The following is a 261,425-nucleotide window of genomic DNA, read 5'->3' as shown; positions in this document are numbered from 1 at the left end:
CATTTAAGCAATCCAGCAATGCTTTAGAAGTCCAGGCAACATGTAAAATATACTGAGACCTAATTTTACTTTCCATACTCTTTCTTCAAAGCAAGGTGAGTAGGACTTTTAGTTGTACTGGCTCATAAGAGTTTTTAAATTTCAAAGTGCATGACAACAACCAAAGCCAACCCAGTCCTTCTCTTGGCATTGTGAACTGGGGACCTGTAGCCAACAACCTGACTCATTTGACTATTTGTCTAGACGAGGGGTCTGCAAAATTTTCCTGTAAAGACGCAGAGAGTAAACATTTTTAGGTTTGTGGGCCAACGTCGCCTGTCGCAGCTACTCAACTCTGTCACTCTAGCATGAAAGCAAACATAGCTAATGTGTAAATGAATGAGCACGGCTGTATGCCAGTAAAATTTTATTTACAAAAACAGGTGGTCAGCCCTAGGACTGTAGTTGGCCAATCCCTGATCTAGATTCCTTTACCCTTGCTGTGTAGTTTCTTTCCTGCTCCTTGGGCGTTCAGGAGTTGAAAAGGTGACACTTCATGATTCATGGCAAACGAGAATACTATGGGATTAGTGGAGCCGTGTCTTGATATTTACATTAGGATCTTGTTGTTTATAGAAGATACAGATGGAAGCAATGAGTTTGTTATTGGTGCCCGGGTTTCTCTTGAAAGCAGTGGTTCAGGGGCGCCTGGGTTGCCCAGTTGGTTAAGCATCTACCTTCGACTCAGGTCATGATCCCAGGGTCCTGGGATCGAGCCCCATGTCAGGGTCTCCTCCCCGCTTGTGCTCTCTCTTGCTATCTCTCTCTCTCTCAAATCAATAAATAAAATCTTAAAAAAAAAAAAAAAGCAGCGATTCTTTTGTGTCACTACCTGTATTGGAAGAGCCCCTCCAATCCCACAGTCCAAGTTGATAATAGCTTCAGAAATAAGTACTAGTGACCTCTCACTAAAGCAGAGGACTTTCCCATCTGATTGTTTTCAGTTTAAGTGTTTGCTCATTCTATACCCATCGTACTTTGACTACGAGCATCGCTTGGGGAAAATATACAATAAAAACCTCTCAAGCGGTGACCCAGGATGTATTTTTCAACACCCCCATCCCACCCCCACAAGCTCCTGGAAATTCTGTTTTGTGGCAGAGAAAGAACAGGAAAGGACAGATCTCATAGATTATTGCAATTTCAGTGCTATTGAAGCGTAATGATGATAATGTGCAGGTTTGGCTCCAAAAGGAGCAGGTGTAACGGTGGACATGATTCAAATGGATTGAAGCCCTGAGCCAAATTCCTGGAAGCCAAGAACCCTCTTTACGCTCCCGTTTCCAAGCACACAGCTCCTCCAGGAATGGTGACTGCATACGCTCGGCCACACTCAAGGCTGCTTCATACTTGCCAATTTAATAGCGATATTGTGGACATAAATAGAGCAGTTACTGAAATGAACCTTCCTGACACCCCTCCAGACTGCTTTACTTAAATTCCATGGCTGGTTATAAGGACGATCCTTGCACTGGGCAACCGCAAACGTAACGCTTGTGTCTGGGACTAGTGGATCTGAGTGCTTTAGTGAGGTCGCTAGATAAAAACACCACGCATTTTGAACTTTTCGAATAAGATCTCAGAATTGAACCTACCATGATTGTGTGGGAAATTTAGGAGCTGCTTCTAATCGTTAGACTCATCAACAGTCTGGCTCTTATTATGGCCATCTTGAAATTAAAAAAAAAAAAAAAATCCACACAAACACGGTTTCCACGCAAATATAGACCAGTCTTGGGCTATTAAACTTAGTGTTTTAGCAATTGTGGTAAGCGCAGGGAAAAAGCCTTCCCACCCAGGAATTCTTGAGTCTGTCCCCTTTCTTACCAGCCCCGGGGCACCCCACCACATGCTGCCGGGTGCCAGGAGAGCAAATCAGTTACAGGAGCTATGTCCTGTCCAAGGAAACCTTTTTTTTTTTCGTAAGAAAGGGAGGAAGCTCCTCCTTCAACGTCGGTCCTTATTGAGAGTTAATGAGTCCCAACCACAATGTAAAAGAGGAATATCAATTCCGATATCAAATAAATATGGTGTTTCGGGATGCACCCAGCTGAGCCAGATGCTGCCAACAGTTTCATGGAGTTCCAGGCAAGATGCAGGATAGTCTCCGTGTTCCAGGAAAGAATCTCCTTCCCGCGGAACTGGCAAGGGCCTAACAGAGAGGGGGTCCCTCCGTTCCCGACGTGACCAGCTCGCATGAACCTGAGCCACTTTGCACATTTGAGCAGCTGCTACCCAGACGCGAGCTAATCCTTCCAGCGTGCACGCATCCCACTTCTGGAGCCTTTTCCTTCATGGTTCTAATTTGAAAACCAACCTCAGCAATTTTGTGAAGTTTGGGCTCTACCCCTTCTGTCCAAAACTCCTCACCTGAACCTTCTCAGCACTCACGTGAACCAGGAAATGAACCAGCTCAGGAACTCTTGATCCAGGGACTCAAAGTTGGAGCTGTTTTCCCAATTACAGACTCATCACCACACGCCTCAAACTTAGCAGCTATTAATTCACTTAAACATAATTGATTACATACTATTTTCGATGTAATGTGTTTAAAGTTACTAGGACTATAAAAATGAATTAGACATGAAGACCAGCTCGCCAGGCACTGTGCTAAGTCTCTTACTTGTGCTAGTTATTGAGTCCCTACACTTTCTCTACCAGGGAGGTCACTGTCCCTATTTCACAGATTAAAAAACCAGGGCAGGAGGCAGGGCAGGGACTAGTGTAAGGCAAGAGAGGCATGAAATTTAAGGAAGCTCATAGAAACGTCCCTGTCAAGGTGGTGAGAGGGCTGACCCTACACCTGCTGGACCCTGAGAGTGAGTAGCTCCTTACATGGTGTGCCCTAAGCACCTCGGTGTATCCTGGCCCCAGCCAGAAAAGCGACGTGGTTTGACCAGTGTCATTCAGCTGGCAAGTGGCAGAGCTGGGATTTGAAGCCTGGACATCTAACTCTGCAACCCACACTCTTACCACTGGTGGCAATATGTCTATGCTGCACAAGAGAACATCAAGATTGCCTTGGGACACCTGGGCGGCTCAGCCAGTTAAGCGTCTGACTCTTGGTTTCAGCTCAGGTCATGATCTCAGGGTTCTAAGATCGAGCCCCGTGTTGGGCTCCATGCTCAGCGTGGAGTCTGCTTGAGATTTTCTCTCTCCCTCTCCCTCTGCCTCTTCCCCTGCTCTCTAAATAAATAAATAAATAAAATCTTTAAAAAAAATTTTTTTTTTGGCAGAGGGCGCCTGGGTGGCTCAGTCAGTTAAGTGTCTGTCTTTGGCTCAGGTCATGATCCCAGGAGCTCAAGCCCTGTATCAGGCTCCCTGTGCAGCCGGGAGTCTGCTTCTTCCTCTCCTTCTGCCCCTCTCCCCTCCACTTGTGCTCTCCCTCTCTTTCTCAAATAAATAAAGTCTTCTAAAAAATCAAAATAAATTTTAAGTGCCTTAAAAGACTTGAATAAAGGGCATGGGAGCTCAGAGGAGAAAGAAGTCATTTTTGACCAGGAGGCAGTCTTCAGAAAGGAACTAGGGATTATAGTGGGTTAAATGGTGCTCCCCCCAAAAGATATGTCCACCTCCTAATCCCCAGAACCTATGAACATGACCTCTTTGGCCAAAGGGTCTTTGCAGATGTCATTAAATTAAAGATCTCGGAGTGATATCATCCTAGGTTACATCTTGGATTACCTGATCCAATAACAGGGGTCCTTAATAAGAGATGGAAGGGGAAAGGAGACAAACACACTGGGACGGGGGGAGCTACATGAAGATAGAGACAGAGATTGGAGCCATGAAGCCACAAGCCAAGGGATGCCGGGAGCCACCAGAAACCAGAAGAGGCAAGGAAAGACTCTCTCCTAGAGCCTTTGGAAGGAGCACAGCCCTGCTGACACCTTGACTTCAGATTTCAGGCCTCCAGAACTGTGAGAGAATGCATTTCTCGGATCCGCCCAGGTTGTGGTACTGTGGTACTTCGCTGCGGCAGCCCTAGGGAACGAATGCAGGTCCTGAGCTGGGCTCTGAAGCACATAGAGAATTTAGATGTAGACAGAAGCCCATGAGCAGAAGGGAAGCTGCATAGCTCAGAGTAACCTTGGGGACATCTGCCACGTGGGGTCATGAGGAAGAAGGCAATTGGTGGGACGAGAAAGGCAGGTTGGAAAGACTTGAGTGGCCAGCTCTGCCACAGTTAAGAGTTTGGGTTTGATTTGGGAGGTACATGATGGCATTAACTTTAGTTCTGGGGGGTGAAGGGTGGACCTAAGGACATAATAAAAGAGACTGGAAGCCCTCCTGGGGGGGCATGAAGGTAGAAGGGGCAGCAAGGGCATAGCAAGCCACAGTCAGTAGGAAACTGAAGTTATAGGGAAGAAGGAATCGTGAGCATAAAAGAGCCAAATGAAAAGAGCCACCTCTGTTGGCAGAGAAAGGGGAAGTAAGTAATACTGTAAGAGAAGGAGATGCACAGCGGGGTTGACCAGAGAGCTGCGGGGACAGACAGCCATCTTGGGAAGGCCCGGGTGTGTGACGTTACCTCCCTCCATTCATGGGCATGCTTACCGTAACAGCCAACACCTTCTCCAGCTGGCTGGAGAGATGGGCGTTCCTGGTCACCATTAGGGTCGGATTTTCCCAAGACTCATGGGGTTTACAGAAAGCATGAGTTCGACGTTTAGGAAGTGCTCCACGATAACCAGGAGCAAGCTCTTTCCAGCATTCAAATTATAGTGCAGCACTGTTCCATGAGAGTCCAGAACCAGTAGCGGACAATGCTCGGGTAGGAGACAGGAGAAGGTGAGGCCAAGAAAAGGACCACAAGTCCCCGGTAGATCCTCGGCTTAATCCTAATGAGCACCAGAACCTTGTTCTTTCTTTAAAGGCATAGCAATTCTGATCTATGGTAACTTAAGGATGGCCGAGGCATCTGCTGAGAGAGGAGGATGAAGACAGGTGTTCAGGGGAGCAGGAGACGTACCGGGAAACCTTCTCACTGTGGGGAGACCGATCAGTCACCCCTAATCATACAGACAGGAAAACGCCGCGGGGCTCAATGGCAAAGGAGGCTTATAAACGCCTCATTCCCGGACTCTCCACCGGGGAGAGCAGATCTGAACAGGTAGCCCCACGGCCGCAGAGAACTGCACAGGGCAGGGCTGGAGGAACGCGTCTCCAAGCAGTGCACCCCTCGGTTGCACTAGTTCCTCGGGCCGAGTCCGCCCTGTGTGCAGGACCCGCCGTGCATCCCTGCGGCCCGCCGAGCACGGCCCCCCCTCCCTGCGGCGGGGACTTCTCCAGCCGCCCGCTCCAGGGGCTGACTGGGGGGGGGGGGCGGGGACAGGAGCAGGGGCGCCCCCCTCCTCCGCGGCTGGCTGCCGGGAAAGCAGGCTCTGCGGGGGACGGCGATCTGTCACGGGGCGGGGGTGGGGGGGTGGGGGGGCGCAGGCCCTCCCCTCGCCGGCCGTCCCGTCCCGCGGGCCTCCTCTAAAGGCAGCCACCCGCTTCCTGCCCCGGGACGCCCCAGCCTCCAAGGTCTCGGCAAGGAGACACCGGCCCAAACCGCCGCTGAGGACTGAGAGCCTTGGTACCGCCTCCGCTTCTAGTTGTTGTTCACGAAGGAGTTCTGTGGAATCCAGACTCATTTTCCACGGAAACAAGGGAAAGTAAAGACAGCACCAAATAAAAATAGATTTCTGGCGTTTCCTGTTTACTCAGGGTTGCTGCTCTCTGCAGGCCAGGGGCTTCTCTGGACGTCGGGAGAGACCCCCCCCTCCACTCTCCCCCACAGAGAACCTAAAAGTGATGACTTCTTTCATGTTTCTATTTCCTGTTCTTTGGTTGCTAGTAGGTTTATGGGGGGAGGGGGGCGCTTTCCTGGGTGAACTCCCAAATCTCCTTTTTCTAGCCCTCTTTAGAAGGAAGCACATTTCTGGGTGTCTGTCTGCCTCTGGTGACCCCTTTTCCCCGTTTATAGAGCAGAGCTCCTTATTTCTGGCCTGCTGGGCCTCAGTCAGAAGACACAGGAGGAGGACAGGGTGGGTGACCAGTGGAAAGAGGGGCTTGAGGCCTGGCACAAAGACCCCACGTTCGCTTTCAGGAGAACGCACACAGGGCCGAGTCCGCAGCAAAGGCCCAAGGTGACAAGACAGGGAAAGCTCACCCAGACGGACCCCAGACGGACCCCAGACGGACCACGCACAGGCTCTGCAGATACCAGGCCTAAGGACACACATGCAACTTCATGTCCTTCCCGAAACCCATGGGGACGCCAACCATGTTTGGGGAAGAGGTCTGAGTGGGGAAGCAGCAGTTCCTGGGTGGGCCGGGGGTGACCGGTCCTTGCTACAAATTGGTATTTGGCCCCTTCGCATAGCCCACGTGCTGCACACGTTTTCCCCATCCAAAAAGCAATGAGAGCAGTCTCACTTTCCTGACTGAGTTTTGCGCCACAACAATAAAGCTAATAATGGAAAAAACATTTCTCCCGTGGCCACGGACACTCTCCTCAGGCAGAGCTTTGGATCTCTCAGCCTATCAACCGAAATTGCTGAGAGCAAACCAGAGCGTAGTCACTGATTTTTATGAATGATTGAAACAGCAAAGCAGATTGATTTCATTTCCATAATTTAGCAATTGACAATTACATAAATATCTTTTTAAAGCCATCAGGATGAAAACCATCCTGTTCTTCAGAGGAAGAGAAATGAAGTTAGAAGAAAGCCAAACCAACACGCTACTACTGTAGGGAACTATTATAGGCTGAATTGTGTCCCCCCCCCCAAAAAAAATATTCACTGAAGTCCTAACCGCCACTACCTCAGAATGTGACTTTATTTGGAAATCGGGTCTTTAGCTCACCCCCTATAGAGGTAATCAAGTTAAAAATGAAGTCTTTAGGGCAGGCCCTGATCCAATATGACTGGTGTCCTTTTAAAACAGGAAATTGAGACACAGAGATATACAGAGGGAAGACGATGAGAAGAGAAGACAGCCATCTACACCCCAAGACACACCCGAGGCTCCCGGGAGAACAGATTCTACCTCACTGCCCTCAGAAGCGACCAACTCTGCTCACACCCGGATCTTGGACTTCTAGGCCCCGGGAACTGTATTTATGCACCCCCAGTCTGTGGCACTTTGTTGCAGCGGATCTAGCCAACTAACACAGGAACATTTGTTTCCGTTGGCTCCCAGCATGTGGCCCCCATGTTTGGGGCACCTCCCTGGTGCAAAGCTGCCTGGGAAGCAGAAGCCCCCTCACCCCCATATTCCCATTATGAAAGCTGGAAAAGCAAGGCTCCCTGTCCCCAGCCCCTGGCAGTTCACGCTCCCTCCCAGAACACTGGGTTAAGCATGTACTCATTTGCCCCCAGCAGGGGTGGTATTCAGCATCCAGTTGTCACTCCAGTGTTCCCATGCCAGGGACACCACTCAGTGCTGGCCAGAAGCCAGCCATTTGGTTTCACTTGGTTCCTGCCCCCTGTCCAGGCCTAATCCTACAGTCTTCCCACTGATTCTGGGAGCCCCTCAACAAACAAATCAGTGCAGGTCAGCAGAGAGCTGAGTGTGGCCACAGCGCCTTGACCTGCATTTCCAACCCCTGCTTGACCAGTGGCCCCTGGACAGCTTGCTCTCAGTATAGCCAAAAACAAAGTCATCACCTTCCTCCTCTCCTCTTTTCTCCACCCCTGCCACCAAACTGCACCCCTGTCCTCCCTGGGCCCAGGCTAGGCCTCGCAGCCATTTCTGACTCCTCCCTGATCAGCCAGCCGATCACTGGACAGACCACATTTCACCTCTCCCCCAAGCATCCCACTCATGCCTCCCCTTCTTCCTAGACTCCCAGCTGCTGCCCTCATTTTAGGTCCTCCTTCCCTCCCAAAGCCTCGGCCAGTTTGCCCCCTTGTCTCTGTTCCCTCAGATTCCCCCACATGCTGCAGGCTGGGGCAGGATAGCAGGGATGGAGAGAGAAAGGCCTCAGCCTGTCCCTGCCTCTCCCTCTTCCCTGCTTTGCCCAGGCTGCAACTCCTGCCCTAATCGCCTTCCCACCCCTGCTCCCAGATGAAACCTTCCACCCTTCAAAGCCCAAATCTCTAACACAAAGATTTAATGATTTTATCAGCCAGATGTACTCCTTCCCTCCTTAGAATCCCTTCTCCTTTTTTGTGTGTGTGCAACTCTTAGATTATCCACTTTGAGTTAGTCACTTGCATGCTCATCTGATTCCTGGTGTCCAATTACAACTCTTTGTGGAACAAGATTTGCCCTGGACTTGTCACCACCTCCACTGCCATGACTGCCATCTCCCACTGGATTATTGCTCTAGCCTTCTAAGTGGCCATTCAGTAGAAAAGCCCAAGTCCAAAGACCTGACGTGATCCAACCTCCAGGACCTCTCTGCCCTGAAGGCCCTTCCTACCTCCTTCTCTACCTCCAGCCTCAGTGCCTCCTTGAACATACCACGCATACTCCTGCCACAGGGCCTTTGCACACGCTGCTCTTGCTGCCATGCTAACCCTGAAAGTTCTCTAAATCTTTGCTCAAATGTCACTGGCCACCTTATTTAACATTGCAACACATCCCACCTTCACCCAGCACTCTTAGGCCCCATGACCTTTTCCTCTTCTTCCTCTTTCTTTCCATAGCATTATTCACCTCCTAAAATACCGTATAATTTATGTGTTTACTATGTTTATTTATCACTTTCTGCCTCTCCACCCTTACCTGCCACAGCATGAACTCCCCAAGAACAGGGATCTTTGTCTGTTATGTCCACTGATGCCTGGCATGTGGTAGATGTTCAGAAAATATTTGTTACATAAATGAATCTCTATATGCTGCATACACAGAGCTATGACAATTACTAGGTTCCCAAATCATACTACTTTTTTTTCAAGCATAACTGCCTGGTTGCTTGGCTGCTCTTCCTGGCGTTGCCATGGAAACCAACAGCCCAGGGACCAGTTGCTTCTCATCCAGTCAGGCAATGTGTATCACCCCCCGCCCCCCGCCCCCAAACACACAGAGGTGTGCCATGCCCCCCACAGCCCGTGGACAGGATGCCATGGCCAGCCAGCTGGAAGTATCCAGGATGCAAATGACCTGGGACCAGCACCTCTCCCTGCTGGGGGGCCTCGGGCTTTCTCCAGGACCCCGAGCAGTGAGCAGTGGAGGCTCCCAGGAGGATGTGCCCCTGGCTGACGTCTACCCACGCAGACCACACATTCTGTTCTCGGGAGATTCTCAAGTCCAAAAGTTCCCAGTGCCTCCCCCAGGCATCGTTTTTTCTCTACTCCCAGTAATAGCAGACATTTATGAAGCACTTTCTAAGGACAAGGCACTTTACGGGTATTATCACCAAGCCTCAAAACACTGCAAAGTAACCATTATTACTCCCCCATCAGAGTTGAGGGGCCGGGGCTCAGGGAGACTGATCAGTGTTTCTTGGGTCACAGAGCAGTTCAGGGGTGGGTGGATCCGAGGCAGAATCCACGGCGCACTGCTCCCACCCTCCGGGTTTGCTCCCCTCTGCTGCCTTGTCTCTGTCCCAGACCCTGCACCTGCAGAAGGGGGCAGGGGGCAAGCGGTGGGGACAGAAGGTCTCTGTCTCTGCAGAACCCCAGGAGCGTGCACATCACACACACGCACGCGTGCACACGCATACGCAGAGCACAGCAACACGGCCTGGGCAACACGGTATCACCCGGGTAGGTTTCCGAGGGAGGCCCAGCTCTCTCTGGAGGTCTTTAAAAACTAACAACAAATAAAAGATCACTCCTTCTCTCTGGGATGACGTACGCCTTGTCTTGCCTAAGAGCGGAGATTAGCTGACCCCTGATAGTCCCCTTCAGCTTTATGACAATGATGAACCATTACTGGACAGGCAGACTGACTGCTCGGAGCATTACTAAATCTGTTTTTAATAACATCACCAATCCGGGACCAAACCCTAACCCGGCGCTGCAGTCAAGTTCATCATCGCTGGAGAGAGAGAGAGAGAGAGAGAGCACTGGGTCAGGGAGGGCGGAGGGGGGAGACTGGGGACAGCCTGTTTGTTTGGAAGGATGGACGGGGCTTCGTGAGTCATAGCCCAGCTCGGGGAGGAGAGGGGGGCTTGGAGATTTATCTCAGATGAGGTCTGAGGGATGAAGAAGAAAACAAAGGCAAGGAGAACGTGTGGGAGCAGCAAGGAGAACAGCCGGGCTTGAACGTGGCTTAGGAAAGGGGTGTGGAGACCGTGCTGTCGGCTGACACACAACGTGTAAAACGTGTGAGTGAGAAGCACACAAGGAGAACACCGAGTGTGTCTAAGACTATCAGGCAAAGTGTGTCTCAGGAGCCGATTATATGACTCAGACATTAAGTATTGCCTTGGAGGTCCACCACGGGCCAAACCCGGTAGGTGCTGAAGAGACAGAAGGGCCTTCGGGGAAGATAAGAGCTGGCCCCACCTTCCAGGAGCTGTGGAGCGCTTGTGGGGCCTGGAAGGTGACAAGGGGAAAGGAGGGTGACTGGGATCTCAAGGCAGTAAGGCCAGCGGCCGGCCGAGCGTGAGCCTCCCAGGGCATCTGGCCGGCTGGCCCGGGCCCTCGGACCCCGCTGGTGTTGGTGGCCCTCCATCAGATCCCGTGCCTGCCAGAATCCGGCCTTTCTGTGTCAGAAAACATAGGACAGAGGTCATATTGGGCCAAAGAATGCCAGAGAGAGCAGGAGAAGGTCCTGGTTCCTGTGTGTGAGCTCTCAGAGGGTTGGGAGCGAAGGTGCGGAGGCTGCTTGGTGGGGCGACTGAGCCCCTGCGCCCCCCAGCAGTGTGGCCGCGTGTTACCATAGGTGACACAGGCAGGCCGAGATGGCCTCTTTTCTGCCCCGGCACCGGACCTGCCCTTGGCCGGCTCCGGGAATACAGGGACTCAGGAGCATCCACATGGGTGCTCCCACGCGGGACCCCAGCAGATGAGCCGCGGCGAGGCTCCTTGTGGCTCCTCGGAGAGCGTGTGTCCGCGCTAAGGGCAGGAGAGCCCCTGTGTACCTGCATCCCTAGCCCAGGGCTCAGCGTGAGACACCTGATGCCCCCTAAGGAGGGAGGGGTGAAGGCCCTTTGTCAGCAGATGGGGGCTGGAATTTTAGATTCCTGCCTCCACCCATGGGGGGGACACTCGGGGAAAAGGGACGCAGGTAGAGTGCACATTGCAGTAAGAGGCTCTGGCGCTCAAGATCCTACCATGGCTGCCCAGCTCGCTTGGAGTAAAAGCCAACGTGCTGGATCGGCTCCCACCGCCCCCACTGGTTCCCGCCGTGGCCACACAAGCTTCTGTGGTCTCTTGAAAATTCCTGGATGCTCTCACATCAGATGGGATGCTGGATGCTCGGGCCTCTGCCCTGACCGCTCCTCTGCCTAGAACCTTCTTCCCTAGGAGTCACACCCCTCGGCCCTGCCTCCTATGGGCCCCTACCTAGATGTCCCCTGCTCCGCAGGACCTTCCTGACTCACTCAAACTTCAGCCACCTCCTGAAACTCACGCTGCCCCTTCATTTCCTCCCAGTACCTCTTGCCATCAAATATCCAACTTTTATTTTGTTTATTGTCTGCCTCCCCAGGCAGAGTGCAAGCTCCCTGAGGGCAGAGATTATTGTCTGTTTGTTCCTGCCCCTCTGTCCAGTGCTTACTACAATGCCTGGCAGCTAGTAGTACCTGCCCGTTGTTGAGAGGAGGAGGGGAGGGGAGGAGGGGGGAGGGGGGAGGGAGGAAGGAGTGAACAAACAAGAGAAAGAGGAAAAAGTGACACAGTCCCTGCTTCCAAGGCCCTTGCTGTCAGGTTGAGTAGGTCCTTTTGCTCAGAACAACTTAGGAGCAACACAGCTCATTTAGCTTAGACAGTGTTTAAAAATGTCACAGCATTTGCGGCCCTGCCCTCCAGATCCCAGGCAGAAAGCCCCATCTATCTCCAGGGCGGTCACGACCGGTGCCTGAGACTCTGAAGGGAATGAGGAGGAAAGTCATCTGCTGCCTTGTGGTCCTCGCCCAAAGCAGCGGGCCTAGGGGCTGAGGCAGAACGCCATGCTGGCCGCGCTGAGTGCGGGGGGCCGGCGCTGAGGAATGTGGGTGACACCCAGGCGTGCTGAGCAAAGCCAGGCTGCCAAAGGGGCAGCCTGGCAGTGGGGGCGCACCGCCCCCCGCTGGGGTGTGTGATTTTAAAACACTCCCGGGCTGCGCTGCACCCCCTTACTGCGGGAGTGCACAGTTCAATTATAGGAAGGATCGTGAGGTCTGAAATTCTACCCTTTGAGTCCTGTCTGTATTAATTAGCTTATGCTGCGTAACCAGTTGCCCCAGAACTCAGACTTAAACACCAATAACCACTGATTATCTCCAGTCATTTCTGTGGGTCAGCAATTCAAGAGCCGCTCGGCTGGGCTGGAGGATGCACTTCGAAAGCAGCTCACGGGCGTGATTGGCAAATTGGTGCTGGCTGTTGGTGTGGGGCTTGTTCTCCTGCCCCTGTGGGCCTCTCCGTAGGACTGGCCGCTTGAGTCTCCTCATGTCATGGCGGCTGCTTTCCTCCAGAGCAGGGGATCCAAGGACCAAGGCAAAGCCTGCCATGTCTTTTTGACCTAACCTTGGAAGTCACCCACCCTCACTTCCACCATAGTCTGTTTGGCACACGGCCAGCCCTGATTCAATGAGGAGAGGGACCACACAGCTTGGGGATGCCCAGAGGTGAAAATACTGGGAGCTCCCTTGGAAGCCAATGACCACACTGTCTTCTGTGCATCAAGTCACTGCCCACAGTTGGGGTGCAAGGGCCTGTGGGAGAGGCAGCAATGAAATCTTGTCAACCCAATTCTGATTCTACTGGAACCGATTTCATGAGGTCCCTTCCAACTAGGTTTTACTTCCCCCCAGGCACAAGGGAAAGTCTAAGAGGAGGCTCAATGAACATGACAATGAATGGGGGGGAGGGCAGTGGGACAGGTGGGAAGGGAAGTGAGATCCAAGGAAAGCAGGGAAAAGTTGGACAAGGGTCTTCTCCCCTGCATGCCCAGGACTCCCCTGTTCGTTCATTCATCTCTAGAACAAACAGCGATTGTACCCCTGCAGTGCTAGGGGCCTGGCAGTGACCCAGCCCTCCCATCCAAAGTTTGGAGTTGCATGGGACTTATGTTCCCATGTGGGGATGTTCAAGGTCCAACAGGAGCACAGAGAAAGAACTACATGGAGTCTGTGGTGGGGGAGACCAGGAAGGCTTCACAGAGGAGGCATCTCTCCACACACCAATGAAGTGAGCTTTCCCAGTCCTTGTACAGTCGGAGAAATAGGCACAAAAGACTGAGCATCTCATTCACTGTCAAAGTGGTGTCACAGCTAAGTCTCCTGACCTCCAGCCACCAAACGGCACATTGGCAGGCTGTCATGTTTGACACGGCTCTCTGGCTGTCGAGGGGGTGGGGAGCGGGGGGTGGAGGTTAGGGCTAGAGCAACAGAGCCGGCAGATGGCTGGGAGCAAGCAGAGACCCCACGGTCACTTACCAACATGAAGCCCAGGCAGGACCACAGACTGGCGGCTTTCCATCACCAGGGAGCTAAACCTCGGTAGCCCCTTCACCCAACCCCATCTGGGCAAACAGCCCTCACTGAGGGGACGGTCTTCCAAAGGCCCAGTGCCGGCCTCTCTGGCTGGAGGTTGAAGCTAGTTCTTACCATGAGAATTGTAACAGTTATTATACATTGTTCGTCTTTTCCTGCTGACTTGTTTCACTTAGAAAAATGTCTTCAAGGTTCATTCGTGTTGGCAGCGTGTGTCAGAATTTCCTTCCTTTTTAAGTAATATCCCGTTGTATGTCTAGACCCTGTGACCACGTTGCGTTTATCTGCTCATCTGTTGGCTGATACATGGGCTGCCTCCCTGTTTTGGCTGTTGTGAATCATGCTGCTATGAACATGAAAGTACGGGTATTTGTTCAAGTCCCTGCTCTCAATTCTTTTGGGTATGTCCCAGAAGTGGAATTGCTAGATCCTATGGTAATTCTATTTGGGAAACACCATACTGTTTTCTGAAATAGTTATTGTATAACCGCTATTAATAATAGAATCATTAGTGAAAGCAGCCACCCAGCAAAGCCCCATCACGGGGTCTCTGTCCTCCGACTCATCATCTGGGCTTCAATCCCAAGAGAGAGCCTTCACTCGCTTGCACTCAGAGTTGCTGCCGTACATTAAACCTTCCCAGTTCCGCTCGTTTCACACATGAACAGCCTGAGTTGAGCTCAGGGAAGGGGACGTGCCACGGGCAAGAGGGTAAAAAGTCAGCGCTCAGAGGCTCACACCCGGGCAGCCCAGCCCTCACCTGCCCCAGGGAGGGGCGGTTCCGAGCTGGGGTTAGAACTGGGGCCTGTGCAGCTGTGTTGCCCAGGTCATGTCACTGAAACTCTCTTTGCCTCAGTTTTTCATCTAGAAAATGGGTCTAATGGTACTGACCTGCGGATTTAAGGATGAAGTTAGCTAACTCTCTTAGCCATAACAAAATACCACAGCCTGGGTGGTTTCAGCAACAAAAAGTGATTTCTTACCGTTCTGGAGACTGGACGTTGCAGATCCAGGTGTTGGTAGGGGGCTTTCAGGGCTTCGACAGGAATTTGGGGTTAGGGGCGACATACGTTCCGTCCATCACAGCATCTCACACTGAGGTGTCCCTGGGTGCCAGGCGCAGTGCCCAGTGCTCCCCCCCATTACTTCCCTCTGCCCTCACCTACCCCAGCCCGGCCGCACAAGGCAGGAGAACTTCGTGGCTGACGGCACAGGCCGGACACCAGCTGCCGGACACAGGGTAAGCCTTTACTTGCTCTCACTTTACAGATAAGGACACTGAGGCTGAAGAAGTCCAGAAACTTGACAGAGGGGTGAGCTGGGCGGTAGATCCGGGCTGCCCGACTCCAGGCTCCCTGTAGAAGGCATGTGGCAGGCTTCCTGGCCCCAGGAAACACTCAGTGGACGGTGGTACTGGCTCTGGATGACGGTCATGATGTTTCCTTCTAGTTCAGGCCACTGCCCTGGCCGCTGTTGCCTGGATGTGGAGGGGGGGCCCCACAGGGACAAGCCCCTGTCCCCAGGGCCATGCCCACTTCTCCAAACTGTTGTCTCAGCCTCCGAGCCTTCCGCACTCCCATTAGCCATGGCCCGACTGCAAGATGCAGCTTCCTCGTGGGGGCTGCTGCTTCTTTTTTTTTTTAAAGATTTATTCATTTATTTGAGAGAGAGAGAGAGAGAGAGCACGAGCAGTGAGGGCGGTGGGGGCGGTGGGGTGGGGGGGAGGAGGAAGAAGCAGGTTCCCGGCTGAGCAGGGAGCCCAACATGGGGCTCGATCCCAGGACCCTGGGATCATGACCTGAGCTGAAGGCAGACGCTCAACCAACTGAGCCACCCGGGCGTCCCCGCCGTGGGGGCTTCTAATGGCCAAGGGGAGTCATACGTCAGAGTATGCAGAGCAGCCATGGCTGGTAGCTCCAGCCTCCTTCCCACCTTTCCATGAACTTGGCTTCAAGAGTCAGCTGCACCTTGCAGTGCTTGAGAGAGCTCCTGTGTGCATTAGTCCGAGCTCTTCCCAGGTCAGAGGCGTAAGTTGTACCCATGCTCCTAAGCCTGGTCTGAAGACTCCGGGAATCACTTCCCACACCCCCGCCCCGGGACACACACACACACCCTTCAGCAGAAGCTCCCACCTTCCACTCTGTCCCATAGTTATTTTTTTTATTTTTTTATTTTTTTTTTCAGCGAGAACTTTGTTTCATTCAGATCAGAAACACTCTTAATGTCCCGTAGTTATTAAAGTGCATGTGTTATCTTTCCTCCAAACTGCAAGCTCCCTGCAGGCAGAAACCAAGAGGACATTGTGTTCTGAGCACCCAGAGATGCCCCAAGCCCCAGCCCTCACTCCAGGAGTGCTGATCAAACCAGATTGAAAGATTGTGAGTGAAATCCAAAGCTCCCAGGGCATCTCATTATTGCCTGAGCGGGGCCAGAAACGCCCTCATGAAAAGAATGTCTTTGTGTCCCGGACACTCATTCCAGGCCTCCCCCAAGAGGGAGAGGGAGAGCTCAATCAACACTGAGGGCTTGAAACCTTTGCTTTTTTCTCTTTTTCCTTTTAAGGCATGTTTATTGTTATAATTGGCCCAAATATTTTAATTCCCGCAAAGACGCGTCACCTGCAGTCCCAGTTGGTAATGTCAGGTAATGTCAGAATGTCATCGGGTAGGGGCGCCTGGGTGGCTCAGTCGTTAAGCGTCTGCCTTCGGCTCAGGTCATGATCCCAGGGTCCTGGGATCGAGCCCCGCATCGGGCTCCCTGCTCCGCGGGAAGCCTGCTTCTCCCTCTCCCACTCCCCCTGCTTGTGTTCCCTCTCTCTCTGTGTCTCTCTCTGTCAAATAAATAAAAATCTTAAAAAAAAAAAGAGAGAGAGAATGTCATCGGGTAACCTCCCTGAGGTCGCTTTCAACCTCCGTGTCAGCCATCAGCACCCCAAAGCTGGGGTGAGGCAGGAGGGGTAGGCCCCCTCCTGCCACACCTGCTTCTATATACATGCAAACTAGCGATAGGAGATAAAACAACTGTCTCAGATGCTCAAGCTAAATCTTGCAAAGATGATGTCTTGCTGCTTGCTGTAAACCACCCAAGAACTGCTTGTCTCCAGAACTATTATCCTCAGCCACCGAGAGAACATTATTCTCTCCCCACAGGGTCATTGCTTTCACCTGCCGCTCTAGTTTTCTCCCACGGCATCATCGTGTTTCAGTCCTAAGCATAATACTTTGCTGAACTATGGTGGGGGGGGGGGGAATCTTCTTTAAGAGACACAGCCCTTTTAATTTCCTGACATGCAGATTGTTTTTACACACGTCCTTCCTTCCTTCTTAGTTTTTGGACTCATGGTGCTGTGCAGGCTCTCTGTGTAGAGATGGGTGTTTCCTATTTCGTACTTGTGTGGGAGCGTGACTCATAGGTGTGTGCGCTCATGTGTGTGCATCTGTATGTGGATGTGAGCACGCGTGTGTGTGTGTGTGGTTTTCTGGCAGGGTTTGACCACATATGCATATTACGTTTCTCAGCCGCCCCTGATTTTATGGTGGGGTCCCGTGGCCAGTGAATTGTGAACAGAGGTAACTTCTGGGCCAGGACAACCCACGTGCCCATGTGGTGGCACCTATTACGAACTGAATGTCTGTGTCCCACCCCAGCCCCCAAGTTCCCCTGTGCAACACCTAGCCCCCACTGTGATAGCATTTGCAGGGGATGAGGGTGAGGTGAGGTCATGGCGGGAGGGAGGTCAGGATGGGATTCGTGTATTTATAAGAAGAGAAAGAGATCAGAGCTCTCCTGCTCGCTCGCTGTCAGCCGTGCAGGACGGAGCCAGAAGATAAGCATCTGTCAGCCAGGAAGGGACCCTCGGCGGGAGCGCAATATGCCTGTACCTTGATTTCAGACTTCCCATCCTCCAGAACGGTGGGGGGAAATGTCGAAGCCCCCCAGCCTGCGGTACTTTGTTAGAGCAGCCTGAGCAGCCTGAACCAGGCTGTGGAGAGATGTATTCGGGATGAAGTAGCTGCCAGTGACAGGAGGCTGCCCACCCCCCCAGGCTGTGATGGGAAGCAGAACTTCTGAGGGTGCTAAGACACCGACATTTCAGGCTTCATCTCTCACCGCAACTAACATCGTCTCACCTATAAAATAGTGCCGACAGTACCAAGCGGACAGGGCTCTTGCTTGGACTGAATTAGGTAATAAGTGTTTAAAAAAAAAAATCCTGTGTGCTTTCTCTCTCAAGCACCTCAGTTAAATTGAACAAATACCTAATGGGCATGCCACTTGCCTGGCACCGTGGTGTGCTAGGGATCCAAGCCCAGGGACCCTGCCCTCAGGGACACTTTAGTCTAACAGGGCAGATGTGCAAACAAGTTACACACAATGTGGCAGATGCCCGATTGTAGGAGGGTCCACGATAGAGGACGAAGTAGTTCATTCTGGAGGATTCAGGAAAAGTGGTAAGATGGGTTAGTGAGGAGGGCCCTTTACTGCTCTTTAGAACATTATCTAAGCCCTAGAATCCTCAAACACGACTTTCAGTTGGGGATGACCCACCCTTGGTGAGCAGCCAGGGATGGAAGAGAGAAAGCATGAAGTTTTTTTGGTCTTGGTAAAGAAAATATAGGTTGGGTTTTTGTGTTGATTTTTTTTTTAAAGTTTATTTATTTGTTTGAGAGAGGGCACAAGCATGGGGGGCGGGGGGCTGGTCAGAGAGAGAAGCAGACTCCCCACTGAGCAGGGAGACAAGGGGCTCCATCTCAGGACCCTGGGATCGTGACCTGAGCTGAAGGCAGATGCTTAACTGACTGAGCCGCCCAGGCGCCCCAAGAAAATACAGGTTTTCATTCTTTTTTAAGGCGGTGAAAAACTGCCCTGCTTTCTTCGCATTCATTCTGAAGAGAGCGACGGTGTCCACCTCTGGCTCCCCAGGTGGACTGTGTGCTCCCGGGAGCCAGGGACAGCCTGTTCCCACAAGCCCCTGGCTTCCCCAAGGCCAGGGCCTGCTCCGCGAATAGAACTCCCCAAACACCTGGTGAATCCAGAGGAACCTAAAGCTCAGCCAGTTCTTGGGCTGCGTGCGGCACTGAACCACAGAACCGAACGGCCCTCCGGGGGGTTCTTTCCTGGGTCTCCGGAAATCTGTCCCTCCACAGTCCACAGCAGTCCTGGGACTGACCTGAGGCTTCCTCTCCCTGGGACCTACGGGGGCTCCTGTGTCGGTCCACAGCGCCAACCCGCGGCCACGCCTGGGAACTGCGTAGAGAAGCCCCTGGCCCCCTGTCATTGTCATTGCATCATCCTCTCGGGCCCGCGGTTTTGAGGAAAACAGGGATCCCAAGCTGGGCATCCTCAGCCCCGCCCTCTTCCCCTACGAAATCTCTGAGCCTGGACGGGCACTGCTTTGACCACGGTTATTTTGATCCTGATACCTTAAGCCCTTGTTTCCCAAAGATACTTAAAAGCGGTCCCTGTGAGAACCCAAAAGGTACATGAGAGATACAAGGGCAAAGACAGGGTGTGGTGAACCCTTAACCAAAGAGCATGTCGGGGAGGGATGCTGATAGATGCGGGCTTGATCCCAACGAGCTGTGTGACCCTGAGCAGCTCCCTCACGTCACTGAGCCCTCAGCTTCCCTCTCTGCAAAATGGGGATGGTAAAACTCATAGAACTGCCATGAGGATCAAAAGACAGAAGCCCAGGCTCTGCGAGTCATGCACAGCAAGTGGCCGACAAATATAAACATAAAACACGAGTGCTTCTGTGACTTCCCTGAGTCTCCACTTCAAGATGGGGAGGTAGACAGCAACTTTATTTCCATTACTGACAAGAACACTTGGGGTCGGTTTGTTTAAGCGACCTGCCCATTGTCTTTCGGCCAAGGAGTGACGGGAGTTGAAGGCAGCCTTCGGGTCTTGCGGGCATTCCAGGCCACCCCTGGAAAGAAGACGGGCAGAGGGCAGGGCCGCTGAAGAGAAGTCGGGACGACGGCCAAAAGACGGCAAGAAAGAGGAGACGCAGAACTTGCACCAAGAAACCTGCTCTCTTCCCTCCTGGCTTTTAGACTCTTTCTGGAAAGTTCTTTATTCAAAAGTCGGCCCTTGAAAAGGGCCTGTCAGGAGATGTGCGTGCTGGTGGCAGTTCTGCTGCGGGGCAGCAGTGGGACTGGGTGACCTCCCCTGCGGGCCGGTGGGACTCGTCACCCCCGCCTGCTCCGGGCCTCTCAGCTTTCACCCCGTCACTCAACAGTCTGTGCCTTCCCGGCGCCCTGTGGGAAAGCTGCCCTACGGTCGCCCTGCACTGGCCGTGGGCACGGGTGTCACCGTGTGGCCTCAGACACCCCCGGGAAGGAGGAAGAACGGACACAGAACTCCGGCCTGAGGGGTGACAGATGGAAAGAGTAACTCTTGACTCAGCCACCCGCACGCGAGATTAGCATTAATCTGTGCTGGGCCCGAGTAACTGCCCGAGAGGCCCGCACGAGCGGCTCAGCGCAGGCCGGGGAGCCGGGCCCCCTGATTTATGGGCAACATTCAGAAAATGAAATGAGCGGAGGCTTTGGAGACCAACACGGGGCAGGGCGGGAGGAGAGGCAAGTGCTTCGGGCGGACTTTCCCAGGTTCGGAAAGGGAATGCTCCGCGGGGGACCCGCTCCTTTCTGGGAGAGGGGGCGGCTGTGTGTGTGTGTGTGTGTGTTTTCGTGTTTTGCTTTTGGCCGATGTTTTAAACATGAGCGGGCCAACTGGGAGACGTAATCACAGGCCTTTCATAACTGCCTAACGATGGCAAGACGAATGGTTTGGGTGGTGCTGGAGTCATAAATAAAAGCAGGATATCAGGGCAGATTTAAAGAGCGAGGAAAGGGAGTGAAATAAATCTACTGGGATTCCAGGGCCATCTTTCCTAGGAAAACATCAGGATGAGAGACTCGGTTCCTGCGCCAGACCAAGACCCCAAATCCTCAACGCTCTTCATGTGGTACCAGAGCATCGCGTCATTGACCTTGAAGTGCTTGAGGGCAAATCCAGGCCTGATTGATAGATTCGGATCTAACCCCTCGGGTGACCAGCATGGAAGAGCACACACATTGTGCCCGATGGATGAGGGAGGGCAGGAAGCATGGCATCACGGCAGGCCGGGATCAACTCAGCCTGGAAGTCAGCTGCTTTGCGCCCCAACCCCGAACCTGTGTCTTTCCAGCAACTCTTAAGCTTCTCTAATCCTCAAGTTCCTTGTCTGTAAATGGAGGTAATAATTAAAGTGTGACTGCAAATATTAACTGGCATATTGCACACAAAGCGTAGCATATAGTGGGTACTTAATGTTCCCCCTTTATCATTACTAATGACCGAATGAAGTAGCTGGAAACTAAAATAATCCATTCCATGGGCCAAACATGTGGAACTAATTTTTTTCACACCTCAGGGAGATGCAGGCCGAGGAACCATGACTATGATAACGGCGGTGTCCTGCTTGGGTTTGGGGCTCCCTAGCCACCCCTGCTCTTGGCCTGACTCTGTGGTTACCGCAGCCTGTCCATTCCTCCCCCTGTCCGTTCCCCCTTGACTTGGGGAAGTATCCACAGATTAGGACTGGGAACATGGTGGACCCCAGCCCACAGCCACCCTCACCTCTGGTCTCTGGGGAGGGCCTGGAGGGACAGAGCCCTCTGTGATGATGTTGTCCCAGGAAAAACAAAACCCCAAATTCCAGCCCTCACTGACCCCACCCTAACAGCCTGCTTCTCTTTGGCTACCACTTCCTTCCCCAGGCGGAGTACCCAGCCCTGGTGTGTTCATCTGTAGGACTGACAAGCTTTTGGGGGTGCCACACTCTGCCCTTGGTAAGAAGCATTTCCTACCTTTCCAAAGGGACAGCTTACAGGCCACTGACAGAAAACAATTAATGATGCATAATGGAATTTTATGGCATGAGATACTTAGGCTTTGCAGGAGAGCCCAAGTTCCAGGAGGACCTTCTGAGGAAATCTTTCTTTTGGTCTGGAGCCTCCTGCCACCTTGTCACCTCCCAGGCTGGTGGGGGTGCCCTGAGGTCTTCGGTCTCCCTCCTCTCACTTCCCAGTGCTCAGGGCTCCCAGGGCGAGTTAATGCCAAGACCACTCAGTTTTTCTCCTCTCATGGCACAGACGCCCCAGCCACGGCTCCCCTGGCAGAGGCGAGGGGTGCTTCCTCAAAGGCCGCTCCGGCTTGTTGGGCATGATGTAGGTGGACAGGAATGACTCCGGGCCAACCAAGATGCTGGATGAGACCAAATGCACACAGACGCTCTGACTTCTCTCTGTAGACGCTTCGGGCTCCATCTCTCAAAAGGGAGTCGGGACCTGGCATCTCACACACATCCATCCCGTGCCTAACGGCTGCGGGGCTGAAGCGAGACGCCGTCCCCGGTGCCGCTGGAGCAGCCCCAAAGGCCAGGTCATGGGAGCTTGCAGGGCCTGGCAAAGTACCCGTAAATTATTTAAAGAAGGGACATCTATTAAATGCTGGAAGAAACACAAGTTCCTGACAGAATAGTTAGCAGCCAGAAACTAGGCCTCACCATTAAAACAAACAAACAAACAAACAAACGTTCATTTAGGCCCCAATTGTACCTAACATCCAAAAAGGGTGACATGCACATTTGTGGAAAGTCACTGTCAAAAATACCAGAATCTTAGAGGGTGCTTGGGTAGTGCGGTTGGTTAAGCGTACGACTCCTGGTTTTAGCTCAGGTCGTGATCTTAGGGTCGTGAGATCGAGCCCCGCATGGGGCTCCACGCTGAGCACAGAGTCTGCTTGAGATTCTCTCTCCCTCTGTCTCTCCCATTCATGCACTCTCTCTCTCTAAAATAAATAAATAATAAATAAATCTTTTTTAAAAAATCAGAATCTTAGGAGTGGGGAAAAAACCCCAAAAGATGCCTATCCTGGTGTTTCTCAAACACAATCCCATGAATGGCCTGTGTTGGAATCACGTAGGGTGCTTAATAAAAATTACAGATTCCAGGGCCACACTGCAGATGCTCAGAAATTTGTGTCATTTGCAAGCTCCCCAGATGCTTTGGATGATAACCGTGTTTGGAAAACAATGACTCCGTCCACTGTTCCTGCAACTTTTCCGTGCCTTGGAAGCCGTCTTATTCAAATGCAGGCCTGTGTCAGGGGTGGGGTGCAGCCTGAGACGCTGCATTTCTCATGCTGATGCTGCTGGTGTCAGGCCCACGCTGTAATAAGTAGCAGGACCGTTCCCCAACCTCCTCCATTTCACCGAGGACACAGACTGAGCTGCAGGCATGGGGGGTTAGAAAACAATGAGGAGGGCCAGGGGTGAGCCGTGGCAGGGAAGCTGTCGGCGCAACTGGGCCAGCATGATGGGAAAGCCAGCCCCGGAGCCAGCAGAACATCCCCACGGGGCTCTTTTCTTACCAGACAACAGTCTTCAGCCTTGTTTCCTAATGACTGTTGCAGGCAGATGATGGGAAATCTTCAGAACTACTCCAGGCAGTGCCCGCAAAATGGAGAGTCGAGCCCCTCGCACAGATCCCCTGTCTGAGCGCTGGCACCAGCCGGACCGGAACTGTCCCTCACGTTGGCAAGACCAACGTTACATCTACGTGCCAACTGCTGGTACTTACTGCAGAGTGCTCACCAAGCACCCGGTCGCTTCCTCCCACGTCCCCCATGCGAGCACATGCAAGCGCGCGCGCGCACACACACACACACACACACACAGAGGCACCACTAGGCTCTAAGAAAGTTGCAACAGGAAACAGCCAGCCTGTCTCTTGAGGGCTCGGGGCTAGACATCTTTTATCCAGGCTCACGTTCCCTCGGGGCACTTCTTGTCCAGCCCTCCCGGCAGCAACCTGCGGGGCACAGGCATCGCCCCAAAGCACCTCGCCTTAGCTGCACCTCTTGTTTTTGCCCTTGGGGCTTCTGGCTGGCCTTCTGTGGGATGCCCACACAGCCGACTCAGCCGTTCTAGCATCTGTGCAAACCTGGAGATGTGAGGAAATGAGCACTCCCTGGGGCAGCCCTTGACCAGGGGGACTGCGAGCTGATAAATGCAGATTGCCTTCTCTCATGTGGACGGTTGCTTGCCCCCATAGGGAACCAGCTGAACAAAGCTCGCTCGCATCGGCTTCCACTCCTTCTTCAGTTCACTCTGCCCGTCTCCTCATTCCCATCCCCTGAGGTCACTTCCTAAAATAAACTACCTGCAGGTTAGCTGTTCTGGGCTCTGCTTTTGAGAACTACCAAACTCGTGCATACCTCAAGTAGTAGTGGCTAAATCCTGCAGAGCAAGGAAAGAGGAAGCTGGAGACTCCAGAGAGGGCCCACAGTGACCCAGAACATTTGAGACTCCCTAAAGCCAGCAGTCCTGCCCGAGGCTCACGCAGCTGTGCAGGATTGTTCATGGAACAAATTATGTTGTGTCCAAAAAATAAATTTAAGATCCTCCGTGAGATGTTGGAAACAAGGAGAGCTAAAGAATGAGGCTTGTTTCGCCTGGAGAGAAGGCAAAACTCAGTTCCTTAAAAAGGGCTGGCTCTCAGTCTGAGCTGACAGAAGTAAGGATGAGGGGAGATAGGCTTACACTGGGGCTGAAGGGGCCCTGCAACCATTGTACCCTACCAAGGGGGAGAGGGTGTCTGGGGGAAGTCATGAGCTCCCTGTCCCTGGGGGCATTCAGCTTGTGATGGGGGAGGGCAGACTTATCAGGGATAATGCGGCGGGGATTCGTTTTTCAGAAAAGAGCTGAAAAATTGTTTCTTATCCAGGACCCTCTTTAAAAATTATGGACACTGGGGTGCCTGGGTGGCTCAGTCGGTTAAGCGACTGCCTTCAGCTCAGGGTCACCATCCCAGGGTCCTGGGATTGGCTCTCTGCTCAGCGGGGAGCCTGCTTCTCCCTCTGTGATCTCTCTGGCTTTCACTCTCTCTCAAATAATAAATAAAACCTTTAAAAGATCATGAAGACTTCTCAAACCAAGATTTTTAACAGTATGGCTCTGCCCCAAAAGAAGGAATATTGATTGACCTGTAACTTCACAAATTCCACGCCCCCTCCCCCCCATCTACACAATGACATACACAACTGAATTGTATTTTAGTTCTGAGGTTTTTCCAGAGCAGGCTGTTTTCCCATGAGGTCTTGGCACCACCTAGTGGCTCATTAGTCCATTGCACCATCTGCCTGGGTTAAAACAGGGTCGTACAATTTACTATCAACACGCTCTTTGATTAGCACAGCAATTTAACAAAAACATACTAAATACCAGGTGTGGGTTAGGGACTCAGCTAGAGCCTGGGGTGCAACAGTAATCAAATAAGATATGGTCTCCCCTTCATGAGGCTCACAGCCTAATGGAGTAGACAATAAAAAGTAACCAAAGAATTATTATACGTTGTGATGTCATTCAAGAAATAAACCCTTCTGTGACAGAAAATAATGTAGGCAGGAGGAGGCCGCTCTGAGAAATATGAAATCAACTTGGAAGGATGGGATGAGAGGGGACAGGGGTGCAGAAAGTGGGGGAGGAGGGGCAAGAACGTTCCATGAACACAGCACAGCACATGCTTGGTCGTCCAAGTCCTAGAGGCACCAAGGACTTTGCTATTCAAGAAACACCAAGACCAGCGAATGGAGGGAGAACTAGGAGAATTCCATGTTTATAAACATTTCCTGAAGTGAAAGCACACAAATGGTTAGGGTGGATTCTTCCAGAACAGTACCTGGTTAAATTTTTTTTTTTTTTAAGATTTTATTTTATTTATTTGACAGAGAGAGACACAGCGAGAGAGGGAACACAAGCAGGGGGAGCGGAGAGGGAGAAGCAGGCTTCCTGCTGAGCAGGGAGCCTGATGCGGGGCTCGATCCCAGGACCCTGGGATCATGACCTGAGCCGAAGGCAGACGCTTAACGACTGAGCCACCCAGGCGCCCCCCTGGTTAAATTTTAATTTTTAAAAAGCGGGGAAAGGAAATGCCATTACGTGAACTTGGCTGTTCATGCCAATCCTGCAGGACCCTACTGAGGGCCATCAGTGTCAGCCACGCACCCCACTCAAGACAGTCTGCCTCTGCTCCCATCCCACATGCTTCCTCATCACTGATAGGCTTCTGTGTCCTTACCTAACTACACGGGAACCTCATATTAAAAGTCTAGAACAGTGGTTCTCAATCCTGGCTGCAAGTCACCTCGGGTGAATCCGTGTCTGGGTCACACCCCTCACCAGTTAACTCAGCATCTCTGGTATGTGGGTCCCAGGCACCCAGGCTTGGAAAGCTCCCCAAGGGATTCCAAAGTGGAGCCAAGGTTGAGAACAGATGTTCTGAAAGGATACTCCCCAAGAGAAAACAGAAGAGACCTTGTAAGAAATACCGCTGTTTGGGCCCGACCCAAGATGGCTTTCTGGGCCGTCAGGTGATTCCAACGTGCAGCCAGGAGTGAAGTCACGGTCGTCAAAAGGACAGCACCCGTGCCTCTGAGTTCTGGAGAGGCCCGCTGTGGCCGGGATCGCTGTGTAACTGGGGGTGCTACTCTTGAGTGACCCACAGTTGGTCTTTTACTACGACCTGCTGAGCAGCAGTCCTGCCCAGTTAAGACCACGATGGAGTCCATCCAGCTGTCACCTGCCCCCCTCACTTCCCACTGGCCCACCCGAGGCATGCAGCAGCCAAGTCAGCAATGCTGCAGTGAGTTCCCGATGGGCCCATTACCTACGAACTTCCTCCTGCCAATAAAAGGAGGATGAACATTCGGGTTCATGCTAACAAAGCTCCATAAGGAACTGGCAACGTGCACTTAACCTGAGAGGTACTGTGTGGATTTTTATATGAGCAATTACTGACGCTATCTTTTTTTAAGGTTTTGTCAGAGAGAGTACGAGCAGGGGCAGCGGCAGGCAGAGGGAGAAGCAGACTCCCTGCTGAGCAGGGAGCCCGATGCGGGACTCGATCCCAGGACCCTGAGATCATGACCTGAGCCGAAGGCAGACGCTTAACCAACTGAGCCACCCAGGTGTCCCCTGATGCTACTTTTCTTAAAAGAAAACTACTGGCCCACATCTCAAGGCCTAGGAGGGTATGTACCAGAAAGGTAATGGCGGTTACATCTGGGTGCTGAAAACCCAGGTGATTTTAACTTTTGTTGTTGTTGTTGCTTATCAGCATGTTCTAGGTTTTTCTATGATGAATCTGCATTAATACAAAAATATTACTTTGTAATATTTTTTAAAAGCTGACCATAAAGAATCAATTCTGTCTCTTACACAACTCAGGAGGTGTGTGGCTGGTCTCCAGGCGTTCAGCCCACAACTCTGCTTTTCAGGACACTTCCTGACTTGGCAAACTCTGGAGATTTTGCCCCCATGACAAGAGGCCAGGGAACACATCATACTTTTTTGGTAGTTCTGCAGCACTGGTAGGATCAAACTAAACACGTTTATTCATTTTTTGCTATAGAGAATAAGACCCTTCCTGTGTCTTTTCATGGGAGAAATGGATTCTTCACTGCATGTGTGCAGATTTTGTCAGTGTTTTTGCAAAGTATATTCCATGAAACTAGTGTTCTCTGGACAACACGTATGTGAAAAGAAGAAAAATGGGGGAGTGGGGGAGTTCTGTGAAAGACTGATTGATTTCCTTCCTGCAGGTATCTGCAGGGCCTTGACTACACTCACGCATTGTGAATCTGCAGTGGGAGAATGTGGACTACAGCTCTCCCCAAATTTATCTGGCCATCACTTTTCAGGAAACATCTCCAGGGACCAGCCCTCCCACCAACAGATTTTGGGAAACACAAGTCTAGCCGTTCAGCACATAGTTCTTCGGCCTCCTACCACAAAGCAGAGTAAGGGTGCCCTGGCCTCTGTCCTGAGTGCAGGCAGGGTGCACAGAATGAGGTTAGGTGACTCACAGCACGCTCCGACTTCCGTCATCCAGCAAGCTAAGGCACAGATGAAGCAGCTTAGAGCCAAGAAAACAAACGAGGAATGGCCCAATAAACATTCACAACTGAACATCAGGTGACATTTTATTCTGTTTACAGACACCGCTAAGTTAGACTGTTTTTTTTTTTGTTTTTTTTTTTTTCCTCTCTCATTTGGGTTGGACACAAATACACCCAGAGGCACGGTGAGAGGAAACACATCAGACATTTCATTAGCTCCTGTAATCCGTGCTCTCTCTCTCCGCACCCTGTCTGCCCCGGAGACATTTCTACCAAGTGCGACTGCAAAAGCCCAATACATTTACACAAAATAACGCCTAACTGTACATTTAAATAAAAAAAAAACAAACCCCATTCAAGCTCTGCTAGAAATGTGTGGTAGGAAGGCAAGGGTCTGAGGGTGTGAGATGTGCAGTGTAACTAAAAGTGAATGAGCACCTAGTTTCTCCGCAAGCAAAAAAAGCAATGACTGCACTCCTGTGTGGGACAGGATGAGAACCCGCTCAAATGCCAGGTGGACATCGTGACTGCATGAGTGTCCGAAAGAGGCTTGTCGATTTAATCATCGCCTTGCAGAGGTAAGGACTGCACTGAACAGCCGCGTTCCCCAAAGTGTGTCCCTGAAAACACTGGTCCTACAAAGTTCTCCCTGCAAAAGGAGTTCGGGAATCAAAAGATTTAGAAAATACTGTAGGCTGTTATCCACTTCCTGGAGAGGCACAATGCATGTTATCACATGGAAGGTTCTAGAAATCCCTTAAAAAGAAATGCTTAGCTTTGTTTAACCCAGTTTCCCAAATCAATCTGATGTTAGAATCTTTTCTTTTTTTTTTTTTAGATAACACATTTCATAGAACATATTTTGAGAAACCATCCTCTATGGCTTGGAAAAATTTTTTGCAGAAACAAAAGCACAGAAAAACCAAGTAACTCCTAGGATCATGTGCTTGTTGGTCAACAGCAAAGAGGACAGTGGGTCCTAAAGATCAGAGCCCCATTCTGATTCCGCCCCAACACTTCTGCCCTACACTGAGCCTGCCTGAAAATAGGCAGCAATCAATTTTCCATGGTTTCCTTCCACATGGTGTCAAGTGTTAGGCATGCTGATTCGGGGACAGACTCGAACATGGTCCAGATGGGGGAACCCTATGTCATGCACAGAGACCAAGGGAGCCTTTCCCTCTCCTGTAACAATCAAGCCATTAAACAACCATTGTTGCTTATCCCGTGTCTACAAGGCTTTTCAAATACACTTGACAGCCCTTTGTTCCTGATAAAAAAGGAACAAGAAAACATACAGAATCTCTTTTCAGCAAGAATGACACAGACCGAGAAATCAAAATATAAAAGCTTTTGGCTATCCATGCCAAATCACTTTCAAGTGTTACAGCAAAGACGAGGAAAGATGGAGGAAATCCATGAGATTACCATGGATTGCGGGAATGGTGTCAGTATTCCATCATTTGCATCATACATCATCTTCATTCTCGTTTCCAAGGAACTTCATGTGCTATTTCAAAGCAGAAGATGGCAACAACACAACTCTCCAATGGGGGGACTTGGTAAACAGTTAGCAGGTCTCCGTTGCCAGGACGCGCACCGGCGCTCACACCTCCACGGCCACTCTCGCAAACCGATACTGCGGGGAGGCAGGTGCCCTCAGCAACACGAGGCCCCTCTCCGCTGCCGCCTGGCCGGACAGCATATCCAGCAAGCCCGTCAAGCTAACAAACCCCAGGCCTTCTCCGCTGCCGACGGCCATGGAAAAGTCTCCCTGCGTGACAAAGCCGAGGAGAACTCGGGAGCAGTGAGAAGTCAGCACCGGGAGGGGGCCTGACCACAAGCCCAGGGTCAGAGCTGGGTGCCCAGTTGCAGGGTGCGCCCCAGCCAGACCCTCAGGCTCAGCACGCGCCTGGTTCTGCCTCTTCTGTACTTTCTTCTTCTCTTTCTGTTTCCGGATCTCGCTCTTGAAGGGGTCGCTGTGCTTGGGTTCCTGGGGCCCACAGTACAGCCGATCCCGACGGAGCTGGAGGATGTCCTCCTCGGCTGGCACACAGATCATGGAGTGCGGCTCGGGGCTGCCCTTCCTCAGCAGGGCCAGGCTGACCCACACCAGGGCCCTGGGGAAGTGGTCCAGGAGGGACAGGCAGGCCGCTCTGGTTGGTGCTGGCTGCCCGCTGCCAGGAGCCCGCTGGGCTGCCCACCTGTCCCTGGAGCTGGGCCCACACCAGGTCGACAGCTGCTTCAGCCATTTCCTACTCCTACGTGAAGTGGGAGACACACGTTTGAGGAGATTTTGTTCGGAGAGAAAACACGCAATCAGAAGATTGGGTACTGTTGGAGTTAACTTGATTTTTTTATACTCTATGTGGGAAAGCGTCAAAACGGTAATTTTTTTAAAAATTGAAAACAGACATTAATACATCTTTGTCAGGATATTTTTCTTATGTGTCTACTATTCTTAGATGCTGAAGGACTAAAGGTTTCAGAAGCTGAAGGTAGAGAAAAATAAGAATCTAAGGCTGCGAGAGACAGTCCTATGGAATGAAGGAAGGATAGGAAACTAGGAAGTTACTGCACAGAAAAGAAGTACAAGGCAAAGAGGGAGGAGCACTTTCTAAAACCTGAAGCACAGAACAGAGGGTAAGTGAAGCACCATGGAGCAGGCAGCCAGGAACACACTTCGTACAGTGGGCCCTCCGACAGGACGGTGGGGCACCGGGTCACTCCTAAACTCAGGTCATTCAAAAGGAGCCAGAAGAAATCGACTTTAGGGATGTAAAGGGAAGAACGCTTGCTCAGAGTTCGCCGAGGGAACGTCCCTCGCAGGGGGACGACTTTGTCAGCAAAGACTAAATGAAATAGAAAACAACTGCCTTGGTTTATGTCTGTGGATGACAATACTTTAAGTCACCTGGTCAGTTGGTATCGTGCCCCAAATCAAATGTGACTCGGCTGTGTCCCCAGGCTCTCTGTGAGACTCGGGAGGACTGGCTTGCCCCCCCAGAGAGCCCAGATGTTCCCTCGGGCTTTGCATAAAGGAACAATGAGAACATTTACATCCTGTAGCCTGCTCAGGAGGAGAACAATCTAACCCGCACTGGGGGTCGTGGGCACTTACCGCAGAACGCAGGGGAGACTGCCGGTGGCATCCTGGCCCGCTACCCACTCAGTCCCCAGCTGGGCCGGGCACTCTGTGGCCACCCCTGCTCGGGGCTTGCTGGAGCTGCTCTGAGATGAGCCCCCTTCATCAGACCGCGGATCCGTGTTTTCAGGTGTGGGAGCGCAAGACAACTTGTCTCTCCTCAAGTCACTCTCCTCGCCACTTGGAGAGGAGGCTCCAGAAGATTTCTCTTGGGCCCTGACTCTTAACTCCCACTCCTGACTTAACTGCTCCCAGGGATAGCGGAAAGGTGCCAGGGTGCCAAGCTTCACATAGTTGGGCCGTTTTGCAGGAGGGTGCCTAGTGAAAATCAAGGAGGACAACCAATTTTGAACAATTTAGGATCGGTACCATTAAAATAATTATGGCCATTGCACTACATCTCTACTTGAAAAACAAACCTACAAAACATAGTTTTCCAAGAAATATGATAATAACAACCAACTCTACTGGCCAAGCTTATTTGTTTCCTTCGGTTTTACTTTCAAAAGGTAATACACCCAGCAAAGTGGCCCCATGTGGCCACTGCACAACTCTAGGGGGTGCCCTTCCTGAAAGACTGCAAGCTCACGGTGCCCCTGGAGTCGTACTGCGATGTCCCTGCACATGACAGCATTCTAAGTTCGAAGGGAACAGAAGGGGTGGCGGTGAAGTTTCTCCCCCACCTGACCTGTAGCTGGTGAAAAGCGCCCCTGGGGTACCTGCCTCACTCGGAGACCTTTAGAAGGAAATAAATGACCCAGCTGCCTTACAGGAGACCACATCATTATCTGTTTCATAATATATCCTTCCAGAGACATTTTATGGACATATGTGCAGATATGTACATATTTCTTCCCATTTTTTTTTACCTATTTTACACAAGCGGTGACATACCAGATACAGTACTTCTTGCTTAACTGTTTTCATTTCACAAAGTACCTTGGAGATCATTTCATACGAGTACATGAAGAGATCCCTCATTCTTTTGTAAAAGGCTGCCTATCCTATTCGACTGCTGGATTATACCCTGGTTGATTTAGATAGTCCCCTATTGCAGGACATTTTGGTATTTTCACACTTTCGCTTCTACGAACAATGCCGCAATGAATGACCTTGAACATGTCACACAAGCACAAGTATATCTGCAGGGTAAGTGCTTGGAATGGAACTGCTAAAGCAAAGACTATTAGCATTTGCAATTTTGAGAGAGATTTCCAAACTCACAGGGTGAGGGCAATTGACTTTTTTCAGCAATGTATGAAAGAAGGAGAACCTTTGAGAAATACCACAAGCTAAAGAGAACCAGGTCCCCAAAAGGGAGGGAGCAGCTGGGCTATTGGCCATTCTGGGCTGGGGGACTCTTAGGGAGTCCCAGAAACCCTCCTCAGACTGAGAGTCTCCTGTGGGACAAGCCCTGACATTCCTTCCCTCACATGCTTCTTACTATGCGCCATGCCCCAGGGCCCCAGATGGACATGAACCCGCAGACTTAATTGGGAGATTGGTTTGAGCCTCTACTCTGGAGTTTGAACCAAATGTGTTCTGGCCTCCCAAGAGGGACAGCTGGTAAAAAATACTCCCAGGGTACTTGCTTCACCTGAAGACCTTTAAATGGAAATAAATGAGCTATTTACCAAAAAAAAAAAAAAGAAAGAAAGAAAAACAAAATGGTGAAAAATGCTTAAAAGTATTCAACATCACTCGTAAACAAACAAAAAATTAAAACAGTAAGATGTCACTTTTTCCACCCAACACTTTTATCAATATTAAAAGCTGGTAATATCCTATGTTATTGGGAAGAGGGAAAACAGGCACGCTTCTAACTTGAGGATACTAACGAAATCCTAAATTAATATAAACAGCAGTTTGTCCATAGTACAAAAAATTCCTGGGGTGTGTATCTTTTTTTTTTAAACCAGAAATCTTATTTATGGGATTTAGTCTAAGGGGGGCAGATGTCCTCCTGACGCCCCCAGACCACTTTTCTCCTTCCTCCTCCAAGACCACAGCTCCCCCTAAGCACGCGCCCTCAGCAGACCACAGGCTCTCCTTCCTCAGCCAGGTCCTCCATCAGCTGCCCACACACCCCCTCCACCTGCCACACCGTCTTCCCCTCCATCTTGACTCTTGTCACTCAGCGGCTTCCGCATCTATGTAGATCAGCCTTCTAACGCCCTGGCCTACCAGAAACTTCATGTCCTCATTTCCCATCTTTTACTTCACCCTAGACACCCACTCTCCCGGTCGCATCTTCGTTTTGGTCACTGCCATCACCTGCTCCACCTTAAAGTCTCAATTTCAAGTATCTACCCTCAGAGTGAGGCCTCCCATTCCAGCCCGTTTACCCCTCCCCCACCACAGCTCCTCAAGCATCGGAACTTACTACTCCTTTACAATCTCCTCACAGCTCCCCACCGTTCTCGCACATCTCTTGTTTTTTTTTTAAGATTTATTTATTTGACAGACAGAGAGAGAGAGAGCACAAGCAGGGGGAGCAGCAGAGGGAGAGGGAGAAGGAGGCTCCCTGCTGAGCAGGGAGCCTGATGTGGGACTTCATCCCAGGATCCCGGGATCATGCCCTGAGCTGAAGGCAGACGCTTCACTGACTAAACCACCTAGGCACCCCTCACCCATCTCTTCTTGAGTTTAAACTCTCCGGTTTGTAGGACAGTCACTCCCTTACATGCACCCTCAACTCCCTCCCCCTGGCAAAGCCCACCCTGGTTACATCCAGCCCTCCACCTACCCCATGCCAGCCCTGGATCAGCAGAACAGGGCTGGGGAAGAATACCCAGAAGCCCTGAATGGCCTTACTGTAAACATGAAACTCAATTGCACTCTCTGACATTTCTCTAGTCAATTCTATCTTCTGCGCTTCTGGAAAACGGTCTATATTGATTCCTCTCTCCTCGAATCTCCAACAGCCTCTCTCCCCTTCTTATTCCTAAATGATAACCTCACCTCTTTTTTCACTGAGAAGACCATCACCAACAGGAGAGTTCTACCTAATCTCTGGGCCAGAGTCTACCCTACCTAAATCTGTATTCATATCTCAGAGTCAGCCTTCCAGCCTACCGAAATGAGCGATCTGAGCCTGAGCCTATGGAATACCACCCCCACTTCCCCACTCAAGGGCTTTGCTCTTGCAATGTTAGCCTCCCTCCCCTCTGCGGGATCCCTCCCACCAGCCTAGAAACATGTGCCTCCATCCAGAACATAAGCTCCATGAGGAAAGGAACAGATTTTACTTGCCTTCCCCTGAGGTAGCCCCAGTGTCTAGAAGGTGTATGACACATAGTAGGCCCTAAATAAACGTGTTAAATGAATGAATAAATCAGACAAACAGGTAAAGATGCATATGGAAAGCTGTTCACAGAAGCGCATAGCAAAAAATTAGAAATAGCCTAAAGGGCCACTGAGGAATTACAGTTCATCCATACGGGAGTCCTGGATGCAACTGTTCAGTTCTGTTTTGAGCAAGGGTTGGCAGATGATGACTCACGCCAAACCTGGGCAACTGTCTGCTTTGATATCACCCATGAGCTAAGAATGGCTCTTATGTTTTGAAATGGTTAAAAAAAAAAAAAAAAGAATTATTTTATGACACATGAAATTATATGAGATTCAAACTTGTGTGTCCATGAACAGAATGAGGCTGGCCCACAGCCATGCCCATTCATTTATGTGGCATCTGTGGTTGTCTTTGTGCCACAAGGCAGAGCTGAGCTGAGTGGCTGCCATGGAAACCAAAGGGCCCACAAAGCCAAAAATATTTATCATCTGGCCTTTTACAAAAAAAGTTTGCCAATACTTGGTTTAGAGTCACATTTACTGATATGGGAAAACTATCCATAATAGATAGCTAAATAAAAAGAGCAGGTTTTGAAATAGTATATGTAATATAATCCTTTTGCAAAAAAATTTGTACCTAAGAAAGATTCGTATGGGTAAAGAAATCTAAAGGGTGAGAAATAAATATTATTGTCAATTATTACTTAACAAACACATAGAAGACTCTGCTACATATTCTGGGTGGCACAAAATACACGATCACTGCAAGAGCCCGTAAGCCAGCAATCCAGGAAAGTATCCCTGTCCTTCCACTCACTCATTCACCCGTCACTCAACAAAGTCTGAAAACCTAGCACTGCCTGCCTCTGTGGTTGCAGCGGTGAACAGGAAAGCACAGTCATGGGGCTCCTGGTCAAGGAACTACAACATCCCACCATCTCCTCATTCATCAGTCAACAAAGAGTTATTAAGGACACCATGCACCAGGCACTGGCTAGATGCCACTACAAACAAGAGAGTCTCTGTGCTTCTGGGACCCCAGGGCCGAGTAGGAGATCCAGGCTCTCAACAGCAGCATGCGCTTCACAGGATAAAAGACGTAAAGCCCTTCGCTGGCCACTCCCCCAGTAAGAGAAAAGAAAAGAAAAAGAAGTCTAGATGGATAGATACCAAAATGTAAAAATAGTACTTCTCTCTCTGGATGGAAGGAATACACCAGTTTACAAAGCATTTTTACACACTGCCATAGTTTCATTAAAATTTCATAAATATGGGGCGCCTAGGTGGCTCAGTTGGTTAAGCGACTGCCTTCGGCTCAGGTCATGATCCTGGAGTCCCTGGATCGAGTCCCGCATCGGGCTCCCTGCTCGGCGGGAAGCCTGCTTCTCCCTCTGACCCTCCCCCCTCTCATGTGCTTTCTCTCAAATAAATAAATAAAATCTTTAAAAAAAAAAAAAAATTCATAAATATGTATTACCTCTGTAACTGGTCATAAAAAAACACAAATTCTATTTTGAGGGGACAGGGGCTGGGAGTGTAAATCTCGAACAAGCATCTGAAACTCAGGTCCACAGTTCAGGCATGCACCATCATCAACGTAAGCAAATGACCATGGGTAGGGTCTGTAACCTGGACAGGCCCACCAGAGCCACATATAAGACAATCTCCTAACTTCATTATGTCTTGATTATGTGAACTTAAGGAAAAGTCTATTAAAACTCCACGTTATATAAGAGTTACCAAAGCCATTCCAAATATCACTGGCCAACGCTGAGTAGGCCCTTCCCTTCCTCGTAAGACCTTAGGAAACTAGAGAAGCCGGTTTCGTACCTTTTGTACTTTTCAAGGAGATTCTTGGCTTGCTCTTCAGCAAACACAACCCCAGCTGGGCAGTCTGGGAAATCACTGGGAATGTCAGGTGACCTTTTATACTGTGAGTGCACCACAGACTCTTTTAACCCACCAACTCTTGCGCCTCGATAGATCTAAAAGAAATGTCAAAGATATCCTATTAACATACCAACTTACAGTAAAATTAGTGCTTAAGGTTTGTATGGAGAAAATGGGAAACAACCTAAATGCCCATCAAAAAGAGAATGGGTAAGTGTGAGATAATCCTACAGTGGGTTATACAATAGCAAAAATGATGAAACAGAGCTTCACCAATCGACATGGAAAAATCTCAACGTTGAGTGAATATAATAAGTTGCAAAAGCATATATATGGTGAGGTATGTAACATTTAAAAACACGTCGAATATAGTTATTTTATTTGGGAATACAAAGCATACTTGATAAAGCTATAAAAATAGACAAGGTCGTGACAAACACCAAAAATAGTAATAGTGATTCTTTTAGAAGGAGGATGGGAAATGGAACTGGAGAGAGTGCTTCCAATAAATCTGTAATGTTTTATTTCTTAAGCTGGATGGTGGGTGAAGGGTACACAGGTATTCATTATATCAGTATCTATACTTTTTTGCATGCTTGAAACAGCTCATAATTTAAAAATTAGAATTATTTAAAAATATTCCCATTCTTTTTATTATTATTATTAAGATTTTATTTATTTATTTGCAGAGAGAGAGAGCACAAGCAGGAGGAGCGGCAGAGGGAGAGGGAGAAGCCTGAGCCAAAGGCAGATGCTTAATCCACTAAGCCACCCAGATGCCCCTATTATTTTTTATTAAGTAAGCTCTACACCCACCATGAGGCTTGAACTCACGACCCCCAGATCAAGAGATGCATGCCCTACCGACTGAGCCAGTCAGGAGCCCAAGAAATATTCCCATTCTTAAATGATTAACCGAATGTCTCTTGTACTAGGCATAATTGCTAAAATTAATTACCTATGTGAATTTAACAGTCTTACATGTCTGTTATACTCTCTAGTTCAAAGTAATATTTAAACTATCGAGAAGAAAAAAAACCACATTGGATTTTAATAAAATTTTTAGCTGCAGTTAATAGGAAAATACATGTTCAGCACTTAAAAAATAAAAAGTGTATTCTATACATCTATAAAAATTAGAAAATTACAAAAACTGCTTTTAAACTATAACAAATTCTTTTGAGTAAAAAAAACACACACGTACACACATAACAAAAACTACCTCAATAGTAATTGCCATTACTATTCAAAAATCAGGACACTTTCAAAATCTCAAAAATTCACACTTATGTTGTCCCAACTCTTATGAATGACAACCTGGCTCAGGGGATGTTATGAAGTATCTTGTATCAGAATTATAGCTCTAGGGGTAGAAAAACAGCACTCGATTTCTAAGTGGGGCATGAAGTCTGGAACTCTTTTGGCACTTGGAATGGACTAGGAATGTATTTTACACAGTTACAGTGGGAATGGAAAAGGAACTTACAAATGGAATCCAGAAAGCCATGCCCCAGCCCTTCGGGAGCAGGACGTCCCAGCCGCTTCCCCAGCCTCGTCGCTCATCACCCGTCACCTTTCCTGGCTGCTGAATCAGAAGGATAGGTATCCTGGATTCCTGGGGACCTAGAACAAGCTGTGACCCGGGCACCAGCAATTCACTTCTCTTCCGGTTTAAATCCTAAAGCGGAAAAAAATAATTCAAGACCAACAACCCTAATTTCCTGGGAGATTCTACTGGCTCTCCCAATAAGCAGCTTTAGAAAGTCAAATGCTCTTTCAAAAAACAAGAAAAAAATGTTCTCAATAAATAAATGGAAACCATTTGCAATACATGGTATTCTTCCTATAATGATTTTCCTCTATACGATCGCTTTGGTAGAAAATGCCAAATTATCCTTTTTTTTAAAGATTTTATTTATTTATTTGATAGAGAGACAGCAAGAGAGGGAACACAAGCAGGGGGAGTGGGAGAGGGAGAAGCAGGCTTCCCACGGAGCAGGGAGCCCGATGATGTGGGGCTCGATCCCAGGACCCTGGGATCATGACCTGAGGCGAAGGCAGATGCTTAACGACTGAGCCACCCAGGCGCCCCCCAAATTATCTTAAATTTGAGCTGCAATATACCAGATGATTCAAAGTTATATAATAATCTACATCCATTCTGCTAATCTCTTATGTCAGGATTAGTTTTATATTTTGATGTTCAGTCCCTACATTTACTTTGGTTAAGATTTGTTGTTAGGAGGTAAAAAAAAAAAAAGGTGCAAACAATAAACAACTTCTTAAGGAAGGGCAAGTGGGAAAACACTCTGGCTCTTGAGAAATTTTCTCACCAGGTCTTAAAGATTTAAAAGAGAAGATGCTATAAATTACTGTTATGAGGACTGTAGGGAGCAGTAAACAACAGCCTCTCGGACTTGTCTTGCCCACTGTAAAAAGAGATGAACGGACAGGAGAGAAGCCTAGCACTCACAGGAGACACACACAGGAGACCGCCTCCACGCGGCCAAGTCGGCCTGCTACCTCACAGATGCTCCTCAAGCATGACCAAGTCCTGATTCTCCTTTTTCACCTCTCGTTGAGTTTCCACTACCATCTCTACACGGTGATAATAACTCCAAAATATCCATCTCCTTAGCCCTGACTTTTCCGCCTGGGATCAAAACCTGTCTCCTGGGCATCTACTCTGGGGAAGTCCTGATGACCTTCCAACCCAGTTTATCCAGGATTGAATTCATCTTTCCTACTGCATCCGCTCTCCTCGTGTGTTCCCCACCTAGCTGGGGGACTCACTCATTCATCCATTTACATATTTGCTCTTCATTCATTTACTCATCCATTCAGATATTTACTGAGTATATTTTATGTGACAAACACTCTTCTAGAACCTGGGAATACAACAGTGATAAATCAGGCTCTGGATCTCTTTTACCTGAGGTACCAAATCTAAGCTAGGCTGTTAGGAGCTAGTCTACAAGTCTCCTCCTTTCCCACTTCCCACCATCCAATCAACTACTGTGTCTTGTCAGATTTACCTTCAGGAGTATGTCTTCAACCCCAGGCCCTCCACTCCAGCCACACCGCCTCAACTCAGGTCCCCATCATGTCCTCAATTAAGGACTATTTCCAGGGTCTCTTTTAAGGCCATCCAACCACAAGTCCTCTCTCCAGATTCTCCACCCCTCCCCCCATTCTTAGTCTAATCTACCTTCCACAGTGCTTCCAGAGTGAAATCTGATCATGTCATGGCCCAGCTTAAAACCTTCAATGGTGTGCTATGTCCTCTGCCCAAATCCTTAAAATGCCTCAAGGTCTCTTATGCTCTGGCCCCTATTTATTTCTTCATCTCCTGCCCCATCCTCAACTCCAAGCTACTGATCCACTTAGAGATTACTGAACACATCATCCTGGGCCCTTGGACATACTGGTCTCACTTCCAGCAACCCTTTTCTTTACTGCAGCCTTGGCTCCTGGCCCCCAAAAAGTCTGGTTTAATTCTGTCCACCCATCTAAGAGCCAGCCCAAATATCAGCTCCTCCATCCAGGAGGTTTTCCCCAATTTCCCTATTCTGGGCTTGGTACCCCTTCTCTGGACTTCTTTGACCTGTACTTCCTCAAACATACCCTAGCCATCTATCCCATCATCTACTATGATCCCTGGTCCTGGTAGGAGCTCAATCATTGTGAAATTAAAGATAGAACGTTGAAGGGAAAAAGAAAACAATAAAAGAAAAACATGTATTTAAACCACGGAATTATCATTTTAAGAAAAAGTCTTTGTAGTAACTTTTTCTAGAGATTCTTCTTCTCTAAGAACAGAAAAAAATCCTAAGTAAGGGATCAATAAATCGAAAATAAAAGGAAGTTTATGGGATTCTATAAAGGATGAAAACTTTTACAGCATCTAGAGTGAGGAATTTCACCCTGTCTTCAGGACTTGACCAATAATCCTTACACCATTAGTTACCTGATCCGAGATTTTATTCTCTGTGACATTCTTACAGATAGCTTGGTTCCAAACAAAGCTATGCGCACAGTCCACAGGTACACCCTCCAGAAGCAGCTGTCTAACTTTCTCATCTAAGAGGGAAAAGAAAAAGCCTTCAAACTATATCCTTTAGTTCAATGAAGTCAAACTCTAAACACTGCCGGTTGACCTTCTGTTACACGAAAATATTTTGTAGGCGCTCACTGAACTTCTCTAGAAGAATTTATTTGACTAGAAACTAAGCTACTCCTATAGTTGGTTTCATAATCTGCAAATGAGCAAAGGCTCCTAAACTTATTTTTTTGACATTTATTTTTAGTGTATAAGATATAAATATCACGTTCAGCTGCATCTAAATAACTGCCTAATCCCATATTTAAGATAACCAAATTCTAGGAACCACTGAACGGGTGAACAATTTCTTTATAATGTGCTAGGACAGTACAAGCCATATTTTAACTACTGGTTTCAGGGCTCTTTATATCATTCCTGGCCCAACAGTTGTGAGCCAACAGATATCAGCTTTTTCTTCTGCTCTATTATTTCAAGTCTCTTATAATCCTTTTTCATTATTTATTCCTTCTGTAAAACGTTTTTCTCATTCCTTTAGAATGAGCATATTTTCTGTGAAATATATTGTTTCGTCCCTTTAAACTGCACCATGCCAAAAAGTACCCTAGTGGGAAGAAAGGAGAAACTTTTTCAATTATAAACAAATATATCGATAGAAGAGATTTCCTACATGAAGTCATTGAAACATCAGACAGGGGAAAATCTTCCAACTCTATTTTTTGGACTGAAAAATTAAAAGAAAGAAAAAAGAAAGTCAGACAATTCATGTGTTTTGGCTAACGTCTAAACTGCCTACATTGAAAGGTCACACTCAAAGGCACATACCTGCGTGGGTCTGATGGCTGGAAAAAAAGTAAGTTGGAAGCGACTGGGCCTTAAGGTGACAGATTTTAGGGGAGAACAAAGATAGAGAATATTACATTGATGAAAAGATCTGAGATCAAAGCTACTTAAAGCAGAAACTGCTTCTAGGCCGCTGGTGTCCCTCACAGAGACAATAACCCACAGCATCTCGAGTACCAGGGCTGTGTTCTGTGAAAGCTCCCAGAGCCTGTCTAGGAGCCAACAGGCTCCGTTTCAAACAGCCTCTGTCCACCCACAATTGCTTTCCTGTGGAGAGCTGCCAACGATGTGAGTGACAGAACTGAGACTCTACAAAAGACAGGGCTGATACTGAGGATATAAAGGCACAGAAAGACCACCTCACCTTCAAATATTCTAAAAAATAATAATAAATAAATAGATGAAACAACGTAAGTAGGACATCCAGACAATGGAATATCATTCGGGGTTAAAAAGAAATGAGCTACCAAGCCATGAAAAGACATGGAGAAGCCTTAAATGCTTATTATATAGTGAAAGAAGATAATCTGAAAAGGCTACATTTTGTATGAGTCCAATGAGATGACATTCTAGAAAACAAGACTATGAAGACAGTAAAAAGATCAATGGCTTGCGGTGGGGGGAGAGAGAGAGAGGGAGGGAGGAATAGGCAGAGCACAGATTTTTAGAGCAGTGAAACTATTTTATGATACTATGACGATGGCTTCATGTTGTTATAAGTTTGTCAAATCCCACAGAATATAAAACGCCAAGAGTGAACCCTGATGGAAACTATAGACCTTGGGTGACAATGATGTCTCAGCACAGCTTCATGGAGGCTGTGCATATGTGAGGGCAGGGGAACAGAGGAACTTTCTATTCCTTCCACTCAACTTTGCTGTGAACCTAAAACTGTTCTAAAATATAAAGTCTATTTAAAAGAGAACAGAGTATGTCTGAAGGCAAAGGGAAGAGGCCCTTTTAGGTCAAGAGTCTAGTACTGAGGAAAAAAGAATATTACCAGCTGAGTCAGCATGTACCTAAGTGGGCCTAGAATGACTATTGATTCTGAATGTAATTCTAAATCCTTGGCCCAAGACTCAAATAAAGCTTATTTTCTTTCACACCCAGGCAAAGGCCTCTAATTACTACACAACTGCAGAATAACTTAAAGGTTGAAGGAAATAGTTTTTCTCCTTTCTTAAATGTATTTGAAGATGGCCAAATTTTAAATTACAACTTTCTTAAGTTTTCCTTAGGGAGGCAAAGGAAATTAAAGTTTTCCTCATTTGGGAATCAAATAAACCAAAGTTAGTCTTCAAATCCACTCTATTTTAAATTAAACACGCAGAACAGTTAAAGGGGACCAGCTGAAGCTATGAGGGCTTTTTTCCCCAAGAGCACGAATAGGTAAGTCAGTACAAAATGACCAATAATTGGACACTTCACAAAGTCACCGCAGCTCAGTGCTCTCAAGGTGCCTAGGGTTTCACCTATCACTCTAAAGGCAACTTGATTGATTCTTCCTGTGTTTTGGGTACACACTGTCAAAGAGTACATAAAGAGAAAGAATATAAAGAGCCCATGAGCACATGTAAAGCATTCTCTAAAGTAAATTCATCTCTGGATGACAAAGACTAGTTAAAATAATCTATCAGAGCAAATCAGCAGATGCTAAGGAGAATACATCCTAAAATAACAGTACAGCAGGAATTATATTTTAAAATCTCACATGGAAAACCAGTTACTTACATAGTGAAATGCTGTTGTTAAGTTGAAAAGATTTGCAAAAAAAAATTATTAATATTCAAATCAAAATCAAGGATCAAATGATCAAGTAAACTTTTTCAAAGCATCTAAAAATATGCATCCTTAGTTCAAGTTCTTCACTGAAAGACTACTTCCTTCTCTACAGTCTTGCTATTCTACTCCCAATACTTCTGACACTCAAATGTGCAGCCATTTTCCCCAGGGCAAGCAGTCCTGCAACACCAGCTGGGTGTCCTACAATTCACATCGATTCTGACACTAACCTACCTGGAGATGGGTGTCAGATCCCACAGGTTAAGGGCTCAGTCCCACAAGACTGCCCCTTCTTTGGATGCCAGCTGGAAGTCCCTGGTCTCCTATACTTCTGAGCAGATGGCTAGAAATTGGTCTCACCTATGATCCCCTCCTCAAATGCAGTAAAATTTGCTAGAATGGCTCCCAGAACTCAAGAAAACAGTTTACTTACTCCATTACTGTTTTTTCTTTTTTTTTAAAATGAAAAGATTTAACTCAGAAAGAGCCAGATGGAAGAGATGCACAGGGTAAGGTATGAGGGAATGAGGTCCTGGCCCTCTTCGGACTCACCACCCTCCCAACACCTCCAAGTGTTCAGCAAACTGGAACTTCTCTGAACCCCAACTGTATAAGATTTTTACAGAGGCATAATCAAGTAGGCATGATTGATTAAAGCATTGCCCGTTGACAATCAAACTCAAGCTCTCGCCCCTGTTCCCCCTCCCAGAAGCAGGTCTGGGTGGGGCAGGGGTAGAAGTGGCCGAGAAGTTCCAACCCTCTAACCTTGTGGTTGGTGTGGTTGATTCCCCCGTAACCAGCCCACCATCCCTAGAGACTTTCCACCTCATTAACATAAAAGTTGTGACTAAGGGGGCTTTTATGAATAAGAAAAGACACTCCTTTAGCTTTTCAGGCTTTAAGGCTGTTATCACTTAGGGAATTATAAGGATTTTAGGAGCTATATGCCAGGAAAGGGGCAGCTGCACAATGACCTAAATACGTATTTCTTATTATATCACAATATCACAGTCATATACTCCCTTTCTTCAGAAACCTCTCATTCCCAGTACACATAAGATGGTTTGTTCTCCAAATCAGGCAAACCCTTCTTTACAGTCTAAGTAGCACCAAAATTGGTCTGTTTTGTCCAAGTCAAAATAGGCAGAGGATGACTTCAGATATAGAAAGAGAAACTGGAAGTACATCAGAGAATTAAGTTTTCGATCATCATGACATTGAGATTCTTCCAAGGATTAATCTTTTATTAACTGACACAGCTCATCAAAGTATATTTCTAACTTAAGTTTTAAATTATCATCCTAGATGATATGTTACACTTGTTAGGAATACTGGTATAATTCTAACTCCTCAAAAAGTTTACTTCTTTATGTAGCTCATGTACCAGTACTTCTTCAATGAAATTACCTAAAACAGGTTTTAATAAAATACCACAAGGACTACCAAGATGGTAGGCTTTTATAGAAATTAAATCATGTGTTTCAAGGTAGACTTTAATTTTCCCAGGACTGATTCATATTAAGATAAAAGCCTTAAAAAGGATTTAATACATAACTGCCTCATTCCAAAAAAGGATCTGAAGCAGCGAGGGAAAGTAAGTGGAGTTTAAACTACAGCTTTAAGGCAGTTATGACAGTCAACGTTTAATGCTTAGTCGACACTGCAACTTTTAGGGTTGCACCAATAATGCCATTAAAAAAGAAAAGAGGCAACAACTCATTGAGTAATGTCTGAAGCTCCATAATTCACTAACCTGCCTACAGATCTTCAAACTCCTCTTTCTCTTCCAATCCACCTTTCATGTAATGTTCTGACAGACTAATAATAAGCTATTAACTACATGTGGATGTTAAAAAAAAAAAAAACTGAAGTTATTACTACACATACCTGTATTTTTCCTCTCAAAATCCAGAAGGTAATTTTAATGATTCTTCCAATTAATAGTGTTTAAATGACAGTAAATATAATGCGGTATTATCACCACTGCTGCAAATCCCAGATCAGACTAAAATTTTAGCCGGCTCCTACCCACCTTCTGATGCCACCCCCGCCCAACAACCTCCCACAGGCCACTCTACTGAGTCTAAACCAAAACATCTTACCCTTCAGCACCTGGGATGGCCTTGCCAGGATTCGAACCTGGATCATCTGTATGGTCAGACAGAGGCTTCCAATGAGCACAAGACCAACTGCGGGTGCAGATCCCTTCCTCACAATTAAAATTCTGAAATGCCAGGCATTTTCAGAGACCCCAGTTTGCAGAAAGACAGGTTTTACCAGATACTAAAAAAAAGAACTCAGGGAAAAAAAATGAACATAAGGATCAGGCTACATGTCTCCTAGCTAAAAGATACTTCCATACACACCATCTCCTTTGGTCATAATCACCGTGGAAGGGAGGCAGGTAAAGATCACCCTAACTTTTTACAAATGAAGTTAATGCAGAGGTGTCAGAACTCTTCTCATGGGACTAAACTACTCAAAATGGTAACGAAAACCAGGGGTGTTCTAGAAACTTTACCTTGGCATTTTTCTGGATTGGGCAAAACTTTGGACCTCTTTTGAGGCAAATTTATTCGAGGATCCCCAACTGTCAGTCCCAAAATAGTACCGGCCGGAATTTCTGCTGGTGATGTTATTCCTTTAACAAAAACAAAAACAAAAAACCAAGCTTTTACATCATTCACAATATATATATATATATATTTGCTTGTATCTTCAAATTTTTTAATAAAGATTTCTTCTTGGGCTAACTATTAAAAAACATATATTCTTCTGTCCCATTAATACTTTTAGAGAATAAATTAACATTTGTAAACAGTAACGTTTCTTACCAAAAACATTAACATAATAGATTATTTTACAACACGAACATGTATATTTCCATCAGTGATAACTACAGTAGCTTCACACACAAGCTTAATTGTGTACAGCTAAGTATAGACCTTAGTTTAGTACCTGGTCTACGTGTTTACCTATCATATCAGAATGCCAGTTATTCGGAATGCTAACAGAAACTCAAATAGAGCTTCCTATGTGCACTGAGTCAGGCACCTCTCTTCTGTGTTCTCTTGCCATAATACGACAAGGAGTTACAAGTTAAAAAGCACTGCTCCGTGTAGTTAGCCCAACTGTAGAACACTCTTTTAGCCCACTTCCCACTCCGCCCTTCTTCCCCAAGCCACCCAGTCAGTATTCCCTCTGAATACCTCCCAACAACTCAAAAATGGCTTCTTGTCTGTGATGAAGGGAAACGCTATCAGGATTCTTACAGGTTTCAGTCCACCAGTGGTGAGGTGCCTTCTCTGTGTCCTCTCCCTCCTGAAAAATAACAACTCCTATTCACCAGACAAATAATGAATCAGACCTGATCATTTTGTTGTGGTTGACAGATGTGGGCAACTGCCACCATATTTAACACAATAATTCACACCAGCCTAACTACTCTTCTAATTAGAGGCAACGACATACACTTCTCTCAAGATTTCATACACTAAAACCCACAGCCCTGGTTTTCAGAGAGGTCCCTGCGTTCTTCTCTCCGCACACTCCTGACAAGAGGCCTGCTCCTCGCTCCTCTCCCACTACTGCCAAGTGCATACCAATTTAAGCAGTAACACCTTCCCCGCCCATGAAAAACCAAACCTATGCTGTTTGAAGCAATCTGCGGCAAACGGATATCTTACAATTACGTTATTCCTAGAAACTTCAAATAAGATAAACAAATATTTTACTTATATTTTTCCCAGACAGAACCAGGAATTGAGCAAGGTTTCAAAAAGCACCTCAGGGGTGCCTGGCTGGCTCAGTCGGAAGAGAGTGCGACTCTTGATCTCAGGGTCATGAGTCCGAGCCCCATGGTGGGTATAGAGATTATTTAAATGAATAAAAAAATTAAAACTTAAAACAAAACAAAACAAAGACAAAAAAAGCACTTCAGTAGCAGGTGCACACCAAGAAAGAGAACCTATAGCCATGATTCATACTGAAGTTCACTGAAGGAGGATGTGCTCCTACTGATTCTACAGAAGCAACCTGTTAATATACGGGCTATTTACCTCACAGAAACTCAGGTAGTATAGCTTGTTGGTTTAAAGTACAGGCTCTGGAACCAAATATCTTAGGTTCAAATCCTCCCTGAGCAACTGATTAGCTAGAGTGGAGCCCCTACTCTGTGCCAAGCTAAAAGCACTGGGGACAGAGTCCTTGCCGTCACCAAGCTCAATGTGAACATCGCATAAGTACACAAGCGAATCTAGACATATAAACTGAGGAAATATGCAAAATGCAATGAAATAAAATACAATTTATATCATTTAACTTGAAGGTCAGGAAGGGATTCCAGAGGGAAATGATACAGAGGCTGAAATCTGAAGAATAAGGAAGGTTTAGCAAAGCAGAGAGGGGGTGGGGGCAGAAAGTTCAGCCAGGTAGAGAAAAAGCAGGTGTGAAGGCTTTAAGGGAGCGGAGACCTGACATATTCTAGGACCTGAGAGGCCAGCACGGCTGAGCAGCAGATGTGGAGAGACAGACCAGACAGGCAGGAAGGCACAAGAGAATGCAGTCACGTGAAGGGCTGTGGGTTTCACCACAAATACAGTAAGAAGCTGTTCAAAAGCTTTTAATCAGGGAAATGACATGATGTGAATCAATTGTTCAGAGATCATTCTGTTTCCTGCGTGGAGGATGGAGTGAAAAGAAGGAAGAGCAGAGGAAGTGAGGAAGCTGCTTCAGTGTGCAGGCAAGAGACATAGTGGCTGAGGCCGGTGTGGAAGCAACAGAGAGGGAGACAGAAGTAGCCTTTGATTTTTAAAGTATCTTTCTTCTAACAGCTCAAAATCTGTTCCGACCTAACATCTTATCTGATCCTGTCAAATCTGTGAGAGGCACTGGCACGGAAGGGTTAGTTGCACTAACACTGGGAAACAAACCGAATCTGAACCCGGAGTGTCTGATTCCTAACCTCATCGCTCCTCTCTAGACCTGTGTGGTCAACTTGGTAGCCAATGGCCACAGAGAGCTATTTCTATTTAATTTCTAGTTAATTAAAATTAAATGAAGGTACAAATTCAGTTCCTCAGTCACCCTAGCCACATTTCAAGTGTGCAAGAGCTACGTGTGGCTAACGGCTACCGACTCGGCGCCACAGAAGAATATCATCCTTGCAGAAAGTTGGACAGTGCCGCACCAGACACATTGCTCTTAAGCTTTTAGGGATCACAGACCCTTAAAACTAGCCCCAGAGAACCTCGTACACTGCTGGAGGGAATGCAAGCTGGTGCAGCCACTCTGGAAAACAGTATGGAGGTTCCCCATAAAGTTAAAAATAGAGTTACCCTATGACACAGCAATTGCTCTACTAGTTATTTATCCAAAGGATGCAAACATAGTGATCCAAAGGGGCGCCTGCACCCCAATGTTTATAACAGCAATGTCCACAATAGCCAAACTATGGAAAGAGCCCAGATGTCCATCTACAGATGAATAAAGACGATGTAGTATATATATACAATGGAATATTACTCAGCCACCAAAAAAAAGAAATCTTGGCACTTGTAACCAAGTGGATAGAACTAGATGTGGACAGAACTAGAGTGTATTATGTTAAGTGAAATCAGTCACTCAGAGAAAAACAAATACCATATGATTTCACTCATATGCGGAATTTAAGAAACAAAACAGAGGATCACAGGGGAAGGGAGGGAAAAATAAAACAAGACAAAATCAGAGAGGGAGACAAACTGTAAGAGACTCTTAACCATAGGAAACAAACTGAGGGTTGCTGGAGGGGAGGAGAGTGGGGGCTTGGGTTAAGTGGGTGATGGGCATTAAGGAGGGCACGTGATGTAATGAGCACTGGGTGTTATATACAACCGAACTCTACCTCTGAAACTAATAATAGACTATGTTAATGAATTTAAATGAAACTAAACTAAAAAAAAAAAAAAAAAAACTAGCTCCAGAAAATATGCACCAAACAAGTACAAACAAACAAAAAACAGCACACACTTTCAGTAATTTTAAGGGCTCTGTTACCCACAAAACACAAAACTCACAAACTACAAGGGTAGTCTGCATTTAAATAAGAACAAGTCAGTTTACTTATTAGATTCACTGAGATCTGCGCTCCTAGAAGTGAAAGATGATGACATATTTGATAATAAGCAGAGGTAGAGAAATAAACATTTATAGATCATGGCCCCAAATGAACATTTATAGACCATGGCCCCAAATGCTACCGAAGTATGTTAGGTTTCACAAATTTGCAAAGAAGGACACGAGTGGAATAAAGCACCACAGTCACACTGACTCTTACGGTCTGGACAGAAGCAGCTTTTAGTGCCTCAGTCAGGATGGAGTGGGAAAGTGGACCGATCAACCGGAGCCTGTTCATCTCCATCGTCAAGTCACTGAAAGACAGAAAAGGTCTTAAGATGGAAACTCCCATCATATACATGTCTGAGCCACTGGTGAAAACAGAGCAAGTCTTCACTAAAACTGTTCAGCGGGTTCAGAGCAAATTCAGCCTGTACCTGATTATAATGCCTGTGGCTGGAGAGATCCAAGAAGATGGTTGACATGGATCTCTAGTTCCGTCACCGATGACTTTTTTAACGGGTTTAGCATTTTCTCCATCATCTTTCCGTTTTCTTTTCTTGCCAATTTTTTCATCAGGCAGTACAGTTTGGCTTTTTTCTTCGGATGTTGTCGGCAGGAGGCTGGGGATGCAGACGGCTGATTTGATGGGTTCCACACACTGGCATGCTGCTTTGAGTTCCTCTAAAATATCCTAAGGAAATATTGAAACACTTCAGGCGGTTTAGTTCATGTTATTTTTTACTCCCTTTAAAAAATTTACATCTTTATCTCCAAATTAAATGAAATTCATGATTATCAAAAAGCTTTCTGGCGCTTCTAAACAGTGCACGGCATTTGAAACAAAAAAACTCCTAAGTGTCAGGGGCGGCCTGGGTGGCTCAGTCAGTTAAGCATCTGCCTTTGGCTCAGGTCATGATCCCAGGGTCCTGGGATTGAGTCTCGCATCGGGCTCCTTGCTCAGCAGGGAGCCTGCTTCTCCCTCTACCTGCTGCTCCCTCTGCTTATGCTTTCTCTCTCCCTCTCTCTGACAAATTAAAAAAAAAAAAAAAGTAAATAAATAAATAAAATCTTAAAAAAAAACCTCTGTTTACGAAGATTAATGAAAACAAAGATTAATGAAAATAACACAACTACTCTGAACAATTAACGTTTTTTTGAAAATGAGATTAAAGAGAAAATTTACAGCCTACCATAAAAAAGCAGTGAATAGACCAAAAAAATAAATAAATAAATGAATAAGAGAGATTAAAAATCATCAGAATTACTCGAAATAGGTTCTCATCATCAAAGAGGCTCTGACAAGCACCTAGATACCAGTGAATTCAGGTCTCATAGGAGCATTAGACCAAATGCAGCATTTCAAGCCACTGCATAATATGGTGGGTTTTCATCTCTACTTTCACTATGGCTTACTAAAAAGTGAAAGGTCAAGATTTGCTTCATTTCATATTCACATAACATTCTTCCCTATGTTCAAATACCAAGCCATCAGCCCAACTCTCATACTATTTAAATTTCCAAAGCATTGATTTCAATGGTAATTAAGAATGCAGTAACAGAGTCTCTAGGAAATAATCTCAAGGATTATACCTGTTTAAGCGTTGGATGAAGCCAGATCCACAACTGCCTGCTCTCAGAAGTGTGACCGGGGGTCCTCTCACACTTCCAAATAAATGTGACAGGCCCCAACATCTCTCGAGGGTATTTGTTTGCCCGATAAAGCAGGACGCTACCTTGGCGCTTCCCAGACAGGCAGTGAACTGCCGCGAAAGTCAGTCCTGACATAAACAAAGACAAAATGCCATGATCTCCAGTGCTGAGATGGCAGTGTCGTCTCCCGATCGCCCTGCAGTTACTTGTTGTCTATCTCCATGAGGGATGAGGTGTTGGTTTTGATCACTGCACAGATCAAAGCCTGGCACACAGTAAGTTCTCAATCAACAGTGAATGAATGATTTAATGAGGTTTGAGTTTCTGCCCGACTGAACTCACTCCACCAGAACAATGGCTCTCTCACTTTACACCTGACAATGTTAGAAATGATTTGAAATCACCCTACCTTCCCTAACATTAACACACTCCCTGGGAACAAGAACTGTCTCACGCATTTTGAGATATGTTTGAATTCCAAAATGCTTACTTGCTCATGACATGAATAAATATGCAAAGATTAAAATAGCGCTCAGCTTTGAAACAGGTTTACCTGCATCTACGCTACACATCGGAGAAAGTGCCTTCAGTATTTCTTCCTCTTTGCCCTTCAACTCCAAACAACAGTAGTAGGATAAATCCTGCACAGAGGGAGAGACATAATTAAATACTTAGGAAGTGACATGGGGGAAAACTGTGAGCAGCCAAAAGCCACATCAGAAAAACTTCTACAGGTCCACGACACAGACCACACTGCTAAAGCTATCATTTCATAAGTCAAAATCTGAAGCCTGTCTATTCCTAGGACATTAGCAAATGTTCTTAAACCAATTGAAAGCAAAATCAAAATGAATTTTCATTTAAAATGTTAAGTTATGGTGTCCTTTTCAGAAAGAAAATCTGTGGGTACACCTGGTTGGCTCAGTCAGAGTTTGCTGGAAGCAACCCAAATGTCCATTGTTGGATAAACAGATAAACCAGATGCGGTACCACACACAATGGAGTACTACTATTCAGCGTCAAAAATGAGGGAATTCCAACACACGATACAACGTGGCTGAACCTTGAAGACATTATGTTAAGTGAAATAAGCCAGTCTCAAAAGGATAAATATTGTGTGATTCTACTTATATGAGGCATCTAGAATGATCAAATTCCTAGGGACAGAAAATAGAATGGTGGCTGCTGGAAGCAAGAGGGTGGGCAATGGGGAGTTATTGTTTAATGGGGGGAGTTTCAGTTTGGGAAGACGAAAAAGGTCTGGAGATGGACGGTGATCATAGTTACACAACAACGTGACTACAGTTAATGCCACAGAACTGTGCACTTCAAAATAATTAAAGGGGGTGCCTGGCTAGCTCACTCCATAGAGCATGCAACTCTTGATCTCAGGGTTTTAAGTTCGAGCCCCATGCTGGGTGTAGAGATTACTTAAAAATAAAATCTTAAAAAAAAGATAATTAAAGTGGTAAAATTTGATGTTATGTATATTTTACCACAATTTTTTTTAAAGGTTCTTATATTGATTATTCTGCTACAATTGCTCTCAAGATCTTGATATCAGACAATCTTAATATCAATGGCTTTCAAAATGTGGCCAAGGCTTCCAGTTAAGGAATGAACAGGTCATGGGGATAAAAGGCACAGCATAAGGAATACAGTCAATGACACTGTAATAGCACTGTGTGGTGACACATGGTAGCTATGCTGTGGTGAGCACAGCATAATGTACAGGGTTGACAAATCACTATGTTGTACACCCGTGACTAACATAACATTATGTGCCAACTATACTCAGATAAAAAAGTTAAAAAAAAAAAAATCTGGCCAAGGTCATCCTGCCATCCAGACAGACCCCGTGCAAAGAGCAAATTTCTAAATATGTACTGGAAGAGAGAAAGCAGTTGATTTAGCAACTGGGGGAGGGGAGAGGGACAAGATAAACACTATTACCAGGCTCTAAAACAAACTGTCCTCTCAAAAAATTTAAAACAAACTTCCTAGCATCCCACTGAATCATAAGCATCTAGAACAGCATTTTGAACATAGCTATAAGGGCACACAAATATTTGTTGTAGATGAACGACTTCTAAATGAATCAATGCCAAAGAAATCTCGAACATGACCACCCAAACCCTGCAGGACCTAGTTCTTACTTACTTCTCCCGAACTAACCTCACCTTCATGTTATCCTCGATCTCACTCTCTTCGTCTTTATCACACCGTTCTTCCCTCTTACCTGACTCCCTCTGCCTCCCTGACTCCCCCATTGTCTTACCCCTTAGGGCTGAGCCCAGACATCACTTCCATTTTGTCTCAACAAAAAGAAGAAGAAAACCAGTTGGAAGAGCATACCTGAAGGAGGCAACAGTTTGTCATGGCTCGGTAGCAGGCTCTGTGGCTCTTCACCGTCGGCCTCTCCCCGAGACAGTAGCCCCACTTCTTGACCATGTGAAACCGCTTGGCGTGCCAGATGTGAGTTTCTAACCATATGTTCTTCTTTTGTCTACGGTTAAATTCTAGCACCCGTTTTTTGTGACATCTTCGAGCTTTATGGCATTTATTCTTTGAATGCTCTTTTTTCTGATGTACTGCTTTCTCAGCCTGTGGTTTCAAGGAGAGAGGTAGATCCTCGTTTGTAACTATCTCAAAACAAAGTTACATGTGAGGAATTCAAACAACTAACTTTAGGGGCGCCTGGGTGGCTCAGTTGGTTAAGCGACTGCCTTCGGCTCAGGTCATGATCCTGGAGTCCTGGGATCGAGTCCCACATCGGGCTCCCTGCTCAGCAGGGAGTCTGCTTCTCCCTCTGCTGCTCTCTCTCTCTCATTCTCTCTCTCAAATAAATAAATAAAATCTTAAAAAAAACAACAACAACAACTAACTTTAGATTAAGGGGATTCCATTAATACGCTTCATTTTTTTTTTAAAGATTTTATTTATTTATTTGAGAGAGAGACAGAGAGAGCAAAGCAGGGGGAGGGGCAGAGGAAGAGGGGGAAACAGACTCCCGGCCAAGCAGGGAATCCGACACAGTGCCTGATCCCAGGACCTGGAGATCATGACCTGAGCCGAAGGCAGACGCTTAACCAACTGAGCCACCCAGGCACCCCGGTATGCTTATTTTTTTTAACTTGATTATGTTTCCAAAGAAAGAGCAGACGGGGAGGCAACAGAGTGAAGATTTCAGAGATGGGCAAACTTAGAGAGGAAGCACAGTCCTATCACTTATTGACTGGGCAAGCTTTGTGGACTATGAGGATTAGAATATTTATAAGAGGCTCCACACAGTAACACAAGCTTACTGTTGCTATTCATATTAGAGAGCAAGAAAATAAATCAGATGCTAGCTTTGTTGTTACTGGTTTTATTGTTTTTTTCTAACCTCTGAGATTAGAACTAAATGCAAAACATAGGATGAAAAATATAAAGCGAGGAAAACCTATACATTTCATGTTGGTTAGGTCCTGAGAGACAAATGCCAAACTGATCACTGGGAAACAAACCTTACGTTATATCTAGAAAGCACAACATTCCTGTTCGGTTTTCACTCTTAATCTCCTTCATAGCTGAGCAAAACTTTTGTGGGGGAAAAAAACAAAACAAAAACAAAAACAAAAACTCCTCCCCCTCAGTCCGTGGGCCGCTAAGGACACACTCTATGCTGATGAATCCTAACCCCGCCCAGTACGTAGCAGTACACTGCAGGCACCTCCTGGAGAACTTCGGGGTCAATTAGCAAAGACACGGGGAGCTTAGACAATCTGACAACGCCCACGCCAAGGATTCTGGTGAAGCCAAAAACAACTAGACTTGAACAAAAATTAAACCCAAGGTTCAAGTCTTCAACGTTGAAAAAGTCAAAAGGCAAACACCAGGCATTGATGCTGCTTTTTTTTCTTAACCTTCCAACTTCGAGCTGGCCACACCCCCAAAATGCAGAATTAAAATCGCTTATGTGGTAAGGTCAGGATTGTATTTTAAATCTGGCAGGGGTTATGCTGAGCGAAATAAGTCAATCAGAGAAAGACATGTATGATATGACCTCACTGATACGAGGAATTCTTAATCTCAGGAAATGAACTGAGGGTTGCTGGAGTGGGGGGTGGGGTGGGAGGGATGGGGCGGCTGGGTGATAGACACTGGGGAGGGTATGTGCTATGGTGAGCGCTGTGAATTGTGCAAGACTATTGAATCACAGATCTGTACCTCTGAAACAAATAATACATCATATGTTAAGAAAAAAAAAAAGAAGATAGCAGGAGGGGAAGAATGAAGGGGGGGAATTCGGAGGGGGAGACGAACTATGAGAGACTACGGGCTCTGAAAAACAAACTGAGGGTTCTGGAGGGGAGGGGGGTGGGAGGATGGGTTAGCCTGGTGATGGGTATTAAAGAGGGTACGTTCTGCATGGAGCACTGGGTATTATGCACAAACAATGAATCATGGAACACTACATCAAAAAACTAATGATGTAATGTATGGTGATTAACATAACAATAAAAATTTAAAAAAAAAGAGAGAGAGAGTAAATCTGGCAGGGGACCAGGGGCGCCTGGGTGGCTCAGTTGTTAAGCATCTGCCTTCGGCTCAGGTCATGATCCCAGAGTCCTGGGATTGAGTCCCGCATCGGGTTTCCTGCTCCGCGGGAAGCCTGCTTCTCCCTCTCCCACTTCCCCTGCTTGTGTTCCCGCTCTCACTGTGTCTCTCTCTGTCAAATAAATAAATAAAATCTTTAAAAATAAATAAGTAAATAAATAAATCCGGCAGGAGACTGTCAACTGTTGAATGCCATTAAAAGAAAGGGCTTCCAACCTGAAACTAATTAAAAAAAAAAGTAGAAAAAAAAAAAAGAAAGGGCTTCCAAACACTATGTGTAATATCCAACTGCCTACTAATTAGACAGCAAGGGGGGTTGGGGGGGAATCATGAATAAACAAAAAAAATATGCAAAATGAGCATGTTGCTTCTGGTTTTCATCTTAATTCTATTAGGTTAACACGTCTCAATTTCTTTTACAAACTACTAACTTAAACATTTACAATAAGTGAAATTCATACCTCTTTTTGGGCAATCTCCTGCAACCGCCTGGGAAGGCGTTTGACATTGTGGCTCATGGCTCTCCGTCTCATGTGCCGGGGCAGGGTCTGGAAAACCAGCGAATTAGAAGACTTCTGGGTCACTGCTTTCAACATAGCACTGATTTCAGCAGCTCGGGCTTGAGCAAAAGTAGAAGCTGCCGACAAAACAGCACCATCATTAAAGACAAGTCTTGAATCCATACTTCTGGTAGATCTCAGAAGGAAGAGAGATTTGAAGTACATGAGCTTACAACTCACCCACCACCTGAACCCCCAATTAGATTAATACCAAGGGTGGTTATTTCTGTATTATCAGATTATGAAAGTATTCTGTTTCAACTTCTTTTCTACAAAGATTCAGTGTTACTTTTCTAATCAGATAAAAAGTTTAAAAGCAAGTATACAAAGAATTTCTTAAAGCGGAGGCTGACGTGCAATATAATCTCAACCATTTTTAAGTGCAATAATCACACAAGAAAACAAAGAAAAAGCAAGATTTTAACAATGGTTGCAACTTCAAGGGTTTTTTAAAACATTTTCTGCTTTTTCCAAATATGTAGCCATAACTATTACTAGTTTTCCTTATAGAAAAACAGAATTTTTTTGGAAGTAAACAGAAGGCACAGAGATTAGAAAGCACACCTAAAGGATATAGGGTTATGGGATAACAGGGGTGACTGGAGACAAGGTCTGAAGGGGCCTGGAGACAGGTATTTATAGGTCTTAGTTACCCTCGGAGTGCGTTAAATTTGGTTTCATCTTTGGAGAATGTGTGCTGAGGACTATAGATGGCATTTTATATTTAAAAAAGGGGTGGGGGAAGGGCAAAGAAGATTTTAGGACAAAAAGGAACAGTTCACAGATATGGACTTATAAGAAGATGAAGAAGAGGAAAAAAGAAACGGAAGAGGGGAGAGCAATCAGGTTCAAGGAAGCTACAGCCAAAGTCCAGGCTGCAGGCGAGAAGGGCCCAACGTGGAAGGAGGAGAGGAGAGAGACGTGGAGGCAGGGCCAAGACAGAGAGCCCTGGAAATCTGGCTGTGTTAGAAACAGAGAGCTCATCATATAATCAAACTTCACTTCTTCACAAACACCTACCAGTTATATACTTGGGAATCTCCTGAGACGTGCCCTCGGGACCTGCCTTCCATCCTCCCTTCTTTTTAAACATTATTTTGGAGGAAGACTGTTCCTTCACATCAGGATCGACCGGGGAATGGTGGGTCATTTTGGTTTGCCGCTGTCGTGAAGTTCCAGAAAAAGGCTCTAGTTTATTTTCAAAAAGAAAACAAAATGAAGTATGTCAGCCTTACCAGGATCTGGATTACAGTGGAGAACACCACTTGCTGGGTGGCAACGCTAATCATGTTTTTAATCCTACAACCACCCTGTAAGGTGGCCATTACTATCTTCCCTAAGGGAATCTCGGATGGGGAGGTGAATTACCTTGCCCAAGGTGTTGTTGCTAGCAGGCAGCACAATGGCTAATCTTGCCAGCCTGACAAATTAACCTTGCATATAACTGATACAAGGGACCTTTTCTCCAAATAGTACAGATTTTAAATCTAAGCTCCCTTAAATGCTACAATTTACATGATTTTGTATATTCAGTCTTTTATCCTAAATCTCTGGCACACTCAAGTTGGGAGCCTGTGCTAAAGTAAAGAAAAAAATAAAAGCAAAGTCCCTAGGAGCGCCTGGGTGGCTCAGTCGTTAAGCGTCTGCCTTCGGCTCAGGTCATGATCCCAGGGTCCTGGGATCGAGCCCCGCATCGGGCTCCCTGTTCAGGTGGGAAGCCTGCTTCTCCCTCTCCCACTCCCCCTGCTTGTGTTCCCCCCGTCTCTCTCTCTCTCTCTCGCTGTGTCTCTCTCTGTCAAATAAATAAAATCTTAAAAAAAAAAAAAAAGCAAAGTCTCTATACCCATGTCTTGGCGTTGAAACCACTTACTTTAAGACAACATCAAATCTGTCTGCAAATGGAGGGAGAGATCAGTAGAGAATTTTATGGTGTTCCAGCTTATTTCCATCATAGTGTTAATTTTTAAGCCCCTGTAAACCATGAAACATGTTATAAAGTTTGTCACTGGGAGGTTTAAATGAGGTAGTATGTGCGAAGGCTTATTACATGGCACATAGTAGGCATCAACTGCTGGACCCGAATCTAAATCTTATGAAGATGAGTCTAAAACTTACTTAATCAGACTCAATGCACACTCTTCTTTAAAGTGTCCCCCAAAAGTCCTTAGTCACCTGATTGCTGTCTTCCTAAACTGGCATTTTCTATTGCTACCCAATGAACAACTATTACCTTCATATCACCCTATAAGGTTCTATAATCAGCACGCAAGTTAAATGCGGATACAATAAACACACTGTCCTTCTTTTAGGAAATAAAATAGTGTAATTTTTTTTTAAGATTTTATTTATTTATTTATTTATTTATTTATTTATTTATTTATCAGAGAGAGAGAGAGAGAGAGAGAGAGCACAAGCAGGGGGAGCGGCAGGCAGAGGGAGAAGCAGGCTCCCCACTGAGCAGGGAGCCCGATGCGAGGCTCGATCCTAGGACCCTGGGATAATGACCTGAGCCAAAGGCAGATGCTTAACCAAACAAATGAACCACCCAGGCATCCCTAAAATAGTGTAATTTAATAGTAATTGTGTTAAGGTAGAGATATAATATACCCACTCTAAGATACATACAGCCAATTCTTATTCCCAGTAGTTATGCACTATAAAGTCACAAAGAACACTGAATTAGCAAATACTGAAACACTGTTCCTGGAGGAAATATATACATATATATATACACACACACGTATCACATCAATTGCAATCTCACATCATAAAAACAACTCATCCTGGTACATTCTGTTTCCTTTATTTACAAAGGAAAAAAGAGATTCAGAAGTGCTAAGTGATCTGCCTGAGGCTGCCCACAACCAGAACTCAATCCCCACCCAGAGAGGGAGCTCCCTGTGTTCTGCTGTGCAGTCTCGCTACAGTCTACCCACTCTGGTCATATCTGTAAGAAAGCAGAAGCAAGAAGGCAGCTGGGAACCTCAGCTAAGAACGTCCACATGGGGTGACTCAAAATTTTCCCTCTCTTTGCAAGTCCACGAATGACCACCATAGTACCATAAGTATTAATTTGGGGGTTACAAATCAGCTTAGCGACTAGGTGAATTTGCAAATACAAAATGTGTGAATAATGAGGGTCAACTGTATCTGTTTTTAATGCAGGCCATTTACTATTTAAATAATAACTATCAAAAAGAGCTGACAAGGGGCGCCTCGGTGGCTCAGTCAGTTAAGCGTCTGCCTTCAGCTCAGGTCATGATCTCGGGGTCCTGGGATTGAGCCCCAAGCTGGGCTCCCTGCTCAGTGGGAAGTCTGCTTCTCCCTCTCCCTCTGCCCCTCCCCCTGCTCATGCATGTGCTCACGCTCATGTGCACGCGCTCTCTAATAAAGTGAAATCTTTAAAAGAAAAAAAAAAGAGCTGACAAAAGCATTTTGATCCAAACAGAATGGCGAGAGTACTGTGTGTCTCTTACCTTGTTTTTGAGCTTGGAAAGGTCTCCCACCTCCATTATGGTACTTTGTGCTCCTATCGGCCACAAAGCCAGAAGATAAAGTCACATTAGTGGGCTGGTTTCTCATTTTCTTAGCATGTTTTCTTTCTTTTGCATTAGACATTTCTGGAAAGAAAGTAATAAATTTAGTACAAGCAAAGGGAACTTCCATGCAAAATAAAAATACATTTAGTAAATAAATATTCATGTAACTCAAAATTTGATTCTTCAATTATTATAGGTGTGCTGATGATATATCAAAATGTTATCACGATACTGATCTACAGCAGAGATTTATCACCAGGGGCATCTCTAGGGGAGCCATGAATGGTATTAACACCAAAAACCCAATTCAATAGGAGAAAAATAATTCTATTGATGGAAGAGACCATTATTAGTATATTTCAGATTGCATCACCAGAAATTTCAATCATATCCCAATGCTGACACTGCACAAAGTCTACTGAAAGAATGAAAAATGAGGTACAAGATAAGAACCCTCTGCCACAGCGAAAATTCTTAGGTGAAACAAGAGCCACCTGAATCAATGAAATACAATACACACTATTCTGATATGATACCCTCTCTACAAAAACTGAACATAAATTACTGATGCTTTCATTTCTGCCACAGAGACAAGGCCAGCTGTACCTTTAATTTATAACAGCCAAAAGATTTCACTTTAAAATAAGGATAAAGGACAAAACCCGGGGGAGCCTGATGGCTTTACTCAGTAGTTCGCAACTCTCAAACTCAACAACCCCCTTTTTCTTTTTCTTTTTTCAGATTTATTTATTTATTTGAGAGAGAAAGAGCAGTGGGGAACAGGCAGAGAGAGAGGGAGACAGAGTCTTGGGCAGACTCCCTGCTGAGTGTGGAGTCTGACACGGAGCTCAATCTCACGACCGAGATCATAACCTGAGCCGAAATCAAGAGTCAGACACTTAACTGACTGAGCCACCAGGTGCCCCTCCCCCCTTTTTTCTGATTGGCTTGAAACACCTGTTTTCTATTTTGAAATGAAATTCATTAATAATATAACATACTAGATACATAACTTTTACCAATATATCCCCTATAATATGTGCCCTCACTATAACATAAAGGAGAACTAAATAATAAAATAATGTGTACTTTCTGTATGTAAATATTTCACCACTCTTGGGTGACGTTATGTAACAGGGAGATATTCTGAACTCAGGGGCAGAATCACCACAACACAGGCACCAGTACCAGCACTGGCACGATCTGCCAAAAGCTGTGGAAGAGGCCTGCGAGCCCCATGCCATAGGCATTAACCCTGTTCTTACTGACTGGGGGGACATCTGAAGAATCCTGTGCAAAGGGGCGCCTGGGTGGCTCAGCTGGTTAAGTGACTGCCTTCGGCTCAGGTCATGATCCTGGAGTCCCGGGATCGAGTCCCGCATCAGGCTCCCTGTTCGGCAGGGAGTCTGCTTCTCCCTCTCCCACTCCCCCTGCTTGTGTTCCTGCTCTCGCTCGCTCTCTCTGTCAAAAAAAAAAAATCTTGGGCGCTTGGGTGGCTCAGTCGGTTAAGCGACTGCCTTCGGCTCAGGTTGTGATCCTGGAGTCCCGGGATCGAGTCCCATGTCGGGCTCCCTGCTCGGCGGGGAGTCTGCTTCTCCCTCTGACCCTCCTCCCTCTCATGCTCTCTGTCTCTCATTCTCTGTCTCAAATAAATAAATAAAATCTTTAAAAAAAAAAAAGAAAAAAGAAACTTTTCCTCTGGGGCGCCTGGGTGGCTCAATCGGTTAAGCGACTGCCTTCGGCTCAGGTCGTGATCCTGGAGTCCCGGGATCGAGTCCCGCGTCGGGCTCCCTGCTCGGTGGGGAGTCTGCTTCTCCCTCTGACCCTCCCCCCTCTCATGCTCTCTCTATCTCATTCTCTCTCTCAAATAAATAAAATCTTTAAAAAAATAAATAAAAAAATAAAAGCAAAACAGGGGTGTCTGGGTGGCTCGTCGGTTGAGTGGCTGCCTTCGGTTCAGGTCATGATCCTGAGGGTCCTAGGATCGAGCCCGGCATGGGGTTCCCTGCTCCCTGTTATATTATTTTCCTGCTCTCTTTCTCTCTCACTCACTCTCTCTCAAATAAATAAGATCTTAAAAAAAAAAAAAGCAAAACATTATTGGAACTTAGTGGTCTATTATTGAGATTTTCCCAGCAAAACTTCTATTTTAGGGGTGCCTGGGTGGCTCAGTCGGTTAAGCAACTGCCTTCGGCTCAGGTCATAATCCTGGAGTCCCAGGATCGAGACCCGCGTCGGGCTCCCTGCTCGGCGGGGAGTCTGCTTCTCCCTCTGACCCTCCCCATCTCATGTTTTCTCTCTCTCTCAAATAAATAAATAAAATCTTAAAAAAAAAAAAAAAAAGAATCCTGTGCAAAGGAAGGAAGCTCAGAGTAGCAGAGCCAAGCCGTTCTCAAAGCATTTCAGTATTTTTACACTAGTCTTTACGGGCACCTATACAGAGAATTACCACGAACGCAACAGCTCCAGAGGTAGAGTAGTACAGTGGGTTGTACCTGTGCCTCAAAGAGAAGGCAGCAAGGCCACTGGTGACGTAGTTTTCCAAACTAGCGGACACCCCTCGGTAAAGCAGCAAGAGGAGGAGAGGGGGAGGGAGTACAGTCTTGTTTTGATTTATTGCATTCCTTGAAAATTCAGTGTATATTAAAACCATGTAACTGATATTTTGTGCTCTTATGTAAAACAGGTATTAGGCTACTGTGGGACTTTCCTGCACACTCCAGCATGTCTGACATCCCTGGGCCCCGCCCGATAAATTTCAGCAGTGTTACCCCGCTCATTATGCCAACCAAAACACCTGCACAAACTAACAGACTGCCACATCAAGAATTGCACCACTCCTACTGAATGCCATTGAATGAACTACCACCCATTCACTTACCTCTTTCCCAATGCTGGGCTTCATTCAAAATTAAGAGTAACCAGTGTTGTGTAGTATTTAAGAACCCTTCCTTTGGAGTTAGAAACACCTGGATCAAATACCTTCCTTAACACTTTTTAGTTACATAATCGTAGGAAAGTTACTTTCCCTCTTTGAGCCTCAGTCCCCTCCTCTATAAATGGGAATCATCACAAGGTTGCTGTGAGAATAAAGTAATGTACATAACATACTGAGCATGGCGCTTTGCAAAAACTAAGGGCTTGATTTAACGGTAGCTATTATTCTCAAAAAGAGTGAGAAGAGAGAGGAGAAGATAAAACTGAGCCGGCCAGAGGAGGCAGATTGAAATAACAGAGATTACGTCATTTCACCTTCTCATTCCATTCTGCTTTCACCTAAATAAAGGACAACTACATGTACACCAAAAACCACTTTTTAAATTTAAAAAATATATGGGGGGTGGTGGGTGTGGGTGTGGGGTGGGATTGGGCGTGGGGGGCAGCAGCTCTTTCTGCCCATGGGTCCTGCCCCCTTGTTTAATAAAACCACCATTTTGCACTTAAAAAAAAAATATATATATATATATATATATGAAGTAAATGAAGTTCTGCAGAACTAGTCAGCTAGTGAATGACATGGTTCAGATCAGTCTGCATTAAGAACCATTCAGAATGGTTTTACAGAACAATTTAGTTCACCTACTATTATCTGCTTGAATCAGAACTTACCCAGCAATCAGAGCACTACCTGGGAACTCTGGTCTACTCAGCACTAGAATAGGCCAGGAGCAGGCTGGGACTCGGAGATTGGGGTAAGCTTTGATACCAGACTAAAAAATTAGCAGACTGAACTAGCGGTGGTCCTCAAATAGTTCTAGCAGCAGAAGAGAATGAATATAGACTATACTCTTATGAGGTCTGAAGATTTTGCTTAAAAATAGCTTCCAGAAGAAATCTTAACTCTTACCTGAACAATCGGGTGAGTTTCACTATATTACTCAATTTTTGTGTTTCCACATTTACTCATTTAGCTTTAACAAGCACTAAATATGTGCCAGGCTTTATAAAACTGTTTTCCCCAAAATCTTCAAATAAATTGGACATATGTTTTCTCACACAGCTTACTATCACCTGGTTGACCATTTTCACTCCTTTATAATGGACTCCAGTTTGACAACCTGGGAATTAACCAGATGATCTCTGATTTCTTCCAGATCTAAGAAGTTGGTGATTTAGACTTGATACAAAATCTGCCTTAAGAATACCGGTACCTTGGGGCACCTAGGTGGCTTAGTTGGTTAAGTGTCCAACTCGGTTTCAGCTCAGGTCATGATCTCAGAATCGTGGGATGAAGCCCCTCACCTGGCTCCATGCTCAGTGCGGAGTCTGCTTGTCCCTCTCCCTCTGCTCCACCCCCCACTTACACACACGCTCGCTCTCTCCCTCTCTCTCAAATAAATAAATAAATAAATAAATAAATAAAATCTTATTAAAAAAGAATACAGGTATCTTGTTTCACAAGAAATATTTTACACAAGTTAAATTATTTGTAATGCCCCAAGAGAACTCCTTAAAGAAGCACATGGTGAATTACTTTGTAATAAAAAGCATCTCCTAATTGTCCAGTTTAATCAAATTTAACAACCTTTTGGGATCTATTCTTGCTCATTAGTTTTAGGCTGTGTGTATACAAAAGCAGCACAAGGTTGTGGCCTCTTTCCTTAAAGAATTTGGTTGTCTTAAACAGCTAACATTTATGGAGAACTTTATGTGTCAAGCACTAGTCTACATGCCTTATTCATTCAATTCTCAAAGACTCTATGAGGAAGGTACTAGTACTACCCCCATTTTATAAATGAAGAAACTGAGGCACAGAGAGGTAACATAACCTGACCAAGGCCAATAAGATTGTAAGTGTGCTGGGAGTCAAACCAGGCAGTCTGGCTCTATTCACTATTTTTAAGACACAAAACAATTAGAGAACAAGACAACACACATTAAAAGACTGAATTTTGCAGTATAGCACAATAGGAAGCTGAGTAAGAAGAGAAAATGTGGATCCACAGGGAAAGTCAATGAGAAAATAGGATTTCAGCTGTGTGGAATTTGGATAGGGAAGAAAGAGTATTCAGGAATCTTCTGTGTGATTTCAGGAGTGAGGACTCTGGATGACTTGAGTGGGATGAGTAGGCCAGGGAAACCAGACTGGAAGTTCTATTTTATTACATGCTTAAAGCCCCAAACCAATGAAAAAGCTCTAAAGGCTCTTGAGCAGGAAGTAGGAAAACCAAACCTTTGCAGTATGTAGGACAAATGAGAAGGAATAATGAGGATTTTCTTACATTACGTTTTAGAAGCAGGGCACGGCAGGAATCCTACCTGTCTTTTTCACGGTTGTCCCTCCAGCACCTAGCGATGTGCCTTGCACAAATTGGGCTCAACATATATTTGTTGAATGTAAACCTGCCAGCATAAATGGAGTGAAGCGTGCTTATAATGCATTTATTTACGGAATGAGAAATATTTGGCCAAGTACCACTCCTTCTGACACGGCATGACTATCTGCCAAGAGACCAGCCATCTTCTATCTTCCTTTTCGAAATCAGATCCCAGTCACTAGGGCTCGGTTCAGATCTAAGGGGAATGCGTAGAGACCTTCTGAAGCCGGAGGAGCACTCATGAATGGGGACATGGGAGGGGCGGAGGTGGACGACGCCCAGATCTCAGCGTGGTCCCCTTAATGACCCAACTCATTCCTTCAGAGCGCCTGGCAGGACGGGGGCGCAAGCCCATTCCGAGGACGGCGTCCGCCCGGCGGGACAACACGGGGAAATGACAAACGCAGGGGGCTCGAGCTCAGGGGCCGAAGGAGGCGCGGGGCGGCAAGCGGGGCCCAGGCTGCCAGGGAGGAGGAGGTCAGCGGGGTCTGAGCGACGGAAGACTGGGAGGAGAGCCGGACAGGTGGGCCCGCGCGGGGCCGTCACATACTCCCCCCTAACTCGCGGACCCTGGGGGAAACCAGCCCCTCACGACCTACCTGCCAGAGGCTCTGAGGGAGGAATCCAGGGCTCCCCGAGTCAGAATGACAAGGCTCTGCGACAGCCCTCTCCGTGGAGACGTGTGCGGCGAGCAATCTGCAGGGCGCATGCGCCAGCGCAGTCGCGGCCTCCACGTGGCCGGGAACCTGGCTGAGACTACAACTCCCAGAATGCCGAGCGAACTCGCTCCGGGAGAAGAGTTACTACCCGGACTGGTTGGTCTGGTGAGACGCTAGCAGAGGCAGTGTACGGGGTTCTTCTCTTGGAGGGGCAGCACGATAAAAGGGTTAGCCATGGCGTCTCTGATCAGAAAGGTGATCAGCACTGCGAAAGCCCCAGGGGCCATTGGTCCCTACAGGTAACGAGGCGTGGGGGAGCGCGGACGGACGCTGGGCATGTGGGGTCGGGGGTCCGGCGCTGGAGCCACTCCGGGTCAGAGCTGGGGCGGGCCTCGGGCTTCATCCGGTCCAACCTACTCAAACTCGCTGAACTCGGGAAACAACCCGGGAAACAACCCGGGAAAGGGTCCAAGCACCCGGAGACCCATAGAGCGGGAGCCTGTGCTCCCAGGGACTGCCCCGGACCCGGAGGGCCAGAGCGCTTCGCCTGCCATAAGGGGTCAGGTTTTGTATTCTTTTTGGTAACCATTTTATCAAGATAGAATTAACACACCCATAAAATTCACCCCTTCAAAGTGTACAATTCAGTGATTTTTTTATTATACTCACAAAATAGGGCAGCCATCACCACTATATAATCTCAGAATATTTTAATCACCTCCAAAAGAAATCCCATACCCATTAGCAGTCATTCCCCATTCTTTTCCCCTAACCCCTGGCAACCACTAATCTATTTTCAGTTTCTGTGGATTTGCCTGTTCTGGACTTCTCCTGTAAATGGAATCCTACAATATGTGGTCCTTTGTGACTGACTTCTTCCATTTTAGCATAATGTTTGGTCTAACCCTCTCTTAATTCAAAGGAGTAAATTCCATGAACAGATGTGGGTGTCCATCTGGAGAGAGCTGAATTCTTTTCACAGAAATGCTTAGCAAATAGATGCTCATCTACCCAAGGCACTGAGTTTTACAGTCCGTATAGAAATGCATTGGGATGTTTATGAATTCATTGCCCATCCTCATTTCCCACTAATGAAGTCAAATACAAATCAACAAAAATCATTTCCTAAGATGGCCTCAACATGCTTTAGCTAAATATATGTATACTGGCCAGAAAGTCTACCCTGTGTACATGCATTTCCACTCGTCAGAACTGCTGCAAATATAAAAAGGTTAATTTCTTTTTTAAAAATCCTTTTTTTGGGGCGCCTGGGTGGCTCAGTCGTTAAGCGTCTGCCTTCGGCTCAGGTCATGATCCCAGGGTCCTGAGATAGAGCCCCGCATCGGGTTCCCTGCTCCGCGGGAAGCCTGCTTCTCCCTCTCCCACTCCCCCTGCTTGTGTTCCCTCTCCAGCTGTCTCTCTCTCTGAGTCAAATAAATAAATAAAATCTTTAAAAAATTTTTTTTAAAAAATTCTTTTTTTTTTTCTCCTTAAAACGTCTCAGCTTTAAAACTATTAGATCTTACCCTATGCATTCTTGGAGACCTTTTTCCCATAATATAATTTTTGTTATTTTAAATTCTTCACTAAAGTATACCATGTAAACCTTTTCTCATTCTCCCTTTTTAAAATATAGTATCTGTTTACTATTAAAATAACCACAAATGGAAAACTACAACTGAAACACTTCAACTATGATAGACATATATTGAGTACCTACTATATGCCAAGCACTGCAGAGGCTACAAAAAACGTGTAAGAATTAATGCAGTGTGAAAGACATTCAGGCATGTGGGGGAAAGAAAAAGAAACTTTCATTTCGTGCATGCTATGACAACTAATCTTCTCTAAGTCCCATCCTCATTTTACAAAAGGAAGACTCAAGCTGAAAGTGAACTTGTCCAAGGTCAGACCGTCCATAAGTGGCAGAGCTTGATTTGAACAAGCCCTAGTTTTTTCCTCTGTACCACAATGCCATGAAAAATAACACAGATGCAGAACAATAATTACTATAGCAGGGTTAGAAACAAAATGCAGTGGGAGTAAAGGGTCAGCGGGGTGAGGGATGGCAAAAGAGGAGAAGAAAGAAATTGATGTAACTTGGGGCAGAGGAAGAAAAAGATCTAGGAGGGCTCCTGCAAGAGGTAGTACTTGAGCTGGGTTTTGAAGGTTGTGTTTGCCATCTGTATAGTACTGTTATAAAGTGATTTTTAAATTACTTTGTTAAGGAATTAAGCAGGAAGTCAGAGGGAATGACTTGAGGCATAATTGTGGAAAAATACATGGCATAAAGATTTTTTGGAGGAAGTTTTAGTAATCCAACTACGACTCTTTTTTTTTTTCATTTGCCAAATCTGTGTACCACCTATGTCATAATTAACACTTTTATTTAAGCAGGCTCACTTTAACAAATTTAAAAAGGAAATTTTACAGCAGTACTCTCAATAGAAGACAACCCAGTGGAAGGTAACAGGAAAAAAATAAGCTCAATTAAATAAAAAGTATAATTAAATCCTAGGAAGCTGCTACAGTTGGCTCAGAACCCAAGGCCAGCTCTCTTTGTTAAAACTGATAGATTTCTTTGTTTTCTAAAATTGATATCTTTTCTCCTTCATGTAATCAGAGGATTGATGTCATAACTGCTAACATTTATTGATGCTCACTTAGAACAAGGCACTGTTTTAGGTGCCTTAGTGCTTTATGTACACAGTTATTATGACAGTACTTATTTTTCAGATGAAGAAATTGATATACACGTGGTTAAATAATTCGCCCAATGTCAACCACCAAGATGGGATGTGACAGAATTTGAACCTAGGCAGAGCTCTAGAGCTCAATCTTCATCATTTAGTTTGCTGTCTCCTGCCATGGAAGAACTCAAAGAGAATTGAAAAAGGAGTCCTTTCCTTACTGTGATTCAGTTTGCTTGTGACCTACAACTGGTTTTCAGAGTTGGACTTTGAATCTGAATTGCTGTTTTGCCTCTTGCTAAAAATTAGCTTTTAGCAAAGTCTAGATTGTGATCATTCCCAACTATCTAAACTGGAGAGCATAAACTTTATTTTGTATGCACTGAGGAGTCTTCAAATGTTTTTGAAGAGGAAGTGACATGATCAGATTTCTTTTAAGAGTACTCATAATTATTTGGGGAAGACATTAAGAATAGTTAAGGGGGTATTACAATAAAAGTAAAAATCAGTAATCTTTTTCCTCCTCTGCCCTGATCCCTCCTCCTCAGTCACTCAGTGGTTTTACTTCAGAGCAGAAGCAACTCCTACCGGAAACAAACACAAAGTGATTATAGACCCTAGAGCATACACCTTCCTCAAGTGTGTACTTTGTTCAAGATAGCAAGTATGACACTAATATTCCTGGGTGACTCGGAATCAACTATCTTTATAAAGCTGCAAGAAAAAAAGAAGGAAATCAAATGTATATACCAATATAATAAAAGACAAAACATCAACCAGCTTCACTGTGTGGAGACTTTCTAGGACACATTGTCCTCTTGTGCTTCTTTGTATCCAGAGATCATACAAGGCCACTAAAAATGGTGCTAATTTTCAATATTTTATCTTGAAGAAAATGACACTCCCAACTAACTATCCATATCCTGATAAAGTTAATAGGATATGTTTGAAGAACCATTTGGAAACCAATTTTTGTGCATGGAGTTTGTAGTGAGCACAGTTTTTGAAAATTCTGGGTCTCCTCCAGGATGAATTCAAATGTGTTGAACTTTCAGTCCCTGGCATTTTGATGGCTGGGGTGTTGTCACCAATTAGCTAATCAGCTTAGCACATTTCAGGAATACCTCAGGACAGAACCTTGAGAGATGTCAACATCACAATATTGCATTGCTTTTCATTTTGCTAGCGCACTACCCAAATAGTCATGAAATTTGGAAGTGATAGTCCATGTGGCGTAGATTACAATTTGAGAATTATTACTGAGATGCTTTTGAAAGTGTTATTACCCTATGACCTGGAAATAGAACAGTATACTTTTAAATTTTCTGGAGTCTAATGACTTGTCAGTGGGTAGTAGGATGCCATGATCAGGAAGGGTCAACTATTTAATTATCTTTGTGAACAATCTCTTTACTAATCTATTAAGAGATAACTCACATAGTTCAGATAGTCTTAGACGTCTGTGAATTTTCGGAGAATAAATGAATTCCTTTTTAGTATCACAAATTTTTTGACCAATCGTAATGCATATGGGCTTAAACTGTTTCATGTATGGAGAGAGCTGAAGTTACTTTGCAAAGGGCCCAGAGTAGCCTAGTTCTACACAGGACAGTTAATAAGAAACCTTGTTAGCTGATGATGCTTTTCAACCTGAGGAAAGCTTACACATTAATAAACTCAATAGTTACCTGTTTCTGGGCCAGGGTGAAAGCCAGATAGTTGAGAAGAATTTCTAGACTTTCTAAATCCTATTACCAAGTTTAAATCTACCCTGTTCCACTCTCCAAAGCCCACACAATAAGCCAGTAGGTCCTGCTAAGAAGATTCTTTACTGACAGCCAGTCATTTAAGCTAGTAAGCCTTTAGAGAGCAAAACATCAACAAGAAGTTACTGTGTGCCCACTACGTGCAAGAAGTCACCTCAACCCTGTGCAGCTGGAGACACTAAGACACAGCTCCTGTGTTCAGGGAGTTTACAGTCTGGCACACCCCAGAGGTAGTATAAGAACAGACCGAGCTATGATGTGAGGCAAGATCCTGTACATGGTATAGAAAAAGCTCCTCTGAGGTTCAGATGAAAAAAAGGCTTAGTTACTTGCCCAGGGAAAATTGTGTGATGGTTTTCGGTGTAGTTTTGTTTACAATAACAAAATGCTGGGATTAAAGGTAACTAGTTAAAGTATGTCCATGCAGTGAAATACTACACAACTGTTAAAAGAATAAGGATGCATCCTGCATACAGTTATGGGAAGATCAGGATATATTGTTGAGTGAACAAAGCAAAATGTAGAGGAGTGTTTAATATACTACATGTTGTATAAAAAAAAGATGTTTAGTATACTACATGTTGTATAAAACAGGCAGAAGATAATATATTCATTTTTATTCATATATGCATGAAAAAACTTTGGAAGAATATGTAAAGAAAAGCATTGGTTATCTGTAGGGACTGGAAATGGAGCAGGAGGAAAGAAAGGAAGAGATTTTTCACTGAGATTCTTTGGATAGTGTCTAGATTTTTTAACCATGTGAATGTTCTCTTATTCAAAAAATTATTAAGAAAAAATTATAGGGGCACCTGGCTGGCTCGGTCACTAGGGCATGTGTCTCTTAATCTTAGGGTCATGAGTTCAAGCACAGAGCTTGCCTAAAAAAAAAATATATATATAATAAAGAAAAAACATGGTCAGGAAAATCAGGGGAAACATGAAATAAAAGGAAAGCTTAGAGCATATTGGAAAACACTATAGGGAACTAAAAGATTAGAAATGAGAATGTAGTATTAGAAATGTAAAATTAGAAATGAGAAGATGCTGCTTCTAAATAAGCATGGAAATGGTAAAACAAATTTTACTTCTGAATTTAAACTGCTACTAAGGTTTCTTTATCAACATTTTAAAAATGGTGGCACTTACTGCCACTGAATTGTGTACCTAAAAATGGTTAAAATGGTAAATATATTTGACCACAATTAAAAAGAGAGACAGAGGGGTTTTCTTTATCCAAAAAGGAAAAAAAAGGAAAAAAAAAATTGAATTGATTTGTTTGGCTTTTTTTCAGGTCTTGATGTGGCTTATTCTGTTTCTTGTGATTTTTATCCTAATTCTGAAATTTAGTATCCTCATTACAAGTCATTTCCAAAAGCAAGCACTTTGCAGAAATGAGGTGTAACCTCCCAGATGAAATCTTGTCTGAGAATCATAACTCCTTTTCTTAGAGTGCTCTTGGCATTTCATTTCTGTTATTTTACAGCTCTGTTGAGGTGTAAGTTACATTAAAATTCACCCACTTTTAAGTGTAGACTACTATGAATTTTTGTAAATGTCTAGAGCCATGTGCCTGCCACCACAGTCAAGTTTTGGCACATTTCCATCACCCCCCCAAAAAATTCCCTCATACCGTACATTTGTGGTCAGTGACCACTGACCCAGGAAGCCACTAATCTACTTTCTGCTGCTATTCTGTCTTTTCTAGAATTTCATATAAGTGGAATCAAATAATATGTAGTCTTTAGTTGGATCTATCAGTGGATTTTTTTTTTATTTTTTGTTTTTCTTTTTTGCTGTCATGAATAATGCTGTTCTGAATATTCATGTAAGGTCTTTGGACATATATCTTCATTTCTTTTAGGTAGTTCCTAGGAAAGAAATTGCTGGGTTGCATGTTAAGCGTATGTTTAAGTTTTTAAGAAACTTGCAAACTCTTTTCCAAAGTGTGTACTGTTTTTGCATTCCCACCAACAATGTATAGGGTTCTGGTTGCTTCCCATCTTCACCAGTACTTACTATTATCGGTGACATCTTATTGTGTGTAGTGGTATCTATTAGGTTTTGCTTTACATTTTTCTAATGAGTGATGTTGAGCATCTTTCATGTACTCCCTAGTTCTTCATATGTCTTCTTTTATGAAATACCTGTTCAGTCACTTGCCCATTTTTTATTGGGTTGTTTATCTTCCTGTTTTTGAGTTATAAGAGTTCTTCATATATTCTGGATGCAAGTTCTTTGTTAGATATATGTTCTGCAAATATTTTCTCCCAACCTGTGACCTATGTTTTCATTTTCTTAAAGATCTCTTTAGAAAAGCAAGTTTTTAAATTTGAATGAAGTCCAATTATTAAGTCTTTTATTTTACATTTTGTGCTTTTTGTGTCTTAGCAAAGAGATCTTTTAGCATTGAATTTTGTATTTTATATCTTTTATATACACTGAATTTCTGTTTGTTGCAGTCAAGCCGTGTTAGTCGACAGGACCGTTTACATTTCAGGACAGCTAGGCATGGACCCTGCAAGTGGTCAGCTTGTGCCAGGAGGGGTGGCAGAAGAAGCCAAGCAAGTAAGTCATTTTTCACATTTGGAGTTCCCTTCTTGACTGTTTTTTAATACTGGGGGGTATTAAGAATCTACTTGGCTGATTTTTTTATAGAGATTATCAGATAAATGCTTTTAGAGTTACATACTGATTAGTTTAAGACGGTTTTATGTCAGTAGAAAGTTCAAAATTTGAGGAATCATTTAACAAGCAAAAAAAAAAAGTCTACCTTCCAAGGTGACTTCAAACCTGAATTATTGGATATTCACTCAGTATATACATATTACCAAATCGTCATGTTATATACCTAAAACTGATAAAATATTAGATGTCCATTATCTCAATAAAATTACTTAACTCTCAGTTAAATTATTGAAACCAGATAGCATCTTGTCATTTCTACATGGATTGGAAAAATTTCTTTTTTTTTTTTTTTTTTAAAGATTTTATTTATTTGTCAGAGAAAGAGAGAGCACAAGCAGGGGGAAGCGACAGGCAGAGGGAAAAGCGGGCTCGGGGCTCGATCCCAGGACCTTGGGATCATGACCTGAGCCGAAGGCAGACACTTAAGCAACTGAGCCACCCAGGCGTCCCTGGATTGGGAAATTTCTTATCAGGGCCACTGACCCGCAAAAAAAACACCACAAAAGTAAAAGTCAACATTTGTTAGTAAGAACTATTGAAGATTACGTGTAGTAGGTTTTTTCTTTTTAAATAAGAATGGGGAGTACAATTCTAATCCAATAAATAGAATTAAATTATAATTTTATGCATTCGCCAAGTCATTTGTATTATCCAAAGACAGAAACAACCTAAATGTCCGTCCATAAGGAACTAGTGAAATAAATCATGCTAGAGCCGTACAATTGAATTAATGCAGAAAAATCCCCCAAGGTTAATTGTTAACGTGATAAAACCAAGATGCAGAACAGCTTGCACAGTATGCTACCATCTTTGTGTGTGTGTGTGTGTGTGTCTGTGCACGTGTGCGGGTGTGCATATTCATGCTGGTATGAGCATCAACTGTCTCCACAGGATATAGAAGGAAGCAGAAACAGTGGTCCCCTCTGAAGGAAACGGGGGAAGGGCAGTCCAGGGGGGAGACATCTTTGCACTGGATTTGCTTCTTTATAGCTTTTGAATTTTTTGCCATATCTGTATGTTACCTATTTAGAAGGTGAACTGTTTTCTAAACATAAAAATATCAAATATTATAATGTGACCAGTAAAGTGGAGAGGAATAATGAATTGAAAAAATAATACGTTAAGGAATGAGTAAAAACCGATGTTTTTCCAAAGGCCAGAGTGTCAAGCATATACCTAGTTTACTAATACTATTTTTTGAGAAAAAGCTAAAAGTACTCTTTAAAATCAATTATTGCTTTAAAAGAAAACATATTTCAATGCTCACAGGCTCATACTTATCCTCCAAGTGATAGAGGGTTAGGAACTCCAGGAGCTTTCTCTGTTTCAGCTGAGTGGACGTCGGCTGAGAACTCCACACACTCTAGCACTGAAGAAGAGACGTCAGTCCAGTCTCTTACTCACAAAAGGAGACAAGGTCTCACTATATTTCAAAAAGATTCATTTCCATTAAACTAAAGCCAAGAAGCAATTCACTTATATGGAGGTGGCCTAGAAAGAGTAGAATTGCCTAGAAAAGGAGAATTTTTCTGCAACATAAGCTATTCAATGGGGTATTAGCAAAAATTGCTTAATTGAGTTGAATTAAAACTTTACTATAACATCAGTGCCTTAGGCCTTTCTTGCCTTGCTTCATAGGCTCTTACAAACTTGGGTGAAATTCTGAAAGCTGCAAGCTGTGACTTCACTAATGGTGAGCAACTTGATATGCCTTCACATTTCTGTTTGATGTTTCTGTGGTCTTTTTGAAGAACATTCAGCATCCAGTAATACATCATGCCATATCATCATTGCTTTTGAAAGTTGTTTTAATTTCAGTCCCATTTTAATCAAGACAGTCACAGAACCACATGTTTTTCTAAGTAATATTTTGGGTGAGACCAAACAGCTAAACCTAATAACAATGTATACGTCTTCTAGTGGTAAAAACAACTGTTTTGCTGGCTGACATGAATGACTTCAACACTGTCAATGAAGTCTACAAGCAGTGTAAGTAATTTGGCTTTATTACTGTATTCCATTTTAACAAGAAATGAATCTATTAACCTTATTGAGTGTCCATTATGAATTAAGAGTGATAGGAGCTGCTAAAGAAATGGCCATAGATCCTGTCCTAAAAGAATAGTCTGATTGAGAACATACAGTGACCCCCATGAAAAAGATCCAAGACATTTCTATGGTATTCCCTAGGATAATATACTACAACCCTATGAATTCATTTTCCTAAAGCTTAATATTGTTACACACTTCTCAGGTTTTTTAAGCCCTCCTAATAATTTTTTTAACACAAAGATTGTATTTTTTACTGCTGTGATATGGCCTCAACACCATCTCTGTTCAGGCTCTCAGAATCATTAGCTGGTTAACATTTTTATGCTTTGGTTTCCTCATATGCAAAATGGGGATAAAGCTTTATAGGGTTGTTGGAATGCTTAAATGAGTTCATACCATAATAAATATTGCTCCAAACATAAAACCCCATTCATATCAAACAAGATCGAAGTCTCAAAAGCATGTATTTTCAATTTTTTCCTGAAAGCTAAGACATTTTTAAAAAGTATTCAATATCATAGGAATCCTATGGCAAAATATTTTATCAAACAAATATGAATGTGAGCTTTTCTTAGTGTTGCTTATATCTAAGAATGGACAGATCTGTGAAGCACTTACCAGAGTCTTGATTGACTGAAAACTAAATACAGTGTCTGAAAACTAAAATGAAATTCTTTTAGATTTCAAGGGTAGTTTTCCTGCAAGAGCTGCTTACCAGGTTGCTGCTTTGCCCAAAGTAAGTACACTTTAAAGTGACTAATGTACACGATTGTAAATTTCTACGTTGTTTTCTGAGTATAACAAACTAAGCACTTTGGCAGGAAATTTTTTAAAGAAAAAAAAAAGAAATAATCTCTGCTTTCCAGGATCTTAAAGACTAAAAGGAAATACCCAATATTATATGCTGGGGGGGGGGGGGGGGGGGGGGGGGGGATTAAGAAACTTCAGAAATTTTTTTAATTTGTCTTAAAAATTAAGAAAATTAAAAGTCAAGGCCACACATGAACATGAACACAACAGAATCAGAGGGACTTAAATTGTAAGAGAAAGTAAAATACTAGCTATATTCTTTTCACATATTTAGAGACTATACCCTGAGCCAGGGTAGTGAGCTCTGCAATAAAAAATTTCACGTGCCTAATGAAACATCCAGACTTCCATTAGAAAAATAATCTCAAAACCAGTGGCCCACATATTTTCTCACCATTGATATTGTGGTATTCAAATGTGATGAGAAGCTCCTAGCAGCACAGTATTCCTGCCTACAAAAAAGCAGCCTACTGACTTCCCTGTAAAGAAAATTTATCTTCTATGAGTGGTATGTTTATTGTTTTAACCAGTTGTTACTCGGAATGGTCAGTATTCCCAAACTTAACTAAGGTATTGAGTGTAGTGGAAGGAGCTCTGAACTTGGAATCGCAAAACATGGGTTTGAACCTCTGCCATTTAGCGCAGTGTCCTGGGGCAGGTGAAAACCACCTCTCCAAGCTTCCACATATATCGTTCTCCGGATTGAGGAGAGCACGCTGTCCCCTAGAGCTGCCGAGAGAATCCTGTGAGCTAATGCACTCAACTGTGTCTGACACGGGAGCCTGCCAGTGAATGCTTCCCCATCCTTCCCTTCTTTGAAAAATGTAATGTTAACAATGCTGTATTGCTATCAGTTGTATGTTTTAGTAGTAGGTATTCTAGAGCTCTCTTCATTCGTAAAAAATTACCTAACCGTTGCTTGATTATTTTCCTCGCAGGGAGGCCATGTGGAGATTGAGGCAGTCGCTGTCCAAGGACCTCTCACAACAGCGTCGCTATAAGTGGGTCCAGCGTTATTTAGTCTGGAATTTTAACAATGTCTTCAAATTAACATCTTAATTTTTACAGCTGACGTTGGAAAGTTTATGAATGACTTAAACATTTGAGGTCATTATGGAAATACCATATAATAAGGGGAATGAAGCATGAATTGGGGATCAGATGACAACTCCAGTTACTGGTGTAATAAATCACACGCACACTCATGTTCCTGGATGTGGGGAAAGAGACGTTCATTACATACTTATGCAAATAAATGAAAGTAAAGGGAAATAAATCATAGGAGAGAGGAGTTGTTACTCTTCCTGATAAATAATTAAGAGCACTTGTAATTCAGTTAAATGCTCTTAATTTAATGACGTGAAATACTTAGTTCTCTTGTCAGTTATATAATTCTGCTTTTACTTGAGTAAAATTAAAGTACTGAAATTTGAATGGTAGAGGTAAAGGAGAAGGAAGTGGACCACAATCTTAATAGATAATATTTTTCTAATGGAAATAAAATAGACATGCAGATTTTCCTTGGTGTGATTCTGTTCACTTATTTTTTTTTTTTTAAAGATTTTATTTATTTATTTATTTGAGAGAGAGAAACAGCATGAGAGGGGATAGGGTCAGAGGGAGAAGCAGGCTCCCTGCTTAGCCGGGAGCCCGATGTGGGACTCGATCCCAGGACTCCGGGATCATGACCTGAGCTGAAGTCAGTCGCTTAACCAACTGAGCCACCCAGGCGCCCTGTTCACTTATTTTTTAACAGTTTAATTTGTACATTAAAGCACATTACCTGATGGTGGTGGGGGGTGGTGGGGAGAGACCATGAAGTTAAAACCCCAACTATTTTTTTCTCAAAACTTAATTTTGACTTTGTATATTTCTACACTGTTGTAATAAGGCTATGTGTAATCATTTTGTGTCTGATCCTTTAAAATCTTTTAATTTAGACAACTACTACATGAATACCTCCTTGCTGTAGGATAAATTCCAACACAGAAGTATATAGATTTAGGAGTAGAAGTAGCCTTCACTCACTCTCCATTCCATTTACCTCCCCAAAGAGAAGCACTGCTGAGAGTTTTGAGCATAACCAGCAGTTTTCTGTTCTTTACATACTTGATCATCCAGGTTGGTTTTGGCTTGTTTACATAAATGGAACTGTGTATATTACTCTACAGATTGCTGTCTTCTGTCTTGAAGATCTTCCATATATATACATAGAGGCCTGCCTCATTTCTAAAACGGTCGCAGGTTATCCTTCTGAGAAGATATGCGTCAGGTGACTTAACCACTCCTCCAAAAAAGTCGGTGTTTTCAAGAGTATCATATTACAGCAGTGCAGCCATAACGTTCTTACACATACACCTGCCATTCTTGGGGATACAAGAGCTTGTTAGAGCATTGAACATTACAAGCATCCCACTTATATAAAGATAATTTGGTGACCCACTTCTGAGTTGTTTCATAAATGTTTCAGCTTATTGTAGAAATGTCATGTTAATTTGGAAAGCTCAGTCAACTAAAAGATGCTTTTAGAGGCAGCTAAGACAACAGTTTTTAGAGCACAGGCTTTGGAGTAATCCCAGTGGGGTTCGAGGCCCACATCTACCACTTATTAGCTCAATTACCTTCAGCTAGTTATTTAAGCTCTTAAGCCTCAGTTTCCTGAGAGATAAGAATTGCACCTCCTCAAAGGGATGTCATAAGGATGAAGTAAAATAATGTATATGAAAATTACTTTGCAGACATTAGCATAGAGTAAAGGCTCAAAAAGAGCTACCTCTATTCAGCAGTATTGGGTAATTATTGATTGTATGGAATAATGCGCTAAGTAGAAAGGTTTCTGCTGTTTGGGTAACTAAATTTATTAACAAAGAGTAAGTATGACAACTCTGTAAGTAGGCAGAGTTGGGGAGTATAGGAATGTGAGTTGATAAAACAAGAGTAGGCACTGGAAATTCTTTTAGACATTTTTACATGAAGCAATATAGTATAGTGCTTAAGGGCTGGACTCTAGAGCCAGACTGCCTGAGTTCAAATCTTGTTCCACCGTTTCTAAGCTCTATAACTTCGGGCAAGTTATTTAAGCTCTCTGTTCTGTTTCTTCTGTAAAATGTCTGTTTCACCTATAAAATGGGGATATTGGTAGTACCTACCTTATAAAGTTTCAAGTGTTAAATTAATATGCATGAAGCACTTAGAATAATGCCTGGCACGTAGCTGTGATGATGAGGATAATCACTGAAGCCTTTCCATTATTTGGCAATAAGAAGAAATGAGCTGTCAGGCCATAAAAAAAGACATGAACCTTGAATGCATGTTGCTGAGTGAAAGAAGCCAGTCTGAAGAGGCTACACACAGCATGATCCCAACTCTGACATTCTGGAAAAGACACAACTATAGAGACAGTCAAAAGATGAGTGGTTGTCACGAGTTTGGGGAATGGTGGAGGAGGTAGGGGAGGGATGAAGAGGTGAAGCACTGGAGGTTTCTAGGGCAGTGAAACTCTTCTGTAGGACACTGGCCTGGCAGATGCATGGCATTGTGCATTTGTCAACAAACCATAGAATGTACAACACAAAGAGTAAACCCCACCATAAACTAGAGATTTCAGTTAATAATGTCAGTGTTGGTTCATCAGTTATAACAAATGTACCACATTAGTGAAAATGTTAATAATCAGGGAGACTGTGTGCTGTGGGGAGAGGGAGTATGAATGGGTACTCACTGTACATAAAAATGCCCTAGAAAAAAAACTTTGTAATGTTTCAAGGACTGTAGCAATGCAGTCTGTGGTAGGGTGTTAAATTGAAAGGTTGCCTTTTCAGTTAAAATGGTTGCTCATAGTTAACTGGCATCTCCTAAAAATATGAAGACAGGTAAATCAGCAAGGGACAAATTCCACCCCCCACCCCAAAATGTGCTGGAGAAAATGTTGACAGGTGATGAAATTTGTCTAGGACGACACCTGAATTTAAGTCTTAATTAAGCAAATTAAGCAAAAACCAGTTTATTGCTATTTTACATGAATCAAAAACGCTATATAATTTTTATGCATGGTTTAGATAATAAATACCAAGTCCAGCTGAAGAAAGGACCACCACCAACGCTTTCTGAGCCCTATATAAACCATTCTCAGTCCTATTGTTGTTGCTTCCCCCAAAGAGAGCTGCAGTCCTAAATTTTATGTTAATCATTCTTCTTCTGCTTTTTAGTTTGGCCACATAGAAGTTAGGCATACAAATGATCCTTTACTTTTGCCTGATTTTGAATTTTATATTAATAATGTACTGAATGTATTTGATTTGCTTTTTTCACTCAATATTATGGTTCAAAATTTTTTAAACATCTTTTAATACTGAGTAGATACACAGGAATATTGACCACGCATGCTTCCACCACACAGTTCGAGAAAAAGAACATTCCTATTGCAGTAGAAGACCTGATGTGATGCTCCAATCCTGTCCACTTCCCGTGCGTCTCAGGAAACCAATATCCTGAATTTTGCATTTATCATTTCTTCTTGTATATGTTTGAGTCATTAAGCAAAATGTTTTCCTTTCCGAGTTTCTGAAGTAAAACGAAAGTGAAATCACTTGCATTGTGTTTTGTTTTTAAAGGAATGTCTTTAACATTTCACTGTTGAGTGTGATGCTATAGGATTGTTAATATACTCCTTTTACTAGATCAAGGTTTCCTTCTAGGCCTACTTTGCTAAAAGTCCTTTCTTCCCTTCTTCCTTCCCTCCCTCCTTCCTTCCATGAATATTTAATAAGCCAGATATTGTCGTGAGTGCTGTCAATTTTGAAATAAGGAGCCCAAAATTCTTGTCCTCAGGGAGCTTAACTTCTAGTGAACAGATAATAAGAAAAATGGTAAATTATATATTAGGCAAATTCATAGTGATGGAATGAGTAGAGGTTACCAAGGGTTGGGTGGAGGGTAGTGGGGAGCTCTTGCTTCATGGTTCCCACTGTGAGTGATGAAGAGTTTTGGAAATATGGTGATAGTTACACAACATTGTGAATGTATTTAATTCACTGGATTATATGCCTAAGAATAGTTAAAAGGGTAAATTTTGTTATTTTTTACCACAATTTTTAAAAAGTTGAACAAAAAATTATGTTAGATTGTGAAGAGCTGTAGGGAAAACTAAAGCAAGGGGAGTTGGAGAGTGTTGGCGATTACAAGTTTAAAAAGGTCAGCGGGAAGGGAATGCCTCACTGAGGTCACACTGGAGTTCAAAATGGTGGTTGAAATTGAATTTTTTCTGTAACTATGACATCATCATAGGATTGTTCTCATTCACCTTGCTAATATGGTTAAATACAACTGATCAGTTTTTTATAATGTAGAACCAACCTCTCCTAGAATAATTCAACTTGGTCAATATATGTGTCTATTATATATACTCACACATATATATTTATAATGTATATGCTTTATACCCTCAAACTTACAGTGATACATTTTGTTTAGGATCTTTACATTTATGTTCATTTGTAAGACTGGCTTTTCCCTCCTGTGGAGGAGCTTATGGTTGTGAACATCTATCCTTGAATGTTTGATAGAATTTACCTATTAAACAGTTTGGGCTTGGTAATTTTCTTTGGGGAAAAATTGTAAACTCCTGATTCGATTTCTTTCATGGTAGCAGGAACATTCAGATCTTCTAGTTTTTCCTTCAGTCGGTTTTAGTCATTTACATTGTTGTGGAATTTGCACACTTCATCGTAATTTTCACATTTGTAGGCATTTTTTCAATCTCTTGAATCTGTGCCTTTTCATCTAATATGGTTTATTTGGGCTTCTGGGTGTTTTTGTTTTAATCAGTCTTGCCCACAAGCTTATCAATTTTACTAATCTTTGTACAGAATTGTTTGGGGCTCTGTTGATCCTTTCTAGGATTATCATTATCATTAATTTCTGCTGTTACATTTAATATTTTCTCCAGCTCATTTATAAACCACCTCTTTCTACTTTTACTATCAAGACTCTTACTTGTGACAGAAACCCAACTCAAACTAGTATAAGTGGAAAGAAAGGAATTCATCAGGCTTGTATAGCAGAGAAGTCCAGAGTACAGCTGGCTTTATTTACCCACGTGCACTCCAGAAACTTCCTGGCTCCCCGTCGCTTAGGGGAAGTAGCTGCAGGCCCAGACATACAGACCCCTAAGGCCCTAACCCCAGCACTAAGACATTTTCTGGTATCTCTGGTGGGAGCTTCCCAGAGAGGGCTCTGACTGGTCCAGCTCAGGTTAGGGGCCCATTCTTAAACCAATCACTGTGGCCAAGAAATTAGACACTCAGGCCAGGTTGGGTCTGAGGGGCATAGTTATAAATAGGTCATGGCTTCAAATTCAAACCCTAGAATAAAAGAGCTGGAAATAAAATGCTGGTACCCAAGGTGATCAACTTGTCAGTGGCTGGGTTGGGATGTTGAGTCTTCTCTCCACACTGAAGGAGAATCACTAGATTTTGTGAAAAAGAACATTTATTTCATGTTAGTCTTTCAAACATACAGAAATGGCAATCTCTTCAAAGTGTGTTATCACTAAATGATCATGAAGTATCTAAAAGGAGTCACCCATCTTTCCATGCTATTTTCAGATTCCTTACCTTTCACAGAGGGTGTAATTTAAAGAATACTTTTCTTACGGAAGGACGCGATGAGTCAAAAGTAATTTGTATCTTTCTGTAATAAAAATTCAGATAGAAAATACACCACAAAGAACTTTCACTTTATTTCTAATAACATATTCAATCAGAATTGTAAATATTGAACCAGCAGTACAAAATAATTCTATAAGAATTTTGGCCATATTTTCCTCTACAGCCAATTAATATTCAGTTCTGAGGAAATTATCAAGATTATATAAGAATAAAGACCATTGGTCATCAACAAATATTTACCGAGTGCCAAATTTATACTAGGCTCAGTAGGGCGTCTTCCCTGCCCACTAAAGAGCTTACAGTCTTTTCTCTAACATTTGGTTAGCAGTTAGTATTAAAAGTAATTCCAAATAAAATATTAAGTCTCAGTGTTTTTCCCTAAGATACCAAAAAATTATTTATCATAAATTGTGGTCAGCTAAGTGCTAATATACTTGGGCACAGCTTCTCTCCCTATAGCACTAATCAATATTTACCAACATAGCAAGGATTGTTGGAACATTCTCTAAAACCTGTTATCCCCCATAGAGTCCAATGAGGAAAACCCAGAAATGCTGCACTCAGCCGTTCAATAGACTTAAAGCTCTATTAACAGTTGAACTTTGGCTAACTTTGTAACACTAAAAGGAAAAAGAAGCCCTCCCATCCAGTTATGTGTAACATTTAGATTTCATCTCTTAAAGTTTATATTTTCTGATTTCTACCATGAACATGTATTCGTTTCATACTAAGAAAAAAGTGATTATTTTAATAATAAATCCTTCCTTGTAATTATCACCTAAATGATCACTATGTCACATTCAAGTACCTAGACAATGCCAGTGTTTTTACCTAAAACACTTTTTTAACAAAACTTGAATATCCAGAACACATGAAGCACGTCTGTACTGATCCACTAAATACCTACTATCTATAGTTTAAATAAATTGTTAGTATGTCCCCTCACTGAACTGTTGGGAGTGTGGTGAAGGTCAGAAAAGTCACCTTGTGACTTGTCACCTTGTGGGCCTTGTGACTTCTTACTTGGCACTGGGGCTGAAACTCCTCCCAACCCAAAGCCCCTCTCCAACAGTTCAGCTGCCATAGAAAGTGTCTGTTCTTGTCCTTGAATAATTCTTTTTAAGTGTTTGGAATCAGGGTTGCATAAATCAACTCAATATAATATGCATTACTTTTTTCATAAATTTATATAATAGCACGAATGATATTTTGCTAGTTACTTTTATTAAGAAAATTTTGAGAACCACCTATATTCTACAAGAAGAAAAAATGAGGCAGATTTCAAACCAAAGTTAACATCCCTATGTTTGTCAACTATACTTCAATTTTAAAAAAATTAGTATCGCTAACTGGTTTCTCAGAACTCTTTTTGTGGAAACTGGTGAGGCTTGCTGATCTCTCTCCCCAGTAGTGGGTAGAAAGAGCATGTTTAGTCATGTTGATATAGCACATTATTAAACTGAAGGGGTACCCTTCTTCTACCTTCAAAAGGCATTAAAGCCTGCCTTTGATGTCTGGAGACTTCTTTCATTAGCCACAGAAATAATGATACAGGTGTGAAGTTACAATAGCTCATATACTGCCTAATAAATTTGCTGAGTGGTATTACTGAAATAAAGCTAATGGCCTCCAATTTGATTCTACATGGATTAGTAATCCCAGGGAGTTCCCTAGCTTTTGTTGATAGTAACAACTGAAAAGAGAAATCCCATCCCTGTGAGATGCTCTCTAGGATTACACTGATTCTGTTTCTGTAATTAAAACCTTGCGAGTATAACCAAATGCTCATTAACTTTATAAACTCTGAGGAAGAGAGGAGCTGACAGAGTTTTAGATTAAATGATATCTTGTGAGCAAATGCTTTCGACTTTTCAGACACAGCCATGCCTGGCTATTTGGTGTGGGGAGAGAAAAAGAAGAGGATCATTCTCCCTTTACCTTACAAATGTGGGTGAGCTAATGAATGGCTTTATGATGTCCACATTGCTGGCATTTGTGAAACAATTCACAACTGGTCACCAAATCATCTTTATAAAAATGAGATGTTTGTAATGTTAGGTGCTCTAATAAGCTTTTGTAGTTTCCTAAAGAGCACAGATACAAACCCTATCAAGGTTATTTGGCCATGACTATCCAATGCTCTTGGATTAGTTAAATGTGGAAAAAACATTTCCTTTTAAAGCCATTCTTATTCTTAATTCAAGGCCAAGTGTGGAACAAAGCATTTAAGAGGGATATGGGTGTTTTGACTGCTCCAAGCTAGGTTAGGAGTTCTTGCTCCAAAATTAAAATGGAAAAGGCAGCAAGATCACAGGTTGACCACATACTCCTGTCCTGTGGGTCCCCCGGGGGACTGGCTACACGGCACTTCTGGCCAAGAGTTCCGGAGTCAGACTGTGAGTTTCTTCGCTTTCCAACTGGCACCCTCTGTTGGTAAATGCAAACATTCACTCCCTACTGGGGTTGCTAGCTGGCAAATCATTTGTTCACCATTTCCCTCCCACTTATTTGTAGAAAACACTGAAATGATCTTAGTAGAACACAAACGGGGCTACAATCCTGGGACTATATATAGCATCCCAGGATGAGAGAATCCACCCCCAATGATAGTTTCTCTATTAATTCATTACAAACAGCTCAAGGCTTTTGTCCAACTTCTGTGTTTTGAATCTGGGGCAAAACTGATTATCTCTGCTCAGAGTGAGCACTTCGAAACAGAACGCACAGTTTCACCAAACTGTGCACCAAAATCCTTGGCAATTTTGGAAGAATTTTTAAAAAGTAACTTTCAGTGGTGCATCATTTTAACATTAATGAAATATTATAAATGGTTTTTAAATTCTAATTTCTTAGCTTCTTTCTGCCTCTAGAGCCTAACATTAAACCACAGTAAATTAAAAACAAACAACAAAACCAAAAACAGGACCCAAGGAATAAACTTCACATAGGCAACTAATCTAGGTGTTTTGTTTGTTTTTAGAGAGAGAGAGCATGCACAGAGCACGTGCAGGGGTGGGGTGGGGAGGGGCAGGGGGAGAGGGAGAGAGAGAGACTCTTAAGCAGACTCTAAGCTCAGCATCTAGAGCCCCAAGCAGGGCTCAATCTTACAATCCTGAGATCATGACCTGAGCCAAAATCAAGAGTAGGACACTGAACCGACTGAGCCACCCAGGCGCCTCACTAATCTAGGTTTTAATTCTTATTGTTTGTTGCCTCTGAAATACATTTAAAAGTCAATTTATTTTTTTTAAAAGATTTTATTTATTTATTTGAGAGAGAGAGACACAGCGAGAGCAGGAACACAAGTAGGGGAAGTGGGAGAGGGAGAAGCAGGCTTCCTGCTGAGCAGGGAGCCCGATGTGGGGCTCGATCCCAGGACCCTGAGCTCATGACCTGAGCTGAAAGCAGAGGCTTAACGACTGAGCCACCCAGGCGCCCCAAAAGTCAATTTATTTAAAATATGTTTAATGTCAGTCAAAAGGATAACACCAATTGAAACCCATCACGTAAGTGCAAAATCAACAGCTAATTCAAAATGGCACAGGGAAAATGTATAGCCTTTCAGTATAGAAACGCCTGATCTTGCAGTAGCACCAGAGATTGCATTCCTTTGACAAGGATTTTGTTAACACATTTAACACATCATGATAAATAAGAGTCTACGGCAGTAGACAGATTCAAGGTGAGAAAGTAACTAGATGGACACACTTTCCAAGGTTCCTACCAGCTTTAAATTCCGCAACAGGAAAGAAACACTAGGTATAGTTTGCCCTGACACTGTTGTTCATTCTTATCCCATTGTAATTATAACTGTGTAACCTTACCATCATGAGCTCCCTAAAATGTGCTAACTCTTTTCTCCAACCACCTATATCTAAGGTTTATACCTTCTTTTTAGGGTCTCATTTTCTAAACTGAATAGACCTATTACCACAATGAAGAAAACACCCTCACCCTCCGGGGATCCTATACCCTACTTGTTATTGGCTGTGGCAGCTGTAAGCTTGAATGTATTACTATTCTTTTTTTTTTTTTTAAAGATTTTATTTATTTATTTGACAGAGAGAGACATAGTGAGAGCAGGAACACAAGCAGGGGGAGTGGGAGAGGGAGAAGCAGGCTTCCCGCAGAGCAGAGAGCCCGATGTGGGGCTCGATCCCAGGACCCTGGGATCATGACCTGAGCCGAAGGCAGACGCTTAACGACTGAGCCACCCAGGCGCCCCAAATGTATTACTATTCTAAGTGCCTAAGAAAACTGTTTATAGCTTAGCGGTTTTATGGAACAATGTAATCAAGAACATGATAACCACACTCTTCGTATAAAATACGTAGACACTGAAAGATAAGATCTGTACCCACACACTTCACTCTATTTTTCTCTGTTACAACACAATGTCCATTCATCCTTCTACAACCATGCCAATCTATGTGGCCGCTGAAAGATCCACAGCTTCCCCTGTTTCTTCTTCTTTTGTTCCAGGCCCTTCACTTCCTTTGTCATTCTCCATCTCTGCTTCAACCTTTTCTCCTGTCTCACCTGGAAAAGTAAGCAAAGGAGACATTAGGAGATGCTCATTTGGCATTAACAATAAAGTACCCGACAGCTGGTTTCCAATGGGGCAGTTCCTGCTCTCTACGTCTAATTAGTAAGTTTCTCTGGTGGGGTCAAGAAAGGCAATTGCCCTGATTCTCTCAGATCCTCTGAATGGCCGATGTCACTTAACATCTCCTATCTTGGCATCCCCCTACATAAAATCAGGCTGCAGAATTACCCAAGAAATGAGAGCAGAACATATTATAAATACAAAGTTCCGTTTATATTTAAATGAAAAGGTGGTCTAGGCATGCCCAGAAACCTATTTTGTTGGGCCATGATGGTGTTTAAAGAAAACAACCATTAAACATTTAAAGACTGCAAACATTTAAAAATCTGAAAAAATAAATAAATAAAAGTTTGGACGTTGTAGACACAAATCTGTCTCCCTAAGAAGTCAGTATGGGCAACATTGGCCCCCATGTTCATGGACGGAGCCAAGAAGCAGCTGCCTCTTTTGATAGGATGGTGTACCTGTTCACTACAGTCCCCAGGACTCCCCAAGACATAACATGTGCCCTTCACTTGACTCACTATCATTATTCTAGGCCCTAACGACTTGAGTTTGCCAACCTAGTGCAACAAATACATGCTTTTACTTGCTCCTCCCTTGTTATTCCTGGAGCACTTTTATACACCTTCATTAAAACACTTACCTCAATAGATTGTGGTAATTTGTTTAAATTCTGGCTTCTTCCCACCAGACTGTGAGCCCCTGGAGAACAGGGCCTATCTCTTATTCCTACACCCCCTCCCCCGCCGCCCCCCGCACTTGGCGTATGATTGGCATTCAAAAACTGCTGTGGTCATAAATGAATTAAACAGATGGATGAATGCTTGACTTAATTTACTATAGTATGAAGCTAAAATTTACCAAAATGTAAATCATGCCCCAGAAGAAATGTTATTTTTTTAAATTATAACTCCAATAAAGAACAGTATAGATACCATTTTTTATGCTGGTAAAGTACATTTTAAAAACACATAGGCCAAAAAGTAATACATTGTCTCTAAGTCTTCTTATAGAGACAAGAAGCCAGTGGGAGGACAGAAGCAGACCGACAGTAATTTTTTTCCTAGGATACATTGGCGAAGATGAAAATTGCCCTGTAAGATCCCTTAGCTGGGTATTCTTTCATTAGAAGGTGAGTTCCTCCATTAGCCACCTATTCATCTCTACTTTGGATCCTCATACCATACATGGGGCCTGATGAAAAGTGAACTTGGAAAAATTCAGAACTTTTAACACGTTGCCTTCAACAACCAATTGTATTCAACAATGACAACTCCAGGTTAAAAATTTTGGACACAGACTATGCTTTAGAAAATTTTTGCTGGATTGCTTCTCAGCCATTTGGCTAAGATCAAGTGTAGAAAATTTCTTCTGGAAAGCCAAGCCAAAAGCCTGTTTTCCAGGTATGGAAGCCTTTTTGGTTTGGGTCAAATGAAGTCCAACCACCTGAAATAGAGATCCCCAGGGATGATTTCTTATGCAGCACATCTAAACAACCAGCATAACTTTTACCTTCAATGTGTTGGTCCTCTTCATTAGTGTGATTTTTCCTGACCATTTCGGTATTTGCTCCTATTTCTAGAATTCCTGCTGGATGCTCCATGCTTCCAACTATTATTCCTTCAGGTTGAATCTGCTCCATGCTTCCGGGACCTTCAGGAGTTTTATGGAGCAAATAATTGTTTACAGCTGTTCCCACAAACTGACTTCCTTCCAATACTTCCAGTGTTTCATTCTCTTTGGGAATGGTTTCGAGAGGTTGGGACTCCTCATCTTCTCCCATTGTTTCTTGAAGTTGCCACTCTTCAGCTGTTTCCACAAACTGACTTCCTTCCAATACTTCTGGAGATTCATTCTCCTTGGGAACTGTTTCTGGGAGTTGGGTCTGTTCACCCTTTCCCATGGCTTCTTGAGGTTGTGGCTTTCTAGCTGCTTCCAGAGGAGGGATTTTCTCAGCTGTTCCTAGAGGTTTCATCTCTCTGGCAGTTTGTGGATTCTCACTACCGTCCACTGCTCCCGGAGAGTCCCTCTCTCCTGTGGTCCTCAAAGGCTGGTACTTGGTGTCTGTTTCTACAGATTCAGTCTCAGCATTTCCTTTTAAATGCTGAGCCTCTGTCATTGCTCCCATGTCTTTCTTCTTTTCTCCTGTACCTGGAGTATCATCTTCACCACCTGGCTGAGGCGGCCCAGACACCTCAGGTCTGTCTATAGGCTGAGTCTCCTCTGTGGATCCTGGTGGATCTGCAGCATCGTTTGCTGGGGGCTGTTCATGGAGGGATTTAACACCATTAGCTGTAGACACTGCTGAAATCTTGAGCTTCTCGAGGGGGGAAGGACTTTCCTTTTGTACCTTGCCATAAAGAGTAGATCCTTTTCCTAGTGTACGTGGTTTGGGTTGGGCAAAGCAGGACTCACTTTCTTCTATGGTTGAAAAAAGTACATATTTAAAGTTACTTGTTGATCATTCATTTGAAAAAGAGAAAGAAAAAAAATCAAATTATTGGTTAGTTTCTAGCCTGAGAAAGAATATCACCATCAAGAAATAGATTTAGGCACGCCTGGGTGGCTCAGTCGGTTAAGCATCCAACTCTTGGGTTCGGCTCATATTATGGTCTTGGATTGTGGGATAGAACCCCATGTCAGGCTCCGTGCTCAGTGTGGAGTCTGCTTGACATTCTCTGTCTCACCCTCTCCCTCTGTCCCCCCATAAATAAATAAATAAATAAATAAATAAATAAATAAATAAATAAAATCTTCTAAAAAAAAAAAGTAGATTTAACATTCAAGAAAGCCCTGTGTACAATTGAGTAAAGAAAGGCCGTACCATGACCCTAAGATGCCCTAAGTCATACTTCTGTAGTGTCTTCAGCTCAAACACCTTATCTTAAGCGTTAAGGTCCTCCCCAAACCACAGTATTTTCTTGTTTGCTCCTCAGACACCTTCTCACAGTTCCTGCCCCATTTTCTAAGTAAGCACATTGCACTTTGGTTTCTCCTATTATTTCCCCTTCTTGCCCTTTCTCCTCCTTAGCCCCGGTGGAAGATTTCAGAAGAAGTGTGGTTTTGGGCTGCTAGAGAGGTCTTACTTTTTCCTGAAGCAGAAATGGCCCTCGGTGAAAGGACAGGGCCCCATGGCAGAGAAGCTCCACTAGGTGAAGACCAACATGTGTGGGAAGGAAAGTACAGGGAGAGCTTAGCCTGGGTTTCATTTCACTGGGGCGGGGGGCGGGAGGGCAGGGGGCAGAAATCAAGAAAGAGTTGGGAACCATGCATTTTAATTCTGACTCTTCCTCCAGCTGTGTGACCTTGAAGACTTAGCTCCTAAGTATCTCGTCTGTAAAACGACAGTGCCGCTCTCTCTGCTACCTGTCTCCGAGCTGCACGAGGCATCACATTAGACAGTGAACGTGAGAGTGCCCTAGACAGTTTAAGACAAGCCACTGGGCAACATGATTCTACTCTTTAAGCATACATGTCAGGAAAAAGCTTTAGGGCAAAGTATATCATCTCAGTATTCTTTATAATAGGAAGAGCTGGCAAACTAAAGTCTAATAATTTGGGGAAAAGATACATGTTCTGCTGGATAGAATATTCTCGTACCATGAAAAAAGATGATTATGAAGACCATGTGCTAATATAAGAACATAATTATGATAGAAGTTAAAATATCAGCACGCACAGTTGGGTTAATCGAATGAAATGATGCATATAAAATGAGTATTGGCACAAGGTCTGCTGTGCAGCTAAGTGCTCAGTAAGTCAGTCTCCATTTTATGATTACAGCAATGTTGATCACTGGAAGGGAAAGAGGGAGGAAGAGAAAGACAATCACAAACAGAGGGTGAAAATAACTGGAAGAAAATAAACCAACATGTTAAAATGGGCCTCTAGGTGATATACTTCTATCCTTTTGTCCCTGAAGATTGTTTCTCTTTTCGTTTTTTTTTTTTTTAATTCCTTTTCCCTAAGTTACCCCCACCCCAGTTATATATGTGTATATACATCTTGCTTATCAGATGTAAGATGCTCAACTAATACTCGGATCTCCTCACCCATCTCCCCTTCCCTAGGGGCAAGGATCTTAATTCATTTAGCTGTTTTGGAGGGATATTTTTCTTCTGTATCTCTAAGCAAATTGTTACCTCATGCTCTCTTAGTTGGGGCATTTCAGTTCACTCCCGCTATGAAAAATAAAGACTTGGGCTCCTTCTTCTCCCACCTCTGTCACCCTCCACCCTTTCCCTTTACACATTCACATTTCCTTTCAATTCAGCAATTGTATATTAGCAATCATTGAAAATAGGAATTGTGTTGTAATTTGGATAAATCAATATCCAGGTACATATCCCTAGAACGAACGAATATGTCTGCTAGGAGGAACTGAGCCAAACAGTAAGCTATTACTTTGTGTAAATTATTTTTCGTTTCTCCCTGAGTTAATAATTGTCATAGTTCTTCACTTCCTTAGTTTGTGTATTATCATTAATACACTTCCAACTGCTTCTATTTATTTAAAGACTTTATTTATTTATTTGAGAGAGAGTGAGTGAGAGAGAGCATGAGAGGGTTGGGTCAGAGGGAGAAGCAGATTCCCCGCTGAGCAGGGAGCCCAACGTGGGGCTCGATCCCAGGACCCTGGGATCATGACCTGAGCCAAAGGCAGACACTTAACCGACTGAGCCACCTAGGCGCCCCTGTTTCTCTTTTTAATACATTTGTTCACATCAAATCATTTCCCACCCTGCCTCTGGGTATTGGGTTTGAAGCCCTGGGTGGAGAGTAATTCAAGCTGAGGCTTGGAGCGCAGTTTGGGAAGGACTGGGGGAGATTCTGGGCTCTGGCGGTGGGCCCTGGGGGTCATATGTCAGAACAGGGAGGAGGGCTATCTTTTGGCTCTCCCTCAGGCCTCATCATGAATGAAGTTTTCAGATTAGTAGCACTTTAGGCAACTTAACAAATGTGATTTCTCAGGCCTATAAAGAAACTCATTATGACAATTCATTTAGATCACACAAGGGATGTTTTGGTGATGGTCGCCTTAGGGAATTAACAAGGAAATGTGTTAATATACTAATCACAGATGTCTGCCAAATTATATTTGCTGGTAAAATAGTTATTACAGTGATTAGTACTGTCAGCTAAATGAGATGAATGCCTTTCATCCAGCTGTGGCAGCTGTGGGTACATTCCAAAGGCATCACTCTTCTAGAGCAGAAAGCGGTGGGGGATGTGACAACACACCCCAAACAAAGTCACTCAATTTTATATTTTGAAAGACATATTATGCTATCGGACTAAGTCAAGGTTTTTTCTCCAAAACCAAAAGCTTTGTGAAAAGTTATTTATCCACAAAGAGTGTCACAAGTGATCTATCAATTTTTGCCACATAACTAGAACATTCATGACTGTGATCACAGTGTCAGTTTTCATTCTTAGGTACTTTTCCTAATCTTACGGATAAACTTGAAGTAGGCAAATGTCCTCAACATATAATATTCTTATAATACAACCTGAAAATTGTCAACCAAACTGGGAAATATTACAGAAGAATGTCACGGTCTCTAATATTTTCCTAAGGTAGCCCAAAGGAGATAAAACATCTTAAAAATGATCACCAAATATTAACTATAGAGAATAAACTGATGATTACTGGAGGGGATGGGGGGGATGGGTTAAATAGGTGATGGGTATTGAGGAGGGCACTTGTTGGGATGAGCATGAGTGTTGTATGTAAGTGATGAATCACTGAATTCCACACCTTAAACTAATATTGCACTGTATGTTAACTAGCTGGAATTTAATAACTTAGAGGAAAAAGGAAATCAATAAAATGATCACCAAAAATAAAGGAGAGAGAGAGAGAGAGAGAATGTTCTCAGGGTAGTGACATTCATTTTGTATTTATATTGATTAACTGTGTTCTGCTTGAATTTTGAAATGACTGTATTTTGGAGGTCATAGTTCTTAACTAATATCCAAAAGTTCTTTCTCTTATGTGAAAGAAGAGGGTAATCTGTTCTAAAAGAGAGGACAGAGATCATATGACCTTGAAAACAACACCCATAATGTAGTGCATCTGAGTCCCGATTCCTGCACTCACTAGCCTGATGACGGCTCTTTGCGCCTCAGTTTCCCTGTAAAGCGGGAACAGTCTTAGCAGAGTTGCTGTGAGGATTCCATGTGTCATCTTGCTAGTGGAAAGCACTAGCTCAGTGACTGGCACCACCAAGTGGCATTAGACCTACTGAGCACTAGCTCAGTGACTGGCACCACCATCACTGGCATTAGACCTCACTTGATGGCACTAGCAGGAAAGAGATGATGGTGGACAAACAGAAAAATAAAGCAATCATTCATTCCGATACCGGTACCCTTCTCTAAGCTTATTCAGAAATAAAGAGAGATCGGAGTAAATAAATGAAAAGTTTGAAAACAAATGGTAGTTTCAAACCACTGAAGTCTTCAGTCACCACAAACACTTCCCTTCAGGCACTAGATTTCTATCCTTCAGAAGATTTTTATCCCCAGCTGCTGAGGCAACTACAATTTCTGGATTTGTTTAACCCCCCTCCTCTTCAGCTGGACCAGTGCATTCCAGACTGTTCTGACATTGGATGTGAATCCTGATTCCACCATTTATTCGATGGTGCGATCTGGACAAGTCCTAACCCCTCTAGACCTCAGTTTCCTTATCTGCAAAATGGGGATATGACAGTTGCCTTTCAGGCCTCTTCAGAGAACTGACTGAGGTGATAATGTGCGTAGGTCCCCAACACGGTGTGTGACGTGCGCAGGTGCTCGGTACCTGCTCGGTAAGCTGGGGGCAGCAACAGCCCTGCGGGAGCAGATTTCCCACTACACAGGGTGTCCTGTCGAGGGCCGAGGGAGGACTGAACTCCAGCCTTTGTGCACCTGCAAGGCTGCGTGTGTCAGGGCTGGGGAGGGCACCTTTCTCCAATTTCACCAAGGTCCTTTATGGCCTCCTGGTGGCCCTGCCAATAAATTATAGCTAACTTAGCAACAGAAAAAATGAACTGCAACATTAAGGAGCTTGGATAAACAGTCCCCTAAACACTAGAAAGTTGTCAACGTTGACCTACAAAATAATTTTGTTACCACGGTAAGTTTTAAAACATGATTATTGATCAATAATGGGATAGTACTCACAATATCAGGCATGACCTGACGGGCATTAATGAAGCCCACTGAGCTTTTATATAAATAAATATCTTTCATTCTGTTTGTTGGCTTTGACTTCACTTATTCACCGATTTCAAGTCTTCAAGTGCCTACTAGATGCCGCTTCTGAGCTGAGCAGAGCTCACAGCAGTTGAGCAGGAAGATCTGGTCCCTGGTATCCTCCAGTTTACTGTCTGCAGGGAGATTCAAATACTAGCTACTTCCCTCATTAAGTACAACGTGGTACCTATGCCTTCCCTCTCACCCAACAATCTCAACTTGCTCTGCCCACGTGGTTTTGTGAATCCCAGACATTCCTCCTTGAGGCAGAAGAAGGTATTACATCATTTCTTCTAGCACGCTAACTTGAAAAGCAGTGAGATCTTCTGTCCACACACAGGAGACATTCTATGCCTAATCTGTATTATTATGTAATAAATATTGTGGAGGGATGCATTGTTTCCACATCCAAAGTTGTTTAAAGATGTGTCTGTTTTCTGAACCCTACATTTTATCAAATCATACACTGCTCTGGGCCTAATCCTTTGGTGCTCATTATCTCTCTTGGTTCTGTTGTAAGCTGATCCATGCACAAATTTATTTTGACAGCTGAACTAACAGAATCCTTGTTGTAAGCACCGTTGTGATAGGCACACAAAGAAATGAAATACTAGGCAACATTACAGAAGGGATTAGAACGAGAGCTAACATACCTGAAATTCACATTATGATGGAAGCTTTTCAACTCAGTTCATCACCCTAATCAGAAATGAAAAGTTTCCTACCCAGCAAGGAGAAAAACTTGAGGTCAGTATTTCCTATCCCATGGCTGCGACATATTAGGCATCCCAAAGACCCCACTGGCCTGTTTGCTGGGTTTTCTAGAGAATCGGTGAGAAAGGGGCACCCTGGTATTCTCCCTTGCTGCCACCATTTCTAGGTTCTTTAGCTTTGGAGCTTTGGGAACCAAGATGCAGCAGGTGTCAGCCCCCAGGGAAGAGTCTACTCATCTTCTCCTTTTCTTATTTTGCTTTGTCCTCAATTTCATCATATCATTTATCCAACAAATATCTGTGGAGCTACCAGTGGTGCTGCTCTAGATGTTTTTGCCCTTTTCTCTCCACCAAAGTGTCTACAAACACTCTCCTCATGTGCTCATCCTCAAGGGTGCGTTCTGTCACTCGGCAGATGTTAACAGGGCATTCATTTTGAAGAGAGGTGAACTTAAGCAAAACCCCATGTAACTGAAGTAGGAAACCATGGCCAAAAAGTCCTAAAGAGGGTAAATAAAAATCGGACAAGCCCTCTTTTTAACAGAACTTTCTGTGTTGACATATCTAAAATTAGTTTTGACCATCTCAGAGTATATTTGATCAAATTTGAAGGTAAACCTAATGTTGAGGTTTAACTATAGAGAAACAAGAACATGACGTTGGAGAGACACTTCTGGAACACTTGACGAGCCCACGTGGAGATGTAGGGCCTGTAGAGGGGAAAGGCTGATATTTAAGAGCTACAGAGCCAAGTAATGACAAATTATCACCTCCTGCAGAAATAATGTTCCAATTTCATTTCCTTTGGGTTTTTTTTTTTTTCGATTCCTAGAAGAGAAACTCTTATTTCAAAGAAGCTGTTGCATAAAACATCACTTTTGAAATTATCAACAGTATTCACCACGAAGAAAAGACAGTTTCATTGACTCATTACTGACACATGGGGATCCAGCATTTGGGCAGATATCTAGTCTGCAAAATCAAGGGCATCTCCATGAACAAGGAAGGAGAGAGAAAGTGAAGATCATGTCTCTGACATGCCCACGTTATGACACTTGACCAACCTCAACAGATCTCACCCACCCTGCTTCTCTAGGAAGAACAACAGTGGCTAATGTTTATTAGGGCATTTTGCCTCATGCTTTTTGTGGATTTTCTCATGCAATCTTCCTAAAAACTCTACAAGGTAGTCCGTTATTATCCCCATTACACAGCGGAGGAAATTCTGGCACAGACAGATCATGAACCTTCAGCTAGGAGCAGTGCACTGCTCGTGAGTGGCAGAACTCAGAGTCAAGCCCAGCGAAGTCTGATTCCACCTGGAAGATTTAGGTGCTTTCACGCACATTGTGGGCCCAGAACCTGCAGCATCAGCAGCACCCAGGAGATATTTTTTTGCTTGTTTATGTATTTGTTGACTCTCAGGTCCCACCCCAGATCCCACTGAACTAAAATCTGTATTTGGACAAGATCCCCATGTGGTTAGGGTGTCCACGGCCGTACTCTGGGGTCACCCAGGCAGGAAGGAGCTAGCTAGGAAAGACAAAAGTGGATGATAAACACACAGAACTGTTGGGTGTGGTGTCCCTCACTCTCCACAGGCACTGCTGCTCATCCTCAGACATTGGGTATGGTCTCCATCCTCAGGCTCGCATGTCATAGTCAGCACTAGAGATGAGGTGAGTATGCTGACTTAGCAATGGATCAAGGGCCCGGGCTGGTCTAAGAGAGCTCCACACTGGAGAGGGAGATTTTTCTCAAGCTTCCTTCATTTCACAGAACTGGCTGGGTTTGCTAAGCCTCCTCCTCAGCGAGGTCCAGAAAAAGAAGTCTTCTGATTTCTCCTCTGAACTTAAGGTTAATACGTGTTCTACCTTGCGCTCTAAGAGCTGCGAGAAAGTGGCCACACCAATGTGAGCTGGCTGTTCTCCTAGCTGAGCCATGGTGCCTATGCTTGACTCAGTAAGGGTGCAGGGTATGAAGGCCCATGGCCAGGGGCAGGTGCCTGTGCTTGAGAAGGGGAGTATTCCTATGAGCAGTTAGCAAATTTGGGACTGGGATCGAATACTTAAATTTTACAACAGAGCAGTCATATTCACAAGGGATATGTGGGTGGTCAGTGCCCCCCTGAGCCCCTAGTACCAGAAGAGCAGTGGCAGACTGAGTAGGACCCCAAGGCTTTCAGCTAACCACTGCTACTACTCTTAGGTTAGGGATCCACATTCAATTCAGATGACTTTGCCTCCATTGTGAGGAAACAGTACAGATGGCACTGAGGGAAGTGAGGGATTTTCTTTTCCAGAATGAAAAGCCACTTGTCTTCCCCTGACAGTCCTAAGCACCTGGGAGGCCAGCATGGGGTTCTGGCATAGACATTTGAAAATTGAATTGAATGAGCTTCTTCATAAAGCAGGGCATAAGAAAAAGCTTTGATCTAGGAAGAGGCAGTTTTGACCAAGAATCACGGAAATGATTAAGCTAGATTTCAGTAAGACTAGAGTATAAAACAAAAATCTACACTCACCCTTTTCCAAGCTTCAGAGTCTCCAAACGGAGGATTAGAGAAGTTTACGAGGCGGTAATAAGTCACACTGAGAATGTGTACCCTTGAGATGATGTGGTGTGAAGGGCACTTTACCTCTGTGGTCTTCCTCCCAGAACCCACAACCCCAGGAGCATTGTAAGAAAAACAGCAGACAAATCCCAATTGAGGGATAGTCTACAAAACACCTGACCAGTATTCAAAACTGTCAAGGTCATCTAAAACATGTCTGAGAAACTGTCATAGTCAAGAGTGGCCTAAGGAAACACAATGACTAAATGCATTGTGGAATCCTGGATGGAACTCTGGAACAGAAAAAGGACATTCGAGAAAAACTGAAGAAATGTGAATAAAGCATGGACTTTGGTTAATAATAATGTATCAGGGGGCGCCTGGGTGGCTCACTCTGCTAAGCATCTGACTTTGGCTCAGGTCATTATCTCAGGGTCCTGGGATCGAGCCCAACATCAGGGCTCCCTGCTCAGGGGGAGTCTGCTTGTCCTGCTCCCTCTGCCCCTCCTCCCGCTCGTGCTCTTTCTCTTAAATAAAATCTTAAAAAAAAATAATGTATCAGTATTGGTTCATTAATTGTGACAAGCATACCCTACTCACATAAGATGTTAATAATAAGGGAAAGTGGGTATATGGGGTCTGTGGGAATTCTCTGTACTATTTTCAAAATTTTTCTATAAATCTAAAACTGTCCTAAAATAAAAGTTTTTTTGTTTTTGTTTTTTGTTTTTGTTTTTGTTTGTGTTTTTTTTTGGTTTTTGTTTTTTTTAAGTATAGCAGCAAAAATACAAGAGCACGTAACCTAGCAAAATAAGATCCAATAACTTTAGAAAAACTGTTTCATAAACTTTGGTCATTCACATACCAATTTTATGATTTTTTATTATTTTTGTAACACTTATGCTATTACTAACTTAATATTTTTAACAGTCCCTTTTCTTTTACAAATTTACTAAAAAGAAAAAAGTCAGAAAGCGTTTCTTTTACTAAAAAGAAAAAAAGTCAGAAAAAAAAATCAACAAACTTGGGGATCTAGAACTTGATCTTGAGGAAAAAACCAAAAAAGTTGATCTTGGAAAACCAATAAAGAAAAATTGAGATTTACTAAAAATTGGTGTTAATGATGGATCATTTTTATTGAGGACTTACTAGACAATATTCTAGGCAGGGTCAGCAATTTTTTTTTTTGTAAAGGGACAGACAGCAAATGTTTTCAGCTTTGCGGGCTTAGGGCTGCTCCTCTAAGACTCAACTCTGTCACGGTGAGGAGAAAGCAGTCCTGTGATATGTAAATGACTAGGCATATCTGTGTTCCTGTAAAACTTTATTTACAAAAACAGGTGGTAGGCCAGATCTGGCCTGCAGGCAAGTTTAGTTTGCCAATCCGTATACTAGGCAAACACGTAGGCTACCTTCTAGGTGCCTTATATGTATTAACTGATTTTATTCCTCAGAACAAGTCTATGAAATAGGCACTACTGTTAATCCTGTTTTACAGATGAAGTCACTGGGGCACAAGGAGATTGAGTGGCTCACAGTCACACCACTAGTAAGTAATCACGAACCAGGATTTGAAGCCAGATGCATATTCTTCATCAGCAACCTATACTGCCTCCCAGTATGTTGAAATTTACACACACACACACATACACACACGCACACACTAGTTCAAAATATATGGGTAATCGGAGCCTCTCATAACCATCTAGCCTATAGAGGCTACTACTCTGGTGCAAACAAAGGAAAAGAAACTATGTGGTTCCTCTCAGTCTTAGGAAAAATGGCAACAGTAAGAATAAGGCCCTCCCAATGAATCAACTAAAGAAAAAAAGAGTTCCTTATCATTATCAACGACAGCAAGAATGGTTTGGGGAGGACATTTCAACAGAGGTCCTTGCTGGGGAGCCTGAAGGCAGATGTCCTCTCCAGTAAGAAGAACCACGGCCAGTGAAAATGACAGAGCAGTTGGAATGCACATCCCAGTGCTTCCTGATCTCTTTAATGTCATGCATGGCTCATATAGAATAGGATGTTTGTGCGGCACACCGGGGTAGAAGGAGGAAGCTGCACCTGGAGGGCTCACGCTGTCCAGACCCTGCCCAGCTGCCCTAAAGGCTGGGAGAAATGCTGGCACGCTAAAACCCATCCTCACAGGCTGGGACATTCTGATACAGACAACATAGGAACAGATAGATATGTTTCTGTCACCATAAATAGGCTAGAGGAGCATTAGCTGGGCAAGGCTGAGAAGATAATAAGGACAGATCAATCAGGGCAGTCTGCAAAGTGTGGAATGTTTTCATCCTGCAGCGACCCTTTAGGAGGATGTTTTAAAGGCAAGCCTCTGAATAAGGCAGGAAGGTCCTTTTCACTGAATGTAAGGACAAATATATTATGGGCTTGAGGAAGTATTGTCCCCAAATGGGAAAATGCTGGGAAGAAGGCAGACAATTAATTGATAGACAAAACAAACAAACAAACAAAAACAAACAAAAACTTGGTTTGATGGTGCATTCAAAGAAGTAGATCCCAAGAACCTTTCTTTTAATGGAGAGGAGGCAGGTCAATCACTGAAAGAGAGGGGCCTGGGAAGCACGGGGGGTGGGTGCTGGAGGAGAGGCATCTGGAACAGCTGCAAAGAAGCCAGGAAAGGCTAGGATCTCAGGTCACACAGAAGGCTTGGTGAGCAGCCTCTTGATCATGAGTCATTTCAATCTTTGGCTTACGAGGTCAAGTTCATTTTATATCTATCTTAGATGATGTTAATTGGTGCTATTTTGATGCCCACTTTGAACTCTACTGTCATGGCTATAGAGTACATTGTTTGTAAATGAAATGTGACTTTTGGTGACCCTAAAGTAGATAGAGAGGGCAGGGATGTCATTTTGCTGTCTATAGATGTTTCTCGATCTTCTTGCATCTTGACTTTCCTATTTAATGTACATTTGGACACTTCACTTATCTAATCTAGCCTAATATGATGTGCTCATCTTAAAGCAAGTGTTCAGGGCCATACATACTGGAATGTCAAGAAGTGTTCAGTATGAATAAAGAACATGGTATCGGGTCTTGAGGTCTTTTGTCTTATTAGAGAAGCCAGGCTAGAGGAGCAGCCAAAGAGACTGCTGAGTATGTAGTCTGAGAAAAGAGGTCATCCTTCCTAGTGTGGGACTCTAGCCACCCAGTCACTGCAGCCCAGCCCAGTTATCCTGGGGACCCACAGCCCCTTGGGCCCTTCCATGGGGAAGAAAGTGATGTCAGCTGAACTTGCCCCTACGACACAGGCTGCCCTTTCTTTTCCTTGCCTATTTCCAATGACCACCCCTTGTTTCTGAGCATACTAGCATCACCGGGCCTATTTTGTCCACCTTCATAAAGCAATTCCCACAGATGTTTAGCTATTAAAAACAATGTGGGGCACCTGGGTGGCTCAGTCGGTTGAGCGTCCGGCCCTTGATTTTGGCTCAGATCATGATCTCCAGGTCCTGAGATCAAGCCCAGCATGGGGCTCCGTGCTCAGCAGGGAGTCTGCTTGAGGATTTCTCTCCTCTGCCCCTCCCCCTGCTCATGCTCTCACTTGCTCTCCTTCTCTCTCAAGTAAATAAATCTTTTTTTAAAATGTGGGGTTTTGTTTTTTTTTTTTCAGTCTTCATCCTTAAAGGGCAAACCTCTGATACCCTTGAATATATACAAAAGAATGAACTCTAGAGCCAGATGGCAACTCCCAAGGAGGGGATCAAGGAACGTGAACAACAGCAACATCCCTGGGAATGTAAAGAAGCTTCTGAGGACATTTTGATACTTTCCAGACATTAACGCTCACTTGGAGAACTATATTCTGGTATTTTGCTTAAAAACAAAAAATTACCTAGAACTATATACCCTTAAACACACCAGGTGTTAAAGCCTGGCCAAGTTTGACATTCTTTATCAGTTTTGGTGAGCCTTGCAGTAACCCCCCACAAGTGTTAGGTTTTTATTTTAAACCCAGTGTTGTAAAACATTAACACAGAAGTGAAACTGTGCGCAGTAGCTGGGACATGTGGCAAACTTACAGGCGCATGATTTAAAAGAACACAGTGAAGCTTTGTTTGGCTGTGTTGACATTTTCCTGCCTGATTAGGAGACCCTCTTCACAACCTACTCTCTTCCCAAGCCCACCTCAGCCAGTGTTGCCTTCCAAGTTTGTTATTCCCTGGGTCCTGATTCCTACTCTCCCTTGGCTTTTCTAAGTAGTACCCTCATCTCCTTGAATCCCCATCTCTGTCAATCCAGCCATCCACCCATGCACCCACTGAATAGATATGGATTGTGTTCTTCCTACAGGTTAGGCCACACAACGAGTTATGGCAGAAGTGTGGCTGGACACCAGATGCAACTGGACTGTGAGAAGAGCAGGGGCTTCTGAGTCACATGTACTAGGCTGCAGCCCCATCACTTGCTAGCTCTGAGATCTCAGGCAAGTTATTTCTCCTCGCTGAGCTGCAGTTTCCTAGCTGTATTTGCTGATACTGATGGTTACTGGAGGGGATGTGGGGGGGATGGGTTAAACAGGTGATGGGTATTGAGGAGGGCACTTGTTGGGATGAGCACTGAGTGTTTATGTAAGTGATGAAAGTACCTGGAACCAAGTGGGAGCTCCTACCTGTCTCCTGCCTTCTCCTCCAAGCCCATGTTTTGATGTGGCTGCACTAATCTCAAAAATCCTTCAATTTCATAAAAAAAACTTACCGTATTGTTGATGAGAGAATAAATTCGTACAAGTCTTAAGGAAGGCATTTAGGCAGCTATCCATCAAAATCATAAATGCACAGACCCTTTGGCCTAGTAATGCCACTTCTGGGAAATGGTTCTACAGTTACGCTAGCACACATTTGAAATGATGTACATATAAAGGAATTTGATGCAGCCCTGTTTGCAACAGGAAAAGAAAGATTGGAAACAAACCAAATGTCCATCAATAGGGGACTGGTTAAACAAATCACACAATGGATTATTAAGCAAGGGTAAAAAAGGAGAAAGACATTCTCTATATATCAATATAGAAAGATCTCCATCTTGTTAGGTGAAAAAAAACAAGGTGAAAAATAGGGACACCTGGGTGGCTCAGTCGGTTAAGTGTCTGTCTTCGGCTCAGGTCATGATCCCACGGTCCTGGAATTGAGCTCCTTGCTCACAGGGGAGCCTGCTTCTCCCTCTGCCTGCCACTCCCCCTGCTTCTGCTCTTTCTCGCTTGCTCTCTCGCTCTCTGACAAATAAATAAATAAAATCTTTAAAAAATTACATTGTACAATGAAGATGGGAGAGGGAAAGATATTTGCAATGTATAAACACATTTCGGAAGAATATACCAAAAACCCCTACCTAATAAAAGTATTTACCCATGGGTATGACTGGAACTAAGCAGATGGTGGGAATAGGGCAGGAGGTATACTTTTCACAGCATGCATTTTTCAAATGTTTTCAAATTTTTGAACCACGTATGCATTTCATATATTCCATTTTAATTAGCTGTATGTAATACCACCCTACCACAAAGACTTGCCAAGCTCTGTGTGCCAGGCTCTAGAGGGGACACATACAAGACTTGGTCCAGACTTCGAGCATTTTAAAGGAAGAAATCCTATTTATATATATAATATCTGCATGCAAGCCTATTAAAATGAATTTTAATGTTGATGATGTTTATTCTTCAATTACAAAGAAAAAATGTTGTCTACTTAGGACTGAAATGTCACTGTGTGAAAATACAGGCTGAAGGCTGAAGGTATCTCCACAGTACAAAGAACAATTCACATAAGAGCGTGAAATTCAAGCCTCATCCTATTGCCTAGGTAACATGGACTCCAAGCAGCTAGTGGAGAGTTGAGGGTAGAATAAACAAATGATTATAGCTATCAGTGGAAATGTACCTATTAACCTAGCAATGAATTTGTCAATAATTACCATCTATTTACTTCGTCCATGCTGGTGCTTAAGCTGTAAGACCTCAGGAAGAAGTCTGCCAGAAACAGATGGCATTTATATTAGGAAAGAGCAGAGCAAGAATCATACATGTACACAGAAGGCTGGTGGCACAGGAAGGAAGGTTCAGGTACAAAGACCTACAGACCCATGGGTCCTAGTTAAAGTCCATAAAATCAACAAAACCTTTGTGTTCAAATTCCACCAGATCCTCGGGGTGCTGAGGAGAACAGAAATTTTGAACAGAAGATGGTCCCAATATTTAGAACTTGATTCCACAAATACAAGAAGGTCCACTCAATCTGTCTAATTGTCCTTTTGGAAAGAAAAGCCTCTTTCCTCTCACATTTTAGGGCATTCAGTAAAAATCTATGTGTGACTACCATGTAGCAGGCCCTGTTCTACACTTTGATAGCCTTGGATAGTTATTTGACTATCCACCTGTGTCCTGGTCCCCCACGCCTCTTTCCCAAGTCAGTCGTCAGAGGTGAGGGAAAGAAGCTCAGTGGGATTTGGTGTCTGATGGGTCAGAGCAAACATAGCCACGTGATCAGTAGAATGGATTTTCCTATTCAGCCTAACAGCTACCAAACCAAATAGCTGCTATCTGATTTAAATTGAAGCCCAGAAAATAAGTACCTTCGTGTTTTAATGGTACAGGATTTTAGAGCTATAAGAGATCTCAGAGGTAATCTAGCCCAGCCCATTATTTAATGATTATTTTGCTTGTAAGCTAATATTGCATCATGCATAACAGTTCTTAAGCCAGTTACAGAAAATTCAGGTAGGCAGAACTGTCAATGCAAATCCAGTCTACAGGCTAGTTCACGTATTTTAGCATCAACCCATGCAGTTTTAAGGTTGATATTGTGAATTTAAAAAATGTCTGGTATGATATGAAGATTATCTGTATCTCTATGGGTGGGCACTGGAAGTTTCTCTATATCTATGTACTCTGCTTAAAATATCTCTAGGGTTAAATAAATATCTTCTAAATATCCCTAGTTTATATTTGGAAGTAAATATAGAGTTCATATTTTACTGACTCATTTAGGGATAAATACTTACTAAAATATGTATACTATATATTAATATATAACAAATTTATATATTACATAAGTCACAACTGTATCATATTTATTACTATAGATCTTATTTAGGATTATGATAAAACTATTATAATTATATTATTAAACTTATTGAATTATAATACTATATTATACTCTATTAGATTTCTTTTGTTGTTTGCATAGTGGATGACCACATCTCTAATAGGGATCCAGAGTAATCTGAGGCAAAAACAGATTTAAATCTAGTTATCACAAGATGGTTTAAGGAGAAACAGGTCCAGCTCTGGAATCAGAGTACCTGAATTCAAAGCCTAGCTCTGACTCTGAAGAGTAAATAATTTGCCCAAGGTCACAGGGCTCCTTATCTGCAAAATGGAGAGACTTGTAGTACTTAGTCATAGGATTGTCATAAAGATTAAATGAAGTATTGTTAGGCACCAGCGTACAGTAAGTAAAGGCACGTACAGGATATTTAATAAACTTGGATTTTTTTTTAATGTAAAAGCTCATACACACAGACTTGGGATTGTATACAGGATTTAAAGAAGTTCTGAGCTGCAGAAACAGGAATGAATTATTTATTGAGCCTCCAAGATCATGGAGTTGAAATGCTGATGAACATACAATAGTATCCAATTACAAGAGAGTATTGTGATTGGGGATCAGAAGCAAAATACACCTGTTGACTGATTTGATATGTGCATTGAGCAATTTATGCAGCGTATTAATTTTCTACACTCTAAACCTGGTTGTCAGGCATTTTAACATTTCTTTCAGAACAACATCCGGGAAAACTTAGAACAATGAGGAAAGCAAGAATAAAAAATGAAAGGGTGTGACTTATGTTGATGGTTATTAATACTGGTGACAAATTGTTTTTAAAACAAGGTTATTCATTATTTTTTGAAAGGATTAAAAACCTAGTCCACCTATTAGGTACTTTTGTCCTTCCCTAAGAGTAACATTCCCCAGAGTCATGTTTTTATCAGTTAAAAAAATTCTATAATGAGGGGTATCTGGGTGGTTCAGTTGGTTGAACTCCTACCTCTTGATTTCAGCTCAAGTCATGATCTCAGGGTCCTGGGATCAAGCCCTGCCTCCACGCTCAGCATGGAGTCTGCTTATCCCTCTCTCTCTCTGCGCCTTCACCCGCTCTGACGCACACGCTCACCCGCGCTCTCTCTCCCTCCAATAAATAAATAAAATCTTCAAAAAATAAAAAAACTATGATGATTTAGTGCTCTGCTTTTTAAAAAAAAGATTTATGGATTTTTAAAAGATTTATTTATTTATTTTTAGAGCGAGAGAGAATGAGTAAGCGAGAGGAGAGGCAGAGGGAGAGGGAGAGAGAATCCTGAAGCAGACTCCCCACTGAGTGCAGAGGCCCACACTGGTGATCCCAGGACCCTGCGATCATGACCTGAGCAGAAATCAAGAGTCTGTGGCTTAACTAACTGAGCCACCGAGGCACCCCCATTTATTTATTTATTTGAGCGAGAGAGAGAAAGAGAGGGCACAAGACAGCGCACGCATGGGGGCAGGAGCAGAGGGTGAGCCTCTTCAAGCACACTCCTGCTGAGTGTGGAGCCTGAGGCCGGGCTCAAGATGGGGCTCCATCTCACAACCCATGAGATCACGACTGTGAGATCATGACCTGAGCCAAAACCAAAAGCCAGAGGCTTCACCCACTGAGCCATCCAAGTGCCCCTAGTGCTCTGCTTCTTAAATCAGTATGCAAATCCTAGGATATCTGGGGTCACAGAAGGGGATAAGAGAAACCAAAATATGGTGTATCTTCCTGAAGCATCAACTTTCCTCAGCTTTTCATATTGAAACCAACAAGAATTTATCATGGAACAGAATGCAAAATCTACCTGATTTCATAAAATGAAACATCAAAGAAATTGCTCCTTGTACTAGCCTCTTTAAAAATTTTTTAAATTTATTATTATTATTATTATTTTGCACTGGCTTCTTGAGAGCATGTTTGGGGTACAGAGGCTTTTGTTTCTTTAGGAGAAAGGTTAGCAAATATTGCACATTAGGAATGGATTTTTCCATCACTTCACATTGTTTTCAGTGACAAAGGGTTTGGAATCACTTTTATATATGGTTTTAATGACTTTGCCTATTTCCAAACTTTTTACTTCTTTCTGTTACCTACTGAAATTAGAAATAAATTTATCATACACCACGAAAATGACTGCAACACAACATACCTCTGACTAGGACACAGTGTGTGAACTTTGAAACAGCTTTCACGATAACCCTGTGCTCTCTACTACAAAACCAGAGAGGAAGACATTTCTGTTATTGGAATAACACAGGTACTAAAAGAAGACCTCTGAAAAGGAATTAACTGCAAAATAAAATTTCCCCTAGAGTTAGTCTTGAATATGATGCAAACTAACTTGAAGAAACTTGCTTAACCTTTGAAACTTGGTCTAAAATGTTAGCCATTCGAAATCTAAGAAGTGCACATAAAACCCAGTCATTCTCCAGTTCATTAATCTGCTCTTTTTCACAGCACTTCTTACTGTCAGAAACTTACCTTAATCATTTAAAGTGTTTATTACCTATCTCTTCGATCCCTAACCCCCAAAAGTAGGGTCAATTGTATCTCCAGCATCTAGCCATGCACCTGGCTATCACATAATAGACGTTCAAAATATACTTGTTATGACCAGTTTTTATCGCACGTATATTTGTCAAGAAAAACCGAAGCCAAGGATAGGGGAAAGTGTATCTGACCTCTTCAAAGTGCAGGAACCTACTTGATGGAATGAATGTCCACCTGTACTCTGCGCATCCATTACCATCTCTGATGCTGAAATGCGGAAGAGAGGGCAAGCTCTCGATAGAAAAACAGGTACCACGTCTCTCCTTACGACCAGAAACCAATGGTTCCCAGGGAATTTGCAGCTTTATATAATCTGAAAGTTCGTACTTTGAGGAGATGAAAGAGCACCTCTTGTAAGGGCAGGAAAATACTTATCTGTTTAAGGGAACCCGCGCCCAACCGCGGTAGGGATTTAACCCCACCTCCCCGATCGCCCGGCGAGTAGGGTAACCCGGTCCCGGCCCTTGGCCTCCCGCGTCGGACAGCGTGTGCGGCGGGACGCACCGGGACCTCCGCACCGCGGCTGCAGCCGCGCTCCGGGTTTCCGGAGGGAGTCGCGCTGCGCTCAGGGTGCACTCCCGTCCTCAGCGAGCAGCCCGCCCCCTGCCGGGCGGGGCGGACACAAGTCGCACCTTTCGGACCCTCGGGGAGCAAGCCGACCCGAATCCAGAGGCCCGGGCGGGGTTGGGGCCGGGTCCCCTGCTCACCGCTGCGGAGCTTGCTGCTGTCGCCGGCCTTGTTGAGGGCGCTGCTGGAGCAGCCCATCGCGGGCAGAAAGGCGGTCTTGCGGACCAGCGCAGCCACCTGTCCCAACCCGGCGCGGGCGTCGGCCCGGAGCTCCGATCCCGCGCAAACCGCCCCGGCGCCGCCGCCGCCGCCGCTCCTCCAACTCTGCCGGCCCGGCTCCCGCGGGTGCGGAGCGCAAGCGCACAGCCGAGCTCCGCGGAGGCGGTGCGCACCTGGGGAAGGAAGGCTGCAGTGCAGAGGTGGAAGGGGCCGGGAGGGTAAGAGAGGGACCTCGCCAGAGCGAGGAAGCAGGAGAGGACAGGGACAGGGAGCCAGGTGGGCAGAAGGTGGGGAGTGCAGTCAAGGAGGAGAGGGAAAAGGCTTCAGTAGTAGGGATAGGGACGCTATCCCGGAGAGGGCGAAGGGCTGGGAGGGCTCATCCGAATCATCACTAAATAGCTGGGGAGGGGAGGAGGCGATTGTGGCCAGTGGCTATTGATTGGTAGACTAGCTTTGGATGGCAGTCTTATTCTTACATAACGTCAGTACTGTTACCATGAGGAAGTTTGCTGTTGATATACTATTTAATCCACCTCGTATTCAAGTTTGGTCAATTCTCCAATCCAGGACCACACATTACATTTAATTGTGCCTCTCTTTAGTTTGCTTTAATCTGAAGTAGATCCCCAAGTCTTTGTCTTTCATGACCTTGACCTTTTTTTAAGAGAATAGCCCATTTATTTTGTAGAATATTTCTCAATGTGGGTTTGTCTGGTTTTTCCTTATGATTGTTTTCAGGCAATGCAGTTTTGGCTGGAATACAAGATGTTATGTTGTCTGTGAATTCCCATCAAGAGCATATGATTTCAGTTTCTCTATTATTGGTGATGTTAACTTTGATCAGTTAGTTAAGGTAGTGTCTGCCAAGTTTGCCACCAAAAAGTTACTATTTTACTCCTTGAATTTATGGTGAGAGACTTTGAGACTAACATCCTATATCTCATCAAACTTTTATCTGCTGTTAGCCTACATTAATATTCTTGCTGGGATCAATTATTGCTATGATGGTTATCAAATAGTGGTTTTCTAATTACATTATTCCTTCTACATTTATTAGTTGGCATTCTACAGTAAGGGAGCACTTTCCCTTTTCCTCCATTTATTATTCATTTATTTACAGCAGTAAATACTCATGAATTCTTACATTATTCAATGGGTCATGTTACTATTTGTGTTAGTTTTTTAGAGCTGCGATAACAAAGTACCACAGATGGGTTGACTTAAACAACAAAAACTTATTTCCTCATAGTTCTGAGACTAGAAGTCAGAGAACAAGATGTCAGTAGGGTTGGTTTCTTTTGAAGGCCTTTCCTTGGTTGGGATGGCAGTGTTCACCATATATCTTCACATGGTCTTCCCACAGTATAAGTATCTATGTCCTAATCTCCTCTTCTTACAAGGACACCAGTCATATTGGATTAGGGCCCACTCATTTTACCTTGATTACCTCTTTAAAGGCCCTGTCTCCAAAACAGCCATATTACAAACTATAGCGGTTTAGGACTTCAACATATGAATGAGGGGGGCACAATTCAGATCCTAACACATCATTATTAATTTGGATGCTCAAATTGTCTAAAACTTGACATATTTCCCTCTACGGGTCATGGGGGTACACAGCTATGGTCTTTACGGTGTGTTTAGAGGTCTCCCTCCCTCCCTTCTCTACCTCACTTCTCCTCCCCTTCCTATCCCTTCTCGTCTCTTTTTCCCCTCTTCCTCTCCCTCCTGCAGTGTAGGCCTGACAACGACGGGGCTGCCCAGCAATCAATTCCCAAATCCCTTTGAATGAAGAGGAGACTGGGTATCTTTGAGGAAGTACACTTTATAACATTACAAATACGTACTAGAACTCCCCTCCTAACCTTCTAATCAGGGTTATTGTGCTCCAAGGAAAGAGAAGTACTTTGAAAGTGGCTAACTAAGGATTTGGCTGGATTCCAAGTCCCTGAGCAAAATTACAGGATTAGCGCAAGGAAGTTTAGGGGGAGAGGTACGTGGATGGACCTTTCAGAACAGGCCACAATTTGGGGAATATTTATGTCTTATATAAATGCTATCAAAAGGCCTTCATAGGTTGGGCTGCCGTAACAAAAATGCCATTAACTGGGTGGCTTAAATAACATATTTATTTCTCACAGTTCTGGAGCCTGGGAAGTCTAAGATCAAGGTACTGGCCAATTTGGTTTCTGGTGAGAACTCTTTCTGGCTTGCAGATGGCAGCCTTCTCACTGTGTCCTCACATGGGGTGGGGGTTGGGGGACTTCCTCTTCTTCTTCTTTTTTAAGATATATTTATTTATGTTAGAGACACAGAGGGCAAGAGAGAGCGAGTGGGGGAGGGGCAGGGGGAGAAAATCTTCAAGCAGACTCTGCCGCTGAGTGTGGGGCTCGATGCGGGGCTTGATCCCATGACCTCTGAGAGAGATCATGATCTGAGCTGCAACCAAGAGTCAGATGCTCAACCAACGGAGCCACCCAGGCACCCCTGAGACTTCCTCTTCTTACAAGGCCACAGTCCTAACAGATTAGGGCCTCACCCTTATGACCTCATTTAACCCTAACTACCTCCTCAACCCTACCTCCCCACTGAATCACACTGGGGTAAGGGCTTCAACATATGAGTGCGGGAGGGAGGGGCCACAAGTCAGTCCACAGCAGGCTCCCACTTCAGAAGATGCTCTTTTTTTAAAGTCACATTTAATTTGATTTAGCTAGTGAAAGTTTTTCAAAATTCCATTCTTCCTCAAAAGAGATGCAATAACTGACAGATTAGTTAAATATAAACACTAACTTGAAATTCTCTGAATCCTAATGCTTTCATGCTAAACCAGGGCTTACTGGGCCCTTAGTTAAGTACCCACTTTTCCCCATCAACTATTTTTTAGGAGTTGACTGGGGTATCTTACTTTTCCTTGGAGATAATTTGTCAGCCAAGCCATGGTCTCTTCCATTTTCTTCAGAGGAAGCATTTTATAATCAGGTGAACAATAATAATCCGTTGTCCTGTGGATATTAGTCTTTTACATGAGCCACCTCAGTGCTTGCTCAACGGGCTCAGGAATAGGATGGCTCTAAGAACAGAGAAAGAAGACATACGTGAGCTCAACTGCATGTTCCTCCACTTAACATGGTTTACCTGGCTGAGGGCCCAGTTTGCCGGTAGCACTAAAGAGTGACCAACTACAAGCCTCCGAAATGGTACCTATACCTTAAGGGGCCTATCAGCCACTTCGTGAACGAGTGATAAGACCTCTTTGGAAACAGAAAGAGTGATTGAACCTCTTTGGTATTTTTTATTTTAATAGACATTGGATTAGATTTGATTTTCCTGCATATCAGGATAGTATCTTCAAGACATTACACACCAAGACACTACATTCAGTATTGTATCTTACCAAATAACTCACTTTACTATGAGACAAGTAAAGTAATAGGTGAATTTCTATGTGATCTACTGGTCTTTTCATCTACCTCCACATCCAGAAGAAGCTAAACCTATAGGATGATGGAGGGGCACATTAAACACTCAGTTATGGCACCAGCCAAGAGAAAACATCTTTGAAGGTGAGGGTGCTGCCCTATGGTTTGCAGAGTATGTTTTGAACCAGTGACTAATAAATGGGACTGCTTCTTCCATGACCATATACACAGATCTGTGCTCTCCAGGCTTCTTGTTCATTTGGTGAACTACAACATAATTTTCCTTTTATGCTTAACTGAGCTAGTTTGTTTCTGTTGCTTACAACTTAATTATCTAGACTAATATACAATATTTACCCTACTTCCCCTCTCCCTGATCACTCTCCTTCTTAGCAATTACCTGTCCTGTCTTATTCCTTCAGTCTTATCTTGATAATACCTGGATATAACTGATACTGTCATTTTAAATGCTGATAGTACCTTGATGTGTTATATTTTGAAGGCATAGTCATAAATCTTTTCACCTTCATCATTTTTCTTCAACATACTCATGTTTTGATGTTGTCCCAAATTTGCATTTATTATTTCTCCATTAACTAATCAGTAACATTTTCTGATCAGCATGACATACAATGTTACATTATTAAGTTCCAGTTAAAAGCAAAAAAATTGGTATTTTAGCCTGTGTATCACACCTTTATTAAGGATAAAAGTACATGTACATGGCAGGCTTTTCAAATTATTGAAAATAATATGTAAAATGTCATATTATAGACACTGAGAAACATAGGAATCCCATTTATACTAAAATTTTAAAAACTGACTCTAAGAAATATAAAATAACCCAAAGACAAACATTTATAGACATCACTCTACGTTCCAAGTGTCACTCCTTCACATTAAAATAGTGAATGAAGTACTCTGGGTTCTTTGTATCCAAGAGTATTTAAAAAACATAAGCTCCTTGGATGGAAAAATGGTTTTTAAAAAAAAGGAGAAAGCATTTCTCTGGCCTATTTTTAATCCAGTGCGGTCTGGAGCATTCCCAGTCTGAAAAGAGAGGGGCATAGGAGAAATATTTTGGATTCCTTATTATTGTCCTCTAATGGTTCAGAATTCTTGTATCCGTGTATGTGTGTTTAGTTAGTTGAAAGGTGACCAACATTCATTAGGTTTACAGGATATTTTCACTTAGATTCACCGTCCCTTCCTCTCTTCACCAGATTTCTGAGCATGTATTATGTCCACGGTGACTTAAGAATGTGAAGGTTGAGTTAAACAAATAGACTTCTAAATTACAGTTGACCCTTGAACAACACTGATTTGAACTGGGAGGGTCCACTTATACATGGACTTTTTTTCCGGTACAGTACAGTAATGTACTTTCTCTTATGATTTTCTTAGTAACATTTTCTTTTGTCTTGTTTGCTTTATCACAGAGTATATAATACATAGAATATAAAAAATGTGGGGCGCCTGGGTGGCTCAGTTGGTTAAGCGACTGCCTTCGGCTCAAGTCATGATCCTGGAGTCCCTGGATCGAGTCCCGCATCAGGCTCCCTGCTCAGCAGGGAGCCTGCTTCTCCCTCTGACCCTCCCCCCTCTCATGTGCTCTCTGTCTCTCTCATTCTCTCTGTCTCAAATAAATAAATAAAATCTTAAAAAAAAAAAAATGTGTTGGGATGCCTGGTGGCTCAGTCGGTTAAGCGTCCGCCTTCAGCTCAGGTCACGATCCCGGAGTCCTGGGATCGAGTCCTGCACCGAGCCTGCTTCTCTGTCTGCCTGTCACTCCCCCTGCTTGTGCTCTCTCTCTCTCTGACAAATAAATAAAATCTTTAAAAAATAAAACGTATTAATCGACTGTTTATGTTATCGATAAGGATTTTCGGGTCAGCAGTAAGCTATTAGTAGTTAAGTCTTTGAGGAGTCAAAAGTTATACATGGATTTTCGAAATGCATGGGGGGTCAGTGCCTCTAGCCTCTGAGTTGTTCAAGGGTCACCTGTACTAATGGGCTGCTTCCTAATCTGGACACTGAATAACTAATAGCTGATGATAATGAATATGATAGTTTTAACTGCTTAACAATAAGGGATGGGCCAGTGTACTGAACCAATGAATATCAGATGAACTTGTTAGTATTTGCTCTAACAGGGAATGCAGCCTGTCACTTTTAATTCCCATAGCAAGTATAAACCAAAAGCACAATGAATGCAGGTGCCTGCAGAGTTCTCAGAAACCTGGAGCAGCAATTTTGGTGAATGAAAACCAAAACCTTGTGTTAATTCTGTTCTATCACATTTACCTGTTGGTATTTTTTCAAAATCACTCTGAAATGCTACCGACTGATACCCAGAAAAAACGAAATAATATCTAGATGGCAAAACCCCTTCTTAAAGCATATGTATTTCCCAACTTTTTATTATGAAGATTTTGAAACTCAAAAAAGTTTAATGCTACAACCACCACCTATATACCCTCCACTTTAAATTCAACAGTTGTTAACACTTGGCTGCATTTGCTCTACCTACCTTCATTTATTTTAGATTTTTACATTTATTTTAGCGATTCAAAAACAAGTTGCAGATAATCATGACACTTCATCCATATATACTTCAACATACATCTCTTTGGAAGAAGGACATGACTTAAAGCAGTTATTTTTAATAATAGTAAGAGTAATCTTTTAACACAGGGGTCAGCAAACTTTGGCCTGCAGGCCAAATCTGGCTGGCCGCTTGATTCTGTAAATGTTTTATTGGAGTACAGCTGTTATCTATTGCCTGTGGCTGCTTTTGTGCTATGACAGAGCTGCGTCGTTGCCACAGAGAACATATGGCCCCAAAGGCCTCAAGTATTTATTCTTCGCCTCTATAGAAAAAGTATGCCAATTCCTGCTCTGATAAATACAAGTGTGGAAAATTTTATAAAATCTTCTTGAGTCAAAAGATATGACTGTCATTTTTGCATGGTGTTTCTTCCCCTAGTGTATAGGTTTTGTGATGTTGTGAAAGACTTTAGGTGTGGGCAGGTGGCTGTGGTAGGAAGATTGAAGAGATGGGAGTTGGACTGATGAAGAGAATTAATATTCACTGCACATTTGTTCTGTACAAGGCCCAATGCTAGGTGATTTTTACACCATTACGTTTACTGGGATCCTCACAACAATACTACGAGGTAAACATATTATTCTAGTTTTCTGATGAAGAAACTGAGGCTTAGGGAGTTTAGACAATTTGCCCCAAGTCAAGCAGATATTAAATAGAAAAACCAAGAACCTAAGTCTGTCTCCAAAGAGATACGGCAAAATCAGTTAAGATTCCCTAAGAAGAATTCTCAAACATTTAGTGGTCACGTTTCATACATAAAATAAGTGCTTTGAGCTTCTCTGGCTTCCAGTACAAAACCATATTAAGATCGTTGGGATCTTTAAAGTATAGCGAGGACATATATAGTAAGAACCAGAAACTTGTTATCGTATAGCGAAAAGCACCCCAGCAAAGTCTTATCAAGTACTTTAATCACTTAATCTCTAAAATGGGGATAATATCTATCCTGATCACTTTGGGAGAAAGTATTAAAAAGCTTTGAAAATATACGGCTCAATATATAAGTATAAGGCTTCATTATTTAGTTTTTGTCTTTACCTAAGCAGGCATGCCTCAAACCCAACTTGGCTATCTCATTCTTCAGTTTTTTGTGTTTATTTGAAAGTAACCTTTGCCCCCAGCATGGGGCTCAAACTCAGGACCCCAAGATCAAGAGTTGCATGCTGTACCAACTGAGCCAGCCAGGTGTCCCTCATTCTTTAGTTCATTACTTCTCAAATTCTAGTATTTGTAAGAATCCCCGAAGCTGCATATTAAAGTGAGATTCCTATGCCCCACCAGAGATTTCTTCTACATACCTGGGTGGGGTCCAAGAGTCAGAATTCAAGGTGATTCTCAATCAGGTGATCTGGGAGCCATACTTTCAGAAATACTGCTTTCAGATACAACTGGTGTTTCACAAGACCTATTTAAAATCACCACTTTATTATTAAAAAGGAACTTTACATAACAATGCATGCTGTAAAATAATTCAAGTAGTACTGAAATATAGAAGGTTAAAAATGTCTTCTCATCACCCACTCTCCTCATACCTTATCCAGTGGTAAGTTTTGATGATTAGCTTTCCAGACTTGAATTTTCTATGCATATACAAACACATACATTAAGAATGATGAGCATTTTATGTTTCTAATTTCTTTTGCTATTAAAATTAATGCTGAAATAAATATCCTTGTTCACATGACTTTAAGAAACTGTGACTGTTTCTGTAGGATATATTCCTAAAAGTTGACATACGATGACTGCTTACCTACTGGTCCGATTTTACACTCTTTGGGTACTAGTGGGAGACGCTCTGTGCTCGCTATTTTTAATGATCCGTCATTGGACATTTATATCAAGGCCCAACGTTCACAACAAAAAGATTTGTCAAAGAGATCTGTTTATTGCTCTGTGAAGATTCGGTTTACAAGGTTACGCTAACACCGCCACTAAAAAGGTGAGTTTGGGGAAGTCAGCGCGGGGCGCCACCGTTCTCCGAAAGAGGCCGGCAACTTGGGCGAGGGCAGGACAGGGCGCACAGTTGCTTCGGCCCGCGTGTAGGTGACGCGGGACGGTAGACCCAGGAGCTGAGGCGCACCGGAGTCCCCTCCAAGAGCCGCGGCTTCGGGATAGATGAGCTCCGCCGCACTAAGACCGTGGTCCAGCCGCCGCCGCCCCTTCTCAGCGTCGCTCCCGCCTCACTCTCAGTCGGCTTCTCCAACTCCCGCCCGGCTCAGCGTTCCCCGGTTCCTGAGTTCGCAGCTGGGAGCAACAGACTAACACAACTTTAAGGCCCGCAGCAGAGAGTAAGAGTACGGGTCTGCCGCCATTCTAACCAACCATACAACCAGCAGCAGCCAACGGCCCTCCTCTCCTTGCCCCGCCCCTTCCGCTTGAGGCTTACTTCCGGTTCCGGCGTCCAGGCTTCGCGGTGAAGAGCTTTGCATTGTGGGAACTCTTTCCTTTTCCTTTCCCGGCCATTTTGGCGGCTGGTTTTGGTGAGTGGGCACTGCGTGGCCGACGTTTAGGCAGCGCGGGGATCCCAGCGCGTTGCCGTTTGGAGCTGCGATCCTAAACTTCCTGTCCTGTCCTCTGTATGTTCTAGGTTGGGGCCGTCCCGCATCTAAGACAGGAAGATGGTGGCCGCAAAGAAGACGGTGAGTGAAACGCGCCAGGGCCGGAAGCCGATTCACGTGGAGGAATGAGTCTTGGCCCCGGCGGGCAGATCTGAGCACACTGGGGAGACAGCAAGCCCCCTGGCATGGAGGGGCCCGAGAGGAAACCGAGTGGTCCTCTCAGTGACTTAGGATCCTAGACTTGGGAGGTCTATTAAAGGGCTCGGCTTCCAGAAAGCTGGATGCTGTTTTGAGATGGTTAAAAAAAAAAGGCCTTAAGATCCGTGTTAAATGTTTGCTTTGTAGAAAAAGTCGCTGGAGTCGATCAACTCCAGGCTCCAGCTTGTTATGAAAAGTGGAAAGTACGTGCTGGGGTACAAGCAGACTCTGAAAATGATCAGACATGGCAAAGCGAAACTGGTCATCCTCGCCAACAACTGCCCAGCCTTGAGGTAATCGAAGGAACCTTGAGGGTGTGTGTGTCGCCCACTGTATATTGATCGGAGTGAATACCCAGGAGTGTTACCATGGGCAATCTGGGTAGTACGGACTCGGTTTTATGTAAAATTTGTTTTACAAGCGAGCACTTGCAGGAGAATTTACGGTTTCTTTCGTGGTGTTTGGGGCTGACAGCCCCGGCCCTCCATCATGTTCTCTCATTGTGTAAGCTCATCTTTGGGAAAAATGTGTGGCAGAGGGGTAAAAACCACAGAACATCAAAGTTGGAGGGAAGCACAGACACATACTTGTTTCACCATGTGTTTTGTGTCCTGCCTTTTTGGTCATTTCTTTAAAATACTTCATTTTTCGAACTCGTTTTAGTGTAGAAAAGCTAAGATAAAAGTTCAGGCTGGCCGTGGAGCTTCAGGTTCCTAATTCCCCAAGTTTTTGCTTGACCTCACTGTTTTGAAATTGAACTTAGTATGGAAAATAAGGTAAAGAAACTTGGACTGTGCAGAATATAAGCGGTGTGATCAATTCCCTCCAGGACATTGATTTTTCTGTGGTAATGCATAACCTGCGCACAGGATTTTATATAGGGTGTCTGTACATAATTGGCTTTCCTGGAGTGCTCTGTCCTCCATCCCCTCCCATGGTTTGGTCTTCAAGCTTATCTTCTGTGGCAGTGCTTCTCAGACGTGAATGTGCACAGTTACTGCTAATCTTGTTAAATTTGGGTTCTGATTTCATGGGTTTGGGTTGGGACTTGACATGCATTTTTAACAAGCACTCACATTACTGCTGGTCTGTGGATCCATACTTTGAGTAGTGGTACTGATCTGTTAGGACTCCTTCAGAAGGATTTGTAAAACCCTGAATGTCCACCTACTCAGTTGACACAGAAATGTTAGCTTTGTGTAAGTAATATTCCTCATCTAGGATTCAGAGCACCAGACAAAGAAATAGCTTATCTTTTAAAGATAACATGGGTTTGGATTCTGGAACCTCCACTTACTATTCTGTGCCTGAATGTCTTCGTTAGTTTAAAAAAAAAAAGGAATATATACTACTTAAGAGGTTGTTGTGGAATTAGATAATGTAAAGTGTCTGGTGACTAGTAATTGCTCAGTAAATACTTTTATTTCACATCCTACTCTCTTTTTCATGAGCATAGTTATAGTCTTAAACATAGATAGAAGATACTTGCTGCTTGTCCCATTTCATATAAGGGATCAAAGGGAAGGATGGTTTGTATTGGCTTATGGATGTGGTACTTTTTTTAAAGAGTAACAACTGGTTTAGTTACTGTTGGAAAGCCTTACCAGCATTAAAACTAATGACGAAAGTAGTAACATTTTATCTGTCAGTCACTTTTTATGGTATTTATTTGTCTTTTGGTTTCTGAAGGAAATCTGAAATAGAATACTATGCCATGTTGGCCAAAACTGGTGTCCATCACTACAGTGGCAATAATATTGAATTGGGCACAGCATGTGGGAAATACTACAGAGTATGCACCCTGGCTATCATTGATCCAGGTATGTTTTTAAGTCATAGAATAATTTTTTTTCCTTTATAATGTAATTACAGGTATTCTTTGCTGTACAATGTCTATGGTTCCTAGGTTCAGATATTGAGAATTTGGATAGAGCAAGGGATATCCTGTAGTTTTATTTCACAGAGAATTGATAATATCCGTACACTGTAATAGATCTTGTTATAAATGAATTTTTTTACTTTGAAATGAATTTTGCTTGAAGCACTTAAATAATTTAGGACCTTGGTAAAGGTGAAGTTATAAAGGTGGAGAGTAATCAGGTGAAATAGTAGAAGAGAGGAGTCCTTATTGGCTGCCTAAGAAATTAAGTTGAGAAGTGCCTACAAATACAGATCATGTTATGTTTTGAACTTACGAGTTTTTAATTCATAAAATACCGCGAATATTCTCGCTGTTCTGATTTTGTAATAATCAGGGCAGGCTAAACATTCGCTATATTAAGACCATGCATGTGTCCCCAGACCTAGTTCTTTCCCTAGGTCTGGTTTTATCAATGCTGGTGATAAACCAAGTCTGATTATATGATGTATCATATACGGGAAATGCCTGTGACTTGGTATCTGATTATCCTTGAGAAATGACAGCAAAGCTAGTGTCACAACTTCTGAAGATAGCCATTGCTAATTTGATGATTACCAGTTGCAATTAAATGAATTGTAAAACTATTGTGTTTTATTTTCTAGGTGATTCTGATATCATTCGAAGCATGCCAGAACAGACTGGTGAAAAGTAAATCACGCAAAATTTTTCTTTAATAAAACTGGCCACTACTTGTTTTAAAAACACTGTATTCATTGCAGTTTTTTTCTTTATATCTTTTTGTTTCCATACACTTTCCTAAAGATAGGATTTGAGAGGATGAGGCAGTTAGATGTGGTGGCAAGACTTTTTGGTTAAGAGCTATGTGTCCCAGTTTCTGTTTTCCTTTTTGTAAAGGGACTGCAGAGTTCCTTTCCTCTACTAGATTTTTAAAAGATTACAGTCTTTTAAAATTGTTGATACTGTTGGCATTTTATATTTGAGTTTGAGAGGCAGCAAAGATCAATACCCAGAATTTAACCAGAATTGTAATCCCAGCTTAAATCTACAAATCTGAGTAGCAGAGAGGATTAAATGAAATATGTACTCTCCTCCCAAAATTTTGTGTTGTCTGAGAAAAGTTCTGTTGAACTTTAATGAAGACGGATTTTTCCTAAGGGTGTGTAGTGGTTGAGGTAGAAGATCTGTACTTGGAGCACTTCAGAAGAATCCCAGATCTTCAGTAAGTGCTAAGTCCACAGTTGGCCAAAGATCGTTTTATATCATTTTATTCCTAGAAGATACACTCTGAAGTGTATTTGGCATTCAGATTTTTGGGAAACTGCATACTATGTCTCCCAAATATGTCTGATGGGAATCCTTTTCCCAAATCTGTTATTTCCTTTGGGACATTTCCAGGAGTTATTTTGGGAAAAATACTGATTTAGATATATCCTGATTTACAGAGTCAAATGTTGCTGGTAGAGTATACACAATCTGTGCTGGGCTCTCGGGCTGCAACAGTGTCAGAAATAACCATGTCTTTTGGACTTAAGATCTTATTCAGCTCTCGTAGGCAGTTTTGGATAGTAGATGAGTGAGACATAGGAGATGAGGATGCCATCTATACACCATATGGAATGTCAGCGTCCAGTATTTACTGAACTTGGAGTCACAAGACTCCCTTTTTAATCACTATGGAACAACCACGGATGGGTCAAATTCCCAGTTTTATAGGTAGGGGAATGGGTTAATATTGCATGATTTTAGTTTGTGTCTGAAGTTAATCTGAGGTTGTAGATACAATTGGAAGAATAGCTGTTACCAACTGGTTTTCTTACTGGTTGTTCAGTTACTCAGTATTTTATCAGTTTGGGAGCACTACTAACATTTTTCCATGGGACAATTCTTTGTTGTGGAGGACTGGATATACTGCAGGATATTTCTCATGGTTTTCCATGTTGTAATGATACCCCCAAATGTTACCCCACGTTTTCAAAGGAGCATCTCCTGGTTAAGAGCCACAGAGATAGGAAAATCTGTTAAATGTTCCAAAGTGCTCATATTTTAATATCCAGAGACTGTTGTGCTCAAGGTGTTTTAAAATGCTTAAAATTTGTCCTTGAAAAGAATTGCGTGCTGGTCTCTAATGCCCTATTAGTCTGTTCCATAGTTGTTAGAAATGTTTGTCTTTGTAAAAAAATTAAAAAAAAAAAAAAAGGTTTGTCTTTGGGTTAAGGAAGTTTGTGTGCTTATTTTCTACTTACTTAGTAAATTTTGCCTTTCAAATTGAGCTTGCAGCTATTTGGGTTAATTTTGGATTGTTTTTCCCTCCAGGTTGACTTGTTACAATTTAATCTCCTAAGGGGGGGGGTCCCTGAAGAATACGATATTGCAGGTACCAGTGTACCCTTTCTTTGTAATGGTTCTGTTGAAGGACTTTGGGCTGCAGGCATTTTGGAATGATGGCTTCTGGGAAATAATTCTGTGATTTCTAGGGGCTTCTATGTGGTGATAATATGCTATAAGGTCATTGAGCTTTTGCCTTTATATGTGCTTTTTGTGCACTCATTGTTTAAGAATAAAGGAATTTAAAGTTCAGAGAAAAGTTTAAAGCTTGTAGATGGGAAACCTCACTCTTTCTGGCTTGGGACAGCTGTGATGAAGTGCTATTAAAATGCTGCCAGAATTAGAGAAAATACCACTGGCCAGGAAGATCTGGGAAGGCCTAAGTTGGTATTTTTAAATGTTATTTTCTGATTATAATCAAAGTAATGTGTCTGGCTGGGAATCTCTAATATGCGGGGGATTGCAGGAAATTCCAGCCAACTGGATTTATTCCATACTTGTACTGAGCTACCTGTTAGGTCTGGAGATAGAAATGTCCCAAAAAAGAGGCTGGTTATTGTGGAGTGTGTTAATTGCAATTGGTATGGTATCGTGGCAGGGCAAAAGGTACGTGAAGAAACCAAACTCTAGGCTGGTCCTGAATGCAATTAGTTGAGCCTTTGGGAAGATCTGGTTCATGGAAAACAATTCTCTTTGCTTGCAAATCTTATTTCCAGCTGCCTCTTAACACTTGGGCTCCCCCGTCTGCAGTGGCATCTGGTTTCCTTCCCCCTTGCTCTCCTTTTCCAGGCCTACCCCTACATCCTCTTCCAGTCTAGATTGGGTGCCTCTGAGTTACCATAGAACTTCTATGGCATTAATCACACCTGTTTCTCGCTAAGGTTCTAGAGGACAGACTCAACTTTATATCACTTTTATGAGTTCAAACACCAGGGTGAATAATAACTTTTAGGGCTTAAACATTTACTTAATTCTCATTGATATGCTTGTGGCTGTCTAGGCCAGAATTTCATCTTCATCTTGTTGATAGTAGGTCTTGAACATCTATACATTTACTATAATTTACTACCTCCTACCTGTTTGCTTCAAAAGATAATTTAGGAGTGGGAATCTGCCAAAGTACTTTACTTAGATAAGGTAAGCAAAGCATTCATTCATTAACTCAACATATACATAAATTACCATCTTTGTGTCAGATATCATGGGCTGCTGAAGAATAAAAACAATAGTATCTAATAATTATTTAAAATGATACTTTACTAAGTAATGTACACATTAACCCATTTAATCCTCTTGGCAATCCAGTGAGCTAGTACTATTAGTCCCATTTGACAGATGAAGAAATCAAGGCTTGTAAAGGTCACCACAGTAAACCTGAATGTAAAACCTTTACACCTAAGACATACAGATAGCAAAACAAGGAAAAGGAGGAAGTATTTCAGATTTTAGACCATCTTCAAGTAAATATCTTGGATTAATATGTAAATTTGACTGATTGGATGGAGGCCTTTGTTTCCTTTGAAGGCATTCTCCCTAAGATGAAGAAAGTTGAAAACTATGATTAAATATTTAATGGCTAAAAATACAGGGGTAGGGAGGTGCAGTCTAGAGCCACTAGAGGGAGCTGGGACTCAACAGAACGTGAAGTAAAATTGAGCCAAGGAAGCAATGCCTGAACTAGGAGTACCTCTCAGAAGGTAATGCCAACCCAAATCAGTACTTACTAATGAAATCCTGTTCAGGATCAATTGGATGACTCAAATACAAATACAAACTGAAGGTTTAATACTTTGGATCACAACTTTTATATTTGGAGAGAATCATGATTTGCAGGTAAGTTGAAGCTTAGGAGATGTTCTTCCCACTCTACCACACTGCCCTTTGGGAGAACAGTCTGATGAAAACACTCATCTTGAAATATTTAAATATAAGCTTATTGAAGGTGTTCTGTTTAAAAAATATCATTTGGCCTCATACAGTAGCTTCCATGGGAAAGATGTCATTTTGGGGGTCGTCTTTTTTTTGTTGTTGTTAGAGATTTATTTTAGAGTGCATGAGCTGGGGCAGGGGAAGGGGAGGGAGAGGGAATCCCCAAGCAGACTCCCCGCTGAGCACAGAGCCACACTCTAGTACTCATCCCAGGACCCCAAGATCAGGGATCATGACCTGAGCTGAAACCAAGAGTCAGCTGCCCAACTGACTGAGCCACCCAGGTGCCCCTACCTTTGGCTTTTTAAAATTCATCTTTGAGTTTTATTGTGTATACATGTAGGTCTAGTGCCTTCCTTTTAAATATATGGTATTTCTTTTAAATGTATGGTAGGGACCACACCACAATTTTATCAGTTCCCTTTCTGATGATGATTTAGGTTATTTTCAATTTGTGACTTACAAACTCAGGTGACATTCTTGTACGGGTCTCCTTGTGTGTATGTGCTAAAGTCCTCTAGTTAGATGCCTGTGAGGGCAGCTGCTAGAGTGCCGGCTTGTGTGCATTTTCAGTTTTACTAGGTATTGACAGATTATACTCCAAAGAGCATGCCCATTTGCATTCTCACTAGTGGTGTGTACAAGAGCCCCATTTTCTTCATCCTTGCCAACACTGTAGTCGGACACCCAATTTTTGCCAAGCTGATGGTTTTAACCTGTGTTTTCCAGATGGCCAGTGAGATTCAACTTTTTTTTCCAAATGCATATTGACCATTTCCCATATACACATACCTTGCATTCAAAGTTAACTAGGAATTTTAGGCAGAATACCATTCTCTGAAGTGGTGAATTTTAATATTGTATAAAAAAATCCAACTTGTTATACAAGTACATACGTTTTATGATTTTATGCATACATCCATATACATATATCAAGATAAAAGTCCAATACAAAAAAATAGCTTTTCCTATTGCCAGTGTTCTACAGAAGTAAGACTGCAAACTATTTTGTAGTCAAATGAGATCACAACACTCAAAGGTGGGACAAGGCAAAAGCAAATCATGTCCACAGTATGTTACAGAATATCTTGCATAGCTTGTTTGTTCTCACTTGATAATCTCATTTTAGGGTTCTGAAAGTCTCAAATTTATACAAGTTAGCATGTACTTTTGCCTTTGTGTTCTATAGCAAACCAGCTTTCTCAGTACTAGTTAGGTTTTACTTTACAACTTTATAGACGTAGCAATAGCCTGAGCTTTGGGGCTCAAGCTGCTTTCATTGTAACGCTTGATACAATGATGGACAAATACGTGGAGCATTTCGAATCTTCATCTGTATCTCAGCCGATTTTCCAGGGCTTCCATCCTTTGTGTCATTTCTTCTAGTGACTCTCAAATTAAGGAAGAGGAATCTGAATTGCCTATTTTTATTTACATTCAAATACAGCTTGATTTAGCTACATAAAAATCTGTCCTGAAAGATACAAGCCTTTGGTTTTTCCCTTTTGGAAAAATTTTTAAACTCTGACTTGAAGGTTTATAGTAAGCCATTTAACACATGCTATCAAGACCATAAATCTCTTGGCGCCTGGGTGGCTCATCAGTTAAGTGTCTGCCTTTGGCTCAGGTCATGATCTCAGGGTCCTGGGATTGAGCCCCACGTCAAGCCCCACATCGGGCTCCCTGCTCAGTGGGGAGCTTGCTTCTCCCTCTCCCTCTGCCTGCTGCTCCCCCCTCTCAAATAAATAAAATCTTAAAAAAAAAAAAAAAGACTACAAATCTTTCAGGTTAAATACTTTTTAGCATCAAAGTGAAGTAGTTCAGTTAAAATTATTTTTTGAGAGAGAATGTGTGCGTGGGGGAAAGAGGCGGGGTAGGGGGAGAGGGAGAGCGAGACTCCCAAGCAGGCTCCACCCCCAGCACAGAGCCCTGGTTGGGGCTCGATCTCCCAACCCTCAGATCACGACCTGAGTCGAAATCAAGAGTCAGAGGCTTAACCAACAGAGCCACCCAGGTGCCCCGAAATTCTTAAAAAAACTTGTTCTAATTCTACTCACACCTGTCTTGCTTGTAAATTAGTTTGCCATAACATACCTTTAGAAGCCAGAAGTGACAGTTTTGGGAATGTAGTGAAGAGAAGGATTGGGCCTTAATAAGAGATGTCACGAGAGAAAAGAGATTGGGCAGTTTTCACCTGCGAGGCCAGATAGGGCCAAAGGGTAGCAGCCTTGAAGACTTCTGACCTGTGCTCTTTTATCTATAACTTCCTTTGTCTTGTGAAGCAGACCCTCAGAAGTGGGGTGGGAAAAGGGAGAGGAGAGGGGCATTAGAACAAGCATCTGTTTTCACGTAAGCTCCGTAATACCCTCCACCAGTCCCCTTGGCAGAATGAGAGCCTGGATTCGTCACCTCCATTAACCACTGTCAGATTATTTTACTTAGGGGAGCATATTTCCAGCTTTCAGAAAGGGAATTGCTACATCTGTTCCTTATGATAGAAACCCATCGGCACAGAGAGAGTTCGGAATTGAACCTTTTCCCCAGAGGCTAGTTGAGATAGATAGGAGCCAGCTCTAGTAAGCTCACTGTAATTCAGAGTTCAGAGCAGCGGGCAGTAGGGAAACACTGAATCCTCATTTCTCCATTATCTCAAACCATTCCTTTTATGTGTAATATTGGTTTAATGAATCACTGGATTCTGCTGTCCCTTGATAGAATGTTTCATCTTAGAGTACTGATATAAAAGATCTCTGCTGCCAAACAAACAAAAAACCCCAGTCCTCTAGAAACCACATGCTTACCAGCTGTGGCTGCAGTGTGGCTTGGGGCCAAAAGGAAGGTTTGGAATTTATTTTATTATTTTTTTAAATTTTCTTCTTTGAAGATTTTATTTATTTATTTGACAGAGAGAGACACAGCGAAAGAGGGAACACAAGCAGGGGGAGTGGGAGAGGGAGAAGCAGGCTTCCCGCTGAGCAGGGAGCCCGATGTGGGGCTCGATCCCAGGACCCTGGGATCATGACCTGAGTGGAAGGCAGATGCTTAACGACTGAGCCACCCAGGCGCCCCCAAAAGGTTTGGAATTTGGATGGGAGTTTGAAACCTCATCATTCTACATTCTTTGCCTAGACTTACTGTACCTTTGATGGAGATCAGACCTGGTACATATCCTCCTTTTCCTCCCAGCAGAGAGAGAGTTAAATTTTAAATCTGTTTCTCTTTACTTTGCATACTGACTGGCTGGCCTCACTGCTAAACCCCTAGAACAGCAGAGAGCAACCAAGTGTTTGACCCAAGCTTGCCACGAAGCTTGGCTTGCCCTTGGCCTTCAAACACCTAGCAGGTTGCTTAAGAAAAAAGCCTTTCTAGGAGTTCACTACTCTTGGCTTTATGGAAATAACTTCATTTAATACATACCCATAGGGACACTATTTGTGAAGTTCGGTGAAATTCTTCACATCACACACACAAGCATAGTATTAGAAAAGGATATAGCGTTGTGTTAACTTTCTCACTTCTTCATTTGCAAGGTTCTGGAACATGATAAGGTTTTCACATTTGCATTGATCGTGTTTTTCTTCCAAAGGACTTCCTGAGAAAGCACATGGGAAGTGTTCACTCACCTCTGTAACTCACCAGACTTCCCAGATGCATAATAATAAGACTGAATCAGCATAGGGGAGAAACCAAAATGAAAGAAATGTTCAACTTTTTCCACGCAGCCAGATCCAGTAAATTCCAGGAGAGGGCTGCATGGGCTTCCAACACTGAGAGTTGCCGTTAGGGAAGTAGCAGGGAAGGCTACTCCAGTTTCTTTCAGTTAATTTTTCTAGTTCTCATTTCACTTAAGCCCTTCTCTTTTCCCCTTTCCCATCTCCTACTTCCTCCTTTCCTTTCCTCCTTGCAGCTGAGTCTGGGTGGCAAGCTAAGAGGCTGGTATCGAGCCACCTGGTAGCAAGACTTTGGAATTACCTGAAGATTTTGTTGAATGGAAAAGTTTTTGTGTGGACTGTGAAACATTGTCTTCTTCAAACAGATATCGGTGTTGCACTGCAAAATTAGAACAGGAAAGTAGGTCTCGGATATTTATGGTGACTGGCTCAGATTCTGTAAAGAGAAAGAAAACTGAAGTCAAACCTGCTTAACACAGTTGTGCTTATAACAAGCCGTCAGCGGTCAGAGTAACGTACTTGGTATTCCTAGCTGTGGTACAAGCTTTACTTTGGGACATACTGTGGCAAAAGACTTGTCAGTAGAGAGAGGCTATTACCGAATATGGCTTAAAGTATAGAGTAAATGTTTCCTATCTGAGGGAAAAAAGCCATAGTTAACATAATTCAAATCTTACTGACTTTCACTTCTTTATGACTTTTGTCTGGGGGAAACCATGCTGGAAGCATCCACCAAAGGTTCTAGAAACACGGCTTTTTAAAAGTTACTTGTTGGCTTTTTAGAATTTTACCTGTTGGCTGGTGGCCCCTCTTTGGCAGTTCCCCTGCTGGGGAGTCCTGACTTCCATCAGAGTCTTCCAGAGCTGAGAGGGAAAAGATGACCAACAATAGTTGTCTGCATGTGTGTGTGTTCCTTAGGAAACCCGTCCCAGACCAGCTCCCCACCTACCTGCTGTCACCCAGGGTGTTTCGGTTTTATTTGGTAACACCAGTTTCAAAAAAGCAACTGGTTTCCAGGGTAATCCAAGACCACTCTAGGGCCATTCTCTAGTAAGAGAAACCTGGACCCTTTAAGTGCCTCTTAGTTAAGAATGCCCCCCTAAATGTCATGCCTAGAAGGTGGGGTGGGAGAAAGGTTCACGTTGACCAAGGACTAAAGCTGCAGGGACAATAGCTCCAGGAGGCATTTCAGCTTGAAGGAACCGGCCTAGAGGTGAAATCTCTCCTCGCATTAGAAGTTTGAAAGGCATTCCCTCCCCATCCCCCTCCCTCTTGTTGTTCTTTCCTTCAGAGGAGTAAAACACATCACTTCGCTTGGGGTTTGACTGGTGACTGAACCTGGGACAGGAGTAGGGAGCCGGGGCAGAGCTGCTCTATGTGAGCATCCTGGCCCAATGAGATTAGCACGGAGAGCTCTGGGACAGAACAAAATCTAGATTCTAAAGGGCAGGCTTGTGTTCTGTAAACAAAGCACTCCTTGCAGCCAGGCGTTCCTTACATTTGAAAGGACTACCCTCCCTTTCCCCTCCAATTACAGGCATCTCCTGAAATTGCACCTCAGCTCTGTGACATGTGTAATGTTTGTGTCTTAGTTAAATGATTGTTTCTATAGGGGTTTTGTGGGGATTAAGTATGCTGGTGTGTCAGAATCTTTATCACACTGCCGGGCCCAGAGTAAGTGCTCATGCAATGCTAGCTGTTAATTTCGTCTTTTCTCTCTCCTGTTCCCCTTTTTGTGCATAGTGTTTCCAGGTATTACTGGCCCTGAACACCAGGGAGGCACTTTCCTGAGCACTTGGGGGGAACAGGTTGAGCATTTCTCATCCAAGGGTTCATGCTGCCCTGTGTGAAGAGCTCTCCTCGAGGTCAGCTACGGTACCTTCACATATGCCCTTCTTTAGTTTTTCACTTATCTCTCCCATCGTGCTGAAGTCTTCAGCATAGAAGAGATGCTTGTCCGTGGGCTCAGAGGCAATCTCTTGTAGTTCTTCCTCAATAGCTTTTCCTACCCCAACAGCATACATAGTTATGCCTAAATTGCAGAGCAAATGAAGAACATGGTAGTTAGAGCTGTGTTCCCAGGGTCTGGAAGTTGTGTGAACCGCACCTAAAGCCAAGTGGATGTTAGGTGCTGTGACTTGAGGGGTCCAGGTGAGCCTCCCTTTATCTTTCCACCATTTTTATTTTGGCCCTATGAACGAAAGAGGGGGTTCCAATAAGGGGAAGGTGAGGCATCTAGGGGGGGAGGTTGGGAGCTAGACCACCAACCTGTTGCTCAGCTCTGGGCAAGGTCATGGAACAAACCTTCAACTTTTGCCTGAATTAGCCTTGGGGATAAAGTAGAAAAAAGCACCATCTTATTGCTTACTAAATGGGAATCTCTTCTGGGAGAATTCTAAGAAGCAGGTCAATTTATGACCTTCTAACCTAGTTTCTACTTCCCAAAGGTACAGGATAGGAACCTTTAATGATGGGGGGTGGGTGCAGGTGAAGCTGCATTCTACCCACTTGTCTTGAAAGGACAAAGCCTTATGAGGACGTGCTGAGCTGAAAAGGAAAATCTGCAGACCACTGGAAATCCCCCATGTCAGAAAGAAAGAATAAACTCAAGTACCAACCTTAGATATCAACAGAGATGTGAAATTGCTCCAAAAGCTTTTCTAAACAACAGAAATCATTAGACTCCCTTCCTCCATATATGCTTCGCTTGAAAGTAAAACAGAGTAAGAACTTAAATTCTCATTTTCAACATTTTTTAGCACTGATATCTTGTTCTGGCTAATTCATTAGGCTGGATTTAAAAAATACACATAAAAATGGCTCTTTAAGCCAAGGGGCAAGAGTTATGCCTTGTTCTAAGTCTGTGTAGGGTCAATAGGTAAGTTCAACATCTTTGTCTGGGAGCCCAGTGACTTCATGCAAACTTCCTAAAAAGGATAACTACTATTTTAAGATTATATTAGTTATGCGTAGGGGTAATTAAATTCATCAGAGGATATCACTTCAGGTAAATTTTGTTGATTTTGGAACCAAATAAACATCAGTTTCTTCTACCACGTGCCCTTGGGCGATTGGTGGAAATCTGAATGGGGGGAAGAGTAAGGTAGACCGATCTCAATGAAACAAATAAAAGGAGACAAGATACTTCCCTCAGTACACTTTAAAAATGCATGCTAGGTGGGCTAATGGGTTTGATGTCAGCTCTCAAGCTGGTTTGGAAGCAGAGGAACTGGGTATGGCAGCCATTTTTACAGTCCACTCAGAGGATTCAGAACAGGACACTTTTGTGGCTACTATTCTATTGGGCTAGAGAAAAAGGTATCAATAATGAGGTAAACATACCAGTAAAATGGACTCCTTCACAAACAATGAATGTCAGTGTGAGCCAGCCTTTCTGGGAGGAGGAATGGAGTTCACTAATGGGATTGCTAGTACTTTCTCTCCTTGTTCATTTACTCAGCAAGTATTAGTCACACATGGACTACATGCCAGGCCTGGTCTAGGTACTGGGCCCATAACATCTTAGACGAAGCCCTGGTCTGCATACCCTTTCCCCACTCCTAAGACTTGCTAAAGCAAAATACCCTCAATAAGTTCTTGAAGAAAGTAGCTTTCAAGCAAACTGCTTGAAAACCTTAAGTTTTCTCATTTCCCCAAGGAATCCAGTCACTTCGCCTTACTCTAGGCTCTACCAACCATCCTAGCTTTTGGGTTCCTTTTCTGAGGGCCACGCTCCTCTGCCACACTCTGCATCTATGCACAACTAAAGTAACTTCCAGTCCTCCCCTCCCCCACATTATACACGAGTCAGGAAAACCTCAGAGAACAGGCTTTGCTTTCCTGAGCAACAACTTAGTCATAATCTCTTCCAACATTTTGACTTTCTCAAAAGCTAAGTTTTGCCTCCTACAAACACAAGGGTATTCGCTATCATAAAGCTATTGCGCTTTCGGAGTGTTCACCTGAAGCACTGGTTTAAAAAAAAAAAAAAAAGTATCAGTAAAAGTTCTTCCCACCAGGCATCTATTTTTACCAAACTCTTCAGCTCATCCGAAAGCAACCAGACCAGTGTTTGGGAACGGTTGTGTCTTCGTCTGTGGTTAAAGAGCACGTGCAGAGTCGCTCCTCTCCACTGAAGGTCACACGCTGGCCAGGAAATCGCAGGTGTGGGGGGTGTAGACGACCAACCAGCGCAGTCGCCGGGACTCATCCCTCCCAGGGCCTGAAACTCCCGCGGGGCCCTTTATGGCCTCTAGGTGGCAGTGCAGGAAAGGGGTATCCGCGCTTGACAGGCAGCCTCTCCCAAAGCTCAGAGACTCACCCATGGCCTGACCACCTCTGACCACCCAGTGAGTTTAAGAAACCTGACCCTAGAGTGATGTACACCACACCTCCATCCCTTATTACCATTGGCCTGGGCTTTACTGGCCCACTCCGAGACGTCATCCTGAGCCCGTCCATCCGTGAACACGATGGCCACTCTGGGCACCCGTGTGGAGAGAGGTCTGGCCCCTTCTACTTGGGTGAAACTTCTCTCAAACATGTGTTTCAGGGCCAGCCCCGTCATGGAGCCCTTGCCAATGTATTTCATGTGGGCCACGGCCTTTTTCATGTCTTTGGCCGAGTTGAAGTTCCTCAGGGTAAACTCCGTGCGGACCTGCGTGGAATACTGGAGCAGCCCCACTCGAGCAGCTTTGGGGGAAACCGCCAAGGAATCTATAATGCCAGTGACAAACTGCTTCACAATCTCAAAATTCTCTTCTCCGAGGCTCTTGGATCCATCGATCACAAAGACCAGGTCAATTGGGCCTTCGGTGCATCCTATAGGAAGGAAAGGAAAGTTGAGATGGTCAAATGACCAAAACTCACTTAAAGTAGAAGACAAGTATGCTTCAGTTGGAGGCAGAACCACTTTGGAAAACCACCTTGGTTCTTTAGAGAATACACAGGATGGACTGAAGGGGTTGGGAGAGTCACGAGCCACGATAATTTGCATATTTGCCTTTCTCGGTGGCTTGTTAAATCGATAAAAAGTCTTTTTCACAAGCAAAATCACACAACAGAGGTACAGATTGTCAGGGAAACCAGGCCCACACTGTAGTCTGGGTCACTGACAGCCAAGTCTGCGAGGGACTGTGTGTAGAGTACCCTGTAGGGCCTGACAGCACCCAAAAGATGCCTACAACTTCACTCCAGGAGGGTGCCATCACCCCAGTGGGGGCATTCGGACAGACGGCAGAGAAGGAAATTCTTAAATTCAGCTCAGTCATCCAGAGAGCTTTCCTAGTCACCCATCTTGTATTCGTGACTCTCTGTGTACTCCTAACAACTGCTAATTTATTCGACAAAAATTGGCTTCTGGAACACCTGCTTCATGCAAGGCAGTAGATACAGCAGGATTGCAATAGGGGCCAAGGCAAAATCCCTGACTTGATGTTGCTTCCAGCCCCGCGGAGTCGGTTAGCCCAACACCGCGTCTACCTGATTACGTGCCCGTCTCTCTGCTCTGCTAGTTCCTCCTCAGCAAGGACCACGTCTCATTCGCCTCTGTGCCCCCAGACCTGGCACACACGAGTGGTTCAATAAATGCTTGTGGACGGAAGAAGTGAAGGACTCGGTGTCCTTTGGGTAGCCTACCTGTAAGTACCCCACTGACCTATTCAAGCTTAGACATGAATCATCACTGCGAATTCTTTATCTATTTGGAAGCTCTTCAGGCAACTCAGACAGCTGACAGGAAGGCTCTGTGCGAATACTTAGGCAATCTGGGTGTGGACAGACTTTTCGTTATTTAGGGCTGTGTAAAAAAAATGTAGATTCCCAAATGAATGATCTCATTTCAAACAGTCTACAGTATGTGACATAACGCTCTCTTTTAGATATCAAGTAGCTGTCTTATATTTGAAAGTGGTGCACAATGATATAAGAAAGTAAGGACACACAAAAGCAAAATTATTTCTGTGCGTGGCCCCCAAATAACATGCTAACGTGTGTGTGTGTGTGTGTGTGTGTCTCGTTGGGGGATTGAATTCTTCTCTCTCTCCATTAAGTGCTTGTTCCTGTTATTCAACTTATTGATTGTTTATTAGCAAAAGAGGAAAAGGCCAAGTCAGAGCCTCATTTACATTCAAAGCCTGTACTTGAATCAAAAAAATAAAATAAAAGACTCTCAGGCGGCATGCACATGGCTCTCCAGCAGATTGCAGAAATACTGGAATAATTGTCCGGCAGTAGGTCTGTTTTCTCCTCTTCCCCACACACTCTTTTCTTACAGAACAGAACAGCAGAGAGAGGCACAAAAGGCACAAAAGGCTTCTCGGGGGAATAAGGATGCTGGAGAGAGTGGAAGAACGTCAGCACAAGAAGGACCAGACTTCTGCTCTCAGACTCAGGAAGAATGATAACTCCCTTGCTGGTAACTTGTTTGCAGGAGGGTTGCTCCAACTCTATTGGGCATTTTCTTTTTGTAGTTAAGGAGACTGCAGTGGGTCTGTGATTTGCCTTCAGAACTTCATTTTCACAGAGTTCCAGAATTTCAGGGTTGGATAAGACCTTTAAAGGTCATTAGTACCACCCTCCTGTTGCTTACATCTTTATAATACCCCTACCCAGGAGCCATTCAGCCTGGCCCGGAACGCCCCTCCTGATGGAGCGCTCATCACCTCGCCAGTAAAGCCCCATCTCTGGACATCTCTGCTGTTGGTGGTTACAAGAGCTACCATTTGTCAAGCAGTTGGGATGTGCCAGCATTCGGCTAAGCCCCTTTAAATACATGGTCTCCTTTATTCCTCATGACGATTCTGTGAGGCGTTATCCTCATATTACAGATGAAGAAACTGAGACTCAGAGAGTTAAATAATTTGTCCAAACTCACACAGGTAGTATGAATCGGGGTTGAAGTCCAGGTCTGTCTGACCTGAAGTTCATGATCTTAACTAACGAATCACACAGCTTCCCTGAAAGTGTCTTTGTCCTCATGCTGAGCTGCAGTTTCTCCCCACTGTTCCTTCCTTTCCCAGGGTGTCATATAAATCACTAATGAAGTGACTGTCACTTTGGTATTTGAATGGTACCTCAAGTCTTTTTCTACAAAGATCCCCAATTTCTTCCTTTATTTTTCACTTGACATCGTACTGAACTTCCTGAATCTTGCTTGTCATTATCCTTTTCCTTTAAATATTTTTTCTAAAAAACAATGCATGCACATGGAACAGAATTTAAACATCACAAAAGGATATATATGTATGTATGTATGTATGTGTGTATCCGTATATTTATATAATACAAATAGAAGTGGAATTGCCTTTAAAATATTGCCAAACTGCCCTCCTAAATGTTGTACTGATTCAGACACCCAGGGATACATTTATAACTGCCTATTACAATATACTTTGTCAACATAAGGAATCATCAACCTTTTTGATCTCTGATAACAGGTTTTAAAAAAAGATATCATAGCTTTAATCTCTCACTATATATTTTCTCTTTTTTAAAAATGGCTTTAGGACACCTGGGTGGCTCAGTTGGTTGAGCGTCTGCCTTTGGCTCAGGTCACGATCCCAGAGTCCTGGGATGGAGCCCCACATTCCTTGCTCAGCGCGAAGCCTGCTTCTCCCTCTGCCTGCTGATCCCCCTGCTTGTGCTCTTTCTCGCTTGCTCTCCCTCTCTGACAAAATAAATAAATAAAATCTTAAAAAAATAAAAGTAAAAATGGTTTTTATGTTTGATGTCCTATTTAGAAAGGTCTTCTCTACTCTGAGATTACAAAGTAATTTTCTTAAGATTTTTTCTGCTACTTTGAAGGGCTTTTTTTAATGCTTAAACTTAGATCTAGGGGCGCCTGGGTGGCTCAGTCATTAAGTGTCTGCCTTCAGCTCAGGTCATGATCCCAGGGTCCTGGGATCGAGCCCCACATCGGGCTCCCTGCTCTGCGGGAAGCCTGCTTCTCCCTCTCCCACTCCCCCTGCTTGTGTTCCCTCTCTTGCTGTGTCTCTCTCTGTCAAATAAATAAAATCTTTAAAAATAAATAAATAAATAAACTTAGATCTATCTATTTCTTCCTAAAATGCAATGCCCAGAACTGAATGTAATTCCCCAGTACAGAGCAGAGCACAAATCTTGCCTCTCTCATTCCAGATATGCTTATTCAGCCTAAGATCACTCCAGCCTTTTGGCAGATAGTGAACTTACTCTCAACTAAAACCAAAAGTTTTTCCACAGGTGCCTCAGTTAAGCTCCATTATGGAAGAAGCAGAGGTGAGGGATTTGTTTCCTGAAAATACTCCAAAGAACGATTGCTCCCAAATCAAATTCAAGCAGAAAGCCAAGTTCAGATCACTTACTCTTGCACCGTCTTCCATCCTCAGCTAGAACAAATCCCTCTGAACATTTGCAGATGTAGGAGTTGCCACGATTAACACAAATGTGTTCGCAGCCATGGTAGGTCGATTTGCAGACATCCTTTCCTGAGGGAAATATAGGGAGATGAGCAACTCCATCCATGCAGGAATGAGCTGGACTAAATGGTCACGTCAGGACAGATCAAAGAATTAATCCATTTTTTAAAAAAAAACATCTCTGTTTAAACTTTCTCTTATAATATGCCCTTTTTTTCATTCTAATACTCAGGACAGGGCATGGGAAGGGAGAAGCTCCTCTCAGAAAGCCCCAGCCCCCACAAGCCTGAATGGTAAGATGAATGACCGGGTATCCCGTATTTCTTATTAATTTTTAGAATTATTTGATGTTGCCTTGGGTTTTGATTTTCCCAAGCTACTGATTTTTTCCCACAGACATCTCAAACACTCCAGTTTCAATTAATGAACACTTCTCATGTGTGAGGTACTTTAAATGCTTCAGAGTAGTTACAGCCATCCAATCTTCACAACATCCTGTGAGAAGACGAAAGCAGGAATAATTATACCCAGCTTATACATGAAGAAACTCAAAATGTGTCATGGAGTCGCCTGAGGTCATGCAGCAAGTTGATGGCACAGCTGAGAGACGTGTCTCCTGTGTTCTCCTCCTCCATCACATGAAAGCCTACAGCTCTTTTCTGCCATTAGCTCCCTAGAAGGAGAAGCTTCCTATAAAATTGGGATTGGTAACTACAGATCCGCCCCCAGAAGTGGGGATGGTGGTATTTGATCTAGCAATCAAATTCCAGAGGTAGATGTTGTGCCCGGTGTACAACAGCTCATTTTGCTGAGCAAAAAATATGTTGCATGAATAAATGGCACACGTGTGTACACTTGTGTTCATAGAAATAAAATCATGAACAGACAGCTTGGCAGACACAATGGGCAGAACTGCAGACCTGGTCTCCACTGAGGGGACACTGCAGTGTGAAGGCAAAACAGGATTGTGCAGGGAGATCTGCAGCGTTAGGCCAGGGTCCTATCGGCATCCCAGGGCTCAGCTGTTCAAACAGAACATCTTGCTAAAGGCAGAAGCCCCTCTTCCTGGTGGAGGAATGAAGACAGTGAACTCCACTCAAGCCAGCTTTGTTGACATGTGGGATGTCCCAAGTTATCTCAAAGGAGTCTGTGAGGAAATTCCCCAAAATCAACTTGAAAAGCAATTGAACTGATTTTGCCTTAATGAAAAAAGAGCCATCCTGTCCACTGGAGCAGATATCAACAAAAGCAAGTAGACCGTTTCAACACCACCCCCCATATGCATACCCAAATAGGGACTAACAGCTCAGAATCTCCCAGTGGAGAAAAATCCTTGCCCTGTGCTCCTCTAACACCCACTTCACCAAGCTCATGTGTCCCGTCTGGCTCTTTTTTCGGTGCTGTGATGGTTAATGTTATATGTCACCTTGCCTAGGCTATGGTGCCTAGCTGTTTGGTCAAACACCAATCTAGATGCTGCAGTGAAGGTGTTTTTTAGATGAGATTAACATTTCAGACATTAGACTTTGAGTAAAGTAGAGTACACTCCATAGAGTTGGCCTCATCCAATCACTTGGAGGCCTTAAGAGAAAGAAGACTGAATCCTCCACCACCACCCCAAGGAAGAAGGAATTCTGCTTCCGGACTGCCTTTGGATAAGAGCTGCCACATCAGCTCTTCCTGGGTCTCCAGACTGCTGGCCTGCCCTACAGATTTTCTCTATGTCCATCTGCCTCTATCTCTGTGTCTATCTCTTTATATAGGCACACAAACACACACATGCACTCTATTGGTTCTGTTTCTCTGGGGAACCTAATGCACCTTCTAAGTAAACTCAGAATCTGTTCTGAGGGACCTACAGAGGCAACGATAGAGAAAGTGGATAAATAAAAGCCATAGAAAAATCTCTTCGTCCCCCTCCCACCCTACCCTTACTTATAAGGTCTTCCAAGAAGAAAAAGCACTGTAATTATCCTTTGATCCTCATAGTGATTGCTGGCAGAGATTCTAATTCTGTCCAATGATTAGCCAGGCTCTGTGTGAGGCTCTGGGCATCCACACAATGGTTGTGGAAGGGCCAGCAACTGGGAGAAAATGGAGAGATGCAAAAAGCCTGACAACTCAGGACCTTGACTAGAAAATCCTGAAGAACTAAGGGTCTCCTGTACGGATCACTCGCAAACACTTTCAGATCACCCAAGGCAGGAACTTGTCATCGTAACATTGATTATAAGGGAAGATTTTAAATATTAAATGAAGTCATCTAATGGTCCGAGTCCCACAGATGGAAGAGTTCATCTCTAACTGGAGGCCACTTACTTCGGCAGCGTTTCCTATCCTCGGCAAGCCGGAATCCTTCCAGGCACTTGCAGATGTATGACTGATCACTGTTCACGCAAATGTGCTCACAGCCATGGTTGACTGTTTGGCAGACATCTTTCCCTGAGGACAGAAGAGCAAGTCAAAGCAATTTCACCAACATAAATTTTCCCTGGGCTTCACCTTGGAGGATCCACCCATCTCAGCCACCAGACCCCAGGCCCCCTTGAGCTCAGTGATCCATGGGAGGAAAGTAAAATTGAGGATGAAGTTCAGTGGGTCTAATTTAGGTTAACTCTTCAAACTTTCTCACTATCATCCTCACCATCACTCACCAGCACCTACTTCACTATCTCATTAAATGCAATCAATCGTTGGCTTTCTGCAGATGCAGTTTCTGATATCAAAAGGAAACACTGTTGGTCTGATATGATTACTTAGAAGATTAAATCTCAATTTAGATTAGTGGCACTGAAATCTAATTTTGGCTTTGTCCCTGACATATGGCTTAGGAGAATGACTTAACCTCTTGGAGCCTTACCTTTCCTGTCTGTCTGAAAAAATGAGAATCATAATTCCAATTACCTGTCTTTTATTCAAATGTGTCAGCACAAGTTGCTCTTTGCAAAGTGCTTTGAGAAGCTGGAGGAAAAGATGACTGATAGGGATGAAAATCATTTGCTCAGGGTTGCATGCTCGCCTTTGATTAACAGAGATGCATCTTGGCCCCATCTAAGAGGCTTTGCTGTCTGAGACATAAGCATGAGCTCATCATAAGGTGGTCTCTATGAGAGATTGGTGCTACGAACAACAACAATAATATTATTAAAGATAAACAGAGGCTCAGAGAAGTCCAACAACTTGCCCAGCTAATAAATGGGAGGGCTAGAAGCTGCTAGAATCTTGTTTCTTGCCACAGGGCATACATGAGCAACTTCAGTTGTAGCTCTAGCATTGGCTTTCTTCATTTGCCCATTTGTTTGTTTTCTTTTAACTGGCTTTATTTTTTAGAAAAGTTTTAGCTTTACAGAAAAATGGAGAAGATAGCACAGAGTTCCTATAAACCTCAAACCCAGTTAGCAACTTGTGTTAATGTGATACATTTGTTACAATTAATGGACCAATACTGATACATTAAGACCAACTAAAGTCCCTGGTTTATTGACATTTCCTTAGTTTTTAACCTGATGTCATTTTTCTGATTCCATCCAGGACCCCACATTATATTTAATAGTCGTGTGGCAGTGGCTTTTGAGGGTAACTGATTTCAACAGAGATCAGGATGGTGGAATTCATGCAAAGATCAGACACAGTCACGTGAGACAACCCCGGTAAAAACTTACTCCTGCAGGTTTTCCCGTCTTCACGGAGTATATACCCTTCAAAGCACTGACACACAAAGGAGTCTTCACTGCTTACACATGAATGTTCACAGCCATGGTCCCCCAAGGCACAGGAGTCCAATTCTGGGAATCCAATTGGAATTAGAGAAACAGAAGAAGGAAACTGTTCATACATTACTGACTTATTCAATCCTTTTTTTAGTAACTTATTCCATCTTAAAAGACATTTGAGACACCTTCAATTAAAGCAGTGTCTTATCCGACAATGCACATTTCAAAACAGAAAATATGTCTATGAGCAAAAATTCTTCATATATAAAGAGTGCATAAAATAAAATCATTTCCATAGGGAAAATGCACAAAAGGCATGAAAGACAATTTATAAAAGGAGAGATATAACATGGCCTATAAATATTAGAAAATAAGTTCATTTTCACTGGCTATCATATAACTATAATATCATCTTATCTACATATCTACTTATGTAGGCATGTACGTGTCACACTTAGGTGAGCCATTTTTCATCTGTTCATTCAGTCCTCAACTATTTCATGCGTCCCTACTCTGAGTCAGGTACTCTTCTAGGCTCTGGGGACTTAACAATGAATAAGACACAGTTTCTGCTTTTGTGAAGCTTACATTTGGCAGCAGGTGTGGGAGGGAAGAAGGGGGAAGACAAACAATAGACAAACAAATATGTATGTCAGATGGGGAAAGTGCCGTGGAGACAAGCAGGAGAGGGGAGGGAGAATGTGCCTGGGCCAGGGAGGGCTTGTTTCACAGGCTGCAGGCAGATACAGTGCCCCTGAACAGAGCCCTGAAGAGACTAGTGAGTGTGTGTTATTTGGATGGAACAGCACCCTCGGTAAAGAACAGCATTTGCAAACTACAGAGATAGGAGCGTTTGTGGCACATTTCAGGAAAGGCAAAGAGATAGGTGGGACCCAAGCAACCCGAGCCTGGCAGGGGATGAGGCCAGTGAGGCCAGCAAGGGGCAGACCCTATGGGCTTCACGGGCAGCAGTGGGATCTGAATGAGGAAGGGTCCCTGGGGGGTTTTGAGCAGTGTGGTCACATGAACTGGCTTTGTCGTAAAAGGCATACTCGGTGTGGGTGAGGATGGAGCATGGAGAGCTGGGAGAAATCTATTGCAATAAGCCTGGTGGCCCCAACCAGGATGGTGACAAGTGGTGAGACTGTTGGCTATATATTGAAGGTAGAGCCTACAAGCTTTGCTGATGGGTTGATACGAAGAGGCCATCTTCCTATGGATATGAGAGAAGAGTCATGGATGACCAAGGTTTCAGGAACGAGCAGAAAGAAGGGCTTTGCCATCCACAGGGCTGGGGCAGCTTCTGTTTGTGACTCTGTGAAAACCAAGCTGACATTTTAAAAGCCTGATACTGAAGACACGGGGGGAAGTGACGTCCTATGAGAACAATACACAATTCTGAAAGTCAACTCAATCATTTCAGATCAAGGAGAATTTTACAATGGATAGGCACTGAAGTTATGAAATCAAGGCTCTGAAGTAATCACTTGTATAATCAGGCCCAGACCACACACTTATTTCTAAGGCATTTTGCAGTATTTCTTTCTGGAGGGGAGTCCTGAGAACAACCCTGTGGGGTAGTCAAGGCAGTTGTTCTTATTCTCAGTTACCAGCCGGGAGACTAAGGTTTGGGAAGGTTAATGGCTCGTCAAGATCAATTGCTAATAAGTGATAGCACCAGATTCAAAATGTAATCTTCTGATAATAAATCCCACATTTTCCCCAACTACATTACATTACATTGCTATATCATAAAGTAAGCTTTCAAACATGAAGGGAATTTTGTCCATCTTCTTTTGGGCAGACATGCTGCCAAAATCTTTGAACAATGGGAAAATATTATGTCAACTAAAATTATAACTGCAGAAGAGAATTAAAGCAGAGTTGGCCTGTCGTGTTTGCTCTGAAAATGACTTACTTCTCTGGACACAATCTAGACTCATTATTAACGCAGAACATTCCCCAATGGCTTGGGGTAGTTCCTCACGTAGTGCTGAGTGGAAATACAATTGAGTGATCCATAATAGAGACAGCTGGCTGGCTGTGGAGGTGAGCATTTTTTTCCCACCATGAATTTATATTAAGAATACTCCGTTTTCCAACATAATAAAACAGCTATAACTCTTTCCGGCCAGCCTTGTCAAGCCATAACCCAGCATACCCTTTCTTTCCCCCATGCCCTGTCCTATCTTCTTGGCTCCATCTCAGGCTGTCATCGAGAAGAGTGGCTGAGTCTTCCCACACAGTCCTTGAGCCATGGTGGTCTGCATCTGCACCGGGCAGATGGGTGCTGCTTTCCTTTATCAGGAGCCTGCTGAGTCCAAAGCCACTGTTCACGTCACCCTTGGCTACAGACTATCACAGGAGCTCCCAGCCCAGTTTCTGAGTTCTCCTGAGTGTTCACATTAGCAGCTGTTTGAAATTTTATTAGGTGCATGCCTTTTTTTTAAAGATTATTTATTTATTTGACAGAGAGAGAGAGAGTCCAAGCAAAAGCAGGGGGAGGGGCAGAGGGAGAGAGAGAGAAGCAGGCTCCCCACCGAGCAGGGAGCCCGATGTAGAGCTCAATCCCAGGACCCCAGGATCATGACCTGAGCCAAAGGCAGCTGCTTAACCAACTGAGCCACCCAGGTTCCCCAATTGGGTGCATGTTTTAAAGCACGTGGAGAGTTTGATTTTTAACCTTTTCCCTCCTTGTTCCCTCAGAGCATCGAATCAGTTGACTGTAGAGCAGTGGTGAGTTCTCCACCTCACATGAGTATTAGAATCACCGGCAGAGATATTTTCAAAGGCAGAACAGGCAGATGATTCAAAATTCAAACACATTAAAGGGCATATCTCCCCTAAGGAGGGGTATCTGGCAACATCTACCAAAGTTACAAAATGTACCTTTGACCCAGCAACCTCACTTCAGGAATTCTCTCCTACAGGTACCTCGTGTCATAGGAAGGGATATACTTTCAAGTTATTCACGGCAGCACTGTTTGTAATAATGACAAGTGGGAAACAACCCAAGTGTCCAGCAACAAGGGAATTAAGCAGCTGTAAAAATAATGAGAACATTCTCTATGTAAAGATATGAAATCTCCAGTAAGTATCATTGAGTGAAGAAAAAAAAAGGCATAGAACTAACATAACATAATAAAATTAAAAAAAAAAATCCAACCAAAAAAAAAAAAAGAAAAAAAAAGGCATAGACTAGGGGTATATACAGTACATCATTTTTTGTGTAGGTAAAAAAAGGGAGGAAATAAAAATGTATATTTATATTTGCTCTTATTCACATAAAGAAACATGAAGGATAAATAGTAAACTAATGAAAATGGTATAGTTATCTGTTGCTGTGTAACAAGTTACCCCCAAACCTAGCAGCTTAAAACAACATTTATTATCTCACACAGTTTCTGGGGGTCTGGAATCCAGGAGTGGCTTAGCTGGGGAGTTCTGACTCAGGATCTCTCATGAGCCTGTAGTCAAGCTGTCAGCTGGGACTGCAGTGATCTTGAGGCTCAACTGGAGCTAAAGGATGTACTTCTGAGCTCACTCACGTCTTTATTGGCCAGCCTCACTCAGTTCCTCACTGGCTATTAGCTGGAGGAAGCTTCAGTTCCTCAGCATGTGGGCTTCTCCACAGGGCAGCTTACAACACGGCTTCCCCGAGAGCAAATGATCCAAGAAATGAGAGAGAGTGCTGAAGATGGCAGCCACAGTGTCTTTTATTACTTAATTTGAGAAGTGACAGGCCATGGTTCTTTCCATATGCTATCGGTCACACAGAGCAACAGTGAAGGAGGGAACTATACAAGTGTGTGACTAGCAGGAGATGGGGATCACTGGTGGCCATCACTGGTGGCTGGCTACTGATAGGAAGGGAGGTAGGGAATGGGATGGGAGGCCATAGGGGGAGCAAAGCTTCTTAATGTATGTCTTTTCATATTGTTTTGATTCTTAAACCATGTAAACCCCTTACTTATTCCTTTTTTTTTCTTTTAGAGAGAGAGAGAGCATGTGCACATGGGGTGAGGGGCGGGGGAGAGGGAGAGAGAGACTCAAGCCGGTTCCACGCGCAGCACAGAGCCCATCTTGGGGCTCAATCTTATGACCCTGAGATCATGACCTGAGCCAAAATCAAGAGTCAGGTGCTTAACTGACTGAGCCACTGTGGCGCCTCAACTCCTTACCTATTCTAAAAATAAGCTAAAATTTAAATAAAAATTCTTATGGGGAACAAAGGATTTACAATGAAAAGTTTGCTTCTCTCTCACCTTTGACACTCTACATCATTACTTTCAAAGCCTGCACCATCATTTAATCAGTGTTTTATTGGACGGGCATTTAGGTGGTGCCTAGTCTTCTACTATTATGAACATTATTGTATGAATATTCTTGTGCATATAGTTTTACATACAATGTGAAGGCATATTTGAAAGATAAATATCCAGAAGCAGAAATGCCTAGTTAAAAGGCACGAACATTTAAAAGCTGATAAATATTTCCAAGTTGTCCTCTAACGAGCTTACATCAGTGTAAGATAGTCTCGGCTTCAGGGGATCTAGGGTACCGCCGGGGCATCTGGTTGTTTTAAAAGCCCCACAGGTGATTCTAATAAACTACCAACGGTGAGATGCTCTGCGCCTCCACCATCAAGAACCAGACACCACTGTCTTTCTCTTGGGCTGTTGCATCGTCTACTAACTGGTTTCCACACACTCTCTTTTACCCCCTCCAATCCATTCCCTCCCCTCGTCCTAAGTCCTCTTTCCAAAATGCATATCTTCTCACATCCCTTCCTCCCTCTGCCTGAGATTCTCAGAGTCTTCAGAAAAGACAGAATCCCTGCAGCCTCATCTGGCCCACCCTCCCCCCAGCTCTGAGCACTGTATTTCAGTGCGTACCTCAATATCAAGCCAGGGGCCCTCCCACCACCGTGGTCTACACAGCCATTCCTCTGCTTGTCCTTCTTCACCCTCCCCCCCATCTCCTGAGGTCTTCCTGCACCTCCCCACGTGGGGCCTCAAAGCAGCTGGAATCCACCCCTCTGATAATATCACTGCTGTCACCGAAAAGGGAGTCATGTGTTGGTTTGGGTCTTCACCTGCATCCTCACTGGGCTGCACTCACATGGGCTTTGATCAAGAGACCACACACTCACTGGACCTGCCCTTCCCTCCTGCATCTCGCATTGCCCAGTGTAATGCCTGATACACAACAAGCTCCCCACCGAGCGGGGAGCCCAACATAGAACTCAATCCCAGGACCCCCGGATCTGGTGAGTAAAAGGAAACATTTCCTCAGTTTTCTACTTTGAAAATTAAGGGTAACCGGACCCTCTACCTAGGGGTTTTGTGCAGATGTTTTATTTTTTTATTTTTATTTTTTTAAAAGATTTTATTTATTCATTTGAGAGAGAGAGAGAGAGAATGAGCAGGAGAGAGGCAGAGGGAGAGGGAGAAGCAGACTCCCTGCTGAGCAGGGAGCCTGGTGCGGGGCTCAATCCCAGGACCCAGAGATCACGACCTGAGCTGAAGGCAGACGCTTAACCATCTGAGTCACCCAGGCACCCTTTATTTTTCTTATTTTATTAAAGATTTTATTTGGGCAGGGGCACCTGGGTGGCTCAGTCAGTTAAGCATCTGACTTGACCTCAGCTTAGGTCTTGATCTCAGGGTCATGTGTTCAAGCCCTGCATTGGGCTCTATGCTGGATGTGGAGGCTACTTAAAAAAAAAAAAAAAAAAAAGATTTTATTTTTGAGTAATCTCTGTACCCAACGTGGGACTTCAACTCATGATCCCAAAATCAAGAGTCACATGCTCTACTGACTGAGTCTGCCTGGTGCCCCTAAGATTTTATTTTATCATTTCATTAAAAATTTTATTTTTAAGTAATCTCTACACCCAATGTGGGGCTTGAACTCATGACCCCAACATCAAGAGTTCCATGTGCAGGGGCGCCTGGGTGGCTCAGTTGGTTGAACATCTGACTTCAGCTCAGGTCATGATCTCAGGGTCCCGGGATGGAGCCCCATGTCGGACTCCACACTCAGCAGGGAGTCTGCTTGTCCCTCTGCCCCCGACCCAGCTTGTGCTCTCTTTCTCTCCCTCTCAAATAAATAAATAAATAAAATCTTTAAAAAAGAGTTGCATGTGCAGATGTTTTAAGTGAGAACCCTGTGGAGGGTGGATGCTGGGTGGTCCTCACTCTCTCCCCCACACCAGCCTTGCAGAGTGAACACTTCATATTTGCTCAGCAAAATGTCCAGTTCCTGCCTATCCGGGATGTTCTGGGTCACTCATAAGTTAAGGAACCATATGTGGTAAATTAGAAAATGCCCAAGGTGTACTGTCGTCAATTTCCTGACCACAGGTTCTAGCTGCTTCCTATTCAACCAAGTCTGGAAACCAACTTGGAGTCAGCTTCCGCCCAGAGCCAGATACTTCCCTGCAGGAAAGTACTTCAGTGTTTCCCTAACAGGCAGCGGGAGCCACCATCCCTGACTCACGATCATGGGGCGCCTTCAGCCCAGGGAGGATGGTGGGTACCCCAGCAAGGAGTTCATCCATTCAGCAAGTGTTTCTGGAGCGCTTGCTCTGTGCCAGGCACCAGCCTCGTCTTTGGGCTGGAAGGGGCCCAGTAGATTGACTGATCCAACCCTTTATTTTAGAGCTGAGGAAACAGATGGCCAGAGAGGGGAAGTGACCTTCCCAAGGTCTCTGAGTCGGCAGAGGTGAACTGCGTCAGCTGTGCTGGGGGCCGAGCTGGGATTAGACCACAAATCTACCACCTTCATGTTTCCTGATCCAGCGGCACCTGTGGTGGCCATCCTAGCTCGGCAGAGTCTACTCAGGCTAGGAGATTCTCAGAAGACAAAAGAAAATCGTTTCCTCAAGGGAGGCTGGGCCTCCAAACAGTTTCATGTAACTCAAGGCTGTAGGTGAACTGTCCCGCCTGCCCCTCCAGGTCCCGTTCTCACCTGCTGCCCTCTGGCGCTCAAATCTCAACACCCAGCGCACTCACTCTCTGGGCTTCTGCATGCTGTTTCCTGTGCCTGGGAAGTTCTGCCTCCTCTGTCTTAGGCTGTTCTGGCTGCTATAACAGAATACCATAGACGGGTGACTTGTAAACAGCAGAAATTTATAGCTCGCAGCTCTGGAGGCTGCAAGGTTGGGTGAGGACCCTCTTCCAGGCTGGAGACTTCTCCCTGTCTCCTCACATGGTGGAAGGGACTGGTGGGGGGAGTTCTGTGGGATCTCCTTTATTAGGCCACTAAACCCATTCATGAGAGCCCCACACTCATGACCTAATTACCCCAAGGCCCCACCTTCTAATATCATCAGCTTTGGGGATTAGGATGTCAACATACGAATTTGGGAGGACACCAACGTTCAGTCCATCATACCCTCCATCTCTGGCTAGCTCACTCCTTCAATCTCCAGATGTCAGATCAACCACCTCTTTCTCAGGAAACTTTCTCTGGACTAGCTGAGGGTCCCTCTGCCCCATGCTCCTGCCACACCTCTTCTTCCCACATCACATGAAAGATTTTTAATTTCTTTCTTCCCTGAGAAACTTGAAACCCTGTCAGGGCAGAAACGGAACTGGCATCAACCCCAGGCAGGGAGGCCCAGTGCCCAGCACGACGTGCCCAGAACGCTGCAGGTACAGGGTCAATACCTGTGGAGAATGAGAGCAAACGGACCAAGAGCTTAAGGAAGTGCCCAGACTCAAATGCAGAGACGAGAGTGAGGACCAACTACTGGCAACCAGCACTTAAATGAAACGGATGAAAGGAGGTATGAAAATCTCAGGATGCATGAAGAACACATTTTCCCTCCAGGAGAAGAATCCTTTCTTTCCTCCTTAAGGGAGGCAGGTCCACAGCTTTCATTCAACCCCTGTCCTGAATGGGATCTACAATCTGTGATCAGGATGATTACAGGTTTGAGGACAGAGCAGGGGTGTGTGGGACCCACGTGTGGCCGCCCCACGTGCTGACGAACTGCTGCGCTCCCATCTGGAGCCCACACCCCGTGAGTCATGGGGGTCTGCGGCACAGCTATCCCAGGCTCATGCGTTCCACGGACTCGCACCTCTGGGTGATGACAGATGGCAATCCTGAGTCTGCGGCTCCACATAGGAGGTTGTTAAAACCGACCCAGCAGGAGGTGGCCTGCCAAGAGGGTAACGAGGGCCCAGAGATGGAATTACACCATTTTCGGGCATTTCCTATAATAAAACTAGCAGCAGCCAATCATTTGCTAACTCTGTAATGGCTTTTGCTCAGACGACCCAAAAAAACAGGTGAACGGAGACGTTCATTTAGAGGGCACCTCACTCTCTGGGCATGAGGTCCTGAATCAGGGGACCCGGGTTCTAGTCCTGACCTTTCCACTGACCCTCGGGGCCAGCTTGAGGTGCCAGTTTCCTTCCTGTGCTTGTTTCCCACAAAAGAAATGGAAGACCTCGAAGCTTCCTTCTGTTTCTGTAATGTGAGTAGGTGAGGGTGAAGGTGGTCTTCTCCCCTCACTCCCTGCTATGGACTGAATTGTGTCCCCCTCCCCCTACCAAATTCATATGTTGAAGCCCGAATGTCCAGTGTGGTGGTATTTGGAGGCGGGGTCATTGGGAGGTAATTAGGTTTAGATGAGGTGGGGAGCCCATGATGGGATTAGGGTCCTTAGAGCTTGTTCTCGTCCCCCCAGCCCCCACCACCATGTGAAGACACAGTAAGAAGGCAGCCATCTACAAACCACGAAGAGGGTTCTCATCAGAACATGATCCTGCCGGCACCTTGATTTTGGACTTCCAGCCTCCTGAACTGTAAGAAAATAAATTGCTGTTGTTTAAGCCCACCCAACCCCTGGTGTTTTGTTATGGCAGCCTGAGCAGATTACAACACTCCATTTGCCTTGCTCAGGGCTGTTTCTGCCTTTCAAAGTCAAGCTGGAGGGCATCATGCCCCAACAGGCCTCCACCGCCTGTGGTGGCTGGACTAGGATTCCCAGTGCTCTGTGGCTTGTGGCCCAGATTCCCGTCAGCATCCTGCCCTTGCCAGAGACTGACAGCTGCCTTGGGGGATCATGAGTCTGGCCTCTCCCAGGGTGGCCCATCTCTAGGGCTGCCCCAACTGAAGCAGGCCCAGCCCTGGGAAGTAGGTCTCCAGGCAGCAAGGCAAAGTGCTACCTCAGCCTTCTCCTCAATGCAGGGCAGTCTAACGGTGGGAGGAAAGACCACAAAAAAGTACCTTAGGGTTTAGGGCAGTTTACAAGTTCCCAAAGCACTTCAACTTTTGTCTCTCCCTGTGCCACTTGGCAACCCTGACAGAGAGGCAGAAATCGTCCCAAGTTGACAGTTGAGCAATCAGATCCAGAAAGGGTCAATTCTCTTGCCCAGGGTGGAAGCAACAAGATTTAAACCCAGTCTTTGGGCTCTTAGGTCGGTATTCTTTCGGCTCTGCCACATTATTTCTCAGATCTGTGCAAAGGGTACCACGGAGTGAGAGGGCAGAAGAGGAGGTCCCAGTTGGCTGGCAGCAGGAAGTTCTCCACGGGGAATATCATCCACAGGCGGGGTTTCTGTCTGCAAGGCTGGGAAAGGAAGGCTGTGCTAAGTGGAGAAAGGACAGGGTGGAGGTACAGTGGCCGCTCAGAGAATAATGGGACTTACCCACTTGAGGAACTGGAGGGATCGTGGAAGACCTGGGGTGGGGCTCAAGAGGTGGAGGAAGGGGTTCTCTGACACTGCCAAATTGAGAAACGCAACTGGAACTTTATTTTGGGAGACAGTGGAGAGCCACTGAAGGTTGCTGGGTAGGGAGTGGAGTCTGTGCCAGGTGTCACAGGAGAAAAAGACAGGTGGTCTCTGACCATTCACTCACTCACTCAATGAACCTTGTTGAGCATCTCCTGTGGGCCAGGCCTAGGGACTCTGACTCCAAACAAGACCCAGTCTCAAGCCCCAGGAGCTGGCAGGCCAGTGGGCAGTGTGCTCTGTGCACATCCAGCCTGAGGAATCTTCCTGATGTTGGGACGCCCTTGCAAAAGGTCTACCTCAGGGAAATCACCAGGAGCTAGCGAGGGGAGGAGGTCTCTCAGCTGCAGCTTGTAGAAGAGACTACTCCATTTCCCTCCCCACCTTAGCCTCCAGTCTGTGCATCAACCCCCCAATGCAAGAAGGCTCCTAGGGAGAACCTACAATCACAGTTTGGGGGCCAAGGACATGAAGAAGAGATGATGGGCTTCATCCAAGAGGCCAGAGAGCCCAAGGTGCCTGCAGGCATATGGGGGTAACAATGCCCACTTACTTCTAGGGCCCTGGGAACATGGGTCTGCTCTCCATGCTTCAGAGAACTTTCTGGAAAGTGAGTGAAGTGTTCTTCAGGCCATCTGCTATCAAGGCTCTAAGAGGAGGCTGCCTTTCTGAAGGGTGAAGGACACCCTTACACACTGAGCCAGGCCTGGCTGGCCCCCAGCAGGCTCCCCCTTCCCAGCCCAGCAGGCTTTCCCCAAAATTTGGAGTCATGTGGTCAGGCTCTTTGTCATCTGGCATAGAGCTAAGAAACATAGCTCCCAGTTAACGATGGCCATGCTGAAAACAAAGCCCATTATTACAGGACAGGGCAGCCAGGCTGAATCATCCCAGGGCAGACAGACAGCCTTTAATTAGAACAGTTCAATGCCTATGTATTGCCTGGTGAGTAAAATTCATTTCTTAGGTACCACCATTCCCAGAGGATAATTCTGACCTATCTGATCATCTCAGAAGCTTTCACAGAGTCACAACCCTATATAAATATATACACATCAAAATTCACCTCTGATTGCACTGCGCTTCAAATGGGAAAATGTGCAACATTTAAAAGTGTCAGTGGCGTCACTCGTGTGGACTGGGGGGAGGAGGGACAGGGGCGTGCAGCTGTAAGGGACAGTGTGTGTTGGGAAGGGCCGTGAGAATTTCTTAGAAGTCCGCCAGCCAGCTAATAGTCAGCTCTTCATGATGATCACAGTAAGGGGGGCGGGGGGACAAAGGAAGGGCATGAATGATCTAAGATGATGGAAAATTAAAGCAAACCAATAAAAAAACCAAGCATCTGGCTCTGGCATGCAGTCACATGTAGATGCAATTCCACACGTCCACCCTCTTTCTGCGTCCCCAGTGCCCACACCCTTCCGGTGTTGGCGGCAGGAGCCATCCGGGACGCAGCTAGCAGGCTGCCAGCCATACAGGGATAACCCATTCGCCGAGACTCCAGAATCTATCGCAAGCTAGGGAAACATTTTTTTCATGGTCTGCAGAGAGGGGCGCACCTTAGCTCGCCTGCCCTTGCGAATGGACAATATTAAAAGGTGGATAACGTAGGTTGTGGCCACCATTGTATCAGTAGTCAGGGAAGCTAGCCCTATAACCAGAAAGACCAGCAGGGTGGGAAAGGAAGACTAGGGTCCTTTCCCTCCATTTCTGACGCCTTCTGTCAAAATGACTATTTTTTCAGTCTTTACCTTAGTCCACTGGGATTGCAGGGCAGATAACACAATGTTCTCGAGTGAGGAGAGAGGGAGATCTGAGGGCCATTTTTTTTTTTTTTTAATTAATGGGACAGGAGTTGGGGTCAGCTGCAAGGATATATGTACCCAGGAAACATCACTGCCAAGCTCTCCATCTGCCGATAGATTATGAGGTTGGGGGAGGGAAGTTTTCTCAGGAGCCTCCCCTTCTCCCAGGACTGACTTTGGAGTCCCATAGACCAGAACTGGAACCCACCCCTTTAACAGGGCTGACCTTGGGCTCCTTACTTAATCTGAGCGGCAGTTTCACCACAAGCTGGAGATTCCACAGTATTGCCGGAGCCTGAGGTTGCATGTGCTTAGCACAGTGCCCGGCATGAAGTCAGCACTCAACAAGGGGTCTGCATGATGATTACTGTGCATCTCAGGCTGGCTACCACTTTCTGCCGGCTCAGGGGTAGAGAAGAGAAAGGCAAGAAATAGGGCTCTGTCCAGCTTCAACATGACCCCGAGGCACGCTGTAGAAGTAGGAAAAAGCTGTCTTGGGGAGTAAGGGAAGGAAGCTCCGGGGCAGGGGGAGAAGCACTAGGGCTCAAAGCCTTAATGCCCATTCACACAGGCCTAGCGAAACCCACAGACGGCCCGTGCCAAGTCCCGCTTGTCACTGGACCCAGAACACTTACTGGCACAAGTCTTCCCGTCACTGCGGAGCACGTGTCCCTCAGGACACTGACAAGCAAAGGATCTGTCCGTGTTGACGCAGGAGTACTCACAACCATGGTTGCTCAGCAAGCAATAATCCACCCCTGCAAAGCCAGACAGCCAGGTGAGGTCGGCAGTAAGCCTTTGGGCTACCGATGATGGCAATCAAGTGACCACAGTCTTGTCTAGCTCCCCTCCCTCACCCCACAAAGTCATGAAGTCTGCTACCCCACCCCTCAAAGGCACGCAGTCCCCAGAGGACACCCCCCACCATCTCCTGGAACACAGAAAAGAGCACAGGAACGACAGGACCATGAACTGCCCTCCTCTGCAGCAGCCATATTTTCACTCCTGTTGCAAAGCTTTTCCGTAGAAGAGAAGCATAGAGGGGGACTTACTGGAGCAGGTCTTGAGGTCCTCATTGATAAGGAAGCCTTCCGAGCACTGGCAGACATAGGAATCCTCAGTGTTCAGACACAGCTGCTCACAGCCGTGGTCCTGCTCCGCACAGTGATCCACTCCTGCGTTTGTCACCCAGGAAAACACAAAATAACCTGACAGCGCTCATCAGCAACGGGGCATTAAGAAAACCCGTCCTCCTGTGTGTGTGTGTGCCGGGGGGGGGGTGCCCACAGGAGCCATTTACTTCACTGGCATCACAAAGAGCCCTGCTGGAAGGTTTCATTCTACCCAGGGCAACTGGCCTCTGGAAATTCGGCCTTGTTTGTTTCTTCTTCTTCCCATTTCTGTGTTTTGAGGAGTAAAGCAAAGCGTCTACACCTCCTGTGTTGGTGTTACGACAGCAGCTCCTTGTGCCGGGGCCTTGGCACCCTCATCTGCAGTCCTCAGGGCTACGGGCAGGTGTGAGCCCCATCTCAGAGGGGAAGGCGAGGCTCAGGGAGGCCCAGCTGCTTGCCCAAAGCTTAAGAACGAGGGTGGTGGCATCACAGCAGCTGGGCTCAAATCCCACCTGCACCACTTCCTAGCCAGGCGATGCTGGGCAGTCACTTGGCCTCTGGGCCATGGCTTCCCAACCTGAGAAACGGGGATGATGATGGTTGCTTTCTTAGAGGAGTGTGGTGAGAAGGGGAGGAGTTGATACATGTAAGGCCCTCAGACTGTAGCTGGCACATGGTAATTGCTGAGGGGATGCTTATTAAGTACTGCTGGGAAAGAACTAACTGTATAGTTTCATTTTTCTCTGAAAATGACACAGAGAAAGCGTTTTCACCCCCCTTCCCAGGACACCCAGATTCAGAAAACAAACCAGAGCCACAGCGTGCATGTGTGGCCGGTCCTGGCACCCGAGAGCTGCACAGCTGGCCCCTCTGGGCACGAGCACCGAAGGGCAGTGAACACACAGTTGTGGCGAGCGGCGCCCACAGATGGCCCTGCAGGCTGCCTCCCAGATTTCCCTGATGGAGAAAACGCACACCCAGGGCCTGGAGACACACTGAAGGTCTTGTGCCGGGCCATCAAGCAGGCCTCTTTGACTCCTCCGAAGGGCCTGGGGCTGGTGCCTTCTGGAACATTCCACTGTTGGAGGCACCTACTGCGGACTCTTGCAGGATCTCAGGAGCCAGAAGCCCAGATCCACATCTTGGTTCCACCATGAACCAGTCATGGAACACCAGGAAAGTTACTTAATCCTTTTGTGCCACAGGCTCCCTGTCTTTAAATAGATACGACTGTAGATGATGCGACTACTCAGATGATACTCAGATACGATGGTAGATGCTTCCTAAGGCTACCGTGAGGATAAAGTGTGTGAGTGCCTGGAAAGGGCTCACCACAGCCTCACAGAGTGTGCACCTCATAAGGGCTTGCTGTCATTAGGGCCTGGGGCTCCCTGAGTACTTGAGGGAACCAGGATACCATGGCCTTCTTTGGGAACTCCTAGGAAGAAATGGCTTGGTTTATACTTTCTTGAAGCTAAGTGGTCTTTCTTATTTGAACCCAGAAAGACAGTATGGCCCACTCTCTTCTGGCCCCACTCTGAGCCCTTCCAGGCTCCCCCAAGGCACGCTGGGAGGGAGGAACAGGCCACGGCCCCTGGAGCTCCAGGTGGGCTCAGCCAGGTCATGCCCAGCCTGTCCTGGGATACTTGCCAGGGCTGTCAGCTGGCAGACCCCACACTCCTAGAAGAAGGCAGAATGTACCCAGATTCATCTTTACCAGGGCATCTCCTGCTCCCCACCAGCATCTCATCAGGACTCAGAGACTTCCAGAAGCAAGTGTATAGCAGCACTAACTTTCTGGTTCAAAAGTCCTTTGACCTCCGAGATCAGTCCTTAGAAAGCTTACTGGAGGCACTTTGTTCCCTCCACAGACTGGAGGGGCACAAGTTTTCCTGAGGATTGCTCTGTACCTAGTGCTTCATCTGTGAAACTTCCCCTTCTGGCAGTTTGTGGTCCAAATGCTCAACAGCTGCACTGTTCTCATTCACAATCTATCTCTGTCCCCAAAGCTGGAGCAGATGTGGGGCCTGCTGGGTGGAAAGCCGCACAAAGGGCCCCTTCTGTGCTGGGCCATGTCACGGAGCCCCTCTCCCAGCAGAGCAGGGTCACAGGCATGCACCACAGTGCTCATGTGCCCCACCCCACACACACACCCCTGCTGACCTGGACCAGTGGAGACCGTGTCTCATAAAACATGACGGAACCGTCCAGCTGGCAAAGCCTGCAAGTTTCCGTGCATTTACATCACCAAATGGAGATTTGTTGGGCCTCTTACACAAGAAAATTAAGAAAGGCTTCATAAAAAGTCCCATATTTCCCAGCTCCGCCCTCAGACCAGCTCTGTGGTAGCCCACATACTTTCAGAGGTCTGTCCCTTTTGGCCTCTCGTCCCAGCCTGCAGCTGCACTGGTCGCTCTCCCAGCCTCCGTGGTCGTAATGAATGATTATCTTTCATTGTGTTTGCCTTGTGCCAGGCCCAGGCTAAGAGACTGAATTCCTGCTAATTCCCCTTAAAAACTCGAGCACATCAATACTGCTCTTATTGCCACTTTTCTAAACAGATGGGAAAATCAAGGCTTGGCAAAGTTAAATACCTTGCCAGGGACCACATGTCTAGTAGGTGATCATGCTTGGATTTTAGATTCTGGCAGGTCTGACTTAATCAGCGCTCTCAACAGTGAAGAATCATATTAGCTAATATTTATTGAGTGCTTATTAATATTTAGCAGCACTATTCTTTTTAAATTTAAATTCCATTCATTAACATATAGTGTATTATTGGTTTCAGAGGTAGAGGTCAGTGACTCATCAGTCTTCTATGATGCCCAGTGCTCATTATATCACGTGCCCTCCTTAATGTCCATCACCCAGTTACCCCATCCCCCTGCCCACCTCCCCTCCAGCAACCCTCAGTTTGTTTCCTATGATTAAGAGTTTCTTATGGTTTGTCTCCCTCTCTGATTTCATCTTGTTTTATTTTTCCCTCTCTTCCCCTATGAGCTTCTGTTTTCTTGCTTAAACTCCACATATGAGTGAGATCATATGATAATTGTCTTTCTCTGATTGACTTATTTCGCTTAGCATAAAACCCTCTAGTTCCATCCATGTTGTTGCAAATGGCAAGATGTCATTTTTTTGATGGCTGAGTAGTATTTCATTATATATATATATATACACACACACCACTTCTTCCTTATCCATTCATCTGTCGATGGACATCTGGGTTCTTCCCAATAGTTTGGCTATTGTGGACATTTAGCAGCACTTTTCTAAGAGCTTTATACGTATTGGTTCTTTTAATCCTCACAACCCAATCTGTGAGGTGGGTAGCACGAATAGTCCCATTTTATGGGTGATGAAACTGACGCAAGGAAGAGTAAGCCTGTCGGACCATTGGGCTCTCAGGAGACCCAGCAGCTTCAGAAGCGAGCCCCGGGGCCTATGTGTGAACCGTGCCCTCCCATCTGAACCCCCTTGCCCCGGCACACTCACGGCTGCAAGTCTTGCCATTAGGGTCTAGGGTGTAGCCCCGGCGACAGCGACAGTAGTAACCTTCCTCCGTGTTGATGCATTCATGCTCACAGCCCGGTTTGTTCAGCGCACAGTAGTTGATCCCTGAGGGGAGAAAGGGCGGACCCTCCTGCAGGCTCTGGGCTTGTCCCAGGGCTGTGAGGTCAGCCCCTCATGGCAAATACTCAGTAAAGAAGGTGCTCTATAAGACACAGAAGACGGCTCCTGCTCTCTGGGAGCTGGTTTGAAGGAGAACCTGGGATCAGAAGTCTGGATTCTTCCAGCTTGGGTCTTTTCCCCTTTTGATGGCCAAAAGCTGGTGAAATGGGTTGAGGACCACAATTCCCAGCCTGTCCCTTCTCAAGAAAGATGGAAACACCTGGAAAATCCAGTTAGTCTTTTCTTCCCCAGTTAACCTGATCACTAGGGCTCAGAGCACGTAGGGAACCACTGTCTGCAGTGATATCTGACAATGACATCGGACAGCACAAGGCAGAGCCAACAAAAGCTGATCGTGCAAAAATATCCAGCTAGCTAGGGGAGGCAGGACCTGGCAGTTACATTAAGAAGGGTCCAAATGCTTAATCTCGCTCTGCATGAGATCATGGCAGCCTCCATATCAAGAAAGTGGAGAAGACACATCTGATGCTTTGTGGCAGGGGGCTGTGACAGTTGTGTCCTATGTAGACATTTGCTCCCATCCAGGCTGGGTTTCTGCCAGCAGGTGGGAGCAGCATGTTTACCAGGAGCCAATTAGCATTTCATTTCCCGGTAGAAAATGTTCAAGTCACAAGACCCCATGAAGAACAGGTTATAGGGGAGATGGAGAACTGGGAAAGGAAATCAAATGACCTCATGGAGGGTCTTCATGAGACTGGTGTTGGAGGAACTGTCCCCTTAGTGGCTGAGCTGGATCTGTCTAACGGCATTGTTCTTTCTCCTGGGGATGTGGGCAGACACTGCTGGTTACCATGCCAACAGCCATTGCCCTGTCTTATCGGGACTAGAACCCTGACCCCCAAGGCATGAATCATGGCTGATCTAAGCCAGCCTGGCAACCATCCCTTCGAGGGGCTATAATGCGCCCTCCCAGGTGACTGGGGGGTGGAACTTTCCACGTGCTCAGAGTTTGAGGAGACGGAGCACGCAGAGAGCACTCTCACCACACACAGGGAATGGCTGAAGGGGAGAGACACCACCACAAGCGTCACTGACCCCTTGGCATTCTCTGTGACTCATCCCTTCTGTGTGAGGGGAGGCAGGATATTGTTAGCTGCGTGTGGTTTCAGTTCATCAGCCCGGAACTCATCAACAACCTTACCTGTGAGGAACAAACTGAATGCCAGAAAACAAGCAAGGAGCTTCAAGGAAGAAAAAGGGGCCTGTCAATAAAACACTGGCCACATACAAACAGACAAAAAAAAAAAACAAGCAAAGAGACAGCGTACAAAGGGCCCTACAGTCTGGGGCCACATAGCGGAGGGTCTGCGGGAATCGCTTCCTTACAGGCCCAGAGAAAGGAGAAATGGTGTTCAGTAAATGCTGCTTTAAAAAGCCAGCATTCAGCCACTATGGAAAACAGTATGGAGTTTCCTCAAAAAATTAAATAGAGAATTACCATAGGACCCAGCAATTCCACTTCTGCATATTTACCCAAAAGAATCAAAAGCAGGGACTTGAATTCAGCCTTAAAAAAGAAGGAAATTCTGACATATGCTACATCGTGGATGATGCCTGAAGGCATCATGTGAAGTGAAATAAGTCAGACACAAAAGGACAAATATTATATGATTCCACTTATATGAGGTAACTCGAACAGGCAAACTCAGAGACTCGGAAAATCAAATGGTGGTTGCCAGGAGCTGGGAGGCGGAGATGGGAATGGGGAGTCATTGTTTAATGGGTATAGTCTGGGGAGATGACAAAGTTCTGGAGTTTAAGGGTGGTGATGGTTGCACAATAATGTGAATGTTCTTAATGCCACTGAAGTATACACTTAAAAATGGTTAGAATGATCATTTTTATGTTAGGTGTATTTTACCACAGTTTTTTTTTTTTTTTAAAGATTTTTATGTATTTATTTGACAGAGAGAGAGACAGTGAGAGAGGCAACACAAGCAGGGAGAGTGGGAGCGGGACAAGCAGGCTTCCTGAGGAGCAGGGAGCCCAATGTGGGTCTCAATCCCAGGACCCTGGGATCATGAGCCGAAGGCAGACGCTTAACGACTGAGCCACCCAGGCGCCCCACCACAATTTTTTTAAAAGCCAGCAATCTCTCTCTCTCTCTTTTTAAAGGATTTACTTATTTGGGAGAGAGAGACAGAGACAGAGAGAGAGCATGCCAGCTGCACAAGTGGAGGGGAGGGGGTGAGGGAGAGGGAGAGAATCTCAAGCCGACTCCCTGCTGAGCCATGAGCTCACGACCCTGAGATCATGACCTGAGCCAAAATCAAGAGTCAGACACTCAACCGACTGAGCCACCCAGGTGCCCTGCCAGCATTATCTTTAAGAAAGATTTACATAGGAAATAATTAAACTGAAAATCATTTTGATTCTTAAAGATGTGATCACTCAGCTATCTGGCAAACAGCAATGCAACACAGACTCTTCTCCAAATGGTTCCTGATCGCAAAGGTTAACTGTAGATCTTGGTCTTCTTTACATGCTTGAGTTACGTTTCTTCACATGTGTATTACTTCATCAGTATTTATTGAGTACCTACCATGTGCCCCATATGTGTTTCGGTCCCCTCGCTAACTGTAAGTGCTACACGTGGGCCAGGCTTGCGGGTAGCTTTACCTGGTGAAGCCCAGAGGGTCCTGTGAGCTCCACATGAGGTCAGCTGGAGGGACTGTCAAACAATAAATTTTAAACAGAACTTATAAGTGCCAACTCACAAGAAAGCTGGAGACTTCACTGAGAAGGTGCGACATAAAAACATGAAAGAGTAGTGACCCCAGACAGTGAATTATAACGCCCATGGAGTGGCACGGATAGCGCATTTCAGAGAAATTGGACAGGCTACCAAATGTTAAAGCAGGATGTCATGTTCCTTTGGTTTAGCAAATCCAGGTCCAGAGAAGGAGAGTAGCCTGTTCAAGGTCATAGGGCCAGTATGAGTGACACTGCTAAGACCAGCCCTCACATCTCCCAGCTCAGTCCAACCTTGTGGATGCCATCCCAGCTCTTCAAGTATGATGTCTCCAGTGACAGGCAGCATCAGCCACGGGGCCAGCATGAGCAATCCTGGAGCCCAGCACACGGGTCACACCCACATCGGATTCCGCCCTCCGGCCCCACCTCAACAGCCAGGCCAGTCCCGGTTTCTGTGCCTTACACCACCGCCTTAATAATTTATGCTTTAAAATGATGACAGTACTTTCCAGAAAAAGAAATTGTGCCCAGATGAGGAGGAAGAAGAAATCCAACCATGAGACTTTTCTTTAGTAGAATTCTGCCTTGAACTTTGTTTTCCACCTTAATTGGATGACATCAAATTCCTTTGAAAAATAGATTTCTTATTAGATTTGAAATTTGCCCACATCCATCCACCATCTATTAAATGTAAATGGCTGTACCCTGAGCTTGAGGTCTGTAATGCTCTTGAGACCTTCAAACTCCTAATAACAAACTCCAGACTTAAATCTAATTTTTTGTTTCCCTCTTCCACGTAATGCTCCAGAGAGACAGGGAGCGCTCACTTCTGTTCACAGCTGTCTGCCATAATGGACAGAGTGCAAACATTAAGTCAGGGGCGGCTCTAAGAGGCTGACCTCAGCAGCCCAGTGCTGGGTCTGCATAGACAATGGAAAATGTAACGATGAGGCAGGAAGTTGGGAGAAGGGCTGGTGAAGACATGGGGTTTTAGAAACAAATTCCATTTTTCTTGGATGAAAAAGTAGGACACCTGGCTAAAGAGGAAATGGAGCTATAATCGCTAAACATATATGAATGAGCATTAGGGACTCTGGACTGGGCCACAGCCTGCAAACAGGCCTATGTGTGGGCTCATCTGTGGTGGTCAAACTACTCCCAATGGTCACCTCCTTTCCACTCGCCCTTCTGTTCTTGACCTCCCTCCTCCCCTGATAACAATGCATGCGTCCAGGGCCTTGGACCCTTCTCTTACTCCAAGTCCCTCTCCAGGATGTGGGGGAGTAGCAGAGGTTGAAGGAATCCTAGATGATTGGTAGGAGATGAATAGCTTCAGGGGCGCCTGCGTGGTGTGGTCAGCTAAGTGGTGGACTCTTGGTTTCGGCTCAGGTCATGATCTCAGGGTTGTGAGCCTCACATCGGGTTCCATGCTCGGCACAGAGATGTTTGAGATTCTCTCTCTCTTCCCCTCCCATTTGTGCTGTCTCTCGCAAATAAATAAATAAAGAGATGAAGAGCTTCAAGCAAATTCCCCTTCACGGACGGCCGTATGCCTAACTAGTTCCCTCTTCCCTCCACTAGTAATACACATGCAGCTTGCAATCACAATGTGTGCCCGAGTGGAACCAGACCTAATTATCCCCTGCATAGGAGATTTGGTCTACAAATGAGTCCACCTGTGGCTGATTTTCCCTGCGTATAGTCAGCCACAAACACACTTATCCCTAGAAAAAGGTGTAAATAGCAGAGAGGAGTGGCCAGGCCAGAAAAGTTGGCCCTTTACCCTAGTGAAAGCATGTGTGGTCTAATGGAAAATATTCCACCTAATTGTTTTCACATTCTGAATGCTCTCCGTGAAAATTCCTATTTAATGCTTGGATGTTTCCAGGGTTTGCATCTAGGCAAGGCCATAGGAATTATCTTTTATAAGAGAGGCGCACTTTCAAAACATGGCCTCTGCAACCATCTACCATGGTGCAAGGTCTAACGCTTATTAGAGTGAGTGGCTAAGTCCATATGTGCTGGGAGCAGAATGTGGCTTGTCTGGATTCAGTTCTATAGCCCACAGTGCTTTTTCAAAAGAAATACGTGGTCGAGCGTTTGAAAATTCAGTCCTGCCTGCGATGCAGAGCCCTGCTGTACATATCACCAGGAAGAGGCGGGTGAAGTGCATGAGAACATACACCCCTAAGAGGGGGTTCCAGAAAGTTCTATAAACAAGACTGTCAGGAGAACACGAACAATTCAGTATGTGTGTTGCCTGACTATGGAAATACTTTTTTAAAAAAGTTCACAATCTGCATGTTTTAAAAGGCCATCTTTCTAAGGAGATTGAGTAATTCAAATAATAGTTGCAATTTCTCCAGGATGATAAATCTCAGATCCATTTACTCATTCCTTCAATCATTCACTCAGTAAGTCTTGTGTTACACCTCCATGTGCCAAGCCCTTGGGGTGTTGAGGATTCAAGAGTCAGAGAGAGAAGACTGTCCTTGTGGACCTTCCATTCTAGTGGTTTCTCAGGGACAGTCTGGTTTAAAGAGATCCCATTTGGGGTCCATGCTCTAGATCCCCCTTGATGTGCCAGCTGATAGGCATTTGAGTCACTCAGCACATTATTCATTTCATCCTGTTGACACCATGTACCTCTTGAGTGCTGCGGGGATGCCCCAAAGTCAGAGTTTTTTTCTTTCTTCATGTCAAAGAGGATAGAGCAGCAATTTCCCCCGCTTAGCAGCCATCACGTATCTCATCTGGTATAACTGGAAGAAACTAACTCCTTTTACCTCCTGTCTCTGAGCCCAGACTGTTCTTTCTCAAAGTCCCAAATACATGTTGTGGGGCTAATGAGGAGGGGGGTGTGTGCCCTCATTTCCCAAAGGTTGGAGCTTTGGCTTGGGTTTCGACTCTGCTCAATGAATCCCGTGGGCAGACCCAGTCCCTTCAGTCTCTAAAAATCATTCCCATCACAGAATCAGGAGTGACAAAAGGTAAAGTCAAGGGCAGAAGAGTGTTAGTAAACACAAATGCTGAGTACAAGTATACCTGCTTCAGATTTGCAAGGAAAAGGAAATTTAGCAGGGCATTTATGGGAACAAGCCCTTCTCCTACACCCAGGGTGACTTACTTCTGCAGGTCTTCTTATCTGGATTCAGAGTGAAACCTTTTAGGCAGTGGCAGGAATAGGAGTCACCCATGTTAACACACTCGTGCTGGCAGCCATGATGAGACGAGGCACAGACGTCTATCTCTGGAGAGGAAGAAAAATCATAATAATGATGAATGAAACAAAAAATCTAACCAGAAAACCAAGGGATTTTCAGTCTTCATTTTCCCTAAACAGATAGATTCCTGTAACATCAAACACTCCCACTATGAAGGGATCTCTCAGTGAAGCTATTTCCATGTTTAGAGATATGGCCCCCCAGTGAGAACTTCCTTGACATCACAAAATGTTTATGCAGCAAATGAATTTGTGAAGATGCTTTCCTTGTCCTGGTTCATGTAAGAGCCCCTTAATAGAAAAGTATGATGGAGCATTTGTTTGTTGTATCACAGGCTGGGAAGAGAGAGCTTAGTTCAATGCTTTATGGAATTCATGCAATTAAAACAATGAATCTTCCCAAAGTCTAACCCCAAACCACTTAAATCCCTCACACACTGAGCCAAACAATAGGACACGAAGCCAGATCCTGGGGAAAAAGAAGGCGTGAACGGCATAGATATCCTGAGTGCAAAATACTGTTCTCATTTCTTTTTTTTTTTTTTTAAAGATTTTATTTATTTATTTGACAGAGAGAGAGATAGCGAGAGCAGTAACACAAGCAGGGGGAATGGGAGAGGGAGAAGCAGGCTTCTTGCCGAGCAGGGAGCCCGATGTGGGACTCGATCCCAGGACCCTGGGATCATGACCTGAGCCGAAGGCAGACGCTTAACGACTGAGCCACCCAGGCGCCCCTGTTCTCATTTCTTCACTGGACTCATCTTCACTAGGATTTTCTCAAGGCTTCACAGTCCGAGAACGTGATCTCTAGGTACACATTAATTTAAACCAAAATATCAAGGGAAAAAAAAGTTTACATGGAATTTTTTATAATGGCATTTTACTTATATAAGCATTTTTAAATATGGAAGTGGCTTCTATGGAAGAGTTTGATCAAAGGTTTTGCTATCATGGGAATTGAAAACACTGCTTAAAATTGCTTGAAATAGTTGACCACTGATGGGGTCATAAAAGAAATATTTTTGTTGTGATGAGGATTTTTATTGTATTAAGGAACATGTGACCTACAGATATCATTTTCATAATGAAGAATTTGGCATAAATGAGCTTTCCCAGCCTGTATCATAGGAAACAAAATGAGTAAGAGAAAGGCACACAATATCCTTAAAAGGAAAAACATTAAGTAAATGCCAATTCTTCTCAATTTAAAGTCATGGAAATGTTAAATTTATACAAAAATGGACAGAAGGGTATAATAAACTCGTATACATATCATTCGGCTTTAAGAGAATCAATCTATGTTCCTCTCATGTTAGGATTCCATGTTACTTTGAAACAAACCCCAGATGTTATATCATTTTGTCCATAGATATTTCATAATGTATCCTTAAAAGCCTGGAATTCTTTATTTTTTTAAGATTTTATTTTTAAGTAACCTCTACACCCAATGTGGGGCTCAAACTCATGACCCTGAGATCAAGAGTCGCATGCTCCACCGACTAAGCCAGCCAGGCACTCATAAAGACTGGAAGTTTTTAAAAAATATCATAATCACATATAAGGTATTTTTTAAAGCTTCTTATTTGGAAACAATTTCAAATTTACAAAAAGTTGCCAACATAAAAGTACAAGTATATAGGTACAAGAAACATCTGTATACTCTCTACCCAGATTCACCTATTGTTAACATTTTACCCCATCTGCTTTATCATTTGTTCATCTTTCTGAACTATTTGAGGTAAGTTACATACATCATGGTCCTTTTTCCAAATACAGTGTGAGCTTCCTAAGAGGAGGGATATTCTCTTATATATTCTCTTAGATAACCACAGTATAGTTGTAAAATTTATAAATTTACATTGATATAATACTTTAATCTACTATCCATATTCTAGTCTTATCAGTTGATCTAATAATGTTCTTTATAGTGTTTTTATTCCTCCAGTATAGAATCCAGTATAAGGTCAGAGATTATATTTAGTTTTCATTTATGCTTAGCTTCCTTTAATCTAGAACCATGTGTCAAATGTAGCCATTTAAATCAAAATGGGTTAAAATGAAATTAAATTAGGGGTGCCTGGGTAGTTCAGTTGAGCATCTGACTCATGATTTTGGGATCATGAGATCGAGCCCCTTTTCAGGCTCTGTGTCTGCTTGTCCCTCTCCCTCCCCCTCTGCTCCTCCCCTCCCCACAAGCATGTGTGCTCTCTCTCTCAAATAAATAAATACATAAATCTTTTTTTTTTTTTAAGATTTTATTTATTTGCGAGAGAGAGAATGAGAGACAGAGAGCATGAGAGGGAGGAGGGCCAGAGGGAGAAACAGACTCCTGCTGAGCAGGGAGCCCGATGCGGGACTCAATCCCGGGACTCCAGGATCATGACCTGAGCCTAAGGCAGTCGCTTAACCAACTGAGCCACCCAGGCGCCCAATACATAAATCGTTTTTAAAAATTAAATTAAAAATCTAGTTCCTCAGTCGCACCAGCCACATCTCAAGTATTCAAAAGCCATAGTAGCTTCTGACTGCTGTACTGTATGAACTTATGGCATTCCTCTCAAAAGTTTTCTTGTGTCTCTTTCTAATTCATTCTTCTCCAAATCCTCTGGCCCCATATAATCATTAGCCTTTCAAAAATTTCAGTTTGTGTTTTCTAGAATTTTATTAAAATGGAGTCATATAGAATGTATTCTTTTGGATCTGGGTTCTTTTCTTTCTCTCTTTCTTAAAGATTTTATTTATTTATTTGAGAGAAAGAGAGAGGCAGAGATAGAGCATGAGCAGGGGGAAGGGGCAGAGGGAAAAGGAGAGGGAAAAGCAGACTCCCCGCTGAGCAAGGAGCCTGACACAGGGCTCGATCCCAGGACCCTGAGATCATGACCTGAGCCAAAGGCAGACGCTTAACCAACTGAGCTACCCAGGCACCCCGGGTCTGGATTCTTTCACTCATCATAATTATTTTGAGATTCATCCATGTTCATGTGTATATCAATAGCTTGTTCTTTTTTTATAGTATTTCATTACATGGATATACCACAATTTATTTATCCATTTACCTGGTGTTGGAATTTGAGTTGTTTCTAGTTTTGGGCTATCACAAATAGAGTAGCCAAGAACATTCATGTATAGGTCTTTATGTAGACATACGCTTTTATTTTTCTTGAGTCAACATCTAGGAGTAGAATGGCTGGGTCATACCGTTGACATATGCTTAATTTATGAAACATTCTCAACACCAGTTTATGAGAGTTCTGATTGCTCTACATCCTCACCAACACTTGGCATTTTAGCCATTCTTTTAGGGTGTAGTAATTATCTCATTGTGGTTTATTTTGCATTCCTGTAATTACTAACACTGTTGAATATATTTTCATATGCTTATTTGCTATCTCTATATCCTCTTTAGTGAAGTATCTCTTCAAATCTTTCATCCATTTTTATTGGGTTGTTTGTCTAATTATTAAGCTTCAAGAGTTTTGTTTTTCTTTTTTAAGATTTTATTTATTTAGGGCGCCTGGGTGGCTCAGTTGGTTAAGCGACTGCCTTCGGCTCAGGTCATGATCCCGGAGTCCCCGGATCGAGTCCCACATCGGGCTCCCTGCTTGGCGGGGGTCTGCTTCTCCCTCTGACCCTACCCCCTCTTGTGCTCGCTCTCTCACTCTCTCTCTCTCTCAAATAAATAAATAAAATCTTAAAAAAAAAAAAGATTTTATTTATTTATTTGACAGAGAGAGACACAGCGAGAGAGGGAACACAAGCAGGGGGAGTGGGAGAGGGAGAAGCAGGCTTCCCGCCGAGCAGGGAGCCCAATGCGGGGCTCGATCCCAGGACCCTGGGATCATGACCTGAGCCGAGGGCAGTCGCTTAACCGACTGAGCCACACAGGCGCCCCCAAGAGTTTTTTATATATTCTAAATATAAATCTTTTTTGGATATAATTTTTGCAAGTATTTCTTTTCAGTCCATGACTTGCCTTTTCGTTTTAATAATGGTATCTTTTGAAGAACAAGAGCTTAAATTTTGATGAAGTTCAAGTTGTTCATTTTAATTTTTATAGTTTCTGCTTTTTGTGTCCTACTTAAGACACCTTTGCCAAACTCAGGGTCACTAAGATCTTCTCCTATGTTTCCTTCTAGAATTTTTATACTTTTGTTCTTATATTTAAGTTTAAAATCCAATTCAAGTTAATTTTTGTGTATGGTATAAGCTGAACGTGAAGTTGCTTTTTTTTTTTTGCAATCCGATTGTTCCATTTGTGGAAGACATTATCCTTTCCCCCATGAATTGCCTTGGCATCTTTATTGAAAATCATTTCACCATATATGTGTGTCTATTTCTGGACTCTATGCCATCCCATTGATCTATATGTCCATCTTTACACAAATACCACACTGTCTTGATTACTGTTGCTTTATAATTAGTATTAAAAATCAGGTAGTTTAAGTTCTCCAATTTTGTGCATCGTTTTCAAAATTCCTTTGACTGTTTTAATCCTTTTTTTAAATTTTTTTATTTTTTATTTATTTATTTTTTAATCCTTTTTTTTTTTTTTAAAGATTTTATTTATTTATTTGACAGAGAGAGACACGAGAGAGGGAACACAAGCAGGGGGAGTGGGAGAGGGAGAAGCAGGCTTCCCGTGGAGCAGGGAGCCTGAGTCAGGGCTTGATCCCAGGACCCTGGGATCATGACCTGAGCCGAAAGCAGCCGCTTAATGACTGAGCCACCCCGGCGCCCTGTTTTCATCCTTTGCATTTTCACATATATTTTAGAATCAGCTTGTCAATTTCTACAAAAAACCATGCTAGGATCATGGTAAATATTGCTTTGATGTATAGATTACTTTGGAAAGAACAGACAGTTAAATATTAAGTCTTCGGATCCATGAACATGATATATTTTATTAAGTCTTCTTTAATTTCCCTTAGCCATATTTTGTAGCTTTCAGTGTATAGGTCATTTTTTGTCAAATTTACCATAGGTAACTACATATTTTTGATGTTATGATAAATGGTATTTTTTAATCTTGATTTTCCATTAAAAAATACAAAAAATAGTTGTGTTTTGCAATATAGACCTTGTATCCTGCAACCTTGCTAAACTCACTTAAAAGTTCTGGTAGCTTTTTTGTAGACTCCACTGCATTTTTGTATACAGATGATCATGTCTGTTAATAAAGATGCTTTAATTCTTCCTTTCCAATCCAGATTTCATTTCTTTTTTCTTCCTTATTACAATGGCCAGAACCTATAGTACGATGCTAAAAGGAGGTGGTGAAGTGGGTATCCTGTTTTGTTTCTAATCCTATAAGGAGAGCATTCAGTGTTTCATCAAGTATGACGTTACCTGATGCTTTCTCCACTGATGCACTTTAGCAGATGGAGGCAGTTCTCAACATTCCTGGTTTGCAGAGGTCTTTCTTTCTTTCTTTCTTTCTTTCTTTCTTTCTTTCTTTCTTTCTTTCTTTCTTTCCTTCCTTCTTTCCTTCTTTCCTTCTTTCCTTCTTTCTTTCCTTTCTTTTCTTCCTTCCTTCCTTCCTTCCTTCCTTCCTTCCTTCCTTCCTTCCTTTCTTTCTTTCTTTCTTTCTTTCTTTCTTTCCCTTTCTTTCTTTCTTTCTTTCTCTTTCTTTCTTTCTTTCTTTCTTTCTTTCTTTCTTTCTTTCTTTCTTTCTTTCTTTCTCTTTCTTTCTTTCTTTCTTTCTTTCTAAGATTTTATTTATTTATTTGACAGAGAGAGACACAGCCAGAGAGGGAACACAAGCAGGGGGAGTGGGAGAGGGAGAAGCAGGCTTCGACCCCAGGACCCTGGGATCATGACCTGAGCTGAAGGCAGACGCTTAACGACTGAGCCACCCAGGCGCCCCAGTTTTTTTCTTTTAAAAATCATAATTGGGGGGTGCCTGGGTGGCTCAGACGGTTAAGCGTCTGCCTTCAGCTCAGGTCATAATCTCAGCGTTCTGTGATCGAGCCCCGCATCGGGCTCCCTGCTCCAGCAGGGAGTCTGCTTCTCCCTCTCTCTCTGCTGTTCCCCCTGCTTGTGCTCTCTCTCTCTGTCAAAAATAAATAAAATCTTTAAAAAAAAAATCATAATTGGATGTCAGGTCTTGTCCAATGCTCTTTCTGTATCTATTGAGTTGAGCTATATGGTTTCTGCTTTTTCATATGTTAATATTGTGAATTACATTGATCAAGTATTAAATGTTAAATGAATCTTGAGTTTCTGGGATAGTCTCATTGGTTGAGATGCACTATCTTTTTTATATATTGTGGGATTTGATTGCTAAAAATATTTAAAGAACTTTTACATGTATTTTATGAGGGATATTTGTGTGTAGTTTTCTTTTCTTGTAATATATTTTTCTGGGTTTTATATAGGGATAATGCTGGCTTCATGGAATAAGTTGAAAAATGTTCCTTCTTCTTTGATTTTCTTGAAGAATTTGTGTAAATTAGTATTTATTCTTACTCAAATGTTTGGTAGAATTCACCAGTTAAGTCAACTGGTCCTAGTGTTTTCTTTGTGGGATGGTTTATAAGTACAAGTTCAATTTCTTTTTATAGATAGAGGCCTTATTCACATGATCTATTTCTTCTTGAGCTAATTTTAATTTGAACAGACTATTCATTAATCAAATAACAACACCAAAAAACATATACTTGTCAATTATCTCTATATATTACTATATAATTTTGTGAAGAAAGGTAATTAGACATGATAATAAATAAAGCAATGAGAAAAGATTTTCTCTTAGTAAGTTAGCAAAAAATTTTTAAATCACCTCCTCAAAACACTTACAGTAGAGTATAAATTGTTACAAACTTTTTGGAAAATAATTTTGCAATATACATCAAAAACCTTAAAATTGTTAACAGCCTTTGAGTCAATAAATTTCCTTTTGTGTTTTATTCCTGGTCAGAAATGCAACGACTTATATATGAGGATATTTGCCACAATACAATTTGAGCAGCCAAAAAAAATGTTGAGCAATTTGTGATACATACATATGATAAATTATCATGCAGACATTAACATTTTTTAATGTTTTTGATAAAATTTAAATGACATTTGAAAATGCTCATGATTTAATGTTATACCATATGATCTCAACTCTATAAAAATATATTCATGCACATAAAAAAAGACAGAAGAGAAAGAGCAAATCAGTATTAACCATGTTTGTCTCTGGGTGATGAGAGTACAGATCATTTCATTTTATACAAATTCATTTCTATATGATCCAGTTTTCTACATTACTTTTGTAATCAAAAGGGTATTAAAAATAAGTATACATGTTTATAATTGTGAAATTAGTTGCCATGGAAAACAACATTTAAAAATAGAAAAAAAAGAACAGTGTGGGAAGTGCCCAGTAGCGGAGAAGAAAATAATCAGGGAAAATTGCTGGGGACAATATGTATAGCTTCTGATGTCTATATCCAAAACACAAAATACAGGCAACAAGCAAAGCCAATTTAGGTTTTTAGAATAGGGCAATGACTATGAGCTCACAGGTATCACTGGAATTTGGGGATTCAAACATACGACTATGGAGAGGACAGGCTCTATGCTCCATGGGCCACAACACTACATTACTATGTCTCACTCTCTTCTAGTCACATGGACTTCCTTGCTGTCCCTCAAATTGCCAAGCCTCGCAATGCCTGCCTCAGGGCCTTTGCACTGGTGCCATTTCCCCTACTTCAAGCGTCTCCTCCTTCCCTCACCTCTTTCAAGCCTTTGATCAAATGCCACTTTCCTGTGAGCCCTGTATTCTCATCTTACTCTGCTCCAATTGAATGTAAGATATTGTCCATAAGGACAGAAGTGTTTTAGTCTGTTTTACTTACCACTGCATGCTCAGTGTCTCTAATAGTATCCGGCACATAGTAGGTGCTCAACAAATAGTTGTTGAATGAATACGTGGTGATCAGTATTACTCTTAATGGAGTGTTTTGGAGGATTTAGATGTGTAAACACTGCCCACTAAGAACCAACAAGGGGTCACTAAGGATATAAGACAGATCTCACATACTTCTTCAGGCTTCTTTTTGCCAGGGTACTTAAAAAACCTCCCTCCGTGAGGATATCAGCTCAGCAATTAACATCTTCTGGGTACAAATATTCAGCCAGTTACAGACCCGACCAATTATTCTTTCATCCAGCACACATTTCTCCATCTGGTCTAGGGGGTACAGGGCTTTTGTCCACAAACTGGCTGAATGTCTATGAAAGTATAGATAGTTCTTACCACATTTTCCATGCCTGGCTAGTCTACTAAATGAAATAAAGTTATTCTGATATGACTCAGTCTCAGTGGCCAAGAAAATACAAGAAGCTTAATTTGTTCTGTTGGTTTCAAAGTGCAAGGTAGTAGTTATCAGCTCAGTTTAAGGAATCACTTTCTAAGAGTCAGAGCTGCACAAAGTGGAATGCACTGCATGGGGTGTAGTGAGTGTCCTGTCAGTAGGAGTATTCAAGTGCAGGCTGGACGATGGCATGGTGGGAATATTGTAGGATGCGGTGGTTGGGCTAGAACTAGGTTGAACTTTAAGGCTGCCTCTAACTGAGAGTCTTTGATTCATGCACACTGTTCTCACAAAAGCGGCATATTACAGTAGCTTAACCATGAGCTGGCCAGGAAACCCAAAGACTGATACATTTTACACATTTTATATTTTATGCTGCTGATTCAGTATAAAATTATTCCCTTTTTCTGTGTTTCACTTTTAATGAAAGTATAAATATTCATGTAGTACTTTACTTTGTGCAAAGCATTCCTACTTGAAAAAAGGATGGAAATGTCAACCCAGTTATCAGTGGAGTCTAAAAAATAATGAGTATAATGATCTCCAAGTCAGTAAATAATAAATAACAATATGCTGTTATATAAATGACAAATGTTTGTAATTGCCTTAACTCATTATCGCATGAGACATGACACCCACAGTCTCCTTGATACCAAGACATAAATTCCTGTCCGGTGGATGGAAGTCCTCTATCTTTCCCGTGAAAAGTCCCTGAACATCTGAGAATGTTCTCATGTCTGGCTCGGTAGTTTCAAATTAGACCTCAGAAAGTCTTGCCACAATAGGATCTAGCAGTTTGAAAGCAGGGGCTTGAACAGATACGTTCATAGCAGCATTGTTCACTGTAGCCCAAAGGTAGGAGCAAACCAGGTGTCTCGTGACAGATGAACAGATAAACAAAATGTGATGTCTACGTACAATGGAATATTACCCAGCCTTAAAGAAGAAGGACATTCCAACATAGGCCACAACATGAATGGGTGAATCTTGGAGACATTATGCTAAGTGAAAGAAGCCAGTCCCAAAAGGACAAATGTTGTATGATTCCACATACACGAGGGACCTAGCGTAGTCGAATTCATAGAGACAAAAGTAGAAGGGTGTTGCCAGGGGCTGGGGGCTGGGAAGGGAATGGGGAGTTATTCAATAAGGATGAGTCTCAGTTTGGGGAGATGAAAAGTTCGGGAGCTGGATGGTGGAGATGGTTGCCCAACAACATGAATGTTCTTAACACCACCGAACTGTACACTTTAAAATGGTTACAGTGGTAAATTTATTACATATATTTGACTGTAATGAAAAAAAAGTCTTGCCAATATTTTGCAAATTAATGGTACCTGCCTATTTCTACTCTTCTCCCCTCTACAAAATATTCAGATAGGTTTGGATGGGTTGCTTCAGGATTGACATAAAGATATAAAGAATTGATATAAAAAGTGGTGCTTTTTTGAGTACTTACATATTTTATTTATTTATTATTTATTTATTCTTTAAAAAGATTTTATTTATTTATTTGACACACACAGAGAAAGAGAGAGCACAAGCAGGGGAGATAGAGAGAGAGGGAGAAGCAGGCTCCCCACTGAGCAGGGAGCCTGATGCGGGGTTTGATCCCAGGACCCCAGGATCATGACCTGAACCAAAGGCAGTTGCTTAACCAACTGAGCCACCCAGGTGCCCTGAGTACTTACATATTTTAAATTATATTATTTGTTCAGGAACATAAAGCTCTATTATGTATATTTTGGCTTAATCATAAATTAATCATGCTTTGGTAGATCACATTGACAGTCTCCTTTTCCAGACAATAATTATATACTTATTAATTGGATGAAGCCCTCAAATATACTCTTGGTTAAAAAGAGAGACAACATTTAAGGGACTGCGTATCTTTTGTTTTATTTCACTTTCTGCAAGTTTATGAGAAGTGGAAAAATTTTTTAAAAGCTCTCTCAACATCACGGGAGCACCCAGCGGAGTTGGCTGGAAGCTGACACGATGTCTCATTAATTACTAATGGGATGGCTGCCTGGATTCTGAGTTTCCGCCTCCATCCTGTTTCTGTCTTTTTAACTGGCCCCTATTCCACAGTTCTCGTTCTTGTCCCTCACAGATGTGGGGTGCTCCCAAGGCTCTCGGTTCTTACTGCCGGGTTTCGCTTTATTTCCCACTCTCGCAGCTTTCCAAGTAAGCCGGGGGTCCTGTTCCTCTCGCCAGTAACCTCCCCAGGTCTAGCCCTCGCCCTGTTCCCAAGCATGGGAGGAAGGGGGTCCTTTTTCTAGGGGACACATCTCCCCAGTGCTGCCTGCCCAGACCCCTATAAGTGCCCAGCACTCTTCTCTGCCCTGAGACCTCTGGGTCTTGACTCTACCAGGGCCCAGAGGCAGCTGGACTGCTGGGCTCCGTGCTTAATTGGTAAGGCCTCCCAGCTGGACCAGGCTGGCCCCTGCCTCCCAGCAAGACTCTCCTCCCAGGGCCCCTGCGCTTCAGTGCCCACTACCAGGGTCCCCTTGCCTGCACCATCCTGGGGCTTGTAATCCTCCACGTCCCAAGAGTTTCTGGGATAGGAGACATGCTGAGCCACAGGGTGGGGGTGATCATGAGGCACTGGGAACTGGGGATGGGGACCCCAGGCAGGGACGGAGTTCTGCAGAGGCAGGAGGGAGACTGGATAGGATGTGTGTTTTCCTCCAAGTCTGATCCCAGTGGAAGCCTGGGGCCAAGTCTTGATTTTTTATGCACTATTAAACTTAGGTCAGGCATGTGGTATATGCTCAATAAATACCAATTTAAAGTCTTTGAAGGCAGTATCATCCCTTAAAAGAACTTGCCCAGCACCAGACAATTTTGCCTAATAGTTTATATGGATGATTTCATTTAGTTTTCAAGACAACACTATGAAGCAGGCAGCATTATTATCCCCTATTAGTTGAGGAAACTGAGGCGCAAATAACTTGCCCAAGATCATGCAGCAAAAGAGCAGAATTTGATCTGAGGCTGAAGACTGCCCCTTGGCATCACATGGCCTCCTCTCTGATGAAGAGAACTGACCTACCAGCCCAGCAACCACATTCCCAGCCAGGACCAGAGTCCGGGCTGCTGGCCTATGGTTCCGAAAATTCAGAAGGGAAGGGAGACTAGGCACAGAGGAGTCCACTCATTCATTCACTTCTTCTTTCAATAAACTGCGTGTAGGTCCTGTGCCAGGCATGTGCCTGAGCCTGTCTGGCTCGTATCTTTGCACTTCCTTCCTCCTCCTGGCCACCCCTGTCTCAGCCTTCTTTGTCCGGTCAATAAATGACGGGCTCTGCCTTCAAGACTCAGCCCAGGTATCTTGTTCTCCAGGAAGGACCTCGCCTTGTTCATTGCTATTGGCACATTTTTAGGGCTCCAGAAATATATTTTTTGACTGAATGTGTCCCTTGCAGTTGCACGCTCACCCCTACCTCCAGTTCCAGTGGTTTGTGAGCTGCTGATGATTAGGGATTGAAGGGCAAGTTTATATTCCAGGCGTTGTGTGGGGGACCCTTTTTAAAACACTGTGCAAGTATATCCTGCCTTACATAATCGATTTATTTTAGAAAGGTTGTGGGTGCATGAACTTTTTATGAATTGAAATCCTATTTTCTCACTGATGTATGTTTTAGAGATGACTTATGCTAACCTGCTGTTAAACTTCACTTTTTAGGGCACCTGGGTGGCTCAGTCCGTTAAGCGTTTGCCTTCAGCTCAGGTCATGATCCAGGGGGCCTGGGATGCAGCCCCACTGCTCAGTCGGGAGCCTGTTTCTACTTCTCCCTCTTGTGCTCTCTCCCATGCGCGCGCTCTCTCTCTCAAATAAATAAATAAAATCTTAAAAAAACAACAACAACCCTTTTTAAAAATGCTGAGCCCTAACACCTTAAAACCAAGCTTCTCTCAAGTGAACCCCTCTACAGGATGATAGTCCATACACAACCTCTTAAGTGCTCTGACATACCTTTACATGTAAAAGAATGCTTTTGCAATCCTTTTGCAAAACATCTTTATAAATTTTTTATGGTCAGATTTTGGGAGCTCAAATTAATTTTGACTTGTGTGTGTACAGTTAAAATCAAACAGAACTAAATATGTCAAACAAAAGAATGAGCAATTCTCTGCAAACCGCCCTCTGCCCACCCCTCCCCCACCCCAAAGCAACCACATTCAACTCCTTTAGGCTCAGCGATTTTCCTGTACTTGTATGGAGTCAGAGCTGAAGCCCACAAGCCACAAGGCTTCAATGAAAGTATTTTTCAAGCTCTGTTCATACTGATGGGCACAGCCTGGCTGAGCCAGCATGAAGTAAGATGGTCCGACTGTCAGCACACTCAGCAGATGCTGGAAGAACACTCCCACATGTGGTCTCCAATAAAAGATAACCTCTGTCAAAGGCCTTAAAGAGTGAGGTCGAGACAGGGGAGGCTACAGTCGTGGGTTGAGGGAAGAAAGGCCTGACAAAGGAGGAATAGAGGCAGACGGGATCAGATTCCCCAGCACATAATCCTGTGCTACAATATGCTTGGGAGAGGTCCCATGGCCACAGTTGCCCACAACAAGAGCATCAAAAAAAAAAAAAAAAATGCTGTTATTGTTGTTGGAATCACCGTATTGTACATCTGAAACTAATATGACACTGTATGCTAACTACACAGGAATTAAAATAAAAGTAAGTAAATAGGGGCGCCTGGGTGGCTCAGTTGGTTAAGCGACTGCCTTCGGCTCAGGTCATGATCCTGGAGTCCCAGGATCGAGTCCCGCATCAGGCTCCCTGCTCGGTGGGGAGCCTGCTTCTCCCTCTGACACTCCCCCCTCTCATGTGCTCTCTGTCTCTCTCATTCTGTCTCAAATAAATAAATAAAATCTTTAAAAAAAAAAAAGTAAGTAAATAAATAGAATGTCAGGTCCAAAAACTGTCCAAACACACACATACACACAAACAAATTTTTTTAATGTAACTTACTTGTGCATGTTTTTTTATCTGGGTTAAGAGCAAATCCTTTAGGGCATCGGCAAAAGTAGGAGCCGTCGGCATTCACGCACTCATGTTCGCATCCGTGGTTCTCTGAGGCACAGTAGTCCACAGCTGTAAACATTCAAACACAGAGTTGAAGTAGAAACACAAACAGGAAAGGAAATAACAAGATGGGCTGGAAATAATAGCATACTTATAACAAATATAAATGAAGATTAGTATCATTGCCCCCAAACAGTATGAATAAACATGGATCCAAGGCTTCTCCCCTCACCACCCAAAAAATAATCAGGGGTCTAGATCAGGTAGTTTATAGCAGAAGATAGACTAAAGAACACATGACCAATTGTATTTAAACGTTAAAGAAATATAAATCAGGGGCTCCTGGGTGGCTCAGTTGGTTAAGCGTCTGCCTTCAGCTCAGGTCATAATCTCGGGGTCCTGGGATGGAGCCCCACATCGGGCTCCCTGCTCCTCAGGGAGTCTGCTTCTCCCTCTGACCCTCCCCCCTTCTCATGCTCTCTCTCTCTCTCAAATAAATAAATAAAATATTAAAAAAAAAAGAAATGCAAATCAAAACCATCACAAGGCTTATGACACTTACAAGTATTCAACTGCACAAATAAAAACAGGACAAAACCCAATAGTGGCAAGCTGGCCTGGAAAGGGAATCAGAGCTATTCATGGTGCTGGAATCATAAATTGACAAAAATTCTTTTGGAAGGACATTTGACAATGTTCACTGTGGAAACCTGACCCAGAGAAATCATTGAGAAAAGGGGGAGATTAACTGTATGAAATAAGCTATTTATAGCAGCATTATTTACGGTGATAAAAAAAATCTGAAAAATAAGATGAACATTTAATAATGGTAAATGCTTTAGTAAATTACGAGAAAATGTCTTGTCCTATTTCTCATTAATTCTACAAGTGTTTACTGAACACCTACCCCGGGCCTGGCCCTGTTAAGGGGTTAAGGATAGATGGTTTTGACAAAACAGACACAGATGCCAGTCCTCAAGGAGTTAACATTTGGATGATGGTGGGGGTGGTCAAAAAATTAAATAAGTAAATTAGATCATTTCGTAGAAGACGGAGAGTATTCTGGGGAAAAGGAATAGATCCTGTGGGGAGGCAGGAAGGACGGTGGAAGGTAATAGAAGTGGCCAGGAGAGGCCTCAGGAGAAGGTGGCATTTGGGCAGAGTCTTGAATGAGGGACGAGCCAAGTGCATAACTGGGAGGGAGCAAGCACTGGGACAAAAGGAAGAGCAAGCACAACGGCCGCGAGGTGGGCATCTGCCTGGGGTGCTGAAGGACCCACAGGGAAGCCAGCGGGGCTGGAGTAGAGCCAGGTGGGAGGTGAGGATGAGTGCGCATCAGGAGGCGCTGAGGCCACAGCAATGACGTTGGTTTTTACTCTGAGTGAGCAGGGAGTCACTGGAAGGTTCTGAACACGGGAATGGAGAACAGACCACAGAGAGCAAGTATGACAGTAGTAAACCAGTTAGAAGGCTACAATCATCCCAGTGAGGAACAGTGGAGGCTGAAAGCAGGATGGCGTGGCACAGGGGTGGGTGGGGGAGACAGAGGAGCAATGTTCTGGGTGTTCTGGGCTAAAGGTGTTCCCCAAAAAGATTATGTTGAAGTCCTCTCCCCGGTTCTTGTGAATGTGATCTTACTTGGAAACAGGGTCTTTGCTGATACAATGGAGCGGCAATGAGGTCCTACGGGTGGGCCCTAACCCAATATGGCTGGTGTCCTTATAGGGAGAGGAGAATGCCCCATGAAGACGCGGACACACAGGGAGAACGCCATGTGGGGTCAGCAGCTGGAGTGATGTGGCCACAGGCTGAGGAAACCAAGGCTCGACAGTCACTGCCAGAACCAAGGAAGGCTTCTCCCCTACAAGTTCCAGTGGGAGCACGGCCCCGCCAGCACCTCAGCTTCAGGCTTCTAGCTGCAGAACTAGGAGGCAGTACCTTTCTGTTGAGTTAAGTCACCCAGTTTATGGTCTTTTGTGATGGCGGCCCTAGGAAGCTAATGCACCAGCTATAAGTTGAGGTGGGGACCGTGGGGGTCCTGCTGGAATAGAGGTGGGCAGGAGAAAAAGAGAGGGAGGAAGGCTGACTTGGGGGATCTGGCGTGAGGATGGAGTTGCTGTCATCTGATGGGGGAGGCACAGTGAGTTTGTGGGAGAAGATCGGGAGTTCTACTTGGGGCATTTGACAGTTATCAACATTCTCATCCTAACGTAATTGTAAATAGGAAGACAGATAAAATTTGGTGGAAAAAGTAGATCTCAAAATTGAATATTTACAGGGATTACACCCAGGTAAAATAGAGCTCCTAGGCATGCCTAAAGCCTGGAAATTAGAAATGAAAATTCTTGCAGTGTTAAGGTGGTAGAATTATGGATGATTTGTTTTTCCTTTTAAAAACATTTCCCTTGGGGCCTGGGTGGCTCAGTCAGGTAAGCGTCTGATTCTTGGTTTTGGCTCAGGTTGTGTTCTCAGGGTCGTGAGATCAAGCCCCACATCTAGCCACTCAGTGAAGAGTCTGCTTAAGTTTCTCTTTCTCTCTCCCTCTGCCCCTCCTCCCCTCTTTCCCAAATAAACAAATTAATTAATTTTAAGAAACCATTTCCCTCTGTAACATTTTAGGATACTCCAATATCAAAAGCTTGGAAATCATAAAAAGGAAATGGGATCCACAATTAATACACATGTGTGATTTGAAAACCAAAACCATGCACTGGTTTTGACATTATCACAATGAGTGGGCCGCTATCTATACCTGAAGTCAGAAACTCAGATTCTCCCTCTCTCTTGAAACTTCCTCTTACACAGCAACGAGCGTAATTTCCTAGTCCAGCCAGCTCTGTCCCTCAGAGAGACACCTGAGTATGCTGGCCCCTTATTAGAGTGCAGACTGGTTGCAAGTTTTGCTTAGGCCTAAAATCTAAGCCCTATACTCCAAACTTGCATTTTTCCATAATGCTCTAGAACACTCAGTGTTGGATCAGGCAGTTAATAGAGTTGTACAGAGGAAGCTCTTTTAACTGACCTCCACTTAACCAATGCCTGATCAGTAAATGCTTTTCATTCCCTCTGAAAATATGGGACCTGATGCCCAGAGCATACTAAATGCTCCAGACTTCTGGAACAGCTGTTCTTCTGAACAGCTGTGGCTGGGTTGCATGCTTGTAAAGCAGCTGTGGTGGAACACCTGTGCCCCAGAACACCTGTGTACTTTCCCTATCGCCTGGCTGCATGCTTATAAAGCATTGGTTCTCAAAACGTGGTGGGGAACCAGCTGCAACAATCATCCCTTGAGAACGTGTTAGTCATGCAAATTCCCGGGCCCCACTATAGACTTAGTGAATCAGAAGCTGGGTGTAGGACCCAAGAATGTGTGTTTTAACAAGCCCTCCAGATGCTTCTGATGCATGTTAAAATTTGAGGACCACTGCCAAAAAGAGTCAAAATTGGTTTTGTTCCCAAAGCTATATATGCCATTTATGCATGTTATTGTACTTAATTATAAACACTAAGAAAACCAATTAAATATAGGCATTAAAACAAATTGAGTTTTTTTTAAAAAAAAACAAAACTAAATTGAAAGCTTTGGAAAGACCTAATTAAAGCAATTTGTTAACCAAAATTGCTGTGGAACCAGACATGGATAAAACATGTAAAAGAGTGGGGAAATTTTCATAAAAATTTACAAGGATTCTGCCCTTAGTCTGCTTTACAGAATTCTTCAAATTCTTGCTCCAATTTCAAGAAACCAAAATTGAAAATCATGGACAGTACATTATGGGTATGATTTATGCCAGAAAAAAAATTTTTAATCATAGATTTAAAAAATAAAATTAGTACTTTTCAAAAGTGTAATTAAAGGTAATTTTTATTAAAATACATTTAGGTGTTTTAAGGTTAAGATAGGTTTGGATATGTGGTTTTTTTATGATTCCACTCTCTCAAAGACACTTTCCATCAATCGGCCAACCATAGGCCCAAGCTCACGGGGTAAGAAGGTTTCTCCCGGACTTTGATTCTCTTGCTGGTTTTGTTTTTTGTGTGCTCAGCAATCTGGGGAAATGAAGGGGAGAGGAGGGGTTGGCAAGGTGGGATTCAAGCATTCCTGGGCCTCAAGACCCTGGCCTGTAAAACCCCAAGGTGTCCAATCTCCCCTTGACTTGAGGGCCACTCACTGGCTTGCTGCCAGGCTGCTGGGGACAGCAGAGGAGGCCAGGAGTATGACATTAGATGTGGAGGAGCCCACTTCAAGCCTGTGAACCTAAAAGATTTTTAAGACCAAGAGAATTCCAGTCCATTCAACTCTGACACCCTTTGCCACATGCTTTGGGTTCTTTGCATAACTTCCCTGGTTGCAAAACTGTACTTGTGAAAAGAGAGGCCAAGTTTAGGGAGCAGACGTATGGAGGTGCTCCATGTGTGTAACTCAGAGATGCTCCTGTTGTGTTCCAAGTCTTCATCTCCTTCAATAAAATCCTTTCTCAGTTGTTTTGCCTGACATATCTATATGCACTCCTTTACGAGCAGAAAGGGTAATTCCCTGGCTGTAGGAATTCGGCCCATCAGATCACAAAGTGTTAAAACCTCAGGGTTAGAAGCCGGTCTCGCTGCGTTCAGTCTCTGCCTAATAGGTGAAAAATCACCCAGCTGTGTCCAAGGATAAACGATACTTTGGTACAAGGTAATGAAGCTTAAGATCGATGGTCTCTGATTTACAACCTGGTCATAGTCCAAAGTTTCTCAGCCGGCATCAGTCTGCAAGGGGATGGCATCAGTAGAAATAGGATATTTCAAAGAGAAGCATTTGGATTTTAAAGTTTGCTGATGACAGAGTAAGAAAAACCAAATTCATCATGAGAGAAATGGTAGAAGCAGCTGACTTGCTGAGCATACAGAAGACACACACGTAGAGTCAGAGTCAAAACCTCTGAGGGCACAGTTGGATTTCTACATGCAGGAGTTTGAAACTCAGAGAGTTTCTTATTGATTTTAATAACAATAGGAAGTGTTCTGGGCTGAATGGTCTTCCCCACCCTAAGTTCATATGTTTAAGTCCTAAACCCAGTCAGAATGTGACTGTGTTTGGAGATAGGACCTTTAAAGAAGTGATTTGATGAGGATGAGGCCATTGGGGTGGACCCAATCCAGTCTAACTGGAGTCCTTATAAGACGAGGAAATCTGGACACGCACAGAGGCACCAGGGATGTGTGTACGCAGAAGAAAGACCATACGCAGAGGCAGGCCTTCTGCAAGTCAAGGAGAGAAACCTCAGAAGAAACCAACCTGCTGACACCTTGACCTTGGAGTCCTGGCTTCCAGAACTGGGAGGAAATAAAGCTGTAATGTTAAAGCCACTCACTCTGTGGTTTTGCTATGGCCCTAGCAAACCAGTACAGGGAGAAATCTAATACTTAACATCTTTGAATTGGGGGAGGTCATGCTTCAAACATGGGTGGTTAGCTAATGAACTAAAAAGCTGACCTTTCAGTATAAAAATGGATCCTCCCATCCCTTTTCCCCAACTTAATTATCAACCATCCCCTCCTCACTGAAGGTCATTGATAGAGGAGAATCTAGGGGAAAAGCTCTGAAGGAAGCAGTAACGCCATGCTAAATCCCCATGCTATGTGCCGCCATCATTCTGACTATGGGCCTCAATATGATTTTGTAAATGTAGCATATATCTGACGTGCTATTAAATGCAAGCATTCGTAAGAAGGCAAAAATTCACAAAGGCTATAGAAATTCAGGGGTGCCTGGGTGGCTCAGTCGGTTAAGCATCTGACTCTCAGTTTCAGCTCAGATCATGATCTCAGGGTCATGAGATCAAGCCCCACAGTGGGCTCACGCTCAGCACGGAGTGTGCTTGAGATTCTCTCTCTCCCGGTCCCTCCCTCTCTGCACTTCCCCTCCCTCACACTCACTCTCCCTCCCTCTCACTCAAATAAATAAATTAATTATTTAAATAAAAAGGATATAGAAATTCAGATTCAGCTAATGTTTATCAGTTGCCCATGTATCAGACAATATGATAGTAATATTAGCAAATGCCCTACATATATCAACTCACTGAACCCTCACAACAATCCTTTGAGGTATGTATTATTGTTATCCTCAATTTACAGATAAATTCCTTGAAACAGAGAAAGATGAAGAGACTTATAAAACGTGATGACAATAGTATCTACCTCATAGGGTTGTTGCAATTATACATGAAGTATTTCAAACAGGCGTTAGGACTTAGTAATATTCAATAAATGTAGATTAAGTTTTTATCACCCTGCATCTTTATTCAGATAAAATTGAATTTGGGGGTTAAGAAATACCTTAATGCCATTCACTTGTTCCACAACCATTTATTGAGTAATTACTATACATCAGGCATTGTGTTAAACCCTGAATGGTAACGACAAGCAAATACTATACATAAGACTTCTTAGAAGAAAGGCAGAAAGGAGAAGCCAAGCTTTTAGCAGTGATTACTTCCAGGAAGTGAAACTGAAGAGGAATGGCTTTCAAGTTTTGACCTTATACACATCTATATTCTGACAATTTCTTGAATATGCAAAAATTGATTTTGTAATTTAAAAAGCAATCAAGGGAACAAGGTTTTTTTTTTAAATACATGACTGCTTGAGATTGTGATCAATTACTCAGCCTCAGTCAATGTATTGAAACATACTGCATGCAAGTCTGCTCTGTGAAAGATGAAAAGTACTACCATTGGCTTCTGTCCCCAAGGGTTTACAATATGCTTAGGCAGATAAGATGCAAACAGGACCAAAGTTACCCCAAAGACAGGGCAGTTGGTAAACACCAGATGAACAAGTACAGCAGAAAAGTGACCCTTAAAGATAGAGAAAAATAGTCTTTGAAAAATGCAGTGTTGGGTGGAAATTAACACAGCTTTAGAGGCAGCTGATGGATTACAAATAGAGGGAACTCAATTAAAGCAAAAGGAGGACCTAGGTTGGGAATCCACTCTCGATCACCTGAATGTGGAAATAAATTCAGTACTGTCCAGAGTGAAATGAGCAGTTAGGGAAATGGGACTCCAACACTAGAATTTAATGTTCCTCTAACTCAAAAATGGAAACGCTGTCTTGAAAAGTCCTGAGTCTGGCTAAGAATTGAATTTTCATGCAGGTCACAGTCATAATTCTGGGATGAGTCAAAGAGCTAGAACCACAGCTTTGAAGGTGCTGAAACCGAAAACCCACTGCATCCAATCCCCTGTAGCTGGATGTAATGAATTTCTACCACACATCTCTAAATGAATAATTTAGATTTGCTGTCCCCAATGTCTCACCACCTCTCCCTCTCCCTGAAATCTGCCCTCTGTTCCACCCCTCTTGATCATTATCCATGGGCTTCCGGTCATCTTTGTGTCCTTAATGGCCAGCAGAGTGCCTGGCAGAGAGTTTGGAAATATTTGCTGAGATGAATCAGTGACTCAACTCAATGGCTTTTTCTCTAAGTTCTGTTCCCTTTGGCCTCGCTGGAGCATGACATTAATATTGACCTGGGCTAGAAATTCTCTTTCCCATCATATTCCATGACTTCTGATTCTTTTGCCCACCTCCCCCCACCCCCGCCCCCACCTTAGGCTGTTCCTTCACAGATATTTTTCCCACCCCACTTGTCTCTCCTGCTCCCTACATGTGGCTCAGGCCAGCAAGGCTCAGGCCTTCACTCTCTCCTCACTCCATACTTCGGGATAGCCAGGATGATGATGATGATGATGATGATATACACTGTAATAATGGTAATAATGGCCTTGCATGTAACAGAAACTTGACTCGTTACCTTATTTAATCCTACAACACTTTATGACATAGGTATTATTACTCTACAATATGGATGAGAAAATGGAGGCTCAGAAATGAAATGACCCATGATCAGTGAGCAGCAGAACTGGGATTGGAGCCCAGGTCTTACTGTACTGAAGGTCAAAACAAACACACACACAAATACGCGTTTAAAGTGAAAACTAAATGGAAATTAAAATTTAGAAAGGAACACGCTCTGCTGCTTCCCGGCTGCATTGTTGGTTCTAACCTCCCCTCATCGTGGGGTGCTCTTTTCTCCTCCCTCCTGACACGTCCTTGTCAGGGTCCCACCTCAACTTCAAACTCACCTTCTCTAAAACTACTCATGATCTGTCAGTGTCATGGAAGCTCCAACTCAGGAGCGACTTCTGACTTTTCCTCCTCCCCTTTATTTACAGCACCTCTTCATCCCTTACTCCTTCCCTCTCCATCTCTTCAGTTGTCACTCAAACTCTGGCTCTTGTCACCTCTCCTTGAGGACCACCAGAGTCTCCTAACTGGTCCTTCCATCCCTCACCATCTTCCTTCTAGAATCCATCCTGCAGTTCACCACGAGATTAAGTTTCCTAAAATGAGGCTTTGCATCTGTCACTCCCAATTAGAAACCCTTCAGTGTCTCTCTTCCAGACTCTTCAGCCTGATTTTCAAAGCCTTGAACACTAGGTTTCCAGCTGGTTTCTTCAATTTCATCTTCTACTTCACACCTTCAGGAACTCTCTACTTCAACAGAGTTGGTCTCTTCCACTGTTTAAGCCAGGCTGGCCTTAACTAGGGTGATCCTATAATTTATCAACCCAGAATAGAACACCTTTGAAAGTGAAAGGGAGGGCTGTTGAGAACTGAGCCAACAGGCATAAACTGGGATCATGCTGGATTAACTGGGATTTATGGTCCCCATATTCTTTATGTTCCCATCTGTATGGGAGCCATCCAGACCAGTTGCTGAAGGAATGCTTCCAGAGTCCCTAGCAGCCTTTGCTTCTCTAAATTTCCTGTTTAAGTCTTACAGCCGAAGTCTCCATCTTTGACAAGCCCCTTCAGACTGCTGTCTTCAGGTTAGATTGCCTGCTTAGCTTTCAGTCCAGCATCCTGTAATGGTTTCCCCCTCACCTACCCGCGCCCAACAGCAAGGCCTGCCTCTCCCAACACAGGCTTTGAACTTTGAGGACGCTGCCCCGTCCACACCATTACTGCCCTTCATGTCTCCCTTGCCTTGGACACTTGTCCAATGGCTACCCTTCCTTCCTTTCCCAGATTTTCCCCACCCTGGCCATCAGAATGACCCTCTTCTCTGACCTTCTGTAGCCTCTCTTACTTCCACCGCTGGCTCTGCCCTCAGCATAGCCCCATCAAGCAGCACTTGACCTTCTGGAGATGTGCTCAATCTCCCTAACCAAGGCAACTGGCAACAAAGGTCCACCACGGCTTAATCATCTCACTCCTGGCCTCCAACAGGTCAGGTGCTTGGTTGAGGATGATGATGACAGGAACATGATGGATGAGGCCTGGGTCACACAGTCTCTCCCATTTTCCCATTCTTCTGCCTCGACAACCCCTCTGAGGAAAGGCAGACATTCTTGCATGCTGATAGGAGCAGCAAGAGAAATGCCCATCTTTTTTTTTATTTTTTAAGGTTTTATTTTTTTATTCATGATAGACAGAGAGAGAGAGGCAGAGGCAGAGGGAGAAGCAGGCTCCCCAAGGAGCAGGGAGCCCGATGTGGGGCTCGATCCCAGGACCCTGGGATCATAACCTGAGCCGAAGGCAGACGCTTAACGACTGAGCCACCCAGGCGCCCCAAGAAAAGCCCATCTTTAGTGAACACAGCCCACAACAGCTCCCTGGCAAGCGTAGCTTCTATCCTCATGCTTGTTGCTCTTCAACAAATGTCAAACCCCAAAAGTTACAGCAAAACCCTTAGAGACACCAAGGTTCTCTACCACACAGGGATGATAAGGCAATTATTTGGCAACACTCAGAAAACTGGGTTCCTCACCACCCTCCAGTTTCCCAAGGCCCAGGGCAGGCCTCCTGCCCCAGCCCCAGCCCCTACTGCCCCTGCCCCATCTACTCCTTGTTGCCTACACAAGCTCTGGACCTTCCCTGCTCCTTCCCTCACCCAATTAACCAGACACCCTCACCCTTTTTCCTGAAGCTTATCCACTGGCCTTATTCCCAATGTCCCAATTTCCGTCTGACCCAACAGCACCCAAAGTTTCTACCCATTGAACTACTGGTAAGGGAAAAAATATAGGTTAGACAAAATAAATAGTATGACCTCATTTTGTTCAACATTAACAAAATGTTTCGAGTTAGATATTTTTATAAGTTTTTAAAAAGATTTTATTTATTTATTTATTTATTTAGAGCAGGTGCATGAGTGGGGGGAGGGGCAGAGAGAGAGAGAGAGAGAATCTCAAGCAGACTCTGCACTGAGGGGCTCGATCTCACAACCCTGAGATCATGACTTGAGCCAAAATCAAGAGTCAGACGCTTAACCGACTGAGCTGCCCAGGAGCCCCTTGAATTAGATGTGTGTATGGGGAAAAGTCTGGCAGAAAATACAACAAACTATTAATAGTGATTTTTCTCATCTGCTTAATCCTTTTTTTTCTTTTTTTTTAAAGAGTTAGGCATGTTTATTTATTTATTTATTTATTATTTTTTTTAAGATTTATTTGAGAGAGAGAGAATGAGAGAGAGAGAGCACATGAGAGGGGGGAGGGTCAGAGGGAGAAGCAGACTCCCCGCTGAGCAAGGAGCCTGATGCGGGACTCGATCCCGGGACTCCAGGACCATGACCTGAGCTGAAGGCAGTCGCTTAACCAACTGAGCCACCCAGGCGCCCAGCTTAATCCTTTTTTTAATTTAAATTCTATTAGTCAACACGTAGTGCATCATTAGTTTCAGACGTAGTGTTCAACAATTCATCAGTTGCATAAATCACCCAGTGCTCACTTGTTTAATCCTTATCCTCAATGAAAGGATATTACTTGTATAATAAAAATGAATGAAGCATGTTGGCTTTTTCTTGCCCGTGCTGGTGGATGTGGTAACTTGCTACCTATCACTGTCACCACCAGCAGATGAAGAAAAAAATAAATAAAACCTCTAAGGCTTAGGAGACCAATTCTACTTGTGGACATCTGATGAGGGCAGTTTTCATTCCATCATGTGTAGAAACAAGCAAACAAAGCCCCTTGATTCTCACCTGCGAAGAAGATGCTACCTATACTTTTGTTTTGTTGCTATTTCCTTCCACTTCCTTATCTAAGAATCAAAGCGTGCTGGAAAATGTAAGTTCTGTGTGCAATATAATAAGCATTCACTGTGGGAAGCAAAACAGAACAGGACATAACAACGTATCCCCCAGAAAACAATAGGATATGGGAGAGAAAATGCAGGATTTAGAATCAGTAGCTTCTGGCTCTGATGTCAGTTGAGTGCTTTCCCTTCCTTTGCCTCCAGATTTTTTTGCCTTAGAAGTACTGAGTTCAGTTAATCGAACACCTACTGCTTGCCAGGCACTGTTTGTTGGAGGAAGGACGAATAAGACCGTGTGAGTTTAAGGTGCTTTGCAGACACACAGGGAGGTGGCATGGGGGACCTGCTGGCATGCTCTCCAGGTGCTGGGGAGAACCATTATCCTTCACTGAAGAAATCAGATGCCACCCCCACCTCTCCTACCTCCCACCAGGTCACAGAAGGGGGAGTTGCCCAAGTGGGAAGCCACTCAACTGATTGCAAGTGGGTGCCTGAAATTCCAAGCACTGCCCTTACAACTTCTTCCCTGGGCTTGCATTTGAGGCAACTGTCCCTTTCCTCTGACAATGGTGTCTTCTTGCAGACAGCTGGGCTCTCATCCCCGGTGGTCACTCGGGGCCCATCGCTAGCAGATCCATACTTAGCAGGAAGGCTGCCTCCATCTTTGAGGTGCCACTCAGCAACCTTGCCCACCAGCAAGGGAATCTCAGGAACAGCACATGAGCTATACCGCAGTCAGGCCATCCCAAACTGCCTCCGCATTTGACGAAAATCCGCCCAGTCCTTTTCAAGGGATGCAGTATATAAAGGGACAATCATATTTACATAGACGATCAGAAATCTGCCTTTTGCTGAGGACCTTGAATGAGAACACGCTAGCCTCAGCCATCAACGAAGTCTTCAGAGTTCAAATTCTGACCAACAACTAGACCAGGCAACGGAGCACTTTGTTGAAACTCAGAGGAGAGCAGCTGGATCCGTGGGAGGGCCCCCCCCCCAACACTCTGCTCAACTTGCCCTTCCCCATTAAACCAGGCAGGGGAGTACTCACCCACACATCTTTTCCCGTCCTCGGCCAGTGTGAAGTCGCTGTAGCACTGGCAGACAAAGGAGCCCAGAACATTCACACAGAGCTGCTCACAGCCGTGGTCCTCCACCGCACACAGATCCTGGACTGGGGCAGAGTTGTGCCATTAGAACCCAGCTCTGAGGGAGATGACCCTCAGCACACGGCCAGGCAACAAGCACTTGTTAAAATCCCTTTTAACATATTAAATAACTGTAATCCTACCATCCAGAGGCAACCACTGTTGACATTTTGATGCATTTCTTTGTATAAAGAAAAACATAGCTTTCGAAGTTGGAATTATTCACCTCTAGGAAATGCATTGACTAATCTCAAATTAACATCAGTTTTGTATTTTTCTCATGTTCGTGAAAGTGCTCTGAAACATTCTGATGGCTCCTGTATGTTATCACGAGCAAGCATTTGCACTTGTCTGCATCGAGTACCGTTCCTGTTCTTCAAGAATGAAAATGCTCTGTAATCCCAGTCTGGCACAGTCATGGACATTTTGCAGATGGGGAAGCTGAGAGAGAGCACCATGAAAAGACCTGCCACTCCACCCAAAACATGGCAGGTCCCAATTCTGCATCTGTCCCTTTGGAAAATATTTCTCCTCATTCCATTCTAAAGACCAGATCGGTCTTTAGAAATCCTCCTTAAGCTCTATTTCTTCATGCCAGTAACAAATGAGGAAAATGTGAAGCCAAAGGAGGTTAGGTAGAGGTAACAAAGATTACTAGGGAGAAATGGATATATGGTTCTTAGCGGGCCTCTTTGAGTCACGTATTTATTATACGCTGAGCCCTGGCTCTTCACGCAAATGCAATGTGAAAATGAACTCACAGAATACATTCACCGCAAGGGAACTAAAAATATATCAGAGGGTGAAAAGGTTAAAGGCATTTTCAATCCATCACTGACTCAGTCTCTCCTTTGCAAGAAACAGGCTGACGTGATGACATTATTTCTCAGCAAGGAAAATGGCTTGGTTTCATAACTAGCTCTTCCAGTGACTTTACCATTAAAGTTAGAGAAAACCAAAGAGCATTAAAGTGATCAAATATATTAAAAAGAGTTTCCACTGGTTAAAAGTTATCACTATGAAAGCTATGATAAAAACTCAATTAACTGGAAAGCTTGATTGATCCCTGAATCCAATGGCTACACTTTAATGTAATCTCCGGTGTCATTGAGTTTTATTGTTTATTATGCTTTTAGATAAATACAAAATATTAAATTGATGAAAAGATAAAAGCTGATTAATTCATCACCTCTATTAAATGCACTAAATAATTTTTAAAAATAAAATCTGCACCATTACATTAAAAAATGTTTATGTCTAAGATTGTACAAATAGGGACTCTGGCTTTCAAGTGCTAAAAGCTGTATTTTCACTCCCAAATCAATAAAGTAGATGAGGAAAATTATAGATGCAAATTCTTCTATCTCTTACCAGTATATTTATTATCTTAGATTTCCAAGTGGGAACTCCAACTGAGATTTCCAGTGGATTTAGATAGAAGAAAAACACCAATAACCAGAAAAAACTTCAGCTCATGTAAAAATCATAGTGAATAATTAGTGATAAAACCTACAGTTACAAGCCTGAGCCAGAGATCTAAGAAAAATCTGAATCATAGGATACTCTTCATTTATTTTTTGCCCCAGGTACTGGGGATACAGGGATGAACCAAAGAGACAAAAGGGTTCCTGCCATCACCCAGCTTGTATTCTAAGGGTTAGTAATGTGAAGCTCTAGGAAGAGCATTTCTGATTGAAATGCTTGGCTACCCATTAGAACCATCTGCGGACCTTTTGAACACCCTGATGCCCAGGGCACCCCCCTCCTTAAATCAAACAGGCTGGGGGTGGAATGCAGGCGGCAGTGTTTGTTAAAAGCTCCCCAGAGAACTGCAGTGTTGAGAGTCATTGAACCGGATAAAAAGCCCTTGCGATCATCCAAGGGGAAGGTGCCCAGGCCCAGGAGTCAGGCTCCCCCTTTATTAATGGAGACTGCTAGGCTCGGTTTCCTCTTTTAAACAAACCTCAGAATGACTGCTCTCCTCAATTCCCTCTCCAAGCGGCTGAGCGAATTGCAGACACTACGTGAGGGTGCAGAGCGTGGTAGGACCAGGAGGCTTATCGCTCGCATTCCAGAAGGCCGGCCCCACAAACAGCAAGCGTGCCAGCTGGTGTCGTGTGTGTTGTAGTTTCATACTGTTTTTATAACGTCGGGGATTTATGGCCACTAGGATCTGTACTGTCCCAAGGGAAACCATGGAGGGATTGACTTAATTAAACAAAGACTAGGGAATAAATACAGACTAGGTCCTGACAAAACAATGTTGTTTTTCTGGCAGTGGTCACTTCCATTTGAAACAAATGCACATATTTTGGGATGATTCCTTATGCTTTTGAAAAACAGTGCTTCTTTTTCTCACAGCCCAGGAGGGTTTCACTGAAGGGTAATAAAACTATGGGGGATGGGAGAAGCACCGAATTCCGGGTTCCCATTATCCTTCCAAGCCTCCTCTACCTGGTGACCCCCACTCATAGCTCATGACTTCCGTCAAATGGCACCTCTTCCAGGAAGACCTCTCCAGGTTGGCTGGGCTCAGAGGCTCCTTCCTCTGAGCTCCACTCTAGCACTCACACATTTATCCGGTGGTACTGGAAAGACCTGATCATGTCTGTCTGCCCCCCTGGAATGTGGGCTGATCTTACTCAGTGATTTCCCAGAGCCTGGCACACTGTCCTCGCGCATGGAGTTGGTGCTTCATAAGTGTTCATCTGCTGAAAGTACAGTGACAAAGTCCCATCCTCCTTGTCTCCCAATAGGGATGTTCCTAGACTCCTAAAAATACTCTCCTCCAGCAGAAATGGGATCCTGGCAGGATGAGTGTGATGGGAACAAAATTCTTCCTGAGTCTCTGTACCTCTCCAGGAGTGTTCCCATACCAGCAGAGGGCTCAGAGTTCCGGGACGTCTGGGAGCCAGCCCCTAGCTGCAGACACTGGTATTGTCACGACAGCTAATGGGCTGGCTGTCTTGCTGTTTCTTCCACATCTGGTACCTAGCACAGTGCCTGGCACGTTGTAGGTGCTCAGTAAGGACTTAGCAATGAGAGAATGAACCCACGTCCATGCTGCACAAACATGGGGTTGTCAGGTAGTTCTCCTTCATCAATCTTATCTCGGTTGGGAACTCTGAGAGGGACAGTATCAGTCTTGGTGTTCCTCGGGATACCTGCACAATAGCATGCATCTCACACAGCAGGTGTGCAGTGGACATCTGCTGGTTGGACTTGACCGCCACCAGCCTGGAGTACTCAGCTGGCTCTTATTTGACTGCTCTCTGCGAGAGGCCGTGTTCCCCCTCACCGTCTGCCTTACCACAACCGTAACTGAACACTTCATTTACAACAATCACTGAGTGTCTATTTTCCCTCCCGTAGGAGGGCAGGGCTTGTTTTGCTCAGCACTCCAGCTCAAATATCCAGCACGATGTGGGGCATATGGTCAATTTTTAAAAATATATTTGAATGACCGAATTCATTCATTCATCCATTTGTCAAAGTACTGGGAAAACAACAGTGAACAAAATAAAATTTTAAAAAATCTATCAATTGATGTCTGGCCCCATGGAGCTGATACTCAAATGGAGAGCCAGAGGTGTGTGGGGACCAGCTCCCACTGACCCACATGACAGACTGTGCAATCTCTGCCCTAACCCGCATTCAGCAAGGCCAGGTGGGTGGCGTGAAATCGGCCATGCTGAAGTATTTATACCACAGGGATCCGCAAACCTTACAAGTCAGGGCTTCCCCCCCCTGGAGATCTGGTTGTTAAACATTTACCAGCACACCACTGACAGGGGCCAGACATAGGTTATGTTAGATGTTTTTGTTTTTTTTTTTAAGATTTTATTTATTTATTTGACATAGAGAGAGAGAGAGCACAAGTAGGGGGAGCAGCAGAGGGAGAGGGAGAAGCAGATTCCCCGCTGAGCAGAGAGCCCAATGTGGGACTCCATCGCAGGACCCTGAGATCATGACCCGAGCCGAAGGCAGACGCTTCACTGCCTGAGCCACCCAGGCGGTTAGATCTTATGAGTTAGATCTTATAAGTGCTGCAGAACAAAATTAGCAGGAAAAGGGAGTTGGGACTGTGGAAGGAAGGGAGCTTCTGTTTTATACACTATGGTCAGCAGGTGGTCTTGCTAAAAAGATTCTTTTATACCAAGACTTGAGGGAGGTAATGTGAAACAGTAAGGACCAAGGGACTAGAACCTTGGAGAAAGGAGATAAAGGGCAGTTATGTGTCTTTAGACAGGTGGGAGTGAGACCATCAGAGTGAAAAGAAGATCGTCGTTGGAGCCAGACCTGGCTTCGGCTAGCTGACTTGCATGACCTCACATAAGTGATTTCTATGAGATCTGATTTTCCTAGAAGTTGAATATTTAAGTGGAGAAACCACTGCAGGGCTAATTGAGATAATGAGACGAGGAAAGCTCCTGAAAGACAGTAGGTACTCAGCAAATGCTAGCCTCCTTCTTCCTTAGACTGGGGTAAAGAAAGTTCTTGGAGGTATAGGCCCAGTTCAGCATGGAGGAGAGGTGGGCCCCAACCGAGTTGTGCCTACATCACAATTACAATATAGTGTCACTTTATGGATGCCTGTGAAAACTCCACACGCGGACATAGATTCAGATTTCTTTAAATAACGTCAACGTATCCTTGACTAAGTTTTGGTTTGTGAATTCTCTGCTGCATTGATCTGATACAGCAAAGTAGACAATTCTGGATCTTATAACAAAAGATCTCACCAAACTCAAGCAATGCCTTGCCAGAAGGCAATCATTAGCACAGAGCTGACAGCAGAATTTACTTGTTTTTCGTTTCTTGTGAATTACAGGGAGGGGTGTTAACTGCAGCTGCTCAGTTTGCCCAGGTGAGAGAAATCAGTGAGGATTTGCTAACTCAGAGCCCCAGAGTTGTGCTCAAATCCATCCCCAGTGTTTGCCCCGAAGCTCGCATGCATTCTAGATTTAAGTGCCTTCCTTCATTTATGATCTCCAAACCCTGACGCCGCACCTCAGCCAGAGAACTTGGAAAAGCTCCATCTGGTTCCACTGGATGAGGAGCACGGCACAAAGCCTGGGGCTGCCCTTGCTGACGTCATGCCAGGCAAAATCAAAGGGTTTTTACTGGCTTTTCAGAGTTTTAGACAAGCCATACTGCCTGCTGTTCCCACCAAGGACAGTTTAATCCGTCCTTTGGAGTTAAAGCAAAATGAACACCTTTAAAGACATGCTCCACTTTTTGTAAACAGCTCCTGCTGTTATTTAGCCTGAGATGTAGAAATCAGAAATTATCCATCCCAGCAAGGGCGAAGAGAAATGTATTATTAGGGCTGTGATTTCACTCAAGTGGGGAACAATGGGGTTTCCGCCTGCACCAATGTGAAAGCCCTTACAGAGTCAGGCCTCCACAAACCCAAGCCTGCGTTTTGGGGACCATCCCCCTTCCTTCATGGTGCCTGAAGGCACTAATCTTATTTTGGCAGCTGCAGTTTGGACTTAAGGACTCTTGACAGTAAATGTGAGTCATCAGCCTTGTGCTTCTAACGCTGGAAGAAACAAAACAAACCCAATGTCACCGAGAAAAACAAACCTGTCCTTTCGGGCAAAGCCCAGCTGTGCCTGGAATCCTTCTCTCCCCAACTGTTGAATTCGTTTCCAATCAATTCTCCTAGTCACTCACAAGATTTTTGTTCTGAGAAGGGAAAAGAAAGGGGGAAGTCTCCCCCCGCCACCTCCCTGTAAATCCTTAAAACATAAGTAAATCTGACCAAATGAGGGTCATTGAAACAAGCACGCACAAATAATGCCCTATTCGTGCAGCACATTTTGCAATTTCCAAACAGCTGGCCCATCATCACGTTCTTTTTTTTTTTATTTTTTAATTTTTTTTAAAGATTTTATTTATTTATTTGAGACAGAGAAAATGAGAGAGAGAGAGAGAGAGCACATGAGAGGGGGGAGTGGGAGAGGGAGAAGCAGACTCCCCGCTGAGCAGGGAGCCCGATGCGGGACTCGATCCCGGGACTCCAGAATCATGACCTGAGCCGAAGGCAGTCGCTTAACAACTGAGCCACCCAGGCGCCCCATCATCACGTTCTTAATATAAACTCCCTACTGAGGGGAGTCTCTCAAGGAGAGATCTAACTTAAAAGGCCTCGGTCAGTGGTTTTCAAGCTTGAGCTTACATCAGAAAACCCTGGAGGGCTTGTTAAAACATACATTCCTAGGTCACACCGCAGAGTTCCTGATTCGGGACCCCTAGGGTCCCACCTGGGAGTTTGCGTTTCCAACCAGCTCCCCTGCAAAGCTGAGGCTGCTTGTCTGGGTGCTTGTGAAACCAGGAACGCAGAGAAGAAGCTGCACGAGCCTCAAAATCACTTTCCCCACCGACAGGGCGACGGGTGGTGATTCTTTCACATCGCACTTCTCCACTCACACGCCAGCAGGTCCGTTCTCCCATGAGAACGCCATTCAGCCAGGATTCCTTTCTTTTCCTTTCTTCTTTTTTTTTTTTTTTAAAAAAACAACAACCCTGTAGCCTGGCCGAACCAGAGGGTGAGCAGGCTGCACGTCACCATCTCCACATTCTGGGGCCCAGCAGCCGGGGTGGAGAGGAAGCTCCGTGACCACACTTACTCTGCTCAGCAGCCTCCACTTCTGCTCACAGCAGTCCTGGCGCACCTGGGGCCATGCTGTTGTTTGACCAGCTGCAGGCCTGGGGGTGCAGCCTGCTCGCCCTTCCACTCTTGCTCCTTGCTCTCATCGTGGGCAGCCCCAAAGCTCCGACCCTGACCTTCCCTTTCCACGCTCCCTCTCTCCCTCCAAGATTTTATCCATTTTTCAGGGTCAATTACCACCACCAAGCATATCCAGCCTGGGATTTTCCTTGAACTAATGCCTCATCTCCAGCTGCATCCAACCACTTGGGTGGGCTCCTTCTCACACTCATTAGTTTTGCCTCAAAACCGGGCTTCCTCTCTGAAGCTAGCTGTCATTTTAAATCCTGCTACCATCCCCCACCCCCATCTCCCAGCTTATTTCATAAACTCCTTACCGGCATGCAGTTTATTGCTGTGGTCTCCTAATTAATTTTGTAGGCATAAAAAAGCATGTACTGAACTGACTGAGCTGATCAGAATTGTAAACTGATTGCATCTTCCGGCTCCATAGGAGCAGAGCATAAGGGAAACCAAGATCTGAGTGTTTCTTGGGTCTCAAGCATATAAGAGAAACCCTCATTTTTCTCCTACCGCCCTGTAAGAGTGCCTAGAGAGAACCAGTAAGTGTTGGAAGAATGAGTGAATGGATGGATGCTACTTCTCCACCCATTGTCCACCAGTTTGAATCCCACGTATATATTACTGCTAAAGTCAATTTACTAAAATGTAGTTTTACTTTTGACACCCTGTGTCCAGCCGCCCCCCGCCCCGCCCACCAAAGATCCCTGCTGGGACTCAGCTTGAGAATCAAATAGCTCCATAATTTGTTCCAGCTTATATTCCTTCCCTCAGCCCCCACTAATGCCCCAAACAAACTGTTCCAGACAAGCAGTCTGGCCTAGTTAGCACCCTCAAAGACAACAAGCCCTGTGATTCTCTTCGACTTGTTAGAAAAACCCCCTCCTCCACAATGCCGTCCCTGATTGTTCCATGACTCTTTCTTCAATCTCTTATCTTGCAGCCTTTGTCTCAGTACTACTTACCTTCCAAAACCACCTTATTCTGACTTTCTCTCTCTCTATATATATATTAGCTTTATTGAGTTGCAAATGGCATACAATAAACTGCACATATTTAAAGAATGCAATTTGATAAATTTGACATGTCGACATACCACCCCCTATCATCACCAAACTCCCAAAGTTTCCTCACACCCCATGGTAATCCCTCTGCCTGCTTCCCTGCCACCGCCCTCCCCCCATCCCCAGACAACCATGAATCTGCTCTCTGTCACATAGATTAGTTGTCATTTTCTAAAATTTTCGATAAATGGAATCATACTCTATGTACTCTTGTTTGTCTTATTTCATCCAACATGGTTATTTTGAAATTCATCTAGCTTGCTGCTTGTGTCAATAGTTCAATCTCAAAAAAAAATTCATTCTTTTCATTGCCTCGTAGTATTACATTGTATGCATATATCACAATTTGTTATCCATTTACCTATTGATGGACACTTGGGTTGTTTCCAGTTTGGAACTCTTACAAGTAAAGCTGCAGTGAACATTTGTGTTCAAATCTTTCTTTGGACATAGGGGCGTGTAGGTGGTTCTGTCGGTTAAGCATCTGGTTTCGGCTCAGGTCATGATCTCAGGGTTGTGACATGGAGCCCCGCCTCGGGGCTCAGGACTCTCCCTAGATTCTCTCTCCCTCTCTCTCTGCTCCTCCCCCTGCTCGCATGCTTCCTCTCTCTTTCAAATATGAAAATAAATTAAATCTTTAAAAAAAAATCTTTGGACATAAACTTTACTTTCTTTGGTGTAAATACCTAAATACATTGAATGGCTGGGTCATATGGTAGGTACATATTTAACTTTGTAGAAAACTGCTAATCTGTTTTCCAAAGGGGGTGAACCATTTTACATTCCTGCCAGGAACAATGATAGTACCTGTTGCCAACTTTGCCAACATGTATTATGGTCAATATTTTATCTAATCCAGTAGAGGTATGGTGGTATCTCATTGTGGTTTTAATTTGTATTTCTCTAGTGACTAATAATGTTGAACATCTCTTCACAGGCTCCTTTGCCATCCATATATCTTCTCTGGCTTAGTGTCTGTTCAAATTTTTTGCCCATTTTGCCTGGGTTGTTTATTTTCCTATTATTGAGTTCTAAGAATTCTTTATATATTCTAAGGTCCTTTGCTGGATATATGTTTTGCAAATATTTTATCCCAGGCTATGGCTCACCTTTTCATTTTGGTAGTAGTGTATTTTGAAGTGCAAATGTTTTGATTTTTTAAAAGATTTATTTATTTATTTTAGAGAGAGAAAACACGAGCACAGGGAGAGGCAAAAGGGGAGGAAGATGGACAAGCGGACTCCACACTGAGCACGCAGCCAATGTGGGGGGCTCGATTCCCCAACCTCCAAGATCAGGACCCGAACAGAAATCAAGATTCGGACACTCAGCCAATTGAGCCACCGAGGCGTCCCCAAATGTTCTAATTTTTATGAAGTTCAATTTATTGAGTGTTTTCTTTTGTGTTCTGTATCCTATTTTTAAAAAATTCTTGCCAAACCCAGGGTCATCAAAAAAATTTTCCTACATTTTCACATACACATTTAATTGTTTCCACTCTTACATTTAGATTTAAAATTAGTTTTGAATTCATTTTTGCATATGGTATGAAGTGAGGGTCAAGGTCCATTTTTTTGCACATGGCAACCCAGTTGTTGTAGCACCATTTATTGATGACATTATTCTTTCCTCATGAATTGCTTTGGCACTTTTCTAAAAAATCAGTTTACCATATGTGCATGGGTCTATTCCTAGACTATATTCTGGTCCATTGATGTCCACCAATACACACTGTTTTGATTGTTATTGCTTTATAATTAGTCTTGAAATCAGATAATCTAAACCCCCCAACTTTATTTTTTTTTGGAGTTTTCATTAATCTCATTATTTGCAGATTCCATATTTGCACATTCACCTACTTTCTAAAATTTACTTGTAACCCAAATCAATATTTGCAGTATTTTCATGGCCATTTGTGGATGTGCACAGAATGGTGAAAATTTTGAGTTACCTCATGCACACATTCCCAGTTAAGGTAAAAAAAAAGGCAATGCTTTGCCTTCTTGTTTTAGCTCTCATACTACAAACAAGCATCCTTTTTGCATTCTATTTAGTGCCTTTTTTTTTTTTTTTTGCTTTTTGTGCTTTTTGTTGGGTGATTTCACTGTTTAAAAGGACCCTCAAGAGTACTGTGAAATGCTGTCTAGTGTTCCTAAATGCAAGAAGGCTGTGATGTGCCTCATGAAGAATAGATGTATATTAGATGATCTTCATTCAGGCATGAGTAATAGTGCTGTTGGCTGTGAGTTCAATATTAACCAATCAACAATATTTACTCAATAATGTGTCTTTAAATAGGAACACACATAAAACAAGGCTATGTACTCATTGACGATGTGGCCAGAAGCTCACAAGAATCTAACCCTGTATTTCTTCTAGGAACAATGATCTAATAATTGCAGTTCAATGTTCACAGAGGCTTACAACCATCATGAATAATGAGAATCGACTGTATTTGACTATTGTAGTTTTTTTGCATTTTCATATATATATATTGGAATCAGATTGTCAGTTTCTACCTAAAAACATCTGCTAGGATTTTGATAAGGACTGCTTTGAATCTATAGATCAATTTGGAAAGAATTAACATCTTCGCCATATTAAGTCTTCCATTCCATGATATGGTATATCTCTCCATTTATTTAGGTCTTCTTTAACTTGTTGCAGAAATCTTTTGTACTTTTCAGTGTACAGATCATGCACACTTTTGTCAACTTTATCCCTAAATTACATATTTCCAATGCTATTATAAATGGTATTTCAATTTCTTTTTCTTCTCTTTTCTTTTTTTAAAGTAGCCTCTTCACCCAGTATGGAGCCCAATGCAGGGCTTTGACTCACAACCCTGAGATGAAGACCTGAGCTAAGATCAAGAGTCAGACGCTTAACCGAGCCACCCAGGCACCCCTGGTATTTCAATTTCTGATTTTTGTTGCCAGTATGTAAAAATACAATCAAATAATTTCATACATTGACTTTGTGTCTTACAAACTTGCTAAATTCACTTATCAATTTTTAGTAGCTTTTCAAAGATTCTCACCAGCTCTCTACAGAAGCAATCACATAGTCTGTGAATAAAGACAATTTCACTTCTTTCTTTCCAATCTGTATGACTTTCTAATTTCTTTTTATTTTATTATTTTATCAGTTAGAACCTCCAGTACAATGCTGAGAAGTGGTGAGAATGAACATACTGTCTCGTTCCTTCTCTTAGGAGGAAAGGATTTATCTTTCACTCTTGAGTATGATGTTAACCGTAGGTTTTTTCATAGATACCTTTAATCAGGTTGAGAAATTTCCCTTTTATTGCTAGTTTGCTGAGAGTTTTTATCATGAATGAATGTTCAATACCTTTTCTGCATCTATGAAATGATGATATAGTTTTTCATTTTTTAATCTGTTAATGTGGTGAATTATGTTAAAGCAAACTTGCATCCTTGGGATAAACCTCATTTGGTCTTGATTAGAGTATATAAATATGGATTCTATTTGGTAGGTTTTTAAGAATCGTTGCATCTAAATTCATCAGGAGGGATGTTGGTTATAATTTTCTTTTCTCTCTTTAACAATATGACTGTTTTTTCTGGATCATGCCCCTTGATTAAACTGTAAAATAAAAGCTACTAAATCATTTCTGTAGCTTGGAAAAAATAATGTCAGGAACATATCTGAAGAATGAAAGCAATAAAATGCATTTGGTATGGTTCTTGAGAAAGAGAAAAAATGAGAAAGCTGGATAAGAAAGTTTACAATTTTTTGCCAAGTGAAATTTTCTAAATGTTGTGCTTTCAATATTTTTTCCAGATAGATTAAATATTCAAGAAGGGAAGGAGAATTCCTTATTTAAAAATATAAATAAAGAAAAGGAAAGAAGATAAAGTTTGGGAAAGCAATTCAAAGGGAGTGGGATTGGTAGGGGAAAACATGAAGACAGGCATATTTTATGGAGGTTTTTCCCATTTTTTTTTAATGGGGTGAGGGAAGGACATAAACTTCTTTTTTTTAATTCTTTTAAAGATTTTATTTATTTGACAGAGAGAGAGAGAGAGCACAAGCAGGGGGAGCTTCAGAGGGAGAGGGAGAGCAGGCTCTCCACTAAGCTGGGAGCCCGATGCAGGACTCGATCCCAGGACCCTGAGATCATGACCTGAGCCGAAGGTAGAGGCTTAACCGACTGAGCCACCCAGGTGCCCCATGATACTCCCAAGGACATGAACTTTTATTGAGCCCTATGTGCTAGGTACTATGCTAACACTTTTGCATTTATTTCATATATTGGTATTGGGTGGGAAAGACTTTTTGGAGGACAGAAGAATCCACAATGTTGACTTCCAGTACATTCCAAATTGCTCATATGGGCAGAATTTTGAGGGTAATATTTATTTAATATGCTTGATCTAGTCTTTGAATGGAGGGGCACATTTTGAGACACTGACCAACTAGTGTCCAGAAGAGGATTATTTGGACAGTGAAGAGACCCCAAATCCATTTACTTAAAGATGTGTTTATGCTTCCCCTGAAAAGGAGAAAATTAATGAGGGATAGGGGGATAACACTCCTCAATAATCAAAGAGTTTTCTCTTTTTATTTGAAAAAGGAAATACACCCTCTGGTATATAGCTTTAGCTGACAGAAATAGTATCAAAGTTGGGAATTATAGAGAGTAGGATTTCAGCTTAGTCCACACTATCTGGAGGTGGGATGGAGGTGTGGGGCAAAAGCCTGGTGTCCCAGGTAGTGAACGGACATGCAATATCATTCATCTGGGACACTGGGAAGGAATAGAATTATTGGGTGATGTGGGGAAGAGAGCTAAAAGTCTGATAACTAAGGCCCATTTCCATTTGAAGAATCTCTGAATTGGCTGTGTCTGCCTCCTCCCTCCACACAGGCAAGTATGAATACAAAACGCTGGATATGGTGTGTGTATGGGTGTGTGCGCGCATGCGCAAGCTCATCTCAGGGCAATCGCCTAAGAAGTCTTCTCACGTCATTCTGTAGAATGACAGTGTCATAGCGGTTGGCAGTGGACTTGAGGGAATGGTAATCACTTGAATGTTAGTCTTGGTGCATTAGTTCTGAGTCTCCCTTGGGATCAGTGAGCCTTGGAACCTGCCTGTCCTCCTGGGCTTGGAGGAATTTCTCTGGTTGCAGGGTTGCCCTGCTGCCATCTGGGGGCCCTCAAGGGGGGGATCATGGGACAGTATCAAATGGGGGTAAGAGCTAGGAATATGGAGTCCTACAGAACAAGATTTGGATTCTGGTTTGATCATAGTACTAGCCATATGATCTTGAGTAAATTGTCTGAACTTTTTGGGGAGGACCTTATTTTCCTTATCTGTAAAACGGGCATGATAAAACCCACTTTAAGAGGGCATTGTCAGATTTAAATGAGATATCACGTAGAAAGCACTAGAAGAGCTCCTAACACATGGTGAACACTTTTTTTTTTTTTAAGATTTTATTTATTTATTTGAGAGAGAGAGAATGAGAGACAGAGAGCATGAGAGGGAGGAGGGTCAGAGGGAGAAGCAGACTCCCTGCCGAGCAGGGAGCCCGATGCGGGACTCGATCCCGGAACTCCAGGATCATGACCTGAGCCGAAGGCAGTCGCTTAACCAACTGAGCCACCCAGGCGCCCATATGGTGAACACTTAATAAGGGAATTGACTCCAGTTCGTCCTGACCTTGTGTGCTGCGCACGCTGAGCCCGATGCAGGACTCACATGGGCTGCAATCACTTTGGTGCAATCACCAGTTGCATGGTTGCAATTATATTGGTCATCTGAATTACTCCCATGCAAGAACGTGAGCTCCAAGAAGAACGAACATTGCTGTTTCATTCGCTATTTTATTTCCAGTCGTTTGCACGCTGCCTGGCACATCTTACATGCTCAGAAATGGAAAGAGCTGTGTCTCACTCCCCACCAGGCCCACTGAGTCTCTCTCCATGTTGGCAGGGACACGTCCCTGCAAGCAGCTCCTAAACAGAGGTCGAGGAATGTGCCAGCCTTCGCTTGGCACAACTTTTAACTGTCCACTGGACTAAAACCACAGGCTAACACGGACTTATTGATAAGACAGATATGAATTTGTCACCAGCTTTCCCATTTTATGGGTGAGGAAGTTGAGTCAAAGAGTTTAAATAAGCAGCTCAGGAAGAGACAGGCAGAGCTGCAGCAATGTCAGGATTGAAATCGAAGTCTGGCCCATCTACAGTTTCAGACATGCACACCAAAGAGTTACCACCTTTGTCTGAGAGAGAGAGAGAGAACTGCTCTCTATGACTGTACCAGTTCAGCGACGTCTGATACTGAGAGCGCAGGTGGTTGAACTGCTTCAGGGTGACTGGAGGGGCTGGGTCAGATTGGGATGGCAGAACCCTGGCTCCAGCTCCTTCCCTTCTCCCCTAACTCGAAGCCCTTCCCTCTGGTCCCCCTTGTTGCCTGACGCCAGGGAATCTGAGTGTGGCAGCAATCCACGTCCGAAGTTCACGGGAAATGCAGACTTCTGGGCGCCCCTCACCCCCAGACCTGTTGACTCTGAGTCTCTGGGGGTGACAGCCGGGGCTCGGCTTCCTGAGTGGTTCTTAGTTACTGGAGCTGGAGAACCGCTGCCCTGGACCACCTTGCCCCTCCACCTGGTCAGTCTGTCTGAAACCCGGGCAGCTTCCACTTCATGCTCTTTGTACCTGCAGCCCTGAACGGGAGGGAGCCAACACAGCAGGTGGGGGGCCGGGGGCCTCAAGGCTTGAGGTGGGACCAGGCAGGGGTTGACAGAACCTGGTGCGAGGTAGGTCTTGCTCATGACACTGAGGGGAGAACTTTTTCTTTTTTATTTGCTAGTCTCCAAATTCCTCTGACTTGACTAAGCCAGCCCATGGAAAGTGGACGTCAGCAGATGCCCCGACTGCAGCAGGCGACTGGGGCAGAAGACAAGGGGAGGAATTTCTTGTGCTGCCAAGAAGGGAGTTAGCAGGGTACAAAAAGGCTGAGCATTCTTCAGAGAAACCCCTTGGGGAGGGGGAGCTCCCGAAGAGGCTGGGAGAGAGGTCGGGCAGAGCTCGCAAAAAAGGTAGGGGGATGTCGGAAAGAGACGTTTATAGGTTGTTTGCCGAGCAGCAAGCAGTGGGTGAGGTGACCTTGCCAGGGCTGCCCCGGTTCTCCAGAGAATTCTATTAAGCCCATGGGTATTTGGTGTGAGTGATTTTCGTTGTGGAAACTGAAGAAGGGTCAGAGGTTCAAGCAGAAGGTCAGGATGATTCAGGCTGCACTAAAAAATCTGGGATCCTGTGGTCTGAGAGGAGCCAAAGAACACAGAGCACCAGAGACTCACCAAGTCTGAGGGCTTGGTGCATCCACAGGCCACAGAGCTGAGGAGTCCAGCAGATGTTACCTAATCTTGGGGGACAGGAAGGCCTCTTTCCAACTACTCTCAACCCCGAAAATGAAGTGAGAAGAAAACAGGAAAATGTGGTTTGGCTCTATAAATGTGATACTAATTACAGCCATTTGTGCAAATGCTTTCCATTAAAGCTTAATTGCTTACCATGTGGTGTAATAATTATGCATTGCATGAACTGTGCGTCAGATTAGCTGAGTTTTATTTGCCTCCGTATGGGCCGGTCTTCCTCACGTCTTGAGTAAGCCTGGTTTGGTAGCCTGGTTGTCTATGGGCTGGAACAGTGTGGCTTTACTTACAACTTAAAAATATATATACATGGGCACTATGCTCACCATCGAGGTAATTCTCTCCTCTAAGAGGCAGATTACCGCTTGCTGGCTCAAATGTCAGTACGTTGTTAGTACGTTTTGGGGCTTGGCCAGAAAAAGAGAATGTGAGTTCTATTTGCATTTTATCTATTTGATCTTTTTTATTTAGGAGACCTATAAAGTGTCCTTCACCAAAGCTACTAGATCCCTGCACACCTCTAAACAGAACAGAATAATCATTCCCAGCCAATGTTCATAACTCATCCCAAGTCAATGCTTCAGAGAAGAGAATAAAATAGAGAGACAATTCCTCAGGGTACAGTTAATAGAGACAGTGGATGAAAAGGCTCTCCAGTGGTTCCCCTTAAAGAACAGCTTGGAAGTAAAAGACATGAATTCAAAAAGGCTCTTTCTAAGAAGGTGCCTCCAACGATCTTCCAAACTCTTCCTGTTGGCCTAGTATGTGCCAGGCTCTGGTCCAAGCACTGTGATTTGGGGGGTGGGAGTGGGGGAGGCCGGCCTAAGATACCCGAGTTATAAAGCCTCCTTTCTTTCCTTAGGGAGATGATGACTTGGTTGGGTGAGGGGCCACAGATGAATTCAAGAGGCCCTTGAGAGAGCAGAGGAGGATGGTTCGGATACATCAGCAAAGCAATCTTACTTCTGCAAGTCGTCTGATCCGAGTTGAGGATGTACCCTTGTTTGCATCTGCAGACGTACGAACCAGGGGTATTGATGCAGAAGTGGGCACAGTGATGCTCCAGGATGCTGCACATGTGGACCGCTGAAAAGGAAGATACAGTGAGTTAAGGCAATGATGACGCCTTCTCTGACTTCATCCACCCACATGTATTCAGAACCTGCTGTGAAGGAGAAAGCAGGACCCAAAGGAAAACAAACTGCAGTCCCTACCCTCAAGGGGATTTACAGCCGCTGGTTGGACAAGACCATTCTAGATAAATGCCATCAGCAGTATATAGATAAAGGGCCACAGAGGGTTAAAGGGAAATGATGCTAGGTTGACGTATGAAATTGCTGATAAAAACAGGTCAAAAATGATCTCAAAAAACCAGACATTTCACGGTTCAATTAATAATGCTCAACTGGGGAATCAGAAAGTTTGCTGATACCAGAGGGGGCTTTGGCTAATGTGTAGATTCTCAGTAGCAGCAATGGGGTTGGAGGAGAAGCTATTAGTTAAATGAGGATGTGGTAAAGAGTCAACAGTTTTTCAGGACCATAAATCCCAAGAACAATCTTTTAATATGCAAAAGTGTCTTGCAGAATATTTTGGAGTAAAAAATGCATTCTGAAGTTCCATGTTTCCATAATCTTTTAATTTAATCTTAATTTAAAATATTTCTGTATTTAGTTTCTGAAGTCCTTTGGCTTTCAGAGACATCGATTCTTGCATAAGTCTATCTGGAGCTCATAAAAATTCTCATTATTTTTTTACATCTTAGTTTATTACTTTATTCAATATAATTCAACTTGGACATATTTAAAATTAACAAGCATCATTATAAACAGGGAACAAGTTATGCAAGTGTTCTCATAAACAAAAAAGATGTCCATCTGTAGAAATATATTTTTACGAAACTAAAATAAAAGAGGCTTTCAAAAGCTAAGAACAATCCCACTAATCCAGTGCTTAGGAAAACTGAGCTACTGGGGGTGCCTGGGTGGCTCAGTTGTTAAGCGTCTGCCTTTGGCTCAGGTCATGATCCCGGTATCCTAGGGTCGAGCCCCGCATCGGGCTCCCTGCTCGGCGGGGAGCCTGCTTCTCCCTCTCCCTCTGCCTGCCTCTCTGCCTACTTGTGCTCTCTATCTCTCTGTCAAATAAATAAATTTTATTTATTTATTTGTTTGACAGATAGGGGGACAGCGAGAGAGGGAACACAAGCAGGACCCTGGGATCATGACCTGAGCCGAAGGCAGACGCTTAATGACTGAGCCACCCAGGTGCCCGTGACGACCATTCTCAAACACATCTCCTTAAGCACAGGTGCAAGCAGTTGTTTCGCTAGGACTGGGTCCTAGTTTGAATAGATGTGGCCTAATTGCCTTGCAAGGTGGCTCACACCAGCAGTGCACGAGAGTAACATTTCCCACGCCCCCCAAAGCTTCAGCAGTCGGGATTATCAAAATGTTAAGTTTCTGACAGTCTCATGAGTGGAAAATCATCATTCTGTTTTTAATTTGCATTTGCCCTGCACCCTGGAAGGCTCTCTTCCTATCCGGGACTGCTGGAGCCCAGTGACCTGCAGGCATGGGGGCGTTCCCGAGGAACTCTCTCGGCGTGTCCCTCTCCTCCGTAATGAAGGAAGTCTCAAGTCCAGGCAACCAACCACACAGCAGGTTTCCGCTGGTGCGAGGCCCCCGGTGATGAGCCTGGAGCCCATCTTCTCACCAGGACCCTGGCAGACGAAGCAAGGGGACGGGAGACGTGAGGCAGAGCAAACACCCACTGACAGCAGACAGCACCGGAGTGAAGAAGGTGGCCCCGAGAAGCAGACTGCCTGAACACTCCGCCTCACCACTCGATATGACTTTGGATGAATTACTTAATTTCCCTAAACTCCACTTTCTTCACCTGTCAAATGGGGAAATTACAAGAACCACTGCAGAGGGTTTTGGAGTGACAGCTCGTTACTAAGGCTTGTGTTGGCCACATGCTGTAAAAGAATGGGAAGCAGGAGACTGTAACTTGGTATAGTGGAAAGTGCACTGGGTGCGAAGCCAGGCTTGTGCTCTGGCTCCCCTCTGCCTAAATGAGGGAGGGGAGTTCAGGTAAGCTGGGTAGCCCTTTTCAACCTGTTTGTTTACCTGTGGAATAAAGGCATGAGTGGTGTCTAGGTGTCCCCCCTTTTCTAGAAACTGCTCTTCCTTCTCACCTCAAATGCATGGGGACTGCAGGGACATGTTGGTATGAGGCAGCCCCCTCCTGGATGCCACTGACTGGCACAGGGTGTGACAATCAGAGTCCTTTCTTGGCATCCGGGAGCTAGAACTGAGGAAAAGGGGGCTTAAACAGAGGGCTAGTACATGTGGGGGGCTGACAGGATGCATGCATTCTGCTCACGGAACAGAGAGGAAGGGGAGGCAGAGGGAGAAGGTAGAGAGAAAGTGGGGCTGTCACATTACTCTTCTCCTGATTTCCATGAGGTAATATAATACAAGCTCCCCCACCCCAAAAGCTGGTTCAAACTGAATTTCTGTTATTTTCAAGCAGAAGAATCCCCACCATTTTTACTAAGATAAAATGAAAATTTTCCATCTGTAAAATTTTATGGATGCCTGACTGGTGTTTCCAAGAACATCAGCTGCCCCGTGGGACGGGCCTCTGTGGTGGGATTGAAGGGGGGGCGATCATCCTGCCCGCTCCACTGGCCTCCAGAAGGCCTCATGGGCTGCAACTGGGTCAAGGCTTTGTGTTCTGAGGAAGGAATCTCTAATCAGCAGACTAGGTCATTGGCGGGATTGGGCTTTTTTAAACTAGGAAATAGGAATGTGCATAAATGCTTATTAACAAATGCATAAATGATCAAAGGAATGCTAGGGCTGACTAGGGGTCTGGAGAGGAACACTTACACCTTTGTTGAAGCAGTCTTGTCTCCCACTTAACACCAGAGCCCCAAAGGGCTCTAATAAGTGTAGATTTTGCCCAGGCGTCATGAAAGGTGTGTCTTAGGAACACTATTAGAGCCTTAATTTGTGCCTGACCTGGGTGGGGTGGGGCTATTAGGGTAGGAACCACCAGCCTCCAGGCCCCAAATACCAGGCTTGGCTGATCAAACAGATAGCAAGAGGTTAGTTAAAAGCAGCCCTGCCCAGATTACGTGAGTCATCAGAAAGCTCAGGATAGACCTGTGTTTGTCAGTCCCTAGATTCAGTGTCCTCTCTCCCTGGGTGGCAAAAATGGTAGGCCCCAGGATGTGTAGGTTTTGGTCATCTTGTAGACAGGGCCTCAATTCACAGGATACCTTGTTTCCAAGTCTCTCTGGTGCTCTCAGGGGTGGCCTGAGAATGCAACCTCAGCATTCTCCCCCTTGCTGTGGCTGGTGTGGGAATTTACTGCCCATGGATATAAAGCCACCGCTGTGCCCAAGTTCACGTCCACACAGCCAGTGAGAGCCAGAACCAGGTCTCCCACTCAAGGGCAGTCTGGCTCCAGAGCCTGAACTCTTCCTAGTTTTACAATAAAGTTTCCTGCTTTGATCACACAGAAAGACTGCCTGTCTCCTCGGATCCACAGATCCAGCAGCGTTTTTCAGCTCTGCTGGAAGCACAGAGCCTCAGTCCTTCTTCCCTCTGAAATCCTCTCCTTAGCTGTACCATGGCCTCCCCTTCCCTGCCTACCCCTTCGTCTGCATTTTTCAAACTGTGGGTCATGTCTCCTTAGCAGGTTACAACTAAGAGAGAATCTGGACTAGTTCTTTGCTGCTGTTGTTATTGTTTCAATGACATAGAAAAATCAATCGAAAATATCTTTCCTTTCCAGGCTTCTTGCCCGTGGCGCAACCCCACCTCCCCAAGTAGCCAGGAAACTCCTACTCATCTGTCAAGTGTATGTAGCACATAGCGATCAAGATGTAGGCTCTGAGCCAGAATGCCTGGGCTTACATCTCAACTCTACCACAGTGCTGTGTGACCTTGGACAAGTCATTGAACCTCTCTGGGTCTCAATTTCCTCTTCTGTAAAATGAGAGTTGTAAGAGCACTTACTTCACAGATTTATTGTGTGAATAAAATAAGTTAACATATGCTAATAGCTCAAACCAGCACATTAGTATTATGATATATATTATATATTGATATGGTAAATGGTAATGATTATTATTATCCTCTCCTTTCTAAAGCCCTCCTGGAGCCCCTAGAGAGACCCAGGTGTTCTCTGATCAGAGGTCCCTCAGTGCCAGGTGACTTTCCAAAGTGCACATTTTGGATAGCTGCCATCCCATTTTTCTATGATGAGAGCATCTTCCCACCAGCCTGAAACCCTCGGGCCTGGCACCTGGAGGGTAAGAGCTTGGGCCAGAGAGCCTGCAATCTGAATCTCCAACCCTGCTATTTGAAGTTGCTTATCCTTTCTAAGCCTCAGTTTCCACTTCTGTAAAATGGGAATAATAACAGCACCTGCCTCATAAGCCTGTTACAAGTATTAAATGAAAGGACAAATGGAAAGTGCCTAGCCCAGGACAAAATTAGCTGTTATTCTCAGAGTGTAGTTCAACTGATGTTTAAGGAACAAATGAAACTTCCAAAACCTCACAGATGCCTGGAACTTGGAAGACGCTCATTGCTGATGTCTGATAATTGGAGTGCACATCAAAACTGAGGCCATCTGCCTCGCCTGCTGGTCCTCCGTGTAGCTGACTGCAATCACACACAACACGGTGCACACTGAATAGAGCCCTACAGTTGATAACGCCCGTTCACACATGGAGTCTGGAGGTAAAATCCCCATTTTACAGATTTGCAAAGTACCGTACAGCCGGCAGGGGGCGACGCTGAGCTTCGAGTCTCCTTCCCGCCACCCCCCACCCCCAGCCAATCCTACAAAGGCTCCCGGTCAAATTCTGAGACGAATGCCAACCTCAAAGCTGATTTACCTAGCGTGGCTGAGTCGGGGAGGGCATCAGAAAATGGTTTACCTTAAAAGAGGAATTTAGCACCCCCGACGTGCGGAGGAGTGAAGTGAGCCAGAACTTTGGAAGCAGAACCCACCGACGCCTGGCTGTTTGTTCTCGGTCAATTCACTTGAGCAGTTTATGAAGGTGCAAAGGGGCAGGGATGCTGTTGTGTTGCCTTCCCCAGATTTTCGTGAGGATTCAATACAAGAACAGAAGGCGAGTGCTTTACCAATACTAGTTATTGCATTCTTTACTGCACGGTTGATAAAGAGGCCCCGGGGCCTCCTCAACCCTTTAAGAGGGTTGGCGGGTCTGCAGACACCCGCGATGCGGTGGGAGCGGAGCTGGTCTCCTGCGGGGCGGGCGGGCAGGGGGATTCTGCTCTCAGGCCACACAAACCAACGAATGGCATAATACTGGTATTTTCTTAGAGCTTCGGGATGACTACAAAGTGTGGAGAGGAGGATCGAAAAGGCCTTTTAATTTTGCTGCCTGACCATAAAGCACACATGGAAGGTTCTTCAGACAAGCACACAGCCTCCGCCTCATCCTGTCTTTCCATTTGCCGATCAGTCCAGAGCGCTTCTGAAAGAACGCCTCCATTGACATTTTCCGAGACAAATGAATAAACCCATCAAAACGGTTACGGAACCAGTTTCTGTTTTAATATTTCCAGGAAAAGGGAACATAAATTCTGCAGAAGTCATTTAAAGTCATAAACCTTAACATGTTTGCAGAGCATTCTACTGGCTGAAGTCAACGGGGTGACTCTCGGCCAGAGGACCGCCCTTCTGCAGCGCCCGGGCCTAATGGCACTTTTGAAAATTCTCCAAGTGACACTGCAGAGAAAAAAGTTCTTTTGCCTTCAGAGCATTGGTTTTATTTATTTATTTATTTTTCTAAGTAAATCTTTTGATTTGGGAATCAAGAAACAATGGAGTCTCTGCTTTTTGATGTTAGTTCTCAGGGAATTTTTTTTTTTTTTTTTTTTTTAAGACACAGCAAAACGCAGTTTTTCCTCCCTGAGGCTTTGGTCAGGGGAACGGGGGTCCTTAGGCTGTGTCAGAGTCTGAGAACAGGGTCAGAGTCTTCAGAGTCCCCAGAGGGCCAGGGTCCTGCTCCAGAGGAGCTGGAGATGAATCTAGTCCTTAAGCGCATTCTCCACAGATACTCCTGGGGAACACTAGTCCTTTCAAAATAGACATTTCCTTTTGCTTTCCCATCAAAGAAGCATGGCAGTTGGAGGGGACAGGGACAAATGGAGGTGGGCAAGGCAGGACTGGACAGTTTACCAGGCCAGGAGGCACGTTTCCAGTTTCCAGGGACTAGTGAGGAGACTGGGTGTGCCGCCTGGGCCCCTGCCCTCCTGGAGGAGGAAAGGACAGGAAGCCAGGGGTAGAAGCAGGCAACTGGAAGGAGGGCAAGTTGGCCCACAGGGAAAAGCTGAGGCAGAAGCTCCGGGCGCAGGTCACTGAGAGCCGTCCAGCAAGGAAGGAGAGCAAAACCTTGTGGAGAGTAGGGTTGGAAAGCAAGAGAGGGCGGAAGAGCCCGCAGCAGAAGCGGCTCAAGGACGTGGGGAGGCATCCCCCTTGCAGAAGGAGGGGACCGCAGCTCCGTCCTCCCTGTGCACTGGGCCGCTCTGAGGAGAAAACCTCCACCACTCGTATCACTGTGGGGCAATACTGCTTGGTATTCGACCCCATCCAAGGAGACATTATGGTATTTTTTTTTTTTTTTTTTGCCCTCCGGTTCCCATCTTTACTCCAAGTCCATCTGAACTCTAACTTAGGGAATGCCAGGGCAGTCCAACGTGCTGGAGAAAAACTTCACCTATCTACTCGTACTCATTCAGCAGCTTGGGTTTGACCGTCCTTTTCCCAGGGAATTCTCCCTGAGCACCCTGGCCAAGGTTAGGTCCTGCCCTGAATTCTTCCTCCATGCCACTGTTAAAACGGCAGTTACTTACGTGTCTGTGTCATTATATCCTTACTATCTGTCTCCTTGGCCAGCGTGTAACCCCAAGAGAACGCTGTGTCTGTCCTGGCCTTTGCCGAACACCCTTACCAGGGCAGTACCTGGGACGAGGTAGCACAGAATCTACACTGGAAGATGAAAGACGAGATCCTAATGATTCCCCCTGAAAGAGCCACAGACGAGCAGGACTTACTGCACAACTTGTTCTGGAACACGGATGTCAGTGACTCCATCTGGCTGAAGTTGGCCACTAGGAAGACGTGGTCCTCATGTGGCTCACTCCCGATGGCCTTCAGTGTGTTGAGGTCCACCTGGCCCACACCGATGGCAAAGATCAGGATGCCGGTGTCCCGCGCCTTTGCAGCCACCTCGGCCACGGAGTCCTGCGGCCTCCCGTCGGTCACGATCATTATGACCCGCAGCACATTCTCCCTCAGGGGCCGGGCCCCCTCTGCTTCTGAGAACGCAATGTTCAGGGCATACTGGATGGCCAGCCCCGTCATGGTGCCCGTGGACAAGTGCCTCATCCTCTTGACGGCGCGCTCCACTTCAGACCTCCTCTTGAAAGTCTTGAGGGAGAACTCGTTCTTGATAGTGCTGCCATACTGCAGCAGACCCACCCGGGTGACGTCAGGGCCAATGTCCAAGAACTGCAAGATGTCCACAATGAACTCCTTGACCTTGGCATAGTCATGGGTGTTGACGCTGCGGGAGCTGTCGATGATGAAGACCAGGTCCACCCGCTTATTCTCACAGGAGCTCTCTGGGGAAAGAGGAGAGGTCAAACTCACGAGAGGAGCGCCAAGGGCCAGTGCAGGCTGGCTGTTACTGGAAATCCCAGGGCTGGGGAATCACCTTTCGGAACCCCAATCTTCCCTGGTTTTTCTTCCCCACTCGGGGAAGCTGTAAGGGTATAAGATGCATGACCGGGTGATCATGAGTATTGGCTACAAACAGATACTATTTATTTTTGCAAGATAAACGAACACTTCAGTTCCTAGAAAGTCATCCATACAGTTTTTACGTGGGGAAAACACCTGATCAGGGTCGACACGATTTGATTATTTACTGCATGCCACATAAGCTTGGCTGGATACTACAGGGACTATACAACAAGCCAATAACCAATGTCAAGGAGCTTACGATCTACCTTGGGAACTTAACTAATGGAACAAGTGAAGCCGTGTGGTGCTGTCACCGGATGTTCAGAGAACAGGGATGTTAGTGGGCTGGGGTCAAGGGGACAGGACATGAACTAGTTTTATGCAATGTTTGGATCGAGAGAAGGAAACACATGGAGAGAGACATATGAGCAGAAGCTTAAGATGGCAGGAATATGGCGGAAATGGAATAAGGGACGAAGAAACCGCTAGGAGGTGCAGATAGGAATGGAGCTGGAGGTAACCTGAAGCCCGCCATGAAGGGCCTGAGAAGTGGGTGCGTGATGCCAGAGGCGATGGGCAGAATACAGTAGCAGCATATTATGTCCCTTAGCTGGCCTGTAGGGAGGTGACATAATAAGTCAATTGAGGGTGATGCAGACCATTGCTGCACTAATCTGTCTGAGAGGGGGACGCAACCTCAACTGGGGTGGGGGGCATCGTGGAACTGGAAAAGGGACTGACCAAGAGACATTTCAACCAAAGATACTGTAAAATGGGAAACAGGCAAACGTTAAGTCTCTCCCCTACCCCCACCATACTTATTCCTTCAGAGCCCCCAAACAAGAAGGCTAGAAGGTGTTTGAGTCTGTGGACGAAACTCATCACATTCTGAGAAGAGGCTGATAGGGGATGAGAAGAGAGGCCTCCTGCCTCAGAGGGTGGAATTTCTCCGATGTTCCAAGCTACTGCCTTCAGCCAGGGGCGGGGGATGGGGGGAGGCCCTCCTCCCCTTCCCAGACTCTGTAGCTAAATCCAGATTTGACAGGGATTAGAAAAGGGATCCCAAATGCTTTCCCTAAATCCCAATCACCACAACTGCAAGAAAGAGAGAGAAAGCCAAATATGGAACAGTGAACCTAGTCATCAAAATGAAAAGTGGGGAAGGCCCATGTAGTCATCCTGTCCAGGCCGGCTTGCCAGGTTCTGACTCGCCCCAAGTGCCTGCACACACACCTCGTCCACTGTGGCCTCGTAAGTCTTCCGATTTGGGGGCAAGGAAGCACCCCCAAACACCAGCATCCTGGCAGGAGACCAACCTTGTGCTGCACCTACGTCTAACATGGGGCTGTGTGAGTTCAAGGTGAGTTTCTCAAACCAGAGGCCCCAGAAACCACCTTTGAGAACTCTGGGAGAAAGATCAATATAAAACCTGACATTTGTGGGATGTTTTCAGATCCTTTTCCCAGAGCGCATTCATCACTATGGTCTCATTTGATTTTCAGAACAAGCTCTTAAGAGGAAAGTAGGGTGTCATACCCATTGGATACATGAGAAAATGGAGGCGCCAAATATTGGAAAATCTCTTCTAATGTAGGAAAAAACCTATATGGAGACACACCAACACCCACCACATTAGGCAGTAGTGTGAATTCAGGGGGAAGAGGGTCGCCTTGGGCCCCGGGTGTGGGAACCTTCTTGTCTGCCCACACCGCCCCCCACTTCTCTCCAGCCGGGCCCAGGCTCCAGGGGAGAAGCCTGCTGTTCCTGGCCGTGTAGTCCATGTTGCCCACAGACACCTGCCCTAGGAGGCAAGTGACTGAAATCCAGCCCAACCCTGAGCCCCCAGGGCTGCACCCACACTGAGAAGCACCTAGAAGGGGTGCCTCTTCTAATATTTGCAAAGGTGCCTATGGTCTAGCATTCAGCCCTTGGTCAGAGCCATGGATGATAGACCCGCAGGTCCCAGGGCCCAGGCTGGCCCCTCTCCAGGAGCCACCCACACCCCACCACTGATGTGTGAGCTTACAGCAGGGAGAATGTGGCCCAGGAACCTCTGCCTGCTGAGGGGAACTGAAACCGGGCTCAGACAAAGGGAGATATGAAGGAAAGGCTGCTTGGAATGGGGGGAGGAGACAGCAGACTGGCCCCCTAAGAACTCTTCCTCTGGATAAGTTTGGAAGCAGGAGGTCCTCTGGGGTTGGGATTCTTGCTGTGGGTCTTAGTCACAGTATCAACATCCCATCAAGCATCACAGTCAATTTAAAGGGAAGCCTGGAGGTTCCATGGGGAATGATGTGCTAAACTGGATTAGTTCCCATCAAAACAAGTGTATCATTTCCACAATGCCTGGGCATTTACAAAAATACCACAAAGTTTTAAAATGTTGTTGGAGGTTCCAAGGGACCTGTGACTATGAGTGGAAAGTGAGGCCTCGAAGCCCAGGTAACAGAGTTTTCTTCAAGACAACCTCTCAGATCCCTTAAGGGCTCAGAACCAGTCTTGCAGCTTGTCCCCGAGAGGACCAGTTCAGTGGTTCTCAAACTGGAGGTGCCTCCCAATCCCTTGGAGGAGCATTAAAAACTAAGATCGGTGAGCCACACTTCCAGAGCTTCTGACCCTGTAGATCTAGGATGGCACCAGAAAAATCTGCATTTCTAGCAAGTTCCCAGGTGAAGTCAATGGCACTGGTCCAGAGACCACATTTTGAGAACCACTAGTTTAGGTACTAGAGAGATCTCTGGAGAAAAGACGTTCTGGCAAGTCTGGACTTCACCATCTCACTGTGAATTCCCCAAAGTGGGAAACTAGTCTCATTCATCTTCCCAACCATGTAGTTGGGAACAGAGTCAGTCTTGAGTCAACATTTGTGGAATTAAATGGAATTCTGGGTGGTGGAGCAAGGTTTCAGGTGGAAGGGATTGAACCAGAGCAGTCAGTTCAAGCAGGTGGATGAAAACCACAAAGTCAAAAAGTTCTAGAGCAGGTGTGGCTCCTGCTAATAGAGTCACAGATTCTAGATGTATGGCCACTTTTGAACTTTGGTTCACAGACTCATAGACTAATAAACTGTTAGAGCTGGCGGCGTCTAAATAAAGTCCAAGTCACTCACTTTATAGAAGGGGAAACTGAGGCTCAGAGACATGACGACTCATTAGGGTCAGTCCTGGGACTATACTGATGGCTCTTCCACCATCTCATGGTGGGCACGTTGGAAAATTCTCCATACAGGTGGCCTTACAATATGAGCTCTACAGATGCTTGGGAAGGGCCCCACAGCTTTTCCATATGGGGACTGCTAAGAGGTGTTTCCAGAAAATGGACTCTCCTCTGTGTGTGTCCCTTCCACAAACTGGTTCTGATAAACAGCATCCCTGTCTCCCTAGCCTGGGAGAAGAGCACACAATCTTCCTCTGGCCCCTCATGACAGACTTTCAATAGCATGGGATGAGGGTTTGTGGGCACATCATAAGATGTCATCCCTTGAACCACAAAGTGACAGTCTGGACCTGGTCTACTGCACTTCAGTTCTGTCAGCTTGCCTTCAAAGCCCACAAGTTGGGCAAACAAGTGTCCCTTACCGTTGAACCTGAGCCAGGACAATTTTAAGTAACTCCAGCAGGATTCCAGTGTGCAACCCTAGAGTGATTTCCTCTGCTCAGGGTTGCAGACTTGTCACTAATCAGCCTCCTTGCTCTGGGTAAATTCAATCAGGGCCATAGAATTGTACAGCAAATATTTGGTGCCATCTGCCTGGGAAGATCAAAGCATGCTTGGAGAAGGAAAGTATGTGAATATCTATAACACGGGTAAAATGATTTCACGCAGAGACTCAAAAGGGGCTCCGAAATGCTTAGTGAAGTGACACATAGTCCTATGACCTCAGTGTAAGTCCAGCCTCTGCCACTTTTTGCCCATGTGGTCTTGAGCCTCTCCTTGACCTCTCTGACCCTCAGGCTCTTCTTCTGTGAAATGGTGATAATAATACCTCCCAGGGATGTTGTGAAACTCAAAAGAATATAATAATAATCTATAGCTACTCTTTGTTGAGCACTTGTTCTGAATACTTTCCAGGTGTTGGCTTATTTATTCTTTACACCCACCCTAGCGAGTAGGTACTGTTACTCTTCCCATTTTACAGCTGAGGACAGTGAGCCTAGAAAGGCTAAATAACTAGCTCAGGGTCTCACACTTAGGAAGTAGGGGAGCCAGGATCTGACCCCACCTTGTCTGGCTCTGTAGCCCATGCTTTTAACCGCCAAGCAATACTCAGGAAGGATTTTGTCCTTGTAGACCCGCCATCCTCAGCATACCCAAGATGCCCCGGGACCGCACCTGCTTTCTGGGGTCAGTTCTTTCCTCCCCTGGAATCCCAGCCTGAAAGCTGTGGCTCCAACTTGCCTGCCTCCTGCCAAGTACTTCTGCCTGCTACATGCCTATTTGCATTTTTAAAAATGTAATAGAATGATAAAACAGATGCTTGCCTCCCTGAATAGCAGCAGCTCCATACACACCAAGTTGCCGGTCATTCCCATTCTCACTCCCCCGACAAGTGCTTGTTGAGAGGCCAGTAGGAACAAGGCGCCAGGGGAAGCTGCAGGATGGGGCAGGTATGAGGGAGAGCCGAGGAGATTGCATCCCAGAGGCACAAGGAGGCTGATTAGTGACAAGTCTGCAACCCTGAGCAGAGGAAATCACTCTAGGGTTGCACACTGGAATCCTGCTGGCGTGGGAATGCTACTTAAAATTGTCCTGGCTCAGGTTCAACGGTAAGGGACACTTGTTTGCCCAACTTGTGAGCTTTGAAGGCATTTGGCATCTGTGAACTGAAGTATATGGGCTGGTCAAAGACGGACAGCCAGAGAGAAAGAGACTGCCGAGGAGAAGGGCAGCGCAGTTCGACCCAGGGTCATGCTCAGTGTGGCCTCAGAGGTGCCCACAGAGGCCTGACATGTGGCCCCTAGGGCTGCTTCGTGTGGCTCTGTTGACACGTGCCTCCAGAGTGTGACTAGTTGTTAGGACTTAGAAGTGATTTCATGGACATTTCAGAGGCAAGTTAGCCTATTTTTTCATTTTTGCCCCCAATGTGACTTAACCGGAAACTCCCCTGTATTTAGGGCACCTGACTGGGGCATGTGCTCCTTGGCCTGGGCTGGAAAGACGACAGTCCAACCCTCCCTCTCCAATCCCCTTATTAGTCAGTCACCAGCTGCTGCAGGACCTCCTGCCAGACATGCAGCAGTGCTGCTGATGAGCTATGGCCTTCTCTGAGTCCATTATGCTCTACTCATATCTTCCTAAAGAACCACTAGGGAATACCCTGAAAACTTGATTACCTTTTATTAGGGAAACACCCTGGACTACTTCATGGCATCTAAAACCTACCTTGGCCTCATTAGCAAATCATTCCCCACTTGGTAAGATTTTCCAAACATGTTTCCAAATTCTGGGGCACTTATGATTCTCTATACACCATTATATACGAGATGCAGGGAGCAATGGCTAATAAGCTGAACAACAGAGTCAGGGGCAGAAAGGATTTCTGAGTGCAGGAATAATGAGTCAAAGCTAACAAGATGAAATCTAATTGGTATAAATGTCAAGCCCTGCACACAAGGCTCAAAAACCCAAGTATATAAGCCATAGGAAAAGAACATCTGGATTGACAACCAGTCATGTGATAAAATCTCAAGGCAGGATGGCAGATCCCAAGCTTTGCACGTTGTCCCCCAGGCTTCCAGTGCTGGCGCCTGTGAGATCCCCTAATCAATCCCAGTCTCAGAATCGAAGTTCAGCCACAGCACAGCTCCTAACACAGCACTGAGTTCCCTCCACCTGGTGCCTCCACTAGGGAGTGAAACCAATTTGCCAACCTGACACTTTGCAGTCAGGCCCATTAGATCCCCTGCCCCCATCTTAATGCCCCAACCATCTCATCAATGGCTTTCCTCACCTGAGAGAATAGAGAGACTCTCCTGACCAATGGAACTCACGCTTCCCCTCTTCACAGAAATTTCCTATTCATGAATATTTTGGTGAGCTTCATTGATCAGAGTCACCGTAGCTGAATGTGGCAGCTGTAAGTTCTCAGGATGCTGTTTCAGCAGAGCAATTTCTTCAAAAGCCACCACTCTAAGGTTCACTGACAGCAAGGTCAATAACGTTCATGGGAGAATGAACTAATGAACACTTTAGCCCAGCACTCCCTGCCCTCTACCCTATACCCCAGTGATATCAAATGGTCTGTAGTTCCCTACATCCTCTCTGGGCTGCCTCTTCAGCTTAAGACTCAACCCTGTGGTCACCTATTTTTTGAAAACCCTTCTTAGATGCCCAGCCCTCCAACACTGGCCAAAATCAGGCCTTCCTCTGAGCCTCCTGGTACCTGCCCCATTTACCTCTATCTGCGCATGTTCCTCCCAGCATCTCATGCATGGGGCTACCCAACCACAAGTGGCATCTTCTATGAATCCCTGGTACCCACATAGTGTCAGGCGTGATGCTCCATCATCCCTTTGATGTGCACCTATGACTGGGAGGGGTGGGAAGGCAGGGAAGAGAGAAGGTGCAGATCCCCCTTCATGAGCTGGGAGAGCTGGTCAGTGGAGATATAATATAGAACACCCACAGCAGTATCCTCAATGTCTTGATGACATCAGAGACAACTCGGGTGTGTATTTAAAATGCTAAGCCCCAGGCAACACCCTTGACCCAGTGAATCTGAAACTCTGGGGCTTGTGCCCAGTAATCTGCACTTGTAATTCCTTCAGGTGATTCTTGGACACAAGGCATCTGAGAACTCTATCCCAAGGGGCATGTGAGCCAGGGAGACCCTGGCCACAGATCCAAGAGTCCAGAGGAGAAGACGGTATCAGGGGACCCCTTCCTAAGACCAGGAGAGACCTTATAAATATGGCGACCACACATCCTGGGTTTTTTCACGTGTTCTGATCCACATTCTGTGCCAATGTCAGATCCTGTTCATGTCAGATATGTCCTGCCTTTCAATTAGGTTCAGAAAATAAATAAGGGAGGCACCATTGTTACCCCCAATTCTGAGGCTTAGAGTTTGAATAACCAGACCACTGGGATGGGACAAATGAGTGGTGGTGGAATGCAGATGTAAGACCCACGCCAGTCCGACACTAGTACCCGTCCTTGTGGCCCCTGCTTCCCAGGAGGTGACCTAATGTAAAGAGTCTCCTTTGAACAGGAAAATGTCCCAGAGAAGAGCCTTACCCAGCGACCCTCCTCATTGCCAGTTAACACATTTTTCCCTGGACAAAATCTCAGGAGGACTGGCAGCAGGGACTGGACAAGCCCCAGGAGTTAAAGGTCAACTCAAGACACATCCCCCTCGTGTACATGTCCTCTTCACTCTCTGCCCTGGGCCAGCTCCTGGGAAGCAGCACCATGCCTTAGCCCCCCGGATTCACCTGCTGCGCCCTTCTGTGTCCAAAAGTGCCTTCTGCATCACCAGGCAAGGCGGACAGTAAGCACTATTAATGACAGCGTGCAATGATGTCATCCCACAAACACCATACTTACCAGCCTGCAAACCCACAAAACAGTAGGACAAACCTCCGAGGTCACAGCTGCGCTTTATTCATCTTCGTGTCACCCATGCCTCGCTCAGGGCTGGTACCCAGAAGGTAGTGAACTGAAGGCACTATGGGCAAAATACAGTCTTAGGAAGGGATCCCCTGATACCGTCTGGAGCTGTGGGGATGCTGACAGGGAGAAGATGCAGTCCCTGGCCTCAGAGGGCTACCGTCTGGGGTTTCGGTGAGACAAGCATACAGAAGCGTGCAGAATGAGGCAGGGGAAGGTGAATCATTAGTTGGTAATCCTGGTCATAACATACGCTTAGTCAGAACAGCCTAACCCTCGACCATAAAGAATAGTCGCCAGAGACTAATTCTGAACGAGGAGACACGAACAGCAAAAATATAGAACAAATACATGCTCTACCTCTTGGCCAACTCCTGAGGAGAAGAGTAACAAGTACATCCAGATGGAGGGGATTTCCATGGACTTCCCCCTCTGCCCCCATTCACCCTGCTTTGAATGCCTGCTTGGGGAAGAAGGTAGAAGATGGCTAGGGGAAAGGAAATAGGGGCTTCGGAGCCCCTCTAGTTTTCTTTTCCCTTCTGTGTGTTCTTTACCATAGGCCTGCTTGTCCCATTGAGCTGTGCCAAAAGCAGTGGATACCACTCAAGACGCCACGTACCACGTGCTTCTCTCAAGAACGCATGAGATAGGGTCAGAATGTCAACCCTTATTCTATTTAGTTCTTTCCAACACCCACAAAGCAGAACCAAAGTCCACGGGCTGCAGCTGAAATTTCAGTACTGTCAGGTTTGCTCTGCGGACACTTTTCCAGGCTACTATCACGGAGAACATTTGCAGAGCAGACAGAGATGAATGTGGCTGGGGGAGATGGATGCTCTCTGGCTCTGGAAACACACCCTGGGAAACTTTCATGCAAAAATATATTCTCCAATGTCACAAGGAGATTTTTTTGTTGTTCCTTTTTAAAGAAGGTTCTGGTGAATGAGCTTGCATCTTTTGGGTAGCAAGGAGGGATTCTGGATTGACACCAGCTCAAATTTCAGTTGTCCTGCTGACTGTCATAAATTCCTTTAGGAGCACAGCTCGGTAAGGCCCTCGGGGAGCGTGCACCAAGGAGCCAACAAAATGGAAAAGAAAACAAGCAAAACCATGCCACATCACACCAGCCTCCTTTAGTAACTGTTACATGAGCTGAAAGAAAAGACATCATACGAGGCTCAACGACCGGGGTTTCCAGAACCCTGGACAATTTTCTTTGCAAAGGAGCCAAAGAGAAAGCTGCCCCAGTTTAGCCCTGGAGAAAACAATTTCCAATGAACTGAATTTCCTTGCAAGGTACAGCAGTTTGCTAAAGTTTCACTTTAAAAAAAAAAAATGCCCCCTCACAACTTCTCTCAGAGTTTGTCATACAAACAGGCATTCTCCCAATTGATAAAGAGAAGTATAAAGAAGCCCTGAAATAATCAATGGTTTTAAAACTCATTGAGCTTGACTGAATAGGTTCAGAGTAAGTTTGGTATTCTCCATCAAAACCCCTCTCACTGTCTTTCTTCCTTTCTCAAATTGAGAAATGCTTCATATCTTAAAATCGTAAACTACACACACACACACAGACACTCACACACACACTCATACAAAACCTGCCCTCCCCCCAGTACAAGATAGTGGAGAAAGTACTGGGGAACAGGTGATTTCTTCTCTCTGCAAAGTAGAAAACAGCATAGGCAGCTTGAAAGAAGCAACTGGTTAACTTAATAAATTGAGCAATTGCCTCCTCTGCTTTTTGGTAGTTCAGCTAATGGAAGTCAGGAGCCAAGCAGAGAGACCTGTGAAGAGCGATGCAGGGTCAGGTCGAGATACCAGCCAGGAAAAGGAGGCTCTGAGGCAGAGTCTGGCACACCTGTCCCTGGAAGGGGAGGGGGTGGGCACACATGGAGGCAAGGGGCAGAAGGTTTCCACAGCCCTGTACCAGCAAAGACAAAGTTGCTCTTTGGAGTCACCTCTTTCATCATTTTGGTTTGGCTGAGTTATGCCAAGAACCCGCCTTCTTTGTGCTAGGTGCTGGGGATACAGTACGAGAACCAACCTCAGCCTGGGAGGACCTTACAACCTTTGAAAGGAGACAGATTCATAAGATTCATGAAAAACATAAGCAACGAGAGCCTGGAGGAGGACACTGATCCCAAGATGGTGGACAGGGAGATTGCTGGAGAAGCTGATGGGTACTATGTTATTTTATAATATTATTCTCTGATTATCGGATGAGCAGGTGTTGGCCAGGCAAAGTTGGGCTGGGTGCTTTAGGCAAAGGGTCAGTGTGAGCAAAGGTGTGGAGGCTGGAACCGAGTAGGGCACACGTGGGCACAGGTGACTGCATGGGGTGTGGTTTGGCAGGATCTCAAAGGACACGATGGGGATGACAGGGCCATGGAGGGAGGGCTGCATATGCCTCCTATTAAGAAGTTGGACTTCATGGGCTGCCTGGCTGGCTCAGTTGGTAGAGCATACGACTCTTGATCTTGGGGCTGTGAGTTCAAGTCCCACGTTGGGTGTAGAGCTTACTTACAAAAAAAAAGAAGAAGTTTGGACTTCATTAAGGAGCCAGTGGGGATCCACTGAAGGGTCTTACATGTGCTATCATCCTCCTTTAGGGCATATCCTAAGGGCTCCTGAGTCAGCCCAGACTTCACTCTTCTTCATCCCTGACCCAACCCAGAACCAGTCTCTCCAGGCCCGCACCCCTTGCTTTCCCTTCCATTCAAGAACCCAGTCTGGTCTCAGATGTAAATTAATGTCTTCCATGTATAAAGTAATAGAGAAGGCACCAGAGAGAATTTTAAGACAATTCCTTCATCTTTAGGAGTTGAGTTTCTGCCCCTTTGTTATCTAACCCTGGAGCGAGTCTACCCAAAGGACTTTCAGTGGTGGAGCAGGGAGCTTAGGTCAGCAGCTGGGCCCTCCAAACTCATCTCTCTTAGGTGTCCCAACTTCTCCACCTCTAGCGCTCAGCCTGGTTAATTCAGATTTCAAATGAAATAACTATTGATTGAATGTCAGTTGGCACTCGGCATTGACTCTCACCTCTCTCAGGAGGCTTCCATTACTGCAGAAATGAAAAAGACAAGAACCATACTTCCTAGACGCCCTTGCTGCTAGGGTTTTGGGTAACAATTAGGTACCACCAATTAAATATACTCACAAAGGAGGAAGCAAAGGGAAGGCTGCTTCTGCTGGCAAGTAGGGCTGTAGAGCGACAGGCTTGGTGTTCTAGTATCTGCTCACCACCTTCATAGATGCCGTTATGGTGGCAGGAGCATCCTGATCCCAGCCATGAGTTCTTGTGTGATGGCTCTGAATCCCACTTCTCCGACCTTTCCAACAGTTACGTAAGTACCTCGTTCCCAGTACGAAATCCCTTTCTGCTTAAAATGCCTAGAGAGCTTTGTTTCCCGCACTGGTGGTGCCCTCAACTCCTCAACATGTCTGCCTTCTTGCCACTCACTCATCCGCCGTGGATTCCAACTGAGCACTCAAAACACACTGGAACAAAAAATCACAACTGAGCATGCTCAGGCCTCTTCACAGAGCTCACCTGACCTCACCTGACAGTCTAGTTGCTCCAAGCTTTGTGGAAGTAGGGCCAACTCTCTTCCCCTCCCCTGAAACCTCTGCATGCCTCTCCATCCTTCTCTCCACAGTGACTCCCCCAGGCACCTAGACTGTTCTCATTCTCCAACTCCTTTGGAAACTGTCCTCTCTCCACTTTGATACAATGCTTCATTTCCTCCATCCTTATTTAACTTGGCCTAGGCCTCCACTCCCTAAAATACACTGAGACAGTGTATTACACAAAAGGAAAACTATTGAGCCAGCTATTTGTGTCCTCATCACTCACAGTGCTTGGGGGAACACTCAGCTCCAGCTGGTGTACTCAACTGCATTAAGCTTAACGCCCTATGTTAGGGTTGCCATGGAAGCCAGGAATAACATTTCAAGCATCCCTCACAGCCTTGGTGACTTTGGTTTCTAGGCTGTTCTACAAATAGTCTTTCTTGCAGCTGATCATTAAAATGAAGATCAGTTAATAAGACAGCATGTTTAATGAACTAAAATGGTACTTGTTACAGACCTGATAATCACAAAGTACTTAGGATACACATACTTTAAAACTAAAAAGGGGGCACCTGGGTGGTTCATTCGGTCAGTGTCTGATTCTCGGTTTCAGCTCAAGTCATGATCTCATGGGTTGTGAGATTGAGCCCCCACGTCAGGCTCCATGCTTAGCAGAGAGTCTGCTTGAAAATGCTCTCTCTCTCTGCCCCTCCCCCACTTCCGTGCATGCTCTTTCTCTCTGTAAAATAAATAAATCTTCAAAAAAACTGAAAAGGGACCTTAAAGACTGGATTAAATTTCCCTATTCCACAAATGGAGAATATAGATCATGCGGTAAAATGGTAAGGCAGCCTCCTGACTCTCAGGCCACCCCCGTTCCCTCATCCAACACACACTTCCCATCCTGGGCAAGTTACCTGCTCTGTCTAACTTCAGTTTCCTCTTCTACCAAATGGGGACAATGACTCATAGGGTTGTCATGAGGATTAAGTAAGTTAATGTGTGTAAAGTACTTAGAATGGTGCCTGGCACAAAGTAAGAGTCAAAAAAAATCACTTATTGTTGTTGTTATGATTATTATTATTCCCACCTGGTATTATGTTGAAGGCTATATGGAAGCAACATGGCATAGCACAGAAATCACTGGCTTGGGAGTCCAGAGATTCATGGTCTGGTCCCTGCTCTGCCATTAGCTAGGTGACATTAGCCACATGACCTTCTTCTTTTTTGGCTATGTCACTTTGATCTCTAGGGTTGAACTAAATGACACCTCGGTTCCTTTCCAGTTCTAGTTGGGTCTAGTTTACACCATGGTGTTAAATAAGTTAAATAGAACTGTTCCTTGACCTTTATAAATGGTTATATCCATATCTATAATGATAGTTAATATTTATTGAGCAATGGTTATATATCAATAAAATGCTAAATGTTGAACGTGTATTAACTCCTTATTTTTCACAACAACCCGTTGTCCCATTTAACAGCTGGGAAAACCGAGGCACAGAGAGTTTTGAGTAATTTGCCCAAGGTCACATTGTTAGAAAGTGGTAGCGCCAGGATTTGAATGCAGGAATCTGAGTCTAGAACTCATACTCTTCATGATTATTCTACAGGAAACAACAAACTTACACACCACAACTAGACAAGGGTGCAAGCTGCATGACTTTATATTACATTAATGTTCCCTAGTTGTAACTGTAGGGAACTCTGCTGGCTATATCTATAAATTCCCAGTAACTGGAACTGTTCAAGAAGGTTTGGGGAGACTTGCCACAAAATAAAATAATCCTTAGTCCTTCATACACTCCAGAGACGCTCACCTCCACCAACATCCCTCACCGCAATGGTGGCATTAGCTTCCCAACTGGCATTTACCTTTGCCCTTCTACAAACTGTTCTCAGTCCAGCAGCCACAGTGATTCTTTTTTTTTTTTTTAATTTATTCATGAGAGACAGAGAGAGAGAGAGAGAGGCAGAGGGAGAAGCAGGCTCCCAAGGAGCAGAGAGCCCAATGCGGGACTCGATCCCAGGACCCTGGGATCATGACCTGAGCCAAAGGCAGACGCTTAACCATCTGAGCCACCCAGGCGCCCCACAGTGATTCTTTAAACACAAGTGAAATCACCCACTCCTTTGTTTAAAACCCTCCCATGGTTCCCATCTTTCTCAGAGAAAAGCCCAAGTCCTACACACGGCCTCCAAAGGCCCGCATGTTACTTCTCCAAGCCACATTACACTGGCGTTGCAATTCTAAACACTTCAGGCATGCTTTTAGCACTGTTCCCTCAGCCTGGAACATTCTGGATTCAGTGATTTATCCCCTCACCCGCCTTCGGGTGCCTGTGGAAAGCGCCCCCCTCTCAGTGAGGCCTCCCCTAACCCCCGTCACAATCTAAAATTCCCCACCCCCACTCCCAGCACTCCTATCCCTCTTTCTGGCTTTATTTTTCTCTGTAGCATTTACCAACTTCTCTCATATATATTTTACTTATTTATTTTTTATTATCTGTCTCTTCTATTGGAATACATGATCCATGAGGTCAGGGATTTTTGCCTATTTTGTTCCCTGCTGTGTTCCCAAGACCCCCACTGCTAGGTGACTCAACTCTTGTGAGATGAATGAATGAAAGGATGAAGGAATAAGTACATATCTGGGCGTCTGTGACACAAGAAACCAGTATCGGACTGTGACTTGAAGAGTTCTTAGAACTCTCTTTCATCTCTCAAAGGTTAGTCCTGGAAAAAGACTTGAAGCAAAATGACTGGATATTTATATTTCTAAAATTATATAGAAACAGGATTAAATCTACTCCTGCAGAAGAGAACCTCTGAGAATCCAACAGACAAGGGCAAAAATAAGCACATACTACTCTCATAACATAAACTGTTTAAAAAAATGTTTAAAGGTTGGGGATGGATGTTTACTCGAACTCTTGAGGCCAAACCAGTACCAAAGGATGGAAATTATAGGATCAATCTCAGCATGCTACAGAATAAGGACATTATGTATGGATTTCAGCCAGCTATGTTTCAAGATTCCTAGAAAAATTCATAGAGCATTTACTATACAAGTTTTAAATTGCATTAAATACATTTAAATTGCATTTAATACATTTCCATTTATCATATAAGCCTCAAATTGCAAACAAAACAATCTAACAAACAAAAAAATCCAGTAATAAAGTTTAAGGCTTTGACATTCTTTTTTAGTTTTTTTAATGTGCACCAACCATTTGGGTAATTCTTTTTCTTGTCCTCTCATCTCTCAACTTAATTATTACTGCCTTCTATCTATTTTGTGTACTTTCCAGAAAATGGCTTAACACAGTAGACAACACTAGTGGTTGACTATTTAAAATTCATTTCTCTCCCCCACCCCTTCCTGCTCCCTTGCTTAAGATTTCAAGCAGCAAAGAGGTGGCCATGAGCTCCATGAGGGCAGGTCCCACCCCACCAGGAAGGAGTCCTTACTGAACAAAGCCAGTCATGGTTATCCCACTCCCAGACTGGGTAGTTGGAATGAGCATGCGATCCAGTTTTGGCCAGTGGGGAGTAAGGGAAACTCCCCTGAAATTTCTAGAAAAGATTTTGGTCTCTGATAAAAGGAACGATCCAAGGAATGAAAAAGTCCTCTTTCTTTTCTTTCTTTTCTTCCTGACTTGACCATGGTCATGGAATAAAGTGACATTTGGAGCTGCAGCAGTCATCTTGTGACTACAAGGCAAAAGCCCAAGGAAGGAAAGCCAATCTCCTGGGATGACAGAGCTGAAATCTAAAAGGAGCTCTGGTCTCAGTGACAAAGCTGAGCTATCACCACCGACTGGGAATCACTGACCTCCAGACTTCTTGTGAGATACTTAAATATCTTTTCATAAAACCACTGTTAGCTTAAGCCAATTGCAAAAAGAAATCCAGAGATTTCTCTGCTGATACCAAGCTTGCTGCAGAGTAGCTGCTCAATAAAAATGTATGCCATGTGTGGAGGAATGATTCTGATGGTACAGATTTTGACATTTAAAAAAATTAAATGTATTCAACTCTTTTGCTAAGTGTGCGTATTTTCTAAAATGCTCATATAATCAACTTGATAGAGGTTCTTCTCTAAGACCAATACCTGATTTAAGGTTTAAAGAAAAAAATGCTGTTTTATATCTAAATTAGTAAATGCTCAAATAGATAAATACAAATTAATAATACTAGTAATATTTTTTTAAAAGATTTTATTTATTTATTTGAGAGAGAGAGAATGAGAGACAGAGAGCATGAGAGGGGGGAGGGTCAGAGGGAGAAATAGACTTCCTGCCGAGCAGGGAGCCTGATGCAGGACTCGATCCCGGGACTCCAGGATCATGACCTGAGCCGAAGGCAGTCGCCCAACCAACTGAGCCACCCAGGCGCCCCAATAATACTAGTAATATTAATAAATGTCACCTCTCACTATTCATTCAGTATACATTTATTGAGAGGCTACAATGTCAGATGCTTTAGACCCAGAGATGAAAAGACCTAATTCCTAGATTTAAAGATGTCACAGTAGAGGGGGCTCTGTTATTTCCACTTTGCAATGTACAAAGTGTTTTTTAAGAATAACTTTTAAAATAGATAATCACAACAACAGGCGTTTACTGAATGCTAACTCTGTGCCAGGCTCCATGCCAGCCATTTATCTGCATGTCCACTCATTATTACTGCCATTTTACAAGGGGGACACCTGGTGTAGAGGGTGGCTCTGTTACTTATTCATGGTCACACAGTGGAAAGCCAGCATTCATGTTTATTAAATGTCAGCTACTGTTATTTTTAAAACCAAGCTGACAAGTGTTTTTCAGGTGTGGGAAGATCCAAGAGCCACAGTTGATTGGAAGCTTGTAAGAAAATGGGTTGAGGAGATTATTAGGAAAAAGGAAGACATCTTGGGCTCTGCAGAGCTGGAGGCTCCCGATCAAGGAACGACAGTTCAGGACACCATTCTGTATTTAAAGGAAACATAGGCAGGGTTCTTTTCCCCTCCTGAACTTTAACCTGTAAACCAAACTATCAGTTGAGCGTCTCCAAGGGATGTCCCTTTGGATACCCCTTAGACACTCCAGCTGAACATGGAGTTTGAGCTCACACAAGGCACTCAGTGTTTGTTGAATGAATAAAGATTTAGCTGCTGTGGTTGTGTGTAGTAGTTTTACGTGACAGCCATTTGCGGACAGGGATTATGTCTGTCTCGTCTGCATCTGGGGCTTGCCTCAGCTTCAGTGGCTGGTTGGTTGATGGTTTTATTCCAGCCCTGATTCAGTCTGACCACTGGCTGGGGCAAATGTCTACATGAGAAGAAACTATGTGGTAGGAGGAGAAAAGAGCTCCTCTGAGCCCCAGGAGACTTGGTCCTAAGCCATAGGTGCTGCTGGTGAATCGCTTCACCTTGAACAAGTAACAGTGTCTCTGGGCTTTGGTTCCTTCATCCTAGTTTCTTAACCTTTATTTGTACCAAGAACTTCCATGGCAGTGTGGTAAAGCCCATGACCCCTTCTCAGAATAAACTTGTTAAATGCCTAACAGAAAATGCCACACCCACTAGGATGGCTACTATTTAAAAAACGGAGAATAACAGGTGTTGGTAAAAATATGGACAATTTGGAACCCTGGTGCATTGCTGGTGGGAATGTAAAATGGTGCAGCCACTGTGGAATACAGTTTGGCAGTTCTTCAAAAAGTTAACTGTAGATGGGGCGCCTGGGTGGCTCCATCGCTTAAGCATCTGACTGTTGATTTCGGCTTAGGTCATGATCTCAGGGTCGTGAGATCGAGCCCCGGGTCAGGCTCCATACTGGGTGTGGAGCCTGCTTAAGATTCTTTCTCTGCCTCTCCCTCTGCCCCTCTGCCCTTCTTCCCACCCCCTGACCCCACTTACACGCTTGTGTTCTCTCTCGCACGTGAAAAAAGTTAAACATAGAATTACCATATTTCTCAGTAATTTCATCCTTGATATATATCCAAGAAAAATTGGAAGCAGGGACTCAAACAGATACTTGCAGGCCAGTGTTCATGCCAGCATTATTTACAATGGCCAAAAGGTAGAAACAACCCGTGTCCATCCATAGATGAATGGATACACATATGATGGAATTTTATTCGGCCATAAAAAAGAAGTTCTGACACCTGCTACAACATAGATGAACCTTGAAAACGTTATACTAAGTGAAAAAAGTCAGACACCAAGGCGCAAATATATCACTCCACTTATATGAGGTATCAAGAATAGGCAAGTCCATAGAGACAGGAAGTAGAAAAGAAGTTCCTGGGGAAAGGGAAGATGGGGAATTACTTCCTAATAGGTAGTTTCTGTTTGCGATGATAAAAAGTTCTGGAAACAGACAGTGATGATGGCTACACAACAATGTGAGGGTTCTCAATGCCACTGAATTGTACACTTCAAAATGTTTAAGATGGTTAATCTTACATTATGTGTCTCTATTACCACAAGAAACAAACAAGTAAATGCAAAGGGTAAGAAAGGAGGCCAATTATTTGAACTTCAGTTATCAAGATATTTAAAGTGTTACTATAGGGATATAGTAACATATGGACTTTAAAAAATAACACTGAATAACAAGGTCGATGGGGCACCTGGGTGACTCAGTCAATCAAGCGTCTGCCTTCGGCTCAGGTCATGATCCCAGGGTCCTGGGATCGAGCCCTGTGTTGGGCTCCCTGCTCCGAGGGGAGCCTGCCTCTTCCTCTCTTCCCCGCTCATGCTCTCTCTCACTATCTCTGTGTCTCTCAAATAAATAAATAAAATCTTAAAAAAAAAAAATAACAAGGTCAAAAGGGAGGTCTCCTAACTAGTGTAATTTCAAAGTAGCGATGCATGTCAGCCATATTTTGAATTATCTCTGACTACATAATGTGCCCTGAAAATATCTGTGGTCTCTGCTGGTGACACAGAGCTGCCACTCCTCCTGTGGTTTGTGGTTTACAATCATAATAGAAGGAAATGCTCAATTGCAGTTAGAGGTTGGTGAAAAAGTATGTAATTTTTTTCCCATCCAAATTATGGGCCCAGTGAAGTCTGTCCAAGGACTCTGTTGGTCCATGGCCCCCAGGCTAAAAACCTCTCAACCAGATGATCTCTAAACTCCCTTCTAGGTAAACTGGTGTCATCTAGGAGTGGCTTCAGGCTTCATCTCTACATCATGAATAAATTAACATCTCTGATCAGATTTTTTCTTATCTGGGAGAACTGTCATCAAATCCACCTCTCAAGGGCTTTGTGAAGAAAAGGGAGATAGGGCAAGCAAAAGGTACTTTCAAAAACTGTAGAGCTCTCTTACAAACGCTAGGTATTACCAGAAAAACCTAAGAGTCAATAGAGACTTCTTCTCCCATCCCCAGCACATCATCCCCCAGGTCTCAATGTTCCTTCAGAATTTTGGTACGAGCTTTGTGAACTATGGGAACAGAACCCTGAGCACTTTTTGTTGAAGAATACCATGCCCTGTGTTAAAAATAGTGTTATGACCTGTATTTTGTATGTATGCTGATAGATTTGAAAATACAGACAAATTAAGGAAAACGCCAATTACCAAAACATACTCAAGAAGAAATAGGAAACCCAAATAGACTCATGACTGTTAAAAAAAAAAAAATCAAATTCGTTGTCAGAAATATCCTCTCTACAGAAGGCATCAAGCCCAGATGGCTTTGTGAGTAAGTTCCACTGGCTCTGGACCCCCTCCTCTCACGGATCCCATACAAATTTCCCCCCCAAAGACCCATGCTGCCTGCAACTGGGGAATTTGTCTCAAACCCCAAAACATGACAGGTAGGGAGCCAGATGGGACTCTGCAGCATCATCAGCACCCAAAACAATGCTGTCCTCACACACTGTAGATCCTCAATGTATATCTGTTCGATGGGTGAATAAATGATAAAACTGAGGCAAATCATGAAAGAAAAAAATAATGTATTAGAGCTAAACGATTTGGGTACAGAAAAATAGCTAGGTAGAATTGATGACTTTCCTATTCCTCTTCATTTTGGAGATAAATTCAAGTTTGCCTGGAGCAGGGGGGTGGAGGAGCCTGCTTCCTTCAGTAGATGGGACCATCACACAGGACAGCCACAGGGAGTCTGACCATCTGGGCACCTATGGATAAATGGTACCCTCTAGGAGGAGGGCATGCTTCCCAGGCTACCCCAGCAATGAGTGCCAAACATTGAAGGATGCTGCATCTTTCACTTGGCCCAGCACAGCACTTGTAACCTGGGGATCCTCAGGACATACTCATTCAGTGAATGGATCCCATCGACTGGAACAAGCCTTAGTGTCAGGGCCGGGGAATTAAGAGCTAGAGATGGAAAGCAGCCTCTCACAGCCTTTGCCAGGTCTGAGCCCTCTGGATGGGATTCTTCCCCAGTTTACGTTATGGTCCAACCTGACTTTAAAGGACTCTGAGACTCATTCTCCCCAGGCTTCTCATGGCCCAAATGCCCCACACGGCACGTAATGCATCCTGCCTTTCTGAAGGCCCCTCCTGGCCCTGAGCCCCTGTCGTCAGATGCCTACATTCCTCTTATTTCTCCCCTGCATCAGCTCCTTGTACATCTGGCCATCAGCTTCCTCTTTGATGTTCTCAGGCCTTGGCTGGCTACGGCCTTAAGATAATTTCTCCCTCCTCCTCCTTTCCCAGACCCACCATCCTCTGAGCAGCCAAAATACACACATGGCCCTCCTTTCATCTTTCCCTATAAATCAGCCTCCTCTGGATATACTGAAAGAAGACTGCTCTGAGCTGGTGGTTCTCATTCTTGGCTTTTGAAAAATCTTACTCGGACTTGGCTTCGTATCCTGGCTACACTACACTCGTTTCTGATCTCCAGCTCTAGGATGTTGGCTGTCCAACCCACCATGTTCATCCGACCTGCTTTAAAGGACTCAGAGACATCCACATCTCTGGAGTCTTTGAGCGTGCTTCCCCGGCATGTGTCAGTAATGTTCTATCTATCACCCTGAAATGGGAATACACGGTGAATCAGAAAGGAAAAAAAACTATTTAGGAAGGTGTCAGAGAAGACGTATTGTCCCCCACAATTCATAAGTTGAAGTCCTAAACCCTAGTACCTCAGAATGTGAGTGTATTTGGAGATGGGGTCTTTAAAGAGGTCATTAAAGTTAAATGAGATCATTAGGGTGGGCTCTAATCTAATCTAACTGGTGTCCTTATAAGAAGAGGGAACTTGGAGGTAGACAGGTACAGAGGGAGGACCACGTGAGACATGGGGCAACGGCAGTCCTCTGCGAGCCCTAGCCAAGAGGCCTCAGAAAAAAAACATACCTTGCCAACACCTTGATCTTGGACTTCTAGTCTCCAGAAAGGTGAGAAAATAAATGTCTGGAGTTTAAGCCTCCCAATATATGGTGCTTTGTTACGGTGGCCCTAAGAAACTAATATACAACTCAAGTCTCTATAATATTTCCTCTCGCGAATACATGAAATATATATAGGTTGATCACTTGGGCAACTTTTTGAAATAGCTCCTCTTGTATTTTCAATAACTAAAGTTCATTAAATATTTAAACATGAACTTTTTAAAGTAAAGATGATTATTCTTTATAATCATTTCAAGAGAATATAAAATATTCTTTTAATATTTTCAGTGGGGACATAAAGATATAGAAAGCATTTTATCAAATTTGTAAATGATTATAAATTGCTCTGTTAAGGAGGGAAAAGATATTAATCAAGAATGAATAACTTAAATGAAGAAGATAAATTTAATACAAAAAATTTAAAATATCCTACTTAAGTTAAAAACACCTGCCCCATGATGGCTATTGAGCCACGCAGAGTAAGGGTCTAGTCATATTCACTGACTGCAAGCTGTACATGAATTAACCAAAAAAGCAAATACAATTAACCTGTAATCATTCTTTTCATTCATTCAATTAACATTGCCGGAAGTGAAACCCAGGGATTCAACAAATTATATGTTGCCAGTCACTAAAAATTTCTCAGTTTCTCTCTTGCTTAAAATTTGTTATTGGAAAGGCTCCTAAGGCAGATTGTTCCTGGAAAGCAAATATTTAGCTTTTTTTTTTTTTTTTAATAGGAGAGAAAGTCCTTATCTCCTAGTTCAGTTCCTAATCCTGCAGGCAACTCCATACAATCTTGGACCATGAGGGTTCGCAGATTACAGACTTATTTAAGCCTCTACACACAAGGCTTTCCACATCCCTGAAGCCCGAGGAGGCAAGCTGTTTCCTTCCTGGGCTAATCTGGTGGCTACAGAATTTTGCATGGAAGGAAAACCTGTTTCCTTGAAAGCACAGGTGTTTGGTTCTCCACCTCCTCTTTAAGGTCTTGATAACAAGCCTGGACTCCTCCATAACACAGCCTTCAGAGAGCCCTTCGATTTTTTCAAGTGAAACATCCTCAGGCCTTTTGGATCTTTTCCACATGCCCTGGCTTCGGAAACCTCCACCAGCTCGGTGGCTCCTCTCTGGCCGCTCCTTTTCGCTCATTTGTTCGTTCACTTACTCCTCTAGGCGTCTATGGAGTACCTGCTGCGTACCTGGCACATTCCTGATCCCTGCCGCTGCAACACAGACGATGAAGCAGGCGATCGCTGTCCAGGCTGTAAGTGCTGCGCTGGGACATAGGGCATGCTGGGGGGATGCATTGTTGGGGTATTAAATCCTGACCTAAAAGATCAGGACTGCTTCCCCTGAGCCCTGAAAGATGAGTCCAATTGAGTTGGACAGAAGAGGTAGGTTTGCGGACAAGGGTTTGAACAGAGGAAAAGGCATGTTGTAGTTTCATATCCCACCTCTGCTGCTCAATGGTTATCTGACCTTGAGCAAGATATTTCACCTCTCTGAGCTTCAGTTTCTTCATCTGTAAAATGGGGATAGTAACACCGTGTGGAGTAAAGTGTGAACTGCCTCGTACAGTGCCTGACACGTAGTAGATGCTCCCCCACCCCCCCCTAAAAAAAGACAGCCCTCATTATCATTACTTTAATTATTACCATGGGTTAGGGAGACCTGGGACATGATTGGCCAGAGGGGTAAGACTATATGCCTTGCCCTCCAACGGGACAAGCCGTCAAGGAAGAGAAAAGAAGAGTGGCTATGTCACCCGCAGAGAGGATGCCCCCCTCCTGGGCAAGCTGAGGATAGAACATCCTGGAACTGAAGAAGGAAATGAGGGAGGGAGGAAGAGCTTTAAGAGGGAGAGATAAAGGAGAGTTACAGAAAAGGAAGGGGATGAAGAGTTTAATAGAAAAGAGAAAGGAAGAAAGAAGGGGAGAGAGAGAATCTGTAGGAGAAAAAAAAAAAATCCAGTTATTTATTCACTGGCTAGGAAAGCTTTTAACTTTGTAGCTTATTGGAAGTCAGATGCTAGGCTTTTGTTTTTTTTTAATTCTTCCAATATTAATTACAAGATAAGAATGAGGAATTCAGTTTATACAGGTTATTCAACGTGAACGGTAACAGAGGCATTGGTTTATACATAAAGCAGAGAGCACAGGCACAAAGAGAAGCGTTTCATGCATCTGGGCTGAGTAGCCGCCATGACAGTCCTCCCACCGAGTCCTTGTTCCCAGCTGCCATTGTATAGCACAGGATGCGTAGTGAAGGGCTGAAGATGGGGTGTGATCTCACTTCAAAGGACTTGATTTTTGAAAAGCCTCTGCTCTAGTGAAAACAATTTGATAAGCTCTACCCATCAAACTCCATTTTTATAATCAGTCCTGATGACAAAGACACACACCAGCCACTCGATTGTTTAGATGTGTGTTAATCACTCTGCTGGAAGAGGCTGGTTCCCTGCACAGTGGGGAGGCCCACCTTTGCCAGCTTCCGCTGGGTAGAAAAATGCCAGCAGCTTATTTTCAAAGCTTCAGAAGGGGTGGACCCAGCCTACAGTTAGTTTATCCTCTCCAACTGCAGTTTTCTTAGCCAATGTTACTCATCCCTGCATTGTGTTTCTGGCTTGTGCCTCACAGCATCTCCTCCTAAGATCTTTTCCTCCTGCCCATCCCCTTACCCTACCTTCTAGATTTCTCTTCTACAGTAATTCTCAAATTGAGATCTCCAGGAATACAACCTCTCAGGTTCCCAACCCAGACCTACTGAATCAAACACTCTGAGCTTAGGGACCAGTAGTGTGTGTTCTAACAAGCTTTCAGGAGCTTCTGATGCACAATAAAGTTTGAGAAACACTGCTTTGCTGCCTGATCCTACAGCTCCCTTACCCCTATGCCTGATCCTATTGCTCCCCACCCACCTGCCTGATCCTACTGCCCCCCATTCCCCTACCTGATCCTACTGCAAACCCACTCCCATGCCTAATCCTACTGCCCCATCACCCCCCTGCCTGATCCTATTGCTCCCCCACACCCCTGCCTGATCTCAGTGCTCCACCCCACCCCCTGCCTGATACTATTATCCCCAACACCCCCACCTGATCCTACTGTCCCCTCTACCTCCCTGCCTGATCCTACTACTCCACCCCACCCCTCTGCCTGATACTGCCATCCTGCCCCCTCTCCCCTACTTGATCCTACTGCCCACCCTCCTACCTGATTCTACTCTCCCACCTCTTCTGTTTCAAAACCCTCCTCAGCCTCCAGGATATGGTTCCACCTTGGCTCTCCCACCGGGAGAAAGTGAAAGAAAGCCAAGGATTGCATTGGGGTTTCACCACAGGAGCCAGAGAAGGGACATCAGGAAGGCATAGGAATTAGTGATGTCATCACATCCTAGATGAGATCTGAAGATCACTGACTTCAACCACTTCCCTTTGTAGATGAACAAACTGGAGGACAGAGCGAGTCGCCCAACGTCACCTGCTAAGTATAAGTGGAATCAAGACTGGAAGTATCCAAATGGGGATGAAATCAGTCATCTGCACGTCTCATCCACTCAGGCATTCAACAAGTACCGAGCTTTGCTGTGGGCTGGACCCAACACCAGGGCTTGACGTCCGTGGACCCCAGGGGACATCATCCCCTAAGCCATGCATCTACTCCCTAAGAGGGGTGGGGGTGGGAGTGGGCACCTTTTTTCCCCTAGGTTTGCAGAAGCCTTGACAAGCTTGCCAAATTGCTTAACTTCTCTGAGCCTGGGCTTCCTCTCCTGCAAATGAGATAAACCAATAACCACCTTGCGGCGTTTTGTCTTTTTTCTCGCGGATTCAATGAGCTAGCATGTCCCTACTCACAGCAGGGGCTCCGTAATGAGAGTAGCCTCCAGAGGTGCTTTAAGACGTGAAAAACGGTCTTTATCTTCAAAGGCTTATAGTCTAGAGGTAAAAACCAGGCAAGTACAAAAATAACTAGAGTAGGAATCCATCCTGGGTAAGTGCCACTATTCCCCCTTGGAATATAAGGCAGACAAGGTTGACAGCTGAGCAGAGGACCGCAGTGGGCGTGGCCCATCCCAAGAGGGTCCTGCCTGGCTGGGAGAGGGAGGAGGCCGCATTTGAGCTGGCCCTGGCCGATCACAGGCCTTGGCCAAGGAAAGCTATTCCAGGTAGAAGAAAGAGGGTGAACACAGCCCCCTGAAAGCTCAGGGAAGGAGACAGAAGTTCAAAACTTGATAAGGTGGCTCCAGGGCATATAAAACATGTGCGCTCAATAGGTCTGTCACTCCAGGAGCCAGAAACTCTGATGGCCTCTGGCATCTGCTGTTCCTTCCTCACTGAGGGTGCCAACGCATGTCAATTAGGAGGATTGTTTTAGGATGTGGAAATTCATTTGCTGGCAGCCAGCACTTGAAAATGTTAATAATTATCAACTTGGGCAAAAACCTCCATTGGCAACAGAGAGTAGGACATTCTTGCACTTAATTCTCTTGGCTGGCCCATTCCTTCGGTCACGTTGTTAATTTAGGAGGTTGCAGGTCCTTATATGAAACACATTGCATTTTTACTAATATTTCGATGTCAGATTTCATTAGAAATGTATGCAAGAATGGAAATAAGTCCCTCATAAGTACTGTGATTGCCGAGGAATAGAACTTGGGGCTATATATAGTGAGTTCTTAGATTGTCTTCATTAGCTTTATTTTTAAGTAGTAAATTAACTGTTGTGAAGAAATTTCACTGTTCGTAGCCCTGAACACCTGGAATTTTCCTTAGCAGAGTATGTGTTGGCGGGGGCAGGGGGGGTGGGGGGGAGAGGGAGTTCAGCTCCCCCCATCCCTTAACCATACTATGGGGCTAGCCTCCTTTAAAATCTCTACCTCCCACTTAAAACACTCTCTCTCAAAATGCAAACATGAATTCTGCGTGGATACTATTGATCCCAAGGGGCATCTGTTACAGGGAAGGGAAAAGGTTTTGAGGTTAGTAGAAATAAAACGAGCGAGCTTGGTAAATTTAGAAAAGAATGCCCATGTCAACAAGACCTTGTAAAAGGCAAACAAAACAGGGAGAGCCAGCCCACGGAAGTGTAGACCCTTTGCGGACTCTCGTTCTTGGGGTGAGGGGAGTCAAGGACTGTGGGAGTTTGGGCAAAAGGGTTAAGGTTTCCAAAAGGCTGAAAGGAATCCACCGGTTGCCCTGGCAACAGCTCCACCCCACCCTGTGGCAGTCATAGAATAAAGAGAAAAACTGTGCACAAGCCAAGCAGACAGTAATCAGGGCTGGAGGCAACATGACTTCTGGTGAACCCCACCTTGAAGGCACCCTAAGGAGGAGTTGGGAGTTTGGGAGGGAATGTGCACCACTGATAAAGAATGAGTACAGAGGGATGAATCTGGAGGCTTTCACGGGCTTAGGCTCTGAGTAAGGCACACCCTGCAACTCCCAACTCCACCAGCTAGCATGGTTGCCTGGAAGGGACTTGGGGCTGGAGAATGGGCTCCTTCATTGTCCTGGTGGCCTGCACACAGAGGCTCTCCCTGCCCTTTGCCACAGCCCAGGAAGGCTGAGGCTGTCCAGATGGCACAGTGAATGGACAGAGGGTCAGCAGTGATCACTACTGGTCCCTGCCTCAAGTCCCCCAGGGGTTCCCACCCTTGGCAAATGAAGCCCAAACTCTGTCAGAGCTGCAGAGCCCCTGGCCCTCAGTAATTTGGTTCCCTCCTCCAGGTTTGTCTCCAGCTCAGACCACCCGCCTCACGGGCATGCCGGTCCCCCGATGCCTGACCAGGTTCCACCTGACACTCCAGCCTCACTCCCCCTGCCCGCTCATCCCTCAGGGAGGATCTCTGCCTTCACTAGGAATGCAGCCCTAAACCAGCTGTTTTCAAAGTGTGGTCTAGGGATCCCTGAGGGTCCCTGAGATCCCTTCAAAGGGCCTATGGGGTCAGAACTATATCCATAATAGCACGACTGTTTGCTTTTTATATTATTTTCTCATGAGTACATAGAGCATGAAAAGTTTATTGATGCAGTTTTCGTTTCCACATTGCAACTAACCTTTAAGAAACTATCATTTGTCAAGTTTTGGTGTCATCTCAAAGAAAAATATCCACAATTATATGAAAAGACTATTAAAATGCTTTTCCTTTTTCAGGAGGCCATATTTTCTTCAGGTAGTCCAACCAAAACAACATTTCATGACAGACTGAATGGACAAGGTAAGAATCCAACTGTCTTCGATTAAGCCAGACATGAAAGAGATTTGTAAAGATGTAGAACAGCGCCATTCTTTTTTTAACTGAGAAAAGGTCATTTTTTATACAAATATTTTTATTTATGTTACGGGTTATGTTGTTGGTTTATTATTGTTATTTTTAATTAATTCGTTAGGTGATATATTTTTAAGTTCTCCATTTCAATATTTGACCCAGTAAATATCAATAGATCTAACCCACAAAAACAAAAAGTCTTTGGGATCCTCAATAACTTTTCACTGTAAAGGGATCCTGAGACCAGAACGTCTGAGACCCACTGCCTTATATTGAGTGGACAGCAGGGAGAGTGGGGCTATAACCTAGCTAATGTTGCTTCTGTTGCACATCAACTCCACCAAATTAATGATCCTTTTCCATGTCTGTCTCCCCCACTACACATGTGCTTCCTGAACCCCCAGTGCTTGCCACACAGCAGAAACTCCAGATGAATGAATGAAGCAGGAGGGAAGCTCACGTGGACACACATCACCACTGACTATCATCTGGGCAACCTGCAAACATTCATAGGCGGGGCTCATAAATACACACTTTATTTTTTTTAACTGGCTCAAGTTGTTACTGGAACTCTGACTTGACTTTAGACATGAAATATAAACTTTTTTTAAAAAATCAGAAAATTCAAACGAAGAATCAACCTAAGAAACAATTCTGTTTCTCTGTTAAACCTTCAGAGACACCCTTGCAAGTAAGTGACTAGTGAAATAAGTCATGCAGGGCGGACCTTAACTACAGCCACAATGAGGTGCCACAAAAGTGAAACGCGCCTGGGCGATGTTTAGAACATCGAAAACAAAAAGCCGAGAAAAGCGAACACCCATAACATGGGAGACACCGTATTCTAAGAATGAAGACAAAATCACAGGATCAGGGCAAGGACTACAGTGAATGTGGCTTCTGCATCTTTGTTCCCTGTCAGAGGAAGACCAAAAGCAGATGGCCCGTGAGAATCCAGGCCAGAAAGTTGTGGTGTTTGCCTTCCAGTTTCATGATTCTCACTCAACCCCATTCATGGGCCCAGCAGCCGTCTAGCACGTCCGGGAGCGGCCACTGGCCACTCTCCGGGGCGGGGAGATGTGCCATGTTCCCGCCTTCTCCTTGGCTCTGGCACATTCTCCGGCGAAATGAGGAACAGGAGGCAATACTGGGTGTGGGGCTGATTTCAGAAGATGAGGGGTTTCTTTTTTTTTAAAGATTTTTTTTTTATTCATGAGAGACAGAGCGAGAGAGAAAGGCAGAGGGAGAAACAGGCTCCCCGCAGAGCAGGGAGCCCGATGCGGGACTCGATCCCAGGACCCTGAGATCATGACCTGAGCCGAAGGCAGACGCTTAACCATCTGAGCCACCCAGGCGCCGGAGGGGTTTCTACTTCAGAGCCTGAGCTTGGGGCGACGGAGAGGGCAGTGAATGCTGACATAGGGAAGCCGCGGTGTGTGGGTGTCGGGGCGGGGCGGGGGTATTTAGGGCCAAGAGGAGTATGCTTTTCCAGCTAAGTGTGTGGGGGCTCATTCTGAAAGCGCCATCAGAAACCCAACCGTGCAATCGCGGCTGCTGCTGTAGGAATCAGGCATTTTAAGTTCTCTCTCTCCCTCTGTGTGTGTATACATATATATACTACATGTTATACATATATATGTGTGTGTTTGTGTGTGTGTGTGTGTATACACACGTTTATCATCTTGAAATTTGTTTTTAAAACGCCTTTCAGGGCGCCTGGGTGGCTCAGTTGGTTGGGCGACTGCCTTCGGCTCAGGTCATGATCCTGGAGTCCCGGGATCGAGTCCCACATCGGGCTCCCTGCTCGGCGGGGAGTCTGCTTCTCCCTCTGACCCTCCCCCCTCTCATGTGTTCTCTCTCATTCTCTCTCTCTCAAATAAATAAATAAAATCTTAAAAAAAAAAAAAAAAAGCCTTTCAATCAGTGTAGTAAACATGCCCCAGTCCTTGCCACATTCGCAAAAGTCTTATGCTGATGTCACTATGGAAACAGATTCTCAGAAGACTAAAGACGTGGAAGGCCCAGGGTCATGGGGCCATCATTTCGTGAACATCAGTAAAGATTCTAACCTCTCAGAACAGAGCGTTTGGAACTGCCCTGGTCTCTGTAATTTTGAATGCTGAGGCGACCAGGCAATTGGGCAGTTCTTTCAACGGCCTTCATAGGGGGTCAGACTCTGTCACCTGGCCAACAAGCTATAAAACAGTTTCAGAGGACCTCATAGAACGACAGTTGTTGTAAAGCTATCATTCATTGCATACCTACAGTTTACGTTTATTTTAACTTATTTTCTCCTCACAAGAAATACTCCAAGGTCAGCATTAACATTCCCATTTTATGGATGCGGAAACTGAACCCCAGAGAGACTGCACTGCCTAAGTATACACATGTAAGTACCAGACCCAGGACGTGAACACAGGTCTATGCCAAAACCTATTCTCCTTCCACTGGCTGCCCTTCCTATTACCTCCACATCCTGGGCTTACCAGAGCCTAGATTTACAACCAGCTCCATTTATCCATAGTCTGTGTGTTTTTACGATCTTTCCTTTCTCTTGGAGAAAAAGAAAAATTCACCTGAAGAAAACATGTTCATAAGAGAACCCCGATATTTTCTATTCCTGGTATCTTGATTCCACTCACAGGATCCCCACCTGTCTTCTGAGACTGCTCCCACCTTCCGCAAAACTGCCTGCTCTTTTCCCCATGCTGCCATGCAGGGAAGCATTATTAACACAGATTAGCTGGACAAATCCAATGAAAAACTCTCATAACACCCTGTTCAGAGAAGTACAACCAGGACCTTTTCAGATTTTTTCCTTGCGTATTGGGAGAAAAGTCATGAGCCTCAGATTAAATGGGAGGCTCTGAAATAGAAGGGTTTCAATTTCATTTTGAAAACCCCATGCACTCATTGCCAATGAGATCCATTCCCTCCCCCACCCCACCCTACCCCCCCAAAACCCAACAGGAGACTGAGGGAAAAGAGAGCTTCCTGACTGACATGTGTCCATCCCCTGCCCGGAGGTCCACCCTTAACCACCTCTTCCTGCTTGCTTCGGAGGCAGAGCCCCCATCACTCACCCAGGAGGGCCGTCTGGGGGTGGGTCCGAGCGTGTCTCCCTCTGGAGATGGACCTCCAGCGAGGCCGCTCCCTGGCCTCAGTGGGAAGGAGAAGGAGGATCTGTCCGAGGACCAACAGAAAGCAGCCCACCAGCATCTTTTCCATCTTCGAGAAGAGGAAGAGGGGAAGGCTGTGACAGACACAACGGGAAAAGGGAGCAGGGTGAGATTTCCAGGTCTCCTTGAACTCTAGGCGCTGCAGACCCGCTGTGCCACCTTTTCAGTATCAAACATGCCCCTTGTCCTTAAAATGTCACTTATGTGTTTGATCCTTAAGAACTCAAGGAACTTCCATTGGTAGGTTCTTGGATACTCTGAGCAGGGCATGCATATTAAAATTTTTCTTCACTTTGGTCTCTATGAGACTGAATGGAAAACTTGACAGGGAAAAAAAGATCTATCCTCAAGTTTCTCCTTGGGGTTATTTTTTATCAATTGTCTATAATCATATTCTATATCTTGGATTTGAAAAAGGAAAAAATCATATCTGAAGATTCCAAGTAACATTATTCCTTCAGTCTAATAATAGTGTATGGCACAAAGTAATATATATAAATTCCCAAGGAATGTATGTACAGCTGATACAAGGTAGCCTCACATAGTGAGCCTCCCAGCCTCCCTGCCTTCCTGCCTCCCTCACATGTCTCTTAAGAGGCAGCAGGGTGCAGTAGTCAAGGGCTTGGACTCTGGCACCAAACTTCCTGCCTTTGAATCCCGACTCTTGAAACTCACTGTGTATGACCTTGGCCAAGCTACTTAACCTCCCGAGGCTTGTGGGAATATGGGATAATATTAGTTAACTGAGTGAATTAATGCATGTAACTGAAGCATTCAGCATAGTGCCTGGCACACATGGGGAGGTGGGGACAAGCAAATGAGCAAAGGCGCTGGGGGACGAGAGAAGAATAGGATCAAACCCGATGTTGAGCAGGAATAAAGAATTCTAACTCTGAGTTCCAGGTATCCACATGGCAAGGGGACTTTGAACCAGAGGAGCCCTGTCTACCAGAACAGCACCGCCTTTACCCATTTTCTGTATTGGTATAGCTAGTATAAAGGCTCAGAAGGATTCTAAGCAGGGAAGTGACAGGGTCAGAACCAGGTTTTCCCAGGATGGCCTATCTCAGTGCTTCACATAGGATGAGAAAGGTACTTGGCCACAAGGTGAGTGATGTCAAGACTATTCTGTCTGGGGGCGCCTGGGTGGCTCAGTGAGTTAAATATCTCACTCTTGATTTCGGCTCAGGTCAAGATCTCAGGGTCATGAGACAGAGCCCCATGTCAGGCTCTGTGCTGGGCATGGAGTCTGCTTGAGATTCTCTCTCTCCCTCTCCCTCTGCCCCTCCCCCCCCACACACTCTTTCTCTCTCTCTCTCTCAAATTAATAAATAAATCTTAAAAAAAAAAAGACTGTCCTGCCTGGCATATGAGTGTCATCACAATTTATTAATTTATATAAATTAGGTGGGGGAGGAGGCAAGATTTAAGGAGGAACGACATTTAAGTAACATCACGTGCATGTAAAATCTTTACTAAGTCCTTGTCTTGTGCTTGGCAATTTCACCCAACTGACTTCATTTAATCCTCATACCTATCTTGCAGAAATCAAAATGATTACTTCTGCTTTTTAGAGATGAGGAAACGGAGGCTCACAGAAGCTCAGTAACTTGATCATGGTCAAACAGCTAAAGTAAGTAGCAAAGTAGGGATTCAAACCCAGGGTAAGCAGGCCAATTTACCAATTCATTGATTAGCAGAAAACCCAATTAGCTGCAAGTCAAATCCCAGAAGACAACTCATGAAAGGGCATAGCTGTTCTGCCGTCAGAGGCAGGAACAGGGTAGGGCCAGGGCAAAGACCATTTCCCAAAACTTAAAAAAAAATACTCAGTAATTAGTGAATTGTTTGTTCAGCAAATTGCTTTCAGGAATTGACCTGGAGATAAACCCCAGCTGTCAAACTTCAAAGCCCAAAGTTTTTCACACTTGCTGTATAGAGCTAACTCACTTTCCCCTATGCATTAAAATTCTATTAAAAATAGCAAATGTTTGTACAGCACTTACCATGTGCCAGGCACTGGGCCAAATGCTTTAAATGTATTAAGTCATTTAATTCTAACAGTAACTCAGAGAAGGTAGGTAATTTACCTAAGGTTATGCAGCTGATAAAGTGGTGAAACTCCAGAGCATATCAGCTCATTACTGATAACTACTGCCCCCAACTTTTTAAATAAATTAAATTCTTCACTAATTAGATTGGCCCTTTTTCATAGCTTTAACTGTGAGATTCCTTCTGAGAAAAGGAAGAACACTTCAAAGAGTTTGCCTCTTTCTCTGGTCTTAAACCTATTATTTACTTTCAAGCTTCCTGGGTATTTATCACATTTTAAATGACTTTTTAAGTGTGTTATGTCATTTATATGTGAGTTTTTATTTTACTGCTTTCTCCTTCCTCCAAACTGAGAAAATACAAAGTCCCCCTTTATTTATTTCAAAATGTATACAACACGTTCTCTAAGCCCACTTGCAACCTGACATATTTGCATTTAAATCCAAACATTTGGAACATGATGTGGTGGGTGAGTATCATTTTCAAAAAACAATACCATTTCATGTGCTTGGGTTTCCTGCTGATTTCAAGAAGTGTTTGTGTTTTCAGGTCACCATCACTAACTAAAAGGGGAATAGGGGAAGGGGAAGGCATGAAAAATAAACAGAACTTGAGGCACCTGGCTGGCTCGGTCAGTAGAGCATGAGACTCTTGATCTCAGGGTGGTGAGTTCGAGCCCCATGTTCGGCGTGCAGCTTACTTAAAAAAAGGAAAAAGAAAAAAGAAAACACAGAACCAAGCACTTCTAGGTGTCTAACACTGAGCAGGTTACTCTTATCCTCTCTGTGCCTCAGTCTCCTCATCTTTAAAGCGGGGATAAGAAATAGACCTGGTTGTTGTATGGATTAAGTCAGCCCTATACATAAAGCACGCAGAACAGTGAATGGCACATAGTAAGTGCTCAGTAAGCTACTTGTTGTTCTTATTATGCAATTAAACCAATTAATATAAAGTACACATTGTTCATTTTGTCATATTAAGCCATTTAACACACACATCAACTTAACTTTTATGCTTATTTATGACCAGTATAATAGAATAATGACATACAAATATATAACTTAAAAATAATGCTAATATCTGAAAGTATTTAAAACTTTCCTTTTAAATGCAATGGCATGGTCAGTCACAAGCTGGTGGAAAAGATTTACGCATTTCTGATCTGTTATTTATATCCGACTATATAAACTCTTATAAACTCAGTAAGAAGACAACCCATCTGAAAATATGTGAAATATTTGAACAGTCACACCAGCAAAGAAGATATTTGGATGACAAATAATCATATGAAGAGATGTTCAACATTCTTAGTCATTATAAAAATGCAAATTAAAACCACAATAAGACTCCATGACAAATCCACTAGAAAAACTAAAATTAAAAAGGTGGCTATAACCAAGTATTGGTGAAGATGTGAAGAAACTGAAACCCTAATACATTGCTGGTAAGAATGCAAAATGGTGCAGAGGCTCTGGACAACAAATTGCCAGTTTCTCATAAAGTTCAATGTACACTTGCCAAATGACACAGCACAAGTGACCAGCTGTCCTGGTTTACCCCGAACTGTCGATGTTTTAGCCCTGAAAGTCCTGCATCCTGGAAAACTCCTCAGTCCTGGACAGACTGAGATGTTTCATCTTGCTACCAGCAACCTCACTCCTCAGAATTTACGCAAAAGATATGAAAACACATCCACACAAAGACTTATACTCAGATGGTCATAGGAGCTTTATTTATAAAAGCTAAAAACAGGATACAACCCAAATGTCCACATGTTGATGAATGGATTAATAAACTGCGGTACATCCATACAATGGAATACTACTCGGCAATTAAAGGTTGAATCTTAAAATAATTATACTGAGTGAAAGCAGCCAGACACAAAAGATTATAATCTGAACGATTCTATTTATGTGACATTCAATAAAGAGCAACACTATATGACAGAAAGCAGATCCGTGATTCCAGGGCGTGGGGGTGGGAAAAGAAGATCAGCTACAAAGTGACATGAGGGAAATTGGGCGGGGGGGCGATAGAAGTATTTATATCATGATTATGGTGGAGGTTACACGGCTGTATGCATTTGTCAGAACTCATCAAATTGTCCCCTAAAAATGATGAATTTTATTGGTATGTAGGTTCTACTTCAAAAAAGCTGTTTAAAAGAAACTAAAGGAATGTGGGAAAAAATATTGTATACATGCCAACATAAAACCAGTAGGACGATATTAATATAGGCAAGATAGACTTTTAAAAAAAAATGCAATGGCAGTGAGACAAGAAAAAAAAAGGTCAGAGCATGGACCCCATATTAATAATGTTGCTCAATTGGGCACTTACAGCTCACTGCAAGCATTTGGAGAACAGGAGCCGGTTCTAGCTGGGAAATGGACTGATGCTTGAGAAACAATTCCTTTCATGTATGGGCATAGGAGGATTGTTGTGCTGGGAAACAGAGGTTAATTCAATCTGAACAGATTCCGTGAAGCATTCAGGGGCACGGAAAGAATATTTTTTAAAAATACAACAGCTTTGACTTTGTTTTAACAATGTTTCTCCTCTCCATGGGACAATGAGTCTTTTCATTTAGCTCTAGCAAGGGGGTGGGGGAAGGGACAGAGGAGACTGCTCTGACCCTCTTAGCCTTGGGTTCTTCTAAGCATCCCCATTCCAAGTAAATTGTCAGGCGAGTAGGATCCCACCAGAGCCAACAGGATGTGCTATAGGCCTTGAGAGGAGAGGCCTGGCCCTGTTAGAACACCCTGCGTGACCTCAGTAAGGTGACTTCTCTCTCTGGGTTTTAATTAGTCAGCTGTAAAATGAGAGGCATGGCCTGAGAACAGTGTTTCTCAACCTAAACCAGGCCACAGGCCAGCACAATCCTGCGATCCTAAAGAAGGCTGGGCATGACTTTCTACAAGGTGGTAAACTCTGCCTCTGGATAAGAAGAGAAAGGGGGCCGTTACTATTTTTTAAGTGCTTACTATGTCCCAGGCAGTGACCTGGGCATTTTCTATATTATCATCTCGTTGGATCCCTACAATCCTTCTGTGAGATGGACGAGTTCCCAATTTTATGAATGGGACACTAAGAGGGGAAGACACTCTCCAAGGCCTGAGAGCTTGCTAAGGGACAAAGCCAAGCTTCTATCCCCGCCATCTCCCTGGCCTGAGGAGCTCAGATTCTTATCACAGTCAGTGCCTCCCTCCACGCTGGTCCCTTGGCCTGGAAGCCCTACATGAACAAAAATCGCCTTCATTCCTCAAGGCTCAGCTCATTGTGTTACCCACTCTCTAAAATGTTCTCCAGTTTTCCCAGTAAGGATTGACTTCTCTATACACCCGGAACAGTGGGTTTGTTGTCTGCTCTAGCCCTCGCTTTCTTTTTCTTGCTACTAGATCTGTCTCCCTGCCTCATTTGTGGGCTGTTCCTTGGGACATACCTTGTTATTGGTGTATCACCCATGTGCTGGGGGCCAAATTTTATAAATAAGTTTTTAGAAAATAGACAAATGATGAATAAACACACTTATTGACCAACGAAAGATCAATAAATGTTGGATCAAACTGGCCCTAGTTTGGCAACTGACAACTGCCAAGTCCCAGCTCATGTCTTTCTCTATATAGGATATTTGCCTAAATAAAGGCAACGCCAGCGGCTATCTCCTATGACGGGAGGACCCCCTCCCTCAAATTTCTCAGCCAAGTTAAATATATAATTTTGTTTTATTTTATTTTATTTTATTTTTTAAAGATTTTATTTATTTATTTGAGAGAGAGAGAATGAGAGACAGAGAGCACGAGAGGGAAGAGGGCAGAGGGAGAAGCAGACCCCCTGCTGAGCAGGGAGCCCGATGCGGGACTCGATCCCGGGACTCCAGGATCATGACCTGAGCCGAAGGCAGTCGCTTAACCAACTGAGCCACCCAGGCGCCAAGTTAAATATATAATTTTAAAAGGATATAGATTAAATATCAAATATCGAGTCACAGTAACTAATGTATCAACTTAGTCACAAATGCCTATTCAAAACACTTTAAATTACAAAATAATGTTATCACTTTAGAAGTAAGGCTTTTCTCATTAAAAATGTTCCATAAAACAATGTTTTCAAATGCTTGCCTTTCAAACATCACTATTGTGTCAACAACAAAGATACGTTTTGAGTCTTCTAACCTCTCCACCCCCCAACTAAGTTGTCTGAGACACAGCACTTTCCAGACCCATATGGGATGCTGCCGCTGGAGGTTTTATCTCGGGCCAACAGAAGAGGACAGTGTATCTCTGCAACTTACTCACTCATTGTGTTGTTCTTTAAAGGACTGTATCCAGCACCATCCAATCCTTGCAACTGGGAAACTGTGCCCTCAAGAATAATGACAAAATCCGAGTTGATTTTTTTTTATTGTTTTGGTATGTATCTAGATGTATCCAAAGGTAGCACTTTGATTGAGAACATTTTGAACATAGTGTGTCTTCCCCAAACAGCACTTTGTTCAAAATATTTGCTAGATTCCCTGTACTTTGAGAGACTTTGCAAGGACTCAAATAGAGGGCAATTTCCTCTTTTCTAAGGAATAATTTTTTGGGGGGAAAAAACCCTCCCCTCATATTTTGGTATATATGGTCATTCCTTCCATATCTTTTTTTCCCTTCCATGCACTCAAGCACCAAATCCTGCCATTTTTTTTCTCAGTGATGCCACTCATGTCTTCTTCCCTTCCCATCCACACCGAGGTCACAGTCCTAGACCTTATTCCCATCACAGAGACCACTGGCAGCTACCCCCCCCCCCCAATATCTTCCTTCCTCTCCTTCCTTGGTAATACTCCCACTTTTTACGTGGACGTGTGACAGGCTAGAATAAAGACCATGGCTCCCAGTCCTCCCTTCTTGCCTTTGTGACTACATGCTGGCCAGTGGATGGCAGTGGTCATGGTATGTACAACTTCTGAAAAGTGTCCTAAAGGAGGGATGGGGAATTGACCTCCTTGCTTCCTGCTTTCCTGCTAGCTGGAATGAGAACATCCTGGCTGGGTACCCAGCAGTCATGTTGAACCATGACCCACGATAGAAATGGAAGCCACGCTGCATGGTAAAGCGAGGCACAGGAGTGTGGGTCCCTGACCTCACTCTCACTTTGGACTCACCACCTCCAGGCTTCTAGAACGCAAGACAGAAATAAACTCCCTTCTCGAAGCCACCGTTATTTCAGTTTTTTTCTGTAAGTTGGAATTGAACATTAGTCCTAATTAATAGACTGTTTCCAAGTCTCCCCTACTGAATCCATCTAGCACCAGTGCTGAATTTAATCTTCCCAACACACTATCATGCTTGCTTATCATGTTCCTGCTCAAAAACTGCCAGAGTTCCAACTTCCCCATGCCAACACAGTAAAATCTAGATTCCTTAGTTTAGCATTCAAAGCCCTATCGTCTGGCCCTGCGTTATAATGCTGACCTCAACAACTCCCCCCAGCCACCCCCCCAACACACACACAAACACACAAACACACACACAGGGCTGAGACTGGCAGCCAGGTCCTTCAGGTGCCAAGATCAGTGTGCTCTCCGGGTTGGGCCCCCGCTCCCTCTCACCACTGACCTCGTCACTACCACCAATTCCTGACAAGGGCCCAAGCGTCTGGGATCCAGCCCAGCCCTGCCTTTCCCTCTGAATCCCCTTCAGGGTCCTGCCAGGTGAGGCAGTGATGGCCGTCTGCCAAGCCACATGGCAGGGTTCAAAGATGAGCTCACAGTCTGGAGCTCCAGTGGCAACTGGTCCCTTGGAAGGGCCTTTCTGGCACTGTTTACTAGCAACAGTGACGACATGTTCCGCTCTTCTTGGCGCTTCAGGCTCCCTCTTCCCATGATCCTCCCGAGCTATTCTCACAGTGGGAAGCAGGGCAGCCCTCCTGAGCTTCCCTAAAGATGGGGAGTCCCAGGAAAGGGTTCTCTTGAACAGAGGTGCTGCAGACCAGAGGGCAGTGGGTCCCAGGGAAAGCGCTAGAGACCCTCTGACCCACTCGACTGGTCTTAAACGCCAGCACTCACCCCTGAGGCTTAGCATGTCCTCTGTCACTGCCTGCCCGGCTTCACGCCCAACACCTGGTGCCCACCAGCATTGACACCCATCACACCCTGTGGCCTGCTTTTCTGAGACCTGAGCCTGTCTCTACCCCTTTCTCCAGCCACACCCCTGCCTTACTCCTTGCCTTCTTTTAGGCACCAGTCAGAGCTGTTTTGAGGAAAATTGTGGGATCTCCTTCTAGAACTTCCAAAGACCCTCCTATTTCTTTGCTGTCTTTCAAGGAGCAATCACCTATTTCCTTTTCTTTAAATCTTGGGCCTCATTACAACTACCTCTGGCTGAACAGAGATACCTGGTGCTTGCTGGTAAGAGCCCAGGGCATGACAACCATGGGAGGGTATCTCGGAGGTGGACTCTGCTATGGCGTCACCAGTGAGTGAGCTCAGGCCACAGTGGTTCCAGTTTGTCTGGGTCTGGATGCTAGGAGCAAGGGAACCCTGGAGCCCAGGTTTACAAAAAAGAGAGTCCTGGCAACTGGGAGGCCTCAGGCTGAATTCTACTGGCAGGAATAAAAGTGTGGACAGGTAGTGAAGAGCCACAGATCTGTGCATTCTCAAGGGGATTCTAAGGGACCAAGTTTCAGGGGCGAAGAGGAAACTTTCCAGGCCATAAACCCATTTTGGTATCTTGACATGGTTTTATGAAGCTGTCCCTTAGAGAGCAGGTAGGGAGAGCTGCGCAGGAGTGGCCTCCAGAATGGAAAACCCCAGTTAACGACATGTGGATTATCTGCCACCTTCCTGTATCTGTGGAGAGGCTATCTTCCTGAGTTGGGGAGGAGGTGACTGCTCATAGGAACTCCTTGCTTTCTCTGGTAAGAGAGGTAATGGAACTCACCAGGTAGCTTTAGGATGTGCCTGGAACTGTTCTAAGGACTTTAATCCTCACAGTCCTGTAGGTATTAACATCTCCATTAGACAGATGAGGAAACTGAGGCATAGAGTAGTTGGGTTACTCCGAGGTCACCAGCCCGTGAGCTTCACAGCCAGGATTTGAACCTAGACGGGCTAATCCCAGATTCTATGCATTTTACCACCTACCCCTACAGCCTCCCCTCTCCTGGAAGGCCCGCCCAATCAATGCACTTGGTGCAGATGCATCCTGGCCCCCTGATTTATGACAATTTGGAACTTGGTCAAATGGGTTGGTTCAGGGTGGGGGTCTGTTCCTGAGGAGCTACCTTCCCGGGCGTCCAGTCCTGGAGACCTTAACGAGAGAGGGTCCCCGTTTTTCTGTCTCCTCCCCAAACTGTCCTCGGGGGGTTTCCAGCAACTACCACAAAATGCCCTCCCCCTTCTCTCCCTTCTCCACAATGGAGAGACACCGGACGGAGGACCAAGAACAAAATCCAGATGACACGGCATTAAAATACCAGCCGACCGAGGGGAGGAATCCGACTCGATCGGGCCTGTCAGTAGGACAGGAATCACACTGGATGTGCCCGCTCAACAAGTCTCCCCCCCCCCCCCCCCCCCCCCCCCCCCCCGGGCCGCGGGAGCCCAGGTCCGGAGTCCCCGCGGCGGGGCACAGCGCCCCCACGGGGCCCTGCGGGCTGGCGGCCGCGCCGTGCGCCCCGAGCAGGGAGCGCGCCCCGCTCGCCCGGCCGGGCTGGCCTGACTTCTCGCCGCCCGGGGGTCCGGGCAGCGCCGACCTCCGCTCGCGCCGGCCCAGCGGGGTCCGGAGCGACGGGCCCCGGGGCGGGAGGGGGCGCCTGGCCGCAGGGGCCGCGCGGAGCCGCAGGGGCCGGGGCGAGGCGGGCGCGCAGGCCTGGGGGCAGCGGCCGCGTGCGCCCGTCCGCCCGAGCTCTGCGGTTGGTCTGTCGGTCCGTCAGGCGGTCGGCCGGTGTGTCCGCGCCTCGGGGCAGCCGGGGCCGTGCGCAGAGCCCCGGGGAAAGCGCGCCCCGCTCACCTGCAGCCGCTGCCGCGGGCGCCTGGGCAGCGAGACGGGCGCAGCCACCCGGGTCTCCGTCGTCGGCCTCCTCGGCGCTCGGAGGGGCGCGGTTCTCCTCGGGGGTCGCTCGTGGGAGCCGCGGCCGCTGTCTCCTCCCTCGCCGCTTCCTCCAAGTCCCATCCCAGAGCGCTCCCCTCGCTCGCTGGCTGCCTGCGAGGCTCGGGGCCAGCGCGGGAGGGCGGCGGGGAGGCGGCGCCGCGGCGAGGGTGGGGAGCGGGCCGGGCGGAAGGAGGGGTGTCTTCTTTGGGGATGGGGAAGGCGCGGGGAGGGAGCGGCCTCACCCTGCGGGCAGCCCCGGAGCTGGGCGCCCCGGCCGTGCGCCCTGCCTGCCGCCACCCCGCTCCTCTCGGTCCCTCCGCCAGCCCAGGCGGGATTCGGACTCCAGGGGTCCGGACCGCAAACTCCGAACAACAGAGGCTTTGGGGGACTTGCGGCGTGGGGGGGGGGAGGGGAGAGCATCTCCTGCGAGAAGGGAGGCATGGCAGGGGTACTCTATCCTGAACTTGGGGTCATGATCTGCAGGAGGCATCCCTCGATGATGGTGATGAGGAAAAAATGGTGAGAATTGGGATAATTGGGGACAAGTGCCAGGACCTGCCTTGGCAGTGCCCAGAACACCCCACCAGTGCCAGTTCGTATTAACAGAACGTCCACTGGCCGGGGACCAGACCAGGCCCGGGGGTGGGGAGCGAAGTAAGGATGCCAGGACACAGAGGAAACAAAGAAGGAGCAGAGAAAGTCTAGTTCAGACAAGACTTTTGAAATTATGCGCGAAAGATATTTGCAACTTTGTAAGGTGGGAGAACATGACCTTAGAGGTCTCCGCAGAACTTTGGAGGGATGCAGATGACAGGATTGGGCAGTGGCAGGGAGAGGGCCTGGTATGACCAGCGTGGGTGAGTGGGCAATGTACACCAAGCCAGCACACTTCCTAATAATGGCTCTAAAATTCTGTCCCCAAACACGGACCCAACACACCCAGCCCAGGTTTTAACAAGCTAAGGGGGAGAGGCAGCAGAACTAATGAGTTTCAAAACGTTTGGTGGTGCCAGAGTCTGATAATTTACGTCCTCTTGGCTGCCTTTACTCCTAACCATCACTCCTATTTTATGATCGAGTTGGTTTCTGGAATATAAATGAACACCAGGGACAAAATCAATTTCTCAGAAAAGCTCCAGAGGTGGGAAGTAAAACTTCTAGTCATAACGCAAGGGGTTAACATACTCAAGCCATCAGGCAACAACATGGTGCCATAATGCAGAGAAAGACTCTTGGATTCATGTTCCCTTGTTCCCCTAACCTGCCCCTTAGGCCCACCAGGCACTCTTGGCTGCCTGCGCATATCAGAAATGGTTACTTTGTGTGTCTTTGGGAGGAGGTAGGTAGAGGTCAGAAAGCAGAGGAAAGTCTTCAGGAAATGTTTGGTCTCTAAAGTCTTGGATCCCACAGAAGAAAATTCTTCCTGAGTCTGGGCCAGTGAAAATCCCTTAGGAGCTAGGGAAGTTGAGTTGCAGTTTATGGAAACTTGCATTTAAAATGTGTTGCCTTATTCCAAGACACCAGTATGATCCAGTAATTTACCAAGAAAACAACAGCAATTCCAAAATCCTTCCAAATTTTAAGGAATTGTAAGTAAATAACTGATTCCAGGGACTCTAGGATATGCCAACTAAAATGGGTGTTTTTCTCCAGGGAATTCTATCAAAATTCTTCAGAATAGGAAATCTCTGTACGAAGCATTCCTGGGGCCAAGTCAAATGGGTCAATGAGTTGTTCTACCTTGTGGAATGATCCTCAGGTCTGCCAGAAAAAATGAAGCATAAGTGAGCTCAATGTCCTGAAATATCAAGTCAGAAAAAATAATGCCTTCATTTCCCAGTTACCTTTTTTTTTTTTTAAAGATTTTATTTATTTAATTGACAGAGAGAGACAGTGTGAGGGGGAACACAAGTAGGGGGAGTGGGAGAGGGAGAAGCAGGCTTCCTGCGGAGCAGGGAGCCCGATGCGGGGCTCGATCCCAGGACCCTGGGATCATGACCTGAGCCGAAGGCAGTCGCTTAACCCACTGAGCCACCCAGGCGCCCTCCCAGTTACTTTTGGTGAATGCAAGTTGATAACAACAGAGGCTCTTGGGGAGAGCCCAGATTTGCCTTTTCTGCCAGAGGCCTTGCTACCAGCTTAGTGTACAGAGAATCTTATTCAGAAGAAGTGTGGGTTTAAGATTTTCAGTTCTCATGCGGGCAATCGTACGCCCACAGACAAGAATGAGGGCGTATAGAAAGTTCAAGAGTCAGTTGGAATGGATAGCTGTCTAAATTCATTATACCTGGTAGCTCTACCGGGTCCAAATCTCAGTTCTCTATCTCCACATGTGGTCTATTGTGGCATAAGGACTGGGGTGGGGGACATCAATTGACCCAGGCCTCACAATCATGACTAACCTCATAGAGACTTTTGATATGAATTCATCTCTTCCTTATAAACCATTAAAACTTTCTGTTTTGTTTCGTTTTGCTTCCTAGAGGGCAGATTGAAATGAGACTATTAAATGGAAGGGGACCAGAAACCAAAGAGCAGACAGGTTGGTTCACAGACCCACAACCTAAAACAAACCTTGTATTGAATGGGTGAGAAGTGTAGAATTGCAGTCTTACCTCACTTGCACTGTGTTTCTCAAGGTGACTGATGACGTTTGAGTCCCGTGTAAACTGTTGGCGCTCTCCCCCTCTCATCAAGGGGAAGGGCAGGATGTCTTACCTAGGAGATATTCCCCCTTTGGGCCAGCTGCCAGTTGGTTGGGGCTGGAGGTTAAGAGGGGAGCACTGTGAGGAGGTGGCTGGGTTTCTACTCCAGCCCAGGACAGCACTTCCTTCTGGATGCCCCATCAGCATGGACAGCCGGTTCCATGTCCAGAAGATCCTCCTTGAGGAGGATGGTACTGCTGTCCCAGGTAGAATGATTTCTAAAAAAAAAAAAAGTACTCTCCCATCTTGGAAAGACAAGATGAAAGTGATCAGGAAAAAACTATAGCGAGTCAAAATTTTATTTAGGAAAACAATATACCATTCAAAGAGGACTCAGATGTTTGTATGTGATCTTGAACTTGGACCATTTGCTCCTGAGGGCAGGGACCAGGCCTTCTGCTTGTTTTCAGATATTGCCCTATGCCATGCAGTGGAAGGGACTGGGCTGTCATGGCCTGAACCTGGAGTTCAGAACCTTGTAATGTTTGGGAAATCAGGTTGATGAGGCTACCTATTAAAAATGAGTTAATAGCAGGGAGTGGGGAGTTTCAATGCATAGGCAAGAGTGAGTGGAAATCTGACTTGTTTTCTTGGATATTGGCAAGGCTAAAACACTGCCTGTCTTCCTGGAAACTGGTTTCCCCTTCGGAGCAGAGGATGGACCTGCTAAGCATGGCAGCATCACTCCACTGCTTGTTTCATCCTTAAACCTAGGAATGGGTACAAAGTGGTCTGCCATTAGAGGCCAATAGCCTCAGGGCGCCTGGGTTGCTGAGTCGGTTAAGCAGTTAAAAATTAAGCGTCTGCCTTCAGCTCAGGTCATGATCCCAGCGTCCCAGGATGGAACCCTGCATCGGGCTCCCTGCTCAGGGGGGAGCCTTCTTCTCCCTGTTCCCCTCACCCGACTTGTGATCTCTCTCTCTCAAATAAATAAACACAATCTTTTTAAAAAAGCCAATAGCCTCATACCTGTGACACACAACTGACTACCTTCTCTCAATGCCATTAATAAATTGATGTCTACATTGGTTGCCCGGTGTGAAATCAGATTGCACGATACTCAGGCAATGACTATGTGTATCTGCCCTATAAAATCCTACAGAAGGCTGGCAGAGCTCAAAAATGGCGAATCAAGAATAACAAATATATCAGAAGTTAGGACTTTTCCATGTTCTTTCTTGCTGAAGAAAATAACTGGGACGTGGTTATTACTGGGGTTCAACAGAAAGGGAAACACTACAGATAGTCCAGTGGAAAAGAATAAGGCAATGCACTGTGGAGAGCTGCAATAAATCATAAGATGGAGAAAAATAAGATGTAGTGAAATAAAGTGAACAATTTCATTGGGAGAGCAGTCTTTGAAAAGAAGCAATGGAAATGTCTTGACTCATTTAAAACAAGAATTGACAAAGCAATTCCCCGGTACAGAAAGTGCCAGAACATTACTGGCTATATGTGTACTGTATGTGAAGAGAAAGAGGTTGAGAAGAGGATGCAATAACCAAAATTTTAGAGTTGAAAATTTTCTTAGTTAGAGCAAAATGTCTAAGACACCTCAGCATCCCTGGCCAGGCCTAATGAGAGAGCCCTGCCTAGCACAGCTTCACCTTTAGCTCCAGCCTATGCCTGGGGGCAGAAGAATATTGTCAGAACCATTTCTGAAAATCAATTACAGGCATACCTCAGAGATACTGTGAGTTTGATTCCAGATCGGTGCAATAAAGCAAGGATTACAATAAAAGGAGTCGAGTGAATTTTTTGTTTTCCCAGTGCATATAAAAATTACATTTTTAGGGGCACCTGGGTGGCTCAGTCGTTAAGCGTCTCCCTTTGGCTCAGGTCATGATCCCAGGGTCCTGGGATCGAGCCCCGCATCGGGCTCCCTGCTTGGCGGGAGGCCTGCTTCTCCCTCTCCCACTCCCCCTGCTTGTGTTCCCTCTCTGTCAAATAAATAAATAAATAAAATCTTAAAAAAAAATTACATTAAAAAAATTTTTTTTATTTAAATTCAATTTAAATAACATATAGTGTATTATTAGTTTCAGGGGTAGAATTTAGTGATTCATCAGTTGCATATAATACCCAGTGCTCATTACATCACGTGCCCTCCTTAATGCCCATCACCCAATTACCCCACCCCACATCCCCCTCCCCTCCAGCAACCCTCAGTTTGTTTCCTTTGATTAAGAGTCTCTTATGGTTTGTATCCCTCTCTGGTTTCATCTTGTTTTATTTTTTCTTCTCCTGCCCTATGATCCTCTGTTTTGTTTCTTAAATTCCACATATCAGTGAAATCATACGGTATTTGTCTTTCTCTGACTTATTTCGCTTAGCATAATACCCTCTAGTTCTATCCATGTCTTTGCAAATGGCAAGATAATCATTCTTTTTGATGGCTGAGTAGTATTCCATTGTATATATATACCACATCTTCTTTATCCATTCATCTCTTGATGGACATCTGGGCTCTTTTCATAGTTTGGCTATTGTGGACATTGCTGCTATAAACATCAGGGTGCGGGGCACCTGGGTGGCTCAGTCAGTTAAGTGTCTGCCTTTGGCTCAGGTCGTGATCCCATGGTCTTGGAATCGAGCCCGACATTGGGCTCTCTGCTCAGCAGGGAGCCTACTTCTTCCTCTCCCTCTACCTGCCGCTCCCCCTGCTTATGCTCTCTCTTCTCTGTCAAATGAATAAATAAAATCTCTAAAAAAAAATCAGGGTGCAGGTGCTCCTTTGAATCACTATGTTTGTATTCTTTGGATAAATACCTAGTAGTGCAATTGTTGGGTTGTAGCTCTATTTTTAACTTTTTGAGGAGCCTCCATACTGTTTTCCAGACTGGCTGCACCAGTTTGCATTCCCACCAACAGTGTTAAGGGGGTTCCGTGTTCTCTGCATCCTCGCCAACATCTGCTGTGTCCTGACTTGTTAATTTACATTATGTGTAAAAAATGTACATAACTTAATTTAGAAAGATTTTATTACTAAAAAATGCTAACCATCATCTGAGCTTGCAGCAAGTTGTAATCACTGATCACAGGACTCCAAAAGCATAAATTACAGAAGAAAAAATAGATAAATTGGAATTCATCAAAATTAAAAGCTTTTGTGCCTCAGTGGACACCATCAAGAAAAGACAATCCACAGAATGGGGAAAATCTTTTGCAAATCATAGACTGATAGGAGACTTGTAGCTAGAATATATAAAGGACTCTTACAATTTAATAATAAAAATACAGCTCAATTTATAAAAGGTCAAAATTTCTGAATAGACATTTTGGCCAAGAAGGTATTCAAATGGTCAATATGCAAGTGAAAAGATGCTCAATATAATTTGCCATTAGAGAAATGCAAATCAAAACCACAAGACATCGCTTCACACCCACCAGAATGACTGTAATAAAAAGGACTGGCAAGCGGTTCTACCGAAACCTGCAGGCCAGCACCTGCCCCTGCACCAGCCCCGTTCCCATGGCCCTGCCACAAAACAATGAGAGAGACAGTCCTTGGCAGGCTACCGCCCCAGGGTACTGCACAGAAAGCAGACTGAAACACACCCCATTCTTCCTGTGAAAAAGGCCTATTTACTTGTCCTGGAACTTCAGCCCATGGGGCAGGCTTCAGGTTTACCACACTTCTAGAGGCTATGGAAGCACTCTCAGGGAATGTAGGCTGGGGGGACACTCTCCCTTGGCCTCACTATAGCTTGTCTGTACCACCCAGCAAGCAGCTTATACACTTGTCTGGAACCCCAGTTTTCGCAACTGCCACCAAGGGAGCACCTCCAGATCACCTGGGCTGGAGGCCAGCAGAGTTTACAATCCTGGTCTCATAAGTCTGTATATATATGCATATCTTAAAAGCTGTTGCCTGAGGGACCAGCTTCCAAGCAACCCGAAACTAGGTGCTGAGGGAGATCTCTCCCTCTGGAACACTCACAGGTCTTGGCATTGTCTTAACAACTGGGACACTCACAGGTCTTGGCATTGTCTTAACAACTGGGACCTATCAAGAATAAATCAGGCTGCTTAGACAATCACAAAGTTTTAAGAGACAACCAAAAGCTAGGGCAAGGTTCAACAATAAGTTTCATCTCCTACATAAGACCACTCCTTCAAGATGGAGAGGTGCTTGTTTCATCTAATACACAAAAACAAACACAGAGAGTCAAGCACAATGAGGAAACAGAGGAATGTGTTATAAATGAAAGAAAAAGATACAACTTCAGAAAAAAACCTTAATGAAACACAAATAAGTAATTTACCTGATAAAGAGTTCAAAATAATGGTCATAAAGATGCTCACCAAGCCTGGGAGAAGAATGCATGAACACAATGAGAACTTCAACAAAGAGAAAATATAAGAAAGTACCAAACAGGAGTCACAGAGCAGAAGAATACAATAACTGAACTGAAAATACACTAGAGGTGCTCAACAGCAGACTGGATGAAGAAGAAAGGATCAGCAATCTAGAAGACAGGGCAGTGTAACTCACCCAAACAGAGCAGCAAAAAGAAAAGAGAATTTGAAGAATTAAGATCATTTAGGGGAACTATGGGATAACATCGAGTGGAATAACATTCCCATTATAGGGGTCCCAGAAGGAGAAGAGAGAGAGAAAGAAGCAGAAAACTCATGTGAAGAAACAATGGCTGACTTCACATTCTTCTCAAATGCACATGAAAAAAGATGGGAAATAACAAGTGTTGGTGAGGATGTGGAGAAATTGGAACCCTTGTATGTTGCTGGTGGGAATATAAAGTGGGGCAGCCACCATGGAAAACATTTGGGCAGCTTCTCAGAAAGTTAAACATACAGTTATCACATAACCCGGTCATTCTACTCCTAAGTATATACCCAAGAGAAATGAAAACATATGTCTACACAAAATCTTGTACAAAAATGTTCATCACAGAATAATCCATAATAGGCAAAAAGTGGAAACAACCCAGGGCGCCTGGGTGGCTCAGTCGGTTAAGCATCTGCCTTCGGCTCAGGTCATGATCCCAGAGTCCTGGGATCAAGTCCCACGTCGGGCTTCCTGCTTAGTGGGGAGTCTGCTTCTCCCTCTCCCTCTGCCGCTTCCCCTGCTTGTGCGCGTGCTCTCTCTCTCTGTCAAATAAATAAATAAAATCTTAAAAAAAAAAAAGTGGAAACAACCCACCAAGTGATGAACAGATAAGTAAAATGAATGTCATTCTGCAATACAAAGGAATGAGAGACTGATACAAGCTGCAAAATGAATAAACCTTGAAAACATGCCAAGTGTAAGAGCCAGTCACCAAAGACCACTTGCTGCATGATTCTAGCTAGGTCCAGAATAGGCAGAACCATTAGAGAGAAATAAATTGCCTTGAGCTGGGAAGGTTGGGGATGGGGAGTGACCTTTTATGGGTATGGAGATTCTTTTGGGGGTACTGAAAATGTTCTAAAATTGATTGTGGGGATGATTGTACATCTCTGAATAATATTAACTACCATTAAATTGCAGCCTTTGGATCAGTGAATTGTATGGCATGTGAGTTACATATTAATAACACTTTGGTGTATGGGACTCATTTTAATTCGGAGTCTCCATGCAAACATTTTGGTCTCTTTTTGAACCAGACTGCTTCTCTTCATTTGCACACCCTGTTTTGAATGCTCTTTTTCCTGGAACCAGGTCTCTCCCATGTAGGCAGGAATGGCTTCTTGTTTCATTCCTCAGCTTCCTCGCCTGTTTTTTCTGATTATTCTCTGGCTCTTGCTTTCCACTGCTGGACTCACCTACTGGTGAGGACTTTTGTACCCGTCTGCTATGGTCCCCCGCAAACCACAGGGAAATTCACAGGGCTTTACTAGAAGAATCTTGTGATATTCTTGTAAAGGATGAAAGGCAAACATGCTTTATCACGCATAGTCTCTCAGGAGTTTTGTTTAAATCTCAAGAGCCCAGGAAGTGGATGAACACATCAACTGTACTTTGGTGTGTAGTATTGGTTCAGAATTTTGCCCTGTGTACCCAAGGCCTCGGAATTCTTTGGGTCTCGGACTTGGTCACTGAGTGCTTTAACAATACACTGATCTCCTGGGAAGGGGAAAGGAAGTTCTGAGGGAGAGGCACATCTAGCAATTTGACTTGTCATTCAGAGCCCTGCTGAACTCAGCTCACATATAAAAGGAACTTGATCTCAAGAATAGTGTGAGCCAAGAATGCTGTTTTCTTTTGATTTCAAATTGAAGTAGAGCATTAGCTAGCCTCTCGTCTCAGCTGCTCTTTAATCTTCCTTCAGAGATCAAGCCTTTGATTATTGTGTTGCTGTTTTTTACCTATCACCTTTACAACTTTTTCCTAGAAGTCAGGATGCCCACCCCCCCAATTACACACTACAGCTGCTGTTGCATTGGTAGGGTTTTCTGGAGGAGTGACCCTCTCTGTTTCCTCGCATGGTCAATAGAAATGACATGTTTTCCCGGTGGGCTCTTCCGGGAGAAGTGATCTCTGCGGAGCTTGAGCCCCACTGAGCTGTTCTTAAGACTTTGTCACAATTGGGGTGCCTGGGTGGCTCAGTTGGTTGTGTCTGCCTTCAGCTCAGGTCATGATCCTAGGGTACTGGGATGGAGCCCCACATCAGGCTCCCTGCTCTGCAGGGAGCCTCTTTCTCCCTCTCCCTCTGCTTGCCGTTCCCCCAGCTTGTGCTCTCTCGCTCTCTTTCAAATAAATAAATAAATAAAATCTTAAGAAAAAAAAAAGGTATTTGCCACAATCGCCATGGGTGGGATTACAGGTGTTTTTAATTTCTCTCGTATGCTTGTTTTATTCTTATTCTAGTAACTATTTGTGAGTTCCTTCTATTTGCCAGACAAGTGCCAGGCAGTGAAGACAGAACCCTACGGAAGATAGACAAAGACTCTATGAGTTTTCTTATCTACTAGAGAATTACAGACAAGGAAAGCAAGAGAAGGGGCGCCTGGGTGGCTCAGTCATTTAAGCGGCCAACTCTCCGTGGTTGTGAGAATGAGACCCTTATCAGTCAGGCTCTGTGCTCAGTGCGAATTCTGTTGAGATTTTCTCCCTTTCCCTCTGCCCCTCCCCCTCGATCATGCACACGTGCGCTCTCTCTCTCTTGCTCTCTCTAAAATCAATCAATCAGGGCGCCTGGGTAGCTCAGTTGTTAAGCGTCTGCCTTCGGCTCAGGTCATGATCCCAGGGTCCTGGGATCGAATCCCACATCGGGTTCCCTGCTCCGCGGGAACCCTGCTTCTCCCTCTCCCACTCCTCCTGCTTGTGTTCCTGCTCTCGCTATCTCTGTCAAATAAATAAATAAAATCTTTTAAAAAAAATAAATAAATAAATAAAATCAAATCTTTTGAAAAAGAGGGTAATTCAGAATTTAAAAAAAAAAGAAGAAGAAAAGCAACAGGAACCATAGAGTGTAAGATGTGCGTTGACTGGGTCACTGGATATGCTACGGAGGATTGTAAAATGAATACTTCCCAGACTAGTGGGTCATAAAAGCTTCCAGAAGGGAGTTTTTAAAATTGAGATCCCAAGGATTAATTGTTGGCTTTATTTTGTTTTTTTCTTACAATACATTACTTATGTTATTTTTTAAAAGCCCACAAGTTTACAGTGTTTCCTGGTGCCCCATACCTGGATTCACTGTGAAGATGTTTAAGGAAGCTGGCTCTCAGGGATGCAGATGATAGAGCACATTAAGTTCATAGGACAGAAGAAAGCCTACAGCCCCAAGGGAAATGACTGCTCTATTCTGTCTCCTTCTCCTTTGATAGGTGTGAAAATAGACACATTGACACAAGCTGCCTGGGGCAGGGGCAGGGAAGGAAGGTGAGTCTCAAGGCCTCCAACTGTTCCTCCAAGACAGTACAAACCAGACAACACTGTTCTACTTACTCGCATACTAGTCTGAGTTAGAATGCCTGAAATCTTTTTTATTCAGATGTATTTGTTTATTTTTAGGCAGGGTGGGGGGCAGAGGGTGAGGGAGAGAGAATCTCAAGCAGACTCCACTGAGTGGGGAGCCTGACCTGGGGCTCGATCTCACGACGCTGAGATCACCATCTGAGCCGAAACCAAGAGTCAGACGCTTAACCGACTGCGCCACCCGGGTGCCCCTTCCTGAAATCTTAATATGCATATTTTCCTCAACAAAGATAAATCAGTGCAGTTTAAAAATGGTGCCTAATTTCCTCAAAAGCAATTGCTCACTTCAAACAATTAACCACTCTGAAAGTCCCACTGCATCTGATCTTTCTTCCTGCCTGAATCAATTCTTTATAATAAGAATTAAAAGCTGATATTTGCAGAACACTTTCCAGTCTAATCAAATAGGAAACTGACAGTTTTACTTATGTAATGCAAACCTCAAGATAAAGATCCACCCCAAGTTTACAAAGTTCACATGGCTTTGCATGACATGCTTGCCTTATTGGGATGTATTCCTTTCAATCAGTGGAAGTCAGCAGTTGTTGGTAAGAAGTGAGAGGCATGTACAGAATTCTAGGATTCTAGATGTCTTAAAGATACACAACACCCACTTACATGGACTCAATTGGCATTTAAAGCCTGGCTCTGCCAATAACTGGTGTGACTTGGGACCAGTTCTCTTCCTTTAGAAGCCTCATTTCCTCATCTGTACAATGCAGATGAAGCTCATATGTATTAAGGGCTTAGCACAATGGCTGGCACATCGGAAGGGCTCAGTTAATGGTAAATGTCATTCCACCTGATCTAAAGGTGGAAGTCACAGGGCTGGAGACTGAACAGGTATGGGGAAAGAAAGGGGGAAAGAGGAACAAGGCAGAGGACCTATGATTT

General features: G+C 44.5%; 5 protein-coding genes and 1 non-coding gene across 13 annotated transcripts; 3 read left to right on the top strand and 3 right to left on the bottom strand.

The window, feature by feature from the left end:
* Positions 1 to 27,628: 27,628 nt before the first annotated feature.
* POP1 (POP1 homolog, ribonuclease P/MRP subunit) lies at positions 27,629 to 65,047 on the bottom strand. 4 transcript variants are annotated; one of them, XM_035011595.1, is made up of 16 exons: positions 64,938 to 65,047; positions 58,958 to 59,010; positions 56,502 to 56,669; positions 55,383 to 55,558; positions 52,678 to 52,926; positions 50,876 to 50,963; positions 50,263 to 50,450; positions 49,107 to 49,363; positions 48,884 to 48,983; positions 45,783 to 45,894; positions 45,095 to 45,214; positions 39,856 to 39,968; positions 37,375 to 37,566; positions 35,829 to 35,983; positions 30,684 to 31,025; positions 27,629 to 29,823 (listed from the first exon to the last, which is right to left on the bottom strand). In XM_035011595.1, the coding sequence occupies exons 1-16, from the start codon at positions 65,045 to 65,047 to the stop codon at positions 29,169 to 29,171; spliced, it is 3,078 nt and encodes a 1,025-aa protein (XP_034867486.1). In that variant the 3' UTR covers positions 27,629 to 29,168. The 4 variants fall into 4 exon arrangements, with proteins under 4 accessions (XP_034867486.1, XP_034867487.1, XP_034867488.1 ...); XM_035011596.1 differs by having other exon boundaries at positions 48,890 to 48,983; XM_035011597.1 differs by having other exon boundaries at positions 58,958 to 59,101; positions 64,938 to 65,025.
* Positions 65,048 to 65,113: 66 nt separating this feature from the next.
* RIDA (reactive intermediate imine deaminase A homolog) lies at positions 65,114 to 76,523 on the top strand. Its single transcript, XM_035011599.1, has 6 exons — positions 65,114 to 65,296; positions 71,916 to 72,021; positions 73,780 to 73,834; positions 74,062 to 74,130; positions 74,874 to 74,929; positions 75,942 to 76,523. Exons 1-6 carry the CDS (start codon positions 65,232 to 65,234, stop codon positions 76,002 to 76,004), a joined length of 414 nt encoding a protein of 137 aa, XP_034867490.1. The 5' UTR covers positions 65,114 to 65,231; the 3' UTR covers positions 76,005 to 76,523.
* An 8,439-nt stretch (positions 76,524 to 84,962) lies between these two features.
* Positions 84,963 to 115,614, bottom strand: ERICH5 (glutamate rich 5). Of its 3 annotated transcripts, XM_035011592.1 has the most exons (6): positions 115,007 to 115,614; positions 114,555 to 114,661; positions 110,135 to 110,299; positions 88,631 to 88,701; positions 87,793 to 88,543; positions 84,963 to 86,210 (listed from the first exon to the last, which is right to left on the bottom strand). In XM_035011592.1, exons 5-6 carry the CDS (start codon positions 88,406 to 88,408, stop codon positions 86,098 to 86,100), a joined length of 729 nt encoding a protein of 242 aa, XP_034867483.1. In that variant the 5' UTR covers positions 88,409 to 88,543; positions 88,631 to 88,701; positions 110,135 to 110,299; positions 114,555 to 114,661; positions 115,007 to 115,614; the 3' UTR covers positions 84,963 to 86,097. The 3 variants fall into 3 exon arrangements, with proteins under 3 accessions (XP_034867483.1, XP_034867484.1, XP_034867485.1); XM_035011593.1 differs by having other exon boundaries at positions 114,555 to 115,614; XM_035011594.1 differs by lacking the exons at positions 87,793 to 88,543; positions 88,631 to 88,701; positions 110,135 to 110,299; positions 114,555 to 114,661; positions 115,007 to 115,614 and adding an exon at positions 107,148 to 107,205.
* A 43-nt stretch (positions 115,615 to 115,657) lies between these two features.
* RPL30 (ribosomal protein L30) lies at positions 115,658 to 118,637 on the top strand. The gene is made up of 5 exons (XM_035011591.1): positions 115,658 to 115,736; positions 115,844 to 115,895; positions 116,160 to 116,305; positions 117,702 to 117,832; positions 118,536 to 118,637. Exons 2-5 carry the CDS (start codon positions 115,875 to 115,877, stop codon positions 118,583 to 118,585), a joined length of 348 nt encoding a protein of 115 aa, XP_034867482.1. The 5' UTR covers positions 115,658 to 115,736; positions 115,844 to 115,874; the 3' UTR covers positions 118,586 to 118,637.
* Positions 118,229 to 118,360, top strand: LOC118015477. Its single transcript, XR_004680645.1, has one exon. It is a non-coding gene; the product is annotated as a small nucleolar RNA SNORA72 (small nucleolar RNA).
* Positions 118,638 to 122,976: 4,339 nt separating the features above from the next.
* Positions 122,977 to 250,035, bottom strand: MATN2 (matrilin 2). 3 transcript variants are annotated; one of them, XM_035011587.1, is made up of 19 exons: positions 249,822 to 250,035; positions 239,677 to 239,846; positions 209,091 to 209,660; positions 201,952 to 202,074; positions 185,682 to 185,804; positions 173,486 to 173,608; positions 160,103 to 160,225; positions 154,084 to 154,206; positions 150,532 to 150,654; positions 150,115 to 150,237; positions 137,878 to 138,000; positions 136,535 to 136,657; positions 134,162 to 134,284; positions 130,227 to 130,640; positions 127,699 to 127,851; positions 126,611 to 126,682; positions 126,121 to 126,255; positions 125,642 to 125,740; positions 122,977 to 123,533 (listed from the first exon to the last, which is right to left on the bottom strand). In XM_035011587.1, the coding sequence occupies exons 2-19, from the start codon at positions 239,819 to 239,821 to the stop codon at positions 123,478 to 123,480; spliced, it is 2,874 nt and encodes a 957-aa protein (XP_034867478.1). In that variant the 5' UTR covers positions 239,822 to 239,846; positions 249,822 to 250,035; the 3' UTR covers positions 122,977 to 123,477. The 3 variants fall into 3 exon arrangements, with proteins under 3 accessions (XP_034867478.1, XP_034867479.1, XP_034867481.1); XM_035011588.1 differs by having other exon boundaries at positions 126,121 to 126,198; XM_035011590.1 differs by lacking the exon at positions 209,091 to 209,660 and having other exon boundaries at positions 249,822 to 250,034.
* Positions 250,036 to 261,425: the final 11,390 nt, after the last annotated feature.

Source organism: Mirounga leonina, unplaced genomic scaffold (genome assembly GCF_011800145.1).
Source record: "Mirounga leonina isolate KUSES-001 unplaced genomic scaffold, KU_Mleo_1.0 Mir_165, whole genome shotgun sequence".
Classification (NCBI taxonomy): Eukaryota; Metazoa; Chordata; class Mammalia; order Carnivora; family Phocidae; genus Mirounga; species Mirounga leonina.
The sequence above is the reverse complement of the archived record's forward strand: the minus strand, read 5'-3'. Positions and strand labels throughout refer to the sequence as shown.

Coding starts and splice junctions, on each gene's coding strand:
- RPL30 (XM_035011591.1), top strand. CDS start 115,875: ATGGTGGCCGCAAAGAAGACG. Junction 116,306..117,701: donor AACAACTGCCCAGCCTTGAG/GTAATCGAAGGA, acceptor TGGTTTCTGAAG/GAAATCTGAAATAGAATACT. Junction 117,833..118,535: donor CCTGGCTATCATTGATCCAG/GTATGTTTTTAA, acceptor TTTATTTTCTAG/GTGATTCTGATATCATTCGA.
- ERICH5 (XM_035011593.1), bottom strand. CDS start 88,408: ATGGGAGCAATGACAGAGGCTCAGCATTTAAAAGGAAATGCTGAGACT. Junction 86,211..87,792: donor AGAGGACCAACACATTGAAG/GTAAAAGTTATG, acceptor TTACTTTTCCAG/GTGAGACAGGAGAAAAGGTT.
- MATN2 (XM_035011587.1), bottom strand. CDS start 239,821: ATGGAAAAGATGCTGGTGGGCTGCTTTCTGTTGGTCCTCGGACAGATC. Junction 202,075..209,090: donor GTTCCAGAACAAGTTGTGCA/GTAAGTCCTGCT, acceptor CTTCCTTTTCAG/CGGTCCACATGTGCAGCATC. Junction 125,741..126,120: donor CCATTCAACAAAATCTTCAG/GTAATTCCAAAG, acceptor GTGCTTTCTCAG/GAAGTCCTTTGGAAGAAAAA.
- POP1 (XM_035011595.1), bottom strand. CDS start 65,047: ATGCGCCCTGCAGATTGCTCGCCGCACACGTCTCCACGGAGAGGGCTG. Junction 50,451..50,875: donor GATGTGTAGCGTAGATGCAG/GTAAACCTGTTT, acceptor TGTTTATGTCAG/GACTGACTTTCGCGGCAGTT. Junction 45,215..45,782: donor CATTTTTGAGTTGTTGGGAG/GTATTCAGAGGG, acceptor TTTTTGTTAAAG/GAATAACATCACCAGCAGAA.
- RIDA (XM_035011599.1), top strand. CDS start 65,232: ATGGCGTCTCTGATCAGAAAGGTGATCAGCACTGCGAAAGCCCCAGGG. Junction 65,297..71,915: donor GGGGCCATTGGTCCCTACAG/GTAACGAGGCGT, acceptor TGTTTGTTGCAG/TCAAGCCGTGTTAGTCGACA. Junction 73,835..74,061: donor AAGCTGTGACTTCACTAATG/GTGAGCAACTTG, acceptor TACGTCTTCTAG/TGGTAAAAACAACTGTTTTG.